General features: G+C 31.8%; 20 protein-coding genes, 1 long non-coding RNA gene and 1 pseudogene across 32 annotated transcripts; 10 read left to right on the forward strand and 12 right to left on the reverse strand.

Moving 5' to 3' along the window:
- The first annotated feature begins 6,811 nt into the window (after positions 1 to 6,811).
- LOC127240985 (putative late blight resistance protein homolog R1B-16) lies at positions 6,812 to 9,553 on the forward strand. Its single transcript, XM_051259859.1, has 2 exons — positions 6,812 to 9,334; positions 9,395 to 9,553. The coding sequence occupies exons 1-2, from the start codon at positions 6,812 to 6,814 to the stop codon at positions 9,551 to 9,553; spliced, it is 2,682 nt and encodes an 893-aa protein (XP_051115816.1).
- A 14,453-nt stretch (positions 9,554 to 24,006) lies between these two features.
- On the forward strand, positions 24,007 to 25,131 carry LOC127240986 (putative late blight resistance protein homolog R1C-3). The gene is made up of 2 exons (XM_051259860.1): positions 24,007 to 24,035; positions 24,141 to 25,131. Exons 1-2 carry the CDS (start codon positions 24,007 to 24,009, stop codon positions 25,129 to 25,131), a joined length of 1,020 nt encoding a protein of 339 aa, XP_051115817.1.
- Positions 25,132 to 37,921: 12,790 nt separating this feature from the next.
- LOC127240942 (putative late blight resistance protein homolog R1B-16) lies at positions 37,922 to 84,202 on the reverse strand. The gene is made up of 2 exons (XM_051259813.1): positions 83,465 to 84,202; positions 37,922 to 40,871 (listed from the first exon to the last, which is right to left on the reverse strand). Exons 1-2 carry the CDS (start codon positions 84,015 to 84,017, stop codon positions 38,716 to 38,718), a joined length of 2,709 nt encoding a protein of 902 aa, XP_051115770.1. The 5' UTR covers positions 84,018 to 84,202; the 3' UTR covers positions 37,922 to 38,715.
- On the reverse strand, positions 52,725 to 55,260 carry LOC127240943 (putative late blight resistance protein homolog R1B-16). The gene is made up of 2 exons (XM_051259814.1): positions 55,203 to 55,260; positions 52,725 to 55,110 (listed from the first exon to the last, which is right to left on the reverse strand). The coding sequence occupies exon 2, from the start codon at positions 54,979 to 54,981 to the stop codon at positions 53,173 to 53,175; it is 1,809 nt and encodes a 602-aa protein (XP_051115771.1). The 5' UTR covers positions 54,982 to 55,110; positions 55,203 to 55,260; the 3' UTR covers positions 52,725 to 53,172.
- On the reverse strand, positions 69,557 to 71,189 carry LOC127240945 (putative late blight resistance protein homolog R1C-3; annotated as a pseudogene).
- A 2,288-nt stretch (positions 84,203 to 86,490) lies between the features above and the next one.
- Positions 86,491 to 89,334, reverse strand: LOC127241081 (putative late blight resistance protein homolog R1A-10). Of its 2 annotated transcripts, XM_051259971.1 has the most exons (3): positions 89,318 to 89,334; positions 87,511 to 89,196; positions 86,491 to 86,631 (listed from the first exon to the last, which is right to left on the reverse strand). In XM_051259971.1, exon 2 carries the CDS (start codon positions 88,976 to 88,978, stop codon positions 87,536 to 87,538), a length of 1,443 nt encoding a protein of 480 aa, XP_051115928.1. In that variant the 5' UTR covers positions 88,979 to 89,196; positions 89,318 to 89,334; the 3' UTR covers positions 86,491 to 86,631; positions 87,511 to 87,535. The 2 variants fall into 2 exon arrangements, with proteins under 2 accessions (XP_051115928.1, XP_051115929.1); XM_051259972.1 differs by lacking the exon at positions 89,318 to 89,334 and having other exon boundaries at positions 87,511 to 89,262.
- Positions 89,335 to 101,529: 12,195 nt separating this feature from the next.
- Positions 101,530 to 132,415, forward strand: LOC127240941 (callose synthase 10-like). The gene is given in 50 exon segments (XM_051259812.1): positions 101,530 to 101,716; positions 102,437 to 102,534; positions 102,911 to 103,077; positions 103,676 to 103,787; positions 103,894 to 103,998; positions 104,247 to 104,372; positions 105,121 to 105,210; positions 105,303 to 105,400; positions 105,477 to 105,594; positions 106,110 to 106,238; positions 106,627 to 106,703; positions 107,013 to 107,091; positions 107,229 to 107,321; positions 107,406 to 107,508; positions 107,605 to 107,728; positions 107,803 to 107,989; positions 108,622 to 108,674; positions 109,217 to 109,277; positions 109,368 to 109,449; positions 110,311 to 110,360; positions 110,537 to 110,623; positions 110,737 to 110,850; positions 111,721 to 111,818; positions 111,968 to 112,049; positions 112,161 to 112,321; positions 112,406 to 112,526; positions 113,154 to 113,251; positions 113,334 to 113,424; positions 113,509 to 113,669; positions 113,829 to 113,938; positions 115,493 to 115,618; positions 115,742 to 115,810; positions 115,884 to 116,052; positions 117,561 to 117,678; positions 119,005 to 119,124; positions 126,080 to 126,195; positions 126,277 to 126,360; positions 126,472 to 126,584; positions 126,986 to 127,038; positions 127,114 to 127,290; positions 127,382 to 127,429; positions 128,820 to 128,978; positions 129,194 to 129,307; positions 129,803 to 129,891; positions 130,070 to 130,228; positions 130,401 to 130,503; positions 130,793 to 130,912; positions 131,709 to 131,759; positions 131,866 to 132,048; positions 132,141 to 132,415. Coding segments are annotated over 50 exon segments (5,679 nt in total). The 3' UTR covers positions 132,387 to 132,415.
- Positions 132,416 to 135,227: 2,812 nt separating this feature from the next.
- Positions 135,228 to 135,841, reverse strand: LOC127240987 (uncharacterized mitochondrial protein AtMg00810-like). Its single transcript, XM_051259861.1, has 2 exons — positions 135,741 to 135,841; positions 135,228 to 135,639 (listed from the first exon to the last, which is right to left on the reverse strand). Exons 1-2 carry the CDS (start codon positions 135,839 to 135,841, stop codon positions 135,228 to 135,230), a joined length of 513 nt encoding a protein of 170 aa, XP_051115818.1.
- A 1,232-nt stretch (positions 135,842 to 137,073) lies between these two features.
- Positions 137,074 to 144,881, forward strand: LOC127240829 (SWR1 complex bromodomain subunit bdf1-like). 3 transcript variants are annotated; one of them, XM_051259647.1, is made up of 13 exons: positions 137,074 to 137,441; positions 137,564 to 137,888; positions 137,983 to 138,038; positions 138,770 to 139,191; positions 141,119 to 141,523; positions 142,724 to 142,802; positions 142,908 to 142,986; positions 143,114 to 143,159; positions 143,236 to 143,334; positions 143,429 to 143,497; positions 143,612 to 143,966; positions 144,068 to 144,216; positions 144,318 to 144,881. In XM_051259647.1, exons 4-13 carry the CDS (start codon positions 138,910 to 138,912, stop codon positions 144,528 to 144,530), a joined length of 1,776 nt encoding a protein of 591 aa, XP_051115604.1. In that variant the 5' UTR covers positions 137,074 to 137,441; positions 137,564 to 137,888; positions 137,983 to 138,038; positions 138,770 to 138,909; the 3' UTR covers positions 144,531 to 144,881. The 3 variants fall into 3 exon arrangements, with proteins under 3 accessions (XP_051115604.1, XP_051115607.1, XP_051115605.1); XM_051259650.1 differs by lacking the exon at positions 141,119 to 141,523; XM_051259648.1 differs by lacking the exons at positions 137,074 to 137,441; positions 137,564 to 137,888; positions 137,983 to 138,038 and having other exon boundaries at positions 139,099 to 139,191; positions 141,177 to 141,523; positions 144,318 to 144,880.
- A 5,351-nt stretch (positions 144,882 to 150,232) lies between these two features.
- Positions 150,233 to 153,496, forward strand: LOC127241051 (late blight resistance protein R1-A-like). The gene is made up of 2 exons (XM_051259944.1): positions 150,233 to 152,949; positions 153,219 to 153,496. The coding sequence occupies exon 1, from the start codon at positions 150,271 to 150,273 to the stop codon at positions 152,914 to 152,916; it is 2,646 nt and encodes an 881-aa protein (XP_051115901.1). The 5' UTR covers positions 150,233 to 150,270; the 3' UTR covers positions 152,917 to 152,949; positions 153,219 to 153,496.
- A 6,066-nt stretch (positions 153,497 to 159,562) lies between these two features.
- LOC127241063 (uncharacterized) lies at positions 159,563 to 161,457 on the forward strand. 2 transcript variants are annotated; one of them, XM_051259954.1, is made up of 7 exons: positions 159,563 to 159,802; positions 159,900 to 159,971; positions 160,093 to 160,408; positions 160,516 to 160,571; positions 160,713 to 161,031; positions 161,139 to 161,194; positions 161,289 to 161,457. In XM_051259954.1, the coding sequence occupies exons 1-7, from the start codon at positions 159,713 to 159,715 to the stop codon at positions 161,319 to 161,321; spliced, it is 942 nt and encodes a 313-aa protein (XP_051115911.1). In that variant the 5' UTR covers positions 159,563 to 159,712; the 3' UTR covers positions 161,322 to 161,457. The 2 variants fall into 2 exon arrangements, with proteins under 2 accessions (XP_051115911.1, XP_051115912.1); XM_051259955.1 differs by lacking the exon at positions 159,900 to 159,971 and having other exon boundaries at positions 159,563 to 159,847.
- A 3,450-nt stretch (positions 161,458 to 164,907) lies between these two features.
- LOC127240860 (putative late blight resistance protein homolog R1A-10) lies at positions 164,908 to 168,095 on the forward strand. Of its 2 annotated transcripts, none has more exons than XM_051259706.1 (2): positions 164,908 to 167,754; positions 167,801 to 168,095. In XM_051259706.1, the coding sequence occupies exons 1-2, from the start codon at positions 165,002 to 165,004 to the stop codon at positions 167,928 to 167,930; spliced, it is 2,883 nt and encodes a 960-aa protein (XP_051115663.1). In that variant the 5' UTR covers positions 164,908 to 165,001; the 3' UTR covers positions 167,931 to 168,095. The 2 variants fall into 2 exon arrangements, with proteins under 2 accessions (XP_051115663.1, XP_051115664.1); XM_051259707.1 differs by having other exon boundaries at positions 167,825 to 168,095.
- A 224-nt stretch (positions 168,096 to 168,319) lies between these two features.
- On the reverse strand, positions 168,320 to 171,417 carry LOC127241041 (putative late blight resistance protein homolog R1A-10). Its single transcript, XM_051259921.1, has one exon. It carries the CDS (start codon positions 171,415 to 171,417, stop codon positions 168,769 to 168,771), a length of 2,649 nt encoding a protein of 882 aa, XP_051115878.1. The 3' UTR covers positions 168,320 to 168,768.
- A 2,623-nt stretch (positions 171,418 to 174,040) lies between these two features.
- On the reverse strand, positions 174,041 to 174,795 carry LOC127240988 (J protein JJJ2-like). Its single transcript, XM_051259862.1, has 2 exons — positions 174,561 to 174,795; positions 174,041 to 174,471 (listed from the first exon to the last, which is right to left on the reverse strand). The coding sequence occupies exons 1-2, from the start codon at positions 174,793 to 174,795 to the stop codon at positions 174,041 to 174,043; spliced, it is 666 nt and encodes a 221-aa protein (XP_051115819.1).
- A 13,712-nt stretch (positions 174,796 to 188,507) lies between these two features.
- LOC127240989 (F-box/FBD/LRR-repeat protein At1g13570-like) lies at positions 188,508 to 189,266 on the forward strand. Its single transcript, XM_051259864.1, has one exon. It carries the CDS (start codon positions 188,508 to 188,510, stop codon positions 189,264 to 189,266), a length of 759 nt encoding a protein of 252 aa, XP_051115821.1.
- Positions 189,267 to 196,038: 6,772 nt separating this feature from the next.
- LOC127240990 (F-box/FBD/LRR-repeat protein At1g13570-like) lies at positions 196,039 to 196,797 on the forward strand. Its single transcript, XM_051259865.1, has one exon. The coding sequence runs from the start codon at positions 196,039 to 196,041 to the stop codon at positions 196,795 to 196,797; it is 759 nt and encodes a 252-aa protein (XP_051115822.1).
- A 2,232-nt stretch (positions 196,798 to 199,029) lies between these two features.
- Positions 199,030 to 207,641, reverse strand: LOC127240920 (lysine-specific demethylase REF6). 2 transcript variants are annotated; one of them, XM_051259774.1, is made up of 8 exons: positions 206,744 to 207,641; positions 204,884 to 204,962; positions 204,653 to 204,720; positions 204,359 to 204,509; positions 202,885 to 203,528; positions 201,481 to 202,059; positions 199,471 to 200,947; positions 199,030 to 199,304 (listed from the first exon to the last, which is right to left on the reverse strand). In XM_051259774.1, the coding sequence occupies exons 1-8, from the start codon at positions 207,591 to 207,593 to the stop codon at positions 199,283 to 199,285; spliced, it is 3,870 nt and encodes a 1,289-aa protein (XP_051115731.1). In that variant the 5' UTR covers positions 207,594 to 207,641; the 3' UTR covers positions 199,030 to 199,282. The 2 variants fall into 2 exon arrangements, with proteins under 2 accessions (XP_051115731.1, XP_051115730.1); XM_051259773.1 differs by having other exon boundaries at positions 199,030 to 199,389.
- A 13,349-nt stretch (positions 207,642 to 220,990) lies between these two features.
- LOC127240839 (surfeit locus protein 1) lies at positions 220,991 to 224,962 on the reverse strand. The gene is made up of 6 exons (XM_051259669.1): positions 224,742 to 224,962; positions 224,451 to 224,551; positions 223,399 to 223,637; positions 222,480 to 222,660; positions 222,103 to 222,386; positions 220,991 to 221,562 (listed from the first exon to the last, which is right to left on the reverse strand). The coding sequence occupies exons 1-6, from the start codon at positions 224,872 to 224,874 to the stop codon at positions 221,502 to 221,504; spliced, it is 999 nt and encodes a 332-aa protein (XP_051115626.1). The 5' UTR covers positions 224,875 to 224,962; the 3' UTR covers positions 220,991 to 221,501.
- Positions 224,963 to 229,386: 4,424 nt separating this feature from the next.
- Positions 229,387 to 235,793, reverse strand: LOC127240832 (zinc finger protein VAR3, chloroplastic). Its single transcript, XM_051259653.1, has 7 exons — positions 235,311 to 235,793; positions 234,268 to 234,385; positions 233,825 to 234,165; positions 233,061 to 233,177; positions 232,523 to 232,621; positions 229,848 to 229,946; positions 229,387 to 229,750 (listed from the first exon to the last, which is right to left on the reverse strand). The coding sequence occupies exons 1-7, from the start codon at positions 235,694 to 235,696 to the stop codon at positions 229,636 to 229,638; spliced, it is 1,275 nt and encodes a 424-aa protein (XP_051115610.1). The 5' UTR covers positions 235,697 to 235,793; the 3' UTR covers positions 229,387 to 229,635.
- A 1,629-nt stretch (positions 235,794 to 237,422) lies between these two features.
- LOC127241126 (uncharacterized) lies at positions 237,423 to 241,611 on the reverse strand. 6 transcript variants are annotated; one of them, XR_007836461.1, is made up of 5 exons: positions 240,156 to 241,611; positions 239,848 to 239,937; positions 238,968 to 239,050; positions 238,642 to 238,763; positions 237,423 to 237,613 (listed from the first exon to the last, which is right to left on the reverse strand). XR_007836461.1 is itself a non-coding variant. In XM_051260030.1 (2 exons), the coding sequence occupies exon 1, from the start codon at positions 241,540 to 241,542 to the stop codon at positions 240,166 to 240,168; it is 1,377 nt and encodes a 458-aa protein (XP_051115987.1). In that variant the 5' UTR covers positions 241,543 to 241,611; the 3' UTR covers positions 239,072 to 239,937; positions 240,156 to 240,165. The 6 variants fall into 6 exon arrangements, 2 of the variants coding, with proteins under 2 accessions (XP_051115987.1, XP_051115988.1); XR_007836462.1 differs by lacking the exon at positions 238,968 to 239,050 and having other exon boundaries at positions 237,425 to 237,613; XR_007836464.1 differs by lacking the exons at positions 237,423 to 237,613; positions 238,642 to 238,763; positions 238,968 to 239,050 and adding an exon at positions 238,786 to 238,800.
- A 3,700-nt stretch (positions 241,612 to 245,311) lies between these two features.
- LOC127241049 (uncharacterized) lies at positions 245,312 to 247,306 on the reverse strand. Its single transcript, XR_007836439.1, has 3 exons — positions 247,214 to 247,306; positions 246,723 to 246,778; positions 245,312 to 245,590 (listed from the first exon to the last, which is right to left on the reverse strand). It is a non-coding gene; the product is annotated as an uncharacterized LOC127241049 (long non-coding RNA).
- Positions 247,307 to 256,710: 9,404 nt separating this feature from the next.
- On the forward strand, positions 256,711 to 262,034 carry LOC127241061 (phosphomethylethanolamine N-methyltransferase-like). The gene is made up of 12 exons (XM_051259952.1): positions 256,711 to 257,046; positions 257,148 to 257,263; positions 258,666 to 258,803; positions 258,931 to 259,068; positions 259,162 to 259,305; positions 259,601 to 259,711; positions 259,955 to 260,096; positions 260,331 to 260,611; positions 260,766 to 260,927; positions 261,020 to 261,073; positions 261,155 to 261,229; positions 261,694 to 262,034. The coding sequence occupies exons 1-12, from the start codon at positions 257,031 to 257,033 to the stop codon at positions 261,790 to 261,792; spliced, it is 1,476 nt and encodes a 491-aa protein (XP_051115909.1). The 5' UTR covers positions 256,711 to 257,030; the 3' UTR covers positions 261,793 to 262,034.
- The last annotated feature ends 14,873 nt before the right edge of the window (positions 262,035 to 276,907 follow it).

Raw genomic sequence — 276,907 nt, forward strand, 5'->3', positions numbered from 1 at the left:
ATTGATAAAATTGCCACTAAAATTTGAAGTATATGAAAAAAAAGTAGAAATAAATTACTTCAAATTTAATAATAATAATAATGATCAACCTATATAAAACAAAAAAAAAAAAAAATATATATATATATAGATGGAGCACATGCAGGTGTAAATGATCTCTGCCCTCTTATTAAAATTAATCTGAATATAATTATTAATTTCAACTAACTCATTGGCCGGCCTATTAATAAAACTGTCAAACAACAAACAAAAGTATCGACGTGTTTATGGACCTGCGGCCCTGCTGCACCAGCCTCCCTTATCGCCTTAGGGGCTGTTTGATTCATGAATTTTTTTTTTTTTTTTTTTTGTGGGATTGAGATTTTATAGTATGTGATGGTATTTATTATATTTAGAATTAGGAATCCTATCATATGTGTGGTTGGTAAAATTATGTGGGATTTATATTTCTTATGTCTTGTTTTTTTTTTTTTTTTTTTATGAGTGGAAGGATTTTGATTTTTTATATTGTAAATAACATAATTGTCCCCCTATGAATTTTATTTATTTTGATAAATTAAACATCTAATTTATAATATATATGAATTGAAAATATATTAATAATTTTATAGGGATTACAATAGGTTATCGTAAACTCGAAACCCGACTCGAACCCGACCTATTTATTTGAAGTTGAGTCAAATTATTTGAGTATTAGATTTTGATCCGGGTCATATTATGGGTATTCTAATCGGGTCCGAATTGGGTCTAGGGTCTAAGCGGACCATACCCGCACCTAGACTCGATTTATAATATTAATAATATATCGACTATACATAGAAAAAATAATTTCTAACAATACAATTATATTAAAAATATTTTTTTAAGTTTAATTTATTTATTATTTTATTATAATATTTTTTTCATAAAATACATAAATAATATATATATATTGGATGGGTACATGTGTAATTTTAAATTAAAATTTAAGAATCCTAAAAAGAATTGGATTTGTTAGATCCATAGGGTTTTACTGGATATAGTTTCGGCCGGATATGGTATAATCAGATCCAATTTGGATCTAAAGTTTAACAATATATATATTCGGAACGGATCTCAGTTCTGGCTGAATCCGACTTATTGTCATCCTGGTAATTTTATAATTAAAATAAAATCTATAATAAATAACAATTTAAAACAATGAATTTATTAATTTATTTATAAAATATTGTACCATAAAAAATAATATTAATTTAATTTAATATATAATTCAAATAAAAATTAATTTCAAAATTATTTAATTTAATTTTATATAAATATATTTATAATATATAATATATTTTTTTATATAAGGATATAAAAGTAAAATTTAAAATCCGAATGGGATTTAAAAGTAATAGGGATACCCCATTACTAATAAATCCCTCATTTGTAGGATTTTGGACCATATTTTTAAATCCCATCATTTTAAATTCCATTATTTTTTTTGAACCAAACATGGATTTCATGGGATTTTAAAATCCAAATCTCATGAAATTCTATCAAATCCTTGAAACAAACAGCCCCTTAATATACTCGCCCCGTTATCCAATTGTGTGTTTATCCGATAAGCATGAGTTAAAAAAAAAAAGATAAGTTTTGGATGAAAAAATAAAATAAGAATAAATTTGAATGAGATGAAGTAATTGTGTATATGCATAATATAACCATATATATAGTGTGCATGTATATGTAATAATATATAAATACATGTATATATTTCATTTTAGTGGGGGCATGCAGAAAGAGGGTTGATGATCCATCCAATGCTTCGATACTTTCTCCGTCTCAACTCAAAGTACTCTTCTTACTATTTTCGTAAGTTCCAATCCAAAATATCTTTTTCCTATTTTAGTAAAAATAATCATACATTAACGCCAAAATATTCTTAATTTTTACATAAATTACAAGCATATCATTACACATACAATTATTTTTTACATAAAATCAAATGACACAAATTTCAAAATTTTTTACACACCCTTACTAACTAATAAAATATTATTATTCTTTAATCTACTATAAAACTCCAAATGACCCATTTGGATCGGAACAGAGGGAATATAATGTTTGCGTCGGAAACCATATAAAGTTTTAAAAGTTAGTGTGTTTTTAATATAGAATAATTTTTTTATGGCGTAGTTACAATCATTATTTATTTATTTTATTGGTGCATTCTAAGTAAATTTACCTTTTGTGCTATACATTTGTCATTTTTAATCTCAGTAAAAATTATCAATTAAAATTAATTCTATTACAAAAAAAAAAAAATAATTCTTTGTTAAAACTTCAACTGAGATAGCTGACATGAACATAACGAAGGTTGAAGGTGTATTGAAGCCATAAGTGTAAATATGGAGAACTGGTACAATCCAAACTCTCGGAGAGCCACACATTGCTAGGTTTTTCTTTCCTATGCCTATAAATACTCGGTGTAATTCTTTATATAAAACCTGAAAATACCAGTGAAAATGTCTCTTTTGACCTAGATCAATTTGATGAAGCTAGATCACCAAATTATTGTATTTCTTGTGTGTATTTTATTATGATTTATGAAATTTCGTTACAAATGGGCAGCTAATTATTTAACGGGGATAGCAAATAATTTTGTCATCTTACCACTACAAAAAAAATAGTATATTTGTAACGGAATTTCGTTTCTAATATTCACGTAGCTAACGTAATTTCATCCCTAATTCCGTCTCTAATATCATTAGTAACGGAAAAAAAGTGGATTTAAGAACGAAAAAATCTTGTCACAAAATTGATATTTTTTTGTAGTGTACAGTGATAGCTCACGAGGGAGAGCATCAAACTAAAAGTTTAAAGGTTTTATTATCTACAAAATGCTATCCGTGTTATATATATTTTATTAAGATATAATATTTAAATATATATTTCAAATTTTTTTAACTATATATATTAATTTTATTTTAAAATTACTAACAATATTACTTATATAGAAATATAATAAAATAATATCATACATCGCTATTATTAATTAACTAAATCATCTTACCTTAAATAACGTGTCTCAAATGAAATTAGTCATTTAAAATAGGAGGGAAGAAGTATTAATTTGTTTGATATTTTTACATATTATTGAAAATGATGGATATGGTATCTAATAGTATGAAAAATGAGAATTCTTCTAAATATATAGTTAAAGCATGCTATGTTTGGTTATAGGGTTAATTTTGTTTTGTACTATTCCTTATAGTTTTTTTTAATAATATTATATTCAATATTTATTTATGTTGCATAAATATTTATTTCTATTTTAAACGTTTTTACTATATGTTTAAATTAATCAAGAACTCCCAAATATTTAAAAAAAATTATCTAAACACACTTTAATTTTTGGGTTGTTTGCGAAATTGGTAAAAATTTAATAGTTTAAATGTGATATTTAAATAAATAAAAAAATTATGTTGTTGAAAATTTTGGTCGTTCGAGACCTAATCTTACATGTTCCACGATAATATTGAAAGAGTCGGATGACTCCTTACAGGGCCGTCCCTGGGCCCGGGCGAAAGGGGCGATTGCCCAGGGCCCAATCTAAATTGAGACTCATTATTTATTTATGTTATGTATAAGTTATTTATATATAAAACTTATTTGACATTAATGTATTAGTACAAAAGTATGGCTTAGTGATTATGTTTGATTTATATTATTTTTGAAGTTTTGGGTTCAAACCCAAGTACCTTCAAAATATAAAAATATTTTTTTATTCATTAAAAAGAATTAGACAAAGTTAATATTAATAGTATTATTGATATTTTGCATATAAAAATATTAGAAAATTTATTTTATTTAATTATTTATATTTTATTATAGATAAAAAAATATATTATTTATACATATTTATGGGCTCATAATTTTTGTTTTAAGATTGTTAATATTAATACTATTATTGATATTTTATCTAAAAATTCTAAAAAAATTATTTTATCTAATAATTTATATTCTATTATAGGTAAAAAAAATCGGAGTAGATCATTTATATATATTTAGGGGTTTTTAATATTTGTTTTAATTATTTTATTGCACTAAAAAGATAATAAATATTAGACAAAATTATTGTTATTATTATTAGACAAAATTATCAATAAGTCCTTTATAATTTTGAAACATAGTGTAATTACTTTAAAAATAGCATGAACCCTTATACTTTAAAAAAATGTTCAATGAGACGATGACTTTTCATCTATATTTTTTGTATAGCAGGGGTTTCATATAGCGTTTGTTAAAATATAAGGGAGCCTTACGCAATTTTTAAAATTTATGCTAGAAAAAATATTATTTTTAATTTATATTTTATTATAGATAAAAAAATATTATATATATATATTTAAGGGCCCCTAACTTTTATTTCACCCCGAGCCCTTCGAAAGTCAAGAACGGCCCTGCTCCTTAGCCCGACCTATTGAACTCGGCCCAATCCCTTTAGCCCTTATCCAAAACAAACCTAAAGCCCATACCATTTTACTCTAACTCCAATCTTAGCCCATTTACGTGTCTAACTCAATTTGCATATTTGTTTACGGGACAAGTCATCCTCACGATTACGAGTTCATTCTCACACTACCATACCATTCCTTATGGAACAAAATAAATGTATTTTTTGTTTTGAATGTAGTATCCATGATTATTTTTATAATTTCATCAACAAAGTATGTATAAAAAATAATTTTATATTTAATCCGTAGCCCTAAAAAGGTTCTTTGATATCGGAATATTGTCGCGTGTGCGATGTGGCATCTTTGGAGCTAATGTGAACTAGCCATGGAGCTAACATTAATATTCAGTTCCAACAGGTCAATGACTGAATTCATGAGCATGGAGTAGTGCCAACAAATGCTTATTGATAGAAGATGACTCTTAGATGATAGAATGACGGTCTCACCTAAAAATTTAAGTTGTTAGGGATACGCGTTATTAATTATTTTTCTAACATACGAAAATCCCCAACAATGACAATTACAGAACAGTTGAATAGGATCCATGCTCGGTTGGACCACTATGAACCCAATGATACATATTCAGTTTGTTTGCCCTAATCCACAGCATGTGGTTCTTTCACTACAAAAAAATAGTGTATTTGTAACGGAATTTCGTTTCTAAAGTTCATGTAGCTAACGTAATTCCATCTCTAATTCCGTCTCTAATATCATTAGTAATGGAAAAAATAAATTTAGGAACGAAAAAACTTCGTTACAAAATTGATAATTTCTTGTAGTGTTTATCATACAATCAAAATAGCACAATAAAAATCGTTGAACCTATGTAGCATTCATTTGACCAAGTATCAAGAACAAAATCCAAAGAACCAACAAGCAAAAGAATACACAAAATTAGCTGCCAAATTAAGTTTTTTTTGCCATAATTCACAATATTGAATTCTTCATGATAGAATTTTCCAAGCTAAATAATCATCCAAAAATGAAAAGAGAAACATCAAAATCACACACTGCAGGAGCTACATTATTATGATCTTTTATATAAGACGGTGGTGGAGTGGGCAGCGGTCGACGGATCATGGGGAAGGAGAAGAAGTAAATCCTTCGCACTTCTCCCGCTAATAAGTTGTTTTGTAGGTATTTGTAAGGGAAAACAATCCTTCGCAAATGAATAGTTTTCTTGTGGTGATATTATATTTTTAACCACTTGCAACTGTTTGTGTGTTTGAAATATTTAGACCATCTGTTACAATAATTTTCTTCGTTACTTTTATCATTTTTTTTAAAGTTTTTAATATAACAAAATTTATTAGTTTTACAAAAATACAGTTATATAAATTTATTATATTTTTCGACTCAATCCCAGTTACCTTCAACAAGAAAAAAAAAAAAAGTTAAAGATTATCCACACATTCACAAGTTTACTCCCCACATCCACAGTACTAGCCATCCTTAAGAGACTTCTTTGATATTATTTTTAATTAATGTATATGTAGATTTATTTCGAATTATTCATTTATTAAAATTTATATTGGTTAATATTTAAAAGTTAAAATATAATATTATATAAAATTATTATTAGACAATAAAAATATATAGAAATATGTATAAATAAATAAATTATTTATATATTGTTTATATATATTATTACATAATAAAAATATATAAAAATAAATAAATTATTATGGGTTTATAGAATAGCAAAGATAATGAATTGAATGTGAAATGATTTGAATATTAAGATAAATATGATAGAGATGAGACATATAAAAAAGACAATGAAGTAGAGTAATGACTATAACAGATGTTCTTATATAGCTTTAATACTTAGAGTTAAGGTTCAATCACCATATACCACAAAATGTTGTTTTCTAGCGAAAATAAATAAATAAATCAACACTTCATTTGTTTTGTCTTAACCTATTTTTCATTTCAAAAGTAACTCAGAAAAGAAAATAAAAATAAAAATATTTTTTACTTGAAATAAAAATAAAAATCTAAAACACCACCCTAACAAACGCAAAATAAATTTGTTAATTAGATGAGAATCTTCTACCTCGATCAATTCCTTTTCGCCCATGCCTAATAACCAAATATGCTTTTGCAGCTAGTGGCATTAAAGCATGCTTTTGCAGCTAGTGGCATTAAAGTATGTTATAATAATTGCTTCATATCGTAATTGTCATTACAAAAAAGAAAAATTCAGTTTGGATCTGTATATACAAAGAAGACTGAACCAAACCAGGAACTGTTTCTTCAATATTTGTGCAAAAATATATCCATATTAGCTGCGGATTTCAGTTTCTTCAGCAGTTTGTAAGAATCGAGAGATGGCTGTAGCTGCTTATGCATCATTGGTTTCTCTTTCTCATGTCCTCGACAACGTTCATTACCGTGCTGAGCTTCGTCGCCTTCATGTCGACATAAAAAAGATTAAATCTCTCCAAGAAGGTGTCAATTTCTTGTTGGAGTTCCTTGAAAAGAACCATAGAAGCAAAAGCCAGAAGGCTGAAGATCTTTGGAAGCAAATATCAGAAGTTAGTTTGGAGATGGAAGAAATTTTTGACTTACATGTTGTGAGCCAACTTCAGAAGGAATCTCAGGGAGAAAGTAGTGATCATATGGGCGCGAGATCATTCGATGAAGATTTGGACACTATGATCCAAAAGGTTGACTACATCAAGCGAGAGCTATCGATGGTTGAAGAGGTCGTGGTTGGACAACAAACCAGAGCTTCTGTTCCTGCTGGCGGTTCTTCAACAGCTGCATCCATTGTTGGAAAGAATATTATTGTGGGACTTGAGGAACACGTGATCAAGATTAAGGGTGAGCTAGCTAGATATGACGACAATCTCCAAATCATCCCAATTGTCGGCATGGGAGGTATTGGCAAAACTACTCTTGCTAAAAAAGTTTATGAAGATAAGTATTCCATGGAACGCTTTGATGTGCGCATTTGGATTACAATTTCTCAGGAGTATAGCGTCGACGAGATCCTCCTTGGTCTTATCAATGACGGAAAAGTAGAAAGACATGGTGGAAATTCAGATGGGCCTGGGGAAATATTGCGCAAGAAACTCTATGGCAGAAGATACTTAATTGTAATGGATGACATATGGACTCTTCAAGCTTGGTATGATTTAAGGAGGTTCTTTCCGGACAATGGGAATGGAAGTCGAATTATTGTGACCACTAGGCTATCACAAGTGGCTGCTTCATTGGGCTCTCACGACCCATATCCGATGACATTTCTTGACACAAATACAAGTTGGAGTTTATTTTGCCAAACTGTATTCGGAGAAGAAAAATTTTCACATCCAGAATTGGAGCAAATCGGAAGAGTGATTGTCAAGAATTGTAGAGGGCTTCCTTTGCAAATTACTGTTATAGGAGGACTACTTGCAAAGTCTGGCATGAATAAAGAATATTGGGAATCAGTTGCGGAAAATGTAAGTTCCTTTGGAAATGCAAGCGATGGCGAGCATTGTTTGAATATATTACTCTTGAGTTATAATAATCTGCCTATATATCTCAAGCCGTGTTTTCTCTACATGAGAACTTTTCGCGAAGATGCTCAAATTGAAGTCTCCAATCTAATCCGATCATGGGTTGATGAAGGTTTCATAAAGATAAAAAATGATAAACGTTTGGAAGAACTTGGTGAGGAATACTTAAAAGATCTTCTCGATAGAAATCTACTTTTTGTGCGTGAAAGATATGTACTCACGGGGGAATTAGAAAAATGCGGCATCCATGATCTTTTGCGAGACCTATGCATTAGTGTATCCAAAAAAGAGGACTTTTTGTGCTCTCCTAGAGTAAAAGACATCGATATAAGATATTGGAATAGAGTGTGCTTCCTATGCGGCAGCTCAGCAGTAGAAGAAGAAAGAAGAAATCTTCTTGCACTTGATGTTATTCCTCCATCAGCTTCACAAGAAAATCCCCCGGTTTGTGGTGACTGTAAAGTGACATATTCACGTACGAAGGGACTAAGATTGGTCATGGCCATCGAAAAAGTTGGTAGTGCTCATGATACACTTGTGCAGCACACTAAATTACGGTCTATCCGTGTTAAATTTGATTTCTCTCCAAATTTTATTGCTCCTCCAATTCTACATTTTCTTTGGAACCTGCAGAGTCTGATATTCCCATATTCATCTTCGGTAGTTTTACCATCTGAAATATGGCATATGCCGCAACTTAGAATTATTGACTTCTATGCCGTTGTGTTGCCGAAGCCTTATCTTGCTCATGTGGGAGAGAAAGATATCTTCATTCTGAAGAACCTGCACACCCTTCGCTGTGCAACGAATTTTGAGCTCACCGATGAGATTCTTGGTGGAATTCCTAATCTGAAGGAACTAGGAATAACGTATGATAAGCGTATGAGAGAGTTGGATACTTGTTTGTGTAATCTTGGCAGATTACAGAAACTTGAAACACTAATTGTCCAAAATACATTGCAGAACATCGGCTTTCCAAATTCACTCAAATTCTTGCTTCTGAGGAAATGCAGAATTCCTTGGAGTGGTATGTCAGTGGTTGGTTCATTGCCTAATCTCGAAGTTCTTGTGTTGTGGTATACTGCAGAGGGCTCTGAGTGGAATCCAACTGAAGGGGAATTTCTTCGATTAAAAACATTGTGGATTTTTGGTAGTGATTTAGTAGCTTGGAGAGCTGATCGATACCACTATCCGGTGCTTGAGATTCTTGCACTTTTTAAAGTACCTTCGTTGGAAGAAATCCCTTCAGGTGTTGGAGATATACCGACACTGCGTGAAATTCATTTGAAAAATTGCAATGAGTCTGCTGTGGATTCGGCATACCAGATATTAGAGGAACAACAGAGTGTGGGAAATGATATACTCGACGTGGATGTCTCTGATGATTCTGATGATTCCGATGATTAGGATGTAGATGATGACACAGATGAAGATGAGGTGTCTGAAGACAAAGATGAAGATGAAGACAACGAATCTGAAGCTGAAGACACAAAGAAAGATGAAGATGAAGATGATGAATCTGAAGCTGAAGACAGAGAGGAAGATGAAGGTAATGAGTCTGCCTGACTGATTGCCCTAAGGACAGAAGAAGAAGAAGATGATGATGGTATGTATATATATATATCCAAGGTACTTTTAATTTGAGGAGTTGTCATAATTGTTTTGTGGCTTCTAACTTGCTAAATCGATTTCTGCTGGCTTGAATTTGGTAAAAAGAATTCAAGTGTTGAAGGAATATTTCCAGAAATTATTAGGTAATATGTAGTCGAAAGCTTTAAAGGTCTTGGCAATGAGGAGAAATATTGCTTGGTACCATTTGCAAGTGGTACTTCATTTTTCTCTAAACCAAAGACATTATTGTTATATATGTGTGGATGATTTACTTCTACCCAAAAGTGCGCACTAGATAAACCTCCGGCCGAACCTAATACCCTACAAACTAGGTCCAATAGACAAGTCACACTAGGCAAACTATATGGGGCAGGTGACCTGGAGGCGTCGGAGATTTGAACCCATGACCTCACGAACATAAGTCCAACTCCATAGTGTCTTCGTTTCTTTGTAATTACCATTTGCATCTATCATCCGTTTTTGTTTTTGTTTTTTTTTTTAGCTTTATGATTTAATTAAGTAGCTTAGAAATATTTAGTTATTTTTTACCTTCAGTTGTTCAGTATAATTTAAATTACAGTCGATTTCATACATATATATATAGTGAAAAACCAAACTAGATGACTAAATTAATTCTTGTTTTGTGCATTGTTTTGTTGTGTTCTTCGCAATACTTACATAACAATACATGCATAGAGTTGATACAATTTAATTAGGTTCTATATATATATATAAAAGGATTCGGTAAGTAGAAGAGATGAGATTAACATCTTTCATACAAGAACAAATTAAAAACAATAGCCGCTGTAAAACTGTAAAAAAGTATAATTGACAATTCAGCAGAAATATAATATGTATATACATTTAAAAACCATGTCGATGCAATGGTTTTCTGTAAAGATTCTCACGTTGATATGTAATTTATAATTATTTAACAATATGCAAATTTACAAGGTTTTTGGATTTTTTAAAAAATAATAAAAATCCAACTCCGTCCTCGTGTCCGAGTCCCACCATCTCCATTCGTCGTCGTCCACGTGCAAGTTTCGTGTGGTGACGTATATCTTCTTGCATGTGAGGAGACGTGTTAGTTGTAGATAATAAAAACAAAAAAAAAAGGAAAAATGCCATTAAGCTGACCACCTCAGCTCTAGTCATATCAATCTCATTTTGAAAGAAAATTTCTTCCACAAATCTCATTTTGAGTCTATGACAAGTCGAAACTTGACTAGAAAACACAAAGGCTTTTGCTCGAACACTTGTGTCACTTTTTTATGGTGTGTGAATGCATATTATATATATATATATACACACACATATATCAATGAGTAAATTTCATCATGTTATAGATATTGAAATAAAATCCCATCAACATAGCTCATTTATCTCTTGTTATGACAAATCGAATCTTCACTTGAAAAGATAAAGGCTTGCATTTGAGTACCTAGAATCTTTGTAGGCTATTAATATGTTTCATCAATTTTGTGCATATTGAGAGAAAATTCCACTCAAAAAGCTCATTTTGAGTCCTAATTATGACAACTTAGAACTTTACTAAAAACGAGAAGGCTTGTGCGGGAACGGTTAGGGTGCTGAATTGGAAAAATCAGCACTGAAATCATCACCAGTAATATATACAAACAAAATACAGTCTTATTATACACAGTACATGCTGTGTATATAATAATTACATGTGATGTTGCTTCATAATTATAATATATTGTATAATAGTATGTGGTGTGCTGAAATAGCATATTCTGTCCATTCATGTGTTATATTTGTGTCGTTGGTTCATAATTACAAGTGTGTTTTATAACAGTATGTTGTGCGTTGAAATCAAGTATTGGTTGTAATGTATAAGACTATAGCATGTGTTGTTAGTTACTATTGTTAATTCATGTGTTGTATCATATATCATATATATATATATATTTGAACTCATTGTGGCCTCCACCACAATGTAAAGCAAAAATTTCTAGGGGTTTAGAATTTTTTTAAAAAAAAATTGATTGGGTAAAAAATTTGATTGGTTAGGAATTTTGAACAATTTTGAATTATTTTTATTAAATTTCTATTAATTGTTGAATTTGATTAGTTATTATATAAATGTAGGCCAATATATTTTTTTATGTCATATAATATAATATATGTATATGTTTTATATTTTTATTTTAATATATATAGAAGGATTTATAATAAAAGTATAATATTAATTTCTAATAAATTTTTATACATATATATATTAATAAGGTGCCATTTAAATATAAAAATTATTTTTTAATAATTATTTATTTTTAGTGATTATTTGATAGAATCATTTTTTATTAATAAACTTAAATATTTTTAAAATTAAATTTATTATTTATTTTGAAATTTTTTAATTTTTAACAATTTTGTTTTTTTTTTTTAATTAATTCATCATTCATATATTTTAAGATATACTATTATTAATATTTCTCATTATATGGTACTCCCCTCCGTCCACACACAAAATAAATATTTATTTTTGGTCGTGGTGATGTAAAGTAAGAGTATTTGTGGAAAAAAAGAGGTATTTAATAAAATATTTACTTTATAATTGGACGTTCCAAAATAAAAATATGTATAGTTTCTAGCTAGACGAAAGAGAGTATTATTGTTTCTCATTGTAATTTTCTTTTGTCTATTTATCATATATAATATATATATATATATCTATATATTTGAACTCGATGTAAAGTCCATCGTAATGTAAAGCTTGAATTTCTAGTATTTGTTTTTCTTTTTGCTAATTTTCATTGCTCTGAACATTTGATTGGTTAGTAAAGGAATACGAGTCATTTTGCTAATTTTTATTACAATTGTACTCCAAACTTTTCCATTGCGTTAGCTATCAGACCTTTTGTTTTTCATTTCTTTCTCTTTCAATGTGCATCAGCAGTGATCATTCATCTCCCCAATGTAACGTTTATTCTCCCAATATACATTTCTTCAAACTACAACATTCATCTTCTATTTAACAGAATTGTTAGTCCATTAAAAAAAAATTTGCCTTCAAACTACAATTTTCCTCTTCAATTTGTTAGTTAACACATTCTTCTCCTACCAACTCATTTTTCTTCCACTAATTTATTACTAATAATTTATTTGTTCTTTTGCAACAGTTATAATAGTATACAAAATCGCCCGCAACAAAGAAATAGAAGAAGGAATGGAAGGAGAAGAAGGAAATTCAAGACGGATGACGACGATGGCGCCGGAAGTAGAAAAAATAATTAACAAACATATTGTTTGTAAGACTTTCACAATATTTTTTTTACGGGTTTTGAAAATTAAAATCTTAAAAGTCCTGCACCTATTCTCTACTTATCAGGCGCAAACAAACTTTTGTTTTGCACAGCTTTACTGTTTGCGAGTACTTGAAATTGATTTTGGAAGAAGCTGCAAAGTGAAAAAATAAAAAATTAAAGAATAAAGAATAAAGAGAAGAGTAAAGTAAAAATAAAAACCTACCGATACTCTAAAGGCTAGCAGCAGCGGACGTCATCTGTGGGAGAAATGCGGCGGTGGCGCAACTTACAAGAAGAAGGTGAAAAAATGAGATGAGTGAGAAGAAGGAATCGAAGAGTAAAGGAATAAATGGAGAAGAAAAACGAAGAAACAAGAAGAAGAAACGGTGAAGAAAGGAGAATCCGAGGGAGATTGTGGAATGGGTTTGGGGTAGACTTTGTTTATTTATTGATGTATTTAGAATTAATAGTCCTATTACATTATTATACTAATTATATTATTAATTTTTTTGTTTGTACTTATTTTTATTAATTGTATTATTAAATTTATTTTTTTGTAGTAATATTATTTATATATTTTTTAATTTTTTAGACATATATATGTGTGAATGAAATAATAATCTATGAGGATAAATTAAGAATAAAAAAAATAAAATAATATACTGATATGGGAAAACATTTTAAAAAATTAACTTTGAAATTCAATAAAATTCTTTTAAATACTAATTTATCAAACATTTAAAATAATTGTTTGACAATAAACTAAATATTATTGAATAAACTAATTATTGAACACCTTAAATAATTTATTTGTTTTTTTTGATTAAATCTTAATTTTGAAATTTGAATAAAATTGAAATTGTCAATAAAATTTATATTGTAATATTATATTTAATTTATTTTTTTTATTAAAACTGAAATAAACATTTGTTTAATTATACATTATATTTATGAATAAAATAAATTGTTGCACTTTTTATTTATTTGTATTTATATTCAATAATGATAATTTTATATTTTAAAATATAGGAAAAAATGAAATATAGGATGAAGTTGAATAAAAAGGAAATATCATCACTATTTCTTCATAAATTGTGTCAGCATCAATGGTAGAATAAGAGAAAAATGATAATAGAATAAAAGGAAAATGAAAAATGACTAAAGAAAATAAAACAAAAGAAAAAAGAGGACAGAACGAGGGTCCGGTGTTGATTTAGAATTATTTTAATTTTTGTATAAATATTTTTGGAAAATTATAAAAAAATATACTCCCCCCGTCTAGCTACAAAGTATACATATTTCTATTTTGGGACGTCCAATTACAAAGTAACCATTTCATTAAATACCCCACTTTTTTCCACAAATACCCTTACTTTACATCACATCATTACTTTTAAACCAAAAAGCAAGGGCAAAAATGTCATTACACTGCTTTTACCTACCCATTATAATTAAAATACTATTATTTCTTAAACTCCATGCCAAAAGTAAATGTATACTTTATCCGTGGACGGAGAGAGTATTATGTAAAAATATATTTAAAAAATAAACAGTTATATAAATTGTATTTTGTTTTTCATATAAATATTTACCAGTAACAGTTGTACGCTATTTTAAATAATAATAAAATTATATATTTTAATATTTATATTTAATTTTGATATAATTTTTAAATGCAACTTTGGAACTTGGACATCGTAAATTGCACAATAACCAAGCAAACGAGGAATATATATACACAGTGTATATTGTTTTATTTACGAATTATTTGTATTTTGATGTTTTTATGATATATAGTATATAGTTTATTTTAAAATTATTTTAAATGCATTATAGCTGTATATATTTGGTACGCATTTTTTTTTAATAAAACATTTTTTCATAAATATTATTAAAAAAATAAAAATATACATGCACATTAATATAATATATATTATCCTTTCATAAAAAGTAAGTCAACAATTCAACATAGCATATTACTCTTTCCGTCCAACTTAAATTGTCTTATTTTGCTTAGGTACGGAATTTTAGATATTAGATAATTAATAATTAATTAAGAAATATATTAGTAAAAGTTATTATAGATTAAAATTAAAATTAAAATGACTAAATAGTTTATTAAAAATAAAAATAAATTATGAATTTTAAAATGTGATTAAAGTGTATAATTATATTTATATTTTTTAAAAATGATAAATCATGCCGAATATTTTTTCATATTATCAACACAGTTTTTCATTACACACAAAAAATCAATTAGTGAAAGTCTGATTGTATCTCAATTATTATTATTTTTTTTAAAGAACAAGTAAAATAATTTTAGACTAATCAAAGTAGATAAATTAATTACCGAAGAAGGGATAGTATAATAAGTCCTAGCATAGCATGGGTAACGACTAGCTTGTATTATATGAACGCAGACGGTGTGCTGCCGGTAGTAACTCCTTGTGCTGCGGTGTGTTGTCAGTACAATGTTGAATTTTAAAATCTGCCGCCGGCCGGCTTGTGCATTCACAAATGTATCACTTTTTGGATGGTGTTTGAGTTCCTGTATATTTTTCAGGATGTGAGTACATTTCATAGCATTATACATATTAAAAACATTTCATTCAAAAAGCTCATTTTGTGCTCTACTTACGATAGTTGAAACTCTATTAGAAAATATAATGGCTTGTGTGTTGGAAGATATAGAAAACCTAAACCAGATAAAACTTAATTTGTTTATTGCTTCAACTAGATTGTTTATAGGGTTAATTTTCTTTTACTATTCCTTATAGTTTTTTTTAATAATATTATATTCAATATTTATTTATGTTTCATAAATACTTATTTTTATTTTATATATTTTACTATATTTTTAAATTAATTGTTACGAAAATTTCCAAAAAATCAAGATGAGATAACAAAGATAAAAGAACACAAGAATTTGTTAACCCATTTCGATCACGATGATCTACGTCTGAGGGCGCTGTCAAACTAGAAATTTTATTATAAAGTACGCAGGCACGTGTTAAAGTGAGAATACATGGATATTTATAGCCTATGCCTATGATAATAATATCCAAATTATATTTCTGAATCTCGGATATTATATCCAAATGATATATAAATCATATCCTTAGATTTTAGGATATAATCAGGCTTCATATCCCAACAATCTCCCACTTGAAGACTGATTTCATCTTCCACTTCAACATTTTACTTCATCCACAATGACAACGCCGAGCCTCCTTCTTTACTCATCGAGGCCATTGAGGTTGAACATAACCTCAATTCATCTAAGGTCACTACCTTAGATTGTCTTTCAGGATTGCTTATAAATCGGCTCACTACTCCCACTGCACGTGCTTTCCACCTCCTAAAGATATCAAAAGCATCATAATTACACTTAAGGAAATATACACATGCCTCCCTTGTAATGTCATCAATGACCACGGGTAGCACTATGAGCCTCCAAGGGTCGATAGAAAAGCTAGTTCCCGAAGGTCCGTATGAACCAACTTCAACTTTCATTTATCAAATCTCTCTTATCCTTTGCAAAAGCCACATTTTGTTGCTTCCCAAAGATACAGTCCTCGCATACTCCAATATCGACGGACTTGAGACCTAACAATCTTCCCTTTGACATGAGCTTGCCTATCCCCTTCTCGCTCATGTGTCCGAGACGAGAATGCCATAAATTTGTGTCATTATTTATGGCCACAAAATTGATTCCGTCTTCCATGGTTTTCGTCATGTAGAGAGTTCTATGTGATGAGATATTTTGGGATTTAATTTGTTTGGGGGTTTGGATTTTGGATTGGAATTTGAATAGTAAAATATTCGAATTTGAATAGTTGTATGATGTGATATAAATATGTATTGATGTGATATTTTGAATGTAAAATTGATTTTTAGTATAATATAAAAAATGAAAAATAAATATTTGATTTGATATTTTTGAGGGAAAAATTAAAATTTGTGTGAATAGTAGAAATCCACACAAATCCTTCAAACAAACACACCCTAGATGAACTTTATATAAAATTTGTTGAGACAAAGAAAAATAAAACATCGTTCTATGAAATTTTTTCCTATAGCAACTCCAATCGTAGAAAGATTATTTTCAACGATAACTATCATGAAGAACAAATTACGGAATAACGTGAGAGATTAATTGTTGAATTATTGTTTCGTTACTTTCTAGAAAGATATATGTTTACGAAAGTTAATATAGACGTTATTGTCAAACGATACCAAAATATAAGATCTTATCGTGAACACTTGTAGTTATTTTTATGTATTAGTGATTGTTAATTTGAAGCTTTGTTTCTTTTTAATGTAAATTTTTGTTCATGTATTTATTTATTTTTTGAAATATATTGATCTTTCTTTGATCTTTTTTGTGCGAGCCTTTTGTCCTGTACGACTAATCAACGATATATGTCTTGGTGTAGATATTTGTTTCGCATATTTTTACCACATTATCATGATATACCCAGGCTTGCTGCTGTGGACAAAAAATTGTGTTATTTTTAATAAACACAAAATTTGTACAAATTATATTTGATTTGAATTTAAAGCGGGTCCTATTCTCTAAATGGGTCCTTTGATTCTCCTTCCGGGTCGATTTATTTTCCAACTTTGTTTTCGATGGCTTCTTTGATCCGAAGAGATTTGGTCTTCAGTTTGACTTTGCCGGCTTTTGAGGGTTTTGGTCTCCGTGCGGGCGATTTGATCGTCAGCTTTGGATTTGATGTCTTTTTTTAGACGATCTGAGGTTTTGATCTTTGATTTGGCTTTGCCGCCTTTTGGAGGACTTTGGTCTCCGCACTGGCGATTTGATCATCGTCTTTGGTTTGTTGTCTTCTTTAGACAATCCGCGACTTTGACCTTCGCTTTGGCTTTGCCGCTTTTGGAGGACTTTGGTCTCCGCGTTGGCGATTTGATCATCGTCTTTGGATTTGTTGTCTTCTTTAGACGATCCGCGACTTTGATCTTTAGTTTGCCTTTTCCGCCTTTTGAAGAGCTTCGGTCTCCGTGTGGGCGATTTGATCCTCAGCTTTGGATTTGATATCTTCTTTGGACGATCCGCAGCTTTGATCTTTGACTTGTCTTTGCCGCTTTTGGAGGGCTTTGGTCTCCGTACGGGTGATTTGATCCTAAGCTTTGGATTTGATATCCTCTTTAAACGATCCGCAGCTTTGATCTTTGAGAAGGTGGATTTGGTGCTCCATAACGCTTTTGGCGGCATGTCCCTTTGACTTTTGGATCGAAGAGGGCCGAGTTGTTGCTTTGGTGAAGAATGCGATGAACACCTCGAAGCTTTAGGATGAACTTTGGAGACTTTCCCTTGGTTTTGACGAATTCCTCAACGGCTTTGAGAGCTTTGATCCTTGAAGAGGTGGATTTAGTGCTCCATAACGCTTTTGGTGGCGTGTCCCTTTGACTTTTGGATCAAAGAGGGCCTGGTTTGCGCCTTTTATGAAGAACGCGATGAACGCCTCGAAGCTTTGAGAGAAACTTTGAAGACCTTCCCTTGGCTTTGACGAATTCCTCGACGGCTTTGAGAGCTTTGATCCTTCCTCCGGCTTGGACATACGACGAAGAACGTTAACTTCATCGATTCGTCAACCAATATTGGATCATTTGTCCAAATTAGTGACTTTCGATGAAGAACGCTTCGAAGGACACGAAGAACATGAAGAACAATACAGAGAGAGTCTAGAGACTTACCCCTTTGCTTGAATCCTCGATGCAACTTCGGTGTCTAATGAATTGGTCAAGGCTCCTATTTATAGGGAAGGGTGGCCTTGGCTTCCTTTTCGGATGGTGCCACGTGGATGGAAAGATTTTATAATCTTTCATTTTCCATCAGATGCTGCTTTCCATTCTTGACGGATTCGATTGTGCACCTTCCTTTCTCGACAAAATCTTCATATCATTGTCTTTTTTGGAAGATATTAATTTATATACTTCCTTTATCGACAAGATCTTTAGATCATTGCCTTTTTTGGAAGATATTAATTTATAGACTTCCTTTATTGACAAGATTAATTTATTTTGCTGCCAAATTTATTATGGCTCTATTTATGCACGTAATATTTGTACGATATCTTCCATTTTTAGCATATTTTTGCATTAATGGTTGATATTTAATGTACAAAAATTAACATATGTGCATAATTAAATACCATATATTTATTTTATTGGAATTTTATTTTCTTCCAAAATACATGATATTTAATTGATTTTAGACATATATTTTTAGTGTCTACAAATGCCCCCTCGAGACTCTTTTAAGCCGACGCAAAGCGTTTAAGGTGTGAATGAGTCTCGAAACATAAGTCAATTTTTCTTTTTTACTGATTTTTTTTTTTATGGATATCCTTTTTTATTTTTTTAGCCAATATTTTTTTTTTCAAAGGGCTTTTTTTTTTCTTTTTTCTTTTTTTTTTCTGGATGAGATTTTTTTTTGTTCAATTGATTTTTTTTAAGCTCGATTTTTTTTTGGACTTTTTTTTTTTTTGTTTTTTAGGGCTTTTCTTTTCTTTTTTTTTTTGGCATAATTGACTGAACTTGGAGTTATATTCCAAGTTGCCTACGTATCCGGTTAAGGAATCAAGTCATAACGTAGTTCAAAGATTGAAGAAAGTTTATCCTCATTTCTAAGAGATTGTAGAAAGTTTATCCTCGTTTCTAGGAGATTGTAGAAAGTTTATCCTCGTTTCCAGGAGATTGAAGAAAGTTTATTCTTGTTTTTAGGAGATTGTAGAAAGTTTATCCTCGTTTCCAGGAGTGTTGTAGGTATGATTGCCCCCACTGTTGGAAGTGTTGTATTTCTCGTCATCTGAGAAATCTTCAGTAGGCGGTCCATACATTCCACTAGACATCATGCGCAATTCCATATCATCAGCGCGAGTGGCGAGTTCTTCAAAAGTATGGGGTCGGATCCCTTGTAGGATGTATTTTAAGCCCCATTGCATCCCTTGAATGCACATTTCTATGCCGGAAGCCTCGGACAAACGGTCTTTGCAGTTGAGGCTTAGACTTCTCCAGCAGTTGATGTAGTCAACTACTGGTTCGTCTTTCCATTGGCGGCTGTTGGTGAGTTCAGTCATGCTGACGGTTCTCCTTGTGCTGTAGAACTGATTCAAGAACTCGTGCTTTAACTGTTCCCAATTGTCGATAGAACTAGCCTCTAAGTCAATGTACCAATCGAAGGCGTTGCCGTTTAGTGACCGCACAAATTTTTTGACTAGGAGGTCTTCATATGTTCCAGCATCGTTGCATGTCTCGACAAAGTGCGCTATATGTTGCTTTGGGTTGCCTTTGCCGTCAAATTGTTGAAACTTTGGTGGTTGATAGCCCGTTGGCATTTTGAGGGCGTCAATCCTTGCAATGTAAGGCTTGGCGTAAGTGTACGTCTGCCTTGAACTCCCTTCGAATTCTCTTTTGATTGCCTATTTGATGTATTTGTCAAGTTGGGATATATGGATGAAGGAGTTGGATGATCCTTGAAATGGATTTAATTCCGCCACCTTTTCTTTGCCATGACGTTGCTCCACAAATGTTGTCATTTTATTTTGGGCAACTGGGGAAGATGGTTGCTGTTCGGTTGCATGGCCAGCTTCTTTAGGTTGTCCAGTTTTATGAGAAGTTTTTCGATGAGGGCGTCTTGTTGTTGCATGTGTTGAGACATCCCTTCAATGATTTTGGCCAATGCTGCAAGTTGATCTTCTATATTTGAAGCGTTGATAGTCATCACCGGAGCAGAGCTTGATGCGGTTAAATGACTTGAAATTGGCCGATGAGTATGTGGCATGAAAGTGCCTATGAAGCTTTGATCTTCCTCGCAGAGCAGACTTTGATCCACAATCTTTAGGTCCTCAATATTTGAAGCGTTGGTAGTCATTACCGGAATAGAGCTTGATGTGGTTGAATGACTTGCAGTTTCTTGAGGGGTGAACAATGCGGAGGTACTCTTGAAGCTTTCGTCCTCCTCATAGAGTAAGTTTTGCTCTGTGATTTTCGGATGTGCATCCTCGGAAAATGAGAGTACTCTTTTAGCCATGCTTCGTGTCATCACTCCAGCATTCGTTGAAGCACTTGAGGTTCTTGATGTAGTAGTAGCGACTCCTTTGGCGGCGGCGGCTAGAGCAACAGCTTTCGGCACAACGTTAGAAGTCTTGATCTTGTAGAAAGCCATTGATCGTTCGACGGAAAGAGAGATGAAAGGTAGAGTTGTCCCACTGGGGGTGCCAAAAATCTGTGGACAAAAAATTGTGTTATTTTTAATAAACACAAAATTTGTACAAATTATATTTGATTTGAATTTAAAGCGGGTCCTATTCTCTAAATGGGTCCTTTGATTCTCCTTTCGGGTCGATTTATTTTCCAACTTTGTTTTCGATGGCTTCTTTGATCCAAAGAGATTTGGTCTTCAGTTTGACTTTGCCGGTTTTTGGAGGGTTTTGGTCTCCGTGCGGGCGATTTGATCGTCAGCTTTGGAATTGATGTCTTTTTTTAGACGATCCGAGGCTTTGATCTTTGATTTGGCTTTGCCGCCTTTTGGAGGACTTTGGTCTCCGCATTGGCGATTTGATCATCGGCTTTGGATTTGTTGTCTTCTTTAGACAATCCGCGACTTTGACCTTCGCTTTAGCTTTGCCGCTTTTGGAGGACTTTGGTCTCCGCATTGGCGATTTGATCATCGTCTTTGGATTTGTTGTCTTCTTTAGACGATCCGCGACTTTGATCTTTAGTTTGCCTTTTCCGCCTTTTGAAGAGCTTCGGTCTCCATGTGGGCGATTTGATCCTCAACTTTGGATTTGATATCTTCTTTGGACGATCCGCAGCTTTGATCTTTGATTTGTTTTTGCCGCTTTTAGAGGTCTTTGGTCTCTGTGCGGGTGATTTGATCCTAAGCTTTGGATTTGATGTCCTCTTTAAACGATCCGCAGCTTTGATCTTTGAGAAGGTGGATTTGGTGCTCCATAACGCTTTTGGTGGCATATCCCTTTGACTTTTGGATCGAAGAGGGCCGAGTTGTTGCTTTGGTGAAGAATGCGATGAACACCTCGAAGCTTTAGGATGAACTTTGGAGACTTTCCCTTGGTTTTGACAAATTCCTCAACGGCTTTGAGAGCTTTGATCCTTGAAGAGGTGGATTTAGTGCTCCATAACGCTTTTGGCAGCGTGTCCCTTTGACTTTTGGATCGAAGAAGGCCTGGTTTGCGCCTTTTATGAAGAACGCGATGAACACCTCGAAGCTTTGAGAGAAACTTTGAAGACCTTCCCTTGGCTTTGACGAATTCCTCGACGGCTTTGAGAGCTTTGATCCTTCCTCCGGCTTGGACATACGACGAAGAACGTTAACTTCATCGATTCGTCAACCAATATTGGATCATTTGTCCAAATTAGTGACTTTCGATGAAGAACGCTTCGAAGGACACGAAGAACATGAAGAACAATACAGAGAGAGTCTAGAGACTTACCCCTTTGCTTGAATCCTCGATGCAACTTCGGTGTCTAATGAATTGGTCAAGGCTCCTATTTATAGGGAAGGGTGGCCTTGGCTTCCTTTTCGGATGGTGCCACGTGGATGGAAAGATTTTATAATCTTTCATTTTCCATCAGATGCTGCTTTCCATTCTTGACGGATTCGATTGTGCACCTTCCTTTCTCGACAAAATCTTCATATCATTGTTTTTTTTGGAAGATATTAATTTATATACTTCCTTTATTGACAAGATCTTTAGATCATTGCCTTTTTTGGAAGATATTAATTTATAGACTTCCTTTATTAACAAGATTAATTTATTTTGCTTCCAAATTTATTATGGCTCTATTTATGCACGCAATACTTGTATGATATATTCCATTTTAAGCATATTTTTGCATTAATGGTTGATATTTATTGTACAAAAATTAACATATGTGCATAATTAAATACCATATATTTATTTTATTGGAATTTTATTTTCTTCCAAAATACATGATATTTAATTGATTTTAGACATATATTTTTAATGTCTACAGCTGCGCACAAGAGACAGCTGGCTTGGGCCTTTGGGCCTGGGCGCCGGGCGTGTCACCTTCTGGCACGTTACAAATGGTATACAACAAGAAAATTATTATTTTTATAACGAAATGTTTTCATCTTTAAATTCTCTTTTTCCGTTACTAACAACATTAGAGACGGATTTAGAGATAGAATTATGGTAGCTACGTAAACTTTAAGAACGAAATTTCGTTACCAATATACTATTTTTTTTGGTAGTTTATTGCAATAATGCATGTTTTATTTTTTTATTATTTTTATATATGCATGTTTTAATTTTCTTTGTGAAATAAAAAATTACATGATTGGTATTAGTGAAATATGTCTAAACAGAATGTAATACAAGAAAATAGCATTTTTTGTAATAATATTTTTTCGTCCCTAAATCTACTTTTTTCATTACTAATGACATTAGGGACGAAAATTCCGTTCTTAAGGTTCACATAACTAACGTCATCCGTCCCTAATTTTTGTTACAAGAAAATAGCATTTTTGTAACAATATTTTTTTGGTCCTTAAATCTACTTTTTCCGTTACTAATGACAAATATGTTATTTTTTTCGTAGTGATGTATAATTTGATGATAATCAAAAATAAAATTGATTTGGTTGCAAATTTCTTAGTGAAATGCATGTGTTGGATTTTTGTTTTTTTATACTAGGTAGCTGGTTTATTGATTCATTCCTCCGTATGTTCTTTGTGAATAATAAAATGTTATGTGTATAAATCAAATTGCTTGTTTCTATAGAAAAATTAGTTAAAAATGGGCATGTTTTCCTAAAATAAAACTAATTGTGAAAATATAGGAATACATTAATGTTTGTTGTTTTATTTCTATGTGGTTGATTGCTTGTATTCTTTAATTGATCTTTGTGGATAATTAAATTTGATTGTCAGTTAGCATTATGTGGATTATATTTGTGATGTGTTTCCTTCAGTGTTCTATGTAATATAAATTGATATGAATCTTTAAAAACCATGTGTATTATTTGGATTGTATGTTGATTTTTTGTGGTCTAGTAGCTTTTCTGTGATTAAAGCATATTGTGTCCCAAATTGATTGTTTTCTATGTGATTGTTGTCTACGTGACTATGTGATGTGTATTCTTTATTGCTATACCTCGAGGTTAGGTTTTATGGTTATGTTCTCGGGTATTCTTAGTAATAGTGTTTAGCCTTTTTGAGTGCTTTGTGGTGTTTCGTCATGTACAAACTTTCCAACTTCTTCCAGAGGCCAACAACAGTTCGTAATCGGAAACTTTGATGATATTGTGGGAGTGATCCAAAAGATTAACTCTATAAAAGAAGAGCTGTTGGTGGAGGACGCCTTATTGCAATCTGGAAAACAACAAAAAGCATCCGATCATGGCGGCATTTCAGTAGCTAGCTTGGAGGTTGCTCTCTCTGGAAGACAGCTCCACGACAAGACTACAATTCTTGGATTCGATGAACATTTCAATGTAGTTATAGATTTTCTGACTAGAGATGAATGTGCACTCCAAATCATCCCCATTGTAGCGATGGGTGGTATTGGTAAAACTACTCTAGCTAAAGCTGTTTTCAATAGCCAATGTATCGTCGACCACTTTAATAGGCGTATTTGGATTACAATATCACAAGAATATACTGTTCAAGACATTCTATCAGGTCTTCTACATGATGGGGAAGTTAAAACACGCGATGGAGATTCTGATAGATTAGTGGAGGCTTTGCACAAGGAATTATTTGGCAGACGATATTTAATTGTTATGGATGATGTGTGGAGTGAAAAGGCCTGGAATGATTTAAGAATTTGTCTTCCAGATTACAATAATAGGAGCCGGATTGTCATGACTACTCGGCTTGCAAATGTGGCTGGTTATCTGAACCCTCACAACTCTTATCCGATGACTTTTCTAGACCAGAATAAAAGTTGGAGTTTATTTTGTCAGATGGTCTTCGCAAATGACAATTGTCCATATCCAGAATTAGAATCATTTGCGCGAAAAATTGTCCGAAGTTGCAATGGACTTCCGTTAGAAATTATTGTAATTGGCGGCCTACTTGCAAAGTCTGACATGTCTCCAAAATATTGGGAGTCTGTCGCGGACAATGTCAGCTCCTATGTTAATTGTGAACATGATGAGCATTGCTTAAAGAGATTGTCTTTGATTTATAAAGCCAATCCACCTGAAGCCATGTTTCCTCTATATGAGCTCTTATCCCGAAGACTGTCGGATTGAAGTTGACGAATTTATTCGAGTGTGGATAGCTAATGGATTGATAAGAGAAATGAATAGTATAAATCTGGAGGACACTGCTACAGATTTTCTGGATGATCTTATTGCCAGGAATCTAGTTTTTATACGATAAACTGGGATCTATTGTGGTATTCATGATCTGTTACGAGACTTGGGTGCAAAAGAATATAACAAGGAGCTGTTTATTCGATCACCAAAGGTGCAAGACTCAATAGATGCTAGATCAAAAAAGATAAGCTTTCTTTGTACCCAGGAAACCAGCCATCAAGATGCTACAGATGTCCTGAAATTTGTTCTTTTATCCCAATCACAGTCATCACAAGAAATTCATCGATCCCTTTGTGATGCTTGCAGAGTGGTGTATTCACATGTTCAAGGGGGAAGGCTGGTGGAATCCATGGTTGAGGAGAATGATCAATTAGAGTTTCTGCATCCCAAGTCTGCTTTCATGGGCACCATTGACAAGTTGAAACATGTTCTGAGATCACATGTTAAAGGTGGAAGGCTGAATAAAACCATGGTTAAGGGGTATGATCAATTAGTATTTGTGCATCCGACTCAAGTTCGTTATGTTTCTATATTGTTTCCATTCAAATTATGAGATCTGTTCTAACACTTCACTTTCTATGGAATCTTCAGTTTCTAAAGCTACATTTTAGACGAGGAGTATTTTTCACCGGTGAAGTGTGGAAAATGCCACAGCTTAGGCATTTCATATTTAGCGGGGGTGGCTTCATGTTGGCAGATCCTCCAGGAGTTTCTGCAACTCATGTTGAGGAGTAAGGCTTAATTATTCTCAAAATTCTGCAGATGCTCTCTGGAATTAAGAATTTCAAGTGCACCAAACATGTCTTGGACATAATTCCTGAGCTAAAGACATAGGATGTCTCATATAATTATGACTTTAAAGCAAGCATGGACCATTCTCTTTGTAATCTTGTCCGACTCCCGAATCTTCAGTCATTAAAAATATCAAATGCTCCAGACAACATTGCCTTTCCAAGTTCTCTTAAAGAGTTGCTCCTGTGGCACTCTAGATCGAAAATTCCTTGGAGTGGTATGTCGATAATTGGCTTATTACCCAATCTACAGAAACTTGAGTTGATTTATGCCACTAAAGGGTCTGAATGGAATCCAGTTGAGGCTGACTTTGTTCGATTAAGAGATTTGAGTATTATTTGTAACAGTTTAGTGCAGTGGAGAGCTGATAAAGGAACATTTCTGTTGGTATAAATTTTGTTTGATGAATCGGGGATCCACTGAATGATCAGACAACCAACTGGTGCTAAACTGTCCATGCTGTCTGCTGATGTGGAATGTTTTGCAACATATTTTCTGAGATGGAAAAAGTCTTTTTGAAAAATAAAAAGGCAATTCAAATCCTACATATTTCAAAGGCAAAAAGTACAAGAGAAATTGTGCTAGCATTGATTTGGAAAGTCAAAAGAATAGGAAGAAAAAAGAAGGGAAACTCAGTCCCTTTGGGATCCGTAGACAGATCAGACAACCAATTAGCTATTTGTAAGACTGCAACCTGCTCAAGTTCATGGTTTGAAGTATGATGTTCTTGTCATTGAAAAAGCTTTAAGGTGAGACAAAATATATATCTCACAGACATAGTTAGTCTTCAGGCCACTTCTACCCTGTCCTACTTCATACAAAGACAAAAGGGCTTTGTTCCACGAGCTTGCATACAAAAAGAGGTCAAATTTGAAGGAAGAAAAAGTCTATCACTCTCATTACCAAAAGAGGTAATATTTGATTATCATCTCTTCCTAGGACATTTACGAGGATATAGACCTGTCAAATTTCGTCTTTTATGGTCAGATACATGTCTTTGAATATGTCCAAATTTGTTTGACCTATTGGAAGATTGTTGTGTCGAATTTTTATTGGCCAAAGGAAAGGTTGTATATCCTATATATACATACTTCCTAAGTTTGTTGTTCTTTAAGTTTTTCATGATTCATTGAGACAGAATTAGGAGTGAGTTTCATGAGCTTAGAGCTAGAAACTTAGAGTTCTTCTCATCAGTATTTCCTTATGAAAAGCTGAAATCTCATGGTGTAATAAGTTGAGTCATACTTCTTGTTGAGAGGGAGTGTACTATTTTATTTTGAGGTATTTTCGTTGTGTGGTTAGGCCATGTTTTGAGTAGAAAATTTTGAGAAGATTTTCTCTACAACTTGAGTTTGAACCTGGTCAAAATTGCTGGAGATTCGAAGCCAAAAATCAAATCCTTAAGGGATCGTTGTTGTATGCTGTGTTGACAAACCGCCGAGTGTTTGTTTGGTGCAAAGGGGATTCCAAGGAGAGTTGAAGGAGGAAAGGGTGAAGCTGCCTACACCCTCATCCAATCTCGGAGCACAAGCCAACGGAGGTCGCGGCCTTGCACACTTGCCTTTGTGAAGGAAGGTGCACTTGCATGTGGTAGGGAAACCAATGCATTTTAATTGAGTTTTTGTGACTAGAGATTTATGGAGTTTGTGTGAGGAATTTTGTATCTTGTTCCTGCCTTAGTCATAGTGGAATTACCCTAAGTTGGTACCCCCCAGACGTAGGGCGGTTGAAGGCCGAACTGGGTCAACAAACGCTGGTGTGCTGTTTGTTTCGATTCACTCTGCACTATACTTTTTGTTGCTTGTTCGTTCTTCGAATCTCAAGCAGACAACATAACTCTGAACACAACAAACATTTTCAGTTTGCATTCCATTCCGCTGCATCGTTCAAGAAAGATCAGGATTGAAGTTTAAGGCGTATAAATACATCTTGTGGGACCATCAATTTCCCTACTTGAGTTGCTTAGACTGTTCGATTTAACCTAGTTGGAAGAAATCCCTTCAGGCATTGGATAGATTCCAACATTATGTAGAATTGAATTGAATGGATGTAGTGGATCTGTTATCAGTTCGACATACCTATGGAAGGAACAACATATCATAAAAGCTTTGGGATGAACTTTGGATGCTCTTCATTGGCTTTGATGGATTCTTCAACGAATTTTGGAGCTTTGATCCTTGAAGAGGTGGAGTTGGTGCTCCATAATAGTTTTGGCAGCGTATCCCTTTGACTTTTGGATCGAAGAGGGCCGAATTGATGCTTTGATGAAGAACGCGATGAACACCTTGAAGCTTTGGGATGAACTTTGAATGCTCTTCCTTGGCTTTGATGGATTCTTCAACGACTTTTGGAGCTTTGATCCTTGAAGATGTGGATTTGGTGCTCTATAACACTTTTGGCGGCATATCCCTTTGACGTTTGGATCAAAGAGGGCCGAGTTGATACTTGGTGAAGAACGCGATGAACACCTTGAAGCTTTGGGGATGAACTTTGGATGTTCTTACTTGGCTTTGATGGATTCTTCAACAACTTTTGGAGCTTTGATCATTCAAGAGGTGGATTTGGTGCTCCATAACACTTTTGGCGGCGTGTCCATTTGACTTTTGGATCGAAGAGGGCCTGGTTGATGCTTTTTTGAAGAATGCGATGAACACCTTGAAGCTTTGGGATGAACTTTGGTTGCTCTTCCTTGGCTTTGATGGATTCTTCAACGTCTTTTGGAGCTTTGATCCTTGAGAGGTGGTTTTGGTGCTCCATAACACTTTTGGCGGCATGTCCCTTTGACTTTTGGATCGAAGAGGGCCTGGTTGATGCTTTGTTGAAGAACGCGATGAACACCTTGAAGTTTTGGGATGAACTTTGGATGCTTTTTCTTGGCTTTGATGAATTCTTCGACGGCTTTTGGAGCTTTGATCCATGATGAGGTGGATTTGGTGCTCCATAACACTTTTGGCGGCATGTCCCTTTGACTTTTGAATCGAAGAGGGCCTGCTTGATGCTTTGTTGAAGAACGCAATAAACACCTTGAAGCTTTGTGATGAACTTTGGATGCTTTTCCTTGGCTTTGATAAATTCTTCGACGGCTTTTGGAGCTTTGATCCCTGAAGAGGTGGATTTGGTGCTCCATAATACTTTTGGCGGCGTGTCCCTTTGACTTTTGGATTGAAGAGGGCTTAGTTGATGCTTTGTTGAATAACGCGATGAACATCTCGAAGTTTTGAGAGGAACTTTGGAGACCTTCGCTTGGTTTTAATGAATTCCTCAACGGATTTGGAAGCTTTGATCATTCCTCCGACTTGGACATACGATGAAGAACGTTAACTTCATCGATTCGTCAACTAATATTGGATCATTTGTCCAAATCGGTAACTTTTCGATGAAGAACACTTCGAAGGACATGAAGAACATGAAGAACAATACAGAGAAAGTTTAGAGACTTACCATTTTCTTGAATCCTCAATGTAACTCCGGTGTGTCAAATGAACTGACCATGGCTCCTATTTATAGGGAAGGGGTGGCCTTGACTTCCTTTTTTAATGGTGCCACATGGCGCGTCTTGATTGGCCAACATGAAGATTTTATAATTTTTCCTTTTCCATCAGATGCTGTTTTCCATTCCCGAAGGATTTGATTGCGCGCCTTCCTTTCTTGCCAAAATCTTTATATCATTGTGTTTTTCAGAAGATATTAATTTATATACTTCCTTTATTGCTGTCAAATTCATTATGGCTCTATTTATGTATGTAATATTTGTACGATATCTTCCATTTTAAGAAGATTTTGCATTAATGATTGATTTTTATTGTACAAAAATTAATATATGTGCATAATTAAATATCAAATATTTATTTTATTGAAATTTTATTTTCTTCCAAAATATTTGATATTTAATTGAATTTAGACATATATTTTTAATGTCTACAATATTATATCAAATATTTTCCTAGTTCAAAATTGTATGATTTTCCAAATCAAAATTCCAAAACTCTAACATTCAAAAAGAATTGCAAAGGTTAAAATTTTCTGTAAAATATATTATTTTATTTTACAATATATGACATTAAGGTCGTTTCTCAGTTCTAATGTCTCAGACAAAAAAATAAAATCAGACCACAATATGTGACTATTAATGACTTTAAAGGGTATTTAGTTGGATCGAAGCGCAACAATGTGATGTTAATAACATTTAATGCCAAGATGAAGTGTATGTTTGTTATAGAAAATTGATGGCAGGAAATAGAAATGTTTCCATTTATTTTGTTGGATTGTAGCGCAACTATCTATTTTTATTTATATATTTTCATTTCTCTCTCATATTCAGAGTAATAGAGAGAAATGATACAGTATAATGTTTAATTTTTTTTTTTGTACTATTTAATTTTTATATATATTTTTAAATTATACTATTTCAATTTTACAAATAAATTATATCTAATTTATTATTTAAGTATTTATTTTTTATAATTTTTTTTAAAAAAAATCACCAAAAATATTTTTTCATGAATTTTCATTTGTTAAATTTTTTTTTTCGATTAATTATTTTTTTTTTACATTCTTTATTTTACCAAACAAGTAAATTAATTCTGTTCTCTGCTCAATTCCTTTTTATTTGCAATTTCATTCTCTACTTCTATTTCTTTCCAATTTAATTCTCTGTACCAAACGCCCCTCGTTTGTTATAAGGAATTCATAGCATTTTTTTATATTTGAATTAGAGAAATTAAAGTCGATAAATAAATCATTTTATTTCTTTTCCATATCCAGAAAATAGAGATAAATGGATATTGACGCAGTATATTTATTTACTTTTAACTTTTTTGTACTATTTAATTTTTATAATTTATTTTGAAACTATATTATTCAATCTTACAACATATCACATTTAATTTATTACCCAAGTCTTTAATTTTTATTTATTTATTTTTTAAAAAAATTACACTAAAATCCGATCCTAGAAAATGTCATATCTAATTTATTATTTTTTTAAAAAAATCACCAAAAATATTTATTCATGTATTCTCGCTCGGCAAAACTTTCTCTTGTTCAATAATCATTTATTCTTAATCAATCTATCTAGATAGTTGTATTTTTTTTTTTACATTTTTCAACTTAATTATCTGTTTTACTAAACAATATAATTGAAAACCATTCTCTACTGAATTTATATTTTTTTTCAATCATATTCTCTACTATTATTTTTTTTTGTAATTCCATTCTCTTTACCAACCGCCTCTTATAGACATTGAAAATCGAGAATTCCGATGTCAAAGGAGATAAAAGACCTAATTCTATAAAATTGATAAAGGAAGAGCAAGAGAGGAGGGGGAACACTCCCAAATAAGCATGCTTATCTTTAGTTTAGTCTTATTTCGTTTGATTCCTTGCATTTTTACTAATAAGCTTATCCCATGTAATTTATTTATCTAATCAACAATTTTTTCATTTCAACATTTTTTTTTTGTTTTATTTTTACTTTTATTTTATTTTTTTGTATTCAATCCATTATTTGCAAAGAAGTTTGAAAAATTTTCGAGTGGAAAATTTTATCCGATCAAACCTCGAAAACAAATATACGAATTGTGTTAGCACATAAATGGTCTAAAAATTAGGCTTGGGGTAATATTCTTTGGCCTTTAGTTTTGGATTTGGGTTTGGATTAAGGGCTAAAGGAATTGGGCCGAGTTGGGTGGGTCGGACTAAGCAGTGTGCAACTCTTTCAATATTATCGAGAGACTTATTAGGTTAGATTTTGAACAATCAAATTTTTCAATATACTTCACCTATTTTGGTCATGATTTTAACAAAATCTCAAATATATATTTATATAAATCTACGAACAAATGTTATGTAGACTAAACATATCACATGTAGAACACATAAATCCTAACATGCACCTAGATTGATCACACATCAACCTAACACGTAGTACACACATTTACTACAAAAAATAAGTACACAAGCAAGTTTAAACAAATTTAACACAATGAACCTACAGATTCTAAGTGAGCACACAAGCTACCACACAATCCAGCAACACATTGTATTCACAATGGAAAGTAATCACAAGCGGAATACAAAACTTAGAATTTCATAACATGAGCTCCACCTTATTTGACGTTAACTAAAGAACACTCAACTCTAGACACTCATAAATATCTTAGGCATTAAACTCTACGGCTCTAGCACACACCTTTACGTACTAAGCACAAAGTCCTACGGCCTAAGCATTAAGATTGATTGACCACTATCGCTAAGATCTCTAGAGACATATTCACTTAGAATATTCTAACCAGAAAGAACACTCAACAATTTGGGAGGAACACAAAGCACTAAACTTCTAGTTCGGAGCACCACATAGTACTCAAAAAAGGCCGAACACTATCACTAAGAATACCGATAACACAACCACAAAGCCTAACCTCGCGGTATACTAAGAAAGAATACACATCAAATAGTCACATAGACAACAATCAATTTGAGACACTATGCTTTAATCATACAAAAACTACTAGACCATAAAAAATAACATACAATCCAAATAATACACATGGTCTTAAAGATTCATGTCAATTTATATTACACAGAACACTGAAGGAAACACATTACAAAGATAATCCACATAATGCTAACTAACAATCAAATTTATTCAGAAATATCAATCAAAGAATACAAGAAATTAATCACATAGAAATCAAACAACAAACATTAATGTATTTCTATATTTTCACAATTAGTTTTATTTTAGGAACACATGCCCATTTTTAACTAATTTTCCTATAGAAACAAGCAATTTGATTTATACACATAACAAATTTTATTATTCACAAAGAACATGTGGAGGAATGACTGAACCAACCACGTAGTATACAAAAAACAAGAATCCAACATATACATTTTAACCAATAAATTATATAATGCAATTAAATCAATTATATTCTTAATTATCATCTAATTATAAATCACTACAAAAAAATAACATATTTATAACAAAAATTAGGGACATATGACATTAGCTATGTAAACTTTAGGGACGGAATTTCCGTCCTAATGTCAGTAGTATCGGAAAAGGTGAATTTAGAGACAAAAAAATATTGTTAAAAAAATTCTATTTTATTATATTACATTCCTTTTAGACATATTTCACTAATATCAATCATGTAATTTTTTATTTGACAAAGAAAATTAAAACATACATATATATATATATAAATAATTAAACATTCATTACTGCAAATAATTGGATAGCACTACTAAAAATTTTCATAAGACTATCAACAAACCAAGGAACAAACAATCAAAGGATCAAGACATAATTCCAAAAACTTCACAAAAAAATCAAAGAAACATCAATATATTTCAAGATTATTAACCAATCATCAAGAATCCATAGCCAATTAAATACCGAAAGTTTCAACATATTATGAACCACATTTTCTTCAAGAAAAATAATATACCAAAAAAGTAAAGGGAGATGATCTTTTACCACGGGTCGAGTTCAACCAAACTCGAATAAAAAAATTAAAATATCACAATCGGTAGTCAGACTCGAATACTATTGTTGTGAATTTATATCCTGGATCGTTGAACTTTGCAAATCAAACATCGTAAACAAATATACAAATTGAGCTAGACACATAAATGAACAAAGAATTGGAGTTAGAGTAAAATGGTATAGGCTTTATAGGTTTGTGTTTGGATAAGAGCTAAAAGAATTGGGCTAAATTCGATAAGCCGGGCTAAGGAGTGAACAAACTCTTTCAATATTATCATGGGACATATTGGATTAGGCTTCCAACAACAAAAAATTTTAACAACATAATTATTTTTTATTTAAAATATCACATTTAAACTATTAAATTTTTACTAATTGTGCATACAACCCAAAAAATAAAGTATGTTTAGATATGTTCTAAACACATTTAAGAGTTCTTGTAATATAATTCAAAAATAAAAAATAAAAATCCCATTAAATAATTATTTTCTATCCCCATTAAATAATTAGTTGCCCATTAAAAAAAAAACTTTTAGTTTGATGCTCTTCCACCTGAGCTATCACCGCAACATAATTATTTATATCTTACATATGCATACACACTATATATATTCAGTTATATTATATATATACACAATTATTCACACTGTCATCCAAATTTTTTTTTTTTATTATTCAAATTTATTCATGTTTCATCTTTTAGTGAAATAATACTATTTTTCTATTTTTTTTTTTACTAAAAAAATAAATTTTTTTATTTTTATCTATTTTTTTTTTAAAATTCAAATGAGCACACAATTGTACTAGGAGCGAGTATATTAGAGGCCACTGAGGAGGACAGGGCCGCGGATCCATAGACACGTCGTTACTTTTGTTTATTGTTTGACAGTTTTATTAATAGGCAGGCCAACGAGTTAGTTGAAATTAATAATTATATTCAGATTAATTTTAATAAGAGGGCAGAGATCATTTACACCTGCATGTGCTCCATCTATATTTTTTTCTCTTTATTTTTTGTTTTGTTTTTATAACAGTAAAGGGATATTATTATTATTATTATTATTTAAAATTTGAAGTTATTTATTCTCTGCTTTTCTTTCATATACTCTCTCCGTCTCATAACAAAGTATTCATTTTTTTATTTTAGTCCGTCCCATAACAAAGTATCTATTTCCTTTTTTAGCAACTGTACTATCTACCTAACATTACAAATACCTTTACAACTTACAATATATTACACAAATGTCATTACCTTTATATCACACATAGTAATAAGGTTATTTTAGTCATTTCTATTTTATTCATACTATATTCTAATATAATATTAATATTTCTAAAATTACGTGCAAAAAGCAAATGGATACTTAATTTCGGGACGGAGGGAGTATTTCAAATTTCAGTGGCAATTTTATCTATAAAAGTGTGAAGTTATTGTACCTAAATAATAAAAATTCTAAAAAATTCTATGCACCAAAATGATGCAACTTAATATTTTTAAAAATATATAAAATATCTTTAATTGTTATTGTACCTTTAAATGACTAATATCAAACCGCTATTTATCAAATATTTTGGTACAAACATTTAACTAGTCAAATCAACTAATTTAATCAGCTAACAACTACCTACTAATTGAATAAGCTATCAACTAATTATTGCCAAACACCCGATTAGGTCATGAAATGAAATTCATGCATGGAGTTTTGTTTGAATATGTATAGGTTGATGAAACTTACTCATATCGAGTCTAGCCACTCCAAAAGCGACGTAAATTTGTGTGCACAAACTTTCACCTTTCGAGCGAAATTGTGACTCATTGTAACCAAGGCTCTAAAATGACCTTTTTGAATTAAATTTTATTTCATTCTATATAAGTTGAGTAAAAATGCTCATATCTAGAAAAAAATTTAGGTACTAAAATGCCGCCCAAAAAGTGAGACTAGTGTGTGCGCATGCCCAAGCCATTATATTTTCTAGTAAAATTTCGACTCATCGTAAGTAGAACACAAAATGAGCTTTTTGAATAAATTTTTTAATATGTATAAAGCGATGAAATGTACGCACATCCTGAAAAATATATAGGAACTCAAACACCATCCAAAAAGTGATACATGTGTGTATGCACAAGCCGGCGGCGGATTTCAAAATTCAACACTGTGCTGACAATACACCGCAACAAACGGTGTTACTATCGGCCGCACACCGTCTGCATTCATATAATACAAATACAACACATGAACTAACAACACTAACTAACAGCACATGCTATAGTCTTGTACAACACAATCAATGCTTGATTTCAGCACACCACGTACTGTTATAAAACACATTTGTAATTATGAACCAACAATATAAATACAACATATGAACTGACAGCACATGCTATGGTCTTATACAACACAAATACTAATTAATTTCAGCACACTACATAATGTTATACAACACACTATAATTACGAAGCAACATCACATGTAATTCTTATACACAACATGTATTGTGTATAATAAAATTGTGTTATTTATATATATTACGGGTGATGATTTAAAAAATCAGCACGGTGCTGATTTTTCCAATTCAGTACCTTATACGTTCCGCACAAGCCTTCTTGTTTTTAGTAAAGTTCTAAGTTGTCATAATTAGGACTAAAAATGAGTTTTTTGAGTGGAATTTTCTTTCAATATGTACAAATTGATGAAACATATTAATAGCCTACAAAGATTCTAGGTACCCAAATACAAGCCTTTATCTTTTGAAGTGAAGTTTCGATTTGTCATAACAAGAGATTCAAATGAGCTATGCTGATGAAAATTACTCATTGATATATATATATATATATATATAATATGCATTCACACACCATATAAAAGTGACACAAGTGTTCGAGCAAAAGCCTTAGGGCGTGTTTGGCAATTAGCTAATAGCTGTTAGTTGTTACCTGATTTAATTAGCTGATAGCTCAATTAACTAGTTTGACTAGCTGATTCGATTAGCTGTTTGTATTAAAATGTTTGATAAAACAACTGTTTGATATTAGTTGTTTATACATAAAATGACAATTGAGGACATTTCTATTTTATTTTTGTTTCTAATATATTCAATTATGTTCTTTTGAGTTTAGAATATTTAAAATTTTTTGTTATTAGTTATTGAAAATTGTAAAAGTGTTATAAAAGTATTTATTTTTATTAGAGTTAGATTTAAAAAATAATATATTTTTATTAAAATATATAAACAGTTTTTTCTATTAAAAATGATGTAAAATATAAAATAATAATTTTTTCGTGTATATATTTATTATGTTAGTTATCGATTAGTTCATTATATTTATAATTTTCAATAAATTTAATTTATTTAATTTATTTTTAGTATGAAATTTATATAATGTAATTTTAATATAAAAATAAATTATTAATATTAATATTTTATATTTTATGTTGATTTTAATAAATTTATATATTTTACAATTAAAATAATTTATATATAAAAATTAATTATTTTAAATTTATAAAAGTAAAACTATATTATAATAAAATATTCTAATATAATAAAAAATATATTTATTTGTGTAAAATGTATAATAAATTTTGAAGGGCATACAAGGAATAAAAATGTTTTTTACAGAAAAAGCTATTTCAAAACGTTGGGTAAGTTAGCTTTTCAGAAATTAGCTTTTTGGGTCCAAAAAGCTATTTCAAAAAGATAATTTACCAAATACCTAAATTAGTTTTTTGACTGGTCAAACAGCTAAAAGTTGTTCAATAAGCTAAAAGCTCTTAAAAAAAAAAAAAGCTATTTGCCAAACACCCCTAAGGATTTTATAGTCAAGTTTCGACTTGTCATAATAGGGACTCAAAATGAGATTTGTGGAAGAAATTTTGCTTGGTGGCATTTTTCCTACAATGATGTGGCAACATAATATTTAAAAAAAAAAACAAAAAAAAAAAATCTATTTTCGCAAATTAGCCCGATTGAACCAAATTGTAATTATTGTAATTGCAATTTTGTCCAATCAGGCCAAATTGAAAAGAACAAAAATAAAAACCAAAACTCATTCCCTAACAATTAATATCACTCCAAACAAAACTACAAATACCAAATTGAGTTCATAGTGAAAGAAAATAAATAAATTTAGAACACACACTAGAATCCAGTTCTCATCAAACAATTCTAGGAAGTCCGTGAGGCTCGGGCTAAATGATGTAAATGATTGCCTAATATAAAAGCTTAAGCACGCATCTTCTTCATATTTTTTTATTATCTACAACCAACACTTTTTTTCATATGCAAGGAGATATACGCCATCACACGACGAAACTTGCACATGGACACGAAAAGAAATTTACAGTGGCTATTGTTATAAATTTGTTCTTGAATATAAGATGTTAATCTCATCTCTTCTACTTACCGAATCCTTTTATATATATATATATAGAACCTAATTAAATTGTATCAACTCTATGCATGTATTGTTATGTAAGTATTGCGAAGAACACAACAAAACAATGCACAAAACAAGAATTAATTTAGTCATCTAGTTTGGATTAGTTACAGCCCTGCAATCTCGGGTTTTTCACTATATATATATATATATATGAAATCGACCGTAATTTAAATTATACTGAACAACTGAAGGTAAATAAGTAAATATTTCTAAGCTACTTAATTAAATCATAAGCTAAAGAAAAAAACAAAAACAAAAACAAAAACGGATGATAGATGCAAATGGTAATTACAAGGAAACGAAGATAGACATTAAGTAAATCATCCACACATATAACAATAATGTCTTTGGTTTAGAGAAAAATGAAGTACCACTTGCAAATGGTACCGAGCAATATTTCTCCTCATTGCCAAAACCTTTAAAGCTTTCGACTACATATTACCGAATAATTTCTGGAAATCTTTCTTCAACACTTGAATTCTTATTACACTACAAAAAATAGTATATTTGTAACGAAATTTCGTCCCTAAAGTTTACTTAGCTAACATCATTCAATCCCTAATTCCGTCTCTAATATCATTAATAATGAAAAAAGTAAATTTAGGGACGAAAAAACTTTGTTACAAAAATGATATTTTCTTGTAATGTTACCAAATTCAAGCTAGAAGAAATCGATTTAGCAAGTTAGAAGCCACAAAACAATTATGACAACTCCTCAAATTAAAAGTACCTTGGATATATATATATACATACCATCATCATCTTCTTCTTCTTCTGTCCTTACGGCAATCAGTCAGGCAGACTCATTACCTTCATTTTCCTCTTCATCTTCATCTTCATCTTTCTCTGTGTCTTCAGCTTCAGATTCGTCGTCTTCATTTTCATCTTTGTCTTCAGACACCTCATCTTCATCTGTGTCATCTATATCGGAATCATCGGAATCATCAGAGACATCCACCTTGAGTATATCATTTCCCACACTCTGTTGTTCCTCTAATATCTGGTATGCCGAATCCACAGCAGACTTACTGCAATTTGTCAAATGAATTTCACGCAGTGTCGGTATATCTCCAACACCTGAAGGGATTTCTTCCAACGAAGGTACTTTAAAAAGTCCAAGCATCTCAAGCACCGGATAGTGGTATCGATCAGCTCTCCAAGCTACTAAATCACTACCAACAATCCACAATGTTTTTAATCGACGAAATTCCCCTTCAGTTGGATTCCACTCAGAGCCCTCTGCAGTATACCACAACACAAGAACTTCGAGATTAGGCAATGAACCAACCACTGACATACCACTCCAAGGAATTCTGCATTTCCTCATAAGCAGTAATTTGAGTGAATTTGGAAAGCCGATGTTCTGCAATGTCTTTTCGACAGTTAGTCTTTCAAGTTTCTGTAATCTGCCAAGATTACACAAACAAGTATCCAACTCTCTCATACGCTTATCATACGTTATTCCTAGTACCTTCAGATTAGGAATTCCACCAAGAATCTCATCGGTGAGCTCAAAATTCGTTGCACAGTGAAGGGTGTGCAGGTTCTTCAGAATGAAGATATCTTTCTCTCCCACATGAGCAAGATAAGGCTTCGGCAACACCACATCCTTGAAGTCAATAATTCTAAGTTGCGGCATATGCCATATTTCAGATGGTAAAACTACCGAAGATGAATAAGGGAATATCAGACTCTGCAGGTTCCAAAGAAAATGTAGAATTGAAGGAGCAATAAAATTTGGAGAGAAATCAAAGTTAACACGGACACACCGTAATTTAGTGTGCTGCACAAGTGTATCATGAACACTACCAACTGCTTCGAGGGCCATGACCAATCTTAGTCCCTTCGTACGTGAATATGTCACTTTACAGTCACCACAAACCGGGGGATTTTCTTGTGAAGCTGATGGAGGAATGACATCAAGTGCAAGAAGATTTCTTCTTTCTTCTTCTACTGCTGAGCCGCCGCATAGGAAGCACACTCTATTCCAATATCTTATGTCGATGTCTTTTACTCTAGGAGAGCACAAAAAGTCCTCTTTTTTGGATACACTAATGCATAGGTCTCGCAAAAGATCATGGATGCCGCATTTTTCTAATTCCCCCGTGAGTACATCTCTTTCACGCACAAAGAGTAGATTTCTATCGAGAAGATCTTTGAAGTATTCCTCACCAAGTTCTTCCAAACGTTTATCATTTTTTATCTTTATGAAACCTTCATCAACCCATGATCGGATTAGATTGGAGACTTCAATTTGAGCATCTTCGCGAAAAGTTCTCATGTAGAGAAAACACGGCTTGAGATATATAGGCAGATTATTATAACTCAAGAGTAATATATTCAAACAATGCTCGCCATCGCTTGCATTTCCAAAGGAACTTACATTTTCCTCAACTGATTCCCAATATTCTTTATTCATGCCAGACTTTGCAAGTAGTCCTCCTATAACAGTAATTTGCAAAGGAAGCCCTCTACAATTCTCTACAATCACTCTTCCGATTTGCTCCAATTCTGGATGTGAAAATTTTTCTTCTCCGAATACAGTTTGGCAAAATAAACTCCAACTTGTATTTGTGTCAAGAAATGTCATCGGATAAGGGTCATGAGAGCCCAATGAAGCAGCCACTTGTGATAGCCTAGTGGTCACAATAATTCGACTTCCATTCCCATTGTCCGGAAAGAACCTCCTTAAATCATACCAAGCTTGAAGAGTCCATATGTCATCCATTACAATTAAGTATCTTCTGCCATAGAGTTTCTTGCGCAATATTTCCCCAGGCCCATCTGAATTTCCACCATGTCTTTCTACTTTTCCGTCATTGATAAGACCAAGGAGGATCTCGTCGACGCTATACTCCTGAGAAATTGTAATCCAAATGCGCACATCAAAGCGTTCCATGGAATACTTATCTTCATAAACTTTTTTAGCAAGAGTAGTTTTGCCAATACCTCCCATGCCGACAATTGGGATGATTTGGAGATTGTCGTCATATCTAGCTAGCTCACCCTTAATCCTGATCACGTGTTCCTCAAGTCCCACAATAATATTCTTTCCAAGAATGGATGCAGCTGTTGAAGAACCGCCAGCAGGAACAGAAGCTCTGGTTTGTTGTCCAACCACGACCTCTTCAACCATCGATAGCTCTCGCTTGATGTAGTCAACCTTTTGGATCATAGTGTCCAAATCTTCATCGAATGATCTCGCGCCCATATGATCACTACTTTCTCCCTGAGATTCCTTCTGAAGTTGACTCACAACATGTAAGTCAAAAATTTCTTCCATCTCCAAACTAACTTCTGATATTTGCTTCCAAAGATCTTCAGCCTTCTGGCTTTTGCTTCTATGGTTCTTTTCAAGGAACTCCAACAAGAAATTGACACCTTCTTGGAGAGATTTAATCTTTTTTATGTCGACCTGAAGGCGACGAAGCTCAGCACGGTAATGAACGTTGTCGAGGACATGAGAAAGAGAAACCAATGATGCATAAGCAGCTACAGCCATCTCTCGATTCTTACAAACTGCTGAAGAAACTGAAATCCGCAGCTAATATGGATATATTTTTGCACAAATATTGAAGAAACAGTTACTGGTTTGGTTCAGTCTTCTTTGTATATACAGATCCAAACTGAATTTTTCTTTTTTGTAATGACAATTACGATATGAAGCAATTATTATAACATACTTTAATGCCACTAGCTGCAAAAGCATGCTTTAATGCCACTAGCTGCAAAAGCATATTTGGTTATTAGGCATGGGCGAAAAGGAATTGATCGAGGTAGAAGATTCTCATCTAATTAACAAATTTATTTTGCGTTTGTTAGGGTGGTGTTTTTTAGATTTTTATTTTTATTTCAAGTTAATTTTTTTTTTTTTTTTTTTCTGAGTTACTTTTGAAATGAAAAATAGGTTAAAACAAAACAAATGAAGTGTTGATTTATTTATTTATTTTTGCTAGAAAACAACATTTTGTTGTATGGTAATCGATTAAAGAACCTTAACTTTAAGTATCAAAGCTATATAAGAGCACCTGTTATAGTCATTACTCTACTTCATTATATCTTTTATGTCTCTCATCCCTATCATATTTATTTTAACATTCAAATAATTTATATTATAGTAAATCAAATTCAATTCATTATCTTTACTATACTATAAATCCACAATAATTTATTCATTTATATATATTTCCATTATGCAATAATATATATAAACAATATATAAATAATTTATTTATTTATACATATTTTTATATATTTTTATTGTATAATAATATTTTTATATAATATTATATTTTAACTTTTAAATATTTACCTATATAAATTTTAATAAATGAATAATTCAAAATAAATCAACATATATATTAATTAAAAATAATATTAAAAAAGTGAGGAGTGAATTTGTGACCATGATGCCACACATGGTTTACGGTAGAGAATAACAAATAATTTTAAATAGAATTTGTAAATAAATTTTAAATATATATATATATAATACTTCCAGTTGAGTCTGGTTGAGCAGTAAAAGCAATTAAGGCTCGCTTGAGCAAGAAAAACAGTAAAAAATAAGTGAAGTACATAAAGGAATAAAGTGTAAGTAGAGCGGTGAAATAGAGAGGAGCGGGGGTTACTTAGTGGTGAGTGTAGTGAGGATAAGAGTGAGCGGAGTGGACGGGCTGTAAGTAAGCGGTATATATAGTGTGAAAGTGAGCGAGCAATGACTAATAGTAAGAATGCATGTGAGTTGTAATATATTTGATGGTAGGATGGATAAGAGGTGTTGGTGAGTGACTTGTCCATCCTAAATAACTAGATTTTCCTAAATAAAATAAGGGATGATAAAGGTGAAATATCAAAACATATATATTATAAAATGACAGAAGTAAAATGTGTGATCGTACTTGCTCATTTAAATTAGATTCTTGACTCGACTAGTACTTGACTTTAGGGGTGTTACAATGACGCTTAAGCGACACCCAATTAAGAACATTATTTACAAAAAAATCATTGTCACTAAACATTTTTGTGACCCGATAGACAAGCACCTATGTCTAATGAATTATTGCTAAGAAGGTCAAAGAGGCTCTTGTGTACTTAGTTGTCACGAACTACCCACTCTATGTTATAACAATGTGATTGTATGCTCCTTCTATCTTCTTTCCACAATTCATCAAGAATCAAGACTTAAGCGATCAATTACAAACTTGGGTTTTTGAGTGAAAATCGAAGTGAACAAGAAAATGATATTTCATTAATACTACTGGAAACTATAAATCTACATTACAAAACAGTAAATAAAAATAATAAATGAAAGCACTAAATCTGTCTGAAAGAGTAGTACTTAAGGTGGTCAGGAGTGGAGAAAACTCCATTGGTCCTCTGACCTCCTCTAAACTAAAGAAAACTCTTCATAGTTCGGAGCTCTTGAAAACTAAAAGAACGGATTAATAGTATATCACATTAATACTTAAGAAGTAAACATATTTTACAATGAGAAATCGGATCCTATTTATAGAGAAATCAAAGATGGTGGTTGAGTAGTTGAAACAACAGTTAAAATGCTTTTAGAGATAGGTTGTTATCACTATATAATTTGTCACTTGGACGGTTAACTTGTTACAGCCTGTTGGACCAGGGCGGCTCAGAAACAACAGGCCCTTAAGGGTCTATATTTTAAATTATTATTATTCAATTTTTAAAATTAAATTTTAACTTTTAGTTTATATATTTTTTTTTATAATTATTCTATTTAATTTTCAAATTAAATTTTAAACTCTAATTATATATTTTTTTTCTATCTCTTTCTTCTTAACCAGGCTATCTTTCCAAATTTTTCAGACCAAGTCTGTCTCACTTTCTCTCTTATCTCTTTTACCCTCCTTCAGTCTTTCTCGATTTTTGAACTTTCGGCAGACTGTCTTTCATCTTCTTTTCTCAAATTGATATTGTTCAGACATAACTAATTTTGAAAATACATTTTAATCATGTATTGATAGAGCCTATAAGTCCCAAAAAGGTCCGAGACGCCCTAGTTGGAATTGTTATAACTCTTAGCTAGCTCGCTTCACTGCATCCTTTATTATGGACATAGATCTCCCTCCTTGCTTCAGCGGCAGGAGTGCATCAACGTCACTCGAGCTCGGCTGACCTCATTGTGCATCGGACTTGAATGGCTATACCATTGTGAGACTGTCTCGCTTCAGTGGTTGGAAGCTTCGTATCCGTATAAGCTACATTTGTGCAATTTACTGTTTATATATGTATTGTTTCCAAAAATATAAATTGAAGAAAAAATCCAAAAATAAGAAGAGGACTAGTAGCCCGAGCGAAGAGATGAGCCCAAGTTGGTTGAGCCCAGAGGATATAGTGTCCGGGTGGAGGACATCATTAAAGAAGCCTAGTGATGAAATATTGAACTAGGGCTTTCTTCAACCGTTAGAGCAAGTGCAATAGTCATTAGAAAAAAACTGCCTCTAATTCTTACGTGTCATCTGACACAATTCACTTTAAAAACTAAAATAAAAATGGATTAGATGAATTTTAATGACTTGGGCTTGGTTTCTCTACCACCAGATAACATGGTTGCTGCTTTACTTTCTGAATTTTCAGATCTGTTCTATTGTGTGATTTTTTATTTTATTTTTTTGTTGAAATTTGAAATTAAAAGCCTCACACAATATAGTGATATCTCTAAATTTTGTTTATTGTATACGCTCTTACCAACCATTCAAGGAGCTTAGAGTTCCACAAGTTATGACTTTTAAATGAGGGATCATTCATGAGTTAAAGGGTTTCCGCGGTTAAGAGGTCAAATTATTAAAAGGACATGAAAGTTATGGAAGTTACAGTTGTGTAAATAATCTTCATTAATGGCAGAAATTATAGAAGTGAAGTTTCTACCGTATAAAAGCCAGGAAATAAGGATGAAGAAGTATCCTCAGCCAACAACACAAATTTTCAGCTTATATCTTTTTTTATCTTTATGTTTCTTGTATTTTTTTTCTTTTATCTTTATCTTTCTATGGATTTTATTGGATTTTAACGGACAATTATGAAAAATTTGTACATGAGAAAATCTCTCATGATAACTAGAGATTTGGATGGATTATTAAAATTATTATTATTATTATTATTATTATTATTATTATTATTATTTATTATTGTTGTTGTTGACAATATATAAGTGATAAAGAATATGGTAATATTTATTAATATCAATTTAAATATTTAATAAAAAAGTAATAATTTAAAAATAAAATATATTAAGAAATTATTATCAACTTTTTTTCAAAATATGTATTTTATATTATAAATATAATATTTGGAAATTACTATTATCATAATAAATATGTATTACTGTTTTTTTTATTATTATAGAATACACTGTATTGTCGGTATAATTAACTAAATATAAACCGCTAGTTATATTTATTTACTTCTTACTTTTTAATTTTATTTCTTATGAAAAATTGTAAATGCAATTTTTTATTTTTGGTGTGATTGTTTTGTGAAATCTTTTGAAGGGATATTTTTTTAAGTATAAGGAATTGTGCATATAATATAAAAATAATGAATGTGTGTGATATATTAATTTTGTAATTTATACATTAATTTTTTACAAAATTTATTACATAAGAATAATAATAATAACTAACAAAAAATATAAAAATAAATTGATATATTGAATGATAATATAATAAAAATTATAAAATTTAAAATATAATATAGAAAATAGTAGCATTATATATGTTACAATATTTTTATATCGTTAATAATTATATATTATTTATTAATATTACTTATATTTTATAAAATATAATAAAATATAATAAATATATTATATTTGTAAACTTTGTGTTACATAAGTTTATACAATTATATAAATCAATAAAAAAAAATATATATTTTTTACAATTCTACAAAATCTATATAAATTCATAAAAAAATCCATATAAATTCATAAAAAAAAATCCAATGAAATCTATAAGAATCCATTTAAATTAATTAATAAAATCCATCAAACTCTGCATGGACTCCGTGCACTTTCTAATCTACATAAATCTATAGATTTTTTAAAATTCAAAACAATCCAATGAAATCTCAAATGAATACACCCCCTAAATTTCTAATCTCTTACACCACTCAAAACATTTTTTTTATCACTCTCATCTATTAACAAATATTTTTTATTTACCTTTAAATCTCTATATTTTTTATAAAACTAATTTGTGGCAATAATAAATAAATATATTTTTATTTGTTTGTATTATATGAAATGTTATTATGTACAAAATAATATTCATATTCGCTAAAAAAAAAAAATCTAATTAGCTACAATATTTTTAATTACGAAATATTTTTTTTAATTAAAACGTCTCATTTAGCGACAAAATTTAATTTATCGCTAAAACTAAATCATTTAGTACAAAATTAATTTCGTCGCTAAAAATATTTTGTTAGAAAATTCTATTTTCATGGCAAAAGGGTTCAGTTACAAAATTATTTTTCATAACTAAAACCATTTGGCTAAAAAAATTATGCATATTTTGTTGCTAAAATTCTTTTGTTATGAATTTTATTTTTACAGTAAAAAAACTTTATCTACATAATTATATTTTCGTAGCTATATCTTGTTTCTTAACCTTCATTGAAATAAAAAAACTCATTTTTTGTTACCATAGTCATATTTGTGCCAAAACCCCTTACTAACACACTATAGGCAACGAAATAAGTTTCATCGCAAAAATATTTTTGCTATGAATTAAGTACATATTGCTGCGAATTTTAATGTAGCTAAATTTCAACTTTTTGTAGTAATTGTATATATTTTATTGAGATATAATGTTAAAAATAATTAAAATACCAACAACACTAATATAAAAAATAATAAAGTAATATCATAATTTATTATTAATAACTTACTAATTTATGCTAACTAAAATACCATATCCTTAACCAAATGGGTCATCTGACCCGGGACAGAGGAAGTAATAGTTAAATTAAGAGTGATTAATTTTGTATGGTACTAACTTATCTTTAATTACTTCTACATTTATTTTAGAAGTCCCTTGTACCTTTCATCAATAATTGATTTAAAAATAATTATAATAAATTAATGATATGTTACGATAAAATATAATCAAACCAAATATTGGTACCTATTTAATAAATAGTCCTATCAAACAATAAGTTCATTAAAGATTGTTTTTAATTACTATTGAAACCAATAAAAATTATGTGGATCAAGTTGAACAGGACAAGACATGCCCCAAAATAATCAAAGACCGTCAAGCCAAAGAATATTGATCATCTCAGATTGCATGGTGAGCCAACTCAAGAAGAATGGATGCCAAGTACTGTAAGGATAAGTCATGGGTTCAGACCCCGACGCCTCACGGGTTCCCACGTCATATAAAAAACAAAAAAAAAAAAAAAGAAGAAGAATAAGAATGGATGCCAAGTTGAAGATGGATGCAAGTGAATTTTTGGGGGTGATTCTCCATTATGTATTTATGTGTATAGTCGATTAGGCGAGAGGTAGTTAGCCATCTTCAACCTCTATCATCTCTAGTGGTTCGACGTCTTCGAAGAAAAGACAATTCAGTTCTAATTTGGATGAATGTTTAATAGTTTATAACATTGTTTAATAAGTTTATTTGGTTCCAAAATAAATATATTTATAGACATGTTATTTTTATATGTTTGTTCGGTTCTGATTGAAAAATGATTTTTTATTTGCGTTTCGATTTAAATATTATTTTGATTTGATGTTTTATAAAATAAAAATAAATAAAAATTTATTATAGACTGTCCGTATTGAATAGTGTTAATTCATATTTGGAACACAAATCAAACACGCTATAATATATGTGTGTGTATAGAATGTAATTGAATATGTTTTATAGTTTATGGTTTATATGTTTGTGTATATAATATATATATATATATATAATCAGTGTTGAATGATGAAATAGTTTTTTCATATGATATTTTATATAATTTGGAGCTAAAATGTTGTATAATGTACCCAAATAAATTTATTTTTCACATACATATTTGCTTAAATTGATGATAAAAACTTATTCTCTAAACTTGGTTTGTAGTGAATTTCAAGACCAACAAGTTCTCATCAAGTGAATTGATAGATTATATTTTTCATAAACTTTTGATATGTATAAATTTATACATTGAATAGATTTTTAATTATTTTGTTTAGGTAAAGTTTAAGGCAAGCATGCAATAAAAGGCCAGAGGCAAAACAGAGCAAAATTTGCTCAGTGTATTCGTAAAATTCCATCGAAGAGTGTCTTGGCTTATTTTTTTAATCTTTTATTGTGGTCGGATATTTAGATTGAGTTGATAATCTATAGGCAATTGAATTATTGCATCTGTGATTGTGTGATGGTTCAATATAGTGACTACAAGATGCTTACGAATCATCTTTTGAAATTTACGATATGATTTTGATAATATTGTATAGGACTTAGAGAATCATAGTTGGGTTTTTTTTAAGGGTTTAATGCAATTGAGAAATTTAAATTCATAGTCGTACACAAATTATTTCTTCAACTAGAGAATTATTTAAAGGTCATACCTTAATTAATAATTCAATAAGGAAACATTGGAAGTTTGGCTTGTGTCGACTTTTATAATCAATTTATCAATCGATTTAATATGATAAAACATGCAATCAATGATTTAATTCGTGAGTTCATTTCTGAAGTCAATCATTGGCTAAGCGTTTTTCTTAGTACCCTTTTTCAAAATTTTTTATTAAACTTCACAGATTTGACTTCATCCCGAATCTGCTTAAATTGATCGTTTTAAAAACTAATATTTATTTATATCTATAGTGATATGTAATGTTTGAAATATTTAATTTATACTTATTTAATAGTTTGTGTCCAAAAATACACTGATGTTGATTTTACACTCGCGAAAATACAAATAGATTGACATGAATATGCAGTAGAATAATAGTATACTGGAAGCGCAATTCAAGTGTTCTTCAGTTTGCCAATATTGAACAAAACAAGCAGTAAAGAACTCAAGGATTTAGACCGATGGATCATTATATTATTGTCCAAATATCCGTAAAACATCAAATGTTACATTCATTTCATGCAGTATAGTAATATTATAACTTTCAACAACAATTGTCATATTCATGATATAGACGAAGGTTAGGGTACTGTAACAACAAGACAAATAGAATATGATTCTATACAGTACAATATAATAATATACAAGAAATATATGTTGTGCAGTTCATATATTGTAAGGTATAGAATCATATGTTGGTCTCCGTGCAAGCGATTTGATTGTCGGGTTTGAATTTGATGTCCTCTTTGGACGATCCGAGGCTTTGATCTTTGATTTGGTTTTGCCGCCTTTTGGAGAACTTTGGTCTCCGTGTAGGAGATTTGATCATCGGCTTTGGAGTTAATGTCTTCTTTAAACGATCCGAGGCTTTGATCTTTGCAGGTTTTGCCGCTTTTGGAGGACTTTGGTCTCCGTGTGGGCATGTCCCTTTGACTTTTGGATCAAAGAGGGTCTGGTTGATGCTTTGTTGAAGAATGCGATGAACACCTTGAAACCTTGGGATGAACTTTGGTTGCTCTTCCTTGGCTTTGATGGATTCTTCAACGGCTTTTAGAACTTTGATCATTGAAGAGGTGGATTTGGTGCTTCATAACACTTTTGGCGGCGTGTCCCTTTGACTTTTAGATCGAAGATGGCCTGGTTGATGCTTTGTTGAAGAACACGATGAACACCTTAAAACTTTGGGATGAACTTTGGATGCTCTTCCTTGGCTTTGATGAATTCTTCAATGGTTTTTTGAGCTTTGATCCTTGAAGAAGTGGATTTGGTGCTCCATAACACTTTTGGCGGCATGTCCATTTGACTTTTGGATCGAAAAGGGCCTAGTTGATACTTTGTTAAAGAACGCGATGAACATCTTGAAGTTTTGAGATGAACTTTGAAGACCTTCCCTTGGCTTTGATGAATTCCTCAATAGCTTTGGAAGCTTTGATCCTTCCTCCGGCTTGGACATACCACGAAGAACGTTAACGTCATCGATTCGTCAACCAATATTGGATCATTTCTCGAAATCGGTGACTTTTTTACGAAGAATGCTTCGAAGGACACGAAGAACATGAAGAACAATACATAGAGAGTCTAGAGACTTACCCTTTGTTTGAATCCTCGATGTAACTCCGGTGTGTCAAATGAACTAACCATGACTCCTATTTATAGGGGAGGGATGGCCTTGGCTTCCTTTTTTAATGGTGCCATGTGGCACGTCCTGATTGGTCAACGTGAAGATTTTATAATCTTTCCTTTACCATCGGACGTCGTTTTCCATTTCCGGAGGATTTGATTGCGCGTCTTCCTTTCTTGCCAAAATTTTTATATCATTGCCTTTTTCGGAAGATATTAATTTATATACTTTCCTTATTGACAAGATTTTATTTTGTTGCCAAATTCATTATGGCTCTATTTATGCATGTAATATTTGTACGATATCTTCCATTTTAAGCAGATTTTTGCATTAATGGTTTATATTTATTGTACAAAAATTAATATATGTGTATAATTAAATATCAAATATTTATTTTATTGGAATTTTATTTTATTCCAAAATATATGATATTTAATTTAATTTAGACATATATTTTTAGTGTTTACAATATTATATCAAATATTTTCCTAGTTCAAAATTGTATAATTTTCCAAATCAAAATTCCAAAACTCAAACATTCATAAAGAATTGCAAAGGTTTAAATTTTCTATAAAATATATTATTATTATTATTTAAAATTTGAAGTAATTTATTCTCTAACTTTCTTTCATATACTTCAAATTTCAGTGGCAATTTTATCTATAAAAGTGTGAAGTTATTGTACCTAAATAAAAAAAAAATTCTCAAAAATTCTATGCATCGAAATGATGCAACATAATATATTTAAAAATATATAAAATATCTTTAATTGTTATTTTACCTATAAATGACTAATATCAAACCCCTATTCTGCCTATAAATGACTAATATCAAACCCCTATTTTATCAAACATTTTGGTACAAACAAGTAATATATTTAACTAGTCAAATCAATTAATTTAATCAGCTAACAACTAACAACTAATTGAATAAGCTATCAACTAATTATTGCCAAACACCCGTAGGTCACAAAATGAAATTCATGCATGGAGTTTTGTTTGAATATGTATAGGTTGATGAAACTTACTCATATCGAGTCTAGCCACTCCAAAAGCGACGTAAATGTGTGTGCACAAACTTTCACCTTTCGAGCGAAGTTTTGACTCATTGTAACCAAGGCTCTAAAATGACCTTTTTGAATTAAATTTTTATTTCATTCTATATAAGTTGAGTAAAAATGCTCATATCTAGAAAAAAATTTAGGTACTAAAATGCCGTCCAAAAAGTGAGACTAGTGTGTGCGCATGCCCAAGCCATTATATTTTTTCTAGTAAAATTTCGACTCATAAGTAGAACACAAAATGAGCTTTTTGAATAAATTTTTTAATATGTATAAAGCAATGAAATGTACGCACATCCTGAAAAATATATAGGAACTCAAACACCATCCAAAAAGTGATACATGTGTGTATGCACAAGCCGGCGGCGGATTTCAAAATTCAACACTGTGCTGACAATACACCGCAACAAACGGTGTTACTATCGGCCGCACACCGTCTGCATTCATATAATACAAATACAACACATGAACTAACAACACTAACTAACAGCACATGCTATAGTCTTGTACAACACAATCAATGCTTGATTTCAGCACACCACATACTGTTATAAAACACACTAGTAATTATGAACCAACAACACATATATAACACATGAACTGACAGCACATGCTATGGTAAATACTAATTAATTTCAGCACACCAGATAATGTTATACAACACACTATAATTACGAAGCAACATCACATGTAATTCTTATACACAACATGTATTGTGTATAATAAAATTGTGCGTTGTTTGTATATATTACGGGTGATGATTTGAAAAATCAGCACGGTGCTGATTTTTCCAATTGAGTACCCTAACCGTTCCGTACACGCCTTCTTGTTTTTAGTAAAGTTCTACGTTGTCATAATTAGGACTAAAAATGAGTTTTTTCTTTTTGTTTGGAGGAGTGGATTTTAAATACACTATTCATTCTATTTCCCCTCCCCCCAAAAAAAACTTCAAATCAAACATCTATTTTTTATTTTTCATATTATACTAAAAATCAATTTTACATTCAAAACATCACATAACATAACGTCTATTTATATCACATCATACAACTATTCAAATTCATTTTTTTTACTATTCAAATCCCAACTCAAAATCCAAACCCACAAACAAACACACAATTAGTGGAATTTTCTTTCAATATGTACGAATCGATGAAACATATTAATAGCCTACAAAGATTTTCTATATATAGAACCTAAGTAAATTGTATCAACTCTATGCATGTATTGTTATGTAAGTATTGCGAAAAACACAACAAAACAATGCACAAAACAAGAATTAATTTAGTCATCTAGTTTGGATTAGTTACAGCCCTGCAATCTCGGGTTTTTCACTATATATATGTATGACATCGACAGTAATTTATATTATACTGAACAACTGAAGGTAAATAACTAAATATTTCTAAGCTACTTAATTAAATCATAAAGCTAAAGAAACAAACAAAAACAAAAATGGATGATAGATGCAAATGGTAATTACAAAGAAACGAAGATAAACATTAAGTAAATCATCCACACATATAACAATAATGTCTTTGGTTTAGAGAAAAAAGAAGTACCACTTGCAAATGGTACCGAGCAATATTTCTCCTCATTGCCAAAACCTTTAAAGCTTTCGACTACATATTACCGAATAATTTCTGGAAATCTTCCTTCAACACTTGAATTCTTTTTACCAAATTCAAGCCAGCAGAAATCGATTTAGCAAGTTAGAAGCCACAAAACAATTATGACAACTCCTCAAAAGTACATTAGATATATATATACATACCATCTTTTTCTTCTTCTTCTGTCCTTAGGGCAATCAGTCAGGCAGACTCATTACCTTCATCTTCCTCTCTGTCTTCAGCTTCAGATTCATCATCTTCATCTTCATCTTTCTTTGTGTCTTCAGCTTCAGATTCGTTGTCTTCATCTTCATCTTTGTCTTCAGACACCTCATCTTCATCTGTGTCATCATCTACATCCTAATCATCGGAATCATCAGAATCATCGTAGACATCCACCTCGAGTATATCATTTCCCACACTCTGTTGTTCCTCTAATATCTGGTATGCCGAATCCACAGCAGACTCAGTGCAATTTTTCAAATAAATTTCACGCAGTGTCGGTATATCTCCAACACCTGAAGGGATTTCTTCCAGCGAAGGTAGTTTTTCGAGTCTAAGCATCTCAAGCACCGGATAGTGGTATCGATCAGCTCTCCAAGCTACTAAATCACTACCAACAATCCACAATGTTTTTAATCGAAAAAATTCCCCTTCAGTTGGATTCCACTCAGAGCCCTCTGCAGTATAGCACAACAGAAGAACTTCGAGATAAGGCAATGAACCAACCACTGACATACCACTCCAAGGAATTCTGCATTTCCACAGAAGCAAGAATTTGAGTGATTTTGGAAAGCCGATGTTCTGCAATGTATTTTGGACAATTAGTGTTTCAAGTTTCTGTAATCTGTCAAGATTACACAAACAAGTATCCAACTCTCTCATACGCTTATCATACGTTATTCCTAGTACCTTCAGATTAGGAATTCCACCAAGAATCTCATCGGTGAGCTCAAAATTCATTGCAAAGCGAAGGGTGTGCAGGTTCTTCAGAATGAAGATATCTTTCTCTCCCGCATGAGCAAGAGAAGGCTTCGACAACACAACGGCCTTGAATTCAATAATTCTAAGTTGCGGCATATGCCATATTTCAGATGGTAAAACTACCGAAGATGAATGTGGGAATATCAGACTCTGCAGGTTCCAAAGAAAATGTAGAATTGAAGGAGCAATAAAATTTGGATAGAAATCATATTTAACACGGACACACCGTAATTTAGTGTGCTGCACACGTGTATCATGAGCAATACCAACTTTTTCGATGGCCATGACCAATCTTAGTCCCTTCGTACGTGAATATGTCACTTTACAGTCACCACAAACCGGGGGATTTTCTTGTGAAGCTGATGGAGGAATAACATCAAGTGCAAGAAGATTTCTTCTTTCTTCTTCTACTGCTGAGCCGCCGCATAGGAAGCACACTCCATCCCAATATCTTATATTGATGTCTTTTACTCTTGGAGAGCACAAAAAGTCCTCTTTTTTGGATACACTAATGCATAGGTCTCGCAAAAGATCATGGATGCCGCATTTTTCTAATTCCCCCGTGATTTCATTTGTTTCACGCACAAAAAGTAGATTTCTGTCGAGAAGATCTTTTAAGTATTCCTTGCCAAGTTCTTCCAAACGTTTATCATTTTTTATCTTTATGAAACCTTCATCAACCCACAATCTGATAAGCTTGGAGACCTTAATATTAGCATCTTCACCGAAAGTTTTCATATAGAGGAAACATGGCTTTAGATATATAGGAAGATTATTATAGCTCAAAAGTAATATGTTCAAACAATGCTCGCCATCACTTGAATTGCCAAAGGCACTTACATTTTCAGCAATTGATTCCCAATATTCTGTCGTCATGCCAGACTTTGCAAGAAGTCCTCCAATAACAGCAATTTGTAAAGGAAGCCCTCTGCAATTTCTAACAATCCCCCTTCCCATTTGCTCCAATTCTGGATGCGAACAATTTTCTTCTCCAAATACAGTTTGACAAAATAAACTCCAACTTGTATTTGTGTCAAGAAATGTCATCGGATATGGGTCGTGAGAGCCCAATGAAGCAGCCACTTGTGATAGCCTAGTGGTCACAATAATTCGACTTCCATTCCCATTGTCCGGAAAGAACCTCCTTAAATCATACCAAGCTTGAAGAGTCCATATGTCATCCATTACAATTAAGTATCTTCTGCCATGGAGTTTCTTGTGCAATTTTTCCCCAGGCCCATCTGAATTTCCACCATGTCTTTCTACTTTTCCGTCATTGATAAGACCAAGGAGGATCTCGTCGACGCTATACTCCTGAGAAATTGTAATCCAAATGCGCACATCAAAGCGTTCCATGGAATACTTATCTTCATAAACTTTTTTAGCAAGAGTAGTTTTGCCAATACCTCCCATGCCTACAATTGGGATGATTTGGAGATTGTCGTCATATCTAGCTAGCTCACCCTTAATCTTGATCACGTGTTTCTCAAGTCCCACAATAATATTCTTTCCAACAATGGATGCAGCTGTTGAAGAACCGCCAGCTGGAACAGAAGCTCTGGTTTGTTGTCCAACCACGACCTCTTCAACCATCGATAGCTCTCGCTTGATGTAGTCAACCTTTTGGATCATAGTGTCCAAATCTTCATCGAATGATCTCGCGCCCATATGATCACTACTTTCTCCCTGAGATTCCTTCTGAAGTTGACTCACAACATGTAAGTCAAAAATTTCTTCGATCTCCAAACTAACTTCTGATATTTGCTTCCAAAGATCTTCTGCCTTCTGGCTTTTGCTTCTATGGTTCTTTTCAAGTAACTCCAACAAGAAATTGACACCTTCTTGGAGAGATTTAATCGTTTTTATGTCGACATGAAGGCGACGAAGCTCAGCACGGTAATGAACGTTGTCGAGGACATGAGAAAGAGAAACCAGTGATGCATAAGCAGCTACAGCCATCTCTCGAACCCTCTTTAATCTCAATTCTTACAAACTGCTGAAGAAACTGAAATCCGCAGCTAAAATGGATATATTTTTGCACAAATATTGAAGAAACAGTTCCTGGTTTGGTTCAGTCTTCTTTGTATAAACAGATCCAAACTGAATTTTTCTTTTTTTTTTTTAATGACAATTACGATATGAAGCAATTATTAGAACATATTTTAATGCCACTAGCTGCAAAAGCATATTTGGTTATTAGGCATGTGCGAAGAGGAATTGATCGAGGTAGAAGATTCTCATCTAATTAACAAATTTATTTTGCGTTTGTTAGGGTGGTGTTTTAGATTTTTATTTTTATTTCAAGTTAATTTTTTTTTTTTTTTTTCTGAGTTACTTTTAAAATGAAAAATAGGTTAAAACAAAACAAATGAAGTGTTGATTTATTTATTTATTTTTTCTAGAAAACAACATTTTGTGGTATGGTGATCGATTAAAGAACCTTAACTTTAAGTATCAAAGCTATACAAGAGCACTGTTATAGTCATTGCTCTACTCCATTATATCTTTTATGTTTCTCATCCCTATCATATTTATTTTAACATTCAAATCATTTATATTATAGTAAATCACATTCAATTCATTATCTTTACTATACTATAAATCCACAATAATTTATTCATTTATATATATTTCCATTATGCAATAATATATATAAAAAATATATAAATAATTTATTTATTTATACATATTTTTATTGTCTAATAATATTTTTATATAATATTATATTTTAACTTTTAAATATTTACCTATATAAATTTTAATAAATGAATAATTTGAAATAAATCAATATATATATTAATTAAAAATAATATCAAAAGAGTGAGGAGTGAATTTGTGACGGTGACCTTGCCACATATGGTTTGCTGTAGAGAACAACAAATAATTTTAAATAGAATTTGTAAATAAATTTTAAATATATATATATATATATAATACTTCCAATTGAGTCTGGTTGAGCGGTAAAAGCAATTAAGGCTCGCTTGAGCAAGAAAAACAGTAAAAAATAAGTGAGTACATAAAGGAATAAAGTGTAAGTAGTGCGGTGAAATAGAGGAGCGGGGGTTACTTAGTGGTGAGTGTAGTGAGGATAAGAGTGAGCGGAGTGGACGGGCTGTAAGTAAGCGGTATATATAGTGTGAAGGTGAGCAAGCAATGGCTGATAGTAAGAATGCATGTGAGTTGTAATATATTTGATGGTAGGATGGATAAGAGGTGTTGGTAAGTGACTTGTCCATCCTAAATGACTAGATTTTCCTAAATGAAATAAGCGGATGATAAAGGTGAAATATCAAAACATATATATTATAAAATGACAGAAGTAAAATGTGTGATCGTACTTGCTCATTTAAATTAGATTCTTGACTCGACTAGTACTTGACTTTAGAGGTGTTACAATGACGCTTAAGCGACACCCAATTAAAAACATTATTTATAAAAAAATCATTGTCACTAGATATTTTTGTGACCCGATAGACAAGCACCTATGTGTAATAAATTATTGGTAAGAAGGTCAAAGAGGCTCTTGTGTACTTAGTTGTCACGAACTACCCACTCTATGTTATAATGACATGATTGTATGCTCCTTCTATCTTCTTTCCAGAATTCATCAAGAATCAAGACTTAAGCGATCAATTACAAACCTGGGTTTTTGAGTGAAAATCGAAGTGAACAAGAAAATGATATTTCATTAATACTATTGGAAACTATAAATCTACATTACAAAACAATAAATAAAAATAATAAGATAAAAGCGCTAAACCTGCCTGAAAGAGTAGTACTTAAGGGTGGTCAGGAGTGGAGAAAACTCCATTGGTCCTCTGACCTCCTCTAAACTAAAGAAAACTCCTCGTAGTTCGGAGCTCTTGAAAATTGAAAGAACGGAATAATTTGTTGATGTATTTTTTCAACAAAAAAAGTAAAATTCGAAAATAGGAAATTATCTTCGAATTTGATATAATAAGTTCCTGAGATTAGGAATCTCTAAACACTGTAGGATACATAAATAAAATAGGAAAAATAAAAAATACAGACCGGAAATAAAGTGGTGATCCTCAAAAGCAATTCTCTTGAATTTGATGTCGATTGAAGATGGTTTCTTAGGTCAGGAACAGACCTATTTAAAACCCTTTAAAGAAACGGTTTGAACCGCCATCTGGTCGGTTACAGCAACTGCTGTCAACTGCCTAGAAAGTCCTCTTATGTCGACACGTGTGTTAACCGACTTACCAACCGCTCATGCCGGTTACAGCGCTCAACTGTCTCGGCCGACCGCTTCTGAAAACCTCACTGCCTTAAATGGGCGGTTGGTCCCGACCGACTACTCAACCGCCCAGCAATAACCTCTGGCTTCTTAGACTGGTCGCTAGACCAAACGATTCATCGGCCGCCCCATCAAGCGACCACCATCTGGTCTCTTGTCCGACCTCGTATCGCCCGTCTCATTCTTCCTCGCCCGACCTCACTTGGTCCGACCTGCGTAATAACCGTCCTTCTTCGCCCGACTTCCTCTTTCGACCGACCGCCGTATCAGCCGTCCTTCTTCGCCCGACTTCCTCTTTCGACCGACCGCCGTGTCAGCCGTCCTTCTTCGCCCGACTTCCTCTTTCGATCGACCTCAGTATCAGCCGTCCTTTTTGCCCGACTTCCTCTTTCGACCGACTGCCGTATCAGCCGTCCTTCTTCCGACCTCATTTGGTCCGACCACCGACTACGGACCATCCGACCGGACCAACCGACTACGAACAATCTGACAGCGAACCAACCGACCGGTTCTGTTTGTCTTATCTCCTTAGATGGACAACTGGTTCAACAGACTATCTTCTTGACACTTCTTTGCCCGACCTTTGTCTTGACAGACCTCCGCGTCTGCCGATACTTCTTCTCTGTCCGACCTTCGTCTTGACAGACCTCTGCGTCTGCCGATACTTCTTCTCTGCCCGACCTTATCACGTCCGATCTCCGTGCCCGACCTTTTTCTGTTCGACCTCCGTATCGGCCGATCATCCTTCCTTGTCCGACTTCTTTTTGCCCGACTTCTGGGCCGTTTGGCTTATATGCAGACCCATCCAGAATCCTACTGTCATTATTTATTATCATTTTTTGTGCTCAACAAGTATATTACATTAACACTTAAGAAGTAAGCATAATTTACAATGAGAAATCGGATCCTATTTATAGAGAAATCAAAGATGGTGGTTGAACAGTTGAAACAACAGTTAAAATGCTTTTAGAGATAGGTTTTTATCACTATATAGTTTGGCACTTGGACGGTTAACTTGTTACCGCCTGTTGGAACCAGGAGGCTGAGAACAACTGCTCAGGCCCTTAAGGGTCTATATTTTAAATTATTATCTATTATTATTATTAAATTTTAGTTTATATATTTTTTTTTTATAATTATCCTATTTGGTTTTCAAATTAAATTTTAAATTCTAATCATATATTTTTTTCTATCTCTTTCTTCTTAACCAGACTATCTTTCCAAATTTAATCTCCGTCTACACTTCTTTACGTCAGACCTTGTCGCATTGCCCTCACCAACTCAGACCAAGTCTGCCTCACTTTCTTTCTTATCTCTTTTACCCTCCTTCAGCCTTTCTCGCTTTTCGAACTTCCGGACATACCATCTTTCATCTTCTTTTCTCAAATTGACATTGTCCAGACGTAACTAATTTTGAAAATATATTTTAATCATGTATTGATAGGACCTATAATTTATTTTCGCTCAGGACCCCAAAAAAGTCCGAGACGGCCCTAGTTGGAATTGTCATAACTCTTAGCTCGCTCGCCTCACCGCATCCTTCTTCACCACATCCTTTATTATGGACATAGATATCCCTCCTTGCTTCAGCGGTAGGAGCGCATCAACGTCACTAGAGCTCAGCTGACCTCATTGCGCATCGGACTTGAATGGCTATACCACTGTGAGACTGTCTCGCTTCAGCGGTTGGAAGTTTTGTATCCGTATAAGCTACATTTGTGCAATTTACTGTTTATATATGTGTTGTGTCCACAAAATATAAATTGAAAAAAAAAATCCAAAAATAAAAAGAGGACTAGTAGCCCGAGTGAAGAGATGAGCCCAAGTTGGTTGAGCCCAGAGGATATAGTGTCCCGGTGGAGGACATCATTAAAGAAGCCTAATGATGGAATATTGAATTAGGGGTTTTTTCAACCGTTAGAGCGAGTGCAATGGTCATTAGAAAAAACTGCCTCTAATTCTTACGTGTCATCTGACATAATTCACTTTAAAAACTAAAATAAAAATGTATTAGATGAATTTTAATGACTTAGGCTTGGCTTCTCTGCCACCGGATAACATGGATGCTGCTGTACTTTTTGAATTTTCAGATCTGTTCTATTGTGTTATTTTTTTGTTGAAATTTGAAATTAAAAGCCTCACACAATATAGTGATACCTCTAAATTTTGTTTATTGTATAGGCTCTTACCAACCATTCAAGGAGCTTGGAGTTCCACAAGTTGTGACTTTTAAATGAGGGATCATTCATGAGTATTAAAAGGACATGAAAGTTACACTTGTGTAAATAATCTTCATTAATGGCAGAAATTATAGAAGTGAAGTTTCTACGGTATAAAAGCCAGGAATTAAGGATGAAGAAGTATCCCAACCAACAAGACAAGTTTTCAGCTTTTGAGGGTGTTTGGGTAAGAGCTTTTTTAAGAGCTTTTAGCTATTTGACCAGTCAAAGAGCTAATTTAGGAGAGTATTTGACAAACAGCTTTTTTAAGAGCTTTTAACTTATTGAACAGCTTTTAGCTGTTTGACCAGTTAAAAAGTTAATTTAGGTGTTTGGTAAATTAATTTTTTGAAAGAGCTTTTTGGACAAAAAAACTAATTTTTGAAAAGCTCATCTACCCGGCTTTTTGAAAAAGCTTTTTCATTTTAATTTTGGTTATTCTATATTTACCCTTATAGCTTAATTATTTATTTTATACATATAAATATATTTATATAGAAATATTTATTAATTATTTTTAATATATTAATTTATTAAATTATATTTTTATTTTTGTAAATTTAAAATAATTACTATTATTAATTATTACATATAAATTATTTTATTGGTAAAATATATAAATTTTTAAAACTATCAAATAAAAAAAAACAAAGGTTATTAGTTTATTTATACATATTAAAATAATAATTAACATAATAAAAATATATATACAAAAGGTTTATTATTTTATATTTTACATAATTTCAATAAAAAAATTATTATTTTTTAGTAAAAATAATTTTTTCAGATCTAAATAATAAAATAAAAATAAATATTTTATAGTATTTTATAATTTTCAATAATTAATAACAAAAATTCTCATAAATTTCAAACCAAAATGAAAAAAATTAAATATTTTGAAAAATAATATATCAATGTCCTTAATAGTCATTTTATGTATAAACATTTAATGTCAAACAGTTGTTTTACCAAACACTTTAAATACAAACCGTTAATTGAATCAGCTAGTCAAACCAGCTAATTGAATCAGCTAACAGCTAAAAGCTATCAGCTAATTGCCAAACGCACCCTTTATCTTTTTTATCTTTATGTTTCTTTTTCGCAAATTCTTGTATATTGTCTTTCAACTTTATAAAGAACAAGAAAAAAAAAAATATAAGAAACATAAAGATAAAAAAGATAAAGGATGCGTTTGGCAATTAGCTTATAACTTTTAGCTATTAGCTGATTCAATTAGTTGTTAGCTGATTCAATTAGCTGGTTTGACTAGCTGATTCAATTAGCAGTTTGTATTAAAGTGTTTGGTAAAACAACTTCATGATATTAGTTGTTTATACATAAAATAACTATTAAGGATATTGATATATTATTTTTTGAAATATTTAATTTTGTTCATTTTGGTTTGAAATTTATGAGAATTTTTGTTATTAATTATTGAAAATTATAAAAATATTATAAAATATTTATTTTTATTTTTATTATTTAGATTTGAGAAAATTATTTTTACTAAAAAATAATAATTTTTTTATTGAAATTATGTAAAATATAAAATAATAAACCTTTCGTATATATTTTTTATTATGTTAATTATTGTTTTAATATATATAAATAAATTAAAAATCTTTGTTTTTTTATTTGATTTAGGTTTAAAAATTTATATATTTTACAAATAAAGTAATTTATATGTAATAATTAATAATAGTAATTATTTTAAATTTACAAAAATAAAAATATAATTTAATAAATTAAATATTAATAAATACTGCTATAAAAATATATTTATATGTATAAAATAAATAATTAAGTTTTAAGGGTAAACAAGGAATAACCAAAATTAAAATGAAAAAGCTCTGGGTAGATGAGCTTTTCAGAAAGGAACTTTTTGGGTCTAAAAAGCTCTTTCGAAAAACTAATTTACCAAACACGTAAATTAATTTTTTTATTGATCAAACAACTAAAAGTTGTTCAATAAGTTAAAGCTCTTCAAAAAGTTATTTTCCATCTTAGTTTTTCACTAATCCTTTTTTTCTGCAGACACACATCAGTCACCTAGGAGCTTTCTAGAATACTTTAGAGGACTTTAATCAATTTTTCGACCAATTTTATCAAACTACCGTGAAATTAAAGATATCTAGGTTTTTTTAGTACAATAAAATTTAAACAAAATCACAGAAATACAAAACACTACCAAAAAGCAAAAGTTTTCAAACCAAACACACGCATCCTATTCCTAGGTAATCTACAATTATATATTTTTAAATATAATTATATTAAAGACATAATTTTCATTCAAAATAATACTCCCTCCGTCCACAAACTAATGTCCTATTTTTCTATTTGGGACGCCAAACAACTATTGTTATATTTCTTTTTTTTAAACATAAATTTTACATTTTTTCCCTTCGTTCATTTATTACTTTTAATCTCTACCATACAATTAAGGGCAAATTTGTCAATTCATATCAAAAAGACAATCATCTAAAAAATCGTGCAAATATATTTTAAAACATTAGAAATTGGACGAAGGAAGTATAATAACACTTAATTTTATTTTAAAAATCAAATTAAATATTTGTTTTCAATTATACGAATTTGAAATCCAAAACAATGCTTTTCGGTCTAACATCATGAATTGTCATGAGCCTAAAGCTCAAACTCCCGTGATTCAACAAAGTTTTTTGGACAATTCAATGGGGTGTGTTCTTTTTCTCAAAAATACCAACCACATTTTCCAAAAAATATTAATATATTATTCCTATTATTATTTTTATATTACCTACCTAATTCCTAGTATAGTATATTTATTTGAATACTATATGACATTCACCAAAAAAAAAAAATTTACTGACACAATTCTCAAAATATATATAATATATATTTTATTTTCACACAAAAAATTAGAATTTAGTACAAAATTTTATTTTTTTTATATTAACTATACTTTACATACTTCTAATGACTGTTTTGGACTAAAAACATCGTCCATAACCATATATTTATATAGAAAAAAAATCAGATAATTCATTTTACTATTTCAAACTTCTTTTTTCCTAAAAATATAAAATTTAACATCTATTTTTTATTTATTATATTACATTAAAATTTAATTTTACATTCAAAATATCACATCAATGCAAATTTATATCACATCAAATAATTATTTAAATTCAAAATTTTACTATTCTAGACTAAAACCCAAAACTAAAATATTACGATAAACACACCCTACAGCACTAAATCAAGACATCCTAAGGTAGGTTTTTGTATTGACAAGAAAATGATTAGCTTCAAAAAACATAAAAAAAAAATGCTTACTTGCATAGGCTAATGTATTTAGCAGCATAAAGAATTAAACCCATAAAGCATGCAAGATTTCAATATCCAAGACCATAATCATGAAAATGAGGAAGAAGGTAATGATTCAAAATATAAAGAGTAGTCGAGATTGCGAGAAATATAAGAGATTGATCGATTACCCTGTGAGCCAACTAGAGGATCATCTCAGGCTTTCTTTTTGTCTTCCCATGACGAATGGATATGAATTTGCAGATGCGAAAATGGAAAAAAATTCTTTTGGTGAGGCTCTTGTAATTTTTTAGCCAAAGTGGCGACTGATGGACAACAATCTTCCAACTCCACTATATAAAGGATGTAGATGTCCCCAAAACCGATAGGAATCTCGCGCAATTTGTAGCAATATCGGATTACTAGGCTCTGCAGTTTCGGCAAATGTAGAGTGTCAGCTCCCCAAACCTCCATGTCCAAGTCTTCTAGCAGTAAGTATTCGAGAAAGAGAAGTCCCCCCTGAGTAAATTCCCACACTGGTCCGTGAAAGGCATTGCATTGAAGTTTTAGTACTCGAAGAGAAGATAAGTTGCAAAGGACTGTCATACACTTCCATGGAAATCTGCATCCACTCAATGTTATCTTTCTAATTTTACAGGGAAAATTGGGGAGTTCTGGAATAACTTGGGGGTTGAAACCCGAGACAATGTATTTGAATGAATTGAGGTCAGGTTTCATTTCGGCAATGTCGCTGAAAAAAAAGTTGTCTTTTTCTTCCTGTCCTAGCACGATACGGATTCCTAACTTCCTTAGATTAGTCATTCTTGCAAGAATTCAATTCCCCTAGTGCAGCTGCGAACACTCACATCAGACAATGTTTCGAGGTTTTCTAGAAAAGTTTGATCTGTACAAGGATCCAGTAGGTCGAATCCCTGAGCACTGGAGGTGCAATAGCTGCTTCAAATTCCAGATTTCCGTAGGTAGATAAGAAACACCCTCCGAGGATTTTATATCTACATGTCGACCCACGATCAAAACTTCAAGTTTTTGAAGTTTTGATATTGACTTTGGGAGTACTCCACCGTATGTGATGGCGAGGTACTTCAGCCGAACTAGATTTAGTATTTGGTCCGGGAATGTGTAGAAGCGGATTGTAACTGCATTTAATGTTGGAACTTATCAGGAATTTAACCCTAAGCCCAGGATCTACCGTGTTGTCATAATTGAGATAAAAATAAAGTAAAATAAATCTAACCTTATTCCATTAGTATAGTCGAATACGGATATGCTAATAATTGAGGGTTTTGTGTTCTTCAAGTCTATGGCGCAACCCCTCCTGAGAAAACCGCTAGGGTTTCTGCCGTTACTCCCACGATGAGATATGGAACGTAATGGTTGTTGCGTCTAGACCTGGGATCACAACCCTATTTATATCCCTTATTATTAATTGGCCTCATCACCCAATTAATAAGTTACCGGGTTTCTGTACATTGGAGGCCCACACTTACTAAATACATTTAAGCCCAATAAATTAATAGATCACTTAATATAGGCTTAATCTGACTGATAACCCAAATAGTTACATTTAACCCACAATTGGATTTTTAATCCAACAATCTCCCACTTGGGTAAATGTAAATGTACACTGAATAACCTTATGAGCTCACGAATGTTTTGCTATCAGATCCTTAATGTATATTACCAATCTTATCTATAAGTCATATCAATGCGGATCAAAGCGGCCGTCACTGCATTTATCGCAATGGGACCGATCAATGGTCACAACACTAATATAACCTAAGATTCGATCAAGTACGGATGCACAGCATGAAAATTTCATATAATGTGATCTTAAGATGCCTATTTCCAACTGATCCACCTTAACTTTAATTCAGAACAACTGAATACTGATTTAAAACTGAATACTGCACACTGAATATTGAACATTGAATACTGAACTGTGCAGTGTAAACCAAAGTAACTTTAATAGTATTTGAACACTACTAATTAGCTCCCACTAAACCGAAGTATCTTATATGGTTCCACTTTTCAAACGAGCAATATGCTCACTATAGAACTTATGTGGAAACCCTTTAGTAATTAAGCGGATCCGCTATCGTGGAAGTTATATGAATATGTTCAATAACTAATTCATTATATGAAGTCAGACAATTAAGTAAATGGTGATTATTATTATCAAATGATGCACTAGTTCCAATCGATTTTGAATTCTGGAAGAGACAAAAAATCTATATCCGAATGAACAATAATAACTGAATTTGTTCAAAATAGAGATTGAAATTAAATTTTGACTAAAGATAGTACCATAAAAAATGTCTCATCCAAAAATAAATAGTAATGAGTACTCAATAATAATCTAAAATTGTCAATGACTTCAACTTTAACTTTCTTGTCGTCACCCACATAGATGTATCTTTCAACACCAATTGATTTCGATAATAAAATAATCTTACATAGACACACTGATGTGTGTTGTTACACCAAAATCCACCCCCATGTGTGTCTATGAACTGAAATTAAATTAATTTCAAGAGCAAGACCAATAAAACAAACATGTCCTCCGAAATATCTAACTTAAGTGCCCTCAATTTAGTAGCAATAGTAGACATGTTCATGATGTACCTTCTTATGTTATGTTTGTTGTTATACTTTATGGTAATGAGACTCTTAAGAAGAGTATGCATTTCTGCCTTATCGTTTTCGGTAAAGTGTTTCTTAATTTCGACAAGGAATTCATATCATCATATATTGTACTCCTAAAATTTATTGAGTGATTTTCTTAATGATAATTAGACTTAGGCGTTGGACCTATCCCACTTCTCAAACAAATGTCCTTCATGAGCAGTGTTTTTCGTCGTATGAGTGAGTTGGTCTATTATTAATGCCAAGTCATGATTCATGTAACCAAATGAATCATAATGAAGCTCAATAATAATGCATTCTCATCCCAAGACACTAAGTGCAACATCAATGATCAATCTTTGGATCAATAACATTGATTGCTAGCAGTCATCTTGTTGCAATAATCATATACGGACAATAAGTAATGTCAAACAACAACCAATCTTTGGACTGATTTACTATTCACATAAGTTAAATCCATATAATCGTCCCATACATACTATCGCAGATGTATATTTCATTCTGTCAATTACCGACTGCCTTTGGGCCGAAGAATAATCACATGAATTAAAATACACATAAACACTTACGTTATCAAGAAAAAATCTTATATTAGAGAGGTTACTTTGGCAACGTCAAATACTTGATCTTCACCGTCAAAACGCAGCATGCATTATTAATGAATTTATAATTTTCTTAAACTAAATTATAATCAGAATCATGTTCAATATACACGGGTCTGATTCCATAGAAAATAAGGAATGCTTATTAACAACTGAATGCACATGTCTATAAGCTACCGAATGTTTCATATGTGAATTTATAAAATAAAGTAGCAATTATATCACAAGTTATCGAGCAACATCAGCAAACGTTGTTGGACAAATTACTGACTCGCCAGTGATAAACTTATTTTGACAATCGAATGTTGACAATAAAGTAGTGTGTCAAACAACACCCTATCTTTGGACAGATCTATTATTCACACACAAATAACAAATTATCATCACCACATTCAATGTCACTAAATATGCATGTAACTACTTATTGGCTGAATTGTCTTTAGGTCATTCAGGAGCCTTGTAAGTTACAAACACAACTTTCTAATACATAAAATAAACTGATTTACATAGCAGAGGCTGCTTTGGCAACATGACTATTTCAACCAATTCAAAAAATATATTATATTACTTATTGCTAATTAAATTCACTTTAAATAAATCAAATATGTATGTTCAATACATATTATAACTATAACAACAATAATTAATTTCTGGACTCATTAAATAATCAAGCAGTCCAAGAAAGACTAAATGCAGTGGAATTACACAGACAAAAATATGCCACCCAAAGAGACTATAAATTTGATACAATAAATAATTATAGTCGAATTTGAATAAATGCATATTGTCGAGAAATACATGCTGTTGTAATCCAAATTTAATCGAAAATTAAAATAATTTATAGTGAATTTGATTATATAAAGTCAGCACTAATGAATAAATCAATAAACATGTCTTCATGGATGCATATAGATTCCAATTGCACATATATGACATGCATATAGTTGTACTTGACAATGAATTGTTCTGATGAAAGAATCAAACTCATTCTATTCCAAATATTGAGAATGTATAATCATTATTGTATATGTACACAAATAATCAATAAATAAAATCCTCAATAAATAAAATCCCAAATAAACTGTAGTTGACTAATTGAAATCATTAATTGGGCTGTTTCAATTATATAATTAGTCACTATAACTATAATTAGGATATCAAAATTTGTTTTAGCATCCCGCCCATCATCAATCTAATTTCACATCATCTATATATATATACAAATAAATAAACAAACAAATATAATATGTATGTTTGCAGAATTGATTTTCATGAATGAATGAATTAGATTCACTTATGCATATTAAAACAATATTAATAATATGCAATTGCCCACCAATTTTTAGTTGTCATCTTGATAAGAACATAATTGTTTATTCCTTAACACATCAAGTAGTATCCAAAATATCTCTTATTCAGCATTGAAAATAGGACATATCAACTAGCAAGGGTTTCAGGAACGGTCTAATTGATACTATCTTTAGATTATCTTCATAATAAAACCATGCAAGGGAAGAAACCGAACATATAAACCCTATGCGATTAAGCATGAAGCGAAATCAAATCAGATAACCATGCACTTAATCAATCGAACTTCGATCACAGATCGGTCAAGATTCGTCTGAGTTTCAGGAAACATATGCAACCCCAAAAAAAAAAAAAAAAAAAAAAACAACAACGAAGCCAAACACTAAACAATCAATAGTGAAGCGACACCAAACCAAATAATCTAGATCTTTTAAAAGGAGTCACTCGAGATCCAAACCGCGTTCCAGTCGAATCAGATCCATCAGTACTCTAAAATTAATAAACGACACACGACGCAAATTCGAACCCTACCAACGATCTAAACCGTCATACATGAAGCTTATTCCATTAGAACAGATAAATAAAAGAATAAACAATCAAACACAACACAAATAGATTTGGTTACAGTGTATGGCAATACTTTTCCATCGAATCACAGAATTGAATAAAATATTTCATTGCTACTGTAATAGACCAATTGGTCGATCCGAAGAAAATAAATTAATTCTATATCTTGCGTGGATTAAATCTGACCGATCAAACATCAATTGATCTAACAGATAAATCTCAAAAATTCAACACGTAAAAGGCTCTGATACCAATTGTTGGAACTTATCAGGAATTTAACCCTAAGCCCAGGATCTACCGTGTTGTCATAATTGAGATAAAAATAAAGTAAAATAAATCTAACCTTATTCCATTAGTATAGTCGAATACGGATATGCTAATAATTGAGGGTTTTGTGTTCTTCAAGTCTATGGCGCAACCCCTCCTGAGAAAACCGCTAGGGTTTCTGCCGTTACTCCCACGATGAGATATGGAACGTAATGGTTGTTGCGTCTAGACCTGGGATCACAACCCTATTTATATCCCTTATTATTAATTGGCTTCATCACCCAATTAATAAGTTACCGGGTTTCTGTACATTGGAGGCCCGCACTTACTAAATACATTTAAGCCCAATAAATTAATAGATCACTTAATATAGGCTTAATCAACCCAAATAGTTACATTTAACCCACAATTGGATTTTTAATCCAACATTTAATACCTTCAACAATGTAAAACTTAAGTTTATCCACATTGGATATGGATTATACGGACCTAAACAGAGAAGAGACCGTATGGATGAAATCGACTCCATTGTGGCGCGCACTTCCTCAATGCCGAGAATAACATTGTTGTGGCTGCACATCCGCGGCTGATGATTTGTTCCCCGGGGAAAACTATATGTATATTTATTTAGAACATGGCAAAACTTCTCCTTCTCGGCTATACTAATGGACTCGACATGTTTTGAAGTTCAAGAATGTGGAGCTCTCTTTGTGAACCAGAACAACACTTGCCGAGACAAGTTCATCCAGCAAAACCTCAGCGTCGACTCGATAACTTCTTCCACCTGTAAAACCCTTCATTGTCCATAATCTAATGAGTTCAGAGACAGATATCACGTAGCTCCGTGGGAACACTCCTCCATAGAGAAAGCACGTCTTGTAATCACGACGCAACATGGCATAGCTCATGAGGAGTGACTTTGTGATGTGAGAGTTGTCGTCGACCCCAATACAAAGTGGATTTTCATCCTCGGAAACATTTTTCCAATATTCGACTGTCTTCTCATTTTGGCGCAACAGCTTGCCAATGGAAACAATAGCTAAAGGAAGTCCTTCGCAGTTCTTGGCAATCTTCTTCCCGATTTCCTCAAGTTGGAAGCTTCAAGATTCTCCGGGACTTGTGAACACTGTCCAGTGGAGTAGTTTCCAGCTATCGTCATCGTCCAAGAAGCATTTTTTCTGAAAATATTGTTCTAAACAGGCAATATTTAACAGCGTAGAAGTTATGATGACTCGACTTTGCTTACATTCTGGCGGAAAATAGCTATAAACATGCGAAAAGATTTCTTCTTCCCACACATCATCTAACACAAGTAGATACCTCTGTGTCTCCATAAGTCCGCGAAGATGGATCCATAATTCGGAAACATCGGTAAACTTTTCATTCTTCTCGCCTTCTATATGGTCTACGAGAATTTGTAAAAGTTCTTTCTCCTCAAAGTTGGAACCAACATCGACCATTATTTTGGTGTCGAAAATGGATGCAATAGATGGATGGTTGTAAACTTTTTCGACTAAAGTAGTCTTACCAATACCAGCCATGCCGACAACGGCCTTGATCTTGAGGTTTTCAGGGCCTCCAACCACCCAATCCATGAGTTGTCTTAGCTCCTCCTCCAACCCCACAGGATCACACTCAGATCGACAGATCATTCTTGATGAAACAACAATACCACGAGGATCGTCTGTTACTTTCTCTTCTTTAAATTTGTGTACTTCCAAGGAGAACTTTTTGAGCAAGGAAATGAGTTGTTGCTGAAGATCGATCAATTCCGGGGAGAGTTTATCGGCAGTGTCTTGATTTTTAACTTCAGATTCAGATTCAGATTTATCTGATGGTTGTAAGAAAAGTTTCATTAGATCTGCAAATTCTTCTGCTAAGTCTTCGATTTGCTGTTCCAAGGGATCCACCTCAGCTTCCTGCCCCGCATTAAAGTGTAATTACTGACGAGATTAATCATGGAACTTAGCTCGCCATGGATGGATTCTATTTCCGGACAACATTTGGATTTGGATGAATCGAGGAAGCTCTTCAGTTTATCCTTGGCTGATACAAGAGCCCAAAAAGCCATGTCTGATCTCGAACACTCTTTGCTAATACTCTCACCAGAAGACAATCTGCACTTATCCTTAATTACTACCAATCATTCTTCCATTGATAGAGATTGAAGTCATAAAGTAAAGGAGAAGATAAGTTCTGTTGCGGGGCTTGATGAGTGAGAAGGGGAAAAGAGGATATATAGGAGTACGAGGACCACTCAAATTTGGGCAATTTAAATTGCAATAAGTATCGAACAAAATTTGAATACAATTTATTCATTGTGGGTATTGTTATTTTAATTCAAGGGGAAAAATTAATCTTTGTGTCAATATAATTGAAATTAATCAATTTTGATCTCAACTATTTTAATCAATTTTAGTCTTACTGTTTAAAAGTTATCAAAAATTGCTGATGTGGACGCTGATATGGACAAAATACGGCGAGTGTATAATAGAACACGCCCATGTTTGTCACGATAAAAACATGTTCATGAATCAGAGTACACGGCTGTGTTCCATTATACACAGCCGTGTACATTCTTACAACCTGTCTATTAATGGTGAAAGTACAAGGATTTCTTTCTTGTCGTAGTCTCTTGGATCTTCTACACAAGAATTATAGATCAAGATTGGAAATAACAGATTAGAAAGAATCATTGAAGGATTTGTTCTAATGAAGAAACAAAACCCTTGAACTTGCCCTTTTTTTTTTTTTTTTTTTTTTTTTTATCATTGTCTATACATACATACATACATATACACATATGTATATTTATAGATTTGTATCTTCTGATTTGCATATATATATATATATATATATATAGATTTTGATAAAGTTTTTTTAGGTTTTTTGGACAATTTTTACAAATCAAAGTTTGAAGTAAAAATTAAAATCTAGAAAAGTAATTAGATAGTTAAAAGCACAGTGTTGGAGTTTTCGAATCAAATTTAGTTTCTCATTTTTCTGAAATTAAATCAAATCAAAATTTCAGAAAATTATAATTCAAAAAAGCCCTTTTTTTTATTTTTTTTTTTTTCACCAAAAGCTACAATTTTTATAGATCAAATTAAGCCCAAAATCTCCAAAACAATCTTCTTGAACTTGTAATTCATCGATTAATTAACATACAGGAATTGAAGCTCTATCGAAAATCGAATCATCAATGGCATCATCAAGCAGCGACGGCTATTCGAACCCTTCCTGTGCAGCTTGTAAATTCCTCCGCCGAAAATGTATGTCGGGTTGTTCCGCCGGAAAAGCTGACAAAATTCTCAAAGAAATCTCACACGGCAGTGTACTTTCACCATTAACAAACATGATGTAGGAACTTACACGGCCGGGTATAATGGAACACAACAGTGTACTTTGATTTATCATATTTTTACTGTGACAATACGGGCGTGTGGTATTATATACGGTCATATTTTGTCGTTATTTTTCTTAGGTCCACATAAGCTATTGAGACTAAAATTGATTAAAATAGTTTATATTGGAATCAAAATTGATGAGTTTTTTTATATTGGGACTAAAATCAATTAATTTTGATTATATTTGAATTAAAATTGATTTTTTTCCCTTAATTTAATTATAACTTTATCCAACATAATCACAGGTTTAGTTTTAATCATTAATTAAAAATTCTTATATTATACTCTTGTCCCCGCCACACATCTTTTCTTTTTGTCCATTCTCGTGTATTCAATCAGATTTGGAGGTATTTAAAACTTTTAAAAATCCTTTTAAAATCTTGAGGTATTTAATGAAGACGTCTATGGATTTTATTGGATTTTAATGGACAATTATGAAAAATTTGTACATGAGAAAATCTCTCATGATAACGAGATTTTTGGATGAATTTTTAAAATTATTATTATTATTATTATTATTTATTATCATTTTTGTTGTTGACAATATATAAGTATTAAAGAATATGGTAATATTTATTAATATCAATTTAAATATTTAATAAAAAGTAATAATTTAAAAATAAAATATATTAAGAAATTATTATCAATTTTTTTTGAAAATATGTATTTTATATTATAAATATAATATTTGGAAATTATTATTATCATAATAAATATGTATTTCTGTTTTTTTTTTATTATAGAATACACTGTATTGTCGGTATAATTAACTAAATATATACCGCTAGTTATATTTATTTACTTCTTACTTTTTAATTTTATTTCTTACGAAAAATTGTAAATGCAATTTTTAATTTTTGGTGTGATTGTTTTGTGAAATCTTTTGAAGGGATATTGTTTTAAGTATAAGAAATTGTGCATATAATATAAAAATAATGAATGTGTGTGATATATTAATTTTGTAATTTATACATTAATTTTTTACAAAATTTATTACATAAGAATAATAATAATAACTAACGAAAAATATAAAAATAAATTGATATATTGAATGATAATATAATAAAAATTATAAAATTTAAAATATAATATAGAAAATAGTAGCATTATATATGTTACAATATTTCTATATATTATTTATTAATATTACTTATATTTTATAAAATATAATAAAATATATTATATTTGTAAACTTTGTGTTACATAAGTTTATACAATTATATAAATCAATAAAAAAAATATATATTTTACAATTCTACAAAATCTATATAAATTCATAAAAAATTCCATATAAATTTATTAAAAAAATCCAATGAAATCTATAAGAATCCATTTAAATTAATTAATAAAATCCATCAAACTCTACGTGGACTCGGTACACTTTCTAAATCCACATAAATCTATAGATTTTTTAAAATTCAAAACAATCCAATGAAATCTCAAATGAATACACCCCCTAAATTTCTAATATCTTACACCACTCAAAACTTTTTTTTTATCATTCTCATTGATTAACAAATATTTTTTATTTACCTTTAAATATCTCTATTTTTTATAAAACTAATTTGTGGCAATGATAAATAAATATATTTTTATTTGTTTGTATCATATGAAATGTTATTATGTACAAAATAATATTCATATTCGCTAAAAAAAAAAATCTAATTAGCGACAATATTTTTAATTACGAAATATTTTTTTTAATCAAAACGTCTCATTTAGCGACAAAATTTAATTTATCGTTAAAACTAAATCATTTAGTACAAAATTAATTTCGTCGCTAAAAATATTTTGTTAGAAAATTCTATTTCATGGCAAAAGGGTTTAAGTTACAAACTTATTTTTCATAACTAAAACCATTTGCTAAAAAAATTATGCATATTTTGTTGCTAAAACTCTTTTGTTATGAATTTTATTTTTACAGAAAAAAAGTTTATCTATATAATTATATTTTCGTAGCTATATCTTGTTTCTTAACCTTCATTGAAATAAAAAACTCATTTTTTGTTACCATAGTCATATTTGTGCCAAAACCCCTTACTAACGCACTATAGGCGACGAAATAAGTTTCATCGCAAAAACATTTTTGCTATGAATTAAGTACATATTGCTGCGAATTTTAATGTAGCTAAATTTCAACTTTCTGTAGTGATTGTATATATTTTATTGAGATATAATGTTAAAAATAATTAAAATACCAACAACACTAATATAAAAAAAAAAAAGTAATATTATAATTTATTATTAATAACTTACTAATTTATGCTAACTAAAATACCATATCCTTAACCAAATGGGTCATCTGACCCGGGACAGAGGAAGTAATAGTTAAATTAAGAGTGATTAATTTTGTATGGTACTAACTTATCTTTAATTACTTCTACATTTATTTTAGAAGTCCATTGTACCTTTCATTAATAATTGATTTAAAAATAATTATAATGAATTAATGATATGTTACGATAAAATATAATCAAACCAAATATTGGTACCTATTTAATAAATAGTCCTATCAAACAATAAGTTCATTAAAGATTGTTTTTAATTACTATTGAAACCAATAAAAATTATGTGGATTAAGTTGAACAGGACAAGACATGCCCCAAAATAATCAAAGACCGTCAAGCCAAAGAATATTGATCATCTCAGATTGCAAGGTGAGCCAACTCAAGAAGTATGGATGCGAAGTGACGTAAGGATAAGTCATGGGTAAGGATAAGTCATGAGTTCAAACTCTAACGCCTCACAGATTCCCACGTCTTTAAAAAAAAAAAAAAAAAAAAAAAAAAAGAAAGAAAGAAGAAGAATAAGAAGAATGGATGCCAAGTTGAAGATGGATGCAAGTGAATTTTTGGGGGTGATTCTCCATCATGTATTTATGTGTATAGTCAATTAGGCTAGAGGTAGTTAGCCATCTTCAACCTCTATCATCTCAAGTGGTTCGACGTCTTCGAAGAAAAGACAATTCAGTTCTTATCTAATTTGTATGAATGTTTAATAGTTTATAACATTGTTTAATAAGTTTATTTTGTTCCAAAATAAATATATTTATAGACATGTTATTTTTATATGTTTGTTCGGTTTTGATTGGAAAAAGATTTTTTATTTGCGTTTCGATTTAAATATTATTTTGATTTGATGTTTTATAATATAAAAATAAATAAATTTTTATTATAAACTGTCCGTATTGAATAGTGTTCATTCATATTTGGAACACAAATCAAACACACTATAATATATGTGTGTGTATAGAATGTAATTGAATATGTTTTATAGTTTATGGTTTATATGTTTGTGTATAAAATATATATATATATATAATTAGTGTTGAATGATATGATATGATATTTTATATAATTTGGAGCTAAAATGTTGTATAATGTACCCAAATAAATCTATTTTTCACATACATATTTGCTTAAATTGATGATAAAAACTTGTTCTCTAAACTTGGTTTGTAGTGAATTTCAAGACCAACAAGTTCTCATCAAGTGAATTGAAAGATTATATTTTTCATACACTTTTGATATGTATAAATTTATACATTGAATAGATTTTTAATTATTTTGTTTAGGTAAAGTTTAAGGCGAGCATGCAATAAAAGGCCAGAGGCAAAACATAGCAAAATGTTTTGCTCAGTGTATTCGTAAAATTCCATCGAAGAGTGTCTTGGCTTATTTTTTATAATCTTTTATTGTGGTCGGATATTTAGATTGAGTTGATAATCTATAGGCAATTGAATTATTGCATCTGTGATTGTGTGATGGTTCAATATAGTGACTATGAGATGCTTACGAATCACCTTTTGAAATTTACGATATGATTTTGATAATATTGTATAGGAGTTAGAGAATCATAATTGGGTGTTTTTTAGGGTTTAATGCAATTGAGAAATTTGAATTCATAGTCGTACATAAATTATTTCTTCAACTAGAGAATTATTTAAAGGTCATACCTTAATTAATAATTCAATAAGGAAACATTGGAAGTTTGGCTTGTGTCGACTTTTATAATCAATTTATCAATAGATTTAATATGATAAAACATGCAATCAATGATTAAATTCGTGAGTTCATTTCTGAAGTCAATCATTGGCTAAGCGTTTTTCTTAGTGCCCTTTTTCAAAATTTTTTATTAAACTTCACAGATTTGACTTCATCCCGAATCCGCTTAAATTGATCATTTTAAAAACTAATATTTATTTATATCTACAGTGATATGTAATGTTTGAAATATTTAATTTATACTTATTTAATAGTTTGTGTCCAAAAATACACTGATGTTGATTTTACAATCGCGAAAATACAAATAGATTGACATGAATATGCAGTAGAATAATAGTATACTGGAAGCGCAATTCAAGTGTTCTTCAGTTTGCCAATATTGAACAAAACAAGCAGTAAAGAACTCAAGGATTTAGACCGATGGATCATTATATTATTGTCCAAATATCCGTACAACATCAAATGTTACATTCATTTCATGCAGTATAGTAACATTATAACTTTCAACAACAATTGTCATATTCATGATATAGACGAAGGTTAGGGTACTGTAACAACAAGACAAATAGAATATGATTCTATACAGTACAATATAATAATATACAAGAAATATATGTTGTGCAGTTCATATATTGTAAGGTATAGAATCATATGTTGGTCTCCGTGCAAGCGATTTGATTGTCGGGTTTGGATTTGATGTCCTCTTTGGACGATCCGAGGCTTTGATCTTTGATTTGGTTTTGCCGCCTTTTGGAGAACTTTGGTCTCCGTGTAGGAGATTTGATCATCGGCTTTGGAGTTAATGTCTTCTTTAAACGATTCGAGGCTTTGATCTTTGCAGGTTTTGCCGCTTTTGGAGGACTTTGGTCTCCGTGTGGGCATGTCCCTTTGACTTTTGGATAAAAAGGGTCTGGTTGATGCTTTGTTGAAGAATGCAATGAACACCTTGAAACTTTGGGATGAACTTTGGTTGTTCTTCCTTGGCTTTGATGGATTCTTCAACGGCTTTTAGAACTTTGATCATTGAAGAGGTGAATTTGGTGTTTCATAACACTTTTGGCGGCTTGTCCCTTTGACTTTTAGATCGAAGATGGCCTGGTTGATGCTTTGTTGAAGAACGCGATGAACACCTTAAAGCTTGTGGATGAACTTTGGATGCTCTTCCTTGGCTTTGATGAATTCTTCAATGGTTTTTTGAGCTTTGATCCTTGAAGAAGCGGATTTGGTGCTCCATAACACTTTTGGCGGCATGTCCCTTTGACTTTTGGATCGAAAAGGGCCTAGTTGATGCTTTGTTGAAGAACGCGATGAACATCTTGAGTTTTGAGATGAACTTTGAGGACCTTCCCTTGGCTTTGATGAATTCCTCAACGGCTTTGGAAGCTTTGATCCTTCCTCCGGCTTGGACATACCACGAAGAACGTTAACGTCATCGATTCGTCAACCAATATTGGATCATTTCTCGAAATCGGTGACTTTTTGACGAAGAATGCTTCGAAGGACACGAAGAACATGAAGAACAATACATAGAGAGTCTAGAGACTTACCATTTGCTTGAATCCTCGATGTAACTCCGGTGTGTCAAATGAACTAACCATGGCTCCTATTTATAGGGGAGGGGTGGCCTTGGCTTCCTTTTTTAAAATGGTGCCACCTGGCGCGTCCTGATTGGTCAACGTGAAGATTTTATAATCTTTCCTTTTCCATCGGACGTCGTTTTCCATTTCCGGAGAATTTGATTGCGCGTCTTCTTTTCTTGCCAAAATTTTTATATCATTGCCTTTTTCGGAAGATATTAATTTATATACTTCCTTTATTGACAAGATTTTATTTTGTTGCCAAATTCATTATGGCTCTATTTATGCATGTAATATTTGTACGATATCTTCCATTTTAAGCAGATTTTTGCATTAATGGTTTATATTTATTGTACAAAAATTAATATATGTGTATAATTAAATATCAAATATTTATTTTATTGGAACTTTATTTTATTCCAAAATATATGATATTTAATTTAATTTAGATATATATTTTTAGTGTTTACAATATTATATCAAATATTTTCCTAGTTCAAAATTGTATAATTTTCCAAATCAAAATTCCAAAACTCAAACATTCATAAAGAATTGCAAAGGTTTAAATTTTCTATAAAATATATTATTATTATTATTTAAAATTTGAAGTAATTTATTCTCTACTTTTCTTTCATATACTTCAAATTTCAGTGGCAATTTTATCTATAAAAGTGTGAAGTTATTGTACCTACATAATAAAAATTCTAAAAAATTCAATGCACCGAAATGATGCAACATAATATTTTTAAAAATATATAAAATATCTTTAATTGTTATTTTACCTATAAATGACTAATATCAAACCCCTATTTTATTTATAAATGACTAATATAAAACTGCTATTTTATCAAACATTTTGGTACAAACAAGTAATATATTTAACTAGTCAAATCAATTAATTTAATCAGCTAACAACTAACAACTAACAACTAATTGAATAAGCTATCAACTAATTATTGCCAAACACCCGTAGGTCACGAAATGAAATTCATGCATGGAGTTTTGTTTGAATATGTATAGGTTGATGAAACTTACTCATATCCATAAAAGAAAAATAAAACTATAGGTACTCACTAGCCACTCTAAAAGCGACGTAAATGTGTGTGCACAAACTTTCACCTTTTCGAGCGAAGTTTTGACTCGTCGTAACTGAGGCTCTAAATGACCTTTTTGAATGAAATTTTATTTCATTCTATATAAGTTGAGTTAAAATGCTCATATCTAGAAAAAAATTTAGGTACTAAAATGCTGTCCAAAAAGTGAGACCAGTGTGTGTGCAGGCCCAAGCCATTATATTTTCTAGTAAAATTTCGACTCATCATAAGTAGAACACAAAATGAGCCCTTTGAAAAAAAAAATTTAATATGTATAACGCGATAAAATGTACTCACATTCTGAAAAATATACAGGAACTCAAACACCATCCAAAAAGTGATACATGTGTGTATGCACAAGCCGGCGGCAGATTTTAAAATTCAGTATTGTGCTGACAACACACCGCAGCACACGGTGTTACTACCGGCAGCACACGGTGTTACTACCGGCAGCACACCGTCTGCATTCATGTAATACAAATACAACACATGAACTAACAACATTAACTAACAACACATGCTATAGTCTTGTACAACACAATAATACATGATTTCAGCACACCACATACTGTTATAAAACACACTTGTAATTATGAACCAACAATATAAATACAACATATGAACATACAGCACATGCTATGGTCTTATACAAGACAAATACTAATTAATTTCAGCACACCATATAATGTTATACAACACATTATAATTACGAAGCAACATCACGCGTAATTCTTATACACAACATGTATTGTATATAATAAAAATGTGTGCTTTTTGTATATATTACGAGTGATGATTTGAAAAATCAGCACGGTGCTGATTTTTCCAATTCAGTACCCTATTCGTTCCGCACAAGCCTTCTTGTTTTTAGTAAAGTTCTAAGTTCTCATAATTAGGACTAAAAATGATTTTTTTTAGTGGAATTTTCTTTGAATATGTACAAATTGATAAACATATTAATAGCCTACAAAGATTCTAGGTACCCAAATACAAGCCTTTATCTTTTGAAGTGAAGTTTCGATTTGTCATAAGAGATTCAAATGAGCTATGCTGATGAAAATTACTCATTGATATATATATATATATATATATAATATGCATTCACACACCATAAAAAAGTGACACAAGTGTTCGAGCAAAAGCCTTAGTATTTTCTAGTCAAGTTTCGACTTGTCATAATAGGGACTCAAAATGAGATTTGTGGAAGACATTTTCTTCCAAAATGAGATTGATATGACTAGAGCTGAGGTGGACTGCTTGGTGGCATTTTTCCTACAATGACGTGGCAACATAATCTTAAAAATAAAAAAAAAAAAAAAAACAGAAAAAAATCTATTTTCGCAAATTAGGGCAATTGAACCAAATTGTAATTATTGTAATTTAATCTCATCTCTTCTACTTACCGAATCCTTTTATATATATATATATAGAACCTAATTAAATTGTATCAACTCTATGCATGTATTGTTATGTAAGTATTGCGAAGAACACAACAAAACAATGCACAAAACAAGAATTAATTTAGTCATCTAGTTTGGATTAGTTACAGCCCTGCAATCTCGGGTTTTTCACTATATATATATATATATATGAAATCGACCGTAATTTAAATTATACTGAACAACTGAAGGTAAATAAGTAAATATTTCTAAGCTACTTAATTAAATCATAAGCTAAAGAAAAAAACAAAAACAAAAACAAAAACGGATGATAGATGCAAATGGTAATTACAAGGAAACGAAGATAGACATTAAGTAAATCATCCACACATATAACAATAATGTCTTTGGTTTAGAGAAAAATGAAGTACCACTTGCAAATGGTACCGAGCAATATTTCTCCTCATTGCCAAAACCTTTAAAGCTTTCGACTACATATTACCGAATAATTTCTGGAAATCTTTCTTCAACACTTGAATTCTTATTACACTACAAAAAATAGTATATTTGTAACGAAATTTCGTCCCTAAAGTTTACTTAGCTAACATCATTCAATCCCTAATTCCGTCTCTAATATCATTAATAATGAAAAAAGTAAATTTAGGGACGAAAAAACTTTGTTACAAAAATGATATTTTCTTGTAATGTTACCAAATTCAAGCTAGAAGAAATCGATTTAGCAAGTTAGAAGCCACAAAACAATTATGACAACTCCTCAAATTAAAAGTACCTTGGATATATATATATATACATACCATCATCATCTTCTTCTTCTTCTGTCCTTACGGCAATCAGTCAGGCAGACTCATTACCTTCATCTTCCTCTCTGTCTTCAGCTTCAGATTCATCATCTTCATCTTCATCTTTCTTTGTGTCTTCAGCTTCAGATTCGTTGTCTTCATCTTCATCTTCAGACACCTCATCTTCATCTGTGTCATCATCTACATCGGAATCATCGGAATAATTAGAATAATCAGAGACATCCACCTCGAGTATATCATTTCCCACACTCTGTTGTTCCTCTAATATCTGGTATGCCGAATCCACAGCAGACTTACTGCAATTTGTCAAACGAATATCACGCAGTGTCGGTATATCTCCAACACCTGAAGGGATTTCTTCCAGCGAAGGTAGTTTATCGAGTCTAAGCATCTCAAGCACCGGATAGTGGTATTGATCAGCTCTCCAAGCTACTAAATCACTACCAACAATCCACAATATTTTTAATCGAAGAAATTCCCCTTCAGTTGGATTCCACTCAGAGCCCTCTGCAGTATACCACAACATAAGAACTTCGAGATTAGGCAATGAACCAACCACTGACATACCAATCCAAGGAATTCTGCATTTCCTCAGAAACAGTGATTTGAGTGAATTTGGAAAGCCGATGTTCAGCAATGTCTTTTCGACAGTTAGACTTTCAAGTTTCTGTAATCTGCCAAGATTACACAAACAAGTATCCAACTCTCTCATACGCTTATCATACTTTATTCGTAGTTCCTTCAGATTAGGAATTCTACCAAGAATCTCATTGGTGAGCTCAAAATTCATTGCAAAGCGAAGGGTGTGCAGGTTCTTCAGAATGAAGATATCTTTCTCTCCCACATGAGCAAGATAAGGCTTCGGCAACACCATATCCCTGAAGTCAATAATTCTAAGTTGCGGCATATGCCATATTTCAGATGGTAAAACTACCGAAGATGAATATGGGAATATCAGACTCTGCAGGTTCCAAAGAAAATGTAGAATTGAAGGAGCAATAAAATTTGGAGAGAAATCAAATTTAACACGGATAGACCGTAATTTAGTGTGCTGCACAAGTGTATCATGAACACTACCAACTTTGTCGATGGCCATGACCAATCTTAGTCCCTTCGTACATGAATATGTCACTTTACAGTCACCACAAACCGGGGGATTTTCTTGTGAAGCTGATGGAGGAATAACGTCAAGTGCAAGAAGATTTCTTCTTTCTTCTTCTACTGCTGAGCCGCCGCATAGGAAGCACACTCTACGCCAATATCCTATATTGATGTCTTGTACTCTAGGAGAACACAAAATGTCCTCTTTTCTGGATACACTAATGCATAGGTCTCGCAAAAGATCATGGATGCCGCATGTTGCTAATTCCCCCGTGACATATCTTTCACGCACAAAAGTAGATTTCGATCGAGAAGATCTTTTAAGTATTCCTCCCCAAGTTCTTCCAAACGTTTATCATTTTTTATCTTTATGAAACCTTCATCAACCCACAATCTGATAAGCTTGGAGACCTTAATATCAGCATCTTCACGGAAAGTTCTCATATAGAGGAAACATGGCTTTAGATATATAGGAAGATTATTATAACTCAAAAGTAATATGTTCAAACAATGCTCGCCATCACTTGAATTGCCAAAGGCACTTACATTTTCAGCAATTGATTCCCAATATTCTGTCGTCATGCCAGACTTTGCAAGAAGTCCTCCAATAACAGCAATTTGTAAAGGAAGCCCTCTGCAATTTCTAACAATCCCCCTTCCGATTTGCTCCAATTCTGGATGCGAACAATTTTCTTCTCCGAATACAGTTTGGCAAAATAAACTCCAACTTGTATTTGTGTCAAGAAATGTCATCGGATATGGTTCGTGAGAGCCCAATGAAGCAGCCACTTGTGATAGCCTAGTGGTCACAATAATTCGACTTCCATTCCCATTGTCCGGAAAGAACCTCCTTAAATCATACCAAGCTTGAAGAGTCCATATCTCATCCATTACAATTAAGTATCTTCTGCCATAGAGTTTCTTGCGCAATATTTCCCCAGGCCCATCTGAATTTCCACCATGTCTTTCTACTTTTCCGTCATTGATAAGACCAAGGAGGATCTCGTCGACGCTGTACTCCTGAGAAATTGTAATCCAAATGCGCATATCAAAGCGTTCCATGGAATACTTATCTTCATAAACTTTTTTAGCAAGAGTAGTTTTGCCAATACCTCCCATGCCTACAATTGGGATGATTTGGAGATTGTCGTCATATCTAGCTAGCTCACCCTTAATCTTGATCACGTGTTCCTCAAGTCCCACAATAATATTCTTTCCAACAATGGATGCAGCTGTTGAAGAACCGCCAGCAGGAACAGAAGCTCTGGTTTGTTGTCCAACCACGACCTCTTCAACAATCGATAGCTCTCGCTTGATGTAGTCAACCTTTTGGATCATAGTGTCCAAATCTTCATCGAATGATCTCGCGCCCATATGATCACTACTTTCTCCCTGAGATTCCTTCTGAAGTTGGCTCACAACATGTAAGTCAAAAATTTCTTCCATCTCCAAACTAACTTCTGATATTTGCTTCCAAAGATCTTCAGCCTTCTGGCTTTTGCTTCTATGGTTCTTTTCAAGGAACTCCAACAAGAAATTGACACCTTCTTGGAGAGATTTAATCTTTTCTATGTCGACATGAAGGCGACGAAGCTCAGCACGGTAATGAACGTTGTCGAGGACATGAGAAAGAGAAACCAATGATGCATAAGCAGCTACAGCCATCTCTCGATTCTTACAAACTGCTGAAGAAACTGAAATCCGCAGCTAATATGGATATATTTTTGCACAAATATTGAAGAAACAGATCATGGTTTGGTTCAGTCTTCTTTGTACAAACAGATCCAAACTGAATTGTTCTTTTTTTTTAATGAGAATTACGATACGAAGCAATATTAAAGCACATTTTAATGCCACTAGCTGCAAAAGCACATTTCAATGCCACTAGCTGCAAAAGCATATTTGGTCCTATATATATTTAAATTAAATAATGAATATTATTGTTGCGTTGTGGTTCTTTAGGAAATTGGTCCTACATTGCTGACAATGATGCGCACTATAATACATGTCAAATTCAAATGTTTTTTCACACCTTGCTTTGACCTAATTTCTTACATATATTTTTATTCAATTTCTCTCCTAAATGGGAGGGTGAAAAAGGTATGTATTAATTTTATTTTTTTAAGGGAATCAATATGTATCAAACATATATATTACTAATTAATTAATTCCCCTAGGACATTATATAATTAATTAAAAAGTTGATTGAATTTTTTTAAGAAAGAAGTATATATAAAGCTGCAGTTATTGTATATAATAAATTACATATATAATGTAGAGAATACACAATTTATATGAACATAATTTAAATACATGCATTATTATATTATATTATATGAAGTGATAACATCTAAAATATAAGCATAAAGCATAACGAAACTTATCTAATACATATAATATTGATTTCGACATTTTTGAATTGTGTGTATTAGAAGCCCTTAAATTGAAAAATAATTGAGCCAATGATCCATCCCATCTGTATGATTGAAATAATAATACTCCCTCCGTTCCATAGGTAAATATTTATTTGTTTTTTCAAGTTGTTTTAAAAATATTAGTATTATATTGGGATATAGTAGGAGTTAGAAATTTTGGGGGAAAATAATGAAATTGTGTTATTGATCATCAACTTATATATAGACAATACAAAATAGACTCGATAGACTCAAATCTAAGTAATCTAATCCATTAATAGGATCAAATCTAGATATAAATCTAATAAATCTAAAACTGAATATCTAAAATATCTCAACATCCCCTCAAACTCAAGTGGTATAGCAGAAACCAACTTGAGTTTGATAAGAAATTTGAATATAAACACAAAAAGAAAACATAAATAAAAGTAGTAGTAGACTCTCCGTTGGAACCGGAAATGAGATGACTTTCCACCCCGGAGCAAAAAATGAGATGATTCCACCGGAGCCGAAAACGAGATGACTCCACCGGAGCCGAAAATAAGATGACTCTCCATCGGAGCTGAAAACTAGATGACTCTTCACATTAGCAAAAAATGAGATGACTCCACTAAAGTCGAAAATTACATGACTCCACCGTATCCGAAAACGACATGACTCCACCAAAGCCGAAAATCACATGACTCCACCGGAGCCGAAAATAAGATGACTCTCCATCGGAGCTGAAAACTAGATGACTCTTCACATTAGCAAAAAATGAGATGACTCCACTAAAGTCGAAAATTACATGACTCCACCGTATCCGAAAACGACATGACTCCACCAAAGCCGAAAATCACATGACTCCACCGGAGCCGAAAACCACATGACTCCATCGGAGCCGAAAACCACATGACTCCATCGGAGCCGAAAATGAGATGACTCCACCGGAACCTAAAACAACATGACTCCACTGGAGCCGAAAAGACACGACTCCACTGGAGCCGAAAACGAGATGACTCCACTGGAGCCGAAAAACGAGATGACGCTCCACCGGAGCAAAAAACGAGATGACTCTCCACCAGAATCGAAAACTATATGACCACCGGAGCCGAAAACAGACAAATCGCAAACATCGGATATATCAAATTGCACGCAGGCAACAGACAAACAGCGGACAAATGGCAGATCATAGACAGATTTCCGGCAACAAAAAAGCAACAAAAGATGACAAATCGCAGCGAGACGAGACAGATTTGCAAAAAGACTTTCAAATGCATGATCTCAAAATCACAAGACCTTCTCAAAATCATAAGACCTCTTGGTACAATTCAGGTTGAATGTACCCGGAGAAACACGGGTTGGTAGGCTATACCTACGGCATGAGAAAGATAAGCTCTGATACCATATTAGAAATTTTGGGGGAAAATAATGAGATTGTGTTATTGATCATCAACCTATATATAGACAATACAAAATAGACTCGATAGACTCAAATCTAAGTAATCTAATATATGAATATGATCAAATCTAGATATAAATCTACTAAATCTAAAACTGAATATCTAAAATATCTCAACAGTACGAATAAAGTATAAATAACTAAAATAACCTTATTAGTATGTGTGATATAAAGGTAATGGCATGTGTGATATATTGTAAGTTGTAAGGGTATTTGTAATGTTAGGTAGACAGTTACTAAAAAAAATAGATTATTTGTTATGGGACGGGTTTAGGGTTTAGGGTTTATGGAAAAATGGATATATGGAAAGATAATTACGGTGGCACTAAAGCGAGTCTTAACTGAATCATTAGGGGACAGCCAAAACATTTGTTAATTGGAGTGCAGACGTAGGATGTCTTGGCCTTATGCCTTCTCCAATCACCTACCAAAATTTATTTATAAATATTATTTAGTTGAAAAAAGATATAAAAATCCAGAAGTTCACATATTTTTTAATTTTTATATTATACTAAAATCAATTTTACATTTACATCAACGTCTGTTTATATTACCTATTTATTTGAATACTATATGACATTCACAAAAAAAAAAAAAAATTATACCAACACAATTCTCAAAATATATAATATATATTTTATTTTTACACCAAAAAAAAAAGATTTAGTGAAAAATATTATTTTTTATATTAACCATATTTTACATATTTCTAATTTCTGTTTTGGACTCACTATATTTTATTTTTGCACAAAAAATTAGGATTTAATGCAAAATATTATTTTTTATATTAACAATATTTACATACTTCTAATGCCTGTTTTGGACTAAAAACATCGTCCATAACCATATATTTTTATAGAAAAAAAAAATTCAGATAATTCATTTTACTAACTTCTTTTTTCTAAAAATATTAAATCTAATATCTATTTTTATTTATTATATTACATTAAAATTTAATTTTACATTCAAAATATCACATCACTATTTAAATTCAAAATTTTACTATTCTAAACTAAAATCCAAAAACTAAAATATTTCCATAAACACACCCTTACAGCACTAAATCAAGACATCCTAAGGTAGGTTTTTGTATTGACAAGAAAATGATCAGCTTCAAAAAACATAAAAAAAATAATGCTTACTTGCATAGGCTAATGTATTTAGCAGCAGAAAGAATTAAACCCATAAAGCATGCAAGATTTCAATATCCATGACCATGATCATGAAAATGAGGAAGAAGGTAATGATTCAAAATATAAAGAGTAGTCGAGATTGCGAGGAATATAAGAGATTGATCGATTACCCTGTGAGCCAACTAGAGGATCATCTCAGGCTTTCTTTTTGTCTTCCCACGACGAATGGATATGAATTTGCAGATGCGAAAATGGAAAAAAATTCTTTCGGTGAGGCTCTTGTATTTTTTTAGCCGAAGTGGCGACTGATGGACAACAATCTTCCAACTCCACTATATAAAGGATGTAGATGTCCCCAAAACCGATAGGAATCTCGCGCAATTTGTAGCAATGTCGGATTGCTAGGCTCTGCAGTTTAGGCAAATGTAGAGTGTCAGCTCCCCAAACCTCCATGTCCAAGTCTTCTAGCAGTAAGTATTCGAGAAAGAGAAGTCCCCCCTGAGCAAATTCCCACACTGGGCCGCGAAAGGCATTGCATCGAAGTTTTAGTACTCGAAGAGAAGATAAGTTGCAAAGGACTGTCATACGCTTCCATGGAAATCTGCATCCACTCAATGTTATCTTTCTAATTTTACAGGGAAATTTGGGGAGTTCTGGAATAACTCGAGTGTTGAAACCCGAGACAATGCATTTGAATGAATCGAGGTCAGGTTTCATATCGGCAATGTCGCTGAAAAAACCGAAGTTTTCTTTTTCTTCCTGTCCTAGCACGATACGGATTCCTAACTTCCTTAGATTAGTCATTCTTGCAAGAATTCCCCTAGTGCAGCTGCGAGCACTCACATCAGACAATGTTTCGAGGTTTGTAGAAAAGTTTGATCTGTACAAGGATCCAGTAGGTCGAATTCTGAGCACTGGAGGTGCCATAGCTGCTTCAAATTCCAGATTTCTGTAGGTAGATAAGAAACACCCTCCGAGGATTTTATATCTACATGTCGACCCACGATCAAAACTTGAAGTTTTTGAAGTTTTGATAGACTTTGGGAGTACTCCACCGTATGTGATGGCGAGGTACTTCAGCCGAACTAGATTTAGTATTTGGTCCGGGAATGTGTAGAAGCGGATTGTAACTGCATTTAATACCTTCAACAATGTAAAACATAAGTTTATCCGCATTGGATATGGATTATACGGACCTAAACAGAGAAGAGACCGTATGGATAAAATCGACTCCATTGTGGCGCGCACTTCCTCAATGCCGAGAATAACATTGTTGTGGCTGCACATCCGCGGGTGATGATTTGTTCCCAGGGGAAAACTATATGTATATTTATTTAGAACATGGCAAAACTTCTCCTTCTCGGCTATACTAATGCATAAGTTCCAAAAGACATAATGGACTCGACATGCTTTGAAGTTCAAGAATGTGGAGCTCTCTTTGTGAACCAGAACAACACTTGCCGAGACAAGTTCATCCAGCATAACCTCAGCGTCGACTCGATAACTTCTTCCACCTGTAAAACCCTCCATTGCCCATAATCTAATGAGTTCAGAGACAGATATCACGTAGCTCCGTGGGAACACTCCTGCATAGAGAAAGCACGTCTTGTAATCACGACGCAACATGGCATAGCTCATGAGGAGTGACTTTGTGATGTGAGAGTTGTCGTCGACCCCAATACAAAGTGGATTTTCATCCTCGGAAACATTTTTCCAATATTCGACTGTCTTCTCATTTTGGCGCAACAGCTTGCCAATGGAAACAATAGCTAAAGGAAGTCCTTCGCAGTTCTTGGCAATCTTCTTCCCGATTTCCTCAAGTTGGAAGCTTCAAGATTCTCCGGGACTTGTGAACACTGTCCTGTGAAGTAGTTTCCAGCTATCGTCATCGTCCAAGAAGCATTTTTTCTGAAAATATTGTTCTAAACAGGCAAATATTTAACAGCCTAGAAGTTATGATGACTCGACTTCGCTTACATTCTGGCGGAAAATAGCTATAAACACGCGAAAAGATTTCTTTTTCCCACACATCATCTAACACAAGTAGATACCTCTGCGTCTCCATAAGTCCGCGAAGATGGATCCATAATTCGGAAACATCGGTAAACTTTTCATTCTTCTCGCCTTCTATATGGTCTACGAGAATTTGTAGAAGTTCTTTCTCCTCAAAGTTGGGACCAACATCGACCATTATTTTGGTGTCGAAAATGGATGCAATAGATGGATGGTTGTAAACTTTTTCGACTAAAGTAGTCTTACCAATACCAGCCATGCCGACAACAGCCTTGATCTCGAGGTTTTCAGGGCCTCCAACCACCCAATCCATGAGTTGTCTTAGCTCCTCCTCCAACCCCACAGGATCACACTCAGATCGACAGATCATTCTTGATGAAACAACAATACCACGAGGATCGTCTGTTACTTTCTCTTCTTTAAATTTGTGTACTTCCAAGGAGAACTTTTTGAGCAAGGAAATGAGTTGTTGCTGAAGATCGATCAATTCCGGGGAGAGTTTATCGGCAGTGTCTTGATTTTTAACTTCAGATTCAGATTCAGATTTATCTGATGGTTGTAAGAAAAGTTTCATTAGATCTGCAAATTCTTCTGCTAGGTCTTCGATTTGCTGTTCCAAGGGATCCACCTCAGCTTCCTGCCCCGCATTAAAGTGTAATTACTGACGAGATTAATCATGGAACTTAGCTCGCCATGGATGGATTCTATTTCCGGACAACATTTGGATTTGGATGAATCGAGGAAGCTCTTCAGTTTATCCTTGGCTGATACAAGAGCCCAAAAAGCCAAGTCTGATCTCGAACACTCTTTGCTAATACTCTCACCACAAGACAATCTGCACTTATCCTTAATTACTACCAATCATTCTTCCATTCATAGAGATTGAAGTCATAAAGTAAAGGAGAAGATAATAGAACACGGCGAGTGTATAATAGAACACGCCCATGTTTGTCACGATAAAAACATGTTCATGAATCAGAGTACACGGCTGTGTTCCATTATACACAGCCGTGTACATTCTTACAGCCTGTCTATTAATAGTGAAAGTACAAGGATTTCATTCTTGTCCTAGTCTCTTGGATCTTCCACACAAAAATTATAGATCAAGATTGGAATTAACAGATTAGAAAGAATCATCGAAGGATTTGTTCTAATGAAGAAACAAAACCCTTGAACTTGCCCCTTTGTTTTTTTTATCATCGTCTATACATACATACATATACACATATATATATATATTTATAGATTTGTATCTTCTGATTTGCATATATTATATATAGATTTTGATAAAGTTTTTTTAGGTTTTCAGGACAATTTTTACAAATCAAAGTTTGAAGTAAAAATTAAAATCTAGAAAAGTAATTAGATAGTTAAAAGCACAGTGTTGGAGTTTTCGAATCAAATTTAGTTTCTCATTTTTCAGAAATTAAATCAAATCAAAATTTCGGAAAATTATAATTCAAAATAGCCTTTTTTTTTTTTTTTTTCACCAAAAGCTACAATTTTTATAGATCAAATTAAGCCCAAAATCTCCAAAACAATCTTCTTGAACTTGTAATTCATCGATTAATTAACATACAGGAATTGAAGCTCTATCGAAAATTGAATCATCAAGCAGCTACGGCTATTCGAACCCTTCCTGTGCAGCTTGTAAATTCCTCTGCCGAAAATGTATGTCGGGTTGTTCTGCCGGAAAAGCCGACAAAATTCTCAAAGAAATCCCACACAGCAGTGTACTTTCACCATTAACAGACATGATGTAGGAACTTACACGGCCGGGTATAATGGAACACAACAGTGTACTTTGATTTATCATATTTTTACTGTGACAATACGGGCGTGTGCTATTATATACGGTCATATTTTGTCGTTATTTTCCCTAGGTCCACGTAAGCTATTGAGACTAAAATTGATTAAAATAGTTTATATTGAATCAAAATTGATGAGTTTTTTATATTGGGACTAAAATCAATTAATTTTGATTATATTTGAATTAAAATTGATTTTTTTCCCTTAATTTAATTATAACTTTATCCAACATAATCACAGGTTTAGTTTTAATCATTAATTAAAAATTCTTATATTATACTCTTGTCCCCGCCACACATCTTTTCTTTTTGTCCATTCTGGTGTATTCAGTCAGATCTTGAGGTATTCAAAACTTTTAAAAATCCTTTTAAAATCTTGAAGTATTCAATGAAGACGTCTATGGATTTTATTTAATTTTAATGGACAATTATGAAAAATTTGTACATGAGAAAATCTCTCATGATAACGAGATTTTTGGATGAATTTTTAAAATTATTATTATTATTATTATTATTTATTATTATTATTGTTGTTGTTGACAATATATAAGTGATAAATAATATGGTAATATTTATTAATATCAATTTAAATATTTAATAAAAAGTAATAATTTAAAAATAAAATATATTAAGAAATTATTATCAACTTTTTTTGAAAATATGTATTTTATATTATAAATATAATATTTGGAAATTACTATTATCATAATAAATATGTATTACTATTTTTTTTATTATAGAATACACTGTATTGTCGGTATAATTAACTAAACATATACAGCTAGTTATATTTATTTACTTCTTACTTTTTAATTTTATTTCTTATGAAAAATTGTAAATGCAATTTTTTATTTTTGGTGTGATTGTTTTGTGAAATCTTTTGAAGGGATATTTTTTTAAGTATAAGAAATTGTGCATATAATATAAAAATAATGGATGTGTGTGATATATTAATTTTGTAATTTATACATTAATTTTTTACAAAATTTATTACATAAGAATAATAATAATAACTAACAAAAAATATAAAAATAAATTGATATAGTTAATGATAATATAATAAAAATTATAAAATTTAAAATATAATATAGAAAATAGTAGCATTATATATGTTACAATATTTCTATATCGTTAATAATTATATATTATTTATTAATATTACTTATATTTTATAAAATATAATAAAATATAATAAATATATTATATTTGTAAACTTTGTGTTACATAAGTTTATACAATGATATAAATCAACAAAAAAAAATATATATTTTACAATTCTACAAAATCTATATAAATTCATAAAAAAATCCATATAAATTCATAAAAAAAATCCAATGAAATCTATAAGAATCCATTTAAATTAATTAATAAAATCCATCAAACTCTGCATGGATTCCGTGCACTTTCTAAATCCACATAAATCTATAGGTTTTTTAAAATTCAAAACAATCCAATGAAATCTCAAATGAATACACCCCCTAAATTTCTAATCTCTTACACCACTCAATTTTATTTTTTTTATCACTCTCGTCGATTAACAAATATTTTTTATTTACCTTTAAATCTCTCTATTTTTTATAAAACTAATTTGTGGCAATGATAAATAAATATATTTTTATTTGTTTGTATCATATGAAATGTTATTATGTACAAAATAATATTCATATTCGCTAAAAAAAAAAAAAATCTAATTAGCTACAATATTTTTAATTACAAAATATTTTTTTTTAATTAAAACGTCTCGTTTAGCGACAAAATTTAATTTATCGCTAAAACTAAATCATTTAGTACAAAATTAATTTCGTCGCTAAAAATATTTTGTTAGAAAAGTCTATTTTCATGGCAAAAGGGTTTCAGTTACAAAATTATTTTTCATAACTAAAACCATTTGCTAAAAAAATTATGCATATTTTGTTGCTAAAACTCTTTTGTTATGAATTTTATTTTTACAGCAAAAAATTTTATCTACATAATTATATTTTCGTAGCTATATGTTGTTTCTTAACCTTCATTGAAATAAAAAACTCATTTTTTGTTACCATAGTCATATTTGTGCCAAAACCCCTTACTAACGCACTATAGGCGACGAAATAAGTTTCATCGCAAAAACATTTTTGCTATGAATTAAGTACATATTGCTGCGAATTTTAATGTAGCTAAATTTCAACTTTTTGTAGTGATTGTATATATTTTATTGATATATAATGTTAAAAATAATTAAAATACCAACAACACTAATATAAAAAATAATAAAGTAATATCATAATTTATTATTAATAACTTACTTATTTATGCTAAATAAAATACCGTTTCCTTAACCAAATGGGTCATCTGACCCGGGACAGAGGAAGTAATAGTTAAATTGAGAGTGATTAATTTTGTATGGTACTAACTTATCTTTAATTACTTCTACATTTATTTTAGAAGTCCATTGTACCTTTCATTAATAATTGATTTAAAAATAATTATAATGAATTAATGATATGTTACGATAAAATATAATCAAACCAAATATTGGTACCTATTTAATAAATAGTCCTATCAAACAATAAGTTCATTAAAGATTGTTTTTAATTACTATTGAAACCAATAAAAATTATGTGGATTAAGTTGAACAGGACAAGACATGCCCCAAAATAATCAAAGACCGTCAAGCCAAAGAATATTGATCATCTCAGATTGCAAGGTGAGCCAACTCAAGAAGTATGGATGCGAAGTGACGTAAGGATAAGTCATGGGTAAGGATAAGTCATGAGTTCAAACTCTAACGCCTCACAGATTCCCACGTCTTTAAAAAAAAAAAAAAAAAAAAAAAAAAAAAAAAAAAAGAAAGAAAGAAAGAAAGAAGAAGAATAAGAAGAATGGATGCCAAGTTGAAGATGGATGCAAGTGAATTTTTGGGGGTGATTCTCCATCATGTATTTATGTGTATAGTCAATTAGGCTAGAGGTAGTTAGCCATCTTCAACCTCTATCATCTCAAGTGGTTCGACGTCTTCGAAGAAAAGACAATTCAGTTCTTATCTAATTTGTATGAATGTTTAATAGTTTATAACATTGTTTAATAAGTTTATTTTGTTCCAAAATAAATATATTTATAGACATGTTATTTTTATATGTTTGTTCGGTTTTGATTGGAAAAAGATTTTTTATTTGCGTTTCGATTTAAATATTATTTTGATTTGATGTTTTATAATATAAAAATAAATAAATTTTTATTATAAACTGTCCGTATTGAATAGTGTTCATTCATATTTGGAACACAAATCAAACACACTATAATATATGTGTGTGTATAGAATGTAATTGAATATGTTTTATAGTTTATGGTTTATATGTTTGTGTATATAATATATATATATATATATATAATTAGTGTTGAATGATGAAATAGTTTTTTCATATGATATTTTATATAATTTGGAGCTAAAATGTTGTATAATGTACCCAAATAAATTTATTTTTCACATACATATTTGCTTAAATTGATGATAAAAACTTGTTCTTTAAACTTGGTTTGTAGTGAATTTCAAGACCAAAAAGTTCTCATCAAGTGAATTGATAGATTATATTTTTCATACACTTTTGATATGTATAAATTTATACATTGAATAGATTTTTAATTATTTTGTTTAGGTAAAGTTTAAGGCGAGCATGCAATAAAAGGCCAGAGGCAAAACATAGCAAAATGTTTTGCTCAGTGTATTCGTAAAACTCCATCGAAGAGTGTCTTGGCTTATTTTTTATGATCTTTTATTGTGGTCGGATATTTAGATTGAGTTGATAATCTATAGGCAATTGAATTATTGCATCTGTGATTGTGTGATGGTTCAATATAGTGACTATGAGATGCTTACGAATCATCTTTTGAAATTTACGATATGATTTTGATAATATTGTATAGGAGTTAGAGAATCATAATTGGGTGTTTTTTAGGGTTTAATGCAATTGAGAAATTTAAATTCATAGTCGTACATAAATTATTTCTTCAACTAGAGAATTATTTAAAGGTCATACCTTAATTAATAATTCGATAAGGAAACATTGGAAGTTTGGCTTGTGTCAACTTTTATAATCAATTTATCAATGGATTTAAAATGATAAAACATGCAATCAATGATTAAATTCGTGAGTTTCATTTATGAAGTCAATTATTGGCTAAGCGTTTTTCTTAGTGCTCTTTTTCAAAATTTTTTATTAAACTTCACAGATTTGACTTCATCCCGAATCCGCTTAAATTGATCATTTTGAAAACTAAGTATTTATTTATATCGATAGTGATATGTAATGTATGAAATATTGAATTTATACTTATTTAATAGTTTGTGTTCAAAAATACACTGATGTTGATTTTACACTCGCGAAAATACAAATAGATTGACATGAATATGCAGTAGAATAATAGTATACTGGAAGTGCAATTCAAAGTGTTGATCAGATTACCAATATTGAACAAAACAAGCAGTAAAGAACTCAAGGATTTAGACCGAGGGATCAAATGTTACATTCATTTCATGCAGTACAGTAATATTATAACTTTCAACAACAATTATCACATTCATGATATAGACGAGGGTTAGGGTACTGTAACAACAAGACAAATAGAATATGATTCTATACAGTATAATATAATAATATACAAGAAATATATGTTGTGCAGTTCATATATTGTACTGTATGTTGTATATATCAGTAATATATAGTATTATTGTTGACCACAAAAAAATGAGGTTAGAGTTTAAACCAAGGAAGGATGAATTGATGGGCCCAGTGGCGATCCAGTGGAGGTTAGAGTCATTCGGTCGGATGGTTGTTGGAGTCAGACCGGTCAGACGGTTGCCCCTACGGACAATTTTTATCCGAGCTTGGGCCTTGAGACGGCTACAAAGGTTACCAACGTAGGAACTGTTTTGGTGGGACGCCTCGTAGGTTGGTCACAAAGGTTACCGACTAAGAATCGAGTTCAGACGATACAACGAGTTCGGACGATTCAAATCGGTAACTGACAAGAAAGCGAGTTTGGACTGTTCAGGTCGGTAACCAATGAGGAAGCAAGTTCGGACGGTTCAAAGGTAACCAACGTGGAAGCGATTTTCTAACAGCTACCTACGTGGAATCAGTTTTCTGACGGTTACTGATATGGAAGCAGTTTTGTAACGGTTATCAACGTGGAAGCAGTTTCAAGGGTAAACGCCATGGAACGGTTCTGAATGGTTTGGTTTGATACGTATTTAAGCAGCCTCAGCAATTGAGGAAGATCATCTTCAATCAGACAAAATTCCAAGAAAATCTCATTGGGGATCACCACTTTATTTTCAGTACTTTGCCGTTTTCTTCGACTCTTTGTTTATTGTTTGAGAATTTATAGTTCCAAGATTTACTATTCAAGTTCGAAATATATTTTCGAATTTTACTTTGTTTTGTTGAATTTCTCAAGCCAACAAATTGGCGACCACAGTGGAAGAAAAAAAAATTGTTGATCCTACATACAAAGATTTCATACTCCAATCTGGTTGAATCGTTGCAAAGAACTTTCATTGCAGGTTCTCAATCCCAAAGCCTTAGCACAGCCATCGGGGCACTACGGCAACGACACCGTCAATCTCCACTACGGGGATCGTCTTTCAAATACCATATGAATGGTTAAATCATATTCAACAAATGAACAATCAGCAACAGCAACCTTGAAGATAATGTTGCACGAGCAACAAAACTGAAACTGAACATGTTAGATCAACCTTGTTGAGAGTTACACTTCACTCCACGCTTTCACCTCCAGGAATGTCTCTGTTGCGCCTTCAGGAAAACATCGCAGGGCCGTCATTCGTGGACAACACCATTCCAAGTGCTATTCCAAGACCGTCATTCGTGTACAGTACCATCCCAAGTGCAATCGCAGGGCCGTCATTCGTGGATAGCACCATTTCAAGTACTATAACCCCTAGTAGGGCAGAAAGAGGGTAAACTCCCCTCACTTTTTCAAATAATATCCCTCTGGGGACTCGGTTTGAGCCGTTTTAACAGAGGGATGACCGACTTGGAGATCATTCTCATGATTTCATTCCAGTTCCAGATCATCATCCGGTTGGATTGGACCTAGACAACGTCATACACGAGCCAACACTGTGGGAAGTCGGTTGGCCTTATAAGCCATTGGTTGGCCGGCTTTGGAAAGACCAGCCGCCGGGGGATCCAAATACGGAAGCCCAACCGCTGGAGGATTTATGGCCCAAGGGTCGGCTGTTGATAGGTCGGTTTGGCAAGAGAACAAGGAATACCTTGTCGGAAACCGAATTGACGCGCAAGAAAATGGGGTTGGTAGTTGAAGACTCCCAACCGTCATTTCTTGCGCCAATCGAGAGTGACGTTCGGAAGTCGAATGAGGAGTAGGCAAGTTGTTGAGCACAAAAAAATAAGGTTAGAGTTTAAGGCCAGAAATGATGTATGGATAGGCATAGTGGCGATCCAGTGGAGGGCCAGAGTCATTCGGTCGGATGGTTGTTGGGGCCAGGCCAGTCAGACAGTTGTCCCTACGTACATTCATCCGAGTTTGGGCCTTGGGACGGCTACAAAGGTTACCGACGTAGAAACTGTTTTAGTGGGATGGCTGGTCGGTTGGTCACAAAGGTTATCGACTAAGAATCGAGTTCGGACGTTACAACAAGTTCGGACAGTTCAGGTCGGTAACCGACAAGGAAGTGAGTTCGGACTATTCAGGTCGGTAGCCGACGAGGAAGCAATTTCGGGCGGTTCAAAGGTAACCGGCGTAGAAGCGGTTTTCTAACGGTTACCGACGTGAAAACAATTTTTTGACGGTTACCGGCGTGTAAGAAGTTTCTGATGGTTACCAACGTGGAAACTGTTTTCAAGGGTAAACGTCATGGAACCGGTTCTGAACGATTTGGTTTGATACATATTTAAGTAGTCTCAGCGATTGAGGAAGATCATCTTCAATCATACAAAATTCCAAGAGAATCTCATTGGGGATCACCACTTTATTTTCAATGTTTTGCTTTTTTCTTCAACTCTTTATTTATTGCTTGAGAATTTATAATTTCAAGCTCTATTGTTTAAATTCGAAATATTTCGAATTTTACTTTGTTTTGTTGGATTCTAAGCCAACAATTATATATTATATTATCATAAGTTGTTAGCATATATGATGTATCTTGTATCATCATATGTGGTCATATATGTGTTTGTTGCGTTATATATATTATATATATGCTAACAGTGTCAAATCAATACATACTAAATCAGTATGAAAACGGCAGCTTCGTGACATAATATACCTTTATATATTTACTTATTCTTGTATCTGTTAGAACTGGACCAACTAAATACTAGTATGATATTGTCGGCTTTAGACTGAGCCCAAACGGATTTATTTTAGGACTTCCTTAAAAAAGCCTTATACTAGTACAGTTCATTTGAGACTTATAAGGTGTGAAAGGACTAGGCCAATTCAACACTAGATATGATATTGTTCGCTTTTGGCTAAGCCCGCACATATTAGTCTTAAGACTACATCCAAAAAGCCTCATGCTAGTGGAGTTCATTTGATACTTATAAAATGTGGAAGGAATAAGCCAACTCAACACTAAGTATGATATGGTTCGCTTTGGGTTGAGCCTGTACAGATTTGTTTTAGGACATTCTCCAAAAAGTCTCATACTAGTGAACTTCATTTGAGACTTATAAGGTGTAGAATTTTCTTCACCTCTTCAAATGTGGACTTGGGTTTGCACTCCAACAATCCTCCTTTCAAACCCAACAATCTTTCTCTCAAACCAAGGACTAACAAATGGACCTTCTCTGCATATCTTGTACCGCCTATAACAAAGGGACCCACTGTCTGACCAATTATAACTGTCAGGACCGGCCCAACGCCAAGAGACTTTCGACACAAGACAGTGTACCGTTTATCACAAAGGAATCCACTATATGACCAACCACAACCAATACTCATTGTCACCCAGTCTACTTCACCATCGAACCGGGCTTTGATACCACTGTTAGGTACCGTTTATCACAAAAGGATCCGCGTCCTGACCAACCACAACCAATGCTCAATGTCACCCAGTCTACTTCACCATCGAACTAGCTTTGATACCACTGTTAGGATTGGACCAACTCAACATTAGTATAATATCGTCCAGTTTAGATTAAGCTCGCACATATTTATTTTTGGACTTCCTTCAAAAAGCATCGTACTAGTGAAATTAATTTGAAACTTATTACATGTAAAAAAATTTTCACATTCTTCCAATATAGAATTTGAGTTTCCACCCCAAATATGTTATTTCCAAATTTTGCATTTCATATCGTATCTCTATTTATTTATATCATAGCCTTATTTGTTTACTTCTATAATTATTTAAACATTTTACATGACATATCATACCCACTCATTTACTTGCTCGTATAATTATTTTTTAAATAATCAATGGCATATGATACCCGTATTTATTTAACATCATATCCATAATTATTTACTTGTTCGTATAATTATTTTTAAAATTATCCATGACATATGATACCTCTTTTTATTTATTTGTTCGTATAATTAATTTCAGTTTTTTTTTTTATTATTTTTTTCACATAGAAAATTTTAAAGTTAAAAGGGTTTGCTTGGTTTTGATTTGAGTTTGAGTTTGTGTTCGTGATTTGAATTTTATTTTTAATAAAATTTTGATATTATAATTTTGTGAGAAAGATCAATTTATTTTTATTAGTTGAATAATAATAGTTTAAATTTATAACAGAAACCAAATATACCCAAATAATTTTTAAAAATTTAAAATAAAAATTACATATTTAATTAATTTGATATTTTATAAAGTGAAATAATAATTTAATGCACAATTTTTGGAGATGTTATCAAATTAAACAAAAAAATAAAAATTGCCTACATATATTCTTGGGTGCAAATCCCAGTCCCAACAGTGGTATCAGAGCTCGGTTCGATGGTGAAGTGGACTGAGTGACATTGAGCCTTGGTTGTGGTGGTGGGCTACCCTTGTGACCTGCGGGTGAGCCCTTTTTTGGAGGAAATTCAAAAATAAATCCGTGCGAGCTCAGTCCAAAGCGGACAATATCAGTGTTGAGTTTGCCCAGTCCTAACAGTGGTATTAGAGTCTTGTGTCGAAAGTCTCTTGACGATATTGGATCGATCCCGGTTAAGGTGGTCAAGCAGCGAATCCTTTTGTGATAGACGGTACAAGGTGGACAGGGAAGGTCAATATATCGATGAGGGAAAAATTATTGAGGTGCAAAAGTCATCCCATCATGTATAAGGTCTTGTCTTTCTATTTTTGGAGGGTGGGTATGTATGTAAATATATATAAATAAAACTTCTATAAATAATATAAAAATAATATTTTACTTTAAACAATTGATTTTATGAATAGATATAATATATATATATATATACACATGTATTATGATAATATATAAGTCAACCAAAATTATATCATTATTCATATTTTTTTAGTTGTTTCCTAAATTTAATGTACAATCCATTTAGAACAGATAACAATTAATTTATTACTCCCTCTCTTCCGTCCTATGTAACTTTGGTATATTATTATAGATATGATAATTTAGGTACATAATAATTAATAAGTAATTAACAAATATTTTAGTAAAAATAATTATTGTATAATAAAAATAATTATAAATTAAAATTAAAATAACTAAATAATTTAATTAGAATTAATATTATATTTTCAAAAATAAAAATGAGAAATTATGTAAAAATTATAAAAATAGAACATAAAGACAAATGACAATAAAATGGAGAGAGTATTAGTATTATTTAAATTTTTATCAATTGATTAAGAAATTTTCTATAATATATGTACTTTATTTTTATTATTCTATATTAATATTAGAATATTATTATTTTTTAATTTATGTACTAAATCAAATTTACATAATTTTACCGGAATTACTTAATATATATATATATATATTAGTAATATTAATATAGAAACATGTGAAAAATTTTGGTTGGTAAACGCATTACACATACTTTTTTTTTTATTATTTATTTAAAATTGTAATCCAAACGCGGGATTTCTTTTATGGTAAGTGCATATAACTATTTTGCTCAACGTCAATGATATCCAATGCTTCGTATCCCGTCTTTCATTTTCCATTAATTTCCTCACATTCTCAGCGTGTTGTGTTGTGTTGTGTTGTGTTCTGCTGTCGCGTAAAACCCGTGAAACTTGTTTGCGGGTTCTTCAAATTCTTCTTTCAGAATAAACCCTCACTGCACTGCACTCTCAAATCAAAATCGATTACATCTCACACCACTTTACATTATTTTGTTTCGATCATTTCTGAATTGCAGGATTAAATTATTATGGATAGGGTTAATAATTGGGAGAGGCTTGTGCGAGCGGTGCTGACGAGGGAGCGCGCCGGCCATGGCCGGACCGGCAGCGGTATCGCAGGAGCGGTGCCGGATTCGCTGCAACGGTCCAACATCAACGCGATTTTGCAGGCCGCGGATGCGATTCAGTCGGAGGATCCCAATGTCGCGAGGATACGTAAGTGTTTTAAGGATTTTGTTTGATTTTTTTCGATTGTGCGCTTTATTGCCAGTGAGTGGTATTGATGCATCGTGCATGTATGGATTTGGTTCGTGACGAGTGTAAAAACATGTTGATCCATATGTTTAAAATGTTAGATTTTGGTTCGTCTTGTTTTGTCTGGAGCATTTTTGGTCAGAAAGTATTTCCATGCAAGTTATATCCAAGGGTTGAGTGTAAACATCAAACAAGAAGTGGATGGAAGTAATCTAAGTCTCCTCAAAAAACAGCTGTCGAAACATGTTAAAACAACTCATATATTTATGCATACCACTTTCTTTCTGTTCTTTAAACATAATACTGGAGCTAAACATTTGCTTTTTTAATATGAGAATGTATATATATATATATATATATATATTACTTTGAAGTCATCTAAATCTATGCTCCCCAAACTTTTTGGACAGTTATAAAAAAATGATTTTGTTTCTCTTAAGTAAAAAATGACTGAGGGACTATATGATATGCTTATACTTTTTAGGCTGCCATTTAAATCTATAACTCACTCTAATCTTTGTACTTTTTTGTATTATAAAATATAAAAAGTAATAAAAAGTACACATCCACAATCAAATATGTGCTCAAAAGTTTGAGCACATATTTAAATGGCTGAGGGAGTATATGTTTGTTCAATCCTGACAATTGAATTAATGTATTTTGTACTTCTTGGTGTTTAAGTGTGCGAGCAGGCATATAGCATGGCTCAAAATTTGGACCCGAACAGCGATGGGAGAGGTGTTCTTCAGTTTAAGACTGGTTTAATGTCGGTAATCAAGGTATGCAGATATGTATAATACGTGGTTCTGTGGTTGGCCTACTAGCCATAGTGATTTGTGTTTCATTTGTAAAACTTACGAGGAATAATGTGATTTACTATGTGCTCATGTGGTTTTTCTGCTACCCACAGCAATTCAGAAACTGTTTTAAAACTTTACAACAAATAGTGAGTTACATTTATTGACCTTATGTTCTCTTAACTGCATCTGGTGCATAGTGCAAAATAAGAGTTTCTCAAATGTCCTATGCTGTACATGATTTTTTAACTCAACCTTCACTGGCTGTTATGTTTGTCTACTTTCTACAAGTGGATTTCTCTAAGGCTTAACTCTTCTAAGTGGAAAAGATTTAAGCTTGGATTAATGTTTGCTACAGCAAAAACTTGTCAAAAAAGATAGTGGACAAATAGACCGAAATCAAGACATTGAGCGGCTGTGGGAATTTTATGTGCAATATAAAAGGCAACACAGAGTAGATGACTTGCAGAGAGAAGAACAGAAATGGCGTGAAAGTGGCACTTTCAGTAGTGCTAATATTGGAGTGTAAGCACTATGTGCATTGGTTTTAAAATTTTCTATTTGTGCTTGTTAAATACAGATGCTATTATTCTCTTGTATTAAAACATGTACTGGCCCATAGGCCACTGGATACTTCTGTTCAAGCTTTGCATGTATACACTCGTAGTAGAAAACAAAATAATTTAAGTGCCATTATGAGTTATAACATCTTCAGGCCTTATTTACCGGAGCACAACTTATTTCCTGCAGCAATGTGCTTCGTATGATTCTGAGCAAGGAGTCCCTGTAACTAAAAAATAGTTATGCTAAAAAAATATTTGTAATTATTTAATTATTTTCATGTATTTATATTCTCTTGTCATCGTGAAAGTTGGTTGCCTAAGTTTTTGCTGTCCTCTTCCCTTAAATGTGAAAGAAAGAACCAAAAGTCCTATGCTTCTTTCATATTGTTTCTGTTGTTTATATTGCACATTTGCATTTATATAATCTTTTTGATAAAACAATATTTTCTGACAGAAAGCTGAACATTTAGTTATAATTTATGTCACCGTATTGATATGCATATATACTTACCTCAGTATTTTTATTATCCTTCTGTACCTTCATTTAGCCTGCAAAATAGATTCTCAGAAATGAGAAGCACTTTTGCAACATTGAGGGCTTTGATTGAGGTGATGGAGGTGCTAAGCAACGATGCTCCACCAGATGGGGTGGGAAGGCGCATTATGGATGAGGTAACCCTTACCTTATATTGAGTAAATTCTGTAAACATTTCTGCTGAAGCTTATCAGCAAGAAGCAGTTCTGTCTTGGCTGATTTTTATTTCTTTTGTGGTCTCAGTTACGAAAAATTAAAAATACAACTATATCTGGTGAACTCGTCCCATATAACATTGTCCCTCTGGAAGCATCATCTATAACCAATGCCATTGGATATTTTCCTGAGGTTAGTTGACGTCAATCATAATAGTTATCTTCTACTTTTATATTTTTTCGACAATATTTTCAGCACCCTGTAATCTGTATAGCATATTTTAGTTTGAAAGAGTGCGTCATTCATAAATGACATTCTTACCTTTTTTTTTTTTTCTAAATAGAATAAAATGATTGTTAAATGATGATGGTGTTTTCCTTTCAGCTTTTCTTTGAAAGACTTTTTCCAATAGGTTGAGCTGTTTACTATCATTTGTGCAGGTCAGGGCTGCAGTATCATCAATAAGATTTTCTGAGCAGTTTCCTCAGCTTCCAGCTGATTTTGAAATTTCGGGACATCAGGAGTTTGACATGTTTGACATTTTGGAATATGTGTTTGGTTTTCAGGTTTTGGTTTTCCCTCAGCTTCCTTATATTTAAGTGCCAAGTAGTGAAGGTTGATGGGTTTGATGTGGTTTAATATAGTAATTAGTTATATTAACTGTTTCTTTTTACTTTTCTTTGTAAAATAAGATTTATTTAATCGAAGGATTTATAACATAGACTGCGCTAGCAGAGCTATTTAACTAGGGACTAGATAGGGGTAGACTGAATGGATAGGTTTGTCCTAACAATCTAAACCAGAGGGCTAAAGCCATGAGATAAGGTTGTCGCAACCGTGAAATCCCTTTTAGCAAACCAATCTTCTAAACAACTTACACTTCTAGGAATATGACAGAAGATGATTAGATGTATCCTAGTTAAGTTTCCACAAAGATGTGGATCCATGAACCCATCCTAAAGAATTTGTGGAATCACATTCTATTTGAAGACTATAAAGTACGTAATTAATTAAACATTTCCCTATCAACTTAAGTTTTTAGGTGAGATGGTCATTTAAAATGGTATCAGATCTTGGGGTGAGACCCTTTTTGGACTTCCATGATTTACTCCAAAGTATGGACAATACCAAGATTTCAGCAGCATTTGAATTGTCTATTCTAATAAGCCTGGAAAGGATGAAGATGCTGGTGGTCAAATCCATTTTATTTTTTTTGATTGAAAACTGTGTGCTGTTTGCTGTTGGCTAATATCTTGTGGTTCCATTATATTTTGTTTTCTAATTTGTCTGATACACTGCTTTTATTTGTTACAGAAAGACAGCATCAGGAACCAACGTGAGCATCTTGTTCTGTATTTAACCAATGCACAGTTGCGACTTGGTATCCCTACTGATACTGACCCAGTGAGTGGCATATTCTGGTTTAGTTATGCAAGGCAGTCGTAGAAGTGGAAATGCTATAGTATATATCTTATTATTATTTTTATTCTTAGCAGAAACTGGATGAAAGAGCTGTAAGGGATGTCTTCTTGAAAGTCCTGGACAATTACAAAAAATGGTGTAGATATTTGCGAAAACGGACGGTGTGGAAGAGGTTAGTACTTCAGCATCACTATATTATTTTAGTCTGAAATATGAAACTAACTTTGGTTTGGATTTGTACCCAATAGTTTGGAGTCAATAGACAGAGAGAGGAAACTCTTCCTAGTTTCACTTTATTTCTGCATATGGGGCGAAGCAGCAAACGTCCGGTTTCTTCCTGAATGCATCTGCTACATATTTCACCATGTATGTATTTGATCATTTGTTGAATCATTTTTCTGTTTGGGTTAAATGGTTTTGTTTTCCATGTTTTGCTTTAAAATTTTGTTCCATTGACAATTTGAAATTTGTGAAGATCTTTTTCAATTTGTACTTGCTTTGACTCAATACAGCCACTTCTTCCGCTATCTTTATCTGCAGTTTCTAATATTCAGATATGCAGGTATTTTTTTGCCATAGAGTTAAGGTGCAATTATACCTAACTTATAATAATAAACCTTTAAACTTAATTCAAGTTAATTAATACACATAATGTATTGTGTGTGTATATATTCCGGAAGTAAAATTTATTCATGAAATAGTCTAGAATTCAGGAAGTGATAGGCGACCATCCCTTTGTAAAACTGTACCCAAATGAAACAATGACTACATTATATATTGTTAATTTTAATTATATATACCATTACTGGCTGAGGCTAAATTGTTCTTTTCTATTTTCTTTCTTTGGCTCACACCCATTATTATTTATATGTCATTTATAGATGGCGAAAGAATTATTGGCAATCTTGGATCATGGCATGGTCACTCGAGCTGCAAGTTGTACAAGTGAAAATGGTTATGTGTCCTTTCTGGAGCAAATTATTTGTCCCATATATAGGACACTGCAAGCAGTGAGTACTTCTGTCACCATTTTTTGTTCTCTAGAGAGAAGGAGATATATATTCTTGGTGAAATCATCGATTACACGCTATGAGTGTGGAGACTCTTAGTACTGTGCGGAACATAGTAATACAAGTAAAGTTGACGGAAAGGGTGAATCACTAAAGCTAGAAGGGGAGCCCCTTGCCTCCTTGAGCATCAAATTTTTAGCAAAAACGTTCTGCAAGATTGCTTTTGTATAAAACATTACATCCAACTATTATTTTACCTAAAATCACAACAAAGCCAAAAACATTAAAAATTAAAACACTATAAAAAGCACAAGTACAGAAGATCTAATATAAGATGTTTCTTTCATTTTCCTAATGGGGAGTTTCTTGTTGTCTCCTATGTCTACAGGAAGTTGAGAGGAACAAAAATGGGAAAGCTTCACATTCAGAATGGCGCAATTATGATGACTTCAATGAGTATTTCTGGTTTGTAGTTCTTTCAGATTTGTTGTAGTCGGTGCTTGGATGTTTCTTTATCATGGATTTCACGTTTAGCTTTTCTTGAACGAATTTCATGTGGTCATAGGTTTTTATATAGAATAGCAAAACAAAAAAGAAAATGCTTCAAATTATTTATGGGGGACATTCTCAGATTTTACACGTTGCCTATATCCTCCATAGAAACACAACTTTTCGACCCATTTCGTCTTTTTTGTCTCATTTATTGCAAATGGATCTGTCGGTTCACCAATCATTGATGGTTCTAGAACCGCTAAACCTACGTTACATGTGCAGGTCACCTTCCTGCTTTGAGTTGGGATGGCCTATGAATAAGGATTCAGCGTTCCTGATGAAACCTGGGAAAAGAAAACGGGTTATCTTTATTTTTTATTATAATTTTATTTCCACGGATTTAATTATATGACTTTATTTATTAGTTCTCAGTTAGAATGACTATGCTCTTCTAACTTGTAATTGTTACATTTTCAATTTTTTCTCTTCCAATAACAGACAGGTAAGAGCTCATTCGTTGAGCATCGAACTTTCCTTCACCTTTATCGGAGTTTCCATCGTCTGTGGATCTTTCTGATCATAATGTTTCAGGTAAAATATTTATTATTATTTTTTTCAGCAGTGCTGTCTGAATTCTGATACTTCTCTTGCCTTTTTGGTGCTCTGTTTTTTCAGGCTCTATCGATTGTTGCCTTCCAGAATGGAAAACTTAATATTGGTATCTTGAGACCGTTGCTTAGCATTGGACCAACATTTGCTGTCATGAATTTTATCGAGAGTAAGGCATTATAATAAATGAATTATTCTTCTCTGCTGCTTGTACTTATGTAAATCACGTTTGTGTGCATCAATTTGGTTTGTCCTTGTCTTGTAGGTTTCTTAGATGTTGTACTCATGTTTGGGGCTTATACCACTGCCCGAGCAATGGCTATATCGAGGCTTGTTATTAGGTTTCTCTGGTGGGGCACAAGCTCTGCATTTGTGATTTATGTCTACATGTGAGTGTGCATTTCTATTTTGGCTGTCTGATTGCTTTATAGTATTTACTCATATGGTGACATTATGGTTTCAGCAAAGTTCTGGAGGAATGGAGTAATAATCCCATTAATTCATTGTACTTCCGAATATATGTCCTAGCGGCCGGTTCATATGCTGCTTTGCGAATAATATTTGCTCTGTTCATCAAAATCCCATTATGTCACAAGCTCTCAGATATATTTGATCATAAGTTCTTCCAATTTTTCAAGTGGATTTACGAGGTACTCCTTTCTGAAAATTAGCTCTATCCATGTATTATATCCTTAAAACACACAATGCTAGCATTTATGCTTGAACAATTTTGTGCAGTCATCCATACTTAATTTAGTAGTTCAATAGAAGCTTTCAATGTTGATTTGTTTTGTTATGGGCTAGTATATTGTTTATCTTATTTATGGAAGTATCTTGACTTGTGTCATTGAAAATTCTGTGAATGTGTGTAGTTTTCTTTAGGTGTGAAAGTAACAAATTTCTTATGCTGAATGGTTATTACTCCCTCCGTTCCACATAATTTATCCCTATTTTCTATTTTTATCCGTCCCACATAACTTGTCCTTTCTATTTTTGGAAATATAATTATGCACTTTAATCGCATTTTAAATTTTATAATTTTTTTAATTTTAATTAAACTATTTACTTATTTTAATTTTAATCTATAATTATTTTTACTAAATAATAATTATTTTTACTAATACACTTCTTAATTACTTACTAATTATATTTTACCTAAATTCCCGTGTCTACAGTAATACATCCATATTACATGGGACGGAGGGAGTATTTATTAAAGCACATCATGATATCTATGTTGCGTGCTTGTCAATATCATTTTAGCTATTGTGTTTACTTTCAGGAACGCTATTTTGTTGGCCGGGGACTTGTTGAAAAGTTAACAAATTACTTAAGGTTTGATTAATCTTTCTTCCAATTGTGTGTATGTGTTTTTTTCCTGGACTCCCATGTTTTTTGTTGTTGTATATTTCTGAAACTTATAGTTATAACCAATAAGAGGTGGATTAGTTATTAACCCTGCTTTTTAAATGATTTTAGATTAACCTCTCTAACTGGTGGTCTACAAATTTAGCGTGGAAATTACCTTTGACGATATCCTTAACAAACTTTCCTGTTTGGTTGATAGATATAATAATAATAATAATAATAATAATAATAATAATAATAATAATAATAATAATAATAATGATGATGATGATGATGTTTTGACTGGATTTCCTCTAGATAGTGAATTTTGGTGATATTGTTCGGACATTGTGGAGTTGAAATGCTCTAGAACCAAATATGTGCAGTTAGTCTGATCAGTTTTGTGCTGTTGAGTTAGAATATTAGCCTGACAAATGTGAACAACAAGATCATGTGTGCTTGTATTTACAAATTGCAGTACTATTTTTATGGTGGACGTATTTATTATTTATGAAAATCTATCTTTGCAGCTATGTTATTTTCTGGCTATTGATCTTTGCTTGTAAATTCTCTTTTACGTACTTTCTTCAGGTATGCAACCGTATCTTTAGCTTACAAGTTGTTACCACGACGATGAATATTGTTTGTCTTGTCTGAACAATCTAGTGTTTGTAATGGCAGATCAAACCATTAGTCCAGCCGACTAAGATAATCATAAATCTACGCCACCTAAATTATTCGTGGCATGATCTGGTTTCACGTGGTATGTTCCTTTTTCTTGCATTTTTTACGGCCATTTCTCAGTTTTTTGATGATCTGAAATTTTGAAGACTTAAAAAAAAAAAAAAAAAAAAACACAAGTAAACAAACCCATAGATTCTTGACATTTAATAAGGAAATATATATATATATATATATTCCAGACTTAGTCATTTCTTATCCTCCAGAATATCTAGTAGATAACTTTTAAATTGTTAAAGAGATGGTACTCTTTAATTGATGGCTCAATTTGATTTGGCTTGAGGATATGTTCACTCGAATTTGATTCAAGATTGAATGTGAGAAATTGAATTCAATTAATGCTATATTAATCATAGCTTTTGTGCCTGTGAAAATCTTATTGTTCATTGTGTATTTTTAGGAAGTTTCATATTTTATTCTTATTGTAGTTTTATTTCTTATCACACCTGTATCTCGTTATTTATAATAGAATTATATGTTTAGTAACAATCCCATTATCACAGGGATTTGTCTCACTAGAATTAGGTGTCGATGTTTGACAGCCTTATGCATACATATAGGATTAAGGTCAAATAAACTCAATACAAATCTTATAAGGTAAAAAGAGAGAGCTTTTTTACCTTATAGATTTGAAAGTGTCAGATAAACACAAATCTTACCTTGACTGAAGCAAGGATAATATATAGTCATACAAATTTTTTTCATTTCGGGATAGGTATTGCTTGATGGAGTGAGTGATCTGCTTTATATTTTTATTGGTAAACCTAAATGTCTAACCAGAAAAATTGGTTTTTTTTTTTTTTTTTTTATTATTGATCCCTTTTAAGTAATATGGCAAGCTGTTTGCACAATAATTTGATGCTCTAATTGAATTGTGCTGCAGACAACTATAATTCATTGACTGTCGCCAGTTTGTGGGGGCCTGTTGTAGCTGTAAGTAAATAAATTTCAGTTTTCATGCATTTTTAGTTTGTAACTTGATTTTTTTTTTCTGATTCTTTATAGAAGAAATACTGTTCCATTATATGGATTATATTGTTTTTAAATAATGATGCTTTTACTTTATAAATCATTATATGCGCTGTAACGTGTTATGTGTTATACTGCAGATTTATCTTATGGATATTCATATTTGGTACACTCTGTGGTCTTCAATTTATGGAGCTTTGATGGGGACAATAGCCCGTCTAGGAGAGGTATTTATTAATTTTCACACCATATTATTAGTTTCGTTCTTTCTCAGAATCATGCTGGCAATCCTTCATATTTTGCTACCTATAATATCTATGACTTTAATATTCGTTTGTAGATTCGGTCAATTGATATGGTGCACAAGCGTTTTGACAGTTTTCCAGAGGCATTTGTGAAGAATCTTGTGTCTCCAAAGATTAAAAGGTGTCCATAAGAAATATATATTTCATATGTCAAAATATCAAATAAAAAAACCTTTATTTGTATTATCTTTTTAAGTTATGGTTTAATATTGGTGCTACAGGGTTCCATTTGACAGAGATACAACAGAGGTTGGAGATACAACAGAGGTTGGTACAAATATGTTAATTTTGTTATTTTCCAGTAAGTTATCATGGATTTGAGAAGCATTTCATGCCAATTTCCTCAATTGCGTCTTGATCAGTGTTTTACTTCTTCCCTCTCTTAAGGTCATATTAGGATTTTAGCTTTACGAGTTGGTGATTTGAGATATAATTCATGATATGCTGGCCAGGAACAAACTGAGACTGGAAAGTGTACAAAGTTTTAATTTTGAAGAGCAAAATTTAATCAAATTACTATATCTTGGTGTAAAAGTGTCTCTAATTAGATAATATATGTCGTTTTGAGACTTAAATATATATATATATAGGAGGAAAGGAAGGTTTTTTTGTATTTGCATTTGTCTTTTAATATATTTATTGAATAATGTAATTATTATGTATCATTTATTAATTAGATCTTAATTTGATTGTGTTTGAAATTCAAAGTTAATGGTTCAATCATAATTTATGTTCGAATCCTCTAAAATGCAACCACTTGGACTTCTTTATTGTATTATTATGTTTTTCTTGTTTTCGTACTCTGATGTATTAAGTGAGTTTTTACATCAAGCATAATGAAGTTGAGAATTTCTTACAATCAAACATAAAACATTCATGTGTCATATTGTGCTGCCATCATATTTCTGATTATATGTCAATATGATTTCCTCTGCATCGGGATTCTGCACTTGTCTTCCTGTTCCTTTATTTTCCTCTATGCATTTTTCTTGTTCACTGAGTATTGGATGTATGCTTAGACTCCCCATGCAAATTACAAGGCGTATGCAGCCATGTTTTCTCCATTTTGGAATGAAATCATCAAAAGTCTGCGGGAAGAAGATTATATCAGCAACAGGTATGTTGGTGAGATGGTAGACAGTGCTTCATACGACCAAAAGATTCTTGAAATGAAATTTCTCTTTTAAGCTGTATAACTGTGACACTCTTTCTCTCTCTAATATCCACACGTGTATTTTAATATCTTTTGGTGATGCTTTTTTAAAGGGAGATGGACTTACTTTCAATGCCAAGTAACACTGGAAGTTTAAAATTGGTTCAATGGCCACTTTTTCTACTTAGCAGCAAGGTACTGCTTTCATATCTTTCTCATATTATATTGACCACATTTCTAGTCGTTCATCTTAGTCTGTCAGACTGCCATAATATAGCCAGCATATAATCTTGTGTATGGTTTCAGATCTTATGGGCTATTGATTTGGCTTTGGATTGCAAAGACACTCAGGCTGATCTTTGGAGTAGAATACACAAGGATGATTACATGGCATATGCTGTCCAGGAGTGTTATTCAAGCATTGAGAAGGTTCTGCACTCGTTGGTTGATGGAGAAGGAAGACTTTGGTAACATATTCTTACTCCGGAAGGAAGAAATAGTTTCTCTCATTTCATTTACTGATCAAAGTTTTGTACCTACTTTTCTTGCAGGGTTGAAAGGGTGTTTCGTGAGATAAACAACAGTATTTCAGAAAGCTCTCTTGTCATTACTTTGTCTCTTAAGAAGCTTCCGGTGGTGCTCTCCAGATTTACAGCTTTGACAGGGTTATTGGTATTTCTTTGCCTTCTATATAGTTTCCTCTTTATTGCTATAAAATTTTAGAATCTGGTACTCTTTAATCTTCGATGGTTCGTCTCCAATTCTGCTATAGTGAAAATTCAACAAAGTTGTTTTGTATGTGCTATGAACAATGCTGAGAAATTTAATTAAGACCTCACTCCACATTTCTGCTACAGGAAGAAACCTTCTCTGACCTGATTTGAAATTACCATTTAGAAATGCCTAGGGAATAATCTATATATGAACTTTCATTTGTGGATCAATTTGATTCAAAATATCCTCGGGTCATATGTCCTTGATTGCTAAAGCTTAAGGTTTTGTTTATCTATGGTTTCAACTTTGCTTTCAAACTATTTATAAAGCAATTTCCTCTTAAAAAGCATTACCTTCAATACTTATTTGTAGTTAAAATATTACATAAAAATTTATTTCTATGATGTAACACCTATTTACATCACATCCAACGCCTACTGTACATTTGAATTTCTACTATTTTCAAAACAATTGAAAACCCCAAACATTTCAAAAAATTATCTAAATGTTTGTAAGTGATTTCAGATTACTACAATTATGTTTTTAATTTCCACCATTATGTTTTCATCCATTTATTGTCATTAGATTCGCGACCATACACCAGAGCTTGCAAAGGGAGCAGCAAAAGCTATGTTTGACTTGTATGATGTTGTTACCCACGAGCTTCTCTCCCTTGATTTGAGGTGCAATAAAAGGAAATTCTTATAATGATTCTGTAATACTTGGTTAATTTTCATGCATTGATGCTACTTTATTTTTGTCCAGGGAACAACTTGATACATGGAATATTTTGTTGAGGGCTAGAAATGAAGGGCGCCTCTTTTCTAGGATAGCGTGGCCTGTTGACCCTGACATTGTAAGCTTCGAGAGCTTCTGTGTTTGTTTTTTCTTAAAATTTTAACAAATCAACCGACAGAATTGTTTTCCTTCGGATCATCAGAAGGAGCAAGTTAAAAGGCTACACCTACTTCTAACTGTAAAGGATAGTGCTGCTAACATTCCAAAGAATCTTGAAGCAAGAAGAAGATTGGAGTTTTTCACGAACTCTTTATTTATGAAAATGCCTCCAGCAAAGCCTGTTTGTGAAATGATCCCTTTCTGGTATCACTTCTTCTAATTCTTCTCCTGTTTTCTTTATTTTGTAATTATTTACTTGTATTTTTTATAATAAATTTTGCATGCAATATGTTAATTTTTCGATATGATTATTTCGTTTGTCTGGTATGTATCCCTAACTATGGCTATTTTGGTTTGGTATAGTGTCTTCACACCATACTATAGTGAAACAGTGCTCTACAGCATCTCTGACCTGCAGGATGAAAATGAAGATGGTGTATCAACTCTTTTTTATCTCCAGAAAATCTATCCAGGTATATTTCTTGTTTTTGGTTGGCATTCGATAATAAATTTTCACCCCTAGACAGCATGATGGGTTTCTATAATAAGGTTTGCTTAAATTATGATATGAATTGACAATGGAATTCTAAAATAAATGCTAGGGCTCAAAAGCCAAAAATTAAGGCCGGAACTATTTTGGCCAAAATTCACCACAGGTGAACCTAATTAGACCTGAACATGTAAAATATTTGGGAACAACCACAATCTAAATGCTAAGAGCTTGAATGACATGTCATGAATATTCAGTCCAAAATGTGAGGTCTCATGTCTACAAGACAGGAAAACTTATTACTTGTGAACAAAAAAACGAAAAAAATAAAATAAAAAATTATTCACTCACTTAGGTAGATACGTAAATTATAAGTGAAATTGTCAATAAAACTGCTTATTTATAGGTAAAAGTTTGGGAGCGCTAATGGACTCCTACCTGATTGCCATCTTACTTAATCTATTACAAGAATACAATAAGGAATGGAAAGCCATTCTTTTGTTTTTATTTTTATTTTTTTAATTTATAGGTAAACTATTTTTTTAGTTATATATCCAACTCCTTTATCATTTTAAGATTTTAAATGAACCCAGTGTCGAAAATAGTTCCGCAAGGAAATTTTTTCGTTAAAATGGTCCTTTAGTACCGAACTCGTTACGCTAGTCCACCGTTGGTGATGTGGTGCTAACACGGCTGATATGTCATCGCCACGTCAATAATATGTCAGTGGACTATTTTAGCGAAAAAATTTTACTTGTGGGACAATTTTTAGACAGAGTCTATTTAAAATCCTAAAATAATAAAGAGGTTGGATACAAAATAAAAAATGAGTTTACCCTTTATTTATTTATCTATGCTTTCTAACCCAACCAAATTTATTTCCTTGTCCTTTCGATGCTATGCAAAGAAATTGGCAATATTATTTGTACTTCGAGACATGTTAGAAAGTAATCCATGGAATATAGGAAATAATGTTGCCTACTATTGGAAATTCGAAGATCAAGCATGAGAAAGGCCACACTCCTCCAAGTCCAATGGGAGCGGATTTAGGAAACCATAGGGAGTTTGCACTTTGAAATATATGTGGTTGTTCTATGGTTATAACATTTGTGTGTGTATGTGATACTTGCCTATAATTAGCCAAGATGAAACAAAAAAAAAACAACACACGAGATTTGTTGAGTCGGTTTAATGTAACTATCTACATTTGAGGGATTTCAATTCAGATAGCAGAAAGTAGCATCATTGTCATGGGACAATGTAGCTTTTGACAATAATTTGAATCCGGAAGAAACTACCGGTGATCTTAATCGGGTGATATCTGAGAATTTTGTTGTCAAGATTGGCAACATACTTGTAGATTCTGCAGCTATATTGTCATGCATATGGTTGAAGTTGCATTACTTCAGTTGCTTTCTCTTCAATTTCTTATTCTTTTTCTCGCTCCCCCCTCTTTCTATCTCTCTCTCTCTCTATATATATAGATATAGAAATTGTTTTCTGACATCATCACTTTCTTTTAATTTGGATATTTTAGATGAATGGGAGAACTTTTTGGAACGTACTGGTCAGGCTGATGGTGATGCTGAAGTTCACCAAAGTACTGGTGCCTTGGAACTTCGATTTTGGGCGTCTTATCGAGGGCAAACTTTGGCTAGAACAGGTCTCGCTTACTTTTATGTTGGGTGATCTTACCATCTTAAGATACATGATGACTATATCAGGGGATTTCTGATGTCTTCTACAAATATCACCAATGGTAGCTTACGATTTTTGTTTTATACAGTGCGAGGTATGATGTACTATAGGAGGGCTCTGATGCTGCAGAGTTTCTTGGAAAAAAGATCCATAGGAGGTTAATGATCTGTCTTGGACACATTTTTTATTCATAAGAAATAACTTTAACCGGTAGTTGCTTTTATTTACAGAGGACATTACTTCAGGGTCAAGTTTCACAAGTCAAGGTTTTGAGTTATCACAAGAAGCACGTGCTCAAGCTGATATAAAATTCACTTATGTTGTATCCTGCCAGATATATGGGCAACAAAAACAACGGAAAGCTCCAGAAGCGGCTGATATAGCTCTGCTGCTACAAAGGTGTGCTTTTTAAGTTATATCCATCTAATTTTCTTTGAATATATGCCTATGTTAAAAACTTTAATTGATATCTTATAGAAACAGATAAATAGATCAGACACAATTAAACGATATCAATTGTTTGCCTAAAGAACAATCAAATCCCAAAAGCCTCTGGGCTACTGTATTTCCAAGATTAAGGACAATTACTCAAACCCTAATTACTCTTGTTAAATACTACTACTAAACCCTACTTACTAAAATTAAAGTAAGTTCATCCAATAAGCAACAGATAAGCCCAACCCTAAAATAATGAAAGTCCATAAATAAAAGCCCAAGTAAAAAGATAATAGAAGACTAATAAGTAAAAGTTCAATCATTCAAAAGAAGCCTAAGGCTGTCCCCACCTCCCGTACACCAACAGGGGCCTTGCCTCCACCTTATTCCCGAACTTCTATTCCTGCTCCCTATCAATATCTTATTCTTTGATACAATTATGTTAGCTTGAGTACCATATGATTGTCAATGAGTTTTTTTTTATTCCTTATGCTAGGTTTTGACTATGATTTAGCTTCTAATTGCTATGCTGACTTGGTAAAATATGAACATGGATACAGATAACTTTTAAGTGGACTATTTATGGTTATCGATCAACTTAATGGAGTCTAGTTTATGGTACTGGGTAAATCCTGATTAGTGGCAATAAAAATGTATTTCTTCAGCACAACTTTCAGAGGTTTTGACAATGCTGTCCAAGGATCATCCTTAAATCTGACTTTACTAGTTTACGTCTATTTCTGGCCCAACACACTAACTGGGCAGAGTTAAATAAACAGCCATAAGAAATTACCATGACAAATAACCTGAGAACAATAAGTAGACAGCTTGAGCGCAACCACAAGGAGCTATAAAAATAGATAGCCAGAAGGAGATGCACAAAAACAACCGTTTAGCTGAAGTTGGGAGTCAGTTATCATGACACAACAAAATTATAGTAGTTGCAACAGAAACGAATTGAACTCATTCAGATATCCTGTTGAATATTTGAGAGGAATTTACCGAACTGCATCAAACCTCTATGTTAAAATTAAATCAATTTATTGTATGGGATTAGAGTTAGGACCTACAAAGCTAATATATTCTAGTTCTCTATGGTAGGATCATATAATATTTTCCATAATAATAATAATAATAATAATAATTTTCTACAAATATTTTATGGTCGAAACTAAAAATTGTTTTTAGTATTGATATGATGGGTGTTTTAATGAAAATTTTGTGCATATTACTTGTATACTGTCCATGAACTATTAGATGCAATTATATGTATGTACATATTGTCCTTGTCTTTTAGGATATTTAATACTTAAAATTTCAGATAGATTAACAAAAAAAGAAGAAATAGAAAAAGAATACGCTACAAAATTGAAGTGAGAACTTTTGTTACGAATGCATGAAATATTTAACTATACAGCTGAATCTACTTGGTTAATTCTGCATTTGTTTTCATGATACCTGTTCACTATTAGAAACGAGGCACTTCGTGTTGCTTTCATACACGTGGAAGAGAGTGCTCAATCTGATGGAACATCTAAGAAGGAATTTTATTCAAAACTTGTTAAAGCTGATGCATATGGCAAAGATCAGGTAACGTAGAAACTATTTTTATTGTCTTGCTAACAGCATTTGAATCTTTCTATGTTTTTTTTTTATTTTTTTATTGTTGGCTCTTAGAACTTTGTTTAGAGAATGCATGGCCGTTGGAACGTGACCGACTCCGAATTTGACATAGAAATGATTTGATATATGGCATATATTGGTCTAAGGCTTTGTGTTGTGTCTTGCATGCTATCTTCAAATCAAACAAAGTATTGGTTTTATTTTTTATTTTTATCTATATTTTAGGTGTGGAAGAATTATCTCTTTCAGTTCATTTTACCATATTTAGTAATAAACAGTTATTAAAAATTACCCTTTTTTTTGTTTTAATTTGGATGTTATTGATAATGCTTTTCTTATTAAGAGAAATAATGTCAAGACTTTGACCTACTATAGATCTTTTTCCGGTCTAAATGTTTCAGTGCTTTTAGCCATGCTTCAGGTTTTTTTATTGATAATGCTTTTATACTTGTATATACAAACTATGAGTACAAATTTATGCATGTCTTTTTTATATTTAATTATTACCATAAGCTTATATCAAATATCAAATCATTTAACGTTTTCAGAGAAAATATATATGTAATTTAAAGTAGTACTTAATACAATTATTTCTATATCTTTTGGATCAATTAAATCTTTTTCCTTTGGGCACTTTTCTCATTTAGTTCAGGTTACAAAATGCCTGCTTTTCAATGATGAATTTCTGCATTACGACTCCTACAACAATTCTAATTTTAATCATTGAATGCAAACATATAGTTTCTTATCGCCCTTCAGATGCTGGTTTCTGCTTCTCGATTTGTCCAGTAACCCAAATATATCATGAATTCTATGCTTCATGAGTATGTTAAGCATTACTATCTCTTGAGTTTAAGTATGACTCATCTCCGATTCTTAGTGTTATATCATCTTCATTTTTCCATAGAGTAAAATAACAATTGATAGAGAGAAGTAGCTAGTTAGCTACAAAGACAAATTAGAGTAAACAAAAAAAGACCAACTAAAACCAGACTGATAAGTCAATGTTTCCCGTAGCACCACACTCAGTGCAAGAGTGTTTTTGAATCACATCAACCACAATATTTGGGAGAGGACTGCACTGGTGCTTAAGGATACATGAAGGGTGTGAAAAATGGCTAAATCTCTATATTTGAATCCTCAATGCCAATGTAATTGGAAAGTGTCTGCCATGTCTAATTGGATCTCTATGTCGTTGTAACTTCTCTGTTACTTCATTGTGAAGTGCGAACAATATAGATTAATGTTTTTGAATCCCATTTTCCAAATTTATCAATTTCTTTTATCGTCCAGGAAGTATTTTCTATTAAGCTTCCTGGTGACCCTAAGCTTGGAGAAGGAAAACCAGAAAATCAAAATCATGCTATAATTTTTACTCGTGGAGATGCTCTTCAAACAATCGACATGAACCAGGTAAGTTCTATAAGTATTCTTTGAAATCAGTTGTGAATTTTAATCCTTCAGTATGATTATTGTTGCACGGTACATATTCTGTCAGTGCTCAAGGTCTTCCTTTTCTTGTTTGTATGATGTCTAGAAAATAGAATATAGAAACTAAATTCAAATTTGTTGTAACTTTGAAGATGCATAATACACTGAGATATTGATAAACTTATGAAGAAGGTCATAAAAACGAGCAGCACCTCTCCAGAGCTATAGTTCTACAGTACGTGTGGATATAATAACCAATAATACAAAACTTATATTTCATTTAGCTAATAATATATATGGTAGTGGTTTAAGTTAAGATTAAGCTTCTTGTTTATATATGATGCACTATTTACCCATTGACAATAGAGCTATAGTAGCATATATATATAAGCACATCTATGGTAACCTGATATGGTTCTTCATGTTATTGTTATAAAAAAGAACATTAATATCAAGTCAGTTATTTTCTGTTGAACACGGAGACAAGATTAATACGACATAAATGATGTAAATTAAATTGTTTCCTCAAAAGCAATGATATTTTGTTATTCTTATGGATCCTATGTGTTTCTTGTTTTAAGTTTATGTGAGAAATTTTCCTGTAGCATAGCATTTGCTAGATTCATTTATCCATTTATTTGACTTTATAATCTATATAGATTAATATTTAGATATAGTTAGGATTATCATGATTGGATATTAGATTTTCTTTGTTAGATATATTCCCCTCTATACCTATTGTTGAAATATAGCTTGGATAAATATTTTAGTTGATATAACTTAAATTTGTTTGTTATTATTTAATTATATCTATTAGATTATGTTATTATTATTTAGATATAACTACTAGATTAAGTTCTTATTATTTGAATGTATCTACTAAATTAGGTTGTTATTCTTTGACTTTATCATTTTGTATAAGTTTGCATAAGTGGACCTTAATTTCCTTGTAAAAGAACATCTTAGAGATTTCTCTCTCAGAATGTAACATGGTATCATAGTCATATTTTCTGTAGGTAGTAGGTATATCCCTGTAACTTGGAATGTATTCAGTAACTTGAAATGTATTCGGAGGTCTGCTTTTCAAATCTGAGATCTCCCACATTTTTTAAAATAAATCTCATTCTAATCCTTTTTATTTGTCACTTTTCAATTCATTTAACCTATACTACCGTCATTATATTTCTAATTTGAAGAACATTTACCACCAAATATCATTATCATAAAGAGCGTGTGTGAGATAACGGCATTGGTCAACATTTGATCAACACCATCGCTCAATGCCACTCAAAAGGTCAACGATTTCGTTGCCGCTGACTTTGGCTGTATGTGCAGCTGCATTCGGTATGCAACTGCTGGAATTTTCGGGTAGACAACATATTGAGATATTTTCAACTTATATGTCAAGATGATTCTAGTTTTTTGATCAATTTTTTAGTTTAGCATTCAATCATCTATCCACAGTTTCAGCTTATTAAGGTTTAAGTTTTTAAAATTTAACACCACAACGACGAAAAAGGATTGTTGGTGCTGCCGCCGACAAAGGATCGCCTTCATAAAAACCCTAATTGATTGCCGCTGTAACGACAATGAATTGTTGATGTCGCTGCGGTGACAAAGGATTGTGGCCATTAAAAATCCTAATTTGGCCAAAATTTTAATTTGCTGAAGTTACCTCTGTTGCGACAGAGGATCGCCGGAACGTTCCTCCAATAGAGGATTGCTATAATTCGAAACCTTAATTTTGGAAAAATTATACTTTCTTAGGGTTTAGCCCCCACCACGGCAGATAATCGATTGAATTATGATGTCTAGTTATGAAGTCCATTCATATTTTAACTTCACCTCTTATTTCTTTTTCCAAACTCGAGCTAGCTTCTACACTACCAAATTGAGTTTAAGGCGGAATGTTGAAATATATTTTTGATAAATATTTTGATTGCTATTATTTAGATTTTTTAGCTATAATTTAATCATATCTATTAGATTAGGTTATTATTTAGATATATTTACTAAATTATGTTGTTATTATTTAGATATAGCTCCTAGATTAGCGGTTTGTTCTTTTATCATTTCAAACCAAATTCAACATTATTCACTTTGATACAGTTTTCAATAAAAATACAACATTTTCTGTCATAGAACATCAAATCATAATACTATTTAGACAAAATCTCAAATCTAACACCCCATTTCAAATCAATTTCAAACCATAAAAGAACAAAACCTAGGTTGTTATTATTTGACTTTATCCTTTTTTATAGTCTAACTCTTTGAAAGTTTTTCCCCAATTTCTACTATTCACCAGATTTTCCTCCCCTCAAAATATCAAATCAAATACCTATTTTTTATTTTTTATATTATATTAAAAATTAATTTTACATTAAAAAATATCATATCAACACCTATTTATATCATATTATACAACTATTCCAATTTCAATTTATATTATTTAAATTTCAACTCAAAATCCAAACCCTCAAACAAATACACTCTAAATAGACCTTACTTTAATTATAAAAAGACATCACAAAAATTTCTCTCAAAACGTAACACTTATAAATATGTATATTCTCTCCTTTGGTTTTTTAGTAAAATAAAATACCTTTTTTTCTAAATTTCTACGGCAAACCTACACGGACAGTCTGCATTATGGAGCATTAAATATTTTACTTTATGTAAGACTAATGCATTAATTTGTATTTAGCTTGAGGGTGTGCAAGTAAGAGCTCAAATATAAACATACACCAATGTATCTGTTTTGGTATGTTTTGAGAAGGGTGAAAAAGTTTAGGGTAAGAACAGCGGTGAGAAAGACTCCTTATTCAACTCCCTAGCTTTCTTGGAGCTTTCTACCATGGAGATACTTTTTGAAAATGTGAAGGATTTGTCAATGGCATTTTAAGTAAGATGCCTAAACTCTTGGTTAGATGTTAGGGAGTCGGGTAAAGTCAAGGTCTATATTAGAAGATGGAGAAACACCGTACTCATTTAGGATAATTATTATTTTATTTCTTATTATTTCTCTTATTATTTTATTTACTGTTTAATTGTTGATTATGAGTCTTGAGCTTGGCCTATAAGTCCGCCTATATACAGGGAGCATCTAGGTCATGTTAGACAGTCATTATTTTGGTTTTGGTTACCGAGCAAATTGGTTTTTCTATGTGGTACTCTATTTTCATTGATTCGAATAAATTCTCTCTTCGATAACCCTAAGTCATAACACTAGACTAGTGTCTGTTGTGGTTATTACCAATTTAGAACAACACAATACTACGTGAAATAGTTGTGATGCAAGAAATACCAAAAGCCTTCTTGTTGATAGTTTTGGATGTTTGCTCGTGTTTTGTTAGATCCGTCGATGTTAGTTGTCCATGCGTATTTACCATCAAGTCTCATTACAATGTCTTCGTTAAACATTTCATGGCTCGCCTGCTTGCAAACGAGAATACTCAAGCTTATCGCTTGGATTATACTAATACATATCTTCTTATGGCAAAAATGACTTCAGAAAGTTGGTCCCTTCATCGACTTGAACTGAAATTTTCTCTTTGATGACTTACATAGGACAATCTATATAGAGAAACCATTGGGATTTGTTACTCAAGGGGAGACTCATTTGGTGTGCAAGTTGAATAAAACATTATATTGTATAAAGTAGTTTTTAAGAGCATGGTTTGGGCGGTTTAGCATAGTTGTCATGTGTAAAAATTCTAAGAGAAATTTCTTAGATGCATTGATAATGAAATTAAGGTTTATTTATTGAGCTAATACAAAAGAATAAAACTAAACAATAACAACCAGATCTACAAACATATATAGATAATAATAATTTAATCTAGGAGATATGATTATATGATAACTAACAAATCTAAATAATATCAACTAAAATATCTATCTAAAATATATTTCAACACCTTGCCCCAAACTCAAATTGGTGATGTAGAAGCAAACTCGAGTTTTGGCAAAAGAAATAAGAGGTAGATGAATTTTATAACTGGACATTATCATTCAAATCAATTCTTTGTCGTGGTCGGGACGTCAAACCCTAAGAAATTAGAATTTTTCCCAAATTAAGGTTTTTAATTGCATCAATCCTCTGTAGCGGGCACGCTCCGGCGATCCTCTGTCGCAACGGCAAAAACGATTCTCTGTCGTTGCGGCGGCATCGAAATAGTGTTTTTGTTTTTTGCGGTGGAACCGGTGATTTTCTGTCGCTACGGCGGCGCTAAACCCTGAGAGATTAAACCCTAATAGGCAGAAACTCCGAACAGATAACTAAGTACCAAACTAAAAATCCTTAATCAAAACTGAAAACTTGACAGATACACTGAAAATATCTCACGTTTATTGTCGCGAGAAAATTCTTGCAATTGAACACTTGCACATGCAGCTAAAGTTGGTGGAAACAAAATTATTGATTGTGTTGACTGGTGTTGACTGACGGAATTGACGAAACATTGACCGACACTGGTAACTTATATGCATTGTTTCTGATAATGATATTTGGTGGCAAGTGTTTTCCAAATTAAGAATACGATGGTGGTGGTAGCGGATCTCATATTTGAAAGAAAATCCTCCGGTACATTGTGGGATGTACTCAGAGAAAACGTGAATTAGTAGATTGTGTCTATTTCAGAAGAAAAGTAAACTCTGATGCCATGTAAAAAAAATTTCTGAGATGTATTGATAATTAAATTAAGGTCTATTTGTAGACCTAATACAAAAGGCTAAAACTAAATAATAACAACAAAATCTACTAACATATATAGATAATAATAATCTAATCTAGTAGATCTGATTATATGATAACTAACAAATCTAAATAATATCAACTAAACTATCTATCTAAAATATATTTGAACATCATGAAATCCGGACTATAACTATGTGATGTTGATCAATCAGTTTTCTATGGTCATACTAAGGCTGGGATAATTTTTTTCATCGCCTCCATTGGTAATATTGTGATAATTGGCGATGATACAACCAAAATACTATTGCTGAGATATTTTTCTTTATATGATGTCTTAGATTTTGGTCAACTAAATATTTTTTGTATTGAAGTTGCTCACTCCAAGTTGGGTATTTGCTTGTCCGAGTGCAAGTATGTTGATCTTTTGAAAGAAAATAAGCTACTCGGTGCAAAGCATGTTGAGGGCCTTTGAAGCCAAATCTTGAACTTAATTAAGGAATAAAAAGAAAAAATGTTTAGAAAGAAATTGAAAACTTTCTGGCAAACTGATATACCTAATTGTTTCCACCTAAATATTTCATTTTCAAAATATGATGTCAGTGAATTTATCGCATTATGGCGAACAACTCATTGGGAGACTATTTCTACAGTATCAGAAAGGAAAACCATGACAATGTCTTCTCTATAAAAATCATGGAAATTCCCTAGTACAGGGATTTACAACTGCAAAAGAGGTAGAAATGTGTGATGGAAGCTCTATTTTAGGTTACTATATAAATCTTGTTTGCAATTTCTTGGACACACGGTTGCAATCCCCTCGAACTGTCAATGAAAAGGCTAACTCCTCTCAGTAATGTACAACGGAGTTATGAACCACAAGTGAAAAAACCACATTTGTTAACACGTAGCAAGTTCATGGTAATAACATTAGAAAAACTAAAATTTAAGTTTTCCAATACTGATAATTATTTTTGTCGAACAGAGTTCTGGTTATGAAGCTGCCTTCTCTGAGCATTTTGATCCATAAGTTGATCTACTTAGGAGGTTGAGTATGGTGCTCTAATTCCAAATTTTGGAAATACTGTTGCAATCAAATGAAGAGACCAACTCCTCCGAATAATATGCAGCAGAGTTATGAACCATAAGTGAAAAAACACAAATGTTCACACCTGGTAAAGTCATGGTAGTAACAACACAATGTTGGTAGAATAAATGCAAATGCAAGCAAGGGAATAAATGAGACGATGGGTTTGTTGACCCACTTTAGTTATTAAAACCTACCTCTGGGATACCAATTCAGGAATCATCCACTACAACCTATCACCAAATTTATAATGACTTCACACATCAACAAACATCCAACACAACTCGCCTCTCATATAGCTCAATAAAACCAACAGATCACGTATATAAATGAGTGTAAAAGTGTTTACAAGTTCTTTATCATCTCTAATTGGGTCTCCGGTTTTTCCTTCTTCAGATAGACTTCTGTTGAGTCTGGAAATTGTAGAACATCTTCAAAGCATAGACTTGACACTACAACATTTGAGAGTGTTTGAGTATTTTCTAATTACAATTTTTATCTCTAACTTGTCTCGTACACCAACTTTACAAACTGGGTTGGTTTTTACATGTGTTTATTGTGAACTTCAAGCCATTAAAAACCTTTTGCACAAGAAGGTCCAATCCATTATCTTCTATAATAGTCAAACAAAGGTTGACAGAAAAAATATAAATAATCCTTTAAGTGGGTTGGTCTTTAGCACGGTTTTTGAATATTAGGATCACCTATTAATAAGAAGAGAAACATGCCCGATCAGAAAAAAAAGTAAAAAAAAAAAAAAAGGTAAAATAAAAAAGAAAGGAAAAGTGTGTTTTCTCACCTGCACATGGTAGGGAATATTGGAAGAATGAAAAATTAATAAAGAAAATGACAGCTCTCTCGTTCAGCTTAAACTTTTAGGTGGCTTGGAAGTTTAACATTTCGCATAGGTAAAAGTTTGTGTTGTTGGTGCTTAAATTACTTTAATCTTTCAACTCTAGTAATTTTTGGACATTGATGCCCCTTGATATCTCCATTATAAGCTCAAGCCTTTTCCAGATTATAACATGTTTAAATAGCTAATTCATTTCTCTGTACCTATACCTTTAGTTATCATTGGTTCAAATTTTCTGCATTGATTTGATAAAACATTGTGTTTCACTTTTTCATAACTTGTTTTTGTCTGTGTTTTCTAGGACAATTATCTGGAAGAGGCCATGAAAATGAGAAATCTCCTTGAGGAATTCCATAGAAAGCATGGTCTTCGACCTCCCACAATTCTGGGTGTAAGAGAACATATTTTCACGGGAAGGTTGAACACCTCTTACCTTCTGCCTCTTTTAACCAGCATGTAATATATGTTAACCATCTAATTTATAATTATATAATGCAGTGTTTCCTCCTTGGCCTGGTTCATGTCCAACCAAGAGTCTAGTTTTGTGACTTTGGGTCAACGTGTGTTAGCGAAACCTCTTAAGTAAGTCCATAGTTATTCTTGGATGTCATGAAATGTCTACTTTTTTCTATAGGGTTGAAACCCCAGCAAGCCGATCTTATGTATCTGACTGTGGGGTATGAAATTTTGCAGAGTCCGTATGCACTATGGACATCCAGATGTTTTTGACAGAATTTTTCATGTGACGCGAGGTGGGATTAGCAAAGCATCTCGTGTTATTAATATTAGTGAAGATATTTATGCAGGTGAGTTTTGACATTTGTACAGCTTATGTTGCAAAATCATTTAATTTCATTTTCTTGCTTCAAGTATGTTAGACAATTTTGCTTGGATGCTGTGGAGACAGTACATTTTCTTCCTGATTTATATTATTATTATTATTATTATTTGGGACATACCATAGAATTATTGCCTGATTTGAGGTATTTGTTCAAGAAATTTCTCTGTGGAAACAGCATTGGCTATTTTTCTGTATGGTGAATTGTGTTTCCCTGTGTTATTATGTGGGTTAGCCATTCAACCCTGAAAAGAATTGTGTTTTTGATTGTTTTCAAAGCGTCAAGGAAGTATTTTCATCACTAGAAGCCAGGTATTTGCTGGATATCTATATCAGTGACTGTGACATCATATATTCTTCAATATGTAGGGTTCAATTCAACCTTGCGGCAAGGAAACATTACTCACCATGAATATATTCAGGTTTGCTTGAACTGACTCAATGCATCAAAGGAAGGACATTTTTTCATGCTATCCTTTTGATATTTTCATTATTAGGTTGGAAAAGGGAGAGATGTTGGTTTGAACCAAATTGCCTTGTTCGAAGGCAAAGTGGCTGGGGGAAATGGAGAGCAAGTTCTGAGTCGGGACATCTACAGGCTTGGACAACTTTTTGATTTCTTCAGAATGCTTTCCTTCTTTTTCACAACTGTCGGTTATTATGTCTGCACAATGGTAGGATGCTTAATACATTCTACTGTCTCTTTTATGAGTTGTTACTTCTTGAAAGTTCTCAACCCTCCTAAAACCTTCGCTTTCAATGCAGATGACAGTTCTCACCATTTATATTTTCCTCTATGGAAGAGCATATCTGGTAACATCTCATTCCATCATGTCATCTTCTCTTTGCTTGTCGAATGATGTATCTTTGGGTATGCTAACCCAGTAAAGTTAGACTATTACTTACATTTATCCTGAATATATGATCTCTCATTGATGCTCTAAACTTAGAAAATTATGTTGGATATAGAATGATAACTTTTTTGAAATGTTGAGTGAGCTCCAAAGCTTTTACTTTGAAGAACAACTTTAAGCTTGTATCAACAAGTTTCTGCATTTCATCCAAGTAACTAAAACAAATATGAATATATTTTGGCAGTATTTATGAACCCTATCTATTTTATAAAATCTTCTCTTCCCATCAATTCCAATCTTTGATTGACTTGAGCATTTACCTATTGTTTCTTTCTTTTTTATTTATTTATTTTTCTTCTTTATACTGTAAGGATATATATCACCCCTCTTCAAGGCCCCTTAATTTACTTGCATTTCAATTATGGTTAATGTGTCTTAGAGGTAGCAAGTTTCTTTTCTATTTTGTACTTTATCAGTGTTTTATAAGCTCAAATTTTATTAAATTATTTTTTACATTCCCCAGAAGATTAGGCTTATAGATATCACTATGGAATGCAGAATAATGTGACCCAAAGTTTGCATAGTTCATGAGTATGAACTTTGGTGGGCTTCTATCAGTACAATGATTGTATAAGAAATCCGTCACATATGATTGTATAATGATTGTATTTCAATTTTGGTGGGCTTGATCCTCAGTATTTCATATGATTGTCGTGAACAATCATATATATTAGCTAGCCTAGTATCATGGCCATTTTTATTTTTTTTTGATAATATTATAGCACAGATACTACTTATAATTATAAGCTGGGATACAGTCTGATGAATCTCTTTGAACTCAAGTTATATTTAGTTTGCTTGAATTGATGGAATGTTGTGTGGTAAAACACTTCTGAGGGGGCTGGAGAATGCAAATAAGGTTATTTATTTTGTGTCCTTTGAAAGTAGAATTTCCCAAATAAGGTTAAGCCTATAAGAAAATGAAGGAATTGGCACTTCATGATCAGGGAATGAATGAAATGACTTTGTGAGGAAGATAAATTTAAGAGTGGATGCAACTGTCCAACACGGTCTTCCTTGGCTCTATTGCTGCATTTTTGTGTACATAAGAGGAATATTGACTAATATATCTGGAAAAAAGTTTCTGAAGTGAGAAATAAGTGGCAGTTGAATCTTTTCCAGATGGAATTAAAAATTTAATACCGTGATCCAAATGGTTCATTTAATAATCGTAGTCCTTAATCCTCGGGGAACAAACGAGATAATCTTTTTCTAATTCTTCTGCAATCTTTGGTGTATATGTTGCTGTAAATATATTTTTATTATCACCTTTACTGCTTCTCTTTCAGGCTTTCTCTGGACTTGATAGGGCAATTTCACGTGAAGCTAAATTGCTGGGAAACACTGCAATAGATGCTGTTCTGAATACTCAGTTTTTGGTCCAAATTGGAATTTTCACTGCTATTCCCATGATCATGGGTTTTATACTTGAAATTGGATTGATGCAGGTACGTTCGAATGTTCTTCAAAATATGTTTTAAGTTAATTTTTCTTACTCATAAAAATTGGTGCAGCGATCATTAAACAAGTATATATTATATGGGATCTCCTACTTGTGGATGCAAGTCAACATTTTGTTTTGCTGAATTTGTTGTGCGGGTTTATTTTAGAAGTAACATATGGTTAAATTTATTATCCCTGACACCTTTTAATTTAACTGCAGGCTGTTTTCAGCTTCATCACAATGCAACTTCAGCTATGTTCTGTGTTCTTTACCTTTTCACTAGGAACCAGGACTCATTATTTTGGACGCACTATACTCCATGGAGGGGCAAAGGTACTCGCATTCCTAGATTTTCCATTAGATGAACTTCAAATACATGAATTAAATGACTAAGATAGAAACGACATAAAATACTTAGTTCTAAAGATTTAGCACAATACTCTGTTCCAACAAATTTTATATCATCATCCCCAAAGCTAGGTTCTGTTAACTTTGTATCTTTTTTAAAAGAATTTACTATCCAATCCGTCCACACGCATCACTTCTTAACTCCTATTTTCCATACAAAACATTACACCCATCAACTATTTCACCTAAAAATCTATCAGAACCAAACAAATACACTCAAAAAAAAGAAAAGAAAAGAAACATAAAGTAAACACACCCTTAGTAAAAGTTATATCTAGTGAACAAAGATAATTATGTTTAACAAGAAATCTCTAGCTTATGGTTACATAAGTTAAATGGTCTAGCGTTCGAGAGAATGTATATGAATAAAAAAATAACTATGTAGGCCATTGTTATCTTATGTGAAATATGATTTTGCAGTACCGAGCAACTGGAAGAGGTTTTGTTGTCCGGCACATCAAGTTTGCAGAGAACTATCGACTTTACTCAAGAAGCCATTTTGTAAAAGCGTAAGTATTATTTGTTAGACTACATGTGCACAGTTGCAAGTATACAAGTGCATTGTTAAAACCACGAACTTGCTTGTTTCTGTTTGTTTCATGCATTCTCTTTAAGAGAAAGTGTATTCCTGTTTCATGCATATTATTGAGACTAGATATATTTCGGTGACAACTGTACTTTTCTCAGGCTGGAAATTGCAATGCTGCTCATTGTATACATTGCCTACGGTTACTCAAAGGGTGGTTCTTCTTCCTTCTTTCTACTAACTCTAAGCAGTTGGTTTCTTGTCATCTCTTGGCTTTTTGCCCCTTATATATTCAATCCTTCTGGATTTGAATGGCAGAAGTAAGTTGTTTCATCTGCACATTACTACCTTTAGTCCCTGTCTAATATGTTTTTCATTTAGTTCGTTAATATAATAAAAAGTGGGCTCCGTCGTATGGTGTATTCTTCTTTAATAGGTTTCTGCCTTTAAACTTTAACCCTCGTATTAAAATATTTAAGCTGCATTGTACAGAACTGTAGATGATTTTGATGATTGGACCAATTGGCTTATGTATAAAGGTGGAGTTGGTGTCAAAGGAGAATACAGCTGGGAATCTTGGTGGAATGAAGAGCAGGTTTGGCCCAATGAACTCGATGGATAATTCATATATAAAAGAGAAACCAGTAAATGTAAATGATCAGAATAAACAACACATTTGTATTATTCAGATGGGTGCATTGAATGACATTTTATATTATTTTTTAAAATTTCTAGTATATTGATGGATTTAACTTTCTAATGAACAAATGATCGACTGTTATCATCATTTTGAAACTACCTGTTCACTGTGTAGGCTTATGAATGTATGTTGCTTGAAATAGCCTATCTGTACATAAACTGACAAGAGATCTTCTGTTCTGCAGATGCATATTCAAACTTTGAGAGGCCGTATACTTGAAACAATCTTGAGCTTGAGATTTATCGTCTTTCAATATGGTGTTGTGTATAGACTCCATGCTGCTAATCACAGTACATCCCTTGTGGTATAGTTTCTTCATTTGCTTTTATATGAATAATATTTTGATTGAAACATTCAGTTTTCGTTTGCTATAATGTGTTTATGAACATATGAGATGAATCCCCTTTCCTTCTAACCAAAAAAAAAAAAAAAAAACGCAACCCCTATGCTATTAACATAATTTACATCTAAGAACTCTTCTTTCAAATAAAAGATATGGTATATACTATAAGATATAACCATAATTTTGTATGTGTTTTTTCATTTTTTTTCCAGGGATTTTAATCTAGTTCTTGTCACATTTGTCTTTATCACTATATTTGCATACTTCTCTTTATCACATGTGCTTTGTTTTTGTCCCAATATTTATTATAATTTTTCCCATTTGATTTAATATGCCATACTATTTATTGTATTGTATAATGTTAATATTGCCCCCATATTTAACAGACATGTAATAATCTCTTCCCCTTTAAATCATTCAGAATTTCTGCATGTTGGTAATTGACTCCCATAAAAACATAGATAAATAAATGGTATGTGTCCCTATAAGTTTAAACTTTTTGATGGGAGAGTTAGTTAATATCATTTAACATTGTCTAAAGTAGTGATCGATGTCCATTTTGAGCAGCAATTGGTGTTTAAACAGAAACTGTGGAGCTCTTTTTGATTTTGTTAATATTGGTTCCCATAGAAAAGCTGTTGAAGTGTTTCTAACCCATGGATAAATTATAACATTGCCGTATTTTTTACTTTGAATGTTTTTTATGGCGCATATTAGTTGGCTTCTGACATTTTACTGTGACACTTTAATGTATTAGGTCTATGGCTTCTCTTGGGTTGCACTGGTCGGAATCGTTATGATTTTTAAGGTTGGTCTTCCTGCCGTCAGATTCTCATTATTGCGATTATATCAATCTTTAACTCAGTGTTAAAATGTCTTGTATAAATAATTGCTTCACCTCGTCTATATTTCAGGTATTCACATTTAGCCCCAGGAAGTCTCAAAATTTCCACCTAATGCTACGGTTTTTCCAAGGGGCTACAGCCATTGGACTTATTGTTGCCCTTTGCCTGGTTGTGATGTTCAAAATAATATACATATCCGACTTTTTTGCTGGCATCCTCGCATTTATTCCCACTGGATGGTTCATTCTCTCTGTAAGTGAACCTCATGGAGTTGCTCGCTTTTCTTTCATCCGAGCATAGCGGCAAACAATGTCTTACCATTCACCTTGTTTATGACATTACAGATGGCAATTACATGGAAGAAGTTTGTGCGATATCTCGGGGTTTGGGATTCGGTACGTGAGTTTGCACGAATGTACGACGCTGGAATGGGTATGCTCATCTTTGTTCCCATCACTTTTCTGTCATGGTTCCCTTTTGTGTCGACATTCCAGTCACGATTGCTCTTTAACCAAGCATTTAGCCGTGGTTTGGAGATATCCCTCATCCTTGCTGGGAACAAAGCAAACATTGAGGCCGATTCTTTCTAGCTTTAACAGTAAAGACAACTGATCCCTTTCATCTTACAATAGCTTCCTTGTATACTTTTAATTTCGAAAAATAGCTCCAATTTAGCCTGCAAGACTGGATACTGTGAACCTGTTTGATTGGTTGCTCTGGAATTTATTGCACACATTTGAAATCATTTTTGGTAGAATTTGGTCATGTTTAATTAAATATTGTGTTGCAAATAAATTTATTCTGTACCATATATATGTCATGTTTATTGGCCTAATTAGGATGCATGCATAGCATATAACGGTAGAATAAGTTAACATTTTGAAGTGATAGGGTAACCGGGATGGCAATGGGCGGGCATAGGATGGGTTTTACGAAATTCAGAATCAGTTATGTCATAAAAACTAATTCGTTCCAGCCCCAAGAACCTAGAGATTGCAATGATAGATTCGAGATGTGACCCAGTTTGACCTTCCTGGTTATTTTTTTGTTATTGGATTTATTCGAAGATAATGAATGTTGTATTGAGCTATTTTCGAGAAGGATCGCGTGGAGTGCGCACTCGATAAAACCTATATGATATTGAAAAAGTGTAAAATAATTTAATGAAGCTGAAAATTATGGTACATATTGTTTGAAAATTATTATTTTCAATATTGACAAAGATGGTGTCTTTTAAATTTAAATTGAAGTTCAAATCTTTTCAGAAAAAATTCTTTCAAATATATTAATATATTCTTGTTTCACATAATTGAGAGAAAAAAAAAAAAAATTAGTGTTAGCTTTGTTTTATTCCAGTACGAATTGTGTAATCCGAAGCGTTAATAAGGTCGAAATATCGTATAAGGAAAATGAATCTACGCGACTCAAAGTATATCCAAGATCATGTATTCCTGCGCAATTCGATTTATTCGTATTTTCATTCAATTTAGAATATTTCTCCAACAATCTTATACGATATTTTCGAAAGATCTTGGATGTGGCGGATATGAAAATTAAATTTGGAAAGATGTCCAAATTTGAGAATATTGGAATATATATATTTTCAAAAATCAATTTGTTAGAATTGATTTTGAAATAGATCCGTGCGCATTCAGACTTTCTAATTAGAAGAAGAAAAAAAAATTGCATCGGTTGGGGCAGGCAGCCGGACACAAATTTTTGGTTTGTCTCCAGTGCAATGCATCAACGATTATCAAATGATCAAAGATTTGGTGCAGCCCATGGGCGGTGGGACTGCGTTGTATTTGATTGTGTTGAGATTTTATGGACGGTTTTTGAAAAAAAACAACACCATGTAATGGAATATAGTAAAAAGGTTTCTTTCCTCTTAATTTCTGTGTGAAGAATAGGGGGGGGGGGGGAAGTGGATATAATTCTCAAATTAAAATTCTAATATTTAAATTTTATAAATATAGATGTATGTCCGAATATTATAAATTGAATCTACTTTTATTTTGCCAAAATATCGTATAATAAATTTGAGAAAATTAATTAATGTGTTTGCAAAACACAGGGAATGAATTTTGATGTCCCTAGGATTAATTTTGTATAAATTAATTTATGAAGTGTTGGTTAAAATTCTTTTTCGAAAATTGGTTATTACGTTACTCACACTTTAGGAATTGTCAAATATAATTTGACTTCAATTAAATGTGGAATACTGCAAATACTTTGACAACAATAATAATTCTTGAGATTATTATGCGTGCACAAAGTTGGGAGTAATATTTCGATGGCTTAGGAGGATGGCAAATCGCGGTTAAGCGTAAGACTATCGTTTATCATTTGTAAAATGTTAGCGCGGTTTGAATTATCATGAAGCCGAAGCTTTGTATGTCGAATTGTATAGAGTGGAATCGCTCACATCCATTGACCAAGAAACTGACAAACAATATGTTATCGTGATGGTTAAAGTTCATTCAATTGTCATAGCGTGAGACACTAATGCTGGGAGCTGAATTCAATGTGGAAAGCTCACATTTAGAATATTGGAACACGCATGATTTATTATCCAAAAGAGTGTGTTCGGACTTGTAGGAGAGTTAGGTTGAGGTTTAGTATTATTATCCAAAAGAGTGTGTTCGGACTTGCAGGAGAGTTAGGTTGAGGTTTAGTCTCTTAATAATTTCTTTGAAAAATCATCGTGCATGGGCGAGGCTAAAGGAATTACCTATACGAACATGAAGTTTTGCCGCTTCAAAAAATGCTACGGACTTGGCTTTCGACATAAAATATATGCACATATAACTTAATACAACTCCTAAAATATATGCACATATTATTTATTGAATAACTATAATAATTTGAAGCACTTAATTAACACTCCCCCTTGCTTCAAAGCTTGTGACTTCTATACGCATAATGAAATATGTCGGAATTGGAGAGTTGTGGAAGAGAATTATAATGGAGAGAAATTTTATTAGAAAGGAACCTTGATGTTTCTTATTTTCCAAATGCTCATACTACATGGGTATTTATAGGAAAATTATTTGTAGTATGTAAAATTTATTAATACATTGGGAATAGTAAAAGTCTGTTCTTGAATATTTGGTGAGTTGGAATTCTTATTCTTTTTATTTTGTTATTACAAATTTTATCTAACACCCCCTCTTAATTTGTAATCCCAATATCTTTCTCGAACTGTTGAAGCTTCTATTCGGTGACTGCCTTCGTGAGTGCATTGGCAAACTGTGTTGTGGTCCTAACATGTTCCATAAAGATTTCTTTTTCTTGCACCTTTGTACAGATAAAATGATGTCTCAGCTTGATGTGTTTTGTTCTTCCATGAAACACTGGATTCTTTGTCATGGAAATTGTTGCCATATTATCACAGAAAATTGGAGTGGGTCCATATCTCTGTAACAAATCCTTTAAAATTCTTCTGAGCCAAACTGCTTCTCGAACCGCTTCATTCGCAGCAATGTACTCCGCCTCTGCGGATGACATATCAACTGAATTTTGCTTCTTCGTACTCCACGAAATTGCTTTTGATCCCAAGCAAAAAATGTATCCCAATGTCCTCTTCCTGTCATCTTGGCTTCCAGCCAATCACTATCCCTGAATCCAAGCAACTCATTATTCTCATCCATCGAATATTTGATGCCAAGATGTTTTGTCCCTTGAATGTAATGGAGAATCCTTTTTGCAGCCGCAAATTGTGACTTGCTTGGATTGCTCATAAATCTGGAAATCAAACTTACAACATGTAAGATATCCGGCCTTGTGTGTGTTAGGTAGATGAAGATTCGACAAGGCTCCGATAAATGCTTAGGTCGAATTTTTCTGCACCATCAACAAAGTTTAATCTTTCGTTGAGGGCCATTGTTGTCGCAGCGGGCTTGCAATTCTCCATTCTAAACTTCTTTAGCATGTCTGCAACATACTTCTCTTGAGAGATGAAGATATTTCCATTTTCTTGCATTACTTGAATGCCAAGAAAATACTCCATCATTCCAAGATCTGTCATTTCAAACTTTCTCATCATCGCTTCTTTGAACTATTTCACAATTGCGTCATTTGTTCGTACATAGATTAGATCATCGGCATATAGGCAAACCATCAAAAATCATTATCACTTTTCTTCACGTAGAGAGATGGTTCAGAAGGACTTTTCATAAATCTATTTTTCTGGAAATATGCATCAATCGTATTGTTCTAGCATCTCGGTGCTTGCTTCAGCATGTATAGTGCTTTGTGCAGTCTATACAGTTTTTCCTCTTTGCCTTTTGCTTCAAATCCTTGTGGTTGTTTGACGTACACCTTTTCTAGTTCACCATTCATAAATGCAATTTGTACTTGAAGTTGAACGTTTCAACTCCAATTGTACTGCAATTGCATTTCTGTAATAATATTTATGAGAAATTATTCAATCGAAAAATTCTAAGTGAACAAACTGATTATACATTTGCCACAGCATAGGTGTATTTGGTTTGCGCTTCATGCCCAAATTTTTGGTATTTAGCCTATAGGCTGTATAGGATTCCTAATCAAAATATATTATATATTTCTCACAAAAATATCACGTTAAAATGTTATCTAAGTTAAAAATCAAATTCAAATCAAAATCAAATAAATTTGTATTGACAATATCAACTTATAATTGAAAAAATAAATCATATATAAATACATTTACTATCTTAATATAGTTTACCAATTTGGGCACTTACTGTCATTTTGATAAGAAATAAAATGTATGTTTTATTTAGGTTTGAAATGTAAATCCTCATTTTCCAATCTATATGATTTCTAATAAAAATATATTATTTAATCTCACAAGATATTCATACAAAATAATACTTAAAAAATTTTAATCACAAACCCAATTGCATTAGTTTGGGACCAAATTTATTATTTATTTTTAATAACTATATAATAATATAATTTAAATTAAATATAATTATATTAAAAAATATAATTATTATAATATAAAATAAAAATTATTATTTGTAATATAAATATGTATAGATATAATATTTTAATTATCATTAAATTTTTTTTATAACACTATAATATATAAATAATAAATATTTAATTAAGTTTTAAAGTTTTTTTTGTAAAACTTAAAAAATTTCAAGGACTAGATACAAACATAAATATACAAAAGTAAATAGCTATTATTATTATTATAAAATAAATTTTTAATTATATAAATATTATTAAACCCTTATTATTTTACTTTACCCTACTTTTTCCTACTTTTTTCGAGCGGCTGCCACCACCACACCTTTCTTCCTCTTAACCCTACTTTTTTCCAGCCGCTACGGCGCCACACCTTTCTTCCTTATTCTTCAACTTCCTTCTCCCTCCTCTCGTCTTCCATTTGATCGCATTGTTTCTCAATTTTTATTCTTCTTCTTTGATCTTCCATCTACAACTCTTCATCTCCAGTGTTGGTCATCGGGTTCGGGGCGCAATGATTTTTCTTTCTTCTTCCCTTTTCCGTTGATGTAATGGAAATTCACTGGCGACCACCGAGTTTGGGGGGCAGCGGACCCTCTGGGTTCCTAAGTAGCTCCGCCCCTGGTTTGGGGGACTTGGAGATTAATTGGTTCCATAGTTTAATTAATCATTATGTAGCTGCAATGGTAACTAATAATTTAATTATCATTACGGTTTAGGGTTTGGAATGTGTAGTTGATAGTGCATTTTCATTTCTTTTGTTACTTTTTTGAAATGCTATGAATAATCATGGAATGAATGTATTTAGGCCCTTGCCATACAAGAGCTAGCCCCGGAAGAGTTTGGAAGATTTAAAGATTACGAGGGAAAAGACAAAGTGAAGGCGAAGGATATGGAGAAGGATAACGAATTGCAGTTGCTGCAAGCTGTGCAGAAAAGGTCCTTAATGTTAAAGAGCAAGAATCTGGCAAATGATGGATGGGCTGAGCGATCACTAGTTCCTGCAACTGAAGACAACCAGGGAACAAGCTCTGGTCATTCCAATTTGAGAACGGTGCCGACATTATCTAAACAACAACATCAACTGAGCTCCTCCCAACCATCGGCTTATAACTGGAATGAAGAGTTCCCAGGTTTGTACTTTTTTGTGTTATTATAGCACAATTGCTGCTTTTAAAATTTCATTTTCACAATTGCTGCTTCTAAAATTTGTCTCTCTACTTGCAGCTTCAGTTGTAAGGAAAGATGTTAAGCAGGGCTGGAAAAAAATAAGCTTCGTATTGGTATGTTCGAATAGCCTTTCAACTAGTTTTTCGATAACATGATTTGCACCTCTAAAATCCCTCGCCGAAATCAACATTTTTAACATATCAATATACATGTAGGTACATATTAGTTTACAGATTTCCAAGTCTTGTATGATTCTTTCTAAAAAATTTATATATCTATCCCTATAAATTTAATTAAAATATGTTAACAATTTAAGAAATTATCATTTATTATTTTTAAAGTTCGGATTCAATTATAAAGAAATTGTATTACAATCAAGTTAAAAAGGTTAAAATCAAGAAAAATGCCAAAAATATGTTACATGTATACCAAATGATCACTTTTGTCCTTATTTATTTAGCTGACAAAATATATTCTACATATTTGCAAAAGTCGTCATTTATGTCTTTTGGCCGCGCGTGATGTTCACACAACGGTTGTCCTACGTGCGGCTAGATGGAAAAAATGATGATTTTTGCAAACATGTAGTATATATTTTGTCAGTGAGATAAATAAAACATAAAAGTGACCACTGAGTGTGCGTGTATGATATGTTTTATAATTTTCCTGGTTAAAATCTTAGCCACTTATAGTAATTTGACAAACGGGATATATAAAAAAAATCATCGCAATTGCTTTTCCATTATAAAAAATACTAATAAATATTATTGAAATTAATTTATGATATATGGAATTAGATTCCTCGATGATACCGCCAACATACACATGCTTTCACACATGACAGGTTTTGCTACAGCCCCTCTGATATCATATAAAACAAGAGGGGTACAGTCGGAATCCCATAACTCCAAGAAGAAGAAATTGAGTTTGGGAAAAAAAAAAAAAAAAAGAACAACAACAGTAAAAACAACAAAACTGGTAGAAATGACTGGGCGGAAACGGGCGTCGCTCTCAGCCACCACTGAGTCCAAGTGCAATGAAAAGGTTCTGGTAAAAAATACAAGGCAGAATCCGCGGCGCAAACCCAAAAAGATCAAGCTCCTTGATGAATTAGTTCTACCTCAAGTTGAGATTAGGGATACACAAGAAAAGTTCAGTAATCAACAGTGTGGCGTAGATTCGAATGGCCAAAAGGCCTGTGGCAAGAGAACTACAAGCACAACTATTGCGGTAGATTGTGGATCTGATGATGATGCTGCGACTGAGGTATTCTTTTTTAAATTTACCCTTTTTGTTAATTCAAATCCAATTTCATTGCTAAATCTGAAACTTTCATTTTTGTGAGGATATTGGAGAGTGACTTCCTAGATTTGGTCAGGAAGAATATATATATATATATATATAAGAATATTTTAACAAAGTGATATGTTATATGCTATTTTTATTTTTTTAGTGACAACTTGTTGAATGATGTGAGATTAGGAAAGAACAAGATTTTTGTGCTTAGTGAATTAATGGAAATGATGTTGTTGTAGATCCTAAATAATGTTTATAAAGATTTTGTGCTAAGTAAATTGATGAATGAACTTTAACTTCAAGTTATTTTGCGCTGAAGTTATTGACTTGATAATTTTTTCATGTTTGTTTTGGGGTTTTGATTTTGGGTTTGGATTTAAATAATAAAAAATTGAAATGAGAATAATTGTATGATGCTATATATATAAGCATTGATGTCATATTTTAAATGTAAAGTGAATTTTTAATATAATACAAAAAAATATATTTGATTTGATGTCTTTTTCGGAGAAAATTTGTATGAATAATAGAAAGCCATCAAAATCCTTTTAACAAACACACCTTTACACTAGTAGAAATAGCTAGGTAGCACGACGGATAGACATGTACGTATTAGATTAGTGTGTTTTTTATGACATTGAAAATCAATTTCCCAAATCTTATCCTCGCCCACTTCACTTTCATGTTTATATTTTGGTCTGTTCATCCTCTATGTATCTGTTTCGTTTTTAATGATTGTATGTCACTTAAATAAAAAAAATAAATAACGTTACATTTTATTTAACATTCCTAAAAAAAGACCATTAAAAAGCAAATGAGTTTAAGGATAAAAAAGTTTTTCTCTTATCAATATTAATATTTTAAAATCTAAGTGAAACAATAAACAATTACCGTTAGCGGGTGGGCATAGGGAGCATTATTATTTTTGAACATTTATATCTTGTATCCCTCTAAATTTAATGTGTTAATAATTTAGCAATTATTATTTATTGTTGGGATAAATACATTTTAATACCAAGAATATGTGTTCAATTTATGTTAGTATTTGATATTAAAATCATATCAATGCACATGACTATTCCTGTAAATGGTTGGTACTATGGAGTAAATATAAGAGTATTTTCATACATGGTTTGTTTTGAAGATAAAAAATGATAATTGACATCATATATGAGTCTAAACATACATTTAACCCTTTGGTGGCGGCTACAGTGTTAAAATTCAAACACTGCTGAATAGCACACCGTGTGCTAACGGACAACATATTGTATTACCATAAACTACATACATCATGCATTAATATAATATAATACATTACATGACATGACAACACATGATATAGTCTCAAACATCACACACAATAGTTGATTTTAGTATATGATATACTCTTATATAACACACGCTATAATTATGAACAACATCACATACTTTTACTACAAACAATACATGTTGTATCTAATAAATGCATGTGTTGTTTCTATATTTTTCTACGTGTACTGATTTGGAAAATCAGCGCGGTATTGATTTTCCAAATTCAGCACCGTGACCATCCCATTTAACTTTTTATTATTTTTAAATTTCAAATTTAATTATAATAAATTTATGTTCAATTAGGTAAAAAAAAAAGGTTAAAATCTTGAACGTCTTCGTTCATTATTTACTTTAATAATTGACATACCAAATATAAGAATAAAATGAATAGTCATCATTGCCAATTATAAACAATTAATATTATGTATCATGGAAATAAGTTTATGATATTTGAAATACGATTCTTTGGTAATATAGACACGCGCATGATGCTCTCACGCGCTATGACCCTTCGCTATACTTTCTCTATTCTAATATAAAACAAGATCTATAGTCAAAATCCTATACTTGCAAAATTGATTTACAGAATCAGAAACAAACTATGGAGAGTGCAAAAACAACACCACCACATTCTTCAATGGCAGAGATCCAGCTTAATAGTGCACCGGTGGTCGACCTCTCAGCCGCCACTAAATGCATGACCAAAGAAAAGGTGCCGGTTAAGTACACAAGGCGGAATCGGCGCCAACCTAAGATGTGTGAACCTTCTCCATCCACCCTAGAATACGGCGATGATGATGATAGGGAGAAGAAAAAGACAAGACTTGCTGGTGATTTAGTTCAACCTGATAGGGAGATTAGTGAAACGAAAAAAAAATTAAGTGATCAACAACGTGGTGCAGATTCCACTGGCCGGAAGGCTGGGGGCAAGAGAAAGAAATGCACAACCATTGTTGTTGATTGCAGATCTGATGATGTTGCCGCGACTGAGGTTTTTTTCTTTTTTCAATTCACCTTTTCAATTTATTAAAATCCTATTCTATTTTTGAAAGGATACTTGAGTGTCTTTTTTTATATTTGTACGAAAAAAATAAAAAACGAATAAAAGAGAAAAAAAATGGAATTATTTTAATCATATTTTTTTATAATTTATTTTGGCGATATGTTAATCCTTTTAGTTACAAATTGTAGATGGGTTTGACACTTAGAATGGAGATTGATTGACTTCTTTTTTATTTTTTGAAATTGAAGTACATTTAACAGCTATCAACAAGGGGGAATTTTATTTGTGTTTTTTCCTTTGCAATATATATATATGTATATATATTTTTGGAGACAGTAATCGTGAAAGCATACATGATTTCTTTTTAGTTGTGGAATTCGTCTTTCTAGTTTATTTGTGTTTAATTTGTTTGGTGTCATGTGTAGCTATCATATGTATCATTTCTTCATCAAGATATGTGTGTTTATATATGCATATATATATTTCTGGTAATTGTGTATTATAAAATGCCTATTAGTTTTTGCAAAATATTTATGGTAATTGTTTTGTGTCATGTATAACTAACTATCTGTTAACTTTTATTGACAAATATGTAAGGACTATGATGTCTTTTAATAAACTTTATTATTTTATTTAGGTAGTAAATAGTGCAAAAATAAATCAAAATACAATGAATGAAGCCTAAGTGACCATGATTATGGTGTTAATGAAATATTTCTTAGTTAGCATCATGTTTATTTTTGTGTGCTGATATCTTTACTTAAATATATTGAGTTTATCTATTTATGCACAATTTTACAATGCCACAGAGCCAAGTTTATATTTGTTCATTTATTTATTAATTATAATTATGCTATATGTTAAAATCCTAAATATTAAGTAGTTTACAGAAAGCATACAAGTTGTTGAGTAATATTAGCACATTTGTTTTCTTCAATTGTATCTGCTGAATGTATATATCTTCGATAATTGTTTATGCAATTATAATTGTATAAATGTATTAATATTTTACATTAACTTTAATAGTATATAATTTGAAAAAAAGGTTTTGACTTTTTCTTTTCGTATTGTTATTAATCTTAAATTCTCATTATAGTTCATATCTGAATTTTCAGTGGCTGATGAATTATTAGTTGACTGTTTTCAATTGAATATTTTTTAGTTATTATTCATGTTTCTTGTGCGCAGAAAAAGAAAGAAAAGAAGCAGAAAGGAGTGATAGTGAGTGAGGAGACGACAAAAGCAGATAGTTGTAAAACAAATTCAGGCAAGATTCTGTTGGAACCATAGAATTTCATATACTATCAATTTATTATTATTATTTCTTTTTTTTGTTAATCTTTATTTATTTATTTTTTTTTTTGTGTAACAGTCGAAACAAAGTGTGGTCCTATACCAACACCATTGCCTGATAAGAAATTGTTGACAGGCATTCTTAGCAAGCTGCAAGAGTATGTAATTTTTTTTTTGAGTATGTGTTTTTAGGGATATTTTTTGTGGGCTCTTTTTGTATCAGATTTTATTGAACGATTCATATGTACATATATATATATATGTATATATATGTTTCTGTTTCAGGTTGGATGTTTATGGGGCGTTTTCTAATCCTGTGGACATCATAGATGTGAGTCTTCTGCACATACTCCAGGCTGACAATAATTATATGGTTGTTTGATGCTGACGATGGTTTCATATTGCAGGTGCCCGATTATTATGATGTGGTAAAGCAGCCTATGGATTTTCCAACTATTCGAAAGAAGCTTCGGAAAAGCTGTTACAAGTCCTTGGAAGATTTGGAGGTCAATTGATTCCATAGCTTATTATAATCACTTTTCAACCGTGACTGTAACTGATAATAAAATTACTGTTATTTTCATTTCTTTGATATCTCAGGCTGATGTTCAACTACTCTGTTCCAATGCAATGTTGTTCAATGGGCCGGACACTGTCTACCATAAACAGGTGTAGTTTAGAGTTCAAGGTTTAGGGTTTGGAATATGTGGTTGATTCTGCATTTTCTATTTATTTTGTAAACTTGTGCAATGTTATGAATAATAATCGAATGATGGTATTTAGGGGCTTGCCATCCAAAATCTTGCCAATGAAGAGTTTGGAAAACTTAAAAATCCTGAGGGTAAAGATGCAGTATTGGACAAGGATAATGATAAGAAGAAGGAGAAGGCTCAAGAAGTCGAATTACAGTTGCAGCAAGCTGTGCAGGAAAGAAGAATAAGGGGAAAGGCTCCGGAAAATAATGAATCAATAGACAGATCACCAGCTCTTGCAGTTGCCCCGACTGAAGATCATCAGGGAACAAGCTCTGGCCGTTATAATTTGACAAAGGGGCCGGAATTGTCCTACTCTTACCGCAAAGAACAATCTGACAGCACCTCCCATACATTGGCTTATAGTTGGAACCAAGAATTCCCAGGTTTGTTAGGGTAAAATTATAGTGCTACTTCTGAATTTGTCATTTAATTTCTCATCAACTGCTCATAAATTAGGCTGATATGGTTGTCTTTTTACTTCCAGTTTCGGTTGTAAGGGCAGATGCTAAGCAGGGCCGGAGAAATACGGCCGTGGATTTGAACCGCCGTGGCACATACAATCAGCCATGTCCCCATTCCTCTCCTCCCACTTCCTTAACCAACCTTGCAAAGGAGCCCCATCATTTGGTACCGGTATGTTCTAATGTTCTTTCAACTAACATTGTGGATAATGCATCATTTATCATAATAAGAAAATAGCTTACAATTTGTACTGTGATTTTTGTGTGTTTCAGATCTCATCGGGAAGCTTGCGAGATCCTCTCTGTTATGCTAGAAGTCTAGCACAATTTGCTGCTGATTTGGGGCCGGTGGCTTGGAAAATTGCTTCCAAGAAGATTGAAGCTGCCTTACCGATTGGGACAGCATACGGTCCAGGTTGGGTAGGTGAACCCATCCCTGCTACGCCGAGAAGCCAGCTGGCATCATCGTCATCACAGCCGAACTAAGATTTGCAGTTTTAAGGAATTGATGAATGTTTGAAGGAACAGGTGGTTAGAAACGACCGCACAGCACTGAATTTGTGCTAGCTCTTTGCCCTTAATTTGCGTGTAACCGTGATGGTGTTGGGGTAGAATCGGGTATGTTCTTGATTCTTGAAGACAATCTAAAAGTATGAAATGTTAGATTTGATAACTTTTAGGTTTAGATATGGATATTTAGACAATCTAAAAATAAGAATATGAAATGACTCATTTAAGTTCCAGAGGATGAAATTGCAGAGACAATATGAAAAAAAGAATATTTAGACTCTTTACATCAATCCGGTTACTCTTAGGAGATTTTTATGTTTGCTATTTTTGTTCTTTTTTCTATGATTAGCCAGTACTTTATTTTTTTTAGTTTAAGAGTAAAAAAAATTTGGTATAGATTTGTGACATTAGACTATGTTTTGATTTTATATTAGTTTTCAGTTCCTAAGTATTTATGTAATTTCTAATTTTTATTAACGTGTATATATGTACATATATATATATATATATATATAGGTCCACACCACTCTAAATTATAGTAAGCACATCTACCAAATTTAATTTTAATGTTTAACCTTTGAGTTAGTTGGGTATTGTGACCAAGTGTTTCAATTATATTAAAGATTATTTGTTAAACTAAATTAATAGTCCATAATTGCGTTTAATTTAGTTCAGGAAATCACAAAATAAAATTTAAACAGTTCTGCATGGCTAATTGTTAAATTGAATTAAGCTCTTTTAGACGATTAGGATAGTAAATTGTTTTTGGCGTCGCTAGGGTTCTAGTCTAATTAGGAAAGCAGTTAACGGGCGTACCTTGTCTGTCGAAAAATTAAGAAAGAGTTGCTTATTAGGTGCGTGTTGGTAACTATAATTAATTTATTTAGAAACCAATAAAATTAAATATTTTATCGATGATCATATTCACTATCAAGTTTCAATTTCATTCATAGACTGGAAGTTTACTTTTATTGAGTTTATCTTTTATGTCGAGATCTGACCACACAGAAATTTTGATTTTCAATCCCGAGATTGAGAAGATTACGCATCAATTGAGAAAAAAAAACTAGGGAGCCTTGCCAAAAAGATTTTGCATCAGAATCATCTTGCGATTTTAGTTTTGACGTGACCAAGGTATAACAATAAATGGATCAGCAACATCTTTGTATTACATTCCTGGTGATAGAGGGTAAGGCTCTATTTGAATTGAAATCGAGACTAATATGCTTGTTGCCTTCTTTCCATGGTTTGTCCAGAGAAAGCGGCATATGCATCTTCAAGAATTTGATGTCGTCTGCGTGTAGGGGTGGCAATTCGGACCGGCCCGGTTTTGATTAATTAATTTTGATTTTAATTTTATTTAAATATATATTTATACTCCGTCCGTCCTGGATAACTTGTCATCATTACTGTAGATAGATTAATTTTGGTAAAATATAATTAGTAACTAATTAAGAAGTATATTAGTAAAAATAATTAATATAATAAAAATAATTATTGTATAAGAAAATAATTATAGATTAATATTAAGATATCTAAATAATTTAATTAAAATTAAAAAAAAATTATGAATTAAGATAACTGCGGCGGCTGGAGGAGCCTTCTCCTCCTTCAGTGCCGGCAGCGACGACGGAGGCAGGCCGGCGGAGCCTTCTCTTCCTTCTCCGGTGACGACGACGGCTGCAACAGCGACCACGCAGCAACGACGGCGGCGGGCCGGTGGAGCCTTCTTATACTTCTTTGGTGGCGGCGGCGGTTGAGGCAGTCCCTCTTTGTCTTTCTTATTCTTCTCCGGCGACGGCGGGGATGGTGGATCTACCTCATCTTTCTCTTCTTTTCCGGTGACGGCGGCGGCAGCGGTGATGGCAGCGGCGGCAGGGCAGCTGCTAAAATTCAGCATTATACAATTTTGTTTTTTTTTAAAAAAAAAATTCAATTGTATCGGAAATTCCGGACTATTCAAATTTCCGAAACTAGTTTGAGTAGTATTGGAATTTGCGAACCTACCAAAATAAGATCGAAAATTCTGAGACTACTCAAAATAGCTTCGGAATTTTCGAGCTATCCAAACCAGCAACGAGATATCTGTTACGGCTACATATCCGAGACAATGTTCGATGCAAAATAATAATAGGTTCGGACTTAGAAATGATATCCGATACAAATTTCCGAAGCTAAATCCAAAATTCTGGTAGTGATATAAGAATAAATTAAATATTCATCATCACATATTATAAACAATTAATATTATGTATCATGAAAATAAATTTATGATATTTGGATATCATTCTTTGGTAATATCGACACACACATGATGCTCTCACACGTGACAACCCTTTTGCTACTCTTCCTCTAGTCTCATATACAACAAGATATATAGTCAAAATCTTATACTTGCAAATTTGAGTTACAGAAATAACAAACAAACTACAGAGAAAAAAAAAAACCAACAACAATGGCAGGAAAGACAACAACTCATTCTTGAATGGCAGAGATCAAGCTTAATAGTGCACTGATGGTGGACCTCTCAGCCGCCACTGAAGGCATGGTCAAACAAAAGGCGCCGGTTAAGTACACAAGGCGGAATCGGCGCCAACCTAAGATTTGTGAACCTTCTTCATCCAGCCTAGAATACGGCCATGATGATGATGTTAGGGAGAAGAAAAAGTTAAGACTCGTCGGCGATTTAGTTCAACCTGACAGGGAGATTAGTGAAACGAAGAAAAAATTCAGTGACCAACAATGTTGTTGATATATATTGTATATATATTTATGTTTATGTATATAGCCCAACCCATAACCCCATATGTATAAATATGACGATGTACCCTAATTATTTCTCGAAAAATTCAGTTTATACCAATTATTCCAATATGGTATTAGAGCCCCAATTTCTCCCTGTATAACACAAATACACTGCCCGTCTGTTTCATTACCTTCTGGTTATTTTTTATTGATACCGCCAGCACGACCAGGTGCGCCACCGTGAGACCGGCCGACACCCAAAAAATCATGGCGAACGGCGGCGCATGGATCGATCATGCGCCCGACGAAGATCCAGCCGTCGGACGCCTCTCCGGCGTGTGGCAGCATGTGCGGCGGCGGTTTCCGGGGATCTTTATGCCGTCTTGCTCGGAACTCGATTTTGTCTCTCATAGTATAGTTTATTTTCCCATTTAAGCACTACTTGGTGATCGTCTATTTTTTTCATGTTTCAGGTTCAACTCGATTTTTTATTTTGCTCCCGTCAGCTATTTTTGCTAAAAGTATATACAGTTGTCGTACTGAAAATGTTCGGTACGGTATTATACCATATAAAAATTTATGATATACAATAATTTTGACGCTTTAGTATTTTTTCATACTATACTGCATCATTCGAGCAAATTGATATTTTTCACTCTTAATAACAGTGATAAATGAATTATTTTAATGAAGTATAAAAATCAAATTCTAAATCAAATATATTATTAACTAATTTTCAATTGTAAAATATCAAATCAAATATTTTTTATATTATATTAAAAATTAATTAAAAATTTCCGACATCACGTCAAAATTCTAGAGCTACTTTTAAATTTACAATAAAACAAATAATAAAAGTTAGGGGTATTAGTAATTGAATAAAATATAATTAAATTAGTATTTATTAATTATTACTAGAAATATGACTAATTTCGTGGGACAACCAAAATCGAAAATATGGACTAATATTACGGGACGGAGGAAGTATATATCATCATATATTTTAATATAAAATATCATATTATTATTATATAGACAATGTATTCACCAATTGACAATATCATTTCATTACAAATATATAAATTTTAGATAATAAGTAATTAATAATATTTTTATATTTTTTTATAGATTTTTATTTCCAAATATAACATATTTATTTTAAGTTAATTCATTTCCTTAATTAAAATGACATTAAATCAACTATTTTTAATTTCTCAATTACCCTTAACTAATATCGACCATAAGATTAAAATTTATATTAATCCAACAGCATAAAAGAATTTAGTGGTGCTAAATTTTACATAAGCTCAGCACCATACCAGTAGCCACCCATCAAACTAGACCTCAAAATTCTTGTCAGAATACTTCCAAATCTGGTGTCAAAAATGTTCAGCTTATTAATTCAGAAACACACCGTGCCTTTATTAAATCTCTGAATCAGAATAATAAAATCTCTCCGATTCCTGCCCGTGGACGTAGGTTGACACACCGTCATCGAGCCACGTAAAACCTCTGTGTTCTTTATTTGCTTTCTTTCTCGTTTTCTCGTAACAAAACTCTAATGGACTTCACACATTTATTTGAGGGTGGGTTGCATGTCAAATTTTAGGGTAGCATAAAATACAATCGAACTCAAACTTTTCAGAGGCCGGAAATATCAGGCATTTGGATCTGTTTAGACAAGAGATTGTTGGAAATTTTAGAGTTTTGAAAAACTTAGAAACAGTCAAATTTAGGAACAGTAAAGTAAAAAGTTAGTATTTTATACAATGATACATAAAATTTAGAAATAGTAAAATATGATGGGATGTCAAGGCTTTAACGACAACTAACTCATAAATAAATATAGCAATATATACAACATAATCAGTTTGTTCATTCAACTTTTTTTTATGAATTAATTTTTTGTTTGCGGCACGAGAAACTGTGTTGGTAATATAAAAAATACTTCTTCCGTCCCATGTATTATGGGCCTATTACTGTAGATACGGGAATTTAGATAAAGTGTGATTAGTAAGTAATTAAGAAGTGTATTAGTAAAAACAATTATTGTTTAATAAAAATAATTGTGAATTAAGATTAAGATAACTAAATAGTTTAATTAAAATTTAAAAAATTATAAAATTTAAAATTTAAAATGAGATTAAATTATATAATTATATTTCAAAAAAAGAATGGACAAATTATGTGGGACGGACGAAAATAGAAAATAGGGACAAATTATGTGGATGGAGGGAGTAATATTTTGCATTGGTTGACTTTTTATAAGTGAATGATATATATATAGTATTTTAAAGTAACCAGATTTTTTACAAAAATTAATCATATATTCTTCTCATTTAGAATTTTTAGTTATTCTCATTGAGTTATTGGTTTTAATAGTTAAGATATTGCCAAATTTTATAATAATCAAGATATGTATAGCAAACTATGCCCAACAATCTACTTCACACCGGCGAAAAAAAAAATTATTTGTTTATAGAGCCTATTATTTAATTTTTGCTCAAATCCTTGAAAATATTCGAGACTGCCCTGCTTTTCATGTATTAATTTTTTAATAATATTTATAAAATTTGTTCGGTTGGCAATTGCTGACTGCATATTGGTATGCATATCATGTGTATTGTGGCTTTATCTATAATAGTAATTTGAATTTTCTGATAGGAATATTCTGCATTGAGTAACAGCTAAGATTCCCAATCTACTTGCAGTGTCCTTCTATGTTAAAATTATCATAACATTGAAGTGGCTAGGAATTTAATGTACTTTAATCCTCGACACGATACCACAAATAAAATGAATTTGTTATGTTGTTGTTTTCTACCTAAATTTCGTTTCACATTGTACCTACCCCATAAAATAATTCAATCTTAATAATAAAGCTCCTTTAACAAATTCAACCTCAAACTTGGCGTCTGGTTTACAACTAAATTGCCATTTAGTAGCTGAGAATCTCTGTTTGTTTGAAGGGATGGCTATAGCTGCTTATGCATCTTTGGTTTCTCTTACTCATGTCCTCGACAATGTTCATTATCGTTCTCGATTCCGTCGCCTTCATGGAGACATAAAACAGATTGAGTCTCTCCGGGAAGGTGTTGATTTCTTATTAGATTTTCTCGAAGTTCGCTCGGAAAAAGAAGTTCGAGATGTTGATTTGTTGAGGCAATTATCTAAGATTGCCTTTGAAGCAGAGGAAATGTTCGATCTACATGTCGTGGATCAGCATCTACTGCGATACGAGGGAGTAAAACCTGATTTGGGCATTTCAGCTTTCAACGATGATATGGAGGGAGTGATCCAAAAGATTGAATTCATCAAGAAAAAGTTGTTGTTAAAGGAAGAGGTACTTGAAGATGTTCATTCTAGAAGACAACCAAAAGTTTTTCCACGTGGTGGCGCTTCATTGACTACTTCATCTGTTGGCAAGAAAACAATTGTAGGATTTGATGAACATGTTATCGCGATCATAGATGTGCTAACAAGAGATGAATCTAAGCTCGAAATCATCCCTATTGTTGGGATGGGGGGGATTGGTAAGACTACTCTAGCTAAAGCTGTTTTTGATAATCAATATATTTCCGATCACTTTGATAGACGCATCTGGCTTACGATATCAGAAGAGTATACTGTTCACGACATTCTAGTAGGTCTTTTATATGATGGGGAGGTTATTGCTCATGATGGAAGTTTGGATGGGTTGGGACAAGCTTTGTACCAGCAATTATTTGGTAGCCGATACTTGATTGTTATGGATGATGTGTGGAGCGAGCAAGCTTGGTATGACTTGAGAATGTTTTTTCCAAACAACAATAATAAAAGCCGGATTATGATGACTACTCGGCTTTCAAATGTGGCTTCTTCTTTAGGCACTCATAAACCATATTCGATGACATTATTAGATACCAATAAAAGTTGGAATTTGTTTTGTCAAGCCATTTTTGGTAACAAAGATTGTCCGTATCCAGAGTTAGAGGAATTTGGAAGAAAGATTGTAGAAAGTTGTAAAGGACTTCCTTTAGAAATTATTGTAATTGGTGGGCTACTTGCTAAGTCCGACATGTCTAGAAACTTTTGGGAGTTTATAGCGGATGACATAAGCTCCTTTGGTAATTCAAGATATGATGAACATTGCATAAAAATTTTGTCTTTAAGTTATAACAATTTGCCGATTCATCTCAAACCGTGTTTCCTCTTCGTGGGCTCTTATCCTGAAGATCAAAAGATTGTTGTCACTGACCTAATTCAGAGATGGATTGCAAATGGATTATTCAGAGCTATAGGTGAGAAAAGTTTAGAGGACATTGCTATGGATAACATCAAAGATCTCATTTCCAGGAATCTAATTTCTGTCCACTCACTCACAACCGGAGGTGAAATAAAAACATGCGGCATTCATGATCTCTTACGAGACTTATGCTTGAAAGAATTAGACAATGAGAAGTTTATTCAATCGCCGAAGGTGCAAGACACGAAGTATACAGGAGCTCAAGTACGATGCTTTCTCTGCGGCCATGAAAACACTTATCAGGAAGTGATGAATATCCCAGATTTTGATGTTTTATCGCCATCACTTTCGTCACCTCTAAGTCCTCCATCCATTTGTGCTGCTTGCAGCGCGACGTATTCGCATGTTACAAGGGCAAGATTAGTCGGGATGGTGAGTGATGCCTATGACCATTTAGTCTTTGTGCATCCTACTCAAGCGCGGTATGTTTCTGTATACAGTGCCGTAGATGTACAATCTATATTACCTGCATCGGAACTACTCTGGAATATTCAGACGTTAAAAATTGTCGTGTCAAGTTCGATAGTTTTTCCTGATGAAATTTGGGAGATGCCACAGCTTAGGCATTTGCAGGTCAGTTCGATTGCGACTACATTGCCAGATCCTGTGGCGGGGAAAGGCTCCATTATTCTCAAAAATTTGCAAACCCTTTTCGAAATACAAAACTTCAAGTGTACTAAAGAAGTCTTGAACAGAATTCCAGATTTAAAGACATTGAGAATTACATTTAACTCTGAGTTTAAAGAAAGTATGGCATCGTCGGACTGTTCTCTTTTTAATCTTATACAGCTCAAGAAACTTCAGTCACTACAAATAACACGTGCTTGGGAGAATGTTGCATTTCCGAAGTCTCTTAAAGAGTTGTCTTTGAAGGATTGCAGTAGTAGAGTTCCTTGGAGCAGATTGTCGATCATTGGCTTGTTGCCGAATCTTGAGAAGCTTGAACTGATTAATGCCACTGTAGGATCTGAATGGAATCCAATTGAGGGTGAATTTCTTCGATTGAAAAATTTAATCATTTGGTATTCTGATCTAGTGCAATGGACAGCTGATAAGGAGCACTTCCCGACTCTCGAGCGCCTTCAGCTTTGGTCTTTAAAATCGTTGGAAGAAATCCCTTTGGGCATTGGAGATATTCCGACATTGAATAGAATTGAATTGATTGAATGCAGCAGATCTGCTATCGACTCGGCATGGCAGATATGGGAGGAACAACAGAGCATGGAAAATGAGACGCTTGAGATTTTTCTGAGGAACAATATGGAATGGTACTCGATCAGCGATTTCATGGCACGACAGATAGAAGAAAATGAGTGTGAAGATGAAGATTAAGATAATGCATCTGAAGATGGTTGGCACTGACAGGTATGTTTTATAATATTCTAATGCTTGTGATCCTTCTTTCTTTGTGTGTGTGCCTTGAACTACAAGAAGTAGTTGTTTGTTCTATGTTTTTATTGGGAGATATTGAGAATTGTGAAAGTATTACCGGTAGAGATTTGAAAGAAAATTAAGAACAATGTGGATTCGCTGAATGTTGCAGATTGTAGGAAAGGGAATAATCTTTACAACATATCGGAATACTTGCATTACCGGTTTCGATCTAATTTGAATCCAATTAATGATATTTTCAGGTGGATCTGAGATAGGATCTCTTGGGTGTCTTGTGTTTGGTTGTTCTAAATTTGGTTTCAAAAACAAGCAGAAAGTTTAAATTATGACTGCCTGTCGAATTGTTGGAGAATCTTTCGAAGATGTTTTCCATAAAATTATGCAGCTATTATTATTATTTGAAGACTGCATTTATTTTTTTTATCATATTGTAACTCATTTACGGAGAAGAATGTGTGAGCAAAAGACTTTTATAGTATCATGTAATGAGTATATTTATTCTATTCGATCATCCGAGCTATGGACAAGATTGATAGATTATTTGGAAAATCTGAAGAATTATCAATGGGAACATTTTTTTGTTTTCTTTTGGTTTTTCACTTATTACCTTTTCTTGCAATAGTTACTTAATGATCAATCTTAGTTCATATGTATGTACTAAAATTTGTGATCCTCAGTAAATGAGCTGTTTGTTTGTCGCGCCTTTAATAGACAATGTCGTTTAGGAAGACCCATTGTTCACCATAAACAAATTTTTCTCACTCTTTTGGAACTAGTAGACGAACATTTATCATATTTCTATTTGGTACGATAATTTTATTAATAATGTATATTATGAACACTAGCACATTATGAACCTGTTGTGCTGTAGTGTCGCGTGTTGAAGAAGTCCGGGTGTGCCAAGTTGGACAAAATCAGAGTTATGTGATACTAATTTGCAAAAAACAAGAGCCAAATACAGTGTAAGAATGATCTGTAAGAATGATCTCCCATATCAAATCATCATAATTGATAGATATCAAATCTTCAATAATTCTTCAATTTACATGAATTGTGCCCATTCCTCCCAAATCATACAAGCTGCAGTACAATCCTTCGAACACTATGGACCACAATGAGGAATGAAATATGAAAATTTTATCTACTGTGCTCAAAGAATGCTAGAGTCAATCCACTACAAATCCGAGTAAATTGTAAATTTTAAATAATTCAAATACGTTAACGAATGTGCAAATTTTGCATGCGGAGTCTATGAATTTAACATTTCCGAAATGTCCACCTACAATATTTTTTAATGTCTCATATAACATCTCACAACTAAAATGTACTAATTTCCTTACCACAAGTAAGTGCACCTTCTTCAGCAAAGGTAAGCATGCAAGGACTCGACCTCCATTGGTTGTGCTCTAGCTTAAGACATTAATGTATGCAACCTATCACCTTCTATTCCGTCAAAACTTCTTGGAATCCCTTTCTTTAAACTCATCACAGAAATACATTGGAGTTCATCGGCACAACAGACATCTAGAAACCCTTTAGGATGTCTTCTTCGGTTTCATGAATCCAAAAGCTTCAGGCATGTTTACCACAGGAGAAAATCTTCTTAGATTCCTATCTCTCAACATATGAGCAAACCTCTCTATGAACCCCTAAAATAATAAAGCATACTCTCTCGACAAGAAAGTAACAATCAAACTATTACACCATGAGATTTTGGCACACCTCATACTACTTTTCAGAACATGTGAAACGTGTTTGGCATGCCTCACATCCAATAAATGCAATTTAATAGTCTAAGACGAAACTCACCCAAATTGACATTTTGTGTGCAAACCTTTTTCTACACTCCTTTCCCTTCATCATCAGCAATATTTTTCTCTGTGGGGATTCATCTCCTCTTGAACTCCTTCACAAACAGGTGTTTCTTGGGCATAGTAACACACCAACGAAAACAGCAACAAAGGTTGGTTCTAAATTAACAATATCAGAAGCAATAGGGGTTGGTTCGGGACTAGTAACCGCAGAAAAAAATTTCTTAATCTGCGGCAGGTGCCGTTACCCCTGCCACATTCTCTCTGAGTTTCTGCAGAATCTCACGACTGTTCAAACCAGCCCAATTTCTGTCCCGATTCCCACTGCCTCTCGCATTTGGTGGGTTTGTGTCCTGTGTTTTTGGTGGATTTCATGGACTTGTTGTCGCCTCTAGCTCTATAGAATTTGCGGTCCAAATTCTGGTCCAAACTTAGCACTAGCTGAGGATCATGTCAATAGATCCGAAGTCCTAGTCGTTCATTGGCATGGACTTCAAAAGGTGGTAGTTGAAGAAACTCTTGTACCAGACCACAATAGAGTGCTTGTGTTCATAAAGGACTACCACCTCATCTTATTGCAGTGATTTCGGTATTTGGAAGGAAAACAACGCCCAGTCAACTCTACAACTAAAGAATCTAGGCTTTGGAAAAGTCAATCCCTTATGTGTTCCCATAATTTTCATTCTGCTCTTCCTTTGGGATTAGTCTCCACTTGAAACAGTTTGCACAATGATAGTTTTGTGGTAAGTGTTTGACTAAATAAGATTGTTCTTGAAACTTACTAAAATCACAACATATTGTTTTACTATTGAAACTTAAAAATTTACCTTTCTTGGCTTACACTTGACCAGAAATTAAAATGAATTGTTTAGAAGAGAACCAACAGAGTACTTTTCGATCTGTTGTGATCTATCCTTTGTAATCTTCTTAAAACACTCATTTCTACTATGCTTTCCAGGTATTTTTTCTCCATTTTTAGCATACTTGAGTGGCTTCAATTTATCATGCATGAGCCCATGTAAATTGTATGTAATCATTACGAAAAAATAATTTACAAGTAAAAAAAAGTATGTAATCACTCCAAAGAGCTAACAATTTAGCCAGGGAATAATTCCCTAGCTAACAGAAAATCCCTCGCAAAACTTTGATTCGCGACGAAATTTGTAAAGCAAAATATTCTGTCGCAAATCCTTCAATCACAACATTTTATGATGCTTCTTCATTCTGATTTTCTGAGATGTTGCAAGGGATAAAATGTCAAGCTATTGTTATCAAGTCCACTAGAGATTAAATCATTCCTGATTATTATAGCATATTGGGGGTCGATCCATTAGCTGACGAGGATACCTTCACTACAAAAAAAAAATAGTATAATTGTAACGGAATTTTGTTCCTAAAGTTCACGTAGCTAACGTAATTCCATTTCTAATTCCGTCTCTAATATCATTAGTAACGGAAAAAGTGAATTTAGGAACAAAAAAATCTAGTTACAAAATTGATAATTTCTTGTAGCGGAAAATGGCCCTCTCCCTTCACCCTGTTAAGAACAAATCAGTAGGAGCAGATGGAGCCTTTCAAATACTGTCACAGGCATGGAGTGTACGTACTATTCGACAAAGAGAGCAGAAATGCATATAATTTGAAGATTAACATACTGCCTTGGAATCAAAGTGGTAGTGCTGCTTCAACTAGTGGTTCACATATGGCTTTCTCAACTTCTACTGATCCAACACGTTTTTCTCCGAGACCAACAGCAAGTCAGCAATACCGTTTCGCTGCACCGCATCTGAGATGTTCAAAATTCACCGCACATGGTGCGGTGTTCCTTTCCATCAGGATAACTTTTCAGGATCTGTCCCGCCAAACTTTCCTGCAGTCGGAGTACCTAATCCATCACGGCCTCCTAGGAATGATAATGTGTCTTCAACAGGGATATCTGCACCCAACTTTTTTTCTTCAAATACAGCTGCTGACTATCATAATGCAGCAGACTCAGTGCAGTCCATGTCGAGTGCTAACCAGGCAAGACCGAACACACTTTGAAATCTTGCATTTGGTGCAAGACACACTTTGAGTACCGAAATTTGTATTTGAACAAGAATCTGGAGTGTCCTCTGTGCAAACTGTTAGCAAGAACAAGAAGAGAAATGCACAACAAAGAAAATACCAAAAAAGAACAAAGGAGAATTTGTATTTCTTCTATTAAATATATTATCTGAAACAATAATTATTAAATATTAGAAATTCAAATTTTAAACCAACGGTTGCAACTCCTAAATATAACTTAATACAACTTCTAAAATATATGCACATATTATTTATTTAATAACAATAATAATTTGAAGCACTTAATTAGCACTCCCCTTTGCTTCAAAGCTTGTGACTCCTATACGCATCATGAAATATGTTGGAATTGAGAAGTTGTGGAAGAGAATTATAACGGAGAGAAATTTTATTAGAAATGAACCTTGATGTTTCTTATTTTTCAAATGCTCATACTACATGGACATTTATAGGAAGATTATTTGTAGTAGGTAAAATTTATTAATACATTGAATAGTAAAAGTCTGTACTTAATCTTTGGTGCCTTGGAATTCTTATTCTTTTTATTTTGTTATTACAAATTTTATCTAAAACCCCCCTCTTAATTTGTAATTCCAATATCTTTCTCGAACGGTTGAAGCTTCTCTTCGGTGACTTCCTTAGTGAGTGCATCGACATGCTGTGTTGTGGTCCTAACATGCTCCGGTAAGATTCTTTTTTCTTGCACCGTTGTACGGATAAAATGATGTCTCAGCTCGATGTGTTTTGTTCTTCCATGAAACACTAGATTCTTTGTCATAGAAATTGTTGTCATATTATCACAGAAAATTGGAGTGGGTCCATCAACTCTCTGTAACAAATCATTTAAAATTCTTCTGAGCAAAACTACTTCTCGAACCGCTTCATTCGCGGCAATGTACTCCGCCTCTGCGGATGACATACAACTGAATTTTGCTTGTTCGAACTCCACGAAATTGCTTTTAATCCCAAGAAAAAAATGTGTCCCGATGTCCTCTTCCTGTCATCTTGGCTTCCGGCCTAATAACTGTCCCTGAATCCAAGCAACTCATTGTTCTCCTCCCTCGAATATTTGATGCCAAAATGTTTTGTCCCTTGAATGTAACAGAGAATCCTTTTTGCAGCCGAAATGTGACTTGCTTGGATTGCTCATAAATCTGGAAATCAAACTTACAACATGTAAGATATCCGGCCTTGTGTGTGTTAGGTAGATGAACTATCCCACAAGGCTCTGATAAATGCTTCGGTCGAATTTTTCTGCACCATCATCAAACTTCAGGGCCATCGTTGTTGCACCAGGCTTGCAATTCTCTATTCTAAACTTCTTTAGCATGTCTGCAGCATACTTTTCCTGAGAGATGAAGATACTTCCATTTTCTTGCATTACTTGAATTCCGAGAAAATACTCTATCATTCCGAGATCTGTCATTTCAAACTTTCTCATCATCGTTTCTTTGAACCATTTCACCGCATCATTTGTTCGTGCATAGATTAGATCATCAACATATAGACAAACCCTCAAAAAATCATTCTCACTTTTGTTTCACGTAGAGAGATGGTTCAGAAAGACTTTTAAAAAATCCATTTTTCCGGAATATGCATCAATCGTATTGTTCCAGCATCTCGGCGCTTGCTTCAGCCCGTACAATGTTTTGTACAGCCTGTACAGTTTTTCCTCTTTGCCTTTTGCTTCAAATCCTTGTGGTTGTTTAACGTACACCTCCTCTTCTAGTTCACCATTCAGAAATGCAATTTTTACGTCAAATTGGAATACTTTCAACTCCAATTGTGCTGCAATTGCATTTCTGTAATAATATTTACGGACTGATTATACATTTGTCATAGCATAGGTGTATTTGGTTTGGGTTTCAAGTCCAAATGTTTGTTTATTTAGCCTATAGGGTTTGTAGGATTCCTAATAAAAATATGTTATCTTTTTTTCACAAAAGTATCACATCAAAAATTCAAAATGTTATCTAAGTTAAAAGTCAAATTCAAATCAAAATCAAACAAATTTGCATTGACAACATTAACTTATATTATGGGATTGAATATTGAAAAAATAAATCGTATATAAATACATTTACTATTTTAATATAGTTTAACAACTTGGGCACTTACTATCATTTTGATAAGGGAATAAAATGTGTATTTGGTTTAGGTTTGAAATCTAAATCTCCATTCTTCAATCTATATGATTTTTAATAAAAATATATTATTTAATCTCACAAGATATTCATACAAAATACTACTTACATAAAAAAAATTTTAATCACAAACCTAGTGGCATTAGTTTGGAGACCAAGTTTATTATTTATTTTTAATAACTATATAATAATATAATTTAAATTAATATAATTATTATTATATAAAATAAAAATTATTATTTGTAATATAAATATGTATAGATATAATATTTTAATTGTACATTAAATTTTTTTATAACACTATAATATATAGATAATATATATTTAATTAAATTTTAAAGTTTTCTGTAAAACTTAAAAACTTTCCGGACTAGATACAAAAATAAATATACAAAAATAAATAGTTATTATTATTATTATAAAATAATTTTTTACTTATATAAATATTATTAAACCCTTATTTTACTTTACCCTACTTTTTTCCAGTAGCTGCGGCCGCCACACCTTGCTTCCTCTTTACCCTACTTTTTTCCAGCTGCTGCCACACCTTTCTTTCCCATTCTTCAACTTCCTTTTTCCTCCTCTCGTCTTCCATTTCACCGCAGGTAAAGTCTGGTGTCATTGTTTCTTAATTTTTCTTCTTGTTCTCTGATCTTCCTCTCCAGTGTCCGCCATCGGGTTCAGAGTGCAAAGATTTTTCTTTCTTCTTCCCATGTAATGGAGATTCACCGGCGACCACCGAGTTTGGGGGGCAGCGGACCCTCTGGGTTCCCGCGTAACTCGGCCCTTGGTTTGGGGGACTTGGAGGTTAATTGGTTCCATAGCTTAATTAATCATTGTGGAGCTGCAATGGTATCTAATAATATAATTATTTTTTTTTTTTTTATTATGTTTGTGATTTCAGGGTGACATTCAGTTGCTACGTTCCAATGCAACTTTGTACAATTACAAACCTTATATTGTATGCCATAAGCAGGTTTGCAGCCTTTCTTATGGATTAGGGTTTAGGGTTTGGAATGTGTGGTTGATACTGCATTTTCATTTCTTTTGATACTTTTGTGAAATGCTATGAAAAATAATGGAATGAATGAATTTAGGCCCTTGTCATACAAAAGATAGCTGTGGAAGAGTTTGGAAGATTTAAAGATCATGAGGGCAAAGACGAAGTGAACGAGAAGGATAAGGAGGTCAAACTGCAAGCTGTGCATAAAAGGTTATTAAAGTTAAAGGACAAGAATCTAGCAAACGACGGATCGACTGAGCTATCACTGGTTCCTGCAGTTGCTGCAACTGAAGACGACCATGGAACAAGTTCTGGTCATTCCAATTTGAGAAAGGTGCCGACAATATCTAAACAACAACGACTGAGCTCCTCCCAACCATTGGCTTATAACTGGAATGGAGAGTTCCCAGGTTTGTACTTTTGTGTGTTATTATAGCACAATTGCTGCTTCTAAAATTTCATTTTCACATCAAGGGTCTCGCAAATTAGGTTAATGTGATTGTCTCTTTACTTGCAGCTTCAGTTGTAAGGACAGATGTTAAGCAGGACTGGAAAAAAATAAGCTTCGTACCGGTATGTTCGAATAGCCTTTCAACTAGCTTTTCGATAACATGATTTCCATCCTCAAAAAATAAGCTTACAATTCTAACAATGATTTGTGTTTCCATTTCTTCTGTAAAATGCTATGAAAAATAATCGTATGAATGTATTTAGGCCCTTGCCATACAAAAGCTAGAGGCAGAAGAGTTTGGAAGATTTAAAGATCACGAGGGCAAAGACGAAGTGAAGGAGAAGGATAAGGATGTCGAACTGCAGTTGCTGCAAGCTGTGCAGAAAAGGTCCTTAAAGTTAAAGGACAAGAATCTAGCAAACGACGGATCGGCTGAGCGATCACTAGTTCCTAAAACTGAAAACAACCAAGGAACAAGCTCTGGTCATTCCAATTTGAGAAAGGTGCCGACATTATCTAAACAACAACAACGAATGAGCTCCTCCCAACCATCGGCTTATAACCGGAATGAAGAGTTCCCAGGTTTGTACTTTTGTGTGTTATTATAGCACAATTGCTGCTTCTAAAATTTCCTTGTCACGTCAAGGGTCTCGCAAATTAGGTTAATGTGATTGTCTCTTTACTTGCAGCTTCAGTTGTAAGGACAGATGTTAAGCAGGGCTGGAAAAAATTAAGCTTTGTACCGGTATGTTCGAATAGCCTTGCAACTAGCTTTTCGATAACATGATTTGCATCCTCAAAAAATAAGCTTACAATTCTAACAATGATTTGTGTTTCAGAGTTTATCAAGAGGTTTGCCCAGACAAAAATGATGAAATGAACAGATTGAAGATAGAAGAGAAGTAAAAAAAGCTATGACAATTGTGTCTATTGATTTTTGTGATCAGTGAATTTATTAATGGAATTTTAAGTTGGGATTAGTTGTATGATGTGATATAAATGAGTATTGATACGATAATGTAAAATTGATTTTTTAATATAATAAAAATAAATAAATATTTGATTTGTTCTTTTATAGAGACACTGATGGTGGCAATAAGTGTTTTTCTTTTTATTTATGAAATTTGTTGGGTGTTATGTGTAACTATCATATATACATATATATCATTTCTTCATAAAGATATGTGTGCTTATGAAAGTGTACATATTTATTATTTATGGTAATTGTTTATGATAAAATGTGTATTAGATTTTGTTTTAGGGTGCTTATCTTTTGTTAACTTTTCATTAAAAAATATGCAATGACTATTATATTTTTTTAAGAAAAACTATTTGTATTTGTATATAATAAATATTGAAAAAATTAATCAAAATACAATGAATCAAACCTAAGTGACCATTATTTACGTATTGATAGAAATATTTTTTAATTAGCATCATGTTGAATTTTCTATGTTGCATAAATTTATTAAAGTAATGGTCATATCTACTGCAACTAAAAAATAATTAATTTTAAAATTTTTTTTTTCTGATTGTACTTGTTCATTTTTATCACTGTCATTAAATGTTTTTTTAAAAAGAAGACTACGTTTAGCAGGAAATACACATTTAATATCCATAATTAAAGTAATTTTGTTTGCAACAGGCGTATTATTACAAAATTCTTCATTTCTATATTTTTCAAAAAATAATAAAACATCTTCTATTTGTTTGATAGCCGTATCAATACCTACAAATTCCGATTATAATTTTTTACTCACACTATTAATAACAAATACACTATCATACCATGTAAAAATTCATAGGATTCAAGTCAACCTAAATTTTCAGCTTCACGTCATCACATAAATTAATTAAATCTAACAAAGCTAATATAATTTGAGGGGTTTGAAATCTAATAGCTTTAATACTTTTAACTCAACTTTCTCAACGAGTATTTGACAAAGATTTTAAAGTAAAATTTGAAATATTATCTAGCAAAAATTTCCATTGTTTTTTCGAGCTTGAAAATAATGTATATATATGTTGCACAATTCCAAAAAATGATACCGCTTTTGTACAAAAATGTGTCATATCACAAAGTGTAAGATTAAAATTATGACAAGCATTTACATTTAAGTAATCTTTTTTGAACTCCTTGATGTTTACCTTTCCATTATGACCTCTTATATTATCAATATTAAGATCAAGGTATTCAAATGCATTTTCAATTCATTAAAAAATCCTAAATGACTTGTATCTTCTACTTGCAAAAAATGTAAAAAATATTCTTCGATTTCAATTTTACTACTTGACATATCTATACAACGCACAATTAAAGTCATTTGTTCTTGGTGACTAATATATGAGTACAATCTAGAATTATTGAAAAATATTTTCACTCTTTGATCATTTTTATAATTGAATTTCTAACACTATAAGCCAATAAAGAAATTAATTATTTTTGATTTTTTTGACCAAGACAATGATAATGAACTTCATTATTTTGAATACGTCTAATATGATATTGCATACCTATATCAAATTCGGCAATTATTTTAATTATTCCTAAGAAATTACCATTACTGTCTTGATAAAAATTTACATTCGAACCTCGAAAAGCTAAATTATATTTAGGAAGACATTTTACGACATAAATTATTCTAATCAAATTATTCTCCAACGTTCTTTTTCTTTTATAATTTCTTTTTGAATATCCTTATCAATTGTTTGATCTTTATTTAATCTTATTTTTAATTTATTCTAAGTATTTATATATGTTATATGTTCAATACTATTTTCATGTTGTTTAAGTCTTTCGCTAAATGTTTTTAATATTTACATTCATTTGCCAACAAATATTTAATGTTATTTTTCTTAAACATTTTATAACAAAAACAATATATTTTATCTGCATATTTAGAATAAACTAACCATTTTCTATCATTAATTTCTCCATTATTTAATTTTCTATAGTAATGAACAAATGAAAAATGTCTAGAAGTCTTATCTAATGGACATTTACTGTTATTTTTCATAAACATTTTACAACAAAAATAATATATTTTATTTGCATGTTGAATAAACTAACCATTTTCTACACTAATTTCTCTATTATTTAATTTTCTAGAGTAATGTATATATGAAAAATGTCTAAAAGTTTTATCTAATAGAAAAGTAAGACCTAATTCTCTTCTAGGTCCATTTTCAATTAAAATATTTTTTTGTATATTATTAAAATTATCCTAATTTCTAGGATCATAAATATTTAAATAAGAAATATATAACACTATCATCAATCTCTATCTCTAGTCCTATTATTATTATTATTATTATTGATAATATTGCTATTGACAATATTTTTGTTATTTAAATTTTCAATACATATAGAAGGACCTATATTTTTATTGAAAATTTTATCCAAAACTAATTTTTGTGATTTTATTAATTGTTCATATTTTATTTTTTCACTTCTTGATTAATGTTTTTAAGATAGTATTTAAAAAATCTATAAATATAAGTAAAACAATAAAAGAACAACACACTTGACAATAACTAAATTTTTCTCTTTGTCAATTGTTTCTTTTAGTATACTTTGCTACATGCATTGAAAAAATAATAAATAATATACATAATGGCTCGTTGAATCACCGGGAGAGCGCTGGCATCGGCTTGTCTCAGTTGCTCCAATTTCCTTGCAGCATTTTGGTGAAGCTCTTTTTCCTCGGCTGGTTCCACAAACCCTTTATCTAGAATCTCCTACATGTCAAGCTACCGGAAAATTGTCTTCATTTTGACTCACCAGAAGTCGTAGTCTACTCTATCAAATTCTGAAATGAGGTGGCTGGATGAAGTCGACGTACTAGTGCGATGGAAGCCACCAGGTCGGAAGGATTTTTATCTCTAACACCAAATGTTGGTTTTTTTTTTATTATACAACGAAAGTTTGAGGCTTATATATATATATATATATATATTACAATAAAGTCGTAACCGACACCTATTAAAGCCTATAACCAACTTTTGAATTTAAAATTCAAAATTCACACACATTAATTCTCAACAATTTAGATAATACAAAGTTACTTAAAATTCACCATAAAATAAACTAAGCATAAGCAGAAACCGTTTAGAATATTCAACTTTTTCTTTTTCTTTATTTTTATTTTTTATTTCTCTTTTCCATTTACTTTTTGCTAGAAATAATTGTATAATTTGTATTTATAATGGTAAAAGGAGAAATGTTGGATATAGATGAAAGTAAGTTGCAAACATTATATTTTATAATGTCACAAATTATAAATACTAGCAAATAGATTGAGAGGAGGGAATAATTTGATACTTTATTCGACCACTCTAATTGCAGTGTGGGCCTTTCAATTATTCGATTCCATTGCCACCTTATGTCCTCTTTTCCTTTTTAGATCATACGATCTTCACTTTTTGTAACTTTAAAATTATTATGGCAAAGGCTAATCATTCACTCTTATCATGTTTCTCTTTCTTCTACTTCTTCATCCCAGAAAACTCCTATTTTCTTTTTCACAGTTCGAAAGTTTGCAGATTTAAAGAGATGTCTGTAGCTGCCTATGCATCATTGGTTTCTCTTACCCATGTCCTCGAAAACATTCATTACCGAGCTCAGCTTCATCATGTTCATGTGGACATAAAACGCATCGAAGCTTCCCAAGAAATTGTCAATTTCTTCTTAGAATTTGTTGAAGTACACTCACCAAAAGAAGGGCGAAAAATCGATGATTTGTGGAGGCAAATATCTAAAGTTGCCTTTGAAGCAGAAGAAATCATTGATTTGCATGTCGTAAATCAACTTCAGGTTCGATTTACTGGAGTGAAAGTTGATTCGGGCTGTTCCAAATTCAACCAAGATATAGACGGAGTGATCCGAAAGCTTGACCTCATCAAGAACGAATTGTTGGTGGTGGATGTTGGATTTGGTAAACAATCCAAAGTATCTGAGGATGGTGGCAACTCAATGACAGTGAGCGGGGGAACTTCATTGAAAACTAAGTCCGGTGGAAAGACTACGATCGTGGGATTAGATGAGCAAGTGGTCGCGATTATGGATATGCTGACTAGAGGCCAACCTGAGCTCCAGATCATCCCTATTGTTGGGATGGGGGGTATCGGTAAGACTACTCTAGCTAAAGCTGTTTTTGACAATCAATATATTGTCGAACACTTTGATAGACGTATTTGGTGTACAATATCACAAGTGTACGATGTCCAGGACATTCTACTAAGTCTTTTAAAAGATTTGAAAGTTGGAGCACCTGATGATGATAAAATTGGGGAAACTTCGCACAAAGAATTGTTTTGTCATCGGTACCTGATTGTTATGGATGATGTCTGGAGTATGCAAGCATGGGATGATTTAAGGAGGTTTTTCCCCGATAATTGTAATAGAAGTCGGATTTTGATTACTACTAGGCTTTCTCAAATGGCTGGTTCCTTAGGCTGTCCTAACCCATATTCGATGACATTTTTAAATGCGAATGAGAGCTGGAATTTATTCTGTCGTACAGTTTTTGGGAAAGAATATTGTCCGTACCCAGAATTAGAGGAATCTGGAAGGAATATTGTGAAAAGATGTAAAGGACTTCCATTGGAAATTATTGTAATTGGTGGCTTACTTTCAAAATCCGACATGTCCCGGGAATACTGGGAATATGTTGCAGAAAATGTAAGTTCATTTGGTAATTCAGGATACGATGAACATTGCTTAAAAATATTATCTCTAAGCTATAAGAATTTGCCAATTCATCTCAAACCATGTTTCCTCTTTCTCGGCTCCTATCCTGAAGATCGTAAGATTGGTGTCACCGACCTAACTCAGAGGTGGATTGCTAATGGATTAATAAGAACTGTGGGTGAGAAAAGTTTGGAGGACATTGCTATGGAATTCATCAAAGATCTCATTGCTAGAAATCTATTTTTTATCCATGAACTGACTTCAAGTGGTGAAATAGATGTCTGTGGTATTCACGATCTTTTAAGAGACTTTTGCCATAAAGAATTTGACAAGGAGAGGCTTATGCTATGCCCAAGGGTGCAAGTCGTGAAATACACCCGTGGAAGTTCATGTTTTCTTTGTGGCGAAGCACTCCGCTATAGAAATGAGAGAGATGTCGCGAAAGTTGTTCTTTTATACCCTTCACTGTCATCGCCAGTTCGTTCTCCATCAGTTTGTGGTGCTTGCAGAAGGATTTATTCTCAAGTTACTAAGGAAAGGTTTGTGGGGATAATCTGTGAGGACTATGAAAATTTAGCATTGCTGCATCATACTCAAGTTCGATTAATTTCTTTATATAGTTATGCAAGGGTGAGACATGTATTGCCAGGATCACATTTTCTCTGGGATCTTCAGACATTAAAAATAGATGTGTATGATGGGTCGAGAGCGACATATTTGCCTAGTGAGATATGGGAAATGCCACAGCTTAGGCATATTTATGTCGGCGATGGTATTTTGCCCGATCCTGTAGCTACTCATGTCGATGGGGAAGGCGCCATTATTCTCAAGCAGCTGCAGACTCTTTCTGTAATACACTACTTCAAGTGCACTGACAATGTCTTGGACAGAATTCCAGATCTTAAGACACTTCAGATCACATACGACTCTGAGTTTGACGAAAGTATAGCTTTGCCGGGGCATTCTCTTTGTAATCTTGTCCAACTTCAGAAGCTTCAGTCATTGAAAATAACACATGCTCTAGAAAACATTGCATTTCCGACTTCACTTAAAGATTTGTCTTTGAAGGGATGCAGATGCAGAATTCCTTGGAGTGAATTGTCGATCATCGGGTCATTACCCAATCTTGAGAAACTTGAATTGATTGATTCGACCGAAGGGTTTGAATGGAATCCGGTTGATGGAGAATTTCTTCGATTGAAAGAACTGACCATTGCTAGTACTAATCTAGTGCAATGGGTAGCTGATCAGATACACTTTCCTACTCTTGAGAAGCTTCACCTTTATTATTTATACTCATTGGAAGAAATCCCTTTAGGCATTGGAGACATTCCAACGTTACGTGCAATTAGTTTGGTTAAATGCAGCGAATCTACCATCGATTCAGCGTGGCAAATATGGAAGGAACAAGAAAGCGTAGAAAATGACACCCTTGAGATTTGTATCAGCCACTATGAGAGATGGTACTCAATCAAGGATTTCATGGCACCACGTTGGAAAAATGACGAGTCGGAAGATGAAGAAGATGACGACTCCAAAAGTAGAAGCGAAAATGAAGTTGATAAGCCTAAAAATATAGGCAAGATGAAGCTGATGAGTCTAGAGATGATCCACAGGTACTTTTTAGAAACCATTCTCCAAATATTCTATGATACTCTAAAGTTTTTTTCTCCATAATTTTTACAGATTGATATACGGAGGGAGACGAATTATGCAGCTTTGGTTTCCCTTATGCGTGTCATCGGCAGTGTTCATTGCTGTGCTTAGCTTCGTTGCCTTAAAATTTATGTAAAACAAATTGAAATTTTCCTCTGATTCACTGTTGGTAATTTTTGATAATCTGACTGTTTGTTATCCTTCTTTAACTTGCTACATTGAATTCTGTAACTATGAAATTAAAGTCTAAAGTAGACATGAAAGTATTCGATATGTTGTATGACTTACCAGATGTTAGAGAACATGCCTCAAATTCTATTGTGTTGTTTTGGTGGGCTTACTGAAAATTTTCAAGAGTGTGACTCTTAAAAAGTATCAGAAATTATTGACAGTTCTAATTATGAGCATGGCTAAGCAAACAGTTAATATTCTGAAATTTAAACCTACAGCTGTTAATTACAACATTGCAATTTAAAATCATAACACCAATCTGTTCTTGCTTTCCAAATTCAACATCTTCCCATACCTTAGAAATTTACCTGCACAAACCATCAATACTCTGGCCTTCTCGTCCTGAATAAACTCAACTAAATTCCAACAAAAAGCGACACTTTCATCTAATGTTTTTTCATGTCAACATCTTCAAGCTTTCTCAAGAATGAAATTCTTCTTTTCACATCTTCAATCTTCTTCTGTTGTTTTCTCTTTGCATACAAAACTTAAAACAATGCTTCACTAGAGCAACATTTATGCTATCATCTTTATAATCAAATCTTCATTGCATTTAGTTGTAGTATTTATAACTAAGAAATGTACAAATTTAAAAGGATAAAATCATGATATTTTCACTATAATCAATACTGCAACGAAACCTATTTTCAAGAGAATCCAAAAAAATAAGAAAACTGAAAGAAATTTTTAGCAAAATTGTGACAATAAATACAAGTATGTCATATTGTGGATATCAACATACCTCATGAATCAAAGTCTTCGTACTTGAGTTCCCTCCAAGCCTCACCAGAAGCACCAATTTGATGTCTTCTCAAATGTTTATCATAAGCAAAAATCTGGAGGCTGTCATTTCCCAAACTCTCTTGTTCTTCCCACAATTCCTTTAGTGATCTGATAGCTGAATCACTGCAATAGTACACGTCGATAGAACGCAATGTTGGTATATCGCCAATACCTAAAGGGATCTCCTCCAAGGAACTAATGGAACTTAATTTAAGCCATTCCAGTTTCGGAAAGTGAATTCTGTCAGCTCTCCACCACACCAGATCACTGCATTCAATATGAAGTCCTTTTAGTCGAAGAAATTCTCCTTCTATTGGATCCCACTCGAGCCCCTCAGTAGCATTCTCCAGTTGAAGTACTTCAAGATTTGGCAGCGAACCAACGATTGTCATATTCTCCCAAGGAATTCTACAATTCCATAAAACCAGCATTTTGAGCGAACTCGGGAAGATCATGTTCTCCAAATAATCCTCGACTAGCAATGATTCAAGTTTCTGTAGTTGGACAAGGTTGCAAAGAGAATAGTTCTCTAATTCCATTCCCTCAGGTTCAAATTCACGATGAATTCCCAGTTTCTTAATGTTTGGGATTCTATCAAGGACTTCCTTCGTACACTTGAAATTTTGCATGTAGGAGATTGTTTGGAGATTTTTTAGGACAAAGAAATCTTCCTCAATTCCGGGATCGGGAAAAAGAGCATATAAGATGTCGAGATGCCTGAGCTGTGGCAACTCCCATATTTCACGTGGTAGGACCACCTGATGTGCCTCCTCAACTTCAATAACCAAAGTTTGAAGGTTCCAGAGAAAATATATCATGGATGGAAAAACAAACTTGACATCATCAAGAAAGAGGTTCACCGAAATATACCTCGCTTGTGTAGATTGCACAAGTTCGTAGTACGAACCATAAGAAATAGCTTCCATTACACTCACCGATCTTATTTCCGTAGTATGTGAGTACATCTCTTGACAAAAGCTACAAGCCAAATGATTGACTTGTGATGTCGTTGGAGAGATAAGAGCAAGTTTGAGGAGATTCGATACGCCATTGGTTTTGATCCATTCACTACAAAGGAAACATTTGCTATTTGGATAATATGCCCGAGCACGTTGTTCTTTTGGGGAATGAATAAACGACTCTTTTTTAGATTCTCTTAAGCATAAGTCGCGCAAAAGATCATGAATCCCACAACTTATTATTTTCCCACTAGTATTCAACCTTTCACGAATGAAAATCAAATTTCGCCCGATAAGATCTTTGATGTATTCCTCGCCAATCTCTTCCAAACTTTTATCAACCGAAGCCTTAATCAGTCCTTGAGCAACCCACGACTTAATAAGTTGAGAGATGTTAATTTCAGCATCTTCGTCAAAAACTCTCATATAGAGGAAACATACTTTGAGATGAATAGGCAAGTGAGTGTAACTTAAATGCAAAATATTTAGGCAATGCTCTTCGTCTTCTGAGTTACTTAATGCACTTAAATTATCCGCAACGAATTCCCAATACTCTCTCCTCATGTTTACGCTTGCAAGTAAGCTACCAATCACAACAATTTCTAGAGGAAGCCCTCTACAACTTTTGGCAATATTCTTACCAATTTTCTCTAACTCTGGATACGGACAACTTTCTTGTGCAAAGACTGTCTCACAAAATAACATCGAACTTTTCTTCTCATCTAGGAAAGCCATATAATATGGGTCGTCAGAGCCCACACAACTCGCCACCTTTGACAGCCTAGTAGTCATTATGATCCGACTTCCATTTTCATTATTGGGAAAGAAGTTACATAAATCATCCCAAGCTTGTGTACTCCACACGTCATCCATTACAATCAAATACCTTCTACCGAATAATTTTTTATGCAGTATCACCCCCAAATCATCCCAATTTTTACCTTCCTTTTTAATTTCTCCATTGTTCAAGAGGCCTTGAAGGATATCATCGACACTATAATTTTGAGATATAGTGAGCCAAATGCATATGTCAAAGTGCTCCTTAATATATGAAATTTCAAATAAATGTCTAGCCAAAGTAGTCTTACCAATCCCTCCCATCCCGACGATTGGAATAATCTGGAGATTAGATTTTATGCTGATCAACTTGTTCTTGATTGCAACCACATGTTCATCAAGTCCCACTTTAGTATTCCTGCCGTGGGGAAGAATTGTTGAACTTCTAAAGGGAACATAATGTTTTGGCTGTTTCTTCTTGTATTGATCCTTTGGCGACTCTTCAACCATCGACAGCTCTTTCTTGATGAAGTTAATCTTGTGAATGAGTCCCTCCAGATCTTCACAGAAAGCTACAAAACCAGAATCGTCTTGATCTTCCACAGTTCTCCGATGAAGTTGATTGATGACATGAAAGTCAAAAATTTCTTCGGCTTCGAAGCCAACTTTAGATATTTGCCTCAACAACGCTTCTATTCGTTGATCTTTCCTCTCAGAGTGAACCTCAACAAATTGCAGCAAAGAAATGATGATTTCCTTGATAGTTTCGATTTGTTTTATGTCTGCACAGAAGCGGCGAAGCTGAGCACGATAGTGAACGTTTTCGAGGACATGTGTAAGAGAAACCAATGATGCATAAGCAGCTACTGCCATCTCCAGCAGTATTCTGAAACCTGAATTCTTACAAAAAAACAAACAATGGAACATTTGTATGAAAGAGGCTTCTGTATGGAAATTAAAAAATTCAATCTGAATTCCTAGATGTACATATATTTTATTAGTTATAGATAAAATGTCAACTGAAATATGGTAGACGATTCTTTCTTTCTTTTTCTTTATTAATAATTTTTTAACAATAAGGCAACTTGTTCCAGAAAAGTAAACGGTTCTTGCATAACCAATTTGTGGATCATAATGCTGAGGGATTAAAGTAACATATTATTTCCAAGACCAAGTTGACAACTGTGTATCGATGAGTTTAGGGAACCTTAGCTGTAGACAACTATGCTAAGATTTCCAAAAATTTGCATATGAAGAATTGGAAGGACTGAATATTGTTCTTGAAAACAAAGGTAAAATTTTGTAGCTTTTGTAGAATGGTCTACAAAACAAAATATGTAAAATATTACTTAGCTTTGAAGTGATTATTACAGTCAATAAGTGAAAAATAAATAAAAGTTAAAAAGAAAAACTATCAAAATAACTTGAGCTGTAAACAAATAAATTGTTCTCAATTGGGTTTGATAATTTGTGTTTGTTAAGAGTTCATTCGCCAAGCTAAACAAACAGAACACAAATACAAATTTTAGTTCGCTACTGTTACCGTCGCCTGGAACCACTCAGATCAATGAGGCCTTACATGAACGAAGTCCGAGATAATAAAAAAATTGAGGTTCGACTTGATGGTGAACTCCCAAGGCTCGACAATTCACCTAAAAGTAAAAGTCTAGCATGTCGAGTGAAGCCTAGCATCATCAAGCGAGCCCAACAGCGTCGAACCGAAGTCGAGCTAGTTGCAGCACCATCGAACGAGATCCAGCAGCGTCCATGGAGGTCAGGCAGCGTTGAAAAAGCCTACCATCCTGAAATTTTTTGAAATGGAAGCCCATTGGAGATCCAGCAGAGCGTCGATGGAGGTAAGGCAGCTTTGTGTGGCATGCAGCCATACAACTTCCACAGATTGCATCAGGAGGTTTTATTTCCGGAAAACCTTCAACAAAATTATGTTTGGACAACATGCTTAAAGCATTAAAATTGAGATGATCATAGCAAAAATGCCAGAACCAAAGAAGATACTGCTAGTACTTTTGTTCCATTATCGAAAGTAAGTGGAATCATGTTGTTTTTGGCCATCGGAACTTGATATGAAAGCTTCTTCTTTGATTCGCCAGAGAAGACAAGGCAAGAATAATCTTCAATAACAACCAAATACCCATAACATAAGAACTGTTCAACGCTCAGCAGATTTGAATCTAAATGGATCATACTAAACATCTCTAATGCATATAGTACCATTACGGTCCAACAAAATAACACTTTTTCCTTGTGTTTCAAAAATTGTTCCATCACCCATCTTCACTCTAGTTTGGACTGATTTATCCAAAGAAGTGAAGGCCTTCGAGTTTGTTGTCATATGTTTACTACTCCCGCTCTCCACATAGCCGACACTAGATCCACAGATTCCAGAAGTATAACATGCAAGAAACAAACTTTCAGCAGCATCTTTGTATGTTTCTTTAACAAAATTTACTTGTTTCTCATTTTTCTCCTTCAATCTGCAATATTTCGGAATATATCCCAACTTATGACAATACTAGCACTTGAATTTACGAAATATTGTTTCCCCCACACGCAATTTCATTTTGGAAATGAAGTTTGGTCTAAAATGCCTTCTCAACAGGACCATGTTCATAACATTTATTCCTATCTTCATGAGATTGAAGTGTACCCAACAAATCATATACTCAGAAGAGTGCCTAACTCCTTTCATTTTTTCTGTAGCAGCAACAACAGATTCATACTTCCGTGGTAGATTTTGCAGAATTTTTTCAACCAACTTCTGGTCTGTCACTATTTCACCAAATTTTCTAATCTGATTCACTATCTACATCAAATTATTGGAATAATCATGGATAGTTCATTCTCCTTCATAAAGGAATTTTCAAATTTCCTACACAGGGTCTATAATTTAATAGTAAGAACCTTTGGAGTGCCTTGATAGCCATTCTTAAGGGTCAACCTATGCTTCTTTTGCTTTGGTTGCTGAATAAATCCTAGATGAAAAAATTGCATCATCGACCACCTTTTGAATGAAGAACAAAGCTTTAGAATCTTTCTTCTTGATCTCTTTCGAATTTTCAGCATCTGTCCGTCTCTGCATTGTAGCCTTTTTCAACAAATCCCACAGGTCTTGAGATATAAAAAGTGTTTTCTCATCTTGGTACTCCAGATTTTTTAATTATTGCCTTGAAAATTAGAATAGAGGGCTTTGAAACAGACTCCATTTGGGTTGCTTGCCATGAATCTGGCTTTGATACCAAATGTTCAAAACCAAGAGCAATTACAAAAGGGAAATAAATTGCATCGTTAAAGGAGAAAACAAAAACAAAACATTTCTTACACACATCTCCTACATACAGTTAAATAACATAACATAACTGCAAGACCAAACATGATGAAAACTACTGCAGGAAACTACCCATCCGTAATAATAGCATAAGTATCCAAATTATGCAAAACACTGTATAATTTTACCTAGAGGACCATCAACATGGCTCTACTTCTTCGATTCCTCCACCCTTGTTTTGGATGAGACACTTCTTAGACGGTTCAAGTATGTTGTTAGATCCTCGGTGTTATGGGAGATGCTCCAATAGTGTGAGCTCTGAGCTTGTAAATATGGAGCAGAAATCTCCGTTGCCTGGAATGCCTGTTTGCACCGAGGACACTCCAGATTCTTGTTCAAATACAAGTTTCGGTACTCAAAGTGTGTCTTGCACCAAATGCAAGATGTCCAAAATGTGTTTGGTTTTGTCTGGGTAGCACTCGACATGGACTGCACTGAGTCTGCTGCATTCTGATAGTGAGCAGCTGGATTTGAAGAAAAAAATTTGGGTGCAGATGTCCCTGTTGAAGACATATTATCATTCATAGGAGGCGGGGATGGATTAGGTACTCCGACTGCAGGAAACCTCGGCGGTACAGATCCTGAAAAGTTATCCTGACGGAAAGGAGTACCATGTGCGTTGAATTATGAATATCTCTCAGATGCGGTGCAGCGAAATGGTATTGCTGACTTGCTGTTGGTCTCGGAGGAAAACGTGATGGATCAGTAGAAGTCGAGAAAGCCATATGTTGAGCACTAGTTGAAGCAGCACTACCCCTTTGATTCCGAGGTAGTATGTTTATCTTCAGATTATAACCATTTCTGCTCTCTTTGTCGGATAGTACACTCCATGCCTGTGACAGTATTTGAAATGCCCCATCCGCACCAACTGATTTGTTCTTATCTGGGTGAAGGGAGAGGGCCATTCTCCGATACTGTTACTTCAATGTATCCTCATCAGCTAATGGATCGACCCCCAATATGCTATAATAATCGGGAAAATCATTTATTTTGCGGTCACTAGCAATGTGTATATTGATGATCTCGACGAATTGATTCAAGCCATCAAGTCCAGGAAAGAGACTTCGAGCCTTCAAAGCCAACCTCTTGGCTCCCTGATTGTCTCCGTCTAGTAATTTCTTTTCTGCCATTTCTTTGGCTCTTGTGGCTTCATCTTTGTTGCATACCATTTTTTGCTTTACTATAAAACACCGAACACATAGTTAAGACAAGAGAGAAAGGAAAAAAAACTTAATTAATTAAAGCAGATATATATTGCATAACTGAGGTATGATAATTTGAATTCCATGATTAACTTGCAATTTTTATAAGAAAAAATGGCAAAGTTTTTTCATGCATCTATGGAAAACGTAATGAATGAATACAACTTTGCTATTTATTAACAAGAGAAACTTGGATCAAAATGCTAATAGTGTAGCAAAAATCTGATGATTTGCATCTACTAGATTCTAAATACCAACAAATGATAGGATCTATAAAAGCTTCGTAGGAGTGAAAGCATATATGCTAGGTATATTGAATATTCGATTTAATTATAATAATAATAGGGTCATGTATGTTGAGAGATAATAAAATTAACATAATTTAGAAATTAAATATGCAAACAAGTGTAAAGGATATCTAAATTCAAAGTTAACTTGATATTAATATTACCACTTCCACAGGACTAAATTAGAATTCTCATGATTGATAATATTACATTACTAAGGGGATAAGCCAAAATATTGTAAATCTTAATTACAATGAGAGAATAAATCAGACATAATAATGACAAAAATAACAAGAAGAATAATAATAAACGAACAAAGATATGCCTTGATCTACAAACTTGTCATTTTTACGCAACTTGGAATAAGCATTCCAAATGAGCAAACTTATAAGACCGTAATAATTTTTTGAACAACTAAGACCAAATACCTATCTCTTCAAATTTGTTATATTTTAGCAAGGGAAAGAAATCAAAAATAAGTATTGCAACATAAATACCCTTTATTAATTAAAGATAATGCGACAAATTGAGTCCATTCGAAAAAAGGATTCATTAAAGCGCAACATTCTTATGAAGGGATAATCCAATGATTGTATGTAATGTACTATATTAATAAAAGATCAATAATGTGAAGCCGTCTAGACATACTTCACTAAAATAAAGTATATAAATATTTATGCAATTTCCATTTCCGTTCTTAAATGGGCTCACTGATGGATGGTTGATTTGCATACGAACAATTTTATAGTTATAGTAAAAAATAAGACTTGCCGGTAAGCTGAAGTTGAAAAAACTTGCAAGCCTTTGCAATAGTATACAAAACAAGAAGCATAGCTTGTCTAATATATTACCTTTCTACAAATATGATAGTTTTTATAACAACTTTAATGAGATGATGTTTTATAGCTAATATTAAATGGCAATTAGATTTTACATGTAATGCTAAAAATCAAGAAAATATTAAAAAGCTAGGGTTTTATCCCATCCTTTAATTTCGAAACCCTAGTTCCTTCATCATAACAACCTTGGAATAAAAAATAGTACAATTCATCTCAATGATATTAAAGTAATTCAATTAAAAAATATTTTCCATAATTTTATTGTCTACTCCATCAAAATAATTCATTCTCCTTAAAACTTTTAACATTTATATTACTTTCATCTAAAAAAAGAAAATATACAAAAGTAAGGTGATTTCAAAAGCAAACAACAAAGATCTAAAATCTATTGAGAAAAACAAATAAGATGAAGAAGAAAACATACAATTTCTTGAAGAAAACAGAGGATTGAGTAGATGCAGCAGGAAACAGAACAACAAAAGAAAAAATAACTAAGTTTGCAAAAATCTTTTTAATTTTATATATAAAAGGCCGGGGGCGAATCATGTGTGGCAGAGTGTTTGAACCTATATCCTCACAGTCACAATTCTAACCCCCACACCACCCTATTACAGTACATCTTTTTATTTTTTTAAGTTATATTTGTAATAATAATAATAATAATAATATATTATACTCTCCCTCTATCCTATTTGAAGGATATCATTTTTCACTATGATAATGATACTGTTTCCTTCAGTACCTTATAACTTCCAATATATTACACAAATAATATTACTTTTATATCATACTATAAGGGTATTTTTATCTTTTTCACTATAAACCAATATAATCTTAATATTAAAAAATCTACGTTAAAAAAGTAAACGTCACTCTTTTTGGAGACGGAGGTAGTACAACTTTTGATGAAAAAGACATTCTCTACAATCCCAAGCTTGCACATTTGCAAGTCTTACATCTTCATATTATTTGGAATTTCTTTTCTTAATCGAGAATTCACTCAACAAAAAATTATTATTGTTTTAAAAATAGTTATGAAAATTTTGTCAAATGTATGTGACTAACCATTTTATTATAAAATTGTCTATAAAAATGTATTAGCCAAAAAATATGTATTTAGTCGCTAAAATGATCATAGCTAATTTTTCTACAAAAACCTATATGACAAACTGAACTAAAATTTCCACATAATTATTAGACACATTATTTGCCAAAAATAGAAAAAGAAAATCATCGAATTTTGAAAAATATAATTAAAACAATAATTTTGATACACTATTTAGAAATAAGTTTGTTACTGATTTTGCGGATTATTTTTTCACATAGCATGATTAACTGCTATAAAATTTTCTACCGGTAATTAATATTAATAACTGAAACAACCACAAAATATAATTTATTTAGAATTGATTGATGTAATTTGTTTGAAATTGGTGGTATTATGTTGAATTTAATTTTTTTTATTTTTTTCTTTTGGTTTGGAATAGGTTGGGATTGGATTATTGTAATTCGGCTAGAATTGGTTTAATATATATTTTTATCTTTCTTCAAATATATTGAAATAGGTTGAATTTAATTTGTTTGAAATTGAATTAATGTAATTTGTTTTGAATATATTGTTGAAATATATTTAGTGTAGTTTGTTTGGAATGGCTATAATGTAATTTGTGTTTAGTCGGAATTATTTTAATGTAATTTTACTATAATTGGTAGCATGATTTAGAGATGCAATTAGCTAATGATTTAATCTTTAGCTAAACTTGATAACAATAGCTAGATATTGTATCCCTTGCAACACCTCAGAAAATCAAAATGAAATCCCATGCAATAATTTTGCCATAGACGAAGAAGCATCATAGAATGTTGTGATTGAAGGATTTGCGAGACTATATTTTGCTTTACAAATTCCATCACAATCAAAGTTTTGCTAGGGATTTTCTCTCGGCTAGGGAATTATTCCCTCGCTAAATTGTTAGTTTTTTTTTTTTTTTTTTTTTTGGTAGTGATTACATACTTTTTTTACTTGTAAGTTGTTTCGTGGAGTGGTTATATAAGATTTACATGGGCTCATTCATGATAAATTGAAGCCACTCAAGTATGCTAAAAATGGAGAAAAAATACTTTGAAAAACCGTAGTAGAAATGAGTTCTGTAAGAAGATTAGAAAGGATAGATCACAACAGATCCAAAAGTACTCTATTGGTTCTCTTCTAAACATTTCATTTTAAGTTCTGGTTAAGTGTAAGCCAAGCAAGGTAAAAATTTTAAGGTTCAATAGTAAAACAACATGTTATGATTTTAGTAAGTTTCAAGAACAATCTTATTTAGTCAAACACGTAGCACAAAACTATCATTATGCAAACTGTTTCAAGTGGAGACTAATCCCAAAGGAAGAGTGGTATGAAAAATTATGGGAACACATAAGGGATTGACTTTTCGCCTGATCAATTTTACGCTCAACGAAGTTACCTTTTCCAAAGCCTAGATTTTGTAGTTGCGGATTTGTCGGGGCACTGTTTTCGTTCCAAATACCGAAATCGCTGCAACAAGATGAGGTGGTAGGTCTTTTGTGAACACAAGCACTCTATTGCGGTCTGGTAGAAGAGTTTCTTCAACTACCACCTTTTGAAGTCCATGCGAATGAACGATTAGGACTTCGGATCTAGTGACATGATCCTCAGCTAGTGCTAAGTTTGGGCAAGAATTTGGACTGAAAATGCTATAGAGCTAGAGCCAACAACAAGCCCATGAAATCCGGAGAGGCAGTGGGAATCGGGATAGAAATTGGGCCGGCTTCAACAGTTGTGAGATTCCGCAGAAACTCAAGAGAGAATGTGGCAGCGTGTAAACCCAGGACATAGTCCAAGGTCTACCCTGTAGTTTTTGTTTTTTACTTTTTTATTTTACGGAAAAGAATAGATTAACTAATAAAATAGAATTTTAAAAATATAACCAAATCTAATAAAATACTACACATATTGTCTATCTACAGTGTCACACACGTGTCATCATTTAATTGGTTGAAATAGAAAATTCCGTCCCCTATGATCCATTTGGTAGTACATTCATTTCCATAATATCTAACTAAATTCTTCAAGTCAACTTAAACAACCCCTATAAGAGCAACCAGCGATTCTTATCACGATGTAGATGAAACGTCACCAGATGAAGAGCATCGCATTCATAACATCTAAGGAATGCAATACAATTACATCTAAAAAATGGTAAATTCTAAGTGTAGAATTGAAGGATAGATTGGGAACTGGGCACAACACTTTTGTCTTCACATAAGCTCTTATGAGCTCTACCTCACGAGTAGAAAAATGAATGAACCTGGAATTCTTATTATATTCCCAAAAATACACATATTTGATCCCTTATTATTAGCATAAACCGAGCCTTTAAAAGAGTTAGCATTGCAGTAGCTGACTATTTCAACACACTATAAGTTACATAACATTTTGTAAACTAATTCCATTAATTAATCATTAATCTTGGTCATTTCATTTCTCTGCCGCCAAATTCAAATTCAAGATATACAAATTTAAATTACACAACAAAAGTATCCAACAACTGATGAAATTAAGAAGCAATTAATCAAAATGTATGATCATCTAACTTTGTTTAGTTTCAGTGCATCTTCACTTAACTTTCCACCACAGATTTCCTCAGGTGGCCTTCCAGTTCCATTTTTGCCTTTTCTATGAGAAGCTCACGTACTTCAATATTCGATACACCTTTTGTATCAGTCTTCTTCATTGATTTCATTTTGGCAGGTTCAGGTTGGATACCATTTGAATGATCACCTAGAGGACCATCGACATGGCTCTTCTTCTTCGATTCCTCCACCCTTGTTTTGGACGCCACACTTCTTAAACGACTTATGTATGTTGAGAGATCCTCAGAGGTATGGGAAATGCTCCAATACTGTGAACCCCGAGCTTTTAAATCTGGAGCCAAAATCTCTGTTGCCTGGAAAGCCTCCTTGCACCGAGGACACTCTAGAATTTTATTTAAATACACATTTTGGTACTCAAAATGTGTTTTGCATTTAATGCATGATGTCCAAAATGTGTTGCATTCTTCTTGGTTGCACTCCATTTTTAGTTCTACAATCAAACACCGAACTCATGGTTAACACAAGCACATATGATAAAAAGGAAAAAGACTTAAAATATTTAAGTAGATATATTCTGCATAAGTGATATATGATAATCCAAATGCCATGATTAACTTGTAGTTTTTACTAGGAAAATCGCAAACTTCTTTCATGCATCTATGGAAATTGTAATGATTGAATACAATATTGCCATTTATTAACAACAGAAAATCTGATGATTTGCATCTCGTAGATTCGAAGTACCGACAAATGAATAGGACCGATAAAAGCTTCATAGAAATGAAAGCATATATGTTAGGTATATTCAATATTTGATTTTTAAAAAGGTCAGGTATCTTGAGAAATATTAAAAACTGACACAATTTAAAACTTAAATGTGCAAACTATTGTAAAGGATATTCAATTTTAGATTTAACTTGATATTAATTTTACTATTTCGCGGGACAAAACTAAAATTGTCATGATTGATATATTAAGTTACTAAAGGGGATTAGCCCAAATATTGTAAATTTTAATTACAATGAGAGAATAAATCAGACATAATAATAATAATAATAATAATAATAATAATAATAATAATAATAATAAATGAACAAAGAAATGTATCTCTACAAACTTGTCATTTTTAGGCACCTAGAAATAAGAAGTGCAAATAGGCAAACTTATACATCGAAATAACTTTTAGAACAATTAGGACCAGATACCTATCTCCAAACTTTATATTCTTTTAGCAACATAATGAAATTGAAAATAAGTAGTGCAACATAAAAAGAGATCATTAATTGGAATAGGTGGACATACTTAACTAAAATTACGTATATAAAAATGTATGCAATTTTCATTTAACCATTCTTAAATTAACTCTTTGATAGATGGTTGGTATGAATACAAACAATTTTATAGCTTTTTTTGTCTAAGTAAAAAAAAGAAAGAGATGTTAAGCTAAAGTTGAAAGAACCTACAAGCCTTTGTCATACTGCATCAAACCAGAAACACAACATGTCTAATATTGCTATTCTAAAATTTTTTATTTTAATTTGATAGTTATTTTAACAATATTAATGAGATGATATTTTATATAAAATCTTAAAATTGCCTTTACACTTGACATATAATACTAAATTAAACAAAAATAAAAAAGCTAGGGTTTCATTCCATCCTAAGATTTCGAAACCCTAGTTTATTCATCACAACTTTCATATAATAAATTAGTAAAAGTCACCTTTATGATGCTAGAGTAATTCAATTGAAACATGTTTTGCCTACTTGATTTCATTGTCTACTCCATTAAAAGTAATCGATTCTCATATGAACTTTTAACATTTACATTAGTTTCATCTAAAAAATAATTTAAAAGCTAGTTGATTTCAAAACCAAACAACAAGAATCTAAACTTTACCGGAAAAACAAATAAAATGATGAAAACATACAATTTCGCTTCAATATAGGAGGTTGGTTGGATGCACGGCAGAAATGAATCGATAAGCACCAGCAAGAAGAAGTAACAATTAGAACTGTTTGTCAGAATATATATTTTTTTTTTTTACATATAAAGTGAGGGAGTGGGTGTTTGGAATTTAACGTTTGGTGCAATGCACCATGTTTTATTAGAAATAATAATAAAATAGAAAAATAATGTAGGCAAGTGTAGTAACTAATTCAATTTTTGAGTGATATATATGACCCACTTTTATAACTATTTACTTGTAATTATTTTCAAAGAATATTGTAATGACGAAATTGATTAACTATATAATTTATTTTAAAAATTATTTTTTGTAGATATACCAATGTTCTTCTTTTTCATTTTTTTTTAAATTATATCTATGGGTGGAAATTTTGGGCCAGCCCAAACGATCTGTATTCAATCCGTGCTGGATAGGCCCGGGCCCAGTTTACGGTCAAGCCTGGGAGTCCAGGCCGGAGCACAGCCCACTCCAAAACGTGCCGGGTTGACCTACGACTAATAAAATAAGAACTCAACTATTATTAAAATACGATACTTTTCAATTTTTGACATATATTTATTTGTTAATATATTTATAAAAGTATTTATTTCAAAAATTTATTTCATAAGAAATGGGCCGGGCCAAGCACGGCCCGATCTCTAAAGGTCCAGACACTGACCAAAAATATTTCGGGCCTATTTTTAAGTCCAAATACGGTTTTTTGTGCTGGGTTCGGATTGAGTTTTCGGGTTATGTTTATTTTTGTCACCTCTAATTATACCTACAAAGTTATTTCAGTTATAATAATAATATATTATACAACTTTCAATGAAAGAACATTACCGACAATGCCAACCCTGCACATTTGCATGTTTTACACCATGTAATTCGTTTGATATTTCTTTTATTAAGTATGAATTTACTACAACAAAAGATTAATATTGCTTTAAAAATAGTTATGAAAAATTTGTAAAATATATGTGACAAAAAAATAAATAAAAGAATTTTTCACATGATCTCTAAGCCATGTGAGTGAAGCCATTTGTTGATCATAGCGTGAGACATCCCTCGTTTGAGGGCAATGTCTCCGATTAAATCCCGAGTGGGTGCTTGTGTTGTGTGTCTGTAGGGCATGTATAGAAGAACCATCGGTTGCAGTAGTTATACAACTGTGATAATTCCAACAATTTTAACCAACTTAACATTTAGCTAGGTAATAAACAATGCCCCATTGCCATAGTCCTACTGACCCATTACTTAATAATTTCATCGGTTAATCATTTATCTTGGCCGTTTCATTTATCTTTGATCATGTTCAAATTCTAGATATATGAATTTAAAGGACACCAATAGATTTTTCAACAACTGGTTAATCAAACATTCTCAACCTGAACATATTACAATATTTTACCAGTGTATATGAGGATTGATGGCATGCACTTTGTAATGATAAGTACATAAGTCTCATTCAACTTTACTCATCCAAAGATTCTTCTGCCTGTCAACCTGCCTTTCTTTAGTTTCACTGCATCATCACTTACTTTTCCATCTCAAATTTCCTCAGCTGTATTACTAGTGCCATCTTCGCCTTTTTCATTAGAAGTTCGCGTAATTCCATATTGGACAAACCTTTTGTATCAGGCTTCTTTAGTGATCTAATCTTGGTAGGCTCAGGTTGGATACCATCTACATGGCTCTTCTTCTTCGATTCCTCCATGCTATAGGCAGCATTAAGACCTGGAGTTGGATCTGCCATTCCCCGAGAAAAGTTTCTGTAGTTTTCCCTTGTTTTCGATTCCACACTTGTTAAACGACTCAAGAATAGTGATAGATCTTCAGTGTTGTGGGAGGCGCTCTAATAGTGTAAGCTGGGAGCTTTGAGATTTGGAGCAGAAATCTCCGTTGCCTGCAAAGGCTTTTTGCACCGAGGACACTCTAGATTTTTATTCACATTTACATTTTGGTACTCAAAATGTGTCCTGCACCTAATGCAACATGTCAAAAATTTATTGTATCTTTGCTGCATTATGATAATGAGCAGCTGGATGTGATTGAAAAAGTTGTGTGCAGCTGTCCTTGTTGAAGACATTATCCTTTCTAGGGGGCCGGGATGGATTAAGTACTCCGTCTGAAGGATACATGGGATTGAATAGTCGAAATATAAAAAATTCCTACTTGTTGGATGTGGATTATGGTAAAACTATGCTCCATTAACTTGATGATAGCAAAACAGGAATAGAAAATATGTGAAGAAGAAATACGAACAACAACGATAATGATACAATATCTGATACAATAATTATCAAATATTAGAAATGCAAAATTTGAAAAAATGGTTGGAACTCCTAAAATAACTTAATGCAACTCCTAAAATATGTGCACATATTATTTATTTAATAACAATATTAGTTAATAATTTGAAGAACTTAATTAACACTCCCCCTTGCTTCAAAGCTTGTGACTCCCATACGCATCCATATTGGCTCGATGAAGTGACTTGGTGAAGATATCTGCTACTTGCTCGTTGGTTCCACAAAACGTCACTGCAATTCTTCCATCTGCTACAAGTTGTCTAATGAAGTGATGCTGCAAGTCAATATGTTTTGTCCTCCCATGAAAAAAATGGATCTTTGGCAATTGCAATCACTGCCTTGTTGTCACAGAAAATTTGTGTTGCCTCCTTTTGTTCATGATCCAAATCTATTAGAAGTTTCCGAATCCACAAAGCTTACTTTGCTGCCCAAGTTGCTGCTGAATATTCCGCTTCACATGATGATAAAGCTGCTATGTCTTGTTTCTTAGAGCTCCATACTACTACTCCAGAACCAAGATTAAATACATTACCCGACGCACTTTTGCGATCATCAATGAACGCAACTCAATCACTATTGGCGAAGCCAACAAATCTGAAAGTTTTTTGCCTTACTGTACCAAATGCCAAAGTTCAACGTCCTAGCAATGTAACGAAAAATCCTCTTTGCAGCCCCAAAATGTTTTTTCGTAGAATGATGCATAAATCTGGACACAACACTGATCAAGAAAGAAATATCACGTCTAGTGTGTGTTCAATAATTCAAGCCACCAACCAAACTTCAAAACAATGTTGCATTTGCTTTTTCAATCCCGTCTTCATGCTTTAATTTCCCATTAATATTCATTGGCGTGGGTGCAACTTCACAATCCGCCATATTTCTTTTGATCCATAAAAATTTCATCTTTACTCTGAATAACCTTGAGTTCTAAAAACATCTTTTAGCAACCCAAGGTCCCTCATCTTGAATATGCTCATCATGCTATGTTTAAAATCATCAAGTAAAGCCTTTGACGATGCAAGATATACCAAATCATCAGTATATAAACAAACCAAAAAGAAATCGTCATTACCTTTCTTCTATATATATATATATATATATATATATAAAGAGTAGGTCTCACTTCTTGAGAATCCATTTCTGTGAAAGAACGAATCAATTTCACTATACCAAGCCCGAGGAGCTTGCTTCAACGCATAAAGAGTTTTTCGTAACCTATAAACCTTATGTTCACTGTCAATAACATTAAATTCAGGAGGTTTAAAAACACATACACCTTTTTCCAATGCAACATTTAAAAAAGTAGACTTCACATCAAATTGATAAATTGACAAAATTATTTTCACATTTTCAAAGCGAGCAATCGGAGTAAAAGTTTTCTCAAAGTCTACACCATGTGGTTGTGAATATCCTTTTGTGACGAGTCTAGCTTTATGCTTTTGAATACTTCCATCCGGATTATATTTGGTACAAAACACCCATTTCAAGCCAACAACATTTCTATCATGTGGGACATCGTTGAGTCTTTTTCAATAGCATTCAGTTCCTCTACCATAGCTTCTTTCCATTCTGATTTTTGTACAGCTTCTTCAAAAGACATACGATCAAACGCTAACAAAGCAAACTCACATGATTCAAAAAATTTTGTAACAGATTTAAATTTTCTTGGCGTCAATTCAATGCTACTACTGTTATCGACAGTCGATGGTGACGATTTTGCACTGTAGCTGTGTCGGATAGAGGATTGTGACGATTCTGCACTGCTACTGTTTCTCGAACTGAATTGTGTAGGTGTATTCGAGAGGCTGCTGATACTGCCATTCAGAAGTGCAGGATCTAAATTTCTAACACCTTGTACATCCCTTTTTTTTTCATCAAAATATGCAGGAACCGATTAACTGGCACCATCATTGTCAACACTGCACTTCAATGCGGCCTCTTCATTGAACACACATTCCTACTTATTATCACTCTGCAATTCCTACTTATTATCACTTGGCAGAAGATATGGTAATAAACCTTAACCATCGCGGTCTATTGACAACTACGCTGGCTCATTTCTTGTGCAGGACTTTAAGCCTGCAACAAAGAACATTCTAAAGAGAGGAAGAAAGTCAAAAAAGAATGCAAAACAAGACGATTGCAACACTCGCCTACTTAATCCTAGGTGTGTTTCTTAACAAGAAATGACATGATTTCATTGCTGTCTTCATCATTTGCTACTTAAAACGAGATATTCAAGCATTTGATTCATTGTCTGCACATAAATTCACATATATATGTATGTGTGTGTGTCTGCACACATTATATTTTATTCAATCAATTGGTTTAATTGTTTTAGAGAGACAATAATGAGTAAGGAGGGCGCACAAGCCATCTTGAGAAAGAATGCACAAATGCGCTGCTTGACCTCGGCAAAGAGGATGAGCATCGCGCAGAAGACTTGGAGGTTGCCATGTTGTTGTCAAAAACATGTCGATCAATTGTAAATTTGATTCTTGACTGAATAGAGAAAGCAAAGAAAACAGAATGTTGCTTTATTAGTTAGTATCATAACATATAGGGTTTGTTTTGTCTTTTTTTTTTTCCGACAACGGGGAGTATGAGAGGTTTCAAGTATATATAATTCTTAATTTTTATATTGGATCATTCTATCGTTGAATGTATAACTATTAAATCGCCAATAAAACTATATTATACTCTAACATCAATATAAATGTGAGCTTGGTAATTAAGCAGTATATGGTAAACTTGTAATTTATAAGATCTCCTCATTAAATCAAAATTTAAGAGGAAAAACAAAAATGAATGTCTTGCTCCGTGCTGACACTGCGGGACTCTCGAGCTTTCGGTTCAGATAGGGTAGGGTCATACAGGATTTCTTTGCATTATCATTTCAGTTCCATTGGTTTCCTTGTTTTTTGTTTCCTTAGGTGTTTCCATAAGTGCGTCTCATGTATTTGCTAACTTAGAACTGCATATGGCTCGATCTTGTTTGAGTGCATAGATAGTTTGCATTCCCGAGCCAGCAATTTAATTTATTAACTTTCTTAAGGCGCGGAATAATATGGATATCACCTTATTTGTTTTCATTGATTCTTGGCTCTGGGTGGCGTGCTGCAAAAACTTCCTCGAAAGCTCAACGATCTGATCAATGATGATTGAACTCAATGATGTGAATTTTGAAATCTTGGATAATGTCACATTTGTTGTTTTCTTGATTAGAAGCTACCCTAAACGTTGAAAAGAGCAATGGCCTGGGCCGGTGTCTTTTAAAGAGAACACTCATTCCATACTCAAATCTCCCAATTTTCTGTTGTCCATTGATAAAATACATGCAAATAATCCTTATATGGTGTAAAAGAAAATTAACAATCAAACCATTTTTTTAGAAAAAAAAAATTACTCTATAGATCATTTTTTTTAATCATACGTTCTTCATAGTTTGTAATTATATAAAAATAGTATTTTTGTATTAATGTAATTTTTAATAGACAAATCAAAAGGTTAAAAAAAGTACAGTTGGAAGAAATGAAATATATATTATATATAAAATTTAAAATGGAACTGTAAGTATCAATAATAAAAAGTAAACTAAATATTTAAAATCAGACAGGAGAGGATACCGGTAATAAAGACAGAAAAGGCGGACAGAGGTGTCAGAGCCCTTAAACCAAATAAATTAGTACATTTGGTTTATCACAAAAACCCTACAAGTCTAATCGATTATCGTTGTTGTTTGCTGCGTCTTGTGTTTGTGTTGAATGCTTTATCTTCACACAATCGATTTTCTACATCTGCTTCAACTTGGGGTAAGATTTAAAATAAAAATGTAAGTATTAATAATAAAAAGTAAACTAAATATTTAGAGTCAAACCGGAGAGGGATACTGCTTAAACCAAATAAATTAGCACATTTGGTTTATCACAAAAACCCTACAAGTCTAATCGATTATTGTTGTTGTTTGCTGCGTCTTGTGTTTCTGTTGAATGCTTTATCTTCACACAATCAATTTTCTACATCAGCTTCAACTTGGGGTAAGGTTTCTATGCTTAGACTCACGCACACTCTCTTTGCTTTTAGGGCTTTCATTCTTGCCTAGATTTTGTTGAATTTTGTAAAATTACAAACAAACGATTATCTACAACTGCTTTAATTTGGGGTAAAATTTTGATGGTTTTTTGCTAACAACGCGCAAACTCTCTGCGAGTTTTTGTTTCTTGCTTAGATTTTGTTTGATTTTAAAAAACATTATGGATCTAAGTTTTTCTTGAAGTTATCCTCACTTTTTGACCCGCTAAAATAAATTAGGGTTTAATGATTGGGGACAACATATGGATTGTGCTATTAACTGCCATTTTGAATCTGTTCTTTTATTTTGTAATCAGGTGAAGAATCATTTCATGGTAAATGGCTTCCGACAGAATCACCAGGCTTCCTGACAACGTCATCGACGAAATTCTTAAACACTTGCCGTTGAAAGATGTGGTGAGAACTAGTGTACTATCAAGAGAATGGAGGTATAAGTGGTTATCAGTTCCACATCTAAATTTCGATCACGACTTCATGGAATCGTTGCCTTCAGAATGCCCCCCTGAATGTGTCATTTCTCACACACTGCTATTACACAAAGGACCCATTCGAAAGATTTCACTTGAATATACTAACTCTGGCCATATGGTTGTCGATCGCTGGCTCAAGATCTTGAAAAGCAACTGTATTGAGGAGTTCTCACTCCAAGTTTGGACCGAAACCACTCTTTATGCCTTACCTAGTGATCTATTAAGTTTTCATCTCCTGAGGCATCTGCAGCTTACTTTAGTTGAGATCACTTTGCCTACTACTTTCCGAGGTTTTCCTGAGCTTGTCAAGCTTAGTCTTGAACATGTCCAGATTACCTACGATGAGCTACGCATGTTTATCTCTAGCTGTCCGAAGCTTGAGTGGATGTCTCTGCACGAGCTGACAGAAACATTTTGGGTACATGATGTTGATGCTCCTAAAATCAAATACTTGGAGCTTGTAGGAATCAGCGTCGAACTGGCCCCTACTTTCAATGGTTTCAGTTTGCTTGCCAAACTTAGGCTTCATATGGTCGACATTGCCCCACAAGAGTTGCAAAGGTTTCTATCCGAATGTCCATTGCTTGAGTTGGTGTCCATTGCTTGAGTTGGTGTATATTAAAGGTTGTTATTACGAAACTCAAAATTCCCGTCTTGATATTAATGCTACTAATCTCAAACACTCGAGTCTTATCCAACTTGAACTAGATATTTGAGACTGAGGTTTCTCGTTGAATTCGAAAAGATCGACATCTGAATTTCATACCTTATGATTATGATTTAAATTTTGGCACCGATTATATTCGGCTTGTTTGTCTTATGATATTATAATGTGTTATTTCTCACAGGACCCATAGTCAAGATTTTTACTTCGCAGCTGCATTCTATACTCTTCTACTTCATCTTTGCTTTTGTTTTACTGTTATTGCCATGACTTCTTCTTATTCTATGATATTATGATTTTTTATTTATTGTTATATTTCATTTTCTAAATTATTTGTTTATGTATTGGAGATTTGAAATAAATTTTGTTAACTCTTCAAGCACTCTTAAGTTCTTTCAAATTTTTAAAATTTCAAATCAGGATCTATAAACAAAAAAGAAAACATTTAAATTTTATTTGTACATAATCCAAAAAGTCACTTGCTGCTTGCAGTTATAATCAGCCGCCGACCAGAATACTTCGAGAGGGGTGGGGGGAAAATTTTGTAAATCAAAAAATAAAATTTTATTTATTAAATAATATATTTTATTTTTATTTTATTGAAAAATAATAAATTACATCAGCATCAATATATTATGACTATATATTGTGACTATATATATTGAAATTATTTGTACATGTATATTCTGAAATAAAAATTTGTACAATTTCTCATTCAAATAAAAAGAAATCAACATTGATGTTATTTATATACATATAAAAAACAGATAAATATGTATTAAATGTTATTAAGTATATCATAATTAATAAAATTATAATTAATATATTTTTTTAAAGATAAAAAATAATCTATTTAATTTTATAATAAAAGTAAATTATAATATAATTTTAAGCTCATTTATACACCTAATTACCCTAATTAAGGGTAGTGAAAATTTAATAATTTTGGAACGTAATTTTGATTATTTCTATAATTAAAATAATTATATTGCTAATCAATAAAAAATTTATTAAGGATTCGACGCCGATGCCGATACCGAAACCTCCTCACAGTAGTAAATCGGAGTTCGTATGCAAAAGTTACGGCCAAAATACGAATTACCAACAAAACCCACAAAATCAAGCTTCTAAGCCCTCAATTCACTTAATTCCATGTGTTTAGGCTCAAAATCAACCATATTACTCCGATAAAAAAAATAAAAATAAAAATAAAAATAAACCATATTACTCAGCCAAGGTCTAAGAACACTTAGAAAACTATGCGCAAAGTTTGTTAGTGCCGGCAAAAAAATCACTGCTACTTGTGTTTTCTTGAGAAACAAATTCAACAACACAACTATGTTTGACAACTAACAATGGATTTGAACTACCTATCATTTCCACTAGAGAGTAAATTTTTACAACAACGAGCTGGCTATCTCCAAAAACTATGATCTATCTCTAAATAGCATGAATTAAACCTATATTTTAGCACAAATTTGATCAAACAGGACATAGAGGCATATGATCGAACATGTTGTAAACAAGATAGCTTCGAAATCTTATGATCAAATCAACAACCGCTCTGATACCAATTTATGACATGGATTAGGACCATCTCCATGAATCAAACTCGAAAATGAAATATCTAATAATCTTTACATTCATCATCTTCATGTTTCGACACATCTTGTCAATATGTTTAGATTCATCATCTCCATCTTCAGTTCTATCTTCAGACTAATCATCTCCATCTTCGCATATATCTTTAGACTCATTGTCTCCAATATCTTCGCATGCATTTTCAGATCTTGAATTGACAGACTCGTCATCTCCATCTTCCGAGCTTATATATATAGACTTGCCATCATCATCATCAAGTCCACATGTTCGCTCCCCCGAGATTTTTTGTGAGATGACATCATTGATTGGACACCATTTACTCTTATGCCAGACTAGAACCTCAAGTGTCTCAAATCCCATGTCTTGTTGTTCCTCCCATGCATATTTCATATGCCGACTTCAAAGTAGATCTACTACCGTTAACCAATTCAATTCTACGTAATGTTGAAATATCTCCAATGCCGGAAGGGGTTCTTTCCAATGAACCCAAATTACAAAGTCGAAGCCGCTCAAGAGTAGGGCAATGCTCCTTCTCAGCTCCCCATTGCACAAAATCCGAGTCGATCAATTCCTTCAGTCGAAGAAATATAAAAAATCCCTACTTGCTGGATGTGGATTCTGGTGAAACTATGCTCCATTAACTTGATGATAGCAAAACAAGAAGAAAAAAATATGTGAGGAAGAAATACAAACAATAATGATACAATATCTGATACAATAATTATCAAATATTAGAAATGCAAATTTTAAAAAAACGATTGGAACTCCTAAAATAACTTAATACAACTCCTAAAATATGTGCACATATTATTTAATAACAATATTAGTTACTAATTTGAAGAACTTAATTAACACTCCTCCTTGCTTCAAAGCTTGTGACTATCATACGCATCTTGAAATAATCGTATTGGCTTGAGAATGTGACTTGGTGAAGATATCTGCTACTTGCTCGTTGGTTCCACAAAACGTCACTGCAATTATTCCATCTGCTACAAGTTGTTGAATGAAGTGATGCTGCAAGTCAATATCTTTTGTCCTCCCATAGAAAGCTGGATTTTTGGCAATTGCAAATCACTGCCTTGTTATCAGAAAAAATTTGTGTTGCCTTCTTCTGTTCATGATCCAAATATGTCGGAAGTTTCCGAATCCACAATGCTTACTTTGCTGCCCTAGTTGCTGCTTAATATTCCACTTCACATGATGATAGAGCTATTGTGTCTTGTTTCTTAGAGCTCCATGTTACTACTCCAGAACCAAGATTAAATACATTACTGGACACACTTTTGCGATCATCAATGAACACAGCCATATATCACTATTGGTGAAACCAACAAATCTGAATTTTTTTGCAATTATAGAAGTTTTGATCCACAAAAATATCATCTTTACTTTGAATAACCCTGAGTCCCAAAAACATATTTTAGCAACCCAAGGTCTCTCATATTGAATTAGCCCATCATGCTAAAATCATCAAGTAAGGCCTTTCACGATACAAGATATACCATATCATCAGTATATAAACAAACCAACAAGAAATCATCATTACATTTCTTCTTTATATATAGAGTAGGTCTCACTTCTTGAGAATCCATTTCTGTGAAAGAATGAATCAATTTCACTGTACCAAGCCCATGAAGCTTGTTTCAACCCATAAAGAGTTTACCGTAACCTATAAATCTTATCTTCACTGTCAATAACATTAAATACAGGAGATTGAAAAAAACATACACCTCTTCCAATGCACCATTTAAAAAAGTTGACTTCACATCAAATTGATAAATTGACAAAATTATTCTCACATTTTCAAAGCGAGCAATCGGAGTAAAAGTTTTGTCAAAGTCTATACCATGTAGTTGTGAATATCCTTCTGCGACGAGTCTAGCTTTATGCTTTTGAATACTTCCATCCGGATTATATTTGGTACAAAACACCCATTTCAAGCCAACAACATTTCTATCATGTGGGACACCGACCAACCCCCAAGTGGAGTCTTTTTCAATAGCATTCAGTTCCTCTGCCATAGCTTCTTTCCATTCTGATTTTTGTACAGCTTCTTCAAAAGACATAGGATCAAACGTTAAAAAAGCAAACTCACATGATTCAAAAATTTTTCTAACAGATTTAAATTTTCTTGGCATCTATTCAGTGCTACTGCTATTCTGGACAGTTGATGTTGACAATTTTGCACTGCAGCTGTGTCGGATAGAGGATAGTGACGATTCTGCGCTGCTACTGTTTCTCGAACTGAATTGTGTAGTTGTATTCGAGACGCTGCTGATGCTACCATTCAGAAGTGCAGGATCTAAATTTCTAACACGTTGTACATCACTTTCTTTTTCATCAAAATATGCAGGAACCGATTAAATGGCACCATCATTGTCAACACTGCACTTCAATGCAGCCTCTTCATTGAACACACATTCCTACTTATTATCACTGGGCCAAAGATATGGTAATGAACCTTAACCATCGTGGTCTATTGACAATTACGATGGCTCATTTCTTGTGCAGGACTTTAAGCCTACAACGAAGAACATTCTAAACGAAGGAAGAAAGTCAAAAAAGAATGCAAAACAAGACAATTGCAACACTCGCCTACTTAATCCTAGGTGTGTTTCTTAACAAGATATGACATGATTTCATTGCTATCTTCATCATTTGCTACTTAAAACGAGATATTCAAGCATTTGATTCATTGTCTGCACATAAATTCACATATATATTTAAGTGTGTATGTCCGCACGCACTATATTTTATTCAATCAATTGGTTTAATTTTTTTAGAGAGACAATAATGAGCAAGGAGGGAGCATAAGCCATCTTGACAAAGAATGCACAGATGCCCTGCTTGACCTCGGCAAAGAGGATGAGCATCGCGCAGAAGACTTGGAGGTTGCCATGTTGTTGTCAAACATGTCAATCAATTGTAAATTGGATCCTTGACTGAATACATGAGAAAGCAAAGAAAACAGAATGTTGTTATTTTAATTAGTATCATAATATATAGGGTTTGTTTTGTCTTGTTTTTTTTTTTCCGACAACGGAGAGTATGAGAGGTTTCAAGTATATATAATTCTTAATTTCTATATTGGATCATTCTATCGTTGAATGTATAAATATAAAATTGCCAATAAAACTATATTATACTCTAGCATCAATATAAATGTGAGCTTTGTAATTAAGCAGTATACGGTAAACTTGTAACTAAGATCTCCTCGTTAAATCAAAATCTAAGAGGAAAAACAAAAATGAATGTCTTGCTCCGTGTTGACGCTGCTGGACTCTCAAGCTTCCGGTTCAGATAGGGTAGGGTCATACAGGATTTCTTTGCATTATCATTTCAGTTCCATTGTTTTTCTTGTTTTTTGTTTCCTTAGGTGTTTCTATACGTGAGTCTCATGTATTTGCTAACTTAGAACTACATATAGCTTGATCTTGTTTGAGTGCGTAGATGGTTTGGATTCCCGAGCCAGCCATTTAATTTATTAACTTTCTTAAGGCGCGGAATAATATGGAGTTCACCTTATTTGTTTTCATTAATTCTTGGCTCTGGGTGGTGTGCTGCAAAAACTTCCTCGACAGCTCAACGATCTGATCAATGATGATTGAACTCAATGATGTGAATTTTGAAATCTTGGATAATGTCACATTTGTTGTTTTCTTGATTAGAAGCTACCCTAAAAGTTGAAAAGAGCAATGGCCTGGGCCGGTGTCTTTAAAGAGAACACTCATTCCATACTCAAATCTCCCAATTTTCTATTGTCCGTTGATAAAATACATGCAAATAATCGTTATATCGTGTAAAAGAAAATTAACAATCAAACCATTTTTTTAGAAAAAAAAAAAATTTACTCTATAGGTCATTTTTTTAATCATACGTCTTTATAGTTTGTAATTATATAAAATTAGTATTTTTGTATTAATGTAATTTTTAATAGACAAATCAAAAGGTTAAAAAACGTACATTGGAAGGAAATGAAATATATATTATATATAAAATTTAAAATAAAAATGTAAGTATTAATAATAAAAAGTAAAGTAAATATTTAAAGTCAGACCGTAGAGGGACACTAATAATAAAAACAGAAAACGCGGACAGGTGTCTGCCGCTTAAACCAAATAAATTAGCACATTTGGTTTATCACAAAAACCCTACAAGCCTAATCGATTATTGTTGCTGTTTGCTGCGTCTTGTGTTTCTGTTGAATGCTTTATCTTCACACAATCGATTTTCTACATCTGCTTCGACTTGGGGTAAGGTTTAAAATGAAAATGTAAATATTAATAATAAAAAGTAAACTAAATATTTAAAGTCAGACCCGAGAGGGATACTGGTAATAAAAACAGAAAAGGCGGACAGGTGTCCGCCGCTTAAACCAAATAAATGAGCACATTTGGTTTATCACAAAAACCCTACAAGTCTAATCGATTATTGTTGCTGTTTGCTGCGTCTTGTGTTTCTGTTGAATGCTTTATCTTCACACAATCGATTTTCTACATCTGCTTCAACTTGGGGTAAGGTTTAAAATAAAAATGTAAGTATTAATAATAAAAAGTAAACTAAATATTTAAAGTCAGACCGGAGAGGGATACTGCTTAAACCAAATAAATTAGCACATTTGGTTTATCACAAAAACCCTACAAGTCTAATCGATTATTGTTGTTGTTTGCTGCGTCTTGTGTTTCTGTTGAATGCTTTATCTTCACACAATCAATTTTCTACATCAGCTTCAACTTGGGGTAAGGTTTCTATGGTTAAGACTCACGCACACTCTCTTTGCTTTTAGGGCTTTCATTCTTGTCTAGATTTTGTTGAATTTTGTAAGATTACAAACAAACGATTATCTACAACTCCTTTAATTTGGGGTAAAATTTTGATGGTTTTTTGCTAACAACGCGCAAACTCTCTGCGAGTTTTTTTTTCTTGCTTAGATTTTGTTTGATTTTAAAAAACATTATGGATCTAAGTTTTTCTTGAAGTTATCCTCACTTTTTGACCCGGTAAAATAAATTAGGGTTTAATGATTGGGGACAACATATGGGTTGTGCTATTAACTGCCATTTTGAATCTGTTGTTTTATTTTGTAATCAGGTGAAGAATCATTTAATGGTAAATGGCTTCCGACAGAATCACCAGGCTTCCTGACAACGTCATCGACGAAATTCTTAAACACTTGCCGTTGAAAGATGTGGTGAGAACTAGTGTGCTATCAAGAGAATGGAGGTATAAGTGGTTATCAGTTCCACATCTAAATTTCGATCACGACTTCATGGAATCGTTGCCTTCAGAATGCCCCCCTGAATGTGTCATTTCTCACACACTGCTATTACACAAAGGACCCATTCGAAAGTTTTCACTTGAATATACAAACTCTGGCCATATGGTTGTCGATCGCTGGCTCAAGATCTTGAAAAGCAACTGTATTGAGGAGTTCTCACTCCAAGTTTGGACCGAAACCACTCTTTATGCCTTACCTAGTGATCTATTAAGTTTTCATCTCCTGAGGCATCTGCAGCTTACTTTAGTTGAGATCACTTTGCCTACTACTTTCCGAGGTTTTCCTGAGCTTGTCAAGCTTAGTCTTGAACATGTCCAGATTACCTACGATGAGCTACGCATGTTTATCTCTAGCTGTCCGAAGCTTGAGTGGCTGTCTCTCCACGAGCTGACAGAAACATTTTGGGTACATGATGTTGATGCTCCTAAAATCAAATACTTGGAGCTTGTAGGAATCAGCGTCGAACTGGCTCCTACTTTCAATGGTTTCAGTTTGCTTGCCGAACTTAGGCTTCATATGGTCGACATTGCCCCACAAGAGTTGCAAAGGTTTCTATCCAAATGTCCATTGCTTGAGTTGGTGTCCATCGCTTGAGTTGGTGTCTATTAAAGGTTGTTATTACGAAACTCAAAATTCCCGTCTCGATATTAATGCTACTAATCTCAAACACTCAAGATATTTGAGACTGAGGTTTCTCGTTGAATTCGAAAAGATCGACATCTGAATTTCATACCTTATGATTATGATTTAAATTTTGGCACCGATTATATTCGGCTTGTTTGTCTTATGATATTATAATGTGTTATTTCTCACAGGACCTATAGTCAAGATTTTTACTTCGCAGCTGCATTCTATACTCTTCTACTTCATCTTTGCTTTTGTTTTACTGTTATTGCCATGACTTCTTCTTATTCTATGATATTATGATTTTTTATTTATTGTTATATTTCATTTTCTAAATTATTTGTTTATGTATTGGAGATTTGAAATAAATTTTGTTAACTCTCAAGCAATCTTAAGTTCTTTCAAATTTTTAAAATTTCAAATCAGGATCTATAAACAAAAAAAGAAAATATTTATAATTTTGGGAGCTTCAAGTACAAGCACAATTTAATTCTAAGAAGTCACTTGCTGCTGCTTAGCAGGTATTATTAGCTGCCGACCAGAATACTTCGAGAGGGGGTGGGAATTTTGTAAATTAAAAATTAAAATTTTATTTATTAAATCATATATTTTATTTTTATTTTATTAAAAAATAATAAATTACATCAGCATCAATTATGACTATATATATTGTAATTATTTGTATATGTATATTCTGAAATAAAATATAGTACAATTTCTCGTTAAAAAAAGAAAAAGAAAAAAAATCAACATTTGATGTTATTATTCTTATTTTTTTACATATTATATACATATATATTTTTAAAATAAATCAAATAATGCAATAAAATAGGGGAGGGTTAATACATCCACCACTGCTAGGGGTAGGGGTGGGCAAAAAAAATTAAATCGAACCGTTGAACTATTGAATCATATTGAATCGAACCGAATTTTCGATTAACCGAGTAAATTTGGTTCGAATACAAATACTGCATATTTGATATTTGTTCGGTTCGATTCGGTTTTGATTTTTGATCATTTTTTTCGGTTCGGTTAACCGAACCAAATATATTTATATATTTATATTAGTATATTTTAAATTTTAAATTAATAATTATATTCAGTTAGATTTCGATTCGGATATTTGAATATTTGAAAATATTTTTTATTTAATTACAATAATTTTCGTTATTTTTTAATGTATTTTTTTTAATTTCGGTTTGCTACGAGTTATTTGCAAATATTGCAAATATTTTCGGTTAACTGAAATTTTCGATTCGGATACGCTTCACGATTTCGGGTATTTGTTCGATTCAATTCGGATATCAAATTTTTATAAATACCCGAACCGGTCCACCCCTAACCACTGCTCATCAATCAACCCTCAACTTTCATAATAATTGGGAACCTCATTTATTTTCCGGTTACTAGTAATGTGTATGTTGATGGCATCCATGAGTGGTATACGCCATTAGTCTGATCGGCCTATTTTTATTTGTGAATAGGTCGGGCCTATTATTAAATTGGGCCTGGAAGCCTAAGCCGTTGCACAGCCCGATTCAAATCATATTGATCTAGGCTTGCAAATATCCGAACCGTGTTCACCCCTAACTACTGCTCATCAGCCAACCTCAATATGTCGAGAACCTCATTTATTTTGCGGTTATTAGTAACGTGTATGTTGATGACCTCCATGAGTTGTATCCGCCATTAGTCGGCCCATTTTTATCTGTGAATAGGCCGGGCCCATTATTAAATTATTTGGGCCTGGAAGCATAAGCCGTTGCACAGGCCCATTCAAATCGTATTGATCTAGGCCAGTTCGAATTTTAAAATTTTTTATTTTTAAATTTATTTTTGTAATTTTTCATGTCATGTTCCCATTGAATTTTCAAATTGTACTTTATTGTAGCTATAAATAGATATATTTCTTTTGCGTCGATTTGAAAAAATGATAAAATAATTACATGTATTATTAGTTATAAGATCTCTAAAAAAAATAAGACAATATTTTATCGAACATTATTTTAATACCAAATTCTAACCGAACATTATTTTAATACGAAACTCTAACCAAACTTTTTAAAGCGACTACAAATATCATTTAAAAAATTGAAACCAATCAAATATCGAATCAAAGCAAATACTAGCATAGAACCCTAAACTCAAATATATATATATATATATATATATAAGCAAGAAGGCCAAAAAAACACAAGGCAATTGAAAAAAAGAAGAAAGCACTCAAAACATGGGTTCCCAAACATTAATGAAGAGGAATGAAGAAGAAGACTGAGTACACCTACAAGGGGCTGTCCCGACGAATTGTGGCACGTTAAATCACTGCTTTAATTTTTCGCAGTCCATCGGATCGAATCGAATCGAATTTACTGTCCGACATGAAGCAATGACTAACCTACATCGACATCGACATCGACGAATCATCATCATCGCCGCCGCCGTTAAACACAATCAATCATCCGGTCCCGAACCAAACCCTACAACATCCATCAACACAGATCCGTCATTCGAACCTAACTCTACACCTACACCGCTTTCCGTTTTCCATTTTTACCACATTTCCTGTTAAATAGCAAAAAAAAAAAAAGAACGAAACGTCGACTATCAGCCATGTTAGAACTTCGATTCTCTTAAAAATGTTACCCTTTGATCTTCTTCGGCGAGTGGCCCGTCTTGCGCTTGTGGCGACTGAAATCCGATACGAATCGAAACGTCTGCCCGCACCCGGCCTCGGTGCAAACGTACGGCCGAGCCCCGGTGTGAACGCGGATGTGCTCGGTTCTCGCCCACGCCCACTTGAACGTCATCTTGCAGCCTTTCCACGGGCATTTCAGCGGGCGATCCTCCATGTGGACTCGTCGGTGCTGCATCAAATATTTGTGAGATAAGAACTGTTTACCACAGTCCTTCACCAGGCAGATATTCTGTTTGTGCAGCGCGAGCTCCTGCTTTGTCTCGAAGCTCATCGTGCATCCCTCCATGTCGCATTCGTACTCACCTTCCTCGTCTCTGATCTTCGCCTTGTTGCTGTTCCCGGGAATTTTTGTTGCCTTGCCTTGGCTCTTCTTTGTCGTCGCCGCCTCCGTATCCTTTTGCTGCTGCTTTGGTGTCGGTTTTGATTTAGTCGATCTGGATCCCGAAACTTTGGTCGTTTTCGCTTTTCTTTTCCGCAGCCGCGTGCTCGGCCCTCCGTCTCCCTCGTCTTCTTTGACGGTGTGCTCGTTTAACTGACTCTTGCTCCTTTGTTGGCTTTTCGACTCGACTCTACTCTTGATACGTTTCCACGTGTTGCTAAGCGGGAATTCGTCCGAAGAGTCGTCGACATTTTCTGCCTCGGAGATCTCGCCCTCGTTCTTCAATCTCTTGGTGCCCCGTCGGCTCCGAGCTTGCTTGCAATAGCTCGCTGCTTGTACTTCGTCGGAAGATTCGTCTACGTCTTCTTTAGCCTCGGGATTCACGTTCTTCGTCGCTCCAGAGCCGCGCTTTCGCTTGGTTTGTTTACGGCTGCTATTGACCAAAAGCCCGAGAGAGAACTTATTCGTTTGCTTTGTTTTCGAGCTCCTTTTCGCATTCTTTTTAAATTTTCTCGCTGTCCGACAAATCGCAGATGCTATCCGCGCAGCTCGGCTAAACTCCGACGGCCTCTCCCGATTGAAATCAGATGTGACCCACGCCCCAATCGGTAAATCCCATTCATTTTCTTGCGAATCCTTCCTGACCAGCAGCGGATGAACTTGGTTCGACATCCAGACTTTGCCGCACCATTTTCCGGCCACAACAATTCTCTTCTGCCTTCCAAAACCCCTCGACTCCGGCTCGCTAGTCGCTGCAGGGCTGTCGGTCGGAGAACTGCGGCCAAAGGCGCTGTATATAACGGAGTTATAATGCATCTGCTTACTGTAAAGAGGAGATCGACTAAGATTAGCGCTGTAGAATAGGTTAATGCCCATTTTCACGGCCCAGTCACCGTTGCCGTGAATCGCATTTTCACTGTCTAAAGCCAGTCGAATAATTTCCTCATCCTCCTCAGAGGCTTCCCGAAATGAAATTTCACTCCAGATATGATCGCTCTCCAGTTCTTCTCCAACTTTCTTCGCCTGCGACTCTAATTTGGGATAGTCTGCATATAGAAGACCGAAATATAAATATAGAAGTGAAAAATGCATCACAAGAATATTGATCAAAAATAGACTGGATGTCAATGTACACTAAAAACATCGAAAAGTAGCAGAAACAATCGAAGAACGATCTTTTCACACCTTCTAGTACCACATTTCGTGAAAACATCAGCCAATTCTTTAGCATAAAGTGAGGCAACGAAAATAGAAAGAAGAAAGAGCCGCAATTCCATGTTCAATCATTTTTATTATATTAGTTTTGAAAAGGCGATAACTTGGTCTTTCTACACCTAAAAAATATGTTCAATCTTGCCACTGCTAAATTTATTCAATTTCGTCACGTCCACAAATTATGCTAAGTTACTCTGGAAGCAATTTCCAATTGCCCTAAATATTAGCCAACCAAGAAATCACATGGCAATTCCAATTTGATGATACGAAATCGGAAGGCTCAAAAATTTGCCTGACCGGGAGATACTAATTTTCACAATCGGAAATAAAGGTAAAAGAAAATCTGATCTAGTAAAAATGTCACCTGGATGACAGACGAGGAACACGCGGGCTCCACCAATCTGACTGAGCCGCTTTTCTACTTGCATACCGTGCTGCAGACAGAAGACGTGCAATCGAGAAGAATCTTCATCAGATCTCTTGGAGAACAATCTCAAAGAATCTTCCTGAGATATTTTGGAGAACGGTAGAATTGCGTCTGACAGAAATGTCAAACCAGTTCCGGGAGTTGCTTCGGTTTTATGAGTTGAAGAATCTGTCTCAACCACAGTACAATTGTTTGTCGGAGATTCGCTGCATGCCGGATCTTCCTCCTCCCCTTTTGCCACAGCAAGTTCAACTCCCTTTGCATTAGAATCGGACATAGGTGAAGAAGTTTCATCCACTCCGTTTTCCATATCAATATCATTACAAGCAGGGCCATTTCCGGGGTCGTCACTATCACCAATTCCACAGCTTTTGACAGGAATATCAGTTTCAATCTCCTTATTATCTTCCTCAGAATCAGAGGCATTGCCGTATGCCAAAGCTAATAGACCAAGCGACGAGGGCTCTTTCTCGTCATCCGTGATGCTTCCGATTCTGTTTTGTGTGTTCCCCGGCGCTGCAAAGAAACAGATAGTTCACAACATGAGTCATAGCCACATATTTAAGAGAAAATACTGGTAGCATTTTCCAAATGCATAATCGAAAATTTGAAAGTTACATCATCAGATTACAAAATTAGTAGAGTATAATATATTTGACACAAATTTCATGATCATGTCATAGCTATACTGCCCTTTCTAGCTTATGCATAAACAAAAGACAAGTGCCACAAATATAAATAAATACTACCTCATTCCCAAATCTTCTGCTATTACTTCTTATTTGCAATTGTACTAAAACATTTACAAACTTCTGTTAATTTGCACATTTTTTTCTATTTTACCTTCTAAATACAATATATAAGAACATTATAAACAAAAAATAAGGGCATAATAGTACAAAAACTATCAAAATTACACCTCTTAAGAAACCGTACCATAATAAAAACTAGCAAAGAATTCAAAACGAAGGGAGTATTATATATAAATGTGTGTAATCAGTTAAAACTTTTGGCGAGAAACATTTAACATGGAATTGAGGTCCGATGTTTTAATTCCAACTATAATCCATTCATAATGTGTTCCTCGAGCAAGAATTAATACACATATATATATAACTATTAAAGAATGCATCTTCCTACGAGTTTCAACTTTTAGGTTTAGCAGAATATCTAATCACAGGGAAAAGAAATGTTTAAGAGTACTTAGCACAGCTCATTGATAATCCAATTCATGCGCGCATGCATTCTTTTCATATATGCTAGTATAATAGTCAAGACGTCATAGTTACTTCGTACCTAATCAGCAAATAACCAGCAAAACTCTGCAATTAAAATATATACCTGAACCAATTTCTGCAATAGTAGGCTTTGCCTCGCTGGTATAATTGTCAATATCATCGACTACCCAATCATTAAATGTACTGCAGTCAGCAGACCTCAAGTAACGCGCAGCTGCTTCCGTTGGTTGAACAATAGCAACACACGAGAAACATAATATCCCACAAGTAACACAAGAAAAGAGTCCCTGTTCACAGTGAGAAGCTTTCCTGGTTTCAGAATTTGTTGCCTCGACTTTAGGAACAATAGAAGGAACCTCACTACTGCTACTGCAAAAAGAAGAAACTGTTCTTTTATTCACAGTATATCGTCTGGCTTGTTTAATTCCCTGCTTCCTATCTAACATGAAATCTTCACAATCATTGTTGCAAGAGGTTTTCAACTCAAGATCAGAGCTGCACAAACTCGGGAAGAGCCTAGATTTGGTTTTGGGCTGCAGTCCATCCGAACCATTGGAACAGGTTGAGCGATCTAGGGAATTTTGGGGAAGAAGCACAACCGATGATCCTTTCCCAAGAACATGAAGCATGTCATTGTTTTGCATCATGTCCAGGAAAAATGATTCTTTGATAAACATTTCTCCTCCGCCTTTCTTCCTGTCCTTTAACCGAGAACTCCGGGGTTCCACAGCAATGCTCTTTGGTACTCTGAATAAACATGTACAGAGAATAAGGATCATGTTTAATGTGTATAAGAACAATGCACAACTTTATGCATCAATTTCATTTACGGCAAAGCATAATGCAATACAGCCATCATATTTGCAAGCTAGAACTGAAGGGAGCTGCATATCACCGAGTACAGTGATAAATGAAAGAAGAAAATGCTCTCAATGTAACACCATGAACAAATGATCTTGGATCATAATTTTGAGGATGCAAGAAAACCCCTTTTGAACTTTATTCAAGAAGCTTCCAATTAGCCAATGGGAAACCTTAAGACAAGACCATATGGAGAGTACTTCGGAGGTAGAAAAGCCTAATTAATGCTACAAGTCTATACTCTTCCGATTAGAAACTAGTTCTTCAAGAAAGTGTCTTCCTATAGGCTATAACTACAAAAGGTTTAAATAACTTTCCCAGATGCTTAGAACGACCCACAGCACGAATATTTGGATTGCAGACTTCAGAGTTTCAAACAAGTAAACATCGTTTATATTAAAATGAATGCATTTGCAATAGAAGCTATTCTGAAAAAACTAAATTATGAGTCTCAATAAAAAACGCTAACACTACAAGATTACGAGGCTATTGCTTAATCACAGCCATCTATACTGAATACATGAAAAGATAATCCAATTCCTTGTTCCAGTAAGCAGAAGTGCTGAGATATCTAATGCTCGTCAAACGAGAAATTGAAGGAAACAATCTTGTTCTAAGCTTAAAACCTTTGAATTGGTGAGAATAACTAACAACAAGAATCTATAAAATATAGCAAATCTTTTACAAACTAAAATACCGAACTTATAGAAACAAACCTCGAGCATAGAGAAAGTGCAAGGTCATATAGCAACTGGAAGTGAGACACCATAGGAGAGCAATTAGTAGCTGCCCTACGAATTGCTGCTTCCTTTGCAAATCTCAGCCATTCAGGGGTAGCAATATTAGCAGCCTCTCCACAGTTAAATCCTAAAACCATATGAACGTATAGATAAGATGCTCTTTGTTAAAGATATTGATACTAAAACAACAGCATACATAGATAAATACAGGAAGACAACAATTCTAATAAATGGACAAAGAGACAAGGAAGGAAATTATACAGATCTTACCATGACTAAACCCCGAGTGATAAGCTCTTGGGAATGTGACAACAAACTCCCCAGCATTTTGAACAAGCCTAAGTCAAGAAATTGATGAAGATAGAGGATGATTTAGTCACAGCTATTCTAAATATGTGATAATAGAGAGTAACTACTGATGATATATATCGAATAGAGAGTAACTCCATAACAGGTTTCTACTAGTGATAAACAGGAATAAAATAACATAAAAATTTTAACCTGCAGCAAGGAACCCCTGCGCTAAGAAGCACTTCAGGAGACATGACGGTGGTCTTCTCGCCAAGTGTGGCAAATGTAACTGAAAGAAAATGCAACGGTGAAGCTTATTGTCAAGAGTTTAAAACAAAGCTGGAGCAGCATATAACAATCAAACTGTATTTTCAAACATAGGTAATCATGATTTCCAACTGTGCATGCCGGAAGAGAAACTCAAAAGATAATGGATTCATGGCCCAGGATAAATGTGGAGAAAATTTTATGATACTGCTGCGTGCATATGCAGCACAAAAGGCTTCTCTCATGCTTAAAGTGCTACCTCAATCTATCATCCACACTTCCAATATGTTTCGATTATCAAGGGAAAGAACATCCATGAATAAGCACAATGCAAAATAATTGAATTGAGATATCTTGATCAAAGATTTATATGCATTGTTAAAGACAATTAGTTTGTCAATGATGTAGTTGAAATCTATCAACCCTAAACTGGTGTGCAAACTAGCATTACTTTTCTGGTCTATAGTAATTAATTTAACATAAAAGAATTTCCGTGTCGGATAGAAAACAAAGTTTGCAACAAAAGGTACTTAAATAATTTACAAAACGTACATCTTCAAAATAATATCATTGAGTGCCATTTTGAAACAGAAACTAATCTAAAGTCTAAACTACCGAAGAAAAGCAATACTCAGATTAAGGGGCCCAAACTTCGTATTAAGATAGGATGGAGAGAAGAAAAGCTTCTGATAGTTGTGAAGAATTAAAGGGAGCAATAGGATACAGCAAAACCAATCAAAGACTGAATAAAACAAATATGGACCTCGTAATTTGAATGGATAAAAAGTACCAGATATAGGAGAACAAGTGGTTTCTTATAGATCAAACAGTCTGACACATTCGAAAATGCAATGGATGGCCAAAATGACCAAAATGCTATTTCGACAGTAGCTCCTCAAGCATAGCATAAGGTATTTCAGTCTCAAATTTGTAAGGTATTACAACGAGGCTCTAGGGATTTTAGACACTTGAGGCATATTATATGTGAATTCTAGTCATAGAAAAACAGTGAGTTATCTACTGGCTCGGAAACAGATTTCAATTAATAACTAATGAACAGTGCTCGTCTATTATCTATAAAGTGGGGAGACCCTCATCTAACAGTCTATTATTCAAGAAGTAATAAAAACTAAAAGGAATAAACTAACAGGGAAGAAAAAACTTGAGCCAAACGCAGGGCCATTCATTTCTTGAGCCATAATTCAAAAGTTTCCCTGGTTACTCGAGGAATGCTCATCGCCTAACCAAGCTGAAATGTTTCTATAAGTACAAAGGGTTACGGAAATGAACAAAGACTCGAGAAAAAAATCACAGAATGGCCAGAAGCCTACGTTGCGGCTGCTCAGCCAAGACACGAGCATCTTTGTTAATCAGTTACCGTTTTCTATATTCAAGGATAACAAATACGATCATCTTTGACTCTCATATCACCAAGAAGTCAGAAACCATACACGAATTTGAAAAGGCACACTTGAGCATCTGGTCATTCATAATCCACTACTTAATTGACTAACGAGCAAAGACTAGTCGGAGAAACTTAATGATAATATTACAAAAATTTGATTAAGCATGCCAGGAGATGTAAAACAAGCAATATACACATATTCAGCATATCATCATTATTCTATTCTGAACCCCCAAATCGAGTCCTCTTACATGAGTACCCTAATTCCTTCTACCACAAATTCAACATCATACCATTTACAGATTAGTGATTGCAGTATCGAGCATTCGGCTTAAATAACATTATTGCCTTCATCAAAATTATAATAAAAGCTTAAAAAACATAGAAGAACATCTCACCTAGAGGATTTATCTCTTGACCGTATCCATGCTCGCGGATCACTTCTTCAAAAGCCACAGCAGCTTCACGTGGCACGCCGTACCACGTCTTCCCTGCACCCATATGCAAATAATTCAAGCTATGTAAGTCATGATCTTCTACGTGCCAAGCAAACCAGCTAAACACCATTGCAACATAAACCATGGGCGACGTCACTCCAGGTATTTCCTCCTTCATGAACCTCAACAAGGATAAATTCTCCCTCGACACTCTCCTCATATTCCACTCAGTCGCCCCCACAGTAGTAGCTGCAGCACCCTCACTCTTCGACGCCCCACCGCCCTTCACCGCCACAAATGCGGACCCCGGCATGTCATTGGCATACTCCACAGTGAAAGGCTTATCCACAGTCGCATTCCAGTAAAGGGTTTCGACCTCCAGAGCACTCAAACCCTTCTTGCTATACTTTCTCAGATAATTCTTCTCGAAATTCTTGGCCTTGGTTTCGAATTCGGTTAGGGTGTACCTCTCCCCACTCTGCCACACCGGCTTCTGCACCGGGCGGTGCTTCCTCGGACAAAACCCGATCTGCTGCTGCCGTGTGGTGAAGCCCGGCCCGGAATCAGGGTCGGGGGCCCGGGCCAAGAGAGACCTGTTCAAATTAGCAACTACTGTCTTCCTCGGAGCAGCAGGCACAGGGGGGACTATTTTGCAAATACCATACTTGGAAGCCTCTTTCTCAATTTTGAAAATGTACGCAATTGGATCTCGAAACTCCGCCGGCGTCGGGTGGTACTCCGGCGCCACCGCCATGGATTTCAGCCATGGCGGCACCTCAATACTCCCCCCACCGCTTGCCTCTCCAGCCATCAATTAAACTTCCCCACCCCCAAAACCAACCCCCAAACAAACAAAATTAAAAAAAAAAAAAAAAAAACCCACCTCAGAAATCACGCATACTCAGCCCCAAACACACAACCCTACAACTAATCCCGTCGACATTCTACACAGGCATGTGTGTGAGATCTGGCGGGTTCATGTAAGCATTGCAGATAACAAAATAAATAAATAAATAATAAACGAAGTCAAAAACCGTCGTCCCTTAAAATCTATTCCTCCTCTACACCTCCATTTTCTGAAGTAACCTCCAGTTTATAAGCCCTTCCCTCTTTCTATTTTTCTGGGTTTTTTGCTCATCGGTATTTTTTTGGGAAGGAAAAAACAGAGGAAAGCCGAAATGGAGGTGAGCGTCAGACGGTAGTAAAGGGATGAGTGAGACTATGGAGGGCTTATATATATATTTTTTTTCGGTCGTCAATTCACAGTTTGCAAGTGGGTTCCGCTTTCTTTTCTTTTTCTTTTTCTTTTTTTTTATCTATTAGTAATTTTTCGGGGTTTAGTTTTTTCCCTCTCTCGCCATTACTGTGGAACGAAACCACTGTAATTTCAGTAAAATGGATACAAATGGCGGATGGATTGGGCGAGTTTCGAGCAAAATGTATTTTTTGAATTTGCAAGCGTGCCCTTGATCTTTTTCTTATTTCTGAATCTAGCCTGACGTTTTTGGATCTATCTTTGCTAGGAGACGAAGAAATCTTTTTGACATTTTAGGACGGGTCAATGCATTTTCTCCCCAACATTTATTAGTTTCATTTTGGTCTTTTGAGTTTTCGTTACTAAAATTGACGGGTGTATTACTGTCTTAATATTTACTATTGCCTCCGTCGTGTTTCACCGGACACAAATTTTAATAAAAGTGAATAATAATTATCAATTTTTTTATAGTAAAAAATAATACAAAAATAAAATATTTTTTTACTTAAAATATTTTTCGGACAATTCAAAAAGTAAGCATAAATTTGAAAGAGAGGAGAGTATATAATTACTCTTTACATTCAAAGTAATTGGCCCATTTTATTAATGATAATAATATTTAATTAATTAATAATAATAAATTATAATACTTTGTTCGTCCGTTTTTAAATATTCTATTTAATTTATGTGTTATTGTACTTAATATTAAAAATATCTTTATATTTATATAAAAAAAAAAATTTACAAATGTCCTTTTATTAGTATTATAAGTCACTAATGAAAGTATTTCTGTAATTTTTTCTTAATTTATATTAGGTTTTGATATAATAATTAATATTCAAATATCAACACACAAAAAAATAAATGAGAACTTTAAAGCCGGACGGAGATAATATTATTTATTTACATAATTAATAATATTGATAATTTTAAAATAAATTTAATATATATAATTAAAAAATTAAAATATATATTTAAATATTCTAAAATTATATTGCTGTAAAAAATATATAATATGAATATCATTTTGTAAATAATAAATTTTTTTATAATAATAATTTTATTTATTTATAAGTAATAAAAACTAATTTATAAAATATATAAAGTTTTAAATATTGATAAAAATATTTTTTAAAAAAAATACTATATAAATAAAGAGGTTTTTAATTAATTTATATTTGTTAAATATATATATTTGATTTAATAAATTTTATCCAAAATAAAAATATATTCATGATATTGAACAACAAAAATAAAAAATAAATCAATTAAAACGGATAAGATATAATAATTAATAATATAATAAAGGAGTTATTTGTTCAATTAATTTTTTATTTGACTCGATTTTTAACATATATTTTATTTTATTACAAAATATTAGTAATATGCAATATAAAAAAAATTTTAATTTCGAATTACTGTTTGCATTTTCTTTTAACTAATTGTAGATTCCACTATTTAATATAAATAGTTCTATTTTATTATACTTCCTCCGTCTCCAATTCATCTATCTATTTATTTTTTGCACGTAATTTTAAAAATATTAATATTATATTGAGTTAAAGTATAAATAAAGGTAAAAAGACTAAATTAACTCTAATGACATTTGTGTAATATATTGTAAATTAGAAGAGTATTTGTAATGTTAAGTAGATAGTACAATTACTAAAAAACGAAATGGATACTTTATTATAGAACGGACCAAAATGAAAAAATTGATAGATTGTTAAGGGACGGAGAAAGTATGATTTATTATTATATTATTATTTTTATATTAAAACGTATGATAAAATTGTCTCTACTTACTACCATTAAAATATAATTATTTTTTAAAAAAGAAAATTACATAAAAAATAATTGTATGTATTAACATGTGACGGAAGGACTATTATATTTTATATTTTAAATACTATTCTTTATATTTCACATTTAAAAATATTGTAAATTAAAATATTAAACAAACACAATATTTGTTTTTTCACTAGACAATTTGCACTATCTTTATAATTACTTTTGTTCCAAACGTTACATCTAATCCCTATTTGAATCAAATACAAATGAATCGTTCCAATATTTTTTCCTTACAAAATATGGTTAGTTTTGGAGTTTTAATTTTGACTTTTTATTTAACCAATATGATTATCTGAGATAAAATAATATTATTTTCGTCCGACTATAAGAGTTTCATTTATTTTTTGTGTATTGATCTTTGTATATTAATTATTATATCAAAACGTAAGTACAAATTAAGAAAAACTTGCAAAAATACTTCAATTATTGTCTTATAATACTAGTTTAATAAAATTTTTACAAAAAAAATTATACAAAATATAAAAATATTTTTAATGTTAAGTACAATAATGTAAAATATAAATGTGACCCTAGACGAATACAGAAAATATATTTCTATAAGAAAAAATATGTTACTATGCCGATAAAAAAAAGTAAAACCAAATTTAAAACTTATGATAATTTACTAGTAGCTTTTTTTTTCCACCATACATATGTATATCAAGATTTTATATAAATGTACGATATTTTATTTTACAAAATAATTAAATATAAATTATTATTCAAATCAAAATTCACTAACAAATCAATAATCTAATAATAATCTTTTATTTAAAGGTAAATTAGATGTCGAATCTAATAATAATTTTTTATTTTTATAAAAATAAAAATAATATTTTAAATAGGGACAAAGGAAGTATAATTCATTATTCAAATAAAAATACAAAATCAAACTCCAATAAACAAACCAATAATATAATATTTATAAAATCAACATATTATTGAATAACTCAAAATATATTAAAAATATCATTATTTGAGTCGAAATTACCTTTGTTATTTTTTTTCAAGTCAATACCATGCCAATATATAATTTTATTTTTGTTTAGCTAATAAAATTTTTCATAATACCTTTAACATATAAAATAACACAAATATTTTATATATAAATAATCCTCATCCCTTGGCAAGGGGAGTTTGCTTCAACGGTAAAGAGAATATATTGTAGCAAAAAATAAAAATAAAAATAAAAATAAAAATAAAAAGGTAAACTGTTTTTTTAGTCTGTATTTGGAGACATTATCATTTTAGTCCATTAAGTGGAACCTACACAAACTAGTCTCATAAGTAAAAAATTTTTGTTGTTTCAGTTCTCCGGCGCCGGAGACACCCACCCGCGTGGCTCGCCGGAGGCCACGTGTCCGCCAGGTCAGCGACACCTGGCGGACACTTGGATTTTATTTTTTATTTTTATTTTTAAATTTTTTTTAAGAAATTATTTTTAATTTTATTTGCTTTTTTTTAAATTTTTTATTTGGTCTAATTAAAAAAAATTAAAAAATAAAATAAAATCCACATTTCCGTCCAGTGTTGCTGACCTGGCGGACACATGGCTTTCGCGAGCCACGCAGGCGTCTCCGGCGCCGGAAGACTAAAACAACGAAAATTTTTCATTTATGGGGCTAGTTTGTGACATACTCAACTTACGGGACTAAAATGATAAGGGAATCCCGTTACGAGACTAAAAAAACAGTTTACCCAAAATAAAAATTGCTTGGAAGCCCTTGGATGCTAACATTTGCCAGTTCTAGTTTTATTTTGAAATGTGAGTTTAATATATTATTGCTCTTAGCCAAACAAAAAAGTTGGGATCATTATTGATTATTCTTTAATGACCATTATTATGAACTCATCATATTATGAATCAAGTTTAAATAAATCGATTAAATTAGTCATCTTAAGAATATATTCATTCTTTTTTCAAGTCTCACTTTAAAGAAACCCTAAAAGTAATCATACGATGCATAATTATAATTATGATATTGTTGGGGTGCAAATACAAATCAAATGTTAAAAATTTTACTTAATTTTTAATTTTGACTCATATATATTGTTTAATTAATTGATAATTCCCATTTGGTACACTCGGTGATGATTTAAGAAGTAATTATTGGGTGTAAATCCCTCGGTCATGTGCTGAACAAAATTAAAGTTATAAAGACAATTTAATATATGGGTTTTAGTTCAGGTACTAATATGCAATTAATGAATAGGATGTTAATAACAACAATTTGATCCTTTAAAAAAAAATGTATATATATATATATCCTCTTTTTGATATTTTTTTAAACTTCGTATTTGTTATAAAAACATATGGAAAATTGTTTAGCCTTGATATCATCACAAAGGTGCTTCAAAATTTTGACAGAGAGATTGAAAAACAACATTATCGTCATTTTTTTTTTTGTTCATAGATTCTGCAGGTAAGTTTTATTTTACATATGAGTAAGTTCAGTTATGCATAAGAATATATATGTATTTGTAATCTTGATTTGACTTATTAATTTTCTATTAGCATCTTGCCTTCCAATCGATCTTGTTCTTTAAGGTCTAGTTTCAATTTGGTATCAAAACTTTTCTAATAGAAATTAAATTGCCAAATTAGGGTTATGCGATTTTGGAAATTTTCTCAATTGATGTTAATCATTGTTGATTAAAATTAAAATTATATCATATTAAAATCCCTTCGGTGATCTCGATGGCCGTATATTCCGACATATCCATAGTGTGTCGTAGCTTTATGCTTTTTTTATCAGATCAGGAGTTTTATTAGTATTTTTTTTTCTTATATGACTAGTTTCAGTTAATTAATGTTATAATTAATTTATGCACTAGCTGGATTTATATAATTTAACTTTTTAATAATTTGGTGAGTGCTTTAGTCACTAAAGTGGCCCATTCTATATTCTTTAAAGATCTCAATTATATTCATAAATGTTTATTTGATATAGCATCATCAATGATATTGAAGAGTAACAAACATTTATAGTTAATAGTCTATAGTTACAACGTACATCCAAAGATGACTTGTATGTTAGATTAAATTTTTTATTAACATGATAGAAGTTGTATGAGTGATGCAATATTGTGTTTGATTGTTGTGTTTAGATTAAACCCAAAGGTGAATTTAAATGCTACATGTATATAATTTCTTTTTAGTCTGACTTGTGGTTTAAATTCAAAACAACTAACATGTGAGATGTAAATGTTTGCAGTGATCTCTAATATGTCAAATGTGGTTGCTAGTGGTATTAGGTTTAATGGGCGAAACTATGATGACTGGATTGAGTATGTCAACCTACATGTTAGCCTCTTGGGGATTGATTCGGCTCTAGTTATGGAAGAGTATGCTAAACTTACTGATATCAATTCGGAGGCAGACAAAAACTTGTGGGAGGATTGGGAGAGATCTACTAGGCTTATAATGAGTTCTCTTAAGCTTAGCATAGCACCAAATGTTAGGCCTTCTATGTTTGAGACTGAAAATGTGAGGGAATTTATGGCTGAGATTAAAGAGTGTACTATAAAAGACATTATGGATATGTCTATAGTTGCTACTCTTATTGATAATCTATCAAACAGAGAGTACACTATTGCTCAGTTAATGGAGGAACACATTACTTACATGGTAAATTCTTACAACCAGCTGAAAAGCTTGGGTAAGATCTTAGTGAGCGGGTATTGGTGGAGTTTTTGCTGAAATCATGTAAGGTGATAACTTAAAGAAATTTCGAAGAACTTACAGCCAACTTAAGGGAAAATGGTCTCTTTCGGATGTTAAGGTTATGCTTTTACAAAGGAAATCAAGGCAAAGGGAAGACGTTAAGGTTAAACTTCCTCAAGCCAATTTTGTTTATCACGGTGCTCCAAATATTGGTTCTAGTGATGGCAAAATCCCAATTAAGAAAAAGAAAATTAAAGGGTAGCAACCATATAAGGTGCCAATGATAAAGAACAATGTGCAATTGCAAAGAATCCAAAATGTTTTTGGTACTATAAACCTGGGCACAAAAAGATTGACCGCCTAAAGTGAAAGAAATGGTTTGCAGATTGAGGTATACATTTTGTTTCTGTATACTCTGAATCAAACATTATTTTGGTTCATTCTAATACTTGGTGGTTTGACATTGTTGCAACCACTCATGTTTCTAATGTCATACAGGGTTACCTGAACTTCCAGCAAATGCCGGAAAATGAAAACTTTCTGTTTATGGGAAATATGATGAAAGCTAGAATTGAAGGTATGGGGACATATAGAATTGTCTTGGATACAGACTATTGTCTTGATCTATAAAAGTGTCTATATGTTCCTGATTGCTCTAGAAATCTTGTGTATGTTTCTAGATTGGATGTTTTTTTTATTTGAATTAAAGATTGGACATGGTTGTTTTTCTTTGTATCGTGGAACAAACCTTTGTGGTACTGGTATATTGTCAGATACTTTGTATTGCTTCAATCTAAATCTATATTTTGTTAATTCCCTATTTAATGTTGAATGTGATGTTGGTATGAAAAGAAATGCACTAAATGAGTTTTTTGATGTCTTTTGGCATAAAAGACTCGATCATATATCCAAAGAGATGATTTTGAGACTAACTAAAATTGGAGTTTTGTCTCAATTGGATTTTACCGATTGGAATGATACTTGTGTAGACTGCATTAAGGGCAAGCAAGCTAAACATGTATCAAAACAGGCTGTCACAAGTAGTAGATTACTCGATTTAATACATACGATATTTTTGGTCCTTTCGATGTACTATCTTAGGGCGGTGAGAAGTATTTCATCACCTTCATTGATAATTACTCTAGGTATTGTTACCTTTATTTGTTGCATGAAAAATTTCAATCAATTGATGTCCTTCGAACTTTTATTTCAGAGGTTGAGAGACTGCTAAGTAGAAAGGTTAAGGTAATACGTTTGAATAAAGGTAGTGAATATTATGGAAAGACATCGGAAGCTGGACAAATTATAGGTCTATTTAAGAAACTCTTTGAGTCTAAGGGTATTTGTGCATAATATACAATGCCCGGATCACCAAACCAAAATGGTGTAGCGGAAAGGCAAAACCGTACATTGATGGAAAATGGTAAGGAGTATGATAAATGATAGTTTTGTACCTATTAAATTGTGGATGTATGCATTGAGGCAACCGCATATATATTGAATAGGGTACCCAGTAAAGCAGTTCCTAAAACACCTTATGAACTGTGGACATCCAAGAAGTCCAATCTAAAACATCTTCACGTGTGGGGCTGCTGCCAAGCTGAAGTGAGATTATATGATCCACATGAAAATAAATTGGATTCTAGAACCATTAGTGATTATTTCATTGGGTATCCAGAGAGGTCAAAAGGGTATAGATTTTATTGTCCCAATCATAGTGTGAGAATAGTAGAGTTTGGAAATGCTCGTTTCATTGAAAATGATGGAGTTCGTGGTAGTGTAGGAGCACGTGAGGTAGATATACGTAAGTCACCGATGTACCAAAATTCATCAAATAATTCATCTTAGTTTGATGTCCTTATTATTATAGAACAATCGCAAGGCATGAATATGGAACATAAACAATTGAATGCTCCAACTCCAATAAGAGATGTCATTGTTCAAGATGAAGAAGAAAATATAAAAGTTAATGAACAAGTGCAACCTCATGAAAAATAGCATTGAGAAGGTCTACTCGAGAGAAAAGACCAGCTATTTCAAATGATTCTATAGTTTATGCACTTGAGCATGAAAGTGACTTGAGTATTGATGATGATCCAATCTCTTTTGACCATGCCATGAGCAATGAAAATTCCGACAAGTGGTTGATAGCCATGAAGGAAGAGTTAAAATCTATGGTGGATAACAATGTCTAGAAAATGACAGAATTGTCAAATGATTCTAAAAGAAATAGTTGTAAATGGGTCTTTAAGACCAAGCGAGACTTTAAGGGCAATGTCAAGAGATACAAAGCAAGACCCATTGCCAAAGGTTACATTCAAAATGAAGTCATCAACTACAAAGAGACCTTTTCTCCGATTTCTAAAAAAGACTCTTTAAGAATTGTAATGTCTTTGGTGGCCCATTTTGATCTTGAGTTTCATCAAATGGATGTTAAAACCGTTTTCCTCAATGTAGATTTGGATAAAAGGTCTATATGGATCAACCTCGAGGTTTTGAGACCACAAGTGAAGAAAATTTGGTGTGCAAGTTGAAGAAATCAATCAACGGATTTAAAAAAGTTTCCCGACAATGGTACTTGAAGTTTAATGATACCATATTGTCATACGGGTTTGTAGAAATAACCGTTGATCGGTGTATCTACATAAAGGTTGTGGGAAACAATTTTATAATCCTTGTGTTGTATGTAGATACTATTCTTCTCGTCGCTAGTAATCGTGGGTTATTACATGATGTTAAAAATGATCTTTCTAATAACTTTGAGATGAAAGACTTGGGTGAGGCTTCTTATGTGATCGGAATAGAAATATTTCGAGATAGGTCTCAAGGAATTTTAGGATTGTCTCAAAAGGCTTACATCGACAAAGTCTTAATAAGATTTAAGATAGTATCATGTACGCCTAGCCCGGTTCCTATCCAAAAATAAGACAATTTCAGTTTATCTCAATGCCCTAAAAGTGAAATGAAGCATAAAAAAAAAGGATGATATCCATTAGACTTCTTTAGTTGGGAGTTTGATGTATGCTCAGACTTGTAGTAGACTAGATATAAGTTTTGTGGTGGGCATTTTAGGTCGTTATCAATCAAATCCCGGATTTTTTCATTGAAGAGCTGCAAAGAAGGTTTTAAGATACCTGCAAGACACTAAGGATCACATGCTCACATATAAAAAAAAAATTAATAACCTTGAGGTTGTTGGTTACTCATACTCAGACTACGCCGAATGTAAGGACTCCCGAAAGTCAACACTTGGCTATTTATTTGTTCTAGCTAATGAAGTTGTTTCATGAAAAAATGGTAAGCAGTCTATCATTGCTACTTCCATTATGGAGGTTGAATTTTTAGAATGCTTTGAAACTACAGTTCAATCGTCGTGAGTGCGCAATTTTGTTGACGGTTTAAGCATCATTGGTTCTATTGTTAAACCAATGAAGATTTATTGTGATAATATGGTAACTATTTTCTTCTCTAAGAATGATAGATACTCCAAGGGTTCCAAACACATGGATTTAAATTATAGTTAAAGAAGAGGTGCAAAATCAAAGAGTTCAAATTGTGCACATTGGCACCAATGAAATGATTATGGATCCGTTGACTAAATGACTAGCTCCCAAAACATTTATTGTGCCATGTTAGTAAAATAAGAGTAATTGCAAAGTCTTTGTATATCAGATGATTAGTCAAACATGTATGAGTTTATGTCTTGCACATTCATGTTTATTTGAAATTCTATATATCAATGTTTGTTTGAATTTTGCTTGTCTATGAGTCATATTTCAACTATGCATATTTTGTTATAACTATAGATGTTTGTTCTTATGTATAAGATGTTTTGGGATAAAATACTTTCAGAATTTTACCTTATCAAAATGTGGTTGTTTGAATTGAATTGACATGTGATACATAGAAGGAATCGGGACGTTTGTTAGGCTTGTGGCTGCTATGATTCGGTCGGTTTAGTTCATTTGAAATTATGGCTTATATATCATATTATTTAAATGAGCTCAAAATTTAGAAATGTGTTATATACTTGTCATATATGAATCAAGTGGGAGAATGTTAGAGATTTTACTCAATTTCTCATTTTGATTCATATATTTTTTTAATTAATTGGTAATTACTATTTGGTACATACGGTGATGATTAATATTATATTTAAAAAGTAATTATTTGGTGTAAATCCCTCCGTCCTGTGCCGAACAAAATTAAAGTTATAAGGACAATTTTATATAGGGTAAACTGTTTTAGTTTCATAACTAGACCTCCTTTTCATTTTAGTCTCGTAAGTGGAGCCTGTCACAAACTAGTCCCATAAGTGAAAAATTTTTGCTATTTTAGTCCTCCGACGCCGAAGACGCTCGCGTAGCTCACCGAAAGCCACGTGTCCGTCAGGTGTCCCTCCAGGTTAGCGACACCTGGCGGACACGTGAATTTTATTTTATTTTATTTTTTAATTTTTTAATTTTTTTTTCAATTGGATTAAATAAAAAAAATAAAAATAAACAAATAAAATTAAAAATAAATTTTAAATAAAATTTTTTAAAAATGAAAAAATAATAATAAAATCCACGTGTCCGCCAGGTGTCGCTGACCTGGCGGACACGTAGCCTCCGGCGAGCCACGCAGGCATCTCCGGTGCCAGAGGACTAAAATATAGAAAAATTTCACTTATGGGACTAGTTTGCGACAGGTTCCACTTACGTAATTAAAATGACAAGAGAGTCCAGTTATGGGGCTAAAAAAAACAGTTTACCCTTTTATTTATTGGTTTTAGTTCAGGTACTAATATGCAATTAATTAATAGCATATTAATAACAGAATGGCAGATTCCTTTAAAAAAAACTGTATATATATCCCCTTTCTGAGATTTTTTTAAGCTCCGCATTCTATTATAAAAACCAATCAAAAATTGTCTAGCATTGATATCATCACAAGGTGCTTTAAGGTAGAGGGATTGGAAAACAACATTATCGTCATTCTTTTCTTGTTCATGGATTCTGCAGGTAAGCTCTATTCTACATATGAGTAAGTTTTGTTATACATAAGAATATATATGTATTTTTAATCTTGATATGACTAATTTAATTTTCTATTAGCATCTTGCGTTCTAATCGCTTCCGCTCTTTAAGTTCAACTTTCAATAAACTCAACTAGTATAAGGACTTTTGGAAGAAGTCCAAAGATAAATTTATACTCAACTCAAAGTAGACAATATCATACTATTGTTGAATTGACACAGTCCCAACAGTTCCTTCTTGTGGGTTTGGCTTCATTAAAATTTGAAAAACAACTTTTGCTAGATTTGAGATGGTGATTGCGATGCACTTCAAGAATTGTGGAATTTGATGTAATCCATTTGTATGGATTGAGTTTTTGGTCATCAAGGCGAGTGCCTATTAGCAAGTCGGTTAGAAAGAGTGTTCAATCTGCGATAAATGTAAATTATCCACTGTCTAAGCAACGACTTGGATGAATTGCAATTGTCTAGGTACATGACCAAGGTTCTAAGGGGTGATGATAACTGATTCAACGAGAATCGGGTTTATTTCCTTTGATTCAACAACTAATAATAACACCGGTGCTAAAAAATCATTAAAATGTTAGTATTCTCTCCCTTTGGGCTAATTTTCAAACAAAGTGACGCGTAGTATATTTTCTTGTTTTTTGATGAATTGTAGGCAAATTTTAGTAAAAATAATTAAGAAATATCTCTATCTAATCCTATCTAAACCATCTTAGTAAAATACTTTACCTTTAAAATGTTATTCGTCAGTGAGTAAATAAAGAAAAATATTCACATTTCAGTTAAGTAGTCTCAATCACTACCCGTTGGCTAGATTTGGTTACTTTATTGGCTTATTGTTATTGCGACTTTCTTATTCTTGATCATTCTGAACAATGGATTGTAACTCACTAATCATTTTTACCGATGTTTTCCGACAATTAGGATGCAACGAGCATCTCTTATCCAAGTATTATAATTATATATTATTTTGTTGTTCATTTTTTCATATTTGACAATCGTAAAAAAATAAAAGAAAATTTTCTATTTATGTAGTTTAAACTTAGTAAAAATCCCTGACATTCGGTATAAATGTAAAAAAAAAAAAAAAAAAAAACAAAAGTACGGATATGTTATTGAAACTTTTCATATGTCAATCTGTACAAATTTTTTTTTTTTTTTTTTTCAAAATAGATTTCCGAATATATATTTTTATTATTATGTATTTTCAATATATATTTTTTATTATTATGTAGTATTAGCTAACACTTCATTACCTACAAATATTGTTTATAAACAATTAAACAATTGTCATGTTGTTGCTGTTATCAATAGTATTATTTGAGTATATAAATAGGTATGATATGTTAAATGAAGTCTCAACACTATTTGTTTTTAAGACTGTCACAATAGTTTGTTCATTTACTATTTTTAGATGCAACGATTTGTTATAAAATATTGTTAAAAATATATAATATGTATTTTATACATTTACAAAAAAAATCAACAATTCAATATAAATATATTTTTTATATTACTAACAAAATTCTCCATACATAATATAAAAAACACATCGAGCAGTGGTTATTACGACTCTGTTCATCCAATCCAATTTGTGGATTGTCATTCCCAAAAAATAATATTAAAAAATATAAATTACTTTATATAATAGTAAAAAGTGTGAGATATTTAATTTAAAATAATATTCTCCCTCGTCCACAAATTAACGTCCTACTTTTTTATTTGAAATGTCCAACAATTATTGTCTTCTTTTTATTTTTATACACAAAATTTACTCTTTTTTACTCTTACTCTATTTACTCTTTCATTTTCTATACGCAAGATTAAAGACAAATTTGTCATTTTATAACAAAAACTCTAATTACCTAAAAATACATGTAAATATCAAATATGACATTAGAAAATAAACGGAGGGTGTATTTTATATTTTCAATACAATTATCCGTACCTTAAACCAAAAGTCAAATCATAAAAATGCTTATTCCTATGCTACTTAAAAAGTAAAATAAAATAATCATCTAACCTTAGCAGATTTTATTATTCTTTCTTTTCCTTCTCTCCTTAGATCCTTTCAGCCTCGAAGATTATTACTCTATCCGTCCGTCCAGCTAGAAAGTATGCATATTTTTATTTTGGAACGTCCAATTACATAATAAACATTTATTAAATACCTAATTTTTTACTTCAAATACCTCTGCTTTGCATCATATCATTACTTTTAGTAGCAAAGGCAAAAATATCATTACATTACTTTTAACTACCCACTATAATTAAAATATTATTATTTCTTAGACACCGTTGTATACTTTATGTGTGACCGGAGGTACTATTATTTTTATTTTTTTTTTCATAAGAATACAATTGAATCTATTTTAAGAATAAGTAGAAACTAAAAATAGAAACCGAAATCAAGCACAGAAGCAAATGTCTACGTAATCTGAAATTTTGAAGCATGGGCAATTTCTCACCAAGTTCATAGAATCTAACAAAGGTATCCATTACTAATCATAGTAAATTGATCTTCCATAAATAAAATAAAAATACAAAAAAGATATGGATCATATATATAGTTCAAAATACCTCCCAACCGAGGTCGAGTTTCGATTTCGCGCTAAAATCTTGCGGGCGTGCTGAAGAAGAATCAAGGTCGATGCCCGCTGCCGGAAAAGAAAACAATTGGAGCACTTCCACAAGAGCTCCAAAAGTAGAGAGATCGTCGAAGTATATCTTCTTTTTATTGAATCCTTCCTTCTTCTCACTCAAGGAGTTTTATTGAACATTCAAGTTGCAGAAAAATTCCAAAGACAGCGCAAATGTGGTGAGGTGAGGTGAGGATGGAGTCGAACAGATTTTCTGGAAGTTATACCTCAAATACGAAAATGGGATACAATAAAAGAACGTGTCCTTGTGCTTGCCTGCATCGATGCTACCTCTGGCTTTTGAGCCTCTTAATAGCCATGAAAGTTACGGCAGCAGACAATGAGTACCTGCAAAATGCTTAAATATTAGCTCATCTCCATTAACTAAATGCGGAGTTTTATAAAAAAAAAAAAAAAAAAAAAAAAATCGAATTAGCCATGGTGCAATCCCAAGTAACAGGCTTGAATGGTATCAAACGGCGTATTTCAGGTAAAGAGAGAATGCCATTATGCTGTTAGCTAAAGAAAAAAATGCAGAAATCTTATATGAGGCGCCGGATAGTACAAGCTAACAGGAATCGATGGCCTAGAAATTCTAATCGAGGAATCAACATATTGAAATACAAAAACACTTTATAGTAACACAAAAATCGCATCAATTTACGGGACTTGATCATGTACCAATAAACAAGACAACAGTAGAAAGCATGGCCCTTAATGTATAGCGAAAGAATCAAGCTAAAGGGAACGATGATTAATTTCTATGTGATCGGAAGGATATAGATGAAACCACAAAATACCGTTTAATAAGAAAAATAACAGACAAAACGTAATCAAGCTAATGAAGTAGAAGCGTCAAAATGAAACAATCTATGAAGAAATAATTACCATGTTATTGTGTAGTTGAGATGGTCCTGTGGCATTACTGAACTGCGGATTAACGTACTAACATCCTTTGGGATAGGGTAAGGGTTACTTGGGTTAATTTTGTCATTTATATCTTCAATGTATAGTGTTTTCTCTGGGAGGCCACACGCACGAGCTATGGCCGGAACATCAACATAAAACCACTGAGCCGCATCAGGATCGTTTGCTGGAACAAATATACTGGGCTTCTCGCTGTCCCGTATAACTCCAGTAACTTCAACAGCATCGACAGACGGATGGTGATGCTGTCAGATTAAATGAAATGCAATGTAGTTTCATTATGGAGTAACTGAATTTATATTTACGACAAAAAGAAGGAACAACATTTTGATTTTAACCTCAAGAGTTTCTTCCTTACTCGACCAAAAGCGCCACCAAGATTTTCTGGGGCTCTCGTCAGTCCCTTGAGTGGAAATGGATAAGCTACTAGATGATGGTTTCTCTTCTGAAGCATCTAGTGCCTTATCTCTCCAACTCCGTGGGACCCACCCCCTATTGACTAGCACAGGCGATCCGACACTGCGAAAATTCAGCAACTAATCAGTTGAAAAGCATAAATGGAATCCTCAGTTTACATTGCACAACTGATATATATTTCCATTAGAAAATTTTGTAGGACGAAAAAATGTTTTATCATAGCGTCTCCTTTATTGTTGACGAAACTAGCTGAGTGCCAAAAAGAATTTGGATTTTCATAGTTTTGTCTCTTTTCCAAGCACGAATGCATTATCTAGCATTGCATGACTGTCTGACTTACAAGCTTAATCATATTATATATATGTCCACATTTAGACCCTAACCAAAGTTCTTTTTTCTGTTAAAGCTTTAAACATGAAACATCTTTTATTACAGGTGACGGTGGAAATGAGAACACAGAAGCTTTTTCTCTGAAACCATGGCCACATCTACGTAACAGCTTAAGTTGTCAAGATTGATCAATTAGTAAATATCTGTATTTGCAGTACTAACCACATTCCATCAGTAAACAGTCTATGGCCCATAATTATCTCCTAAATCAATGATCGAAAATTCATATATATAATGTTTGGCAATAACAAAAAAAAGCTAGCAAAGAAATTGCCCCTAACAGGTTGTGTTAGGTTCTCTCACTACGCAAATAATGACAATGGTAGCACTGTGTATGGTAATGATGATAGAAATTTTCGCCAAAAAATAATTGAAATGTTCAGTAAAAAAGTGTCGCAATAATAAATACTTACATTAAGCACAATAGCACAGATCTAATAATAAGCATACCTTTTGGGATCATCAAGGACTGGAACGAGGGGTGTTATAAGGTAGTATCCATTTTCAGTCACCCCAGAAATGCTCCTCGACCGAGGGCCTATATAAATTGACTTCTTCTCGTCAAAAACTCCTCTGCATTGGACTCTTCTAAATTTCAGGCTATCCAAACTTCCACTTGCAGGCCCAATTTCATTCCCCTTAAGCGGTTCGTCTCTTAGCCTACTTTGCTGGTACTCCAACTTTTTTATCTATAAGATATACCAAAAATAGTTAACTAAATAAAATAGAGAAAACTCTACTGTAAGCCTTGTAATTCAGCTGAAAGGAAGATATTGCAAACTCTTGTGCCTCTTATTCTTCCAAAAATCAGTCCAAAGAAGTTAATAGTTTCGCCATTGCAGAATACCGCCAAAATAGCAATTTTGAACAAGACATCAAGAATATCGATTAGGAAACAATGGACTACAATAAACATTAGAAAATTTGATTTGCAAATCTCTCGTTTAGGCTTTTAGGCACCCTGTATTGAATTAATATCACGACCAAAGCATTGCAGCATCTCAAATGATTATATCCATTCGTCTAGTTTTATTACGTGAAGTCTAATAACATTTTACATTTGTCCACTGCCATTCCTAGATATCACTCTTGGAACTACACACTGCAAAGCTAACACATATTGGCACGAAACAAGATATACAACTACGGCAGGAATCAACTCTTTGCACCAAGTTTGATACATTTTACACCATAGTACACTCTATTTCCAAACGATGTCGTCATTTTCGTTGCATATAAATTCGCAAATTCCAATCAGTTGTTTATTATTACATCTACTTATAGTCAGAATTTAAAATCCATATACATAACCATTCTTCCTCACATTAAAGATTATATACTCTGGTAAATTATTACAATTCAAACATCCTATCCTATAATACAAGTGCTTATACATTTCAAAATGGCAATCAAATCATATATATATATATATATATTGAAATCAACAAATATACAAAGTTAATTCTGTTACATACTAAAACTCAAAGTAATAAAAAGGGAACCTTTTCTTGTCTTCGAATGATTTGCCAAGTGCCAAGGCCAAATGTGATGGCTCCTGGTACGAACAACAACAGCTTTGACCATGTCGATCTCTGTCGTCTATCTGAAATCCGTACATATATATATCAAAGCACAATTCCGTAAAAGGGAAAAACAATAGATCATTTCTACGGAATAACGAGAAAAGAAAAAGAAGATAAATTCCTGTTTCTTCATACAATATCATTGAGAAAGTATTAACCAGAAAGGGTGGAGTGTCGGAACGCCAAACCAGAAAAGAAAAGACGCATAACCTTGTTGCTGAGGTTCGGCAGACGCGGCAGGAGCAGAGGTGGAAATGAGAGAAGATTTCTGGAGAAGGTTGGCAGGGATCGGAAGAGCCGGCCGGCGCCGGAGATTCTGAGTTAGGGTTTTAGAGAGGGACATGGTGGTTTGTACGGCGGAGATGACATCAAGAACGGCGTCGTATCGAGAGGGTTTTGCTTCCACTTTTAAGGCTTTTATTTTCTTTTCTCAAATAAATATTAGGGGGAAAAATGTTATTTGTCTCGAGTCTCAATTGTATACTTTTCATCGATTTTTTTTTTCTTCAAAAATAACAAATTAAATATTTATTTTTTATACTTTTATATTATACTACCTCCGTCCGATAACAAAGTATCATTTTAGTCCATTACAAGTATCAATTTTTTTAGTAATTATATTATTTACTTAACATTAAAAATACCCTTACAATTTACAATATATTACACAAATATCATTACATTTATATCACACATATTAACAAGGTTATTTTAGTCGTTTCTACTTTGTTCCTATTATAACTCAATATAATACTAATATTTCTAAAACTACGTGAAAAAAACAAATGGATACTTTTTTTGAGACGGAGGGAGTATTAAAAATTAACCCAACTACCAAACAAACACATCCTAAATTAACAAATTTTATTATAGGCTGTTTGGTTCAAGGACTTTTCTGATGTGATTGGAATTTTGCTAGTAGGATTTATATGTGATAGGATTTACTGTATATCATGTGTTTTGTTGGGGGTGTTTGGTTTAAGGATTTTAATTTTTGATATTTTAAATGATGTAATTATCCTTTCACGAATTTTATTTATTGTGATAAATTAAACTTTACATCCATTTTTTTTTTCGTAAACTTTATTTTTTACTAAATTTTGTGTATTTTAAGAAAAAAAAAATTAATACGATTTTCGATTAATATTAAAAGATATAATATATATTCATACAAAATATATACTATAATATATAATCTATATTCTAAAAAATACGAAAATTTAACTATTTTTTATACTCTCGACATTCTTTCTCATATTTAATATAAATAAAAAATTTAAACTAAAAAACAAAACTAATACACCATTAAAATAAATTTAAATTATTAATTGATATTTTAAATTATTAATTTATTTAAATTATCATTGGTAAAAGAATTAAATATATATAACATTTTTATAAATAAATATATAATTGGTAGTAGTATGCTTAAATATAATATTATATTTTATAAACCAATAAAATATAATTTAAATATAAATATATATTTATATACATTTAATAAAAGGAAAAGAAATATGATTTTTTTATGGGAGGGTATAATAGTAAAATAAAAAATACAATAACATAGAATTTTAAAATAACAGTAGTACACTGTTACTGAAAATTCCTACATTTGCAGGATTTTAAAATCTCACGTACTTAAAATTTCATTATCAATTTTATAACCAAATCACGAAATCCCACCAAATCCACAGACCAAACAATTAGGGCCAAAATTTCTACTCATCTCTCTTAAGGTGTTTATATTTTCAATTTGTGTGTACGGTTTTTTGGAAAAAAATTATATTTTTTAATTATATTTTAACTTTTAATTTTAATTGGATGAATTAATTATTTCAATATTAATTTAAAATTATTTTTATTATATGATAATTATTTTTACTAATATATTTTTTATACTCTTTCAAAACTACTGTTGTATTGTATATTTGGATTATTGCTTTTTTTTTTTTTTTTCTCCCGTAATTAAGATTTTTTTTGTCTTGTTGGTTCCATTCAGCTCCCCTCTAAGTACTTTTGTTTGGTGAATGGTGGCAAGAAATTTTTAAAAATTGAAAATATATAAATCAATAAATTATAATTGTTATATAAATATAATATTATCATAATTATAATTTAAAATTTAAAATGCGATTAAAGTGCATAATTATATTTTCAAAAATAGAAAGGATAAGTTACGTGGGACTGACGAAAATAAAAAATAAGGACAAATTATATGGGACGGAGGGAGTATCTATTTAAAGACATTAATAGTTGATAAAATAAATAATATAATATAAATATATATCCAACTGTATAAAAAAAAAATTATTTCTTTTGTTATGTAATTAGGATTTTTTAGTAGTGTTGATTCTTTTTTTTCATATAAATTTTTGTTGTTTTCAAATTTAATTTGAAAAAGACATTCCATACGAGTACTCTAATTTTTTTTTTTTAAAAAAAAAATTCTCCTTATCAATGTAAAGATTATGATTTGTTTTTTAAATTTTTTTTCACACGTTTTTTCCAAAAATATTACTCCATATTATACACATTCAATATTTTTATATTATTTTATATGACAAACTTAATTTGAATTTTGTGAATTGATTTGCTTGACTAATTTTTATTAATATGAAAGTTTATATGAATTGAATTCAAACATGATAATATATGTTCTAAGGTCTATTCAATTCAAATATAATCATGTTTATTATATTCATTTTAATTTAATACTCCCTCCCCTAGCACCACACTTCACACTTTTTTTGCGTCCGTCCCATTGCACTTGACACCTTTTTATTTTTATTAAATTTTATCTACTAAAAACATAATTAACAATTACTCCTATAAATTAATAGAATTAAATATATTTTCCAAATATATAAAATTAATATTTTAAAAGCACTAAATATAAATAAAATTAAATAGAAATAGAAGACGGATCTCTTCCTCCCAAACGCCGTGGAGAAAACCTAGCCGATCTCTTTCTTCTCCGAGATGTGCGAGCCGATTTCCAATCGGTTGCCGCGCCGCCGCCGCCGAGGGTTTCAAACGAGGTAGATACAGACCTCACAGGTACGTATTTCTCTTCGACTAATTCAGTTGAGGTTGTTCTCGATACTCTTTTCCCTGACGAATCGGCGGTGTCGGCACTTGATGACGACTCATTCTCCTATGTGGCTGAAACAACCATTGAAAAACAGTCCCATAGCCATATCGACGGATATATTTCTTCATTTTGTCCAACTTCACCGTTGCGGTTCAAACGCCCGTTAACTATATTTGAAGGGTTCCAATTGCTCCATTTTCCTTCCATTTTCACACTGTGAGATAACTAAATTTCAATTTTGTACTTATTGTTAAATTATTTGGTATGAGATTTCTAGGTTAATTTTTGTTTCTGTGTTGCCTTCCTCAGTTGGACATGATGAAAATATTGGTTAGTTCTCTTAATTTGATATGATAAATTTATTATGAATATGCCTAAATTTTTGTAGAATAAAGAAATAGTTGTGCTGCCCTTTTATTATTATAAGTATGTATGTTGTATTTATTGTATATGATAAAAATAATATTTCGGTGACAATGAAATGTCACTAAGTGTTTCATATGACAATGATGTGCTATTTTGCTGAATGTAAATTCTTTGGCCATTTCTTTTTTATTGCTGGGATGATCTATAAAAAATTAGAAAATAGGTTCATTAACATCCAATCTTCTAAACATAGTAAATGCAAACATTGATATATAATAAATTTGATTGTGCTAGTTTGAAATACTAGTACAAAAACAAATATAATTTAGTATTGATGTAATGTTTTAAAATTGTTGTGTTTGTTTAGAGATTTGGATTTTTGGTTAGAATTTGAATAATAAAAAATTTGAATTGAAATAATTATATAATATGATTTAAATAAATATTGATTTGATATTTTAAATATAAATTTAATTTTTAGTATAATATAAAAAATAAAAAATATATGTTTTTAACTTCATATTTTAATGGAAAAAAATTTGGTTTGGATAGTGAAAATCTTTCAAGATCCTCAAAACAAACATATAAAATATTTAAATATCACAATACAAAGAGTACTTAAAATATTAAAAGAAAATAAATTTGAAATCTACAACAAATTGAAAGATTAAAATTTATCAGCATTATCAAACAAAATAAATTTGAAGTCTTAGGATCTGTTTCTTTAACCCCAAATCCCAAATTTTTACTATTTCGATTCTACGTTTCCCCTGTAAAACTCTCTCGCAAAATATTTCATCGTATATTATTTTAATATCAAATTCAAACCAAAATTTTTTAAATTACATCAAAAAAAACATACCCTAGACTTTATTCTTTTGTAATTCCAAATATATATATATATAAACTATTTCCTTTCACAAAACATCACTTAAAAATATTATTTAAACAAAAATTCAAATCTAACAACCCATTCTAAATCAATTTCAAGCTACACACCAAACAAAACTAATTTGCCAGTCATTTAAAATACTTTTAACCAAAACTAATAAATTAGATAATCATTTTAAAAAATACTACTCCCTCCGTCGTGTGTATTTATTTGACCGAGCACGAATTTTAATAAAAGTGAGTAATAATTGTTACTTTTTTCCTTTTATAGTAAAAAAATGTACAAAAAATGTAATAATTGTTTACTTAAAAAAGAAAATAGAATATTTTTCAATGACAACCTAAAATGGAAAGTGAGCATAGATTTGAACGATTGAGGAAGTATTAACCAAAATCCCTCCATCCTAACATGCCTTAGTTTATTCAAATTAAATGCATTCATTCTAACACCAAAATCACTATAGTTTCTGAATAAGGGACAGGTAAATGCTTGCAATCCAGAAATGTATAATGTGGTTCACCTTAGCATATACCAAAAACAAGTAACCCAAAATTTGCCTCCATGTATTGGAAATAATTCTAACACAAAAGAAGGTGTGTTAATACAACAAGCTTTGCATCAAAAATCCTAAACTCAACTCAAAGCAACTTAATTACTTACCACTTTTGGTTCGGCCCAAAATTACGTATGCACTCCCGTTATTTGTGTATCTCTACGCACAACACCATTGCTCGGCTTAGACTGGCGGGAACTCAATAAGGTTTCTTCCACAAATGATCATCGTTGTTGTCCAACACTGAAGGTGTGGGCCGATCAAAATTGCATCTCTTGCAGATGGTGTTCCGACCGAAATTCAGGAAATCGCATCTGCAGGTAGGATTTATTGTGATTATTGAACAAAGTTTTATGTCAGGCAGACAAAAGGTAGAATGATATGGCAGAAAAACCGTGTTACTAGACTCACTTGGGGCATTCCCAATCCCCGGGTCTTAGCTCCCTCTGAGGGCGCGGCTCCTCACACTTGTAACATTGTTGGTTTTTTGCATAATTGAAGAAGGTACACCTGAAAGACAAGAATTCGGACATTGAAAAAAAAAAAAAAAGAAACACTGATGAATGAAATACAATCAATAGAATGTCGTAAATATTTAAGACGAAGTAATGATACCTTGTCCAATAAGGACATCAAAATAAAAAGTAAGCCATTTTCTATAAAAGTGCTGTAGATATTCTCCCTTACAAGGGAGTGTCGCATCCATGTCCGACTTAAATACAACAATATTGGTTATTTTGTGTCTTTAATGTCCAAGATTCCCTAAATATTATCTAAAATATACCCCCTCCGTCCCGACTAAGGTGTCCACTTTACTGTAAACACGAAAATTTAGGAAAAATATAATTAGTAAATACTTAAACATGTATTTGTGAAAGTAATTATCGAATAATAAAAATAATTTAAGATTAAAATTAAGATATCTAATTAGTCTAAATCAAAATTTAAAAAATAAAAATGTATAATTCTTTTAAAAAAAAAAAACAACAAAATAAATGGGATAGACGAAAATAGAAATGTGAACATTGTAGGTACGGAGGGAGTACAATATTTACATATAACAACAATTCAACAAAAACACACAAAACATCATTCTTTATAATACTTTTACGATTCTTCGGACCTTACAAAAAACAAACAAACAAACAACAAACACGTTACTTCCATTTCATAGAGCACTAATGGTCCAAGAAAGGTTAAATGGATCACTTCAATTCAAGGTCACATATTCAGAGAACCATTTTCATTCTATATATATATATAATTTAGATGTTAAAGAAGTTCATGTTCAATAAGATTTTGTTAGCCCAGCATAGTAGAATTCAAAATCTTTTATTTTTGTTACATTTTATTTCTTCCTCTTATACCAAGGTTCCAATTCCAAATAAAGCATTTGTGCCTTCGCAAGTATTCTTAGAACCGCACAGTAGCAGATACCTTGAAATCCCGGCAAGATATATAATATATTCTAAAAACTATAAAAACATGGGAAGAAAAGGAAGAGGCTTTCAAAATTAACACTACATGGTACAGTAGTTATTTTTAACAGGATCGAAGCTAAGATGTGCAGTAAACAACAAACGAAGGAAGAAACATTCCTATATTTCTATGATTCATCAAATGTACAAACTGAAGTTTTCTATTATGTGAAATTGTCAATTGAGTCCCTCAATAAATGAATCCATTCAATCTTTGTTTTTGCAAAACCTAGTTCAATTTCTAGCCTCCAAGATAACATTCATCATTCAGCATGTGTGATTCAATCATAAAAATTAGAACAGGTTAGCTCATTTCTGACACGGTCAGCTTGTGAGTAAAACTTCAACGATAGTAAAGCAATCTTGGTTACATACTCCTTAGTTCAAGAACTTTTAAGGTTTCCAAACATAAGCAACATGTTAAGTACACAAACTTGTTCCAAATCATTTCAAAGCGGCCTATTCATAGAATCGTTGGACTCGAAGGGCCAAGACCACCTCTTGCAATTCAGACAAAAACCTGACAAGTCTAAAGAAATCAGTTTTATCTTTTAAGTCAAAATCTTTGGGCTAGGAAATACTAAAGATCCAAATACATCATTCCCCTAGACTGTTGCACAGCCATCTCACTTCTGAAAATTTTTTATTTAGTTCAGCATATTTCGGCAGATTTATACTCCCGTCATCCCAAACATGGTACAACATTTGGTCTGACACAAAAATTTAAGTGGATATTATTAAGTAGTATAATTTGAAAATTAGGTAACATGGTAGGAGAGAGAAGTGTAAAGTTATTGTTTTATTTGTGTGATATAATGAGATAAAGTGTGGTGTATATTTATTAAGAATAAAATATAGTTAATTATTTCCTATTTCGTAATATTGCACTATGTTTGGGGCAGATCAAAAAAAAAATATTGCAAGATGTTTGGTACAGAGAATACTATTCATGACTTCTACTTTTGCATTGACTATACTCATAAGAGATACTCTTTCTGTCCCATATAATTTGTCCTTATTTTCTATTTTCGTCCGTCCCACATAACTTGTCATTTCCCTTTTTGGAAAATATAATTATACACTTTAATCACATTTTAAATTTTATATTTTATAATTTTTTAAATTTTAATTAAACTATCTAATTATTTTAATATCTATACTTGTTTCTATTATACAATAATTATTTTTACTAAAACACTTCTTAATTACTTACTAATTATATCTTACCTAAATTTCCGTATCTACATTAACACACCCAAATTACATGGGACGGAGGGAGTACATCATAGCAGAATCATACTTTTCAAGCCTCAACAAAATTTAAATTTGGTAAAGCATATTTCATGTCTGCTTCCAAGCAAAGAAACATAAAACCTTCTTTTACCAGATAAATTTGACAGTGTCACATGCCCCTCCATATTAAACTGAGTCCAACCACAAGAACAGGGTTCATCAACTCATTAACATATTTTCAAAGAGATATGACACACTATGAGTAGATAGCGCAACGTTCTTAGATTGAGTTTGTAGTGACCAACTAGTAAAGACCAATGAATATAACTATCAAAATGAATTCGATATGCCAGTGGAAGCAATTTGTAAACTCACCGAGGACAATCCCAATCTCCTTTCTTCCTTTCATTCGCAGGCCTCTCAGTTTTACAGTTCAGGCATTTCGTGTTTTTTGCAAAGTTCATAAAATTGCACCTGCAGTATATAGGATGGTGATCATGTTGTGGTTGTAATTGGAAATTACAACATTCAAAAGAATCTACTAGAAAATTCCACAAAAGCAGAAGTATCGCAACATCATGAGTCACAAGTATATAACACAATTCCTAAAGGAGTTTTTGGATTATGGATTTGAATTTTTGAATAGGAAAGTTTGGAATTTGAATAATTGTTTGATGTAATATAAACAGGTGTTGATGTAATGTTCAAAATTGATTTTTAGTATAATATAAAAACTAAAAATATATGTTTGATTTGATATTTTTGGGGAAAAAATTAATTGAATAGCGAAAATTTTTGAAAAATCCACAAAAGAGCACAAGCTAAATTACTTTTATAGTGACTAACTAGTCAAGAAGACAATATAACGATCAAAACGAATTACATATGCCAGTGACAGCAATCTAAAACTCACTTAGGGCAATCCCAATCCCCTTTCTTCTTTTCAGGACTATTATCACCTATACTTATTGGTCTCTCAGCTTGACATTGTAGACATCTCACATTTCTCGCAAAGTTCACAAATTTGCACCTGTACAATTGGTAAAATATCAAAAATTAGAATTTACTAGAAAATCCGCATAAAAACAATATGATTTGGACCGTATACAAAGGAAACAGATTCCAAACAGAAAGTATAGCAATCAGAGATGTCTTGGCAGCATGTCGACAGCTCTTACATGGTATGTAAGAAATTACGAAAGACAAATCCAATCGCCTTTTTTCCATCTCCATTAAATTATGTGCTCTGGGTACCTCATACCCACAACCACAGTATAGTTTGCTCATTTAAGAGTTCAAGAAGTTGCGCTTGATAAGCATATTAGAAAAATATCAACCAGGGGAAGTTTGAGCCAGTGATATAGTGCAAGCTGATAACATCAGTGTTGTTTGACAGACTGTTGAAAAAGATATGCAATGTAAATTCTTTAATTTTATCTATAACACGGATTGTATACTTATAACAACTTTGATTCTATATTACCAAATCCAAAATCAGTTGAAGTATCTCTGTGAGAGTGAATATGTGCAACAAAATCTAAAACTTCAGATGACTATAACCATGTTGTCACTAAGATCATGACATCATTAAGTAGGGTCAGAAAATGAGAATAATTTCTCCAAATCAAGTTAAGCAATATAAACAATTATACATAACATATTATATTTCACCCTTACTTGCTGCACGGCCAATCATTTGAAGTCACAAAAACATATTTTGGGTTTTCACCATCTGAAGAACGAGAGGACTTCTTTCTTTGCGGAGTCGAAGGAGGAGCTTGAATATTAGGGTCACGAGGTGTATCTCCAAGCTCAATCAACTCTGAGAGCAATTTCCTTGCGGATGATTCGATAATCTCTCTCTCTGCCAGTTTATTTTCTCCAAAAACAGTGGCGGACTGCAATGCACAGATAAGTAATATTCGGACCACATCTACAGTTCGTGCATCACCTTCACCATCTTTTAATAGACAAAATGCTCTATCACATGACCTAACAAAATTGCATGGCTCGCAAACCTGAAGTCAATTGAAAAAACAAATGAACCACATGATAAAAGAGTTGCAACCTCAATTCTAAAAACAGAAATATATTCTAAAGGATGCAAAAGGCACACTTACAGCTGCTTCATCAATTTTCAGATATGCTCTCAACCTTTTTGATGAGTTAACGGCTTTTCGATAAAGAGTAGGACAGCCTTTCTCTACAACTGTTTGAATATCTTGAGTGGATAATGATCTGCAACAAAAAATAAAAAGTTCTTCAATCAGACAGACAACATCACATATTAAGCATCATTTGTTGCTAACGATACAATCAAACCCCCAAGTAAACAAATGAGCCTTAGCACTTTCATTTCTCAGAAAACAACTTAAAACCTGCAAAGATGCTATCACTATATCCAGTAATGTCCCAACTAAACCACAACCAAAATAACAATAAATACAGAATTATAGTATTATTGAGATACTTCGAGGATATCGAAAGAACTATAGCAATAAATAACAGTGTCCCTCTTCATACAATTATTAGCTTCCACCAAATTACATTTACTTACAACAACGGAAAACAACACACCTTGAAATTAAATTGTAGCCAAGCACAACAAGCATGAAATTTTTAAAATTATACCTCGAAATTAAATTGCAGCCAAGCACAACAAGCATGAAATTTTTAAAATTATACCTCGAAATTAAATTGCAGCCAAACACAACAAGCATGCATATTTGTAATCATACATTTACTTAAGAAGGTAAGAACATTGGCAGGTAAATGTGTTTGTTTGCATTTTTGCACTGTAAAACAGCAAAATAATTCTTCTCCTAAAACTACATCACATCCACCACTTCCATACTCCAATTATAACATTACATCTACAAGCCCATTTCCCATTCAAATCATTACTCAAACCTGTTGATTTTCCATTTAGAACATCAAATCCAAAACCTATTCTCCATTAAAGAAATTTCAATTCCAAAACATCCAAAAACATCCTAAACAAAATCAGACAAGAACGCCCACTCCACGTACACAAAAGAACACCAAATGAAAAGTCCACAAATGAATCACATTCTAAAATTATAAGATCGAGACACTATTTCACTGAACTAAACAACAGGAAATACTAATAATACACAAAAAGAATAAGGTGGGATGCAAATACTTGAAAATGTCAAAACGATCGCGTCCGAAGCTCAAGCACGCGTCCTTAACCAACTTCATATCATTGTAAACAGAAGCCCCCGCATTATTACTACCACTGTCACCATCTTCCGAAGCAGCTGCCTTTTGAGTAAGGTAGCCTTTAGCCTTCAAGCTGTCAACAAATTTGATCCATTCTGGCCACGGATGGGCAGGAGCTGCGGGAGAATCCCCAGTAGCGAGATTAGAAGCTACAGAATCGAGAGAAAATGCCGCCGAATAGGAACACCTGAACCGTGTGGAAGGATTGAAGCAAAATATATCAAATTTTGGGGAAATTTGAGCGGACTTGCGGGAGTTACGTAGAAATGAAGGTCCTAGGAGAGCGAACAATCTTGCAGAAGCCATATTTTAGCTCGATTCCTTGTGGGCTTGTTCAATTTTCCGGTAGGGGTTTTGGAGGGTTTTGCAAGGACGGAGATGCGGCTCCGCTGTGCAACTGATATTGGGTGGAGAAGATAAAAGAATTTAAAAATGAAATACTATAACTGAAAAAAAATAAAATAAATAAATAAATAATTATTATATATATATATATATATTTCTTTTTCGCATACTGAATTTGTGTTTTCAATTAATTTTTTTACACGATTTTTAATATATAATATAATATTATTTTTAAAAACTTTAAAACTTAATTTCATACACAAGTCATTGTATATCAAATAAAAAGTATATTTTAATTCAAAATATTAGACAAACAAACCCACTATAAATTCAATTATTTAAACCGTGTCACTGTGCTGAACACCACATCACCACATAATATTACTATAAACAGTACACTTTATATATAATATAATGCAAATACCAACAAAACAGATATGTTATAGTCTTAATATAATACAAATACAACACATAAACTATAAACTGACAATATGCTATAATCATATACAGCACATAATAGTTAATTTATTTCCTAGCATACTTTTATACAGCCCGCTTGTTATTATTAAAAAACCGCACATAACTTTATTATACATAGCATATGATGTGTGTAATAATAATATGTACTGTTTGCATATATCCTTAAACACATATATATATATGAGAAGCTGCACGGATAACTACATGTTATTACGTAAATGTCCTTAATAGTGTAATATTTGTTATTTTGAACAGTTGTACGAAATGGTAATATCGTAGACAAGTATGACTAAATTTGTCAATTAACCCCTGCGTTGTCAATTATAGGATATTGAGTGTTATTCAGGTTTGTGTTTTTTCAATTCCATTTGTTATTTTTGTAGTGATTTACTTATAGAAAATATATTGATATGGACATCATTTTGTAGATTGTAACATTTATTTTAATACAATAATTTAGTTACAATATTTTAATGTTATGATATATTAAAAAATGCATTTGAAACTAATGCAGGGGTTTTTGAGTTTGTTGGACACACAAAATAAAAAATATTTGACTCCGACAGGACGGTTGATCAATATATATCATTTTGTACATGAATTAAATATTTAATTTAGTTAAAATTAAATAGTTAAATAATACATAAATAATGTCTAAAAATATAATTCAACAAACAAATTAAGTAATTTAATTTATACACTAAAATCATTACAAAATATAATTAATAACTTAATAGTTGCAAGAATTAATGGGAGCAGCGGGAAGAAAGTAGGAGTAAATGCAGGAGTTGGGGGAGTATGGCAGTTTTAATGCATTCGCACTGCAGCCGACCAGCCGTCGCTTGAATTCCGCAGAGCAGCCGACTTCGCTTACCTCTATGCAGAAGTTTCTGCGCTGAATAAATGCAGCCTACCACCTATAAATGTTTTTGTTTGTTCTTACGCAGAATTAAGACAACCTTCATTCAATTAATAATCGTTATAAACGAATTTTTGCACTAATTAATACAAAATTGATCTTTATTAAAAATTACACAATAAATATTCAATAAAAGAAAAGTATATTACTATTTATTTAAAAATATTTATTACGCCAACATTAAATATTTAAATTATATTTTCTTATAATATTTAATTTAGCTAAATTAACACTTAAATAGTGCCTAAAAATACAATTTAATAAACAAATCAATTAATTTAATTTATACACCAAAATAAGTATGAAATATATACTTAAAAATTAATAACTTCATAGCGCAGGAACTAACGAGAATAGCTCGAAGAGAACAAGAGTAAATGCAGGCTGACCGAAGTAAATTTAATGCAGCAGCCGACCAGTCGTCGCTTGAATTCCGCACAGTAGCTGACTTCGCTTCCTTCTATGCAGAAGTTTTTGCGCTGAGTAAATGCAGCCGACCAACTATAAATACTTTATTTTAATCAACCATAACTCCACCAGTGTTGGTTCTCTAAAATATATTTATATTGGTTCTCTATATGCGGCAGGTGACCTAAGACGTCGGAAGTTTGAACTCGTAACCTCACGGTCACAAATCCAAGCATGTGACTTAAGACGTCGGAAGTTTGAACTCGTAACCTCACGGTCACAAATCCAACCCCTACACCACTCAGTCATCCCTTACGGGATGACTATATTTCTTTCATTGATTGTATGAGGCGTGGCATGACATTTGGAATTAATGTATTTTAAAAAATATAAAAGAAACTTCTGAAGTTGCGGCAGAGAGCAACAGAGTTCCATATTTTTTTGTTTTGAATATACTTATAATTATTTTTTATTTTTTATATTTTTATATTATATAAAATTTTATTTTTTACATAATTATATATATATATTTATATATTTTATTTAAATTTATTTTAAAAATAAATAATTTTGATATAGGAAAGAAATGATGGTGGAAGGAGATATAAACTTTTGGTTGAATTTCTTTGATATGGATGGTTATGTGTATGGTCACAGCATACTCCATTGTGTTGTGAAAGAACAAAATTGTTGAAAAATTGTTTGAATGAAATTAGTTTTTTATGATTTTTTTTCCTTAAACCAAAAATTATAAAAACGGTATTCAATTGTGTCACTTTTAAATTTTTTTTTTTTTTTTCTCTCAATTATTATTAACAAATAATTCTAAAAGCTCAAAAAATATCAGTATAAACTATTCAGAGATCCCCAATAGATAAAGGCAGATAACATGAAGCCAGTAGATAATTCGAATTCTTGTGGTATGGAACTTCCGAGAGCTCCTAATCCTTCAAAATGTGTTTCTTTGGTAAAAATTTTTTAAAAAAAATTATTTGAATTTGATATTAAAATAATATATGATGGGATATTTCTAGAAAAAAAAAAAAAAATTGTATATTTTTCAAGAAAGACATAGTCGAAATAGTAAAATTGAACACACCTTCGTATTCTTGTTGCCTTTCCTTTAGGTTTCTCCAACAATGCGTTCATTCTGCTCGGTTTTTGGTTGTAGTTGGCGCAAAAAGGATTGTACCGTAATTAGTTGCGCATACATACAACATCCTCGAATCCAAACACAAGTGTTAGATTGTGTCAAATGCTGTAACAATGGAACACCTCAACGAACGAAGAACTTGACATAATATCCATATATACATACATTACAAAATCATACAAGGCCGAAAAGGTATTTATCTACGGCAATTCTTTCAAAACCTCACATCAAATATATTTTTTCTAACACAAAACTTCACATCAAATACTAACCTTTTGCTACTTTCAAAATAGTTCAAAACTTCTATCTTTCCGGGGCCATATCTTGAATTCCTCGAGAAGCCAAGTACACATTTCTGAATATAATGAATTATAATATACTAGAAACTTGAGCTTTTGTAACACTTCCAAAGTGTGTATCAAAGCATAAACAACTGAGGATTTTATCTCGAAGACATAACTTAAGAGGCATTCATCAATCGCCACATAGAAATCACGAAAATCAACCAAGGACAACATACTTTATTTGCAAGAATGCATCTAATCGAGCTATATCTCCAAGCACACCCTCCCGAATATAATGAATTACTCCCACCGTCCAAGAGAAAAAATATCCGTCTTAACTTATTGGTTGTTTGTCACAAATATATCCATTTCTTTTTTATTGTCTTATAAATAAAATCCTTACGGTTTAACATATTTTTACAACAATACATAACAAATTTTCTAACAAGCATAAGTCGTAAGGGCATCATTGTCTTCCACTCAACACAGCTACTTTTATATATGAAATACTATTATTCCTTAAACTCTGTATAAAAAGAAAATGATTAAATTACATTCGGACAGGAGTAGTATAATATACCATGAACTATAATTATCGAATATCATTATCAACTATATATATATATATATATAATCTCATGGAAAATAGGATATGCCAAAATTAGATTCAAACTTGACAATGTCAGCTCCAACTCGAACAGGGCAACAAGAATACCGGTGCATTTTTTTTTTATTACAAATTAGGGATCGAACAAGCAGTCAAGGAATTCCTTATTCATGATCCTCAAAAGTTTTAAAAATACAAAATGAAAGCTAAGGCCAACTTAAAAATTAAAATGCATAAAAGCATGTAAAAGCCATTGCTTACAATAGGAGCAGCTCATTGGCAGCAGACGACGAAAGTGATCCATCCCACCAAGCCTTCTAACTCCACACAATAGCAGATCCTCAATTCCACCTTCAAAAGAAGAGATCTTTCGACATATCCCGCAATAAAAAACATGACAAAAATTTACGACATTTAGGATTGAAACAAAAGTGCTTTAACCAACAACCACAATCAGACATATACAACATTCTTAGTTCTTCAAAAAATGAGAGTTAGAGCCTTCACTACCATCAAAAGCTCAACAAAATTTGTAGCAAAAGGTGAATAAATCTATTAACAAACCATACATGGTTCTCCTCAATCTTTGGGAGCCCACCATCGTGGCCGAGGAAATGTAATGCCCTGCTTTTTAGCTACTTCAAGAATGTCCTCACTATTCAAATCATCATCATCATCATCATTGTCGGCTGATTTGTCAAGACTTCGCCCGATCAGCTTCATCATATCCAGAAACGCCATTGAACCACTCCTTTTACCCAAACCATCATCGTTCCCATTGTCACCTCCATCGCACCCTATCGTAGCTCCATTTGATTTTATTTCCTTACCTTCCCTAGACCCCATCTTCCGGGCCTGGACAAGTTTCTTGACTCCATTCTCCCCCTCCATTTTTTCACGATCAGATCCATTTTCGACTACACAAGACTTGTGCTTAGCATCTCCATTGCCAATTTTACCTGCAACTGAAGCCTCACCTAAGCAACTACTTTCGGAATTTTTTTCTGCTCCGCTAGCTTCATCAATGGCGTCGACCTTTGGCAGTGTATATTTCACCAAAGTCTTAACAAGAGCTGTGCCATTTCCGGCTACAAAACACTTGTGCTTAGCATCTTCATTGCCAATTTTACCAGAAAGCGATTTCTCACCTAAGCAACTACCTTCGGGATTGTTTTCTGCTCTAAGAGCTTCATCAATGGCATCAACCTTTGGCAGTGTATATTTCACCGAAGTCTTAACATGAGCCGTGCCATTTCCGACTACAAAACACTTGTGCTTAGCATCTCCATTGCCAATTTTACCTGCAATCGAAGTCTCCCCTAAGCAACTACTTCCCGAATTTTTTTCTGCTCTATGAGCTTCATCATTAGCATTAACCTTTGGCAGCGTATACTTCGCCGGAGTCTTAATCCGGCCAGGTGAATCGTCCGGAGCAACATTCATGGCGGAAACGTCATTCTCGGCAGAATCCTCGCTACCCGATGCAACTACGTTAGTTTTATAACCTTGCTTAGGTTCGACAGCGGCGTTTTCATCTTCTCCATTAATGTCCTCGCCTGGAACCCTAGCTCTCTTCGAGGCGGCCTCCGTCCCAGTCTCGTCATCCGAAACCCTAGCTCTCCTCGATCCGCGGCATTTAACCCCTAAATCGACAGTCTTCAACTCGTCCGGGGGATTTTGGGTCACCTTCTCGAAGGAGATGCGGCATTGATGATCCGGCGGGGGGAGGGCTGCCGCATTCTCCGCCTCAACGTGTTCCGATAATGAATCGACGCTATCGGGAAGGGAGAACATGTAGACTTCAGTGAGTTGGGTGGGCGTGGAATCTGGCGAAGAGGAAGAAAAGAAGTAGGCGGAGGAGGAGGAGGAGGAAGAAGAGGAGGAGGTGTCGAGTAACGAAGCGGCCGGATTGGTGGCGGCCGCCGATGGGTCTCTCTGCTTCTCTTTGGCAGCCATTGCTGCCTGGTGCGATGGTAGGGTAGGGTATCCGTATTGGTGGGATTCAATGGCAAATTGGGGGGGTGAGTTTTTTATCTCATTTTAAATTATAGTGTAATAATTTAAATTTTTTTTATTAATTAATTTGAGTTTATCATCGAGGTGTTGGTTTGAACATTGCTCTTATTCTAGCTCATATTCAAATTATTTAATATATATATATTTATAATTTGAGTAATTTATTTTACAATTATTTAAGAATATAAAATTTATTATACTTTAATATTTTAAAAAACTAACAATAACAATAATAATAAACTAATACTCCATTCGTCCAATAAATTTAATACATTTGAGTCTGACGTGAAAATTAAAAAATAAATAAATTATTGAAAAAATAATAAAAGTATTGAAAAAATAATAAAAGTAAAAGATTGTTTGAGTGTTTTCTAAAATTTAGTTTGGAATAATGAAGAGACCGATTTTATTAAAGAATTTAATATTCTTAATAAATAAGTGTTGAATGAAAAATAATAATTAAATATAAAATTTGTTAACTTCGTCAAATTTAGTAATGAAATAAATTTAGCGAAATGACTAAAAATAAAAATAAAAATAAATTTGGTGGACGGAATGAATATATAATTTTAATTTTTATAATTATATAATATTTTTTCAAAACTTTAGTAAACTTTTTAAAGTAATTTTAATTCATAATATATAATTTAAAATTTTTTTTTTCAAAAATTTGATGATAAGCTAAAAGTTGAAAGAACATTAGTCTTTGCAACATTGTATCAAACAAAAACAATAATGTCTAATATATTACACTTGCATATAATGCTTTTTTAAAAAAAATAATAATAAAAAATAAAAAGTTAGAATTCATCTTATCTCATAGTTCACAATATTAAAAGAAAAAATAGTTTGTTATAAAAATAAAATAAAAAATAGTACTCCCTCAGTCCCACATAATTTGTCCCTATTTTTTATTTTCGTTCGTCCCACATAATTTGTCATTTCTATTTTTGGAAATATAATTATGCATTTTAATCGCATTTTAAATTTTAAATCTATAATTATTTTTACTAATACACTTCTTAATTACTTACTAATTATACTTTACCTAAATTCACGTGTTTACAGTAATACACCCATATTACATGGGACGGAGGGAGTACAAGAGTACATACAACGAAGTTTTTTCTTTCCCTTTCTAAAACTCTCATTTCCACTGATCTAAATTTTAACTAGAGAATTTCGATTAAAAATTGAGTTAGTCCTCGTGCAGGTGACACCACCATCGACGGTATCTTTTTTCTCTTATTTACCCTTCTCTCTCCCTGTCTCTCTTATTTGTCCTTCTCTATCCCCATTCGGACTTTGGTGTTCTTCTTCCCCCAACACATTCATATTCTCATCGTCGATGATTGCTCTTCTCCCTCTTGTTGTCATTTCACAGTCCCTACGCCCGGTCGAGGAAACGATCTTCTTCAATGGCGACGGAGGTATGATAAACTTTGCAGCAATTTCTTGTTTTAGGGTTCTAATTTTATTTTCTTTTATTCTTCTTTTCTTGATGTTTTAGAGATTTGAATCGATTGTTTTAGTTAAAGGTTTAAGATTTTATGTTTGATTAAGATGTTGGATTAAAAATTCAATTGTGGATTAAATGTAACTATTTGGGTTATAAGTCAGATTAAGCCTATATTAAGTAATTTATTAATTTATTTAGTAAGTGTGAGCCTCTATGTGCAAAAACCTGGTAACTTTTTAATCGAGTGATAAGATCAATTATTAATAAGGGATATAAATAGGGTTATGATCTCAGGTCCAGGCGCAACAACCATTACATTTCATATCTCATACTGGGAGTAACGGCAAAAACCCTAGCGGTTTTTTTCAGGAGGAATTGAGCCATAGGCTTGAAGAAGACAAACCCTCCGTTAATTTGTAGATCCGAATCCAATAATGCTAATAGAATAAGGTTATATTTAATTACTTTATTTTTATCTCAATTATTACAACATAGTAGATCCTGACTTTAGGGTTAAATTCCTGATAAGTTCCAATATTTGATGTATAGCCGATTTGATTGGGACGAAGGGTTTGGCGAAGATTGGGAGATCGATAGAATACAGGTTCTCCATCGCCAACCTCCTTCAGACATTGGCAATTGCCGATTTGATTGGGATGAAAGATTTTGTAAAAATTGGGAGTGAATATTGTGTGCAAAGAAAGAATTTCAAAGGATCGAAGGAAAAGAGCTGCTATGTTTGTTTTGAAAATAAAAATCGATACATATCGAATTAGAATTGATACATAAGATACACGTAAGTAAATGGAGGCTTTTAACCGACCCACCAATGTATGTGCTCTAAAGTAATTCAATTAAAACATATTTTTCATACTCCCTCCATCATGCATATGTGTGCTCACTTGGCTGGGCATGAATTTTAATAATAGTGAGTAATAATTGTTATTTTTTACTTTTATAGTAAAATCAACTACAAATGTGTAATGATTTTTTTCTTAAAAAAGAAACGAGAATATTTTTCAATGACAATTCAAAAAGAAAAATGAGCATAAATTTGAATGACGGAGGAAGTATTATATTTCATTGTCTACTCCATCAAAAGTAATATTTTTATTTGAACTTTTAACATTTATGTTTAGTTTCATATATTTAAAAAATAATAATAATAAACAAGCATATAAAAGCTTAGTGATTTCAAAAGGAAACAATAAGAATCTAAAATCTATAGGAAAAACAAATATAACGAAGAAAACATACAATTTTCCTTGAAAAAAATAGAAATCATAAAACTATATATTTATTTCATCTAAATTAATCCAATTAATTTGGTTAACTGGTCCGTCATATTTTTATTCACCGATTAATCGGTTGCATAAATTACGAATTTTGGGTTGGATTTGTGACCATGAGGTCATGGGTTCAAACCCCCGACGCCTCAGGTCACCTGCCACACATGGTTCGCCTAATGTGACTTTTCCATCGGGCCTGGTATGCAGGGTATTAAGTTCGGCCTGGACAATATTTCACACGATAATTTGGTTATACAAATATTGGAGAGTATCAATGGCTATTGACACATTTTAATTAGTTTTCTACTCCCTCCGTCCCAATACAATAGTCTCATTTTTATAAATAAACATATCACTATAAAACTATCATTACTTTTTCATTATTATTACACAATTGTCACTATTTTTACACTAATATACTCACAAGAACAAAAAAGTCTTTTATCTATACTTTTTATCCACTAGCAATATAATATCAATATTCCTTAAATCTCGTGTCAAACACAACTCAGACTATAGTTCTGGGACGGAGGGAGTATTATATTAGTGTGTTATTATTTTATTTTTTTTCTTTTAAATGATATTTCCTCTGTTCTAGATAAGATGGACGTGTTACCGTAGATACAAGAATTTAAATAAAGTATAATTAGTAAGTAATTAAGAAGTGTATTAGTAAAAATAATTATTAATTAGTAAAAATAATTATAGATTAAGATTAAGATAAATAAATAGTTTAGTTAAGATTAAAAAAATTATAAATTACAAATTTTATAATATGATTAAAGTGTATAATCAATTTTTCAAAAAATAAAATGACAAATTATGTGTGACGAATGAAGTATTTTTCTAGCATAATTGTTTAAGACGGCTGATCCTACGTTGTATGATGAAATGACTATGGTGCTGATTTGATTTGATCCGATCAGCTTGTGGAATAAAGAAATACAATATATATCATACATAACAATCATATTTAAAAGAACATATATGTAACACCCCCAGTTGGCATGAGGTCGTCACCTCCTACTTCGGGCCCCATAATACAGTGTTAAGGTTAAAATTAACCATAAAACGCATTATTATATAAAAAAATCTGATTTATAAATATTTACAAAACATACCCCTTAACAAGAGGTTTTTTCGGTTAAAAATTTACATATAATACAATAGACGTAAGTTCACTCACTCAGCCTGTCTTTCTATATCCAGACATCCCATGTCTTGGATGTGCCATGCATACCTGAAACAAATATTTTCTTAAAAGCAGTCTAGAATTAAATCAATTTTAAGAACTAACGTGAAATATGTCATGTCATGCCAATAGTGAAATGATGCAGTACAGATATCAAACTCGACAACAATGTACATCCACATATATACATATATACGTCCGCCGAAGTGAGCAGCCGGAATAACCTCGGCTCCATAATCATAGGCTCACTACATCTGTCTAAGTGAGCAGCCGGAATACCCTCGGCCCCGTAATAACAAGCTCACTAAACCATCATCAATAAATAGCCGGAAAATCCTCGGCTCAAGGAAAGACCTGATAAACCCATAATAATATAACGGTCATCCGGTCACTCCCACATACCCACCATACGATTCCCACAATCAATACATGGATAGCCGAACGTTGTCACCATTAACCACAAGACGCCCCATAGTTTGTGATAACGAAGATAGGACCCCCACTGACTAGCCCTATCCCGTGTAATGTAGTAGAATCCGTGCAACCTGGAATCACCCAAGAGAAACCCGGAAACTCTACTCCTCCTCGCACGCCCTAACGGGATCACGTTTGGAGTTTGGCATATGATCCTAAACTACCGGTAGACCTCACTAGTGATCAGTCCAATTAGTGGAACAACACCGAACACGAATGATTAGACCAAATACGTCTCAACTACAATGGGTCTAATCCCTGAATGACCGTGCGACTAAGTCACCCAGTTGTCCGACTACTATCGTCCACTATCGCCAAAGTGTTACGGTACATCGGGATCGAATATCCTAATCCCAGATGATGCCCTCGCCTAGCACTACCGCACACGGCGACTAAACGATAGATCCATAAAACATATCCGATAAACCATGCAATATGTGTGCAACATGCCAAATAAGTGAATTTACCAAAAAGGGCTAGTGAGACAGCTCACTTATCTTCCTTTTCATAAGTTCATTAACACGATCAAATACGTATATCAAATATCATAAACCGTGAAGTCTCCCACATGCATACGCACACATATATATAAATATATACATGCAACAAAATGATTCACATTATATCACATTAACATATTAATCAAAATCGCATGCAACATGCATATCTAATTTCTTAAAATTAGATTTAATTCCCTACTGCTTACCTCTTATAGACACTCCTAACTTTTGCAATCTCACTCAAATCTCATCGAACGTACACCTGCCCCATTATTTACTCAAATCAGCTGAGCTATATGCTTATACATAGGAGCTACCTGCTTGTTCAAAAGCTAATTTCTATAGTTAGCTCGTTGGGTTTCAAACTTTTATATTTAGTAGACAACGATATTCTAGCTATAAAATTCTTATACCTCATAATATTTATATCGCCCGATTACTAAATAAAAGTACTTAAAGATATAAATAAACAGCCAGGTGCAGTACACTGCCGTTTTCGATTCAACTCGGATCGATACGAAATTCTCAGAATATAATGCTAGGACTACAAATAGGCTATTAGCTAAAGAAATTTGTCGATTAAATAGCCAAATAGCCAGTTATAAATTTTTAAAAAATTTCTAATTTAATATTCCCAATATCGAAATTCATATTAAAATCTATAATTAAATTCTCCGTATAACAAAAAATACAATACCCAAATCAGAATCGAAATCGAACTGCTAACTCTTTTTATTTCTTCTCTTCATGTTTCTTCTTCCTCTGCGACGCCTGCTTCTGCCTTTCTTTCTTCGCAGGTAAGATTTGATTTCTTATATATAATTATATTATTATTATATATATTATATTATATTATTAACGTTATTATTATTATTATTATTATTATTATTATTATTATTATTATTATTATTATTATCTTCATCATCATTACTTTTATTATTATTATATTATTATATATTTTGTATTTTATATTTATATTTATCTGTTTAACAATCGTTTCAATCACAATTCATATATAAAATAGGAATAAAATTTATTCTAAAATATTAATTTTTAATTTCAAAATATTATAAAAATATTTATTTGCTATAATAATATTATTTTATACACTCCAAAATCAGAGTATTACAATATATTTTGTTTTAACAAAACATATATTGTGTTATGTAGAAAAATGTACTACTTCTTCCGTCCTACAAAGATATTAACATTTAATTTTTATACGTAAATATTTTAATATTAGTATTATATTGGATTATAGGAAAAAGACAAAAAACTTTTATTAGTATTGCGTAATATAAAAATAATGACATTTGTGTAATATATCTTAAATGGAAGAATATTTATTATATTAGGTATGTACTACAAAATTTTTAAATTATGAAATAAAACATTTGTTTTGTGACAGACGAAAATTAAAAGTAAAACCATTTTTATGAGACGGATGAAATTTATACTTTTATTTTATATTTTGATCAGATTAAATTAGCATCAATCACCATCAGATCCGCGCACATTGTTAACAAGTATACTAAGGGTGTGTTTGTTTGGGGGTTTTAGATTTTGAATTGGGATTTAAATAGTTAAAATTTTGAATTTGAATAGTTGTATGATATGATATAAATAGGTGTTGATGTGATGTTTTGAATGTAAAATTGATTTTTTAGTATAATATAAAAAATGAAAAATAGATGTTTGATTTGATGTTTTTGGGAAAAAAAAAAAAAAAAGGATAAATAGTGGATTGAAATCCAATCCCCAAACAAACAGATACAGAGAATTGGCAGTAGAGAAATGGAAATGTTTATATTTCTGTTGTTTGTTTGAGTAAGAGAAATGGAAGTTGAGAAATAAATCATTTCTATTTCTCTATTTTCATTTCTCTTGTATATTCAGAAAAATTGAGAGAAATGATGTTCCAGTATATATATTTTTATTTTTTTTATTCTTTTCTTTACTATTTAATTTTTATAATTATTTATATTATATTATTTTAGTTTTACAAAAAATTATTTTTAATTTATCATTCAAGTATTTAATTTTTTACAAAAATTTATGCTAAAATATGATCTTACAAAACTTCATAGATAATGTATAATTTTTTGTTTTAAAAAAAATCACCATAAATATTTTTTCATGATTCTCACTAGCTAAAACTCTCTTTTGTTAGATTAATAATTTATTATTGTCCGATCATTCATTTTTTTTTATATTTCTTAACTGAATTCTCTATTATACCAAACACTCCTCAATTTCCTTTCTTTCCAATTTCAATTCTCTACTGTCATTTATCTGCAATTTTATTCTTTGTACCAAAACCCCCTAAGTATATCTTATGTACTGTTACTATTACTATTTATTCAAACACATTCTTGTTTTGCAAGTGATTTCTAATTTGTTTTAATTTGTGATACTTTTGGTTTGTTTGTTTACAAAATTTTGATTTTAAATAATAAAATTTTAAATTAAAATAATTAATTTATGTGATATTTTAAATATAAATTATATTACTCTTTTTGTCCCATTAAAAGATTACAATTGTTCATTTTCGTCTGTCCCAAAACAAGGTTACCATTTTCTAATTTAGTAATTGTACTATCTACTTCACATAATAAATATTCTTTCAATTTACAATATATTATACAAATGTTATTACTTTTATATTACACCATACTAATAGGGGTATTTTTGTCTTTTTTACTATAATCCAATATAATACTAATATTCAAAATTCTACGTGCAAAAAATAAATATCACCCTTCCAACCGGACGGAGAGAGTATATTGTAACATAATAAATAAAAAGTAAATATTAAATTTAGTATTTTTATTTTGTTTGGAAACTTATAAAATAAAAACTAAAATATCACATACATCGTGTTAATATAGACTATAAAATAGTTTATAGTACTCCCTCCGTCCCATAACAAAGTATCCATTTTTTCATTTTAGTCCGTCCCATAACAAAGTATCAATTTCCTTTTTTAGTAACTGTACTATCTACCTAACATTATAAATATTCTTACAACTTATATATTACACAAATATCATTACTTTTATATCACACATATTAATAAGGTTATTTTAGTTATTTCTACTTTATTCATACTATATCTCAATATAATACTAATATTTTTAAAACTACGTGTAAAAAGCAAATGAATATTTAGTTCCAGGACGGAGGGAGTATTATATATAATTGTCTATATGCTTAATACGTTGGACCGATAAAATTTAATTTTTAAAAATTAAAATTGGAACATACTCAACCGATTATTTGATGATTGAAAATACGAGTCAATGAATCAAATTAATTAGATTAATTGAGATGACTCCATATTATATATTTATTTGATATGAGACTTGGCTATAAGATAATGACGTGTAATTAATTAATAATAATAAATTATAATATTATCTTATTATTTTATATATAATTAATAATATTGATAGTTTTAAAATAAATTTAATATATATAATTTAAAAAATTAAAATATTTATTTAAATATTTTAAATATTATATTGCAATAAAAATTCACGCAATATGAATATTATTTTATAGAAAATTATTTAGAAAATATTAAAATAATAAAGATATATAGTATACAAATATTTGTATATATGAAAAAAATATAGAAAAATGCACCCCAAAGTTTATTTAATTTGTATCTTAAACTATTTTTCAATAATTTAATTCGTGTTATTTTTAATAAAATACTCCTCCGTCCCAGTCAAGATGATCATTTTACTTAAGGATACAATATTTTAGACATCGTAGATTAGTAAATTATTAATAATAAGTTATGATATTATTTTATATTTTTATATGAGTAGTGTTGTTGGTATTTTAAATATTTTTAGCATTATAAATCAATAAAATATATACAATATGAATATAATTTTCTAGAGAATAAAATTTTATATAATACAAATAAATAAAAAATTAATTAATTTATTTATAATTAACTTAAAATTAATTTTATTAAAAATAAGAAATTTTAAATATAGACAAAAATATTTATTTATTAAAAAAAGATAAAAATAAAGAAGTTTTGAACGATGCTACGTGTAAAAAGTTATAAATTTAATTAAATTAATTTATATTTATTAAATATATTTAAGATGAATAAATTTATTAAAAATTAAAAAAAATTATCTTTAAATGGGACTAAAAGAAATAAAATTGGTCATCAATTGCTGGAGACGGAGAGAGTATTATATTAAAATATTATTTAAATAAAAAATAAAACAAACTAATCTTAAATGTTGTAAAGAAGTTTAAATCAGAGTGCCACTTGTAATTTCATAAATTTTAATTATATATTAAAAATTTATTAAAATAAACAACAAATACACATTGAATAAAACACGATAAATATGCATTGGGAAAATGAATTCACGTGGATAGTCATAGGATCCGTCCGCAGTCCCAAAGCCCCATCAAATCCGTACCCATATAGATTAAATAAATAAATAAATAAATAATCTGACATCTTCACCAACACCAACCGCACTGTCTATGGGATGACAATGGGTCGGGATGGGTCGGATCCGACCCGAATATATAGTTGGATCCGAATTCGAACCAGACCCGATGATATCCGGACTCGAGAATACTCAGATCCGATTCGAACAATACCTGATAGATCCGACAGATCCAATTTTTTCTTAATTCTTAAAATTTAATTTAAATTTAGACCTGAACCCGGACTCGATATATATTAAAATTTATATATCTTATTCAAAAATATTATAATAAATAGATAAATAAAACTAAAAATATATTTTTAATATAATCTATATTATTAAAAATTAATTTTTGCATATATATAACTAATATATTAGTAATACAGTATATTAATCCGATCCGGATCGGGTCCGAGTCCGGGTAAAGTCCACCCTTGGACCCGAGACCCGCCCTGAATCCGATAAAAGTACACAATACTGAATCCGGACCTGAATCCAATACTCGAATATTTTAACTTGATCCCAAATAAATGGGTCAGATCTTAGGTCTAGACCTATTGGCATCCCTAACTGTCTACAAGATAAATACTCTCTCCCCATAATATATTTTGCCAAATTACACTACCTACAAAAATTTAGGTAAAATTTAATAAGTAAGTAATTTAAAATATATTAATAAAAATAATTATATAGTAAATTAAAATAACTATGGTATGTTTCTTTAGATGAGTTTGAAAAAAAAAAAAAAAATTGTTTGCTTTGGTAATAAAATAATGTATGATAGGATGTTTTATGAGAAGAAAAAATGTATTTTTTTTTGGGGAAAAAGCAGAGTCCAAATAATAAAAATATGGAGTTTTAGGCAAAAGAAACATACCCTAAATAATTTAATTAAAATTTTAAAAATTAAAAATTATGAAATATAAAATATGGTTAAAGTATATAATTATATATCTTAAAAAAATAATAAATTATGTGGGACGAATCAATATAAAAAAAATGGACAATTTATATGAGCGAAGGAAATATGATTTAAGATGTGACAAATAGAGTATATTAATATAGAGCTAGCAATGAGTCGATTCGTGTCAGGTTAAATTACTCAATCCTAACCCTGACCTATTTATTATCGTGCTGGGTTCGTGTTGATCCTTATACATAATTACGTCGAATTTTTTTTATTCAAATTCAATTTTTCTTGTCGTGTTTGCGTGTTATGTTAGTTTTTATTAGTTCGAGTGTATGTATACAATGAATTAGATTAAATTATTTAAAATTGAATTTAGTTGAAATTAATATGTGGGCTAATTATTAATTTAGAATTGTTTTACATATATAATAAATATATTATTAATATATTATAATCGAGTTGTTGTGTCTGATTCGAGTTGAAAGCCCCAATCATAACTCGACCCGTTTATTATATTGTCCGTGGGCAACAACAAACGGAGGATGTGAAACTTGAACTCGAAATCTAAAACTCTGATATCATATAAGAATTTGAGGAAAATTATGAAATTGAATTATTAAAAAAAAATAGGTATAAAAAAAAAATATATATATATATATTAGTGGCTCTGACCTAAACTAAAATAAACAATACAAACTAGATATCTATATCTAACAGTTACATAATTATTTTTGTCAAGTAAAATTGTTAATAACTCCTTTATAGTTTTGAAATTTAGCGTAAAATCTCTCTATACTTTAAAAATTGCATGACACCCCTTTATATTTTAAAAAATGTTGCATGAAACCACACCACCATATAACCTCCCTTTTGTGACGAGGAAATAATTTTCTATCTATATGTCTTGCATAGCGGAGGTTTTATTCAATATTTTTGAAAGTATAAGGGGCTTGATGCAATTTTTTTAAAGTAAATTAGAGATTTATGTTGAATTTCAAAACCATAGAGAAGTTTCATACAATATTTTTTAAAATATAATAGAATGCTATCCAATTTTTAAAGTAAATAAGAGATTTACGCTGAGTTTTAAAATTACAAGAGAGTTACGAGCAATTTTGTATTATTTATTGTAGAATACTTTTGAATGGTACACACTAAAATAATTTTCCCTTCATCCCAAATAAAGTGTAATATTTGATTTTACATAGAAATTTTAAGTGAATAATATTAAATATGATAATTTAACAATTAAATGATCTGATAGAAAAAAAAATTAAATGAAATAACATGAAATATTAAGTATAATTAATTATTTATAATTTAAAAAATATTATAAAATACTTCAAACATACTTAAAAAAATAATACAACCAAAGGAATAAAAGATACTCTCACTAAAAAAGATTATATTTTTATTAATATATTAACTATATAATAATAATAATAATAATAATAATAATATTTTAATATATATTCTCCACCACTCATAATAATGTCACTTATACATAATAATAAATAATTTTATTATTTTTATTTTAACAAATAACATTTTTTTATTGTTTTTCAATTATTCCACTAATTTTAATTTGATCTTTTGTTTGATTAATTTAACATTAAAATAGTACTATTATTTATTATATCTAATTAAAATTAAATTTTTTTAATTTTTTTAATACGATTTTTAATATATATAATACATTCTTATAAAAATTAATATTTAATATAAAATATTATTTTTTTATATTATCAAGACAATTTTCTATATCTTAAATTTAAAACAATTTAAATCAAAATCCAAAATAAACAAACCTTATGTATTCCTTCCTATTATAAAATAAATGAGAATAGTTCTTGTAAACTAAAGAATAATTATATTTTTTTGATAAAAAATAATAATTATATTTTGAATTTTAAATCAATTTATAAGTATACATATGGAATAATCTAAAAATTCAAAATTTATAAAATATTTTCTCGTTCCGTCAATTTTTATTATTATTATCTTTTTTCTTCATTCTATATAATTTGTTTTTTTATTTTATTTTTAAATAAGTATATATAATATTATTTTAAATTTTATAATTTATAATTTTAATTAAATTGATTAGATATTTTAATTTTAATTTATAATTATTTTTACTAATTATATTTTACCTTATTTCTGTATCTAGGCGTAACACTTTTAGGGATGTGTGTGTTCGAGGATTTAAATTTTGATTTAGAATTTGAATAGTAAAAAAAATTGAATTTAAATAGTTTTATAATATAATATAAATTTATATTAATGTGGTATTTTGAACGATAAATTAATTTCTAATGCTATAATATACTCTCTTTGTCCAAATAGAATGTAAACCTTTAGTTTTGACGTAATATTTAAGAAATAATAATATTTTAATTATAATGATTAATTAAAAATAGTGTATTGACATTTTTGTTTTTATTTTTTGGTATAAAAGTAATGATGTAATATAAAATAAGGGTATTTGTAAAAAAAAATAATGTATTTAATAAAATATATATACTTTCTAACAAGAGGAATGGATAAAATATAAAAAATTAATGTTTAATTTGATATTTTTAAATAAAAAATTTAATAAATAGTAAAAAATTTGTAAAGTGTGATATATGAACACATCATTAGAATATCTCTTGCTGTCACTTTTCTTGTTATCTTTACGATTACTTTTTAGATTTTTACTATAATAACTAGAACTAGTTACCTTTTTTTATTATCTTTTAGAAGAGATACAATTATTTACTATTTATTACCTTTCTCAATACCTTCAAACAAAAAAAAAAAAAGTATTTAAATATTATTCAAAAAATTTTAAAATTTTAAAAATTTAACAAAAATTATCTAATATATGTTCATTTATTCAAAGGCTAAATTGTACAAAATCCACATGAAATTGCACCAAATCTCACATACTTCTAAAACTGCGGCAAATTCCCTCGTGGTTTCATAAACTTTGCGTCTAACACCCTCAATGGTCCTTATTTAACGGTATTTGACCTAAATGCCTCAAACTACAAATAAATTTTAGAATATCAATTTATAAACCCCTAAAATTACAAATATATATATATTTTTATATTTACCCTAAAAAAATAATAAATATACTAAAAAATAGCTATTTTCTGATGTTTTAAAAGTTTATTTTTACTATTTTTCAGCTAAATATATATAAAAAAATGTATTTGTAATTTTAGGTGTTTAGAAATTGAGATTCTAAAATTTATTCGCAGTTTGAACGCATTTAGGTCAAATATCGTTAAATAAGGACCGCTGAGGGGTTAGACGCAAAGTTTATGAAACAATGATGGAGTTTGACGCAGTTTTAGAAGTATGGAGGATTTGATGCAATTTCATGAAATCACAAATAGATTTTGTGCAATTTAGCTTTATTCAAATAATTTTAAACTTTAAAATAGTAAATTATACTCCCTGTCCCATATCTATATATCAATTTGTTTTTTGAACGAAGTTTTAAAAATATTAGTATTATATTAGAATAAAGTAGAAATAAAAGTAAAAAATATAAATTAACCCTATTAATATTGTATGATATAAAGGTAATGACATTCGTATAATATATTGTAAATTGGAAGGGTATTTGTAATGTTAGGTAGATAGTACAATTACTAAAAAAAAAGAAATTGATACTTTGTTATGGGACAGACCAAAATGAAAAAAATAGATAAATTGTTAAGTGACGGAGGAAGTATGTTTCAATATATTAAAATTTAAAAATTTAATATAATATTCCCTCTGTCCCGGAAGTATAGTCTTGGTTATATTTGACACGAGATTTAAGGAATATTGATGTTATATTGATAGTAAGTAAAAATTACGGGTAAAAGATTTTTTTTTCTATTATGAGTGTATTAGTGTAAAAAATAGTGACAATTGTGTAATTATAATAGAAAATAAAGATAATTTTATAGTGATATAGTTATTTATGGACAAAAATAGTAAATAAAGACTATTTTATTGCACGGAAGGGAGTATTATATAAAAATATTATTAGACAATAAAAATATATAGAAATAAATAATTTATATATTATGTAAAAAAATATATATAAAAATAAATAAATTAGTATGAATCCTATAAAATACTCCCTCCGTCCCATATATTGCGTCTGCTGCTACCGTATAATTAGTAAATAATTGAGAATGTATTAGTGAAAATAATTATCCTATAATATAAATAATTATAAATTAAGATTAGATTAAGATAAGTAATTAGTTTAATTAAAATAAAAAAAATAAATTAAAAAATTTAAAATGAGATTAAAGTGTGTAATTATTTTTTTTTAAAAAAGTGACATGAAATATTAGACGGAAAGAAACTGCAACGTGGACATGATATGAGAGACAAAGAAGTAGTATATATATAATGTATTGAAGGTGATTAATATAAAATAATTTAAACGGTAGAGATAACAAAATAGGAGTAATATCTACTACTGATGCTTTTAGGGTGTGTTTGTTCGGGGGATTGAATTTTATATCTACTATTCACCTCATTTTTTTCTCCAAAACATCAAATTAAATACCTATTTTTCATTTTTTATATTATACTAAAAATCAATTTTACATTTAAAATATCACATCAACACTTATTTATATCAAAACTATTCAAATTTAAAAATTTACTATTAAATCCAACTCAAAATCCAAACCCCAAAACAAATACACAGTCGACAATTTTATTGGGAGAGAGAATTGAAAATAGACATAATAAAATAATCGTAATGAAAATATTAATATCAAGATTTGGTGGGATCGGATTTCGATATTTGGTCGCCACGAACCTCCGCGTGTCTCTCTCTACATATGGCCACCATTTTCTGATTCACTCTCTACACCACACTAATTCCCTCGTTTCTTTCGTCGAATCGAAAGTCTTTGGATCTTCGCTAGCCCATTCTTCTTCTTCAAATCGTCTGCCGTTTCTGGGCCACAGCTGATGCAGCAAAAGGGGAGACTCTTCGATCGAAGGTCGCGCACATTTTCCAGATCTCGAGTCGCCATCGAGAACTCTTGATCTTCTTCTATCGCGGATTTCGGTACTCAATTCGCATCAGTTCCTCGCTTTCTTGCTGGTCTTACTCTTACTGCTGTCCGGTTACAATGGCTTCCATTCCAGGTTCTGCTCGATACTTTTGGATGTATTGTATTTCCCACTTTTTGTTTAATTGAAGTTAATTGTGTTCGTCGAGAGTGAACGAAATTTGTGATTTTGTACAGAGCAAGAGCGTGAGGTGCAAAAGAGTTACTGGACTGAGCATTCTGTTGATCTGACCTTGGAAGCTATGATGCTTGATTCAAAAGCAGCTGATCTTGACAAAGAAGATAGGCCTGAGGTATGATGTTGTTGAGATCTAGCCACACTCACACACATTTATATATATATCGTTAAATTCATCAGTACAGTAGAGCATCTGTTGATCTACTTGGTTTGCAATTTGTGTTTTGGAGTGTTTTTGAATGTTTTGTAGTGTTTGTGTTTTGGATTTGAAGATATTTTAATAAAAAATCTATTTTGGATATGGTGTTTCATATTGAGAAAGAGGTGATGTATTATTGGAAAAGAAGATCCAAAACACAACGTGTGTGTTTGGTTTGTGTTTGTGTTTGTATTTCAAGTTCGGGTTTTTTGATTAACATTTCTATGTTATACTTTTCTTTGGTTTTGACCCTAAAGCAATCAATCCATCCCTAACTATGGATCGAACTGGGGTAGGCAAAAGGTTAATTAATGTCAATCAGAGAGATGAAAGAAAGCAAAGGATTTGAGGCTTTTATCTTCTATATAGTATCTAGAAAGGGAACGACTGCTTTTATGAGTTTCCCTCTCCGGTGGTGGTGATCTCACTTTCGGAAGAGAGTTTCTTAGCGGCAGTCAACATTAGGCTCAACTAGAAAATATGTAAAAGAGATTTTTTTTTCTTTTTTATTTCCGTCACTTTGGCATATATCAAAAAAATAGTGACATTTTATTTCGTACAGCTTTGTCAAATTTTTGATTTTTTATGTAGCGACAGGCTCATATATATATATATGTATGTTTGTGTGTGTGTGTTTGTAAAATTTGAACATTCTAGTGTTGAGTGTAAGATTTGATTGGTTACGGTGGCTTGAACCCTCAATAGCCATGGATATAAATATGCACGCTTACGTCCCTGTTTTCGTGCTCTTAGCGGCTCATCTTGAGTACAGAATGTGTCCTTCTCTTTTTATATATGAAGATATTTTGTTTAAATACTGATTATAATGTATTTCCTTTGTGCTAAGGAATGAGCTTAAGCTTCCATAAATTCTCTATACATGCAAAACATATTTTAAATTTATTCCCATTAGTCTGGGTTTAGTTCCGATGTTGATCTGCCATATTTTGTCGGAACTTGTTTCATGTTAAAGAAAAAAAAAGAAAAATACCGATTGTTGGTTTAATACAACATCCTTAAATCACTGGAAAAATTGCATTTGGAAATCCTTTGTTCATCAGTTTTGGTATTGGTAACAGACCAGTTGTTTTAGCTTCATGCATTCTAGCAGCTAGTTTTCTCGAATCCCATACTTTTGTGTTGTAGTTATACTAGTGTTGATGTCCTTTTCTATATGAGAATGTACACCGTACTTTTCTCTTCAAGTTTGCCTGTAAAGTCAGTCGTGTTGGGATGTTAACTTGAGTGGTTGCGGATATACTGGAATCGACCTGATGCCTTATGTATTCCATTTTGTCGTTGTCTTAAATTAAATCAGGTTCTGTCTCTGCTCCCACCATATGAAGGAAAATCTGTTCTAGAACTGGGAGCTGGTATTGGCCGCTTCACCGGTGAATTAGCTAAACAAGCTGGCCAGCTTGTCGCTGTGGACTTCATTGAAAGCGTAATAAAAATGGTGCGGCTTTATCCTGAGGAGTTTGTGTTATGTCGGGTTTTATGGCTAAATTTTTCTCATATATGCATGCATTTAAGCCTTTACTTTTGCTCACTATACGTATGTGTACATTTCTTTTCTTACACAGAATGAAAGCATTAATGGGCATTTTAAAAATGTAAAATTTTTATGTGCTGATGCGGCGTCCTCAGAACTGGATTTCCCCGAGGGATCCTTAGACTTAATTTTTTCAAACTGGCTGTTGATGTATCTAGCAGACAATGAGGTAATTTTCAATCTTCGGGCAGTTTCTTCGCTCATTGCTTGCTATTTTATGCATCATTTGATTTCTAATTTATAATTTTGCCTTTGTTTGTAGGTTGAGGATCTTGCTGAGAGAATGCTGAAATGGTTAAAAGTTGGGGGCTACATTTTCTTTAGAGAATCATGTTTTCATCAGGCTGGAGATTTTAAGAGAAAGATCAATCCAACTCATTATCGTGAACCGAGATATTATACAAAGGTTCTATGCTTATACATATACATTTACTAATTTCCACTTGCTGCAACTTTGTATCATCCAAAATATGATGTCGTTTTCTGCGAGTAATACAACTTTCGTTAAATGAAGCTGGAACTTGAAGTTGTTCATTTACACTTTGTGTGTGCCTTAGTAAACTCTCTTAGAAGGCAAATATGAGTGTCTTACGGCTTCTTACTATGGAAAAAGTATATATATTTAATTTGAATGACTCTTGTGGGATTTTCTCTCTGATCATGCAATTGTAAATTTGTAATTCCTGAATTTGATTGTGCAGGTGTTTAAAGAGTCTCACGTTCAAGATAACTCTGGAAATTCATTTGAACTTGCTCTTTTGAGTTGCAAGTGCATTGGAGCTTATGTTAAAAACAAAAAGAATCAGAATCAGGTATCGAGGTTTTGTGCTTTCTGCTAAAATTCATTATTTCCTTATTTCTTATGCATTGTTGTCGTTCTTTTTGTTTTCATTACCTTAAAAACTTGGGGCAGTCAGAGATTTTCTTGGTGTTTACTATATATTTCATCCGAAGTTAATACCATTGATCAAATGGTACTCTGTGCTCAATTTGAGTAATTTTTTTTGTAAAAAACATATGGTTTTGTATAAACCGTGTGTACACTAATTTTGCAGATCTGCTGGGTCTGGCAAAAGGTTGGCTCAGATGAGGATAGAGGATTCCAAAATTTTTTGGATACTGTTCAATATAAAAGCAATGGCATATTGCGCTACGAACGTGTCTTTGGGAATGGATTTGTGAGCACTGGAGGGCTTGGTATGTATTGCTAATTGCAGTTTCGACCACAATGGATTATCTGTTTTACCGAACCAGGTTAAAATGTTCCATAACCATGCTGTAAAAGTCGAAACAATCTTTATCCACAATACAAAGTTTGCTCAGTTATGAAGTGTTACAGATTCTTATTGCTTGAAGTTTAAAGCACCCTAAAAATGTCATATTTTCGGTTATGTATCCAGATTATACTTTTTCTTTTCTTTTTTTGAACAGTAACGACGAAAGAGTTTGTAGCTAAACTCGATCTCCAACCTGGCCAAAAAGTCCTGGACGTAGGATGTGGCATCGGAGGTGGTGATTTCTACATGGCAAAAAATTACGATGTTCATGTCGTTGGCATTGATCTCTCGGTCAATATGATATCTTTTGCTATCGAGCGTGCAATCAGTCTCGACTGTGCTGTTGAGTTTGAGGTTGCTGATTGTACCAAGAAAGAATACCCTGACAGTACATTCGATGTGATCTATAGCCGCGACACGATTCTTCATATTCAAGTAAGCATTCTTGATAATTCACTTCTACATTTTGCATGCTCTGCTCCCCAAAAAAGAAATGAAAATTTTTATGAAAAAATATGCAAAAAAATTTAACGGTTTTGAATTAACATTTTTCGACTTTCCCTTCCCACTTTTATGGATTTATTTCCAGGACAAGCCAGCATTATTCAGATCATTCTACAAGTGGTTGAAATGTGGAGGCAAAGTTCTTATATCTGACTATTGTAGAAGTGCTGGAACTCCATCACCTGATTTCGAGAAGTACATTAAGCAAAGGGGTTATGATCTGCACGACGTAAATGCTTACGGCCAGGTGTGTTTAAAAAACAAGAGATGTCGCCTAAATTTACACTCCGGCAACATCAAATACGTTCATTATGCATAACTGAACTCTTTTGTGTGCAGATGCTCAAAGATGCTGGCTTCGACGAGGTCATTGCTGAGGACCGAACCGAGCAGGTGCTTCTTGTCTCATTTCTTTGTTGCTGTGTCGCTAATTCGTTCTTATTGTAACAAAGATCGATGCTTTTTGTTTTCCAGTTCATTCAAGTTCTTGAGAAGGAATTGGATGCCATTGAAAAGGACAAGGAACATTTTATAAAAGACTTCTCCGAAGTGTGTATTCGTTTACCTATGCTTGATTATTTATTTTTTTATTTTGGTAAAATTGCTCATAAATCCCCTTAGGTTTCAAAATTCAGCTTTGTATTTTAAAAATTGCATAGCACCCCCTTATACTTTAAAAAACGTTGCATGAAACTCCACTACCATGAAATCTTCCTTGTGTGATGAGAACATGATTTTCTATCTGTTTGTTTTATATAGTAGGGGGTTTCATGCAGTATTTTTGAAAGTATAAGGGGCATAATGCAATTTTTTAAAGTAAAATTAGGATTTACATTGAGTTTCGAAACCATATAGGAGTTTCATGCAATATTTTTTAAAGTATTAGGAGCAGGAGCGCCATGTAATTTTTTAAGTAAAGGGGGATTTACGCTGAGTTTCGAAACCACAAAGAAGTTATGGGCAATTTGTATATCGCAGAATCTCTCTAAATTCTGTTCCTGTGGTTTTTGCAGGAGGACTATAATGATATAGTCGGGGGCTGGAAGGCTAAGCTTAAAAGGAGCTCGTTGGGGGAGCAGAGGTGGGGTTTGTTCATTGCCAGAAAAAAGTGAATTCTGCTCGAGAACATCGATATTGGTTTGAATAAGATTTTCGAGGTTTGCTTTCGAAAAATTCCCAGTTTGTGTGTAATTCAATCAAGGTGATGCCTGTGACAGCGATGATTTCAATTCCTGTTGTGTTTGCTGAACGAGACGTTCTGTTTTGATTTTTACAACTTGTGCGCGCGTACTCTTGTTTTTTCGTGGCTATACTTGTGTTTCTAAGTGATGGTTTATTTATTTATCTTTTTTCATGGTGATACTTTTTTTTTTTTTTTAACGTTGTTTGTAGTGATTGTGTGAACTATTATCATATGCTGTGGTGATACTTGTTAAGTGATAGTTGTAGTATTTCTGTGGGCTTTCTGTGCTAAGGATCGGTAATTTGCACAACTATATAGTTTTGCTACATGTGGATCTTCTTGCTCGATTATTTAGTAATGAATTCATCGTATCAGTCTTTAATGCATTTAGTTTAGGATCAAGCAGCTAAAGAACATTAGGGCAGTAAACATTGAATTTTGTTGAACTTTAATAGTTGAGAAAACAAAACAAATTAGTTGCTATAATGGTTCGAAAAACCACTAAAGAGGTTGAAGGGGATTGTATTAAGATAACTATTGAAACCTCTACCAAAGAAAAAAGAAAAAAAAAGTAGGGAAAGTGAATAAATGCATTGCCATTTTTTTTCCTTTTGAGAATGTCATTTCCTTCAATACTTGCAAATCAAGAAGTTGCGAAGTTATGATTGAAATTATTGGACTATAAGGGGTTGGTCTAACACCTATTAGTTATTATGAGTTGAAATGATTACCCTTTTAGAATATCGTAGTCGACACAAATAAGTTGAAAGAAAAGCACAGCACATAGGGTGTGTTTCTTTTAGTGTTTGGTTTGGGTACAAATAAGTTGAAAGAAAAGCACATAGGGTGTGTTTCTTTTAGTGTTTGGTTTGGGTTTTATATTGTGCTGGTACTATAAGTGGAAAATATATCGTTTTGATGCAACTTTGCATTGTTAAATGATGAGTTAAGCGAAGAAGTATATGTGAGCCAACCACTAAGATTTGACAGCATTACCGGAAAATATAAAGTTTTGTCTATGCGAAAAAGTTATTTATGGGCTTAAGCAAGTTCTTTGTGTTTGGTACAACAATATTAACGAGTTCTTACGTATGAACGGGTTTGAAAGAAGTATTAACGAGCTAACATCGGATGTAAAAAGGCAAGGTATAATTGGCTTACTCCTAGTAAATCTTTATGTTGATGATATGATTTATGCCAGTTCATAATCATATCCCTAGCTTATACAGTTTAACATCAATTAAAGAAATGTTTGAAATGAATGATTTGGGAAAGCACAACCATTTTGTGAGCTCAAGGAAACAATTTACACTTCTACACGGGTTCTTTTAGTATGTTTATATTTTACTTAAATGCTTTCTAGGAGACTTCTTTAAGTGGATCTTTCGAAAAAAAAAAAAAAAAACATAATGACATAAGTAGCCTACTTAATCAATTTAATCTCTTATTCAACATCGAGTATATTACGTACTCTCCGACTCATATCACTATTCAACTCCAGAAATATTACATGTTATAAAGCATGACAACAAGACAATCATACTATTACCAAATGACAACAAGACAATCATACTATTACCAAATGTCTGAAAATTACAATCAAACAAAACACATTGACATCAAACAATTGCGAATGATAAAATTCAAGTATATATATATATATATTTTTGTCAATAATTCGACTTGACTCGAACATATGTAAAACTAGTTAATTCTATTTTTTACATACGCTAGGTTTTCCCTTTTTCTTATTTTCAAACTTGATTTGATTCTTAATAAATATAAAAGGGTAAATTAGAGTGTTCTTATTTATTACGTGAAATTTCCTTGTGTTAATGGAAAGTTTGCATGAACATCCTCTTTGTCCAAAATTGTTGTTTGGTTCGAAATAAAGACCTAAACTACGTAAATTTTATACAAATAAAAAACGTAAAATATTTTAAATAATTTTTTTTGAATAAAATAAATAAATAAATAATTGATCAATTATTTATTTTTATAATTTTTATAAAAATCAGACAACAATTTGTCTCCAAAAATTATAAAACGAAGGATTAATAAATTATTTATTTATTTAATGCAAAAAAAATTATTTAAGATATTTTGCGCTTTTTATTTGTATAAAACTTACGTATGTATTTAAAACTAAATATCAGTTTTGAACAAGAAGGGTATTTCGTGAAAACTTTAAATTGACACAAGGGGTTTCACGCAATAAATAAAACACAAAGTATTTTCTGTATTTTTACTAAAATATAAGATGGTGTTATATAATTTACCCAATATAAAAAGATTTCATTCCATAACGAATCTTATACGATAGCAATATACCAACTATATCACTATGCGTAAATTTATATTGTTATTGTATTATAATACGATATCATATCGGATGAAAAAATTACAGTATGTTATAAATTATATATTTTTTATATTTCCGTTTCAATCAATGGTATTATTTTTACGATTATCGTATATTCTATTCAAAAAATACATTTTCTATTATAGTAAAAGTAATACTAATACAAAAATATAATATTTTTTACTAAATTACAAACATACTATTACACATATATAAAATTAAATGACAAAAATATCAAAATTATTTAAATACTTTCACTAATTAATAAATATTACTCCCTCCGTCAACTAATAAATTTTTCATCTGTCATTTTATTTTGTTTAAATCAAAATTTCTCATTTTTTTGAAAAAGTAACTTTCAATTAAATACCAAAATACTATTACTTTTTACTTTTTTACGTTACTTTTCAAGGGTAAAATGGATATTAATCCCCCCGTCCCACTTAATTTGTTTACTCTTTCCATATCCGTCCGTCCCACATAAATTTCCTCTTTTTTTTTTTTTTTTTTTTTTAAAATATGATTATACAATTTAATCACATTTTAAAATTCATAATTCATAATTTTTTTTTTAAACTATTCTTAATCTTAATCTATAATTATTTTATTATATTATAATTATTTTATCTAATACACTTTTTAATTATTTATTAATTACATAATGACTAAAATTCCGTGTCTCAGCTAAAGTGGACAAATTAGCCGGAACGGAGAAAGTATATTACTTTATTACACTATATATATTTATAAGATACTAATTTATCTTGATCCGCGTGTAAAAATCAAATAAAAATTTACTAATGGATAAAGAGGGTATTATCTTTTAATTTATTACAAAAATTCAAAAAGATCTATTGAAGTGGAATGAAATAAGTATTTTTTTTTATACTATTTCTGTTTCAATTCAAAGTAAACTTTTTTGTCATTTTTGTATGTGCAATTTCAAAGTATCAATTTCAAGAAAAAATAATCATACACTAATATCAAAGTACCTATAATATTTACATAAATTACAAATATAGCATTAACATACAATTACTTTATATATAAAATCAAAGATACAAATGTCAAATTTCGCTGACCACTCAAATAGTATTATTTCTTAATATAGTAGCACAAAATTCCAAAGAGTCTATTTCAAATACTATAAAATTAAAGCTTGAAAAAAAAAAATTCTTAAATGATGAGGTAATAATGATAATGGAAGAGAAAACTAGTAGTAAATAAGTGCATGTATATGTATATATGGAGTGAGAAGATGTGTGGTAGATATAATAGGGTGTGTTTGTTTTAATTTTGGTTTGAAATTTGTTTTTTTTTTATTAGAAATATAAAAAATTGTGTAAATAATATAAAAATAATAAGTGTGTAATATATTGATTGATTCGAAGTATTTCACAAAATAAACACATTACACATTCAATTTATCAAAAATAAATTTCTCTCTTCATTAATTCATTCGTATACTTATCAAAATATCTATATTTTATGTCACAATTAACTAATATAGTATTATATTTATTAAAACTCGTGTCCAATCCAAATAGACATATTTAATAAATAGAGAGAGTACTATCTATTTTACACACTTTTTAATAAAATATAATATTATTTTATTTTCATAAAATATTATCTCATTAGTTTCAATTCAAATTATTATTTTTACTACTCCCTCCATCCTATTGAAAGAGTGACGTTTATTTTTTGTACGTAAATTTTTGAATATTAGTATTATATTAGATTGTAATTAAAAAAAAGAAGACAAAATAACCCATATTAGTATTGTTTAATATAAAAGTAATGTTGTTTGTGTAATATATTGTAAGTTGAAAAGATATTTATTATATTAAGTAAGTAGTACAATTAGAAAATTAGAAAATGGTAACCTTATTTTGGGACGAACGTAAATAAAAAATGACAATCTTTTAATTGGACGAAGAGAGTATTTTCGTATGTCTCACCTCAAAATATTTTTTTTCTTATTTTAGTAAAAATAATTATATACTATTACCAAAATAATCATAACTTTTTACTTAAATTACAAAAATACTATTATTACACGTACAATTAATTTGTGCATAAAGTCAAAAAGTAAAAATGTCAAAACCTCTTACACATCTTTATTAACTAATAAAATATTATTACTGCTTTTTAATCTAATATTCCCTCAATCCCTTAACAATCTATTTGTTTTTCTATTTTGGTCTGTCCATAACAAAGTATCAATTTTCTTTTTTAGTAACTGTACTATCTACCTAACATTACAAATACCCATACAACTTACAATATATTACACAAATGTCAATATCTTTATATCACACAATACTAATAAGGTTATTTTAGTAATTTCTACTTTATTCCTATTATATCTCAATATAATACTAATATTTTTAAAACTCCGTACAAAAAGCAAACAGATACATAGATATGAGACGTAAGGAGTACAAAATTCTGAAAAAACCATTTAGAATGGGACAAAAAAATTATACTCCCTCAATCACAATTATTTGTCCACTTTAGTTGGGGCGCAGAGTTTTAGGTATGATATAATTAGTATTTAATTAAGAAATATATCAGTAAAAATAATTATAGATTAAGATTAAGATGTCTAAATTGTTTAATTAAAATAAAAAAATTATAAATTATAAATTTTAAAATATGATTAAAGTATATAATTATATATTTTTTTATTAAAAAAAATAATTTATACGGAACAAACGAATATGAAAAAATTGTACAACTGGAATGTAAACGTATTAAAATATTATTTAAATAAAAATTTAAATATATTTCAAATTACAATGAAAAAATTTATAGCTAGTGAGAGAGAATAGGGAGGTACAATTGATAAAAAGGATAACAGGGAAATTGTCGAAACGTGGGGGTCCATGTCGTGCCCTAATACTTATACGGGCAGGCAGGTCAGGTAGCTGTAGGCCTTGTCTCTCAATCTGACTGTCTATTGTCATTTTCACACACACGCACCCGCACGCGCTTTTTTTTTTTTATTATTATTTTTTTATTTTTTATTTTTATCACCCACGATCGCTATCCGAAAGTGCGAGTAAACCCCCGGCTGAACACGCGCTTTTTATTTTAAACGGTGTTGGTTTTGGGTTTGAATTTTGGATTGAAATTTGAATAATAAAAAATTAAATTGAAATAGTTTGCACGATGGATCAATGTGATATTTTAAATGTAAAATTAATATTCACTTATATAAAAAAATAAATGTTTAATTTGATATTTTTTAGAATAAAAATGTGTATAAATAGTAAAAATTGTCCAAAATTCTTCAAACAAACACACTCGTATACTCCTACTACTATCATTAAATAAATTAAAATTAATTCATTGCCCTATATTTTGTAGGTTATGTTAACATAAATATGTGTTTGTTTTACAAGAGTTAAGGAAAGTAAATTTTTTGATACGAGATATAGAGAATTGTATAAAAAATATAAAAATAATAAATGTGTTTAATGTATTAATTTTTTGGAAAAATATGTGAAAAAAAATTATTAAAAGAACAAAGCCGTAATCCCTCTACAAAATTTTTATTTGAATTGTATATAAATTTACTCTCTCCCTCTCGTTTTAACAAAATTCTCTGTGATTTTGTAGTAAATTAAAAAATAATATTTCATCCATCCCAAAATTATGGTTTTATTTGAATTGAGTACGAGATTTGAGGAATATTGATATTATATTGATAGTTGGTAAAAAGTATGAATAAAAAACTTTTTTTTTTTTTTTTTGCCCTTGTGAGTGTATTAGTATAAAATGTAGTGACATTTGAGTGATAATAATAAAAAAGTAAGGATAATTTTACGGTGATATGAATATTTATAGAAATGAGACTATTTTTTTGGAACAAAAAAATGGTAAAAAAGACTATTGTATTGAGATTGAGGGAATATTATTTTATGGTCAACAAAAATGTGTAAGAGATTTTAACAATTTTTCTCTTTGACTTTATGTATAAAATAACTTATATATAATATTATGTTGTAATTTAAATAAAAAATCAATAGTATTTTGGTATTAGTGTATGATTATTTTTATTTAAGAAAAAAGAAAGAAATTTTCAATGGAGCAGATGAAAATTATAAAAATGATACTTTTGAATTGGGATGAAAAGAGTATTATGTCCATTAGTAAATTTCTTATTTGACTTTTACATACGAGTTAAGGTAAACTATTTTATAAATATATAGTGTAATAAAGTTGTGTAATATTTATTTTACACTTGATATTAAAGTAAAAATAATATTAAATATAAAAAATAGAGATATTTTGGTATTTACGTAAAAATTGACATAATAAAATAGTAAAATAAAAAATTTACTAATTAACAAAAAGTATATTATTATATTTATTGTGATATTTTTTTTTTCTCTGCCAAATTTATTACTCCATTACATTGGTTTTTAATTCGTCACTTAAATTTAGCTTATTACTAGTTTTAACAAAGTCAAATTTTTAATAAAAAATATTAAGTATTTTAAATTTTCGTATAGGATTCAAATGAGCTATTTTATGAGATGGATAAAGTATAAAATAAGAATATTTTGAAAAAAATATGAACAAATTACTGAGATGAGTAAAATTTTTTGATAAATTAAATATGTAGATAGAAAAAAATTATTTTTTGTAGATAAATATAATGCTGAAAAATATAAAAATTATTTACTATGAATAAAAAATATCTCTTCTGTCGGAATTCAAAGTAATTTTTTTTTAATTTTTTTGGTCTGTTCCATTTAAAAGTATTTATTTTATTTTTTTATTAAAAATAATTATACATTAATGCCAAAACATTTTTAAATTTATCTAAATTACAAACGTACCATTGCACGTACAATTACTTTATATAAATAATTAAAAAGAAAAAATGTTAAAATCTTTTATACATTTTCATTAAATAATAAAATACTATTATTTTCTCAATCTATTACGAAATTCATCCATTTTGAAGAGAGCCGAAATGAGTATATTTCTTTTTATAAACAAACAAAAAACAGAAAAATAGACATAAAATCGGTGGACAAGGAGTAATATATTTTTATAAAAATTAATTTTCTTTATTAATAATATATATATTATAAAATATTATGCTCCCTACGTTCCAATAAAAATGTTCAGATTATTATTGATATAAGAATTTAAAAAAAAAATAAAATTAATAAACAATTAAAAACGTGTATTAATAAAATAATTATTATATAATATAAATAATTATAAATTAAAATTAGAATAATTAAATAATTTAATTAAAATTAAAAAATATTATAAATTATAAATTTAAAATATAATTAAAATATATAATTATATTTTTAAAAAATAAGAAATTATATAAAGTAGACCAAAATAAAAAAACAAAAACTTTATATAAAAGAAAAGGAGTATTACGCTGTATTATTATTATTATTATTATTATTATATATTCTTTCATTTTATATTACATTTACTTTGCATTACGTTACTATACTTGATATTAAAAAAATTCTTATATTTATATAAATTTTTTTTCAAATATTCTTCTAAGACACTAATAAAAATATTTATACAATTTTTTTAAAATTTATATTAAATTTTGATATAATAATTAATATTAAAAAATCAATACACAAAATATAAATAAGATCATTCAAATCGAACAGACGTAATATTTTTTAATTTTTAAAAATTAATTGTGAAATTAATTGCTCTAAAGTGGTACATATTGATACTGCTGCAGGCACTGCTTGGTTGGCCGATGTTAGAGTTGACTCGACTGGACTGATCATAATACATCGTCAGTCCATATCTATATATCAATTTGCTTTTTTACAAAATTTTAGAAATATTAGTATTATATTAGGATAAAGTAAAAATAAATGTAAAAAAATTAAATTAATCTTATTAGTATTATATGATATAAATGTAATGATATTTGTATAATATATTATAAATTTGAAGGATATTTGTAATATCAGATATACAATACAATTACTAAAAAATGAAATATATATTTTGTTATGAGATGAACCAAAATAAAAAAATAAATAGATTATCATGGGACAAAAATAATATTAGTTACTGTATTGGTAGTCAGTACTAATTTAATGTAATTTAATTTAATTTAATTTATAGTATTAAAAAATGGTAGGCAGGCAGAGAGAGGTTAATGGGGCTTTAATTGGTTTTGTTTGTGGAGGTTGTTGAGTCACATCTTGTCCTAAGTCTGTCTCTCTATTTCTCTGTCAATTATACGCCCGTATCATATGTTGATCCGATCACGATCCTGATAGTACTGATTTGATTGGATCAATATATATATATATGAACAATCAATATATGTTTTTATATATTTTAATATATATTATGTTATAAAATAATATATATTGCTACTTCAGTCCACCGTCAATTTATTTATTTGTATTTGGCGTTATTGTTTTTAACATTAAAAATATTCTTATATTTGTATAATTTTTTGTACAAATATCATTACATTAGTATTATAAGACACTAATAGAAATATATATATATTTTTTTGTAGTTTTCTCTTAATTTGTAATATATTTTAATATAATAATAAATATTCAAAGATTAACGTGCAAAAAATAAATAGATAGATTGGTGATGGACGAAGGTAGTATATAAAATGTATTACTATTTCTTTATTTATATAAAATTTGTATAATTAGTGATATGTTTACAACTAAACATACGAATATAATACTCCCTCCGTCCCAGATACCATGTCTATGTTACCGTTTCTGTCCGTTTCACATACTGTGTCACTTTCCTTTTCTGAAAAATTATTACACACTTTAATCTCATTTTAAATTTTTAAATTTTAATTAAACTAATTAGTTATCTTAATCTTAATTTATAATTATTTATATTATAGGATAATTATTTTCACTAATACATTCTTAATTATCTATTAATTACATCCCTCCTAAAATACCATGTTTACAGTGTAGCAGACACGGTATTTGAGACGGAGGGAGTATTTTATAGTATTTATTTTCATTTAGCACAAAAGCTTTCACACAATAGGTTGTGTTTGTTTGGGGATTGAATTTTAAATACACTTTTCATTGCATTTTTTTTCTTTAAAAAACATCAAATCAAACACATATTTTTTATTTTTTATATTATACTAAAAATTAATTTTATATTCAAAACATTATATCAACACCTATTTATATCACATCATACAACTATTTAAATTAAAAAATTTTACTATTCAAATCCCAATTCAAAATTCAAACCGCTAAATACACACCCCCTAAATAAATTATGTTATATTTTGATTATTTTTATTAAAGCACAATATTATTATATAATTTACCTAAAAACAAAACAGAAAATGAATTTTTTTAGTCTATTCATCTTATTGGATATATATATATATATGTAAAAAAAAGTGCATACATATTTATCCGTTTAAATAGAGGTAGTGTTTTTAACATTTTATTTTTATTTTAAAAAAATAAAAACTAGAATTTACGTAATATTTTATAAGAAAAGTAAAATTTTAATTATTATTATTTTTAAATAATTGATATTAGTAAATAATATAAAAATTAAAAAAAAAAAACCGAAAAGAAAGTACTACCTCCATTCCACAATGGGTGTTTTGGTGATACGAGAATTTATGAGAAGTATAATTAGAAGATAATTAAGAATGTATCAGTGAAAAAAATTAACTTATAATATAAATCAAAATTAAGATAACTAATTAGTTTAATTAAAAATTTTAAAAAATTAAATTATAAAATTTAAAAGAAAATTAAAATGGATAATTATTTTTTTAAAAAAAAAGAAAAGTGACATGAGATGTGGGATGGACAGAAACGACAACATGAACATGGTAACTAGGACGGAGTGAATATTATGTTATTGTTAGTTAGGTTAGGCTGCATGTATTTTTACGTAGACAGACAAAACACACAGAGAAACAGAAAGACAGGTTTGATAGGAAAGACAGACAGGTCAAAATTTCTTTTCATTTAACTTTATTTTTATTCTTAACTTTATTGCTTTTCAAATCATATTGTAAAATTGTCTTATTAATAGAATTCCAATCATATCTGATGTTCAAATTATACTTATAAAGTCAATATTGAATTTTGCAAGAAAGCATATTTATTTATTTTCTACTATTTATCCTATCGGGGTTTTGTGATAAATTAAAAAATAATTTTATTGATTAGTAAAATTGTACAAAAAATTTCGATATTTTAACTTTTAATATTATATATAGATTAATTATAAGTGTGATCGAACCAGAAATTTAACTAAAGAGAGTATATTTCTTACACGAAATAAAAACTAATACTAAAAGATCATAAATTCTAACGCAAGTGATATTATATATTGTTCAAATATATATATATATCCGGCAATTGTTTTATTCGAACTCACCATGTTTTGAAAATATTGCAAAATAGTTTTATTTTCAATTTTTGTAATTTTTTTTTTTAAAAATAGCACTGTAAACTATCTGCAAAAAATTCATCATCCATTTTTTTTTTGCGACAACAAATCATTTTTAATAATTTTTGCAGCGAAAAATCTCTCAATCGTAGATGTTGCAACAAACGAAACAAATGATAATTCAACAAGTCGATACACTAACTTTAAAGCAGTGTATCATTTTCTTTCGATCATCATTTTTACCAGATCACCAATACTATGAGGACGAAAAAAAAAAACTCATATTTTTTTACTGTCGTAATATACTGCTTGAGTTCTTTGGTCAAAAAATTTTTATCATAAAAATCATTTGGATATAATTCGGCAAGACGGGATAAATTTTCAACATCAGAGTTAGCAAATGAATATCGGGGATCAAGGCATGAAATGCCAGCAAAAAATTCTAAATTAAATTTCACAAAACAATTATAAATTTCATGTGCAATGAGATTAACAACCTTCTATCATAAAAGAAAAAAACAAAAAAAACTAATAACTAATAAAATAAATAAATGATCAACTATGTGTAGCTAATAATATGAAAAGTACTTTGAAAGAACATATCGGTAGTTAGAAATTGTATGCGTTAAATGTTTATATTATATGTGATATTTGATTGAATTTTATTGAATTTTGCCTAATTTGTATTTTTATTGTTTATTTGCGGTATGCAGATGACAAATATAAAATTTGACATAATTGGCAGAAAAAGTAAAGAAAAATTCAGATTTACACCCCTAGTTAGTCTTAGTCATGACTAACTCCACCATCGTGACATTAGAGATTAATTAAAAGCCTAAAAGCCCGATGGTTACAAAATTATAGTAAAAATAAAATAAAGAAATAGAGGGAGGTGGGGCCCCACTTTACATGTTGCCAAGGAGGAGAACACATGTGTTCAAACCCCCGACGCTTTAGGTCATCTGCCACACATGGTTCGCCTAGTGTGATTTGTCTGTCGGGCCTAATTTGCAAGGTATTAGGTTCGATTGGGGGTTTACCCAGTGGGCACTTTCGGGTAGCGGCTGCGGGTTCCCACGTTATAAAAAAAAAAAGAGAACGCAGTGCAGAATAGTCCCGAGAGAAATCGCGCTAGGGCAAAAAGAGAAAAATTCTTCCAAAAAGATTTCGAGTTCTTCCCATCAATCCAAGCTATCTAAGGTGATGTTTATCTTTGTTCTTCCTTCTATGATTATCAAATTCAGAATAAGTGCATTTCTTTTCTAGAAATATTATTTGTTTTATTATTTTTTCTAGAGGTTTACATTAAAAACTATTATTTGCTTTACTGCTTTTTTCTAGAAATTTTAAAATTTTAGAATTTGCTTCTTTGATGCTTGGATTGAATTATAAAATTGAGAAACTTATATATATATATATATAATACTCTCTCTGTCCCAATACAATAGTCTTGTTTACAATTTTTGTTCGTCCCAAAATAATAGTCTCATTTCCATAAATAACCATATCACTATAAAACTACCCTTGCTTTTTCATTATTATTACATAATTGCTACTATTTTTTACACTGATACACTTACAAGGACAAAAAAGTCTTTTACCCATATTTTTTACACACTATCAATATAATATCAATATTTCTTAAATTTCGTGGCAAACACAACCAAAATTATAGTTTTGGGACGGAGGGAGTATGTTATAATTAGTTTGGTTAAGCACTTGTGTTGGATTTAAATACACTATATTTTATGTTATAAATTTTTTATTTGTTTTATGTTTCAGTATAATTATTTTTATTTTTGTAATGCAGAAAATATAAATTTTTTCGATGGACAATCAACCACTCCTATTTCCGATATCATCAGTCGAAGGTGGAATGACTAGTAAAATCGTGAAGAAAATCAAAATGGTGATGGATGAATTACTGATGATAGGACATAGATTACAACGAGTACTTTTGAGTGAGTTTTTATATTATGTTGAATCTTTAATGATATTATTTAATTTTTTTTATCATACATTTAAAATATGGATTCTAATAAAATGCAATTTTTATTTTTTATTTTTATAGTTCAATTCCAGGTTTGATTGGACATATAGAAAATATATTTCAATCAAATTCTTTTGAACCTATACCTAATAGTCAATGACACAAATAGTTTGAAATATTTAAGGTATATTAGTATTGAGTTTGTTTTATTAACTATATTATTATTGAATTGATTTTAACTATTAAATTTCAACAATATTTTTATAGGTGAGAACCTCAATACGAATCTGAGATTCGCAATTTATTATTAAATAAAATTAGCAAGTTATATTAAGGAGAAATTAGGCTATGCTCGAAAAAATAATGTATGTCCGAAATAGATTTTTCTTGAAAAATGAGATAAAATGAAGGAGCAATGAGGTTCTAAAGAATTTCAGGATATAGTTGAACGAAATAAAGAAAATAGAAAAAAAAAATTCGACAGCAATTGCAAATCAATACCGTGGGGGCGCTCGATCTGTTGGTCGTGTTTGAAAGATTATGATAATATTCAATTTATTATAGTTTGTAAATATAATTACTGTATTATATATACATTTAATGATATTTATTTTGCAGAGTGACGAATTAGGACGCACACCAACCGAAATAGAACTTTATCGTCAATGTTTTAGTAAAAAAAATGAAGTACCTACTCAAGATGTTGCAGCTCTCGAGGCATAATTTATTTAGAATATATATTTTTCTATATTGAGGAATATAATATAATGGTTTCAAAATTTTTAATTCTTAGGCGGAGCTACAAAAATTTTCTAAATGTAGCTCTACTTCTGAATTGGATTCAAAAAAACTTGTTAATACATTTGGTGGTTTCAACACAAAAGCTCATGTCCCGGGACTTGGTTCTAGAGGGAATATAGCAAAGGTTCAACTTCGACCTTCCTGTTCATAATATGTTGCATCTGCATATTTTTCAAGTGTATCAATTGATGAGCATTTGAAGATTAAGGAAGAGTTGCGAGCGACTAATCAAATATTAGATCAGGTTTGTCTTCTTCTTTCCTTTTTTTTTTTTTTTTAATATTATTGATAAATTTTATTTTAAACTTCAGATTCTAATTTTTAATTTATTATTATTATTTTTAGGTGACGAAATTCCTTCGTATGCACTTTGAAATATCGTTGAAAATCAAATAATTTTGCACATTTTGAGAATACGGCCAATTGTATCCTGTGAATTTGTATGATTTGAGAAAATCCAGAGTTTGGCATAACAATAATTTTTTTAAAAAATTTATTTTAGACAATTTTTAGAATTATGAAAAAGAAACAACGATAACCATAGCAAAATATTTTTTTATTGTTTCTCTACAATTTTTTATTTTATTTTATTTTCTTTCTATTAAGAACAATTTGGTGGATATTACGTTTACTATCTTTAGTATTTAAAATGATTTTTCATAAATTCCGAAGGGAAAAGAGGAGAATAATTTAGAATTTTTACAAATAGTAAAGATAATAATAAGAAAATGAAAATGATCGACTTATTTGCAAAGATTTTACACCATTAGGGTGTACAATGTATTTTATATGTAATGGAAATTGAATACTATAATATTTTTATTTATAGTGATAGTTTTCCAAGATTTGTTTATAATAAAATTGAGAGATTTGGTGCAAAAGAAGTACACCCATAAATTAAATTAACGAGTCAAAAGCATATTATATTGAAGTAATATTTTTTTTCTTAACGAATGAATATAAGTTAATTTTAATTCAATATACTCTATTCTATTCGTCTCACATAATTTGTCCATATTTTTTATTTTCGTTTGTCCCACATATTTTATCCTTTTTATTTTTAAAAATATAATTATACACTTTAATCACATTTTAAAATTTATAATTTTTTAAATTTTAATTAAACTATTTAATTATTTTAATCTAAATTTATAATTATTTTTACTATACAATAATTATTTTGACTAATACACTTTTTGATTACTTACTAATTATACTTTATCTAAATTCTCGCGTATCTAGTGTAAGCCAACTTTCACGGGAAGGAGGGAGTAACTTGTTAACAACTCATGTACAAATATCCGATTTAATTATTTTACATCACTTGCCAAAAACTTCTTCTTTTTTTCTTTTATTCTTTTTTATTTTACATCACTTGCCAATTCTTTTACTAATATTCTCCAATAAAAAGAAACTATTTTTTCCCATAAAATACTTTAAAAAAATAATTAAATATATTTT

This window comes from Andrographis paniculata, unplaced genomic scaffold (genome assembly GCF_009805555.1).
Source record: "Andrographis paniculata isolate CXL003 unplaced genomic scaffold, ASM980555v1 Contig80END, whole genome shotgun sequence".
Lineage (NCBI taxonomy): Eukaryota > Viridiplantae > Streptophyta > Magnoliopsida > Lamiales > Acanthaceae > Andrographis > Andrographis paniculata.

Bases quoted from the DNA above. Each gene is read 5' to 3' on its own strand.
- LOC127240985 (XM_051259859.1), top strand. From the start codon at position 6,812: ATGGCTGTAGCTGCTTATGCATCATTGGTTTCTCTTTCTCATGTCCTC. The intron at 9,335-9,394 runs GTGGGAAATGAT...TCCGATGATTAG, and splicing joins TATTAGAGGAACAACAGAGT to GATGTAGATGATGACACAGA.
- LOC127240986 (XM_051259860.1), top strand. From the start codon at position 24,007: ATGTGTATTCTTTATTGCTATACCTCGAG. The intron at 24,036-24,140 runs GTTAGGTTTTAT...AACTTCTTCCAG, and splicing joins CTTTATTGCTATACCTCGAG to AGGCCAACAACAGTTCGTAA.
- LOC127240943 (XM_051259814.1), bottom strand. From the start codon at position 54,981: ATGGATGACATATGGACTCTTCAAGCTTGGTATGATTTAAGGAGGTTC.
- LOC127240942 (XM_051259813.1), bottom strand. From the start codon at position 84,017: ATGGCTGTAGCTGCTTATGCATCATTGGTTTCTCTTTCTCATGTCCTC. The intron at 40,872-83,464 runs GTATTGGCAAAA...TCGGCATGGGAG, and splicing joins CCCAATTGTAGGCATGGGAG to GTATTGGCAAAACTACTCTT.
- LOC127241081 (XM_051259971.1), bottom strand. From the start codon at position 88,978: ATGAGCTATGCCATGTTGCGTCGTGATTACAAGACGTGCTTTCTCTAT.
- LOC127240987 (XM_051259861.1), bottom strand. From the start codon at position 135,841: ATGATGAGAAAGTTTGAAATGACAGATCTTGGAATGATGGAGTATTTT. The intron at 135,640-135,740 runs GTATGTTGCAGA...TTGATGGTGCAG, and splicing joins ATCTTCATCTCTCAAGAGAA to AAAAATTCGACCTAAGCATT.
- LOC127240829 (XM_051259647.1), top strand. From the start codon at position 138,910: ATGACTGGGCGGAAACGGGCGTCGCTCTCAGCCACCACTGAGTCCAAG. The intron at 142,803-142,907 runs GCAAGATTCTGT...TTTGTGTAACAG, and splicing joins TAGTTGTAAAACAAATTCAG to TCGAAACAAAGTGTGGTCCT. The intron at 143,498-143,611 runs GTGTAGTTTAGA...GATGGTATTTAG, and splicing joins ACACTGTCTACCATAAACAG to GGGCTTGCCATCCAAAATCT.
- LOC127241051 (XM_051259944.1), top strand. From the start codon at position 150,271: ATGGCTATAGCTGCTTATGCATCTTTGGTTTCTCTTACTCATGTCCTC.
- LOC127241063 (XM_051259954.1), top strand. From the start codon at position 159,713: ATGGAGATTCACCGGCGACCACCGAGTTTGGGGGGCAGCGGACCCTCT. The intron at 159,972-160,092 runs GTTTGCAGCCTT...GAATGAATTTAG, and splicing joins ATATTGTATGCCATAAGCAG to GCCCTTGTCATACAAAAGAT. The intron at 160,409-160,515 runs GTTTGTACTTTT...CTTTACTTGCAG, and splicing joins CTGGAATGGAGAGTTCCCAG to CTTCAGTTGTAAGGACAGAT.
- LOC127240860 (XM_051259706.1), top strand. From the start codon at position 165,002: ATGTCTGTAGCTGCCTATGCATCATTGGTTTCTCTTACCCATGTCCTC. The intron at 167,755-167,800 runs GTACTTTTTAGA...GATACTCTAAAG, and splicing joins AGTCTAGAGATGATCCACAG to TTTTTTTCTCCATAATTTTT.
- LOC127241041 (XM_051259921.1), bottom strand. From the start codon at position 171,417: ATGGCAGTAGCTGCTTATGCATCATTGGTTTCTCTTACACATGTCCTC.
- LOC127240988 (XM_051259862.1), bottom strand. From the start codon at position 174,795: ATGGCCCTCTCCCTTCACCCAGATAAGAACAAATCAGTTGGTGCGGAT. The intron at 174,472-174,560 runs GTCAGCAATACC...ATAACTTTTCAG, and splicing joins TCCTCCGAGACCAACAGCAA to GATCTGTACCGCCGAGGTTT.
- LOC127240989 (XM_051259864.1), top strand. From the start codon at position 188,508: ATGGCTTCCGACAGAATCACCAGGCTTCCTGACAACGTCATCGACGAA.
- LOC127240990 (XM_051259865.1), top strand. From the start codon at position 196,039: ATGGCTTCCGACAGAATCACCAGGCTTCCTGACAACGTCATCGACGAA.
- LOC127240920 (XM_051259773.1), bottom strand. From the start codon at position 207,593: ATGGCTGGAGAGGCAAGCGGTGGGGGGAGTATTGAGGTGCCGCCATGG. The intron at 204,510-204,652 runs GTAAGATCTGTA...ATATGGTTTTAG, and splicing joins TCACTCGGGGTTTAGTCATG to GATTTAACTGTGGAGAGGCT. The intron at 203,529-204,358 runs GTTTGTTTCTAT...ATGTTTATTCAG, and splicing joins GCACTTTCTCTATGCTCGAG to AGTACCAAAGAGCATTGCTG.
- LOC127240839 (XM_051259669.1), bottom strand. From the start codon at position 224,874: ATGTCCCTCTCTAAAACCCTAACTCAGAATCTCCGGCGCCGGCCGGCT. The intron at 224,552-224,741 runs GTTATGCGTCTT...TACGGATTTCAG, and splicing joins TGCCGAACCTCAGCAACAAG to ATAGACGACAGAGATCGACA. The intron at 222,661-223,398 runs GTATGCTTATTA...GAATTTTCGCAG, and splicing joins GTCCTTGATGATCCCAAAAG to TGTCGGATCGCCTGTGCTAG.
- LOC127240832 (XM_051259653.1), bottom strand. From the start codon at position 235,696: ATGGCTTCTGCAAGATTGTTCGCTCTCCTAGGACCTTCATTTCTACGT. The intron at 234,166-234,267 runs GTAAGTGTGCCT...AATTGACTTCAG, and splicing joins TGAAAATTGATGAAGCAGCT to GTTTGCGAGCCATGCAATTT. The intron at 232,622-233,060 runs GTGAGTTTTAGA...TATATACTGCAG, and splicing joins GGGGATTGGGATTGCCCTAA to GTGCAATTTTATGAACTTTG.
- LOC127241126 (XM_051260030.1), bottom strand. From the start codon at position 241,542: ATGGCTGCCAAAGAGAAGCAGAGAGACCCATCGGCGGCCGCCACCAAT.
- LOC127241061 (XM_051259952.1), top strand. The intron at 259,069-259,161 runs GTAATTTTCAAT...CTTTGTTTGTAG, and splicing joins TGTATCTAGCAGACAATGAG to GTTGAGGATCTTGCTGAGAG. The intron at 259,712-259,954 runs GTATCGAGGTTT...CTAATTTTGCAG, and splicing joins ACAAAAAGAATCAGAATCAG to ATCTGCTGGGTCTGGCAAAA.